This window comes from Colius striatus, chromosome 20 (assembly GCF_028858725.1).
Source record: "Colius striatus isolate bColStr4 chromosome 20, bColStr4.1.hap1, whole genome shotgun sequence".
Taxonomy (NCBI): Eukaryota; Metazoa; Chordata; class Aves; order Coliiformes; family Coliidae; genus Colius; species Colius striatus.
In genome coordinates this window covers 6538292-6793168 of record NC_084778.1, presented here as the reverse complement: position 1 = coordinate 6793168, position 254877 = coordinate 6538292, and the positions used below count along the sequence as shown (strand labels likewise).

At 45.7% G+C, this 254877-nt stretch overlaps 4 protein-coding genes across 7 annotated transcripts; 1 reads left to right on the top strand and 3 right to left on the bottom strand.

Moving 5' to 3' along the window:
- Window positions 1–4493: 4493 nt before the first annotated feature.
- Window positions 4494–30781, bottom strand: TADA2A (transcriptional adaptor 2A). Its single transcript, XM_062012225.1, has 16 exons — window positions 30705–30781; window positions 29379–29560; window positions 28446–28552; window positions 27064–27123; window positions 26376–26467; window positions 24706–24863; window positions 23193–23281; window positions 22349–22421; window positions 16073–16136; window positions 14262–14305; window positions 13608–13718; window positions 12221–12292; window positions 11364–11496; window positions 10002–10045; window positions 8061–8134; window positions 4494–6265 (listed from the first exon to the last, which is right to left on the bottom strand). The coding sequence occupies exons 2-16, from the start codon at window positions 29401–29403 to the stop codon at window positions 6080–6082; spliced, it is 1332 nt and encodes a 443-aa protein (XP_061868209.1). The 5' UTR covers window positions 29404–29560; window positions 30705–30781; the 3' UTR covers window positions 4494–6079.
- A 10807-nt stretch (window positions 30782–41588) lies between these two features.
- Window positions 41589–169196, top strand: ACACA (acetyl-CoA carboxylase alpha). 4 transcript variants are annotated; one of them, XM_062012233.1, is made up of 56 exons: window positions 41589–41665; window positions 46213–46259; window positions 46996–47248; window positions 58210–58342; window positions 58962–59100; window positions 59332–59441; window positions 59881–59962; window positions 61153–61251; window positions 61827–61933; window positions 62523–62633; window positions 63126–63335; window positions 63894–64064; window positions 66346–66507; window positions 66883–67046; window positions 67870–68020; window positions 68516–68619; window positions 69206–69287; window positions 70456–70601; window positions 71624–71774; window positions 73097–73231; window positions 74005–74151; window positions 74644–74832; window positions 75374–75474; window positions 76041–76129; window positions 77466–77590; window positions 81984–82097; window positions 83631–83744; window positions 84351–84440; window positions 84922–85040; window positions 92368–92391; window positions 95015–95158; window positions 95779–95875; window positions 97191–97298; window positions 99384–99440; window positions 99754–99798; window positions 102369–102410; window positions 103021–103236; window positions 103764–103919; window positions 105824–106027; window positions 108428–108583; window positions 109154–109300; window positions 121422–121691; window positions 122066–122163; window positions 122758–122878; window positions 123347–123457; window positions 137260–137403; window positions 138142–138262; window positions 140650–140746; window positions 144107–144203; window positions 144842–144977; window positions 150674–150851; window positions 152008–152120; window positions 161374–161528; window positions 162360–162530; window positions 165036–165172; window positions 166451–169196. In XM_062012233.1, exons 3-56 carry the CDS (start codon window positions 47022–47024, stop codon window positions 166575–166577), a joined length of 7044 nt encoding a protein of 2347 aa, XP_061868217.1. In that variant the 5' UTR covers window positions 41589–41665; window positions 46213–46259; window positions 46996–47021; the 3' UTR covers window positions 166578–169196. The 4 variants fall into 4 exon arrangements, with proteins under 4 accessions (XP_061868217.1, XP_061868218.1, XP_061868215.1 ...); XM_062012234.1 differs by lacking the exon at window positions 41589–41665 and adding an exon at window positions 43186–43261; XM_062012231.1 differs by lacking the exons at window positions 41589–41665; window positions 92368–92391 and having other exon boundaries at window positions 46217–46259.
- Window positions 169125–223834, bottom strand: AATF (apoptosis antagonizing transcription factor). The gene is made up of 12 exons (XM_062012236.1): window positions 223749–223834; window positions 221522–221710; window positions 220445–220933; window positions 219678–219815; window positions 204832–204946; window positions 204378–204582; window positions 203508–203672; window positions 202668–202751; window positions 191189–191256; window positions 189046–189126; window positions 185772–185843; window positions 169125–173190 (listed from the first exon to the last, which is right to left on the bottom strand). Exons 1-12 carry the CDS (start codon window positions 223831–223833, stop codon window positions 173127–173129), a joined length of 1755 nt encoding a protein of 584 aa, XP_061868220.1. The 5' UTR covers window position 223834; the 3' UTR covers window positions 169125–173126.
- A 9464-nt stretch (window positions 223835–233298) lies between these two features.
- On the bottom strand, window positions 233299–237030 carry LHX1 (LIM homeobox 1). Its single transcript, XM_062012492.1, has 5 exons — window positions 236861–237030; window positions 235422–235648; window positions 234887–235164; window positions 234108–234273; window positions 233299–233678 (listed from the first exon to the last, which is right to left on the bottom strand). Exons 1-5 carry the CDS (start codon window positions 237028–237030, stop codon window positions 233299–233301), a joined length of 1221 nt encoding a protein of 406 aa, XP_061868476.1.
- Between the last annotated feature and the right edge of the window lie 17847 nt (window positions 237031–254877).

The following is a 254877-nucleotide window of genomic DNA, read 5'->3' as shown; positions in this document are numbered from 1 at the left end:
TGGGTACTGCTGGGGTTCTGTGGGGCAGCAGCAGCTCTTCTGTAAGGCACAGACAGCTTTCCCTCCCTTCCTATAGGAACCTGTGCTGTTGCTTGGAAGACATAGCAAGCTGTATTGGGGCAAAGATAGTTGAAGTGGGACTAGAACCTCCCACTCGTGCCCCGCGGTGCCTTGGGGGACAATGGCATTGCAGAGGCTCAAACAGCCCTCACTGCAGCCCAGCCTGGCAGATTCACACCCGCCCTGCCCGGGGTGAGAGCAAGGTGCAGCCCTGGGCACATTCCCGAAGGGTGCGTCTGGCCCGCAGTCCATTAGCTGGTCATTAGGGCCATTAGCTTAATCATCGGGGTGTTTTCCCGCCGCGATGGCAGCAGCCGCAGGGTCGCAGCCGGCTGAGCGGGGAGCAGATGGCTGCTTTCCACACGCCGTGGCACGCGTGTGCAGGGACCCGCCGCCAGCCAGCCAGCCTCTCCAGTTTCCATGGCTACGCCAGAGTTTACTCTTCCCTGCCTTCGGCCGCCTGCGCGGGTGTGATGCAAAAAAAGGTCCCTTCGTGATGCAAAAAGCCCAGGGACGTGGGACTTCTAGTTTTTTGTAGCAACAGCTGCATCCGTGGTCAAACCACGGAGCAACAGGCACTGACCATCCCGGCAGCACTCACGTCCCAGCAGAACAGCCCTTGGAGGCATTAGAGAGCTGTGGCACGGTTTTGGGGTGCTGCCTCCTCCTCCTCGCCTCCCTGACAGCAGCAGGGACCCGGGGGAGGCAGTGGGTGATCTCCTGGGGGTAAATCCGCGCACGGAGGCATCGGCCGCTTCTGGCTCGATGCGAGGTGACGGCGCGGAGCAGAGATGGCTCAGCGGGAGCTCAGGCTGCGGATGCTTAATGGGGCAAAACGAAACCCGAGCTGTAGGTCACCCCGTGTGATTGAAGTGGCCGAATGTGGGTCACTGGAGGCCTCTCTGGGGAGGCAGGAGATGTCACCACACGGCAGGGGCTGGGTTTTCCAGGACAGGAGCAGAGGGGGTAGCGCATCCCAACCCACCAGTGGTTCAGAGTGTGGTGGGGGTTGGAAGGGCCCTGCAGAGCTCATCCAGCCCAACCCCTGCTAAAGCAGGTTCCCCTGGATCAGAGGCCACAGGAACGCGCTGGCAGGGGCAGATTCTGGCACAGGGGCTCCCGGGAGGTGGCTGAGGTGCAGTTGGCTGCGAGGGTGTGTTCCTGTTTCCAAATCCATGGGCTGCTGTGATTCACAGGGCCCGTGGGGGAAGCGGGAAGTGCTCCTGTAGCCCGGGTGTGTTACACCCGGGTGTGTTGCACTCGGCTGCGGGAGGGAGCCACGTGTGCTCCCGGTTAGTCACCGCCGGGACAATCCCTGTGCCAGGCACTGCATGGGGGCTCCAAGCTCACGTCCCACCATGTCTAATGGGAAGGGTTGGGGAGTGCTGGTGCCTGTAGATGCTCGCCTATGAGATGTTAGGGATTGTACAGAAAGCTCAAGGGATGCTAGGTTTCTTTCTCTGGTGCAAAAGGTGATCCCTGCTTGGAGCTTGTGGTGGAGCAGGCATTGCCTGACAGCTCCTGTGCCACAGTCTCAAAACATTGGGCACACCTCTAATCTGGGTTTCTCACCCTCTTTCCTACTCTATTGCTGCCTCTGTTGCTCTATTTCCCACATGGTCTTGACCCAACACTGCCTGTGGTTCCCCTGTGGAAGCACACACAGCTCCATGGGGAGCAGCCAGGTGGGATGGGGGGCACAGCAGGATGGAGCATTGAGGGCATTCCCAGTGATAGGCTGTTGGTGGGTTCTCTCCCTGTCTCCCTCCATCAGGAGCAGGGTGGAAGGTGTCTGCCTTCCCTGTGCCACTCTCTCTGCACTCACTAATGGCTTTTCCCCATAAGGTGGCTGAACCAGTTTGCTGGAGAAGCAGAGGCAGCTGCTGTGGGGCATGGCCCAGGGATTGGGATCTTTCCCTTTTTCCTGTTGTGCTGACCAGGAGGGTGGCTCTGAGGTTTCCTTAACCTCAGGTGAGAAGCTGCTGTTGCAGCACGGTGGTGTTTGTCTCCAAAGGGAGGTGGTTTAGGTTTCACCCACCCCACCTGCTGGGAATTCGAGCAGGTGCTAAAACTGGGGCTTGTGGTGCCCTTCTTATGGGTGTCCCCTGCTCAGCCCTGGCAGTGAGGCCTGGCACTGGGCTGAGGGTGGTGTGAGCCCCTGGGACCCCTGCAGGCAGTTCCTCCCCCATCCTCTGGAGCTGAGTCACTGGCAGACTGAGAGCGGTTGCTGCTGGTGTGACGGCAGCTGTGAGACCCAAAAATCCCCAGCACTGATGCTTTTAATGACAGGCAAATAACACAGCCCCGAAAAGGATTCATACCCTGCATACCTCATGCGCTGACTAAGGCTGTGCTGGGATGGAGCAGCGACAGCCTCCTCACATCGTCCCAGTCCCAGCTTAATTAATTCTGCAGGTACCCGTATCGGTACATTAACCCAAACTGGCCGTCTTCCCTGTCCCCAGCCTCGCTCCATATTTAATCTTTCATGTTCACCTGAGTCTCTAATTAAGCCAACTGCAGTCCTCAGCTGAGAGCCTGCAGTGTACTAACGAGGTCTGGTGTTCCTGGAGCACTGTGCCTGTGAGACTCACGCAGCAGCCCACCAAAACCAGACCCCAGGCTGAGGTTTTTCCCTTCATCTTCTCTTTTCTCCACTCCCCAGCCCTCACAAACTAACAGTGGTCCCAAAGCAGGATCTGAAGTGAGCTGCAAAGTTCTTAAAGATGACATGTGAGACTGCCGGTTGGGGTCTTTTTATTCCTTATTTTCCCAGCTAAGTCATGACTGGGCAGTTTGCAGCATCTGAAAAGCACTTTTATTGGGTTTCTTTTCACCAGCAGCAGCTGTTTGGAGAGGGCTGGTGTCCGTGTGAGGCAGCATGGCAACCCCATGTGCTGCTTCCCAAACCACAGCCCAAGCAGCCAGCAGGGGAGCCAGCCCCTGAGCAGGGGCACGAGCCCCAGTGGCTGTCACAGCAGCCCAGTTACAAATAAACCCACATGCCGAGGCAGGGAGTGGGTTTGTGCCTCGGTTGCTGCACGGGTCTGGGCGATGGGGAGAGATGCACGTTGTAAATAGAGCAGCATATCCATGGCAACCCCAACTTTTCATTGTTGTTAATTACTTGCACGGTGCCAGAGCCGTGCATGGCGCTTCCCGGCACGGATAAAGATAGATCCCCCCTTTCAAAGCCTCTCCAAATGACACCGAGGCAGCAGTTGGGAGGCTGAGGCTGGCTCTGGCAGCCATAGAGACGGTTTGTGAGGGGAGCTGGGATTTAACGGAAGTGAGGCAGGCAGGAGCTCGAGGGCAGCTTTCCCACCCCCAAACTCCTTCCCCCAGTGTCAGGAAATGGTTTGGAGGGGCCGTGGCAGTGGGCAGCTGGTTGAGAGAGGGGGACAGGAGTGGTGAGGAGCTGCCCTGTGCCTGAACACAGGCTTTCCTTTCCTCTGTTTAATGGCACTTGTGAGAGTGTGGAGGGGAGGCAGCACCAGCAGCATTTGTGTCTGAAGAGGCTGGGTTCTGTTGTCTGGGATATGTTGAGCCTTTGTGCACTGGAGAAACCTCCCGCAGAAAGTCTGCTCTGCTTTAAAGCCAGTGCAGCTGAGCTCGCTGCCTGGGGACAAGCTGGGCCTCAGCTGACACTGTTTGGCTGGGTTTTGCTTGTCTGTTCATTGGGGTTTGTTTGATTGGAAGTGGTTTGAAAGCTCTCAGGTGAAGAGGTGCTCATCCTGTCTCCACCATGTTCAGCCAGTCTGGACCCAGTGTGACAAGCTGTTAGATTTGTACCCCAAATCCTGCTGTTGGTGTGTCTGTGGTGGCTGATCACTCACCTGGCCTCAGATGGCCTCAGTGGGCTGTGGCCTGGTGTTTTAACCCAAAGGCCGTTTCCTGATGTGACTTTCCTGGCTCCCTTTCTGCAGCCCAGCAGTACGTGGTGTTAACGTGGTACCAGGAGGGTGCTGACCCTGGCACAGGCATGGGAGCCTGTTACCCTCCCTGCCTGGGACATGCCCATAGAAGGGGAAAACCTGTTGTCTTTCAGTGCTATTTGAGGAAAACATCCCAGCTCCACTGCCCCACTGCCTTGTGCTCTGCTGCTTACCTTGGAAAAGTCTCTGCTCTGGTTCCCCTCCTGACTGGCTGAAGGATTGCAGTGCTCACCTTTCCAGAGATCTTTTCTCCCCAGTGTTTTGCAGATGGTCATTGTATTTAGCACTGCTTTGGGGCACTTAAGTTTGCTGGGTGGGCATGTACTGGTGTCAGGATGGTGACAGTAGGTACCTGTGCATTTGGCTCACCTGCTTTTTTGTGTGCAAGTCATGGCATAGGAGACTGGGCAAGAGGAAAAGTAGTTTGGCTGTTAGTTAATGTTAAAAGAACACTGAGAAAAACGTTCCCGAGGATTTATAGCTTACTTCATCCCTGCCCTTGGCATTCCCAGTCTATACAGTCTCAATTCCTACAGACATTTATCTTCAACATGTAGTGTGTTGCTGCTTTTCTTGAGACAGGAGTATTTCCCAGGTAATTCAGTGGTGACATCCCCACGGCTGCTGTTGCACCTTCACCTCCTCCCTCATGGAGAGATGCTGATGGATATTGATACAGGCAGCTGCATGACCTTTACAGTCTGACTCCTTGTCCAGTAATGTAGGTATAAGATTAAGTCATTTTGATTTTATTACGAACCAAAATACTTCACATTCAATGGTACCTCAGCATCACAGGATACTTACTCTTGGGAAGAAAAAAGACCAGACCCCAAACCTACACACCTTAAATAGGTGTCAGTTAGTTGTAGCTCAGGCTTTTCCATATGAGATCCCAAACTTGGGAGCACCCAACGTCACACCTGCTCTGGCTGTCAGGTGACCCGTGGGACATTATTTCAGTGTTATCTGTCAGTAATGGAAGCTGTTTGACAATGACTTTACCCTTCAGTAAACTACCCCAAGCTGCACCTGAAAAGAACCATCTTTCAGCATCCAACTGTGTTGTCAAATCCAAACGTTTTGTGCTGAAGTCGTACAAACAGATCATCTGATGTGGCAGGTTGGGGGGAGCATGTGGTAACTTGTGGCACCTCATCATTGCTCTGTTGGTCACTGGCTGTCGCTGCAGGAGGCTGTGAGCAGGAGGCTGTGAGCAGGAGGGCAGCCAAGGAGGCTGCTCTGGGCACTTTGTCATGCTCTTCGCTCCTTATCTTGGGTGATAGAACATCAGAGTACTGAGTGTCTGTGTTTATGTTCCCAAAGGCTGCTCTGGGTGTAACATCCAGCCTTTCCAACGGGCTGGAGCAGCGAGGACTTGAACTGAGGGATTAGATAGAACTTGACAATGGCAAATCAGGCAGTGAGCAGATGAGGCTCATTGGCTTGTGCAGTGCTCTCACGCTGTGATATGTGCTAATATCATATAGAAGTAACAACTGTTGAGGAGCTTGCCTGCAATGTCCTCTCCCATCCTTTATCACAATTAAGTTAAAAAGACTGGACCACTGCAAGCTCTATTTTTATCCCCTCAGGCATGTGCTATCTCCTTTGAAAGCTGCCACTGTTTTAGGAAGGAGTACAAGAAGGGAGGGGACTGCATTTCTCTGCCCCTGCACTCGCACAAAGTCAAAGTGTGATTCTCGTTACGTGCTGCTCTTCTGTCCTTATTCTGTGTCACTGTCAGCATTAAAGTACCGTGGCTCTCTTTAGTTCCTGGAGGTGTTAGAACCGAATGCCTGTTCACAGTTAAGATCAGCTTATGTGGCAGATGATTCTTCCCAGCGCTCCGTGGCTGTGCCGTTCTAACAACAGAGTCCACAGGAGACCAGACAGACAAATGTCAGCATTCATACCATGTAACAAAGTTCCCAACTTGTTTTTACAAAAACCAAAAAAGCCCCAAAAGATTTTAAACAAAAGGAAATGTCCTTCATTCAACACTGTCAAAACCTTCCAGCGCTGCCAAAGTGACTTCAAAGCATCTCCACACCTGGCTGCTCCCGCCGGAGCGCCGCTGCCTGTCAGGCTTTGGTGATGTACCCTTCTCTGATAAGGAAGTCATAGATTTTCCTGGTTTTGTTCACATCGATCTTGATGAGTGCTCTAGCCTGTGCCAGTCTCAGGCCTCCTTGTTTGTTGCACTCGTTCACTAAAGCAGCTTTATATTCTAAATAGGCTCCAGGGACCAACCTCACCATCTGACAGAGCTGGAAGACAAAAGGTGAAGTTAATAAGCACTAACACTTGCAACGCTCTTTCATCCCGTGATCCCTGTTGGAGGAATAACACTGTGGATATTTCTCTGCAAACACTTTAACTGTGGTGTTTTTCTGCAGGGGGGAGGCACACAGGAGTTGCATTACGAGCCATTTCCATCCACAGGTAGGGAGGGGAGGAGCTTGCTGGCTGCTGCACTCAGAAACATTCCTGACTAAAAAATAAACTAGGAGGATGAAAGCAAGGTCTGGGCTCACAGGAGCATAGCTATGAGTGTGTGCTGTGTGGGTGTTGTTCTTTACAAACCACGGCAAGCACACATGCCAGAGAGACTTGCAACTAGCAATTCGGCATGCTGGACCACAGCCAGGGAGGGCATCTGGCTATTAATCCCTGCAGACTCAGGCTTTAATACCTTTCTATAAAAGCAGCTATGCACACGAGGCCTCTGGAAGTCTGTGGGAAGGGCATCGTGTCTTTGGAAGTTTGGTAGAAGCAACAGCTTTCAGTAGCCCCTGTGCTCTGCTGTCGGGCTGCAATGCTCCCATTTGGCTTCCAAGTACCAGCTGCCTTCTAAAAGGTGCACTGCACTGCTCCCACTGGAGATCCTGCCTGTCCCCTCCTTTCAGTGAGGAAATGTTTAATGATTGTTCCTCATCATATGAAATTTCAAAATTCAGAGGAACTCAGCTGGTGAGGACACCACACCTCCCCTGCACACTGATGTGCTGGTCACAGTTCTTTCTGCACTGAATGGAGCCAGAAATGCCACGTTCCATGGTGGAGCTGGGATCTCATTTTCAGTGCTGCCATCTCCAGTGAAGGGGAAACAGCTCCCACACAGAGGGAAAAGACTGAAATACATCTGTGTTTCACAGACATCTGTTTCACACACATCTGCCCTGTGGGCAATCTAAGGACAGATTCTGACCTCTATTAAAACTCTTCTCTTTGAGTAGTTTTGCAGTTTCCTTTCACTGCCTGAGAGGAAAAGCTGCAGAAGCTGAGCCATGAACACATGCAGACCCCTTGCTGTGCTGTTTGCCTCTCCTGGGGCTGCACATGAGCTCCAGCCCTGTCTTCTCCACTGCCTTTTCCTGAGCCTCTGCCTGCTTGAGGTGATTGTGTGAGAGCCCTCTGGGACTGCACACCATGACGCCAGGCCATCAAGCCATGGCTTAAAGCCAGATTCCCTTCTCTGCTGTGTGTGCACACAAAAAGCTCGGTATATGCACTGTAAAGCAGAACTAGGGAAAAAACCACGGAAAGAACAATACACTGTTATCACCTCCATGGCTCACATGAGGGTTACAGGGAAAACCCAACCGTAACCAGCTGAGGTTTGGCTGTGAGATATCTCTGGTACAGAAAGAGCTCTGCTATTCAGGTTCAGTCATCTGTCCACTGAAGCCCTCGATGGAATCCTCTGCTAGTTTTAAACCCAGTGTTCATTAAGAAAAGATAACCCTTCTGCTCAGGCCAGCCTCCCAAGGGAGGCAGAGAGCCTGTCATGCTCTGGATGTCAGAGCAGCACCTATGTAACAGCACCTTGGCACGCTCTACCTTTCTCTGCTAAATAAGCTAATCTGCTGCTGCTGCTCACATGGCACAGGAACTGAAAATAAGAAGCCAAGTGGAAAACCTGAATGATTTTTGTGAGCAGGAAAGAGCAGTCAGGGCATGTAGCTGAGGCGAGCTTTGCAGCACCTGAGACAGATGGTGTGACCACCCCTGCACTGTGAAGATAAAGTTCTATATAGGTTAGCTTTTCATTCCTTTCCTCACCTCTTTCTCCTTCTCATTAAGTTTCTCGGTGCCTGGGAGGCCTGTGAGGTTCAGTGGTGGGGCACTTCGTCTGCCTGTGGAGACAAGAGAGGGAAACACTGAAGAACTGAGCAGATTGGCTGGGCTGTTCCTTTGGTGTGTTATCACAGAGGCAATTAAGTCCCTGTGCTGTTAACCCAGCATGACCCGAGTGTTTATGGACAGGTTATTTAGGGTTTAACATAAAAACTGCACTGATCTGGCAAAAGGTAGGATTTTGCAGCTGACATAGTCAAGCTCTGTGAACATTTGGACGCTCAGACTGCTCCCTCTGGCTCACTGGCTTTCGGGAGGAACTAAAGACAATAGCTCTCTGTCAACCTGTCCAGCTTCTGCCTCTGGGACTGAGGAGTGTCTCTCATTCTCCTGTGCATCTGCAGGAAACAGATGGAGTCTGTCTGGCTGAGGGCAGCCTGGTTAGAAAGAGAACTGTAGGACTAGAAAGCTGGAGCACTGAATCTGGTAGGTGTGGAGGAAACCATTTCCCAGCACCGCTGCCTTTCTCCAGCCTGGAAAAGTGTGCCATGATGAGACACGACAGAATTTGGTTTCACTCTTCCATAAACCTGGGAAATGACACACATGAGCTACATTAAAGAAAACACAGCGAGGCTGCAAAGTCAAGACCTCAAAATCTAGAAGTAAAGTTAGGCAACATTAATTTTCCCTCTTGTATATTCAGTATGATGCAGCCTTTAATTACGGAGCCACGTGGCGGTTTTTCCGCAGGATCCCTGCCTTGTTCAGGGTGCAGGGTAGCTGCTTAATTAGCAACTACAGGGGATTTTGGTTGGCTTTTGTTCAACATGTGACACTGCTTGTGAAGACTGCATGCCATCCTAGTCCTAGAGGCTCTTCTCCTTCATGGGCTACCAAATAATTGACAAAAAACTAATTCCTTCATGCTAGCCCTTCAGCTGGGGGGATCCCATCCCCATTTCATGGGCTTTGGGTGCCCAGCCTGACATCCACAATGCTTTTCTCTGTTTCTCAGGCATCATCAAGTATGCCTAAAACATAATGCATAGTGCAGTGACTAATTGCTTGGTATTGTGACCCAAATTTCCAAGGCTTCTGGCAGAAATGAGGAAGGACACACAGACTCAGTGTCCACCTCTCAGAAGTTTGGTTCAAGTGGTTTATTAGCATCCACATAAAAACTGGCTGCAGACAGAGCTAGAAGCCAGTTTTCCCTGGCAACACTTAACAGCCTTATAGTTAAACTTTATCCTAGTTTCATTCATTGCATTCCACCCTGTGACCTCAACAAATGAGATGAGATTTTATAGAAGTCTTGCTCATGGTGTTTTGACTGACTCCTGAATCTGTCCTTACTGGGCACTGAAAGAAGCAGGGGGTGGAAAACCCCTGTAATTTGTGATTGTAGAGTTAAAGAATACAAAGCACATTCACAGAAAACTCAAGTTGCATAGGCAACTGGTATCACCTCATTCTGTCACTCTGGAGTGCTTGATGCTGTGACCATTGCCTGCTTCTCAGGCAGCTGGTTTTTGGTATTCTGTCCTCTTGAACCTGCTTTCTGTCAGGTTCATATTTCTATGGTACGTGCTACACAGCTGCACTAAAACCTGCAGCAGCTTCAGCTTTTAAACAGAAAAATGGTTGCTCTCATGTGAGAATTAATTTCTTTCCTGCCTTGTTAATGTAGCTTTAGGGGTGGTTTTCCACCTGTAGATAGAAATTCAGTAGAATACCCAGCAGGATTTGCACTTGGAATGAGTTGCAGATTGAGGTGATGTTGGCTGAAGCAGCGCTTAACCGTGAGGCTTGAGGACTGTCGCTTTAGTGCTCAAGCAAAACAGCTGCTCTCCACCTGCCTGTCTGAAGGATATCACTGATGTATGGCTGGCTTTTTATCACAGACCATCACCTAGCAGTTACCTGAATTGGAAGGAACTGGTACCGTGGGACTCAGGCCAGAATCACTGCAAAGAAAGGAAATTTTCAAATCATCTTGATGGGTTTTTTTAAAGAACATATTGGCCCTGAAATGACTTTTCCCCAAACTTCTATTAATGACACGATTCAACTTGTATAACCCAGGCTCTGATCTGAAAGCAACAGGATATCTAAATACTTAGGACTCCCAGACTGAAGAACCTGAAACCTGTTTAAAAAACAGGGGAAGCTGAGGCAGGAGGGACACAATGAAAAACTCAGTGGGGACTAAGTGGGGAAATGTGGTGTCATCACCTCGGCACACAGGATGCACTTCCTCTGCACTGCAGCCTGCTCCTGAAATCAATGTGCTTGTGCAGGGTGACTCCACATTAATAATGCTGCTACAGCTGAAATCATCTGAAACGTTTCAAGTGTCACCTGTGCCCTCATTAATATCTGTAAAGACCTCATTTCCCTCCATGACTTTATTAACAGCAGTTAAGTTCCCAAAATGTAAAATATTTCAGGAATATAATATCACAGAATCACAGAATGGTGGAGGTTGGAAGGAACCTTTAGAGATCATCCAGTCCCACCCCCCTGTTAAAACAGGTCCCACCTAGCTCAGGTCACACAGGAATGTGTCCAGGTGGATTTGGAAACCTCCCGAGAAGGAGCCTCCCTACCCTCCCTGGGCAGCCTGGGCCAAGGCTCCCTCAACTCAGCACTGAAAGAGTTTTCCCTTATGTTTAAATGGAACTTCTGTGTTACAGCTTCTTCCCATCACCCCTTGTCATTGGACACAACAGAAAAAAAAGTGCTGCCCCAACCTCCTGACACTCACCATTCATATATCTGGAAATATTAATAAGATTCCCCCTCAGCCTCCTCCAGAATGAACAGCCCCAGGTCCCACAGTCTTTCTTCATAAGAAAGATATTCCAGTCCCCTGATCATCTTGGTGGCCCTGCACTGGCCTCTCTCCAGCAGTTCCCTGTCCCTCTTGAGCTGGGGAGCCCAGAACTGGACACAGGACTCCAGATGAGGCCTCAGCAGGGCAAAGTAGAGGGGGAGGAGACCCTCCCTCAACCTGCTGCCCACACTCTCCTAATGTATATACACTAGAAAAATATATTTTATCAACATAAAAGCAAACCTGGGATTTGGAGCCCTTTGTAGCCACTCCCTTGCCCACCCTCCAGCAAGCGCTGCTGCTGTTATCCCCAGTTTCTCGCCCTTCTGAAGTCTGCAGCCTCTTCCTGCTCTAACAAACCGGGAATGCTTTTGTTGTGATGGCACAGAGAAACGTGCTTGGTGCTCATGGGCAGGTGTGTGGGAGGCAGAGCCCTCCCGTGAGCGTACATGTCAGCTTGTCGGCTGAGCCACTGCTGGCAGGCGCTGCTGTCCTGGATGTACTGCAGCACCTCAGACAGCATCGTGCGCTTCAGCCGCTCCTCGTCCCGCGTCTTCTTCAGGTGATCGTAGGTTCTGGCGCCTGTGGCAGACAGACACCACATTCTCACAGCTGCCTTGGTCAAAGCGTTCAGATTGTTGGTTTAGTACTTGAGGAAATGAGTGAGAAACCACTGTCTAGCTCTGGACTGGGCTCTGCTGCTCTCCCTCATGACAACTACTTGGCATCAGAGGCATTAGATTCCACCCTGCACCCCTCCCTCCATTAACTTCAGGCCAAAACCAAACAAACAAAGGCTTCCATGATCCAATTTCAGGATAAAACAGGCCATTTCAGAGAATCACAGAATGGTAGGGGTTGGAAGGGACCTTCAGAGGTCATCTAGTCCATCCCCCTGCTGAAGCAGGGCCATCTACATCAGGTCACATTCACTTCATTTCTGTAGAGGTCTTAGACCTCTCTCCAGATCTCCCACTTGTTGATAGCCAGTGAAAGCGTCTGTAGGTCAAGCACTGCAGACCACTGTGCCCTCACAGCTTTTTTTGTTTCTCCTGGATCTTTTGCAAAGTGGTGAGTGAAGCAGAGCTCTGCCACACAGCACATTTCCCAAGCTGATGGCTCCAACACGCTTTAAAAAAGCACAGCTGGACTGAAGGTTATTGCCAAAGCCTTGTTCAGTTAACAAGCTAGGCAAATGCATTTCAAATATAAGTGCCTCTTTATTCAACACCTCCTAAATGTTGTAAAATCATCCTTCCACACCTTGATGAATGAGAATGGGCTGAATAATGCATCAGGTACTTACTACAGAAGTTGGTGATTCCTGCTGCTCTGTATTCCTGTAGTCGCTTGATTTCCCTCCGCAGCTCGAATTCCACTGTTTTACCCCAAGGGGAAGCAGAAGGAAACCCAAAAACACAAATGTGGGTCAGTGGGGGTGGCAGTGAGCTGGGGTGTAGGAGGAATGTTGCTGTTTCTTATCTGTCTACACAGTATATAGAACCACAGGCAGAGTTAACCTCTCTGCACAAGTCTGGGTCAGAACTCAAACTCACAGTGTCCTAACGCTCCTTCATCACAGATTTAAACTGGTTTCCAGCCTTTGTGTGTTGAGAAATGTTAGTTTCTCTTCATACTTTGAGAGCTACTTTGCCATAGCCTGGACAAGGCATTTTAATAGGTTTCAAAAACTACTCCATCCAGGCTCCTTAGAGCATCTAGTATTGTCTTTGAACTATGATTTTCATAACTGGACCTTCCAAAACTTTCCCTTGCAGACAGCTCTTTTTCTGCAGTCAGTAAGATTAAACACCCGTGTTTCTTTTGCTCAGAGATATTTACTGCCTATAGCTTTTATCAGCTGCCCTGCAGGCATTGCTTGGTTTTACAGTAAGCAAGTTTGCTTGTCTCAATGTTGTTTACTTACACGACTCAGGAGATCAGTGTAACGTGTGTACTTGGCTATCAGGTTAACTTGAGGACTTTGCTGTCACTGCAACAACAAAACTAGGTTCCAGGACTAGCACTCACATATGGGGCTCATGATTTTGCAGGATCATACTTTTGGTATTTCAAACAGGGTGTCCTGAAGATGCATTCACAACACTTTGTTCCTGCTAATGAGCAACAATCTTCCCAGTTTAAGTCACAGAATTAGGCAGGACAGTGATGACTGGTACTGGAATTTGGCTAAATGCATGCTGTGATTATGCACAATGACTCGGTGGTGGAACAGTGCCTCTCCCTTTAAGGTGAGGGATGTGATGACAGCTGTACTATACAATTATGTACACATGTAATAGTTAAAAGTGATTCTTTGAAAGAATTCACTATTTGCTGTCAGCTCCCCACGTCTTGATACAGACATAAGTTTTAAGGAGCTTGTTCTCAGTAAATGAAGAGTGGTCCTTTGGTAAGAAAATACTACTTCTAACACATGACCAGAATGTTCAGTCAACTGAGAAATCAAACAAAGAACTCAGACACAGTTTAGTGGAAAAAACCACTTGTGGCTCATTTAGTGCATCAAACCACAAATGTGTTTGTTTTTCTGAGGCAGGTAGACGAGGGAGGAGGAGAAAAACAACCTCCTGTCCTCAAGAGTGGTATATATTTAGGTAAAATTGTAGGTGATGCAACCCCTCATTATGCCAATTGAAGAACATACATGCTGAAATCCTCAAAATACTTACATGCATGGCTTTCAATGAACTTGTCATGCTCCACTGGCCCAAGAATGCGGGCAAATCGTCTCATTGTTTCATAGAGGTCTTGAACTTCCTTTGGGTATCGCCTTTCCAAAACTAGAGAGGGGGGAAAAGTGACACACTTTATCACTGTAAAAAAAATAACTTCAGTAGAACCTGAAGTGACTCCTGGCTTCTGTGAGGTGCCCAGAGATCCAGATTTGGTACAGGTTTTGTACAGGTCTTGGCCACACTGGTGTCACAACTACAGATTGCTGAGAAAAAAGCAACAAAATTGGCCCTTAAAATTCTAAAAGCAAACAGGATGATATGTGAATGCTTTCTGATCATTTCTTAGAATAGTGAGATAAACTTAAAAAGCCCAGACTTCACCTTCACCACCCTCCCTACTCAGTGGAGCCCAAAATACTCTCAAAGAGCAATTCCAAGGCAGTAACTAAAACTGGAGTAGCAAAGCTGGGAGTACATAAAGCCAGCTGGCTGGAAAGAGTCAGGGCAGGAGATCTGCTGGAATTCAGATCATCTGAACTTCATCCAGTATGAATAAAGCACACTGGTGCACTGGGAAAGTGAACATGGGAAGTTTTGCCTCCTGGGTAGGGACCACTTCAAAGTCAAGAAGCTTGACCCGATACTCACTCTGAAACTTTCTGAGGTTGATCAGGCCGTGGTCTCTTATAATTCTGTAATTGAGAGCAAAATGGTATTAGTAAAAGGCATTAACTTGTGTATTACCTCATACAAAGGCTTCAGAAGAAACCTGGAGTTAGGCCATCTGGGGGCTGTAAAACTAAACACATGGAATTTCTATACCCCTTGTGCTGGCCAGCTGAGAAACGTGAGGTCATGACGCAGCGTGGCTTAAATGAGGGTAAATGTTGGGCAGCGGTGTGCATCAGTCCAGCTCTGACATCACTTAAGCACAAAGGCAATTACAGTCATGTTAAAGGTCTGAAATTGCTTCTTTAGGCAAAGATTTTGCATCTTTAGCGTCGTAGAACTTGTCTTTCCAAAACTGGAGGTAAAGGAATGTCTCATGAAGGGTGACTTCCAGCTTCAGAGAGAGACCAGAGTCCTACTAGAGTGAGGGTGAGAGATGGACTGTAAATGTCACCACAGGGAGCAAGATGAAAGAATTTTTCTATGATGGCTTAGAATTTAAAAAGAGGAAAATGATTTAGGTAACTCATGAGTTTGCAATGCTGCTGACAGGATCAGGGACATGAGGAAACAGGCAGGTAGGATGTTTACAAGTGCATGACAAACACATTTGTCACAAGTTTCAGTAAATGTCATGTGGCCATTGCTCGTGGTGACTTGATAAACACAAATGATAAGAGATACTATGAGGTTGGGCTCCTCAAGGTCAGGTTAGAAGTTGCTCTATAAAACCCAGGAGATTTTCATTAGTATGTATCAAAGAATATTTCTGTCCTAAGTAGAGAAGCCTTTTTGGGAGTGACATCAGCATTTTTATGTCATTTTCCAGCCTTTTGTCCCATTCTGCCCTGGAAACTTTAGAAAAACCAACACCAACTTGAGTGATGTAACTGAGCCTTGTGGCACGTTCTTTCCCTGTGATCTGATTTATCATAATGAGATTTACACTACATAAACATTTCTATTTGTGAATGATAAAGAATTGGGTCAATACATATCAGCTCCTCCCTGTCATTCTGCAGAACTACACTGCGGTGTAAGGAAAAGGAATGATGAGGAGCCTTACTCCACATTGCTAATTCTTCAAGCAGAGAATAATACAGCAAGATATCACTTTAAATATTGAACAAAGTATTTGAAAGTTATAATAAAATTGAATTTAATTAATAGATTGAGTCACTCTAGGAAGCTGTCAAATGAACTGGATAAATTATTTAGACTCACGTCAGCAATGGAGTTATCTTCATCACACACCACACTGTGGAAACCTATTGACCACTAAGGACTAAAAATAATGATGCAGACATTTCTATAGAGAAAGTGGGGGGTCTGGCAATTAGTCACAGACTGGCAGCTTTTTTTTTCCCCTAAAGTAGAAAATGAATGGTGTGCAGTCCATCAGCATAACACGGGGAACAAAAAGAAAAAACGTTTGTCTCTCTTTTTCTGGTTCCCAGCCCTGGATCTGTGACCGGTCTCCCAGATAGTATTTCAGTTTCTCCTTCTGCAGAATGGCTTTGTGATCTCATGTGCAAGGATCTTAGGAGAAGTACCATGGGCTAGTACCATTGCTAAAGCCACATGCCTCATCGTCATCTGTGCACAGAAGGAGAAACACACATCCAAAGACAAAGCCTGTGATACAAATCCCAGAGCAGAAGGTCTGCATGCATGGGAACTGTCTGGAAGGATGCTATAGGAAATCAATTATGTTTAGTATTAGGACAACACTGGGGACCAAAACACAGTAATATAAAGCAAAGGAACATAATTACTGCTTGAAAACTCACTTTTTTCTTCTCTGTCTTTCCTTTAACCTGGAGTGGTAGATATCTACAACTGCAATCTTCAGGGCTGCAAAGTAATAATGAAAAACAGATTACAGAACACGGAAGTCATCACTGTGTTGCAAGTCTTTATGTTCATGGTAGGCTGGAATGGTCACTCTGCTTTGCTGCTTTAAAATCCTGTGTCCATTTTACAGGGGCATAAACTTCCTAGAGACTAACCTTCTGCACACTATACATGCCACCTGTAGGAGCTTTCTTTTGCTTTCAAATACATTACTGCCTGTAATTCTGAAACTGGGTAGCACTTATTTGTTCCTTCTTAAGTGCAATTGTTAAGTATTCCTTCTCCTGAAAAGAGAATGTATCAATAAAGGGTCTGAGCTATTATCTTTTGAAAAAGGCATCTTTGCACAGAACAGGGGAGTCCAAAAAATAGGAAGGCACACTTTTGAACTGTGAAGTTTCAAAGCAGCCTTTGCTACAGCTCTTAACAAATAAAAATCTTGTAGATGTTTTTAACTTCCAAACTTATCTGTCTGCCAGAAGAACAAAGAGAATAGTTCACAACAATGTGAAGAAGCAGAGGAAAAAAGCCATGCTCATTAGAAACTGCATCCTTTTCAAAATCAAATCTGTCTGCAGTCTGTCTGATCCATTTGGAGCTCCTTCAGCTTCTTTTTCCTGCAACCATTAGGTTAATAAACTTTTTTTTGGCAAATTCTTGAAAGAAAAGATAAAGAGACAACCACCTTCCCTTCCCTCGTTTTGTTAAATAATGCAAAGAAGCTGAGGTCCTTAAAGAAGCTTAGAGTTGGCTGATTTCTTGGCTGGCTTTTTTGCCTTTATGTTAATCATTTCAATATGCTCTCAGAAGGAAGAGGCTTAAGCCTTGAGAGCGGGTTTGCAGTCTGTAGAGACAACACGAAGCTCTTCGAAACTAGGCACAAGCACGTTCCCTTTCAGCCCATGGTGAGTGTGAACAGGGGTGGCCCAAGGGTGACAGAATCCAGAGCCCCTTCCTCACTCTCTCTAGTTACAAGAAAACTGCAAAACTGCTACTGGCAGTTTGCACTCTCCAATAAATAATTAATAATGCAATTAAGAAAAAAAAGTGTGGTTATGTGTCTGTTTTAAAACACATACTGATACGTAACCACCAGGAAGCCCCCGGGCATTCATCTCTGCAGTCCTCTGGGCAAGAAATGTCTTATAAACAGGGTCAGCTAAAGCCTGACTGTGCCTATAAGCTCAGGAGCCAACAGTCTGGAGTTGCACTTGGCAATCATGTATTAGCAAAAAAGAATCTTCAATTTATACAAAACTGATGTGATGTTAATGTAGGAGCCAAAGATCACGTATGAAAATAGGAGGGGTGCTACGGTATTACAGGTTTCTTGCAAAACAAGAGTGTCCAAGAATCATCACAGCTTTTCATAAAGAGGTCTTTAAGTTTCCTAATTTAAGAACAAGCACAGGTAGAAAATTTTCCTTTTTGCTTCAATGTGAGGACAAGACAGGGGGAAATGCAGCAGGTTAAACATGAATGAACTCCATTCCTAAGGGCTGCAATCTCTGCCAATTTATGGAAAATATTTTTATCTCTTTAAGCCCTCTGCAAGCTAAGCTAACATGTTATTTTCTGGGGTTTGTGTGGGCAGACCTTAGTGAGTACATGCAGAAATTGCATTGGAGAACCTCTATAAATATCACAAGTAATTATGCACCTATAGCCATTGCACTTTGATGCTTTCACCTGAGTGCACCACATTCCGGAAGAGATTATGATCAACTGGGGAGGGGAAGGGACAGTGATGAGAACAAATGAAGGGGCAAAAAATGGAGCTTCCTCTTATAGAAAAATTAGTATTTGCTGCCACATGCCCTTCTGGAGGGGTTTTTGTTTTTAATAGACACACAGAGGAAGAGCTGCTTACAAAATCTGGAATGCACGAATAACTCAGACTACTGTTACACTGCTCTGGAATGAGAAAGAGATGCTGTACGAATGAAAGGATCTGCCTCTGCTTTTCCCCATGGATTATGCTAAGCAGGCAGTACTGGTAATTTAAGATAATCCAAACTTACACCTTGATCAAAGTGTCCAGTTTGGGAAATGAGGTTCTTTGAGATGGTCAGAACGGGTTTGAAGGATCCTGTGATAGGCAGAAATGCAAGGCTCCCTTCTTCATTCCAAACACATTGTAAATATTTTGGTTTCTGAAGAGTGTGGCCAAAACATTTTCTCTGCTTTTCATTCCTCTTCAGCCTCATTTGGTCTGCAAAAACTTTTTTGAACACTAATGAGCAAGCCCTTTGTTTCATACCAGCTAACCTGCTTAGCATGCAAGGCCCAAATAATGGGAAGAATGCAAACTAATCAAAGTAAACAGGCTGTGTATCCAGTGTGTGCCTGGGTTAATGGCTATGGTCCCAATTCACCCACCCCTGAGGAAAGCAGGACCCCAGGCAAACAGAGTATCTGCCTTCAGTGCATGTCAGGAACTTCCCCCAAAGAATAAACATCATGTAATATTTAGAAGGACAGTGACTGCCTTGTGCCCTATCAAATGGAATTTCACTCCTGTGCAGCCAGAGTTTCAGTCTGTTTCCACTCACTTCAGCAATTACTTTCCAGCATTAGAAGTAAAAATCATTTACACGAGAAGGAAAGGGGAGAAAAAGCTGGCAAAAAAGAGATAGATTACCAAGGGTATAATTCAGTCTGGTGAAAACTTGTAATTCATGAAACATTCAAGCACTCTGTGCTGAATTAGATTTGTAACTAGTTGTTTCTTTTGATCTGTCCATTGTGTTTGTGTTTAACTGCAGTATGTATTTGCATGCACCTATTAGAGTGCAAGTACTGAATCAAAGTTAACAGTTCAAGAAGCCAATTGAAAGGTGAGAGATTTCATACCATTTCTACCCTCTCACAAAGATCAAGAAGTGCTGAACAGTGCCTGTGACCTCCTGTGTGGTGGGAGGAGCTGGTGAGTCAGCAGGTACAGCCTCATAAAAGGCTGCCTGGGAGTCTTGTATTAAATTGCATTCTTCTTTCTTGTGGGAATACTGAGAACTTGTTTAGAGTAATACAGGAAAATATGAGGGAAAATGCAATGATATCAGGAAACACAGGCCAAGCAGCTTAGATTTAGAACTTTTTATAAAATATAAAGGAAAGCAGGGGGAATTCTCTTCCAATGAAGGCATCACATATTTCTGTGTTATGTGCAACCTAGACATGGCAGCACTGACCTGTGACTTGTGAAACAAGGAAGGGAGGCTGTAGCTATGATTCTGGTCAGTGTGTTCGCAGGGTCCAGCTTGAGTAACTTTCAGAAAATGAAATATAAAAGTCATTTTCACAAATGAGTCTTGAACTCAGTGAGGTTTAATGCATGTCAGGAAAACAAACAGGATTTTTTGCATAAGCCTGATAGTTATTCTATGCTGTAAGACCCCATTTGGGTTTTGCTGAGGTGTAAAATGTGTTAAAACCTTATTTTCCATCTCTCCTTTTTAAAAACAAAACGTTTTCTGTTTACCCAGCAAAAATGTGTCTCCAGCAGGTGTGGAAGGCATCCACAGCGCTGCTTTTCGAGGACATTTCTGTGAGATCTAGTGTAAGAAGTTTACTAGTGGGCAGGGCTGGGGCAGAGAGGCACCTTAGAGCTGCTGCCTGGAAGCAGTGGGACAGGCACCCTTGGGAGAGAGTCCGAGAACCTGGGCCTCCAGGGCTGCCTCCAAACCTTCTCTGCCTGGTAACTAGGAAGTACAAAGGTTTCTTAAATCATCCAAATGCCTGTGTTTGTGTTTAACTGCAGTATGTATTTGCATGCACCTATTAGAGTGCAAGTACTGAATCAAAGTTAACAGTTCAAGAAGCCAATTGAAAGGTGAGAGATTTCATACCATTTCTACCCTCTCACAAAGAGGGTAGAAATCCAAATGTTGAACCCTTTTCTACAGTATGAAATCCTACAATTAGGTTGCAAAATCTTCTCGAGCAATTAAGCCAAGTCAGCATCTGAGCTCTTTAAAACTGTGGGAGAGGGAGGATGAGGCTCCTTCCTTTTTTGCACTAACTTGGAGACAGGAAAGTTCTCATTCCAGAGTTTTTTAGAAAATAAATTCTTTCTCTCAGCAAGATGCCTCATGTAAAAGAAAAACAGCTGGCTAGACCCTGGGACTTCATTTTTTAGAGGCATTTTCTCTCACATGGGTAGATCTAGGACAGCTGTGCAAAGGAAGGTGCCAGAGTTTCTGAGCTAAGAGATCAAAAATGTAGTTGGTCATGCTCCACAACCTCTGCCAAGCAATTTTCACAGGGCAAATGCCTGACATCCTATACTAAATACTGAAGACAACTGAAGAATGGACTAGAGAACATGCAATGAAATTATCAGGCAAAGGATTTGACAAACAGGAGGAAGTATTTTTTCACACAACACATAATTGAATTGTAGAACTCCTAACTCGATCGTGGAACTCGCAGCTACAGGATGTTACAGGGGCAGAAGTACAAACATGCATAGTTCTAACAGTGGTTAGGTAAGTTCAGGGAGAACAGGTCCTTTGGTCAAAATGGTCTGAACACAACTTATGGCACAAAAAGTCCCTGAACTTATTACTGCAGGAAATGTGGAAGACAGGCCAGGAAAAATATCTGCCTATATTTGCCTTTTCTTACATTCTTCTCCTGTGGGTCTGCTATGGGGTACTAAAAGGACACTGAGCTAGACAGACCAAAGTGTCCAGCCCTGCATAGCTTTATGACATCCTGAAGTGATGAAGAAAAGCTGATTTTTGCATTCAGATTGACTGCTTAAACAGGAGGCTGGTAGGAGATACTTTAAATGGCTGAACTGTGTGGTGGGAGGAAGACAAATGTGAGGGGTATGTAACTCAATGCTGGTAAATCAGCTTGGATGAATATTAATCTATCAATTAATGAACAGAACTAGGAGATGATTTTGCTTACCCTGTTCTGAGTCCTGGTAAATGAACATGGAAGCAAGAAAATATATCTCTTAATAGTAATAAACAGTAGAGAGATGGCATGATGAATCTGTGACATGTCCACAAGCTGGTCCCCCTTTCAATAAATGTTAAAAAGGAAGAGAGATTGATATACTATTTTCATAACCTTTTTGGAGCCAAGGGAGTTTGCATTTCTTAAAACTCTGTGTACAGTGCTAAATTTCAAACTGATTTTTTTAAGCTTGGAAAGACTGTCTGTACGTAACAGGATTTGTCTGTCTCCAAGGGTTGCTAAGGCTTTAGCTTTGAACTGCCTGACATAGATGGGAGAATTCTGGAGCATAAACACAGTACTTTTAAACACTACATGTACTTATAAATGTGTACATATAAAAGTATGATCTTTTCTTCTCTCTGGATGTAAATGCCATTTTAATAATTCCTGTTATTTGGCATTATTAAGGCAGCTACGCTCACAGAAACTCAGCAGCAGTAATTGGACCCATAAAACAACCATCCTCCTCACAATAAAACCCCGAGTTTGTCACATACAGCTCATGCTGCTGTAACTCAGTGTGCATGTTTAACACATGAAAAAACACAACTTCAAGAGCAGAACATTTTCAGTGTGTTGCATACATTGCACACCTTGAAATACACATCTCTTATTTATAGCCATCCTGGTAGCAGATTTCCTAAACTAACAGAGGGGAGAGTAAGTGACAGATTTTCTGAAAAACAAGATATTGCAGGGGAAAGGTGTATTAGAAACAGAGAAGAAAATGTTTCTCCTTCAGAATCAGAACAAAAGCTGGTCCTTGCTGTGATGCTTACAAACGTCATGTGATTGGAAAGAGTATCTTTCAGCCAGGGAGGGGAAGTAATGTCAAGGCATTGATGTTTCTGGTTTTTAGTAGGCTTGTAGGTCTGTTTATTCAAACACTGATGTACTGCTACCTGTTTCCAAACAAACTTCAGATAATTTGCTTTACTTAGCTAAACTCTCTCTAGAGTTTATTCCAGATAATACATCATTTGTGTCCTGCCTACTACTGGTGAAAACTTTGATTTCAGTCATATTCTACTTCACAACTGGTTACATTTCAGTAGTGAATGAAATACATTATTCTATATATAAGTACCATTTGTACATCAGTTGATTAAGAGCTTTTAAAAGAGATCTGAAAGTGAGTACCATAGAAATGCCAGTGTGTAGAGAAAAAGAAACCCAGGGAAATCCTGTGTAGGCACTTTGAAGCATTGTTTTCAGACAATGTACAAAAAGATGAGACTCACCATGCAGAATATCTGAATCATCTTCTACAAAATCAATATCTCTCAAATCCCATTCAGCATAGTTGTCAAACTCCTGTTCAGAGATGATTAATAAACTGTCACTAACTAGCATAAAAAATTGTATCAAGTTTCAGTACATGCAAAAGTACTGAAACCAGAGATATCTGCTTATACACACTCGTACAAGGCTCCATCCTTGAGCAACATACCTCACAGGGGAGCTTTAAGCAGGGAATGTATAATATGCACCCCCATGGCTGGAACTGGAATAGGATGCTGTGACAGGACAATGAGCATTAATCAGGTAATTTCCATGACTCCCACACTGTGGTGGAAATTCTGCTCAAATGTACTAAAACAAGCCCCCATATGACTGAATTCATTACATGTACAGGAGCTTGTTTTGCAACAGGAACCGGGGCCCTGGGCCCACAGCTCAAAGCACTGCAAACAATGCAGGTCCTTCAAGTGATCTTTGGATCGGGCTCCTCTGTGCTTCTCAACAGCAAATGAAATGGGAGCGTGCCAAGGCTGACCTTTTTGCTGAACATCTAATTTACCACTCCTGTTTACATAAATAAGGGCTGTTTCTGACTGGACATCTGGTGGCAGCAGCATCCCTTAGAGCCCGGTGCACAAAGCCAAAGGCCTGGCCATTGCCCACAGGCAGCTCTGCAGCGCCACCTGTGTAATTAAACCCTGCCTTTAATCGTTCTGCCTTTATATAAAGGTTTTATATGAAGAGTAAAGACCTACAGGCAGGGGCAAACAAGTGTGTGTTTGCTGACCTTGCACTCAGTAGCAAATTTAAAATAATGGGAGAAGAGAGAGTAGAGAGTCTTACCTCAACAAAGTCAGCTCTTGCTGGCATGTACCCAGCCATATCCCTGGAGAGCAAGGAATCAAAAGTAGGCCGTGGGGGATCATCAGCAGCTGAAAAAACAGAGGTTTTTAGTTGTGTATGGCTCAGGGCCTTTTTTTTAACACAAAACAATCTGTAAATAGGTGTTTCTTTTGCAGGAAAAGTGGGAATAATTAGTTGAAGAAAAACATCCTGATTGAGCTTTTATTCAGTTGTTATTTTTGTAAGAAGACAGTTCATCCAGAGCAAAAGGCAGTAATCTGAGATCTCCATAGGATTCTCAAAAGTCAAACACAGAAATGCAAGGTAATAAATAGGTTATAAACCATAAAGTCTACATTTCAGAGCTCAGCATCCCCCAGTAAGCCTGTGCAGCTCCCTTGGTCTCAGCATGCAGGTTCTTTTAGTTAATAGCAACAGGGGTGTCAAAGCTGCCATCTTCTGGGTGCCATTCACAGAGAGCTGCAATTAAAGCTATACAACTCTGGACTTTTACAGCGTTTCCCAACAGAGGAACTCAGTGTTTTACAGACAATAATGGACCAAGGCTCACAACACACTTGTGAAGGAGCTAAGCGTTATAAGTCCCATGCTACAGATAAAGTAAGCTGAGGCACAGAGAATTTGTTTTGGCCTAGGTCACATAAAAAATCAATGACACCTAGGGACGGAATCAAAATTGTCCAGTTCCTACTGCTTTAGCTCTAACCACTTTATTGTGAAATTTAAACCTCCAGATACCATGCAATCTTTTTACTCAGCCACTCTGAGGGGGCTTTATAATGGAACAGCTGCTAGACTGGGGGAACATTAAAGATGTTAAACTGAAGGAAAATGGAAAATTTGTTTCAATTGCTGAAATTTAACATGGATTTTTAGAAAGGAGGTTTTAAAGATGGAGGTTGTGAAACCAGCACAGTTTAAGGGGAATGATTTAATTACAATTGACATTAGCAGTTAGGTACACAGTGGATAATCAGATGAAATGTTTTTAAAGGTAGAAATGCCTATATTGCTATGTAGGGTTGGGTGGAGCAAAGTAACCATCCTGGCGAGAACCCACACTGGTATTTACCGTGAAGGACACACTGCTCCATTGTGCTTTGTAGCTACAAGTAGCTTTGAGGTGGTGTGTCCTTTAAAGGACTCTGCACATCCAGGCTTTGCTGTGGTGATTTCTGTGACTGACCATTTCTATTGGCTGTACAGGAACTTCTGGTTTTGAGAGCCTGGTGCCAGTATCAGTTCCCTCCCTTTTCCCACTGAACCGATAGTGGTGTTTATTTGAAACACCAATGATTTAATGCAGTGTGAAGAAAACCCTGCTACTTACATTATTCAAGTTAGCCACCAGAACAAGCTCTCCTTTTGGGAATGGAAGTAAATTGCACGTGTGGTGCATGCCTATCTCCAAAGGCTGCTCATTCCAGTTTTGGAAGAGCAGGGACCTTGTGGGGAAGCTCCCTGCAAGTGCTTGCAGGCAGGAGATACTCACAGTGGAAAGGAATAGCTGTTTCGTTGTGCTGTGCCTCCTCCACCTGCTTCAGGTTCAGTAATGTAGATGCAAACAAGGGATTGTTGATAAAGTGTTTCATATAATGTTTCTCGCACTCTTCCTTGGATTTGGTACACATCTGGTTGGCTACGTCCTGCCTGAAGTGGGGAGATGAGGAGGCTTACAATGGAGAAGGGAGAAATGTGAAGGGTTTTTTGTTCCTCTCCATTGGGAAAAGATAATTTTGGACACGAGATTGATCACATAGTGTGCAGAGAACTGAGCTGGGATGTCTGAATTCACACTTTGTGTATTAACGCTGAGCCAACACTTACACATCTCATACATGCTAGGGAGCACATTTTTGGTAGTCACAAGCAATGCAGTTCACTGTCTTTACACAAGAAACACCCTGGCTGATGGAATGTACCAAATCTTCTATGCTTCAAATTTAGAACTGCTACTGAGAGCTTTTTATGCATCTTACTCCAAGTCTGGAATTGCATTCTGCTTCTCACGTTTCCCTTACAATTTTAATTGAATAATGGTTTTCCCTTTCATGTAGTGACGTTAAACAGGTTCTTTTTAAACACCAAAATGGTTGTACAAAACACATTCTAGAAATCTTTGCCAAACTTTCTTGGACAAGTGGTTTGTGACCTGATCTAGGTGAACCTGCTTCTGCAAGGGGGTTGGACTAGATGATCTATAAAAGTGCCTTCCAACCCCTACCATTCTATGATTCTGTGACTAGAAACATGAAGCATTTTATCTTAATACAATGGCTCTGCTAATTTGAGGACTTAAAAAAGTAAAAAATCCACCAGCAGCAATCTGTCATTTCTGTTGAAATAAAAACTGGAAGCAAGGGATTCCAGGAAGAAAAGTCAGTATTCCCTTTATTTGGTAAAGGCTGAAAACCACCAAATGTTTAAGGAAAAGGTTAAAATTACTTGTCTTGCTAAATAGAGCAAAGTGTGCTAGACAGCATACTTGCAGAACATAACTGCAACCAGTTTTTAGTCTTAATGATGACAGCAGTGTACACATAAGGACTCAGAGTTCTGTTTCACTAAGTTTGGAGCTCTCTACTTTTAATACAGCTATTTTTTCATGAAAGAGAAGAGAGAGAACTCACAACTACAGATCTCTTTTATTTACAAATACATAAAAAATCCCATAGCAACTATAGAAATTCACTTACAGAACATAACGTAAAAATACTAAACATTTCCAGTGTCCTAAATAGGACAGAAAAGCAGGAAACCTCCAAAAATAACAAGACCTAGCTAGCCAACTGTAAGCAAACCAAAATCTCAGAAGGTATGAAATTCTGCAGTTGGTTTTTACACAGGAGTAAACTGAGGCACAGAAAATCTTGTGCAATAGTTGAGCTCCTTCAAAACCTCATAAGTTTAAATGTGAACGGAGGGAACGTTGTACTTCATCTCACAAGAATCTTTTAACAACTTCCTCATGTATCTAACAGTAGATTTGAAAACAGAATCTGCTTCCCCAGTCTTCCACTTCAGCTGCTAAATTAGTGTCTCACCCACAATATGTCATTGAACATTCAATGTGCACTGATATATTCAACAATAAGATCCAGTGAAATGAAAAGAAAAACTACTCATCATTCACATAAGTTGGCTGAACCACTAAATTCTCACCAGTTTCCAAATCCACAGTCCATCACAGCTTCTAGGAGAGACATTTCTTCTTGAGCTGTCCAGTTAGGATCCAAGACAGGAAAATCAGAAGTCTGGAGAAGAAAAAAGCAGCCCAAACTCCTGTGACCCTGTATTATAGTCTACCACATGAAGAGCAAGATGTTCTAAACTACAGGGCAACAGAGTCTATAATACTGATCGTTTTAAACTTCTTCTGTGTCTCATGAAACCTGATCTAATAATTGTTGAATTATTTAGGCTATTGGGTCATCAACTACAGTAGAAACAAAGTTTGAGTATACTGATACATGTTGTATCTACCAGCAGTAATTCAACAATGCTGTGCTATGAAACATAATAAAAATTACTGAAGAATTTAAAAAGTAATAATTTGGGGAAAGAAAAAACAAGAATAGAGAAACAGAAACTGATTCCCAAGGTTAAAGAACTGGAAGTATAGTGAGATATAGCACAATAAAAAATGTAGCTTCAAATGTCTCTGCTATTCCATTATGTACCAGGTGGATATTTTTCTTTGCTCTCAAGCCAGACTTCTTTTTTTATAGCTCTAAACCTCTGAATCGATAAGTGTGGCACTTCTTATGTAATATTAGCATGCGAAGGTCTAACTCCTGAGAAGTTGTAAAAGCTCAAGACTGAGTAGGTGTTATCTAAAAGGAATATTTACCATTATCTCATAAGTGTGATCGCTTTGATGTTTCTTGTATTCAAATCCTCGTGTGAAACACTGTAGAAGAAAAGATTAGCATTATGTTAGTGTCTTACTTCTGCCCTCGAGACATTTTAATTAGTCCCTTTCTTCTTCTTCTTCTCTGACCACTGAGTATCCAAAACTGACCACCTGATATCACAGAATCATCGAATGGTAGGGGTTGGAAGGGACCTTTAGAGATCATCCAGTCCAACCCTCCTGCAGAAACAGGTTCAGGTCACATAGGAACGTGTCCAGGCGGGTCTTGAAGACCTCCAAGGAAGGAGCCTCCACACCCTCTCTGGGCAGCCTGTGCCAGGGCTCCCTCACCTGAACAGTGAAATACTTTTTTCTTATATGCTGAAAATGATACCAGACTTTTCTGATTTCATTTTGGAGAAAACAAAAAATGGCAGAAAAATCTTTGCTGTAACTGTACCGACAGTACTAAATGATGTCTTTGCATCCTACTTGTCTTTTGCACCACAACGTTACTCCTCTGAATCAACATACCTTTTTTGTGGTACTTATGGCAAAGCTGGGCAGGTGAAAGAAGCCTGGTGATAAGTTTTAGAGTGGATTGTTCCAGGAAAAGAGTATGGAGCATTTCTTAAGTATTGAAAACAGTTTCCCTTCAATCTTGGTTTTCTGTTTAAAAAGCACCAGCACAGTTTGCAGTTTGTTTTTCAACAGTACAATTTGCGATTTTTTTAGGTACAGGTGAATGAGAAAAATATACTCAATACACAAAATATGGTTTTGTGTATTTGGTACATATTTGAGCACAAGACCAAGCTCCCTTTTCAGCTTTAGAGGTTACTGCCATTCTTTAATCATAAATAATGCAAACTGGTTTATTTAATAATTAAAACTAGCAGTACTTGATGTGGTTATCAGATCACACACATCATTTTCAAACAGCTATATCTGGTCACAAACAATTATTGTCAATGTTGCAAATTTTCTCCAAATTTTCTGTTCTATTTGGGAGAAAGATAAAGGTGTGGTGATGGAGAAAGGGTGTTTCTTGATGGTTTTTCTGTTCCATGCCATAAAAAATGACAGCAACAACACCTCTCTAGACACGTAACAGCGTGCTCTGTTACCCTGTGAGGCTGACTGCATGTCTTTAGGTAGCTTTGGCTGCCTTCACAAAGATCTTCTTCAGCTGCCGATGCCTCAGTTCCTCAGCCTCCAACATTTTCTTTGTCATTTCCCTGTCCCTGAGCAAATAACCGTGTTGATACAAGTTTACAGAGGCCAGTTATTAATGTGTTTATGGAACAGCTTGGCACCAGACAGGCCTTTGATGACTTTCTCAAAGAAATTCATGCCTTTGCTTTTACCCTTGCACTCACCTGCAAACACAGGAGGAAGGGAGGAGGCCCACACTCAGCACACTTAACGTAGGGCTCTGTGAGGTATGAAGAGCAACCTCGGCATGGAGGCTTATCGAAAGGGTCACCTGTGAAGTCAAAAAGTAAATCTCATGCAATACAAACAAAGCACTGTTTTTGTAGTCACCCTAAATTAACTCATGCCCAGTAATTTCAAGTTAACTCAACTGTATATAACCTCTCTCCTACTGCAGCTTCTCCAAACATCAAGTTCCAGCTAATTGTAAGAGAGATGCTGGCACTGCACCTCCACCAGACCCAGTACACTGGGGGCTAAACCTAAACTCATGCAATGGAGTCAAAGGGAAAACTCTCTCTGTAGCAGCCTCCTGGTACAATTCTGCAAGGCTGCGCTAGTTGGCTAATTTGATCCAGTGCCCATGCTCACCTCCTGCATTGGAGACCAGACCCAAGGTCTTATTTACTGGGAATACTGCACAGACAGCTGCAGTCTCCCATCTATCTCCTTCAGGTCAAACTCATAAAGCATCTTGCTGTGTGGTTGCAAAGGCATCAAGAAGATTGTTCTGTAACCCGTCCAAACCTCAGACTCTGCTCAGATTGCTGAACAAGGAATGAAACATTGCTCTGCAAGTTTTCCTATTGCATGCACTGCAAAGTCGTCAAAAATAGACAGACTGTCAAGTTCTAAGCCACATCTTTCTCAAGAAAATGGATTTGAACTATCCCAACTATAAAAAACAGAAAAACAAGCCTCAATTTCTTGCTGAATCATTCATGTACTTCTGCTTTTGAGCAGAAGGGTCAAAGCAGGGTCAAAGAAGTGACCCTGTGGACCAAACAATGCTAGTCTTCTGTCTTCTTCCCCCAGATGGCTGCTAATGTCTTTAAACAGTGGCAAATGTTTTCCAAATGTCATCTTATGGTACTTACTACTGAAGGAGGCCAGGCGCTCCATTGCTTTTTCTCAGTGGTGTTCGTGCTCTTCTGAGTAAAACCCGTCTTGCCTAGAAGCCCACAGCGTCAGCTCTGCCCCAACCAGGATGTCCAAAAGGGTATTCTCTCCCTGCAGATGCCTCTCACAGAGCCCTCACAAATGAGATCCTCCCCATGGCCTGCACAGAAAAACAAAGAACTGTCAGCAGTCTTTGTAACAGGGACCATCTGACATGGCTGAGAGTCTGTTTTCTGTGTGTGAGAAGAACCCAAATGTCGCAAGACGCGAGACAGCGTAAGAAGTGATGGGAATATAAACCAATCCTGAACTGAGGCTTTCAGTGGGAATGTGTGTACTGAACAGAGAGTTATGAACAGTTCCTGTGCAGGAAAGTGTTTTGCACCTCCAAGAAGCACTAGGGAGAGAATGAATAGGTTAGAGGTGGCATGGACAAAGCAGTGAAAAAAACTCTACCATGCTGATATCAACTATTTTCAGTGTTGACTATGTGACAGGTCCTATGAACAGGCCTGATTCACCAGCACCTGTACAGTGAGGTTCTACACTGCTGTCCACCATCAGGGAAATGAGTTGCTTTGCACTAAGGCATCTCTAACGTGTCTCACTTTTTCAAGCTATTTTTGCTGTAAAAAGCTCGAGCTTCCCCCTTGCTGAAATTCATGTTTCTCATTCTAGACTCTTCTCCTCTGTGTACCGTGTGAGTCATGGTCCCGTGCCCAGGGACACCAGTGGAGCTGTGCAGCTCCTCCACGCAGATGGCAGCTACTTCAACCTGGCCTACACATCCCTACACCTCTGCTTGGATCCTCAGACAACCAAGAACAACTTCCACGCTGGACATTTTACCCTGTGCGCGTAAGTGATCTCTGGGCACTCCCTTCACTCTTGCAGCCCCATCCACACTCCACTCACCCGCCGGCGCAGCGCCAGCACCAAGCACAGCAGCACAGGCCGTTCCTGCCTCAGCGCTGCCTCACAGCCGACTCCCTGCTGCCCTTCACCCGCTGCCCCAGTCCGTCCCCCTCACACCCCCCGCTTCTCCACACCCAGGCAGCCCCGGCGGACGCTCCCGCGCATCACCGCCAGGGGGCGCCCTTGGCCCCGCCGCCGGCTGTGGGGAGCGCGCGCTCCCGGCAGCCCGCTTCCTTTTCCCCCCCCCAACTCCCGCCGGTTTCCCGGACGCCGCCCTTCCCGCTTCCCCCCGCCCCGGATCGACTCCTCCCCGCTCTGGTACGGTCCCGGCTTTCCCGTCCCGCGCCGGGCCGAGGCGTTGAGCCGACCGCGCTGCCGCCGCCCCTCACCTGACGCCGGGCCGGCGGGTCGGCCCCGCGTGCCACGGGCCTTGCCGCGCCCCGCCGTGCGCGTGCGCCAGTGCGTGCGCGCGCCCCGCCGGCATCGCCCCGCCCCGCCCCGCGTCGCGAGCGGCCGAGGGGCCGCGGGAGCGCGCCGGGAGCCCACGGCCGCTTCCAGCCCCAGAAACGCTGCCCTGAGGCGTAGCGTGCGGGGAGGCCCGAGGTCGCCCTCAGGCACTGCGTCGTGTTGCACTGCAGAGGGACTGAAACCATCCCACAGCAGCGAATGCAGCAGCTGCCAGATGGAGCCTGCCAGTGAAACAGCCATTGTTTCTGAGGTAGCAAAGACAAGTCGTGGCTGACTTTCGCTTGAGAAGGGGCTCTCTGCCTGCAGGCACTGTCCGGCCTCGGAGATGTGGCTGTCTCCAGTGTGCGCTGCAGGTGTCCTGGTGAAGTAGGTGCACATTGTGGGCCTGGCTTGTTGAGAACATCCAGTCGGAGGGATCTGAATAGGGCTTAACAAGCTTGCGTTGCCCAAACTGCTGAATGATTTTGCTAGTTGCTTGATTTAAAATGGTAATTCGTTTTTGGACTGCACGGCCTGCATGGCCAACCTGGCCCAGTGGCAATGCCCACCTCATGGTATCTCTTGTCACCTCTGCAATTGCCTCATTTGCTGTGTTATGTTCCCGTGGGGACACGGTACTCATGCAGAGGCTAGTGCAGTTGTACTGCAGTGCTGAAAAAATGTGGTTTCACATGAATATTAAGTGCATTCTCTGTATGTTTTTTGGTGCCATGATCCTGGCAAATGTAACTGAATCTATTTCATAGATTCAAATACTTACCTGTGATGTTCTTGGAGTAAACTCTACCTGTCCAGAACACCTTTCATGGCTGGGGCTGTGTTAGCCCCATATAGCTCAGTGACACCATATCTCTTCCACAAAACCCTCCTGTCATGACGGTGCAACATCTTTTATGCTGTTATAAAATACTAATTTTGTGTGAAATTCTTCTGGTGCCCCTCAGAGCATGCATGATGTTGATTTAAATGAACAGGATCTGCATCACTGCGGGGAGTGGGGTATTGTTCACCTCGAGGCTCGAAGGCTGCTTCTATTCATTTATGCAGATTCTGGGAACTCAAGATGAGAGCTGTTCTCTGTAGCAGACAGATGTAGCCTTTGGCAGTTCACATCTGAGAGCTGAAGATTGCATTACATACAAGTACCTTGCAAATAGATCAGAGATTCATTTTGTATCAGCACATGAAAACGTGATGAACCTACTCAGCCCAAGACAAGGGCTAAAGCTTAACAGTATCGCCACGATTCCCGTTGAGAAGGTCTGATCTTGTAGGATGAGTTTGCTATATGTGTGCTCCTTGTCTGAACTATTTAACTGCAAGACTAAAAGCACTGGAAATTATTTTCCTTTCCCTTTTGTCCAAATGCATGTGAAGAATTACAGGGGGAGACAAAAAAAAGAAGAGGCAGAGTTTGCAATGTCAATGAAGTATTTATTGCTTGTGCTGACAATATATGTGTGGCTTATGCTTGTGTATCTAGGAATGAAAATAAGAACCTATGTAGTTAACGGAAAGAATCAACATTGGGGTGTCTTAAAAGTTGCTTTCTGCAGTTTCCAGTAAGTGGTGAGGGAAGGGTGATGCATCTTTGTAGGGCAAAAGTGTGTTCCTCTGAGGCTTGCAGCTTTTCTCAGGTAGGTATAAGGATCTTCCTATGATGCCTCTGACTGCCAAAGGAAGAAAAAATATTCGTGAGGAATGTTAAACAACCCCATTTGCAGAGTCTTACATCAGTGCTTGCGTTTTTCACATCAGTAATTTAGCAGTGTGACATCTTCTGGCCGAACTGGAGAAGTTAAAACATGCATGTTTTCTCCTGGAGGGACCAATGACATCAAGTGTTTTGCCTTAAGCCTGTTCAAAGGGTTTTCAGCTTAGAAGAAGCCCAAAGGTGTTACTAGCTGATGGCTGTTCAATGGCTGTGGGAAATGGCTCCTAAGGGTCTCAGTTCGATTTCTGAACCTCTGACTGTAGCACATTTGTCACTACAGTTACACTCCAAGATCAAAGTAGATAATTTGTAATGAGTAATGTGCTCACATGCTGCCTTTTTCTACTCAGAAGTTTTAACAAATGAGGTAATTTTCATTTGCTATTTGAAATTATTTTAGTGATAATTTCTGCAAATGAAATACTCCCAAGTGGTTTGTTCTGTCTGTGTAACATCTGGAAGGCTTGTCTGTCAGCAGGGCTAAGCTCTCCCTTCTCACTACAAGGCAGTTGTTAGAGCTGGATGGCAAGTAACTGGATAAGCCAGAGTTAAGTGACTTGATCCCAAGGCACAGTGAGGAGTAGAGTATAACTGTCCAACCTCAGCAGCTCACTTAATAGGGCAGAAAGCACCTTCATAATTCAGGGAGATGTAATTTTTTGAGGGGGAAGGGGTAGGTCTGTCTTCAAGCACAGTATTTGTTGTGTGGATACCCCTAAAGCCAGGTTACCCTGTGAAGAGCAGAATGGATGAGTCCAGACTGGCCTCACACATCTTCCCCTTGCCGACAGCCCCAGCTTCCCTTCTGTCACACTTGGCTCTCTCCTATCTCTGCATGTGACCACAGCTCAAGGTGACACTTGCCCACAAGGTATGCAAAGCTTGTCAGATGGCTGCCAGGCAGCATGGGGATGGCTCAGGCCAGGGACAGATGTGACAGTCTCCTTACTACTTAATCAGATCTTCATTTGGAGATTTGTTTGCATTGAGGCCTGCTGTCCCTCAGTCTCAAATTTGGTTGACACTGAGCAGTAGTACCTGGAGAAGGGAGGCTGAGACTCAGACAGAGATGCCCAGTGGCTTCTGTTCTGGGCCCTTCAGAACTAAAGTTAAAACTGTTCCTGTTTGATTATCCACTGGGAGACTGGCTGCAGACACTCTGCTTCTGCTCCATGTGATGTTGATCCAGGCAGGGCGCAAGCACTTGGGAAAGAAGCAAATGCAGTTAGGGGTGTGTAGAGGATGGTGGGAGATCTGTTAAACTAAAAAATGGCTGTGTGTTTCTGAAGAGTCTGTGGTGAATGCTGATGGATTTTTAGGCATCAAACTAATATGGCTTTATAGAGGAAGCTGGCACATCACAGCCCCTGATGTCTTTTGTTCTCAGCATCTCTGTCAAACAGCAAGCTTAAATAGTTCATCCTGCAGCCTAGCAGACTAGAGAAGGTTGCCTGTCCATTGAGAATCTGGCCTATTCTCTTCCATCCCATAACTGTTCTTCCTCAGGCATCAGGAGTTCCTCTCCCAGACGGCCAGCAGTTGCCCATGCATGAGAGCACGAGGTTGTTCTGGACTGCTTTTTGACCAAATTACCTCACATTGTCAGCAGTAATTTGAGGAGCAGTTGACAGCAACCAAAAATTGGACATGCCTCACATAAACCAATAGCTGAGTTGACAGGGAGCAAGTAAATTACTCTGCTGCTACTCTCTGTTGAGAAGGAGATGCAAGGTTTCCTCTAGGGAGAGCAATGTCTTGATAGATAAGGAAGCTTGTGAGATGGTTGTGGTCATCACAGTACAGTGAATTCAGATCTGAAAACCTCAGACCATGTACTTTTCTTGCCTTACTGTACTGGGCACAAGGCTTCTGTAAAGACAGCTCTTGCACAGAAGGTGATAAATGTATTTCAGCTGTCCACTTCAGTCCTACTGACAGGGCTGTATTCTGGATGAGTGTGGGGGGATTGAGATGAGAAGCTATCATGTTGAAAAACTTACCTGGTAGAAAATTACATATATAATAAACAGTATTGTGAGGACTAACAGGTTGAAAGCGATGAACACTTTTTTGAAGATACATGGTTTTCCTTCCTTCAGCTTATCTTTGTCATTTGTAGGTGGAATTACCTCTAAAATGAGATAGAGATGGATATTTCAGGTGTTTTTGTCAAGTCTTTGACAGTTTAAAGTTTTCTTCATTTTGTTTATGCTGGCATAAGTTAGAGGGACCAGAGCAGAGGAACAGTTCATAGTCTCCTCTAAGTTTTCTCCAGAAACTTAATATTTTAAAATATTCCAGATATCTTTCAGTTCTTGCCTGGTCCCCAGCTGAAATTGATGTGTAAGCCCATTCACAGTAGTAAGGCTTGGAACTTCCCACTGAAGTCAAGTGAGGCTTTTAAGGGAAGCTGGGAGCCCTCAAGGGGCACACTTGAACATAGGGGACTCCTTGGGAAGGTCCATGCTTAAATCCTGTTTTCTCTTTCTAGCCATGGATTCACCGGGCACTTGGGCCACTGTGTTTATTGGTAGAGGCAGTACTGCTATTCAAAGAAACTGCTGTTTTGGAAGAACTTTGTCAGAGGTATGTATGTATCCTTACATCTATGCTATGCTGCTTTTGTGGAGGAAGAATCGGTACTTACTCTGCAGAGTCTTGTTTCCTTGGTGCTCATTCAGGACGGTCAAACCCTCTGCAATAAGCCGCAGCTTGGGCAGCTTTTCTGTTATAACACAGTTTGATATACCTGCCAGAAACACTGTAAATAAAAAGAAGTTTTAAAAGCAGGTGTTTGGTGTGTGTTTAGAGAGGAACAGTTGAAGGTGGGAGTTGCTTGCCTGCAGACACAGTTGGCAAGAGGTGGCAGTGTAGCTGGCTATTTGCAGTAAAGTGTTGGAGACCCCCAGTTTTCTTGTTTGTATGCACTTTCCCAATGTACAGAATTTTCTATAGTTATTAAGATCGGAAACTATATTTGCCAAACCCTCCTGGCCCTCCCAAAGGAAGTAAAACCAACAGCAGAGAGTTGTTCCAAAACTTGAAGCTTTCAGTAGTGTTAAGTCTGGATCATTACTCTCTCTTGGTTTTTAGGTTTGTATTTTTTTAATAGAAAGGTACAAATAGGTCTTTTTTAATAAGTGCTAAGGTATCAGCTATATGAAATTGAAAACTGCCATCCTCTGACATACCTAAACATGTATTTGCTACATTGTACTTTTTACCTTTTCCTCTAAGAATAGATTTTCTCAGAGCCAGTTTCCTGTGGTGTCCCAGTGAAGCACAGCTGTGACAGCTGGTGAGTTTCTCCTCTGCTCTGGCCACGACTTTCAGGCTCTGCAGAGTATGTTTTTCTCCTGCCTGATCTGTCAAATTTCTATGTATCTTCCCCAAATGCATCAGATTCACTTGCACGTGGCTTTGAAGACTGAAGCATTTCAGAGTGATGACTTTTTGGATTCTGTATATCTTCCTCTTGGTTTCTACTATCTTAGAGTCTGGAAAAGGATAAGAAACATTAGAAATGGCTTCTCTTAAATTATTTGCAGTTCTTCTCTTAAATTATTTGCAGTTCTTCTCCTTGAAGGTTGAAGCCAGCAGAGTTAGCTGAGAGGGAAGTACTGTTGTAAAGGAACTTCAGAGACAACTTGCTGTTCATATTACAATGAGGAAAATTCAAGCAGGTATGTTGGTATGTTTGTTTGGGTTTTGTTGTCAGACTAGTTTTACTTTTAATGCCCAAGCAGGCAGTAAGTTGTGATTCTGTGTTACACTCTGGAGTACAACATTCACATTGTCTATTGTAACAGAACTCCCTGAATAGTGGACAGACAGACCCCCGTTATTTGAAATGCCTGTTGCCCCTGGGGTCTGAAAAGGCTGTGTGGGATATGAAGGCCCTTCACTGAGGTGCTCACATGCTGAAATCGGAATGTTTTAAATGTTATGTGTAATTACTGATGGGAAGTGACTCCAGCCCATCAAAGGTTGCTCTAATGGCCTGTGGATTTAGCAAAACGGGGCTAAAATTTTGCATGATCTTTTGTATCCTTTGGTCAGGTGGCTGAGGAATAGCCAAGACAGCTGAAAATGTTAACCACATTTAGAGCCCTGACAACTTTCCTCTTCCACTGACTCCTTACCTTGCAAGAAGATGTTCAGGCGTCTTACACTGCCAGATACTTCTGAGGCATTTTCCACATGACATTTGTAGTCTCTGGGGTCTAAGAGAATGGAGCAAAGGTTGAACCACTTTTAATTACAGTGCACAGTTAGGTCAGTACTACCCTGTCTTTAGTAAGTAATTTTAAATGTCAGCATTTTGCTGACAGCAAAAATGCAAGAATTTGAGGTGAAGGCTTCTGGATTAAAGACTTAGTTCAGTATGTGGCACAGAAAAAGTTAACATCCAAAACTATTTATTACTAATATTACATAAGTTAGTCATTACAAAATCCTTAGTTTTATTGTTAGAACTTGCAGGCGTGTGAACAACTCACCTCTCCAGCTGAGATGTTGATGTGCAAACAGTAAGCTAAACATTAATACTAGGAGCATAATTGAATCTGCTGTTGATAATCCTTTTTGTCTTTACTGCTTCCCTGGAGTAATGTTGGAAAGGTGTTTAAGCAGATACCGAGCTGATTAGCAGAGATCCCCTAATAGCTCTTTAATCATATATTCCTGTTCAAAACTCCTGCACCTTTAACCTGGTCAACATATGGAGGGTTTAAGGTTAGATCCTTAACTCACTGCAGATTGTACTAATTGCTAGTTTTGACTCCGTCAGGAGAAATGTGGAATTTGGTAAAAATTGACCTGAAAAAGTCTTTTCTGTTGGTCTTAATCCTGGTCCTGAACACCAATCCCAGAATTAAGCACTGAAACAGACGAAACAGGTAGAGGTGTCTGGTCTAGTGTGAGAGAGGTCTGGATGCGTTGGAGTCCTGCTGTGGACTGAGGGCTGGCCTGGGCCTGAGCTCCTAGGCAGCATCACCATGGCAACCGCGGCACTGTTGAGTGGTAAACAGAACCTGTTCCTAAGGCCCTCTCCACCACAGAGTCCTTGGCAGCTTCAAAGCTGAGAGCTCTAAGGTGGCTTGAGCCTTCCCAGGCCCTGAACACTCACAGGCCAGGGGTGAGCCTTGGTGCATGGCTAAATACACCGTGCTGCTGGCTGAAGGAAAAGCAGCCCCAGTAATCCCTCAGCCCTCATCACCTGCCCTCATGGGCATTGCATAAAGACTTTCCCACTTGCCCAGGGCGGCTCCCAATGGGGGCAAGTACGGGGCTGCAAAGGGTCACAAGGGATTTATTTGCACCTCAGCTCTGGCATGGGGAGAAGTGATTCCAAGCAGGCTGGTCCCAGGCCATTTCAGAATTTTTAGAGTATTGATAAAGCCTAAAACCGCTTAGGAAATGAAGGCAGCCTGTGCTTACCTGGTGCAGGTTGCACCCAGAAGCTGGGAAGGAGCCCAGGAAGCACTCCATGAGCTGCTGGGAAAAATACAGTAGCTCTTGAGGGCAGCTGTGCCCAGCAAACCCAGAGGTGATGCATAAAGGCAGCAAACAGAAATAGTTGGGAAAAATATCAGGGTACTGTCTGCAAGTTTGATCAAAAAGGCCTTTTATGAGATTTCTTTAGGCTGTTGGGCAGATGTTTTGGGAGAATTGGCATTTTCTATATTAGACACAAGGTGGCGATGGAAATCACTTTTTCCCCAAAGCCTCTGGGTTCTAAATGCTGAATAACCACAGGTTTATGTCCCCGATCACAGAAGCATAGGCAATTGCTGTTCAATCTAAAATAACCTCTGACATTTCAAACGACTAATACTCTAGAGACTCCAGAAGATGTTCCATAAGCATTGATAATGCCAGAGATGTTTCAGTTTAAAAAGAGAGCAAATGGAATGGCAAGTTCTTGCATGTCAGTATTTATTTTGCATGCCTACCTAATTTAGATATTCTTGGAGGGTTTAGGGCACATTTAGGGCACTTCCTGAAGCTGGAAGGAAACCTGGGACCAGTACCGGCAGATCTTGTGCACTCAGTGAGCACTCAGTGAGCGATGGCAGCTAACCTGCTCTCTGGGGAGCCAAGAGGTCTTTTGTTAGTGACTATCTTTGAAAACAGTCAGATATTATCAGTGTTGTGAGGATCAACATTAAATTTCTGATGTTTAAAATCATCTGTGGCATTTTCTAAATAGCTAAAACATGGTTTTGCTTTAAGAAGCAATCTGACCTTTCTCTCTTATACTTGCCTGCCAGGACGCGGGCTGTGCCAGGATGGATGGCGTCACCACCCGCCCCTAACCTAGGATGATCTTTCCTGTGTTTGCACTGGTGATGTTATCAGAGCCTGGGGAAGAGACCTGGAACCCCAACTTGGCGTTGGAAAAGGTAATAACATTTTCCCTGTATTTCTTTTGGGAATCATTTACTTGTTTTTTGTGAGACAATCAGAGGGAGCTGTTGGCTTGCACATGCAGAGGGTGCATGCACTTGGAAGTCAGGTAACAGGAATAAACAATGTGCTGTGTCCCAAGTTGTGAACACACTAGAGAAAGGACATGCCTTGAACCATCTCCCTGTCCCGAAGCAGAAACATGGTTACAGTTCAAAATGATTGGAAAGTCTGTCTGAACTTCTGTGAGCCATTGTGTTTGTATTAAACCACAGATTACTGCTGCCCACAAGTTGAAGCTTGAACACATTTTTTAACACATTTAGTCCTTTGTAACTATGTCAGTCTAAGAATTGAGGGAAATATCTAACCTATTTCTGCTCTATGGAAGTCACAGAAGAATTCAATGGGGATCCTAAATATGGATTTGATTAAGCATCGCCAGTAATAATTGCAGGGTTTTCCTTACCTAGCATGTATTCCCAATCAATGATGGTAATTCCTCTCAAATTGTATCTCCTTGTAGAAAGTGTTCCACCAACACTTGTTCACCATGAGGCAAGATTTTCTTGCTGGCTTCAGTAAGAGCAGGTGTGAGTGACATAAAGCCTAGAGCTTTGATTTCCTTATGGAAGATTCACATAGTGGAATATTCTGGGATCTATTCTGTGCTGAATGTATACAGCTGTCCCTCTGTATGATGTGCAATAGGACCACAACCGTTAATGTTATAATGACAGATGACACACTGCCATCAAAGCTGAGAGTGGCCCAGGGCTGTCACTATTACTGCTTCATTTCAAAAGCACCCTCCAAATCCATACTTTTATCTTTAAAGTTTAATGTATTTCATTTGCTGTTTTCACGTGTTCTTTTCTCTCTTCGCCCTTGAACAGGGAGAGTTGCTACAGCATTTAATTATATGTAGCAATCACTCCTCCAGGAGGATTTGAATAGTATTTATTAACAGAATGGGTGCAATGGGCAGGGCAGACAAGGAGTGTGCAGGTTTAAGCACGACCAGAGCACTCAGAACACAAGACGGGATGAACTAAGCGCCTGTCGTAATCTCTCGTTTTGTAAGTTCTGTGTATCATCTGTGGCTTAGCACACAGCCCCTCAACATGCCAAGGGCGTCCCCTCCTTTGCATGGGCTAGGATGGAGGGCTGGATATGATTAAGTCAACATTGATGAGCCTGGTCCTTTAGCTCCTTCATAAAAATATTTAAATAGAGGGAGATTCTTTATGGAAAAGACATAAAAGGTTTAAATAAAAATGTCTGTGCCCTGAAGAATTTCCCATATTTAGTCCCAATTGAGGTGAGAATATGGTCTGTTCCACCAACAATGTTATGAACCATGAAGCCACAAATCTCAAAATAAGGTTTTCCAGCCGTGCAGTGCATGCTAGCAGTGAGCCCATATCTCAGCACGTGCTCCCAAGCCAGCACACTGTTTGCTGGTAGAGCACAGTCTCACACCTCTGGTAAAAATTGCCTTGGTTTTAAAACACAATTGAAAAAGAAATTGCCTGGGGGTTTAAACTGAAGTCTATGGCTGAGGAAATTCATTGTTCTCGCTCTTGCAGTGAAGTTTCTGTGAGCCCAAGACAGCCTTCCCAGTGTGTGGAAATCACACTATAAACCCCTATTTCCCACAAAGGAGAGGAAGGTACAGTGATGTGCAAGTGTTGTTTCTATCCCTCTGCTCTCTGCAGGAAGGCACTCAGGGTGATGAGTCTGGCCTGAACAGACCCCAAACCTGTCTGCATAGGTACACAAGGCTTGTATACCCCTGGCACGACATCACGCCCAGCAGGAAGAGGATCTGCCTACGTAGATGACCAGATCCAGTAATTAAACTTCCATTGCTTATTTAAATCCTCACAACCCTGTGATGCAGCAAACTTAGTAAAAACAGGAGTCCTTCTTTATGCCACTGTCCATCTGCAGAACAAGGGGCTGAAGGTCAGAGGACAAGTAGGAAATGCTCTGGCAGCACCTGGCCCACTGTGGACCGTCGTGGCCATGAGTTATCTGCTGTGTCCCGGGAGAGGGCAGGTCAGCGTCCTGCACCACGCGCTGTGCACCGGGCCCGATGTCACGTTGCAGGGCCAGGGTCGCGCGGGCTGCCCGGCCCGTGGACGCTGTGGCCGAGAGTCCCGCTGAGTGGGGGCCCTGCCGCCCGCGCCCGGCCTGACGTGCGAGGGCCGCGGTGGGGGCCAGGCCCGGCCCGTTGCACGCACCGGGTGCCGCTGCCGGCGAGTCGGTTCCGTGCGGCCGTTGCGGGATACGGGGCGCGGGGGGGGCCGGGCCGAGCTCCGGGGCTGCAGGGCGCGGGGGCGGTCCGAGGGGGTCGAGGCCGGGCGTGAGCGAGCCCCGCCAGCAGCAGCCACCGCCCCCCCGCGCCGGGAGCCAGTGGGCGCAGCGCCCCGGCCGCTCAGGCCATAGGCATCTCCTCATTGGCCACGCCCCCCGCGCTGCCTGATTGGTCACGCCCCCCGCTGTGTTCCCCCCGGGAGCCAATGGGAGACGGGAAGGGCCGAAGCCGGGAGGGGCGGGGTTAGAGGTGTCTGACCTGAGGTAACCCCTCGTATCACACCACCGCGGCGGCGGGGCCGTGGCGGGGGGCGGGGCCAGGCGCGGGGGGCGGCCCCGCGCGGTGAACGGGAGGGGGGGCCGCGCCGCGCCCCCGCCAGCTCCGCTGCCCAGCGCCAGGCCGGGGGCCCGCCGCGCCTCCGCAGCGCCCGGCACCCTGAGGTGAGCGCCCCGCCTCGCCGGGCCTGCCGCGGGGCTCGGGAACCCGCGACACGGGGGCCGCCGCGGTGGAGGGACGGAGGGGCGCGGGCGGGCGGGAGCCCCGGGTGCGGCGGGAGCCCCGGGTGCGGCGGGAGCCCCGGGTGCGGCGGGGCTGGGCCCGCGCCGTGCCGGCGGGAGGCGGCGAAGCGCCGTGCCGTGCCTTGCCCCGCCGCCGGCTTTGTCAGCGCCGGGCGCGGTGTTCAGGGGCTGCGGGCGCGCCGGGTCCGCCTTTGGCTCGGGAGCGGTTCGACTCCGCATGCAAGGGCGGGAAACGGGTTTCCAGCCGCGGGGATCGGGCGCGGGCAGCCGCCCGGCGCGGAGCCGCTCCTGCCGACCGGAAGAGCCGGTCGGTTTCCTCCCGGTGTCTCGCGGAGCGCGGGCCGGTCCTGGAGCCGGGTGGCGGGGAGGCCGCCGGAGACACGTTGTGCTGCTCCGGAGGCATGTGGTCCCCTTGTACAGCGGGTTTGATCGCCCGTGGGCCCTCCTCAGTTCACCCCACGCTCTTCCCTCTCGCCCCGGTGGAGCTGCTGGTTTCTTGGGCCGCTGCTCCAGCGCGGAACAAGTTGGTTGTGGCTTTGCCAGACCCGAGTGAGTTAATGCACAAAAAAATCAATTCGAGTATGTTGGAGCCACTACATAGGGGTAGGAGTAGGGCGTGAGACACTTGCTTTGCCGACTGGAGCATCCCTCATCCTTATTGTCATCTTTCCTCCATCGCTGATGGGATTTCAGTTTTGGGGCTGATTTTGCAGAGGGTCTGGGAGGAGCCCCGGGAATGGCTTCTGGAAGGTGCTGCATGGGGGGGTTACAAATAATAAAGCTGTAAAAGGAGATTTGCAGAACAAATTATCACTCTCACCTCTCTTTTAGTGATCTCTCTTAAATCTTCTTGAGAAAGTTTTGTAATGAAATCTAACACGTTAAAAAAAAATCCAAAGTAAAATTATAGCCTGCTCCAATGCACCAGGCTGCAAATATTCAAACCATGTAAGTTATGCCCAATTCTCTCAAAGACAACGGGATTTAGACACAGGCTTGAGTGTGTTGGCAAAGCAGGATAGCTGTTAATATCAGCTCTTGTTTTGTCTTTCTGTTCTTTTTGGAGGTGACACAGACATTTTACCTGGAGAAGCACATGTTCCACTTGTATACTTAATTTTATCTATCTAAGGGTTGGTACAGTAAATCTAAACACTAACTAACTAGGTCTCCTAATATATAGTTTGTGAAGTACCTTTTGATGCATTAGAAGTAAAACATGGGTATTTGATATTCAGTGGAAATGTTTTGGGGTAGGAAGTGAAGCAATGCCCAGTTATTCAACAGGAGGCATGGCTGAGGTGGAGCACTGTTTGACTCTCAGCCCACCAGTTGCACAGAGGCACAGCCTCCTGGAGTCCAGAGACTGAGTGTTTCAGTGCAGCAGCAAGTGGCCTGACAGAACATAGGCACAGGGCTCTGCAGGTGGATGGTTTGATGCTTGGTGGCCCAGCTCAGTGCAAAAATCATCTCTTTGACTTCTCCTGATCTGGAAACTCATTCGCATTCCTGGTATAGGTGAGCACATTGCTGATTTTTTTTGTGTTTGGTAAAAGCAATGAAGTATTCCAAGTGTTACTTAGGTACCATCTATTTTTACTTTGGTTTTAGTTTTTTTGTTCCCTTGTTTTCATTCAGTCAGGGTGATGAAAACACATGCGTCTGTTTCATTGTTTTAAAATTATTTGTGCTGATTAGCCATACCACAGATCCCTGGACTTTAAAGAAGTGACCTTTAAATAGAACTAGTTCTATTAGTTTCATTTTTATATGGCTTATCAATTTTGTAGAGGCACTATCCTGTGTCTCTGAAAGCACCTACCACTCATTGCCACTGAAATGATGATGTTCTTTTCAGTACCGTGGTTGTCTGCAGAATGGGGTGATTTGAAAAAGAAATAGAAACTTAATTTGTAGCTGATATGATCTAAGTTCTATGCCTAGGTATATTTTACAGTAATAAAAATGGTCTTGAAGTGCAGCTGTTATAAAAACTTCTAAAGTCTAATGGTTTTACATGTGCATTTCACTGTCACACCAAAAATTTTACTAATGACTGTAGTAGAGCTGCAGAGAAGTGAAGTTGGTTTTGTTTCACCTCAGGCAAAACCAGATACGTTACTTTTGAATTTGAATTGCAGAGCTTTCATTGCTTGTGGCATGAACAGGTTTTGGGTCTTAAATACCTTGATATCTGCAAAGCTGAGGAGTTACTGAAGTGGTGTGTATCTTCAAGGGGAGGGAGGACAGCATAGCTCATGTTCTGTAAAGATTCAACTGTGATTACACATATTTATGTAACTAGGCAGGCTCTGAGTGCCTGATGTTACCTGTTCCTAAATCTTCACAGGATTGAATTCTCGACCTGTCTTTCTGTAAATAACATCTGGGTTTTTTTCAGTGTCTCTGTAAAAGTTAGCCTGTTTGACAGGCTATTGACATCTGCAAAAATAAGTGTAGGGGCTGTACATTGTTGAGGATCCAGACAGTGTTTGGTTTTGAGCTCCAGTTCAGCATTGTTGAAACAAACGTCTGCAGTGGTTAATGGAACATGAGCATTGTTTTGGTGGTCAGCAGAGTTCAGGGTGAAACTATGGCAGAGATTTGGTGAGACTTGTGCCTTCTGTTCGCAGCGTTGGAAGCAAAGGGTTTCTTTGAGGAGATCTCGGGGAAAGTCTACATTTGCATTTGGTCCCAGACAATACCGAAATTGATTTAAACATGAATATCGAAATTGAACATGCAAAGAACAGGCTGAGCTTATGTCTGATTCAATGCCATGTTGAGTTACCAGCATATTGCAAAACATTAGCAGAACTCATGACTGGGACTGGACTACAAGGACTTTGAAGTGTGTTGGTAAATGGACTTGAATGGGTCTTCATGGATAACTAATAGCTTTTGAACCGAGTTGTACAAACAAGATGTTTGAGTCAAATTGTTTGAGCATGGCATTGCAGATCCAGGAGCCTTGGCATTGATTTAATGTTTTCTCATGAAGTATTTGAGTGAAACGCTTCACTGACTGTTCCTCTGTTTCCTTCGCTGCTTAGAAAATAAAAAGAACCTTGCTTATTAACATGTAAGTTCTTGAAATTAGACAAAGTTTTCTTGTTGAGAAGGATTTGAAGTTGTTTTGGCTGCATCCCATTCAGTGCTGATGACTGTGCCAACAATTGATCTGACTGGATGAAATTCTCAAGGAGTGATCTGAGGACTTGTAAATATTGTCTTCGTGTTTACATGTGCAAACAAAACTTGATCAAACTTTGTGCTATCTGAGCAGCTCAGTGAAAGAAGTCTTTCTGTATGGTTTAGTTTCTGTACATCACAGATAGGAGTGCAAGCTTTACAGTTGTGCTTCCTCTTCATCTCTGCCCTCAAAAAGGCACATCAATACATCTTCTTAATGCCTATGTTGAACAGGTATTTGTGGCTTTTCGGTCATAAAATTGTTAAGTATGTGTCTCTGTAAAATGAACTGCCCATGGCCCCAGTGAAACTGGAGTTTGTGGGAGTAGTGATGTCAACACAGGGTTTGATCTAAATAATTCAGTCAAGTACATTCACGGTAAAAGTGCATAAGCCAGTTGGATCAGTTTTTAATTCTCACTTACTGATGAAAAGAAAGAGCATGATGTTTAAGGATTACACTCTATAAATTCCTTGTCTGTGCTCTAATTAAAACTCCAATTGTGTCCCGTTTATGTTATAACATGGTCCAGTTTTGCTTGTGTACCGGATGAAAGCTGTCGTGTTCATATCAAACCAATTATGCTGCATCCCTGTACTTGGCATAACATGGCTGTAATTAGCAGGACTGACGAGGTTTTCCCACCGGTTTAGGATGTCAGTGTGCTATGAGAGTTAAGGGTATCAAACCAGTTCTTCTGCATCAGGAAGTACCTGTTGGGAGAATGGAGCCCTGAAATAAATGTCCCTTCACCGTGTCTTTGTGTGTATTGATGTATCCCAGTTTGTTTTACAGTGAAACCATTGGGGTATTTCTTTCTGTGTAAAGATATGATGCCAGCTGGGTCTTCTAGCCACCAGTTTTTCATGAGATGTCTAATTATCATTGGGATTTGCTTCTGACCATCAAGTTCAGCTGAAATTGGCCAGCAGATTCAGAAGCTGACAAAGAAAAGAAATTAAGTAGACAACACTGGCATAAAGTGTAATTTCTTCTAGAAACAACTGAAATGTATGTGGAGTGATCAGGTGTGTGCTAACACTGCTCAGAAGTTGCCAGAATGATAATGGACTAGCAAGAGGTGCCAAGGTTTGACTTGAACATGGCAGGTTCAGTTCCCAGTGTCTCTGTGGCCTGAGGCAAGCGATCTAGTCTGTTTTATACCTATGTTTTTTCCATGGTAGTTTTGTGTTCCAAGATTTGTGCAGTTGCAAAAACACATGCAGAGTGTTCTTCATGATAACAATATTTACTTGTTAATTCTTTTCTTTTCCAGTTCATTTTGGAAGTGGATAACTACTCAGATTGCAAGGATAGCAAGAGGTTAGTGCCTTCCTAATTGAATAATTGTGCTTTCCAGCTCTATGTAGCTACCATGTAAGTGCATCACAGGCAGGCAGAGCAGGGAGTATTGAATATTTAGTCCCCATCCCACCTGTCTTTGTGCTGTGAGATGCTCTTTTGTTTCTCCACTTGCCATGTTCTTTCTCAGTTCTAATTATTATTATTAATTCTGAAGAAAATGCATTCATTCCCTGATAGAACAACACTGAATTGTTGATAAACAGAGTTCAAAGAATCACAGAATGGTGAGGGTTGGGAGCTCTAGAGATCATCTAGTCCAAACCCCCTGCTAAAGCAGATCCACCTATTATCAGTTTGCCCAGGACAATGTGCAATCAGGTTTTAAGGTGACCAGTAACTAACTAACTAGCTAAAGAATGATAGTAAACCAAAAATTTTGGACTTCTAGTCATGCATTTCTGTGTGGTTTTTGATTTTTAAGTGCCTGCTGCAGCTTTGTCTAAACTATCAGATTCTGCAGCAGAACAGAATGACCGGCTGCTTTGACCTCAGTCCTTGTGCAAATAGAAAAGTCAATGATTATAGCAGAAATAACTATTCTTGATCCTGGACTCCTGTTTGGGTTTAGCTACAGTGTTGTTAACATTGCATTTCCTATCGGAAGTGAACCTTGCTTTGTCCTCTGCTTTGTCCTGCAATAGCACATTTTAACCTCAGATTTGGGGTTTTTTTTTCTTTCTTTTGCCCCTTACAGTGCTGAGAGCCCAATTTGTAGGAGCCATGGAAGAGTCTTCCCAACCCAGTAAACCCCCAGAGACGAACCCTCACTCTCGCTTTATTATTGGCTCTGTATCAGAGGATAACTCAGAAGATGAGACAAGCTCCTTGGTGAAACTTGATCTGCTAGAGGAGAAAGAGAGGTCTTTGTCGCCTGCGTCTGTCTGCTCGGATTCCCTTTCAGATCTAGGACTATCTAACACTCAAGATGGTGTGGCAAGCCATATGAGGTATGGATAAAATAGTACTCAGATTCAGTGAGTTTTTTACTCCATCCATTCCAAAGATTCAACTTTGCATGCAGGTTTGGCCTCAAATGTTTTTGTTGTGCCAAGACATCTTCCGGCATTCTGTTTCAAAATGACTTCTTGTATGTTTATCTGTTATCAATCCTGTCAGTTTTCTGCTGGTTTTAATGAAATATCTGTGCCTGAATTCCTTAAGCACCTCTCAGACATCTTGGCCTATTGAGTGTTATGGTGGCCTTGCTCACACTGCCCCTCTCTTGTCTGGGCTTTCAGAAAACTGAAGGTGACTGAGATCTTCCAAGTTTTCGCTTGTGTACATTTTTCAGAGGGGCCACCTTTGTTGCAAACAAGGATGTTTTCTGTTTGTTTTGTCTTTGGGATTTGCAGCAATTGGCAAGACCCCCTAAGACTGATGATTCCAGATAGCTTGGAATGTTTTTGGTTTTGGATAGAGAAAATGTTGTTGGTAGTTGAAAGATTGGTATCCTGCAAAGTGGTGATAAGCCAAGGCTTTTGAAGAAATGGTTGGTTCCAAAAAGGCTTCAGGCTTTTACTGGCAAGTAGCGTTTATACAACCTGCATGTTCTTCTGCTTTACTGGTTTCTTTGCTTGTGCAGATTAAGGAATTTTATTGTCTCCTTGCATTGGTGATTCCCTTCCCACTTTAGGAGGACAGTCTCTGAAAAGAAATAGTATCAGCCCCTTTGTTTTGGGGCAGAAGGAGGGCAATAGTCCACACTTTACAGACCTGTGATGGTCATACTGACATTTAGCCAGCTGGCACTAATACAACAGATATGAAATCTTAAAGTCAATTTAAAGGAGATTACCTTTCCAAAGACTGCCACTTATAATAATTTGGCAGAACAAAAGGTAATTTTGAAGCAGGAAAAGATCTAGCCCTGTAACTATATGTATTTTAGAAACAGAAGAAACTGGATGAACACATAACCATTAGTGTGGAAATAGACAATGGGAGAGCAAGAAAATCAAGCAACTTCTAGGACACTGCCTGGCATCAGACAGCTGTAATGTAATAGGTGTGCAACCTTGAGCCACCTCTGTTGTAACTTGCTTACTTTGGCACTCTTCTTTTGAGGGTACTTGACTTTCAGTTAAATTGGAGAGGAATGCCAATTCAAATAAGAAAAGTTACGGCATTATAGACTGTTTTTCTAAGATAAAGAAAGACGAATTTGAAGAGTTTTCAAGGATGGTCATCCCTTTCATCAAAAGATTTCCAAATAGTGTTTACAGATGGAGAAACTGAGACAAAGACAAGTTCAACAACTTGCCTGAAGTCACTTTGACAGTGAATTAATGGAACACAGGTACTCTTGCTTCCAGCTTCCTTTTGGTATTCACAAAGGTACACCACTTTCTGATGTGACAAAGATAAATTCATGGAGAGTTCTGTAGAGGCTGACCAGTGGGTCAGGCAAGGGGCAGCTCCAAGGCAGTGTATCTTTTTGAGGAAGTTGCCAAAGATCTTTCCATTTGCTGGTTGGTTTAACACAGGAAATTTTTGTGAGGGTATATTTGAGGTGAAGGGGTGTGCTGCAGAGGAGGCCTTTGCAGGGAGCAATTATGGCTAAAGTCCAGAATTTAGTTTGCTGAAAAAAGATTTGTGAGTGTAGCTGTATTAACAGGCATTGCTGCCTCTCTCTTGCTGTTGGACCCCTTTAAAGTGACATTGCATTGCGAGTTCATGAAGTGTAGATGTTTCAGTAGACTATTTGGCATATGTTCAGTAACTGAGATATGCAGGTGTCTCCTGTCTGAGCTGTAAAACATTGCTGAGAGCCCTACCACGTGATAGGGCTGTGATTTCTAATCAATACATCCTGACACAGCTGTGTGCAGCCTGGATGCCAACTCTGAGCATGCAGAGTGTGTGTGTGCGCTGTGCTGTTCCAGCTATCGCCTTATTGATCTTGTTAAGTGTTTATGCTCTTGCTAAAGACAGTCTTGCTGGGACAGGTTGTACAATTTAGGCTTCCGTACCACTGGAGATCTATGAAGACCTTTGATTGTGCCAGTTGGCTGCTACCATATAAGATTGAGAAAGCCATGCTCTGATAATAAGCTTCAAATTCGTGTATGGGACATCATGGTGTGTGTGCCTACAGAAATTGTGTTGGAAGAGTAACCATACAGACTAAGATGTTGTGATTCTGTTCTTGCTTGTAGTTGTGCCTTAAAGAGTATCAGCAATAAAAATCAAGTAAATGTCCCCCTCACTTTGTTAGTTACAGCATCTAAAATTCAAAACACTCTTAAAGAAGAAAATACTTGTGTGCAGTTTACATCAATAGAATTTACTCTGTTGCATTTTGCACCTTCATATAATAAAACCAAGCATACCATGTTTTCTTCATCTTTTTGCTTCCAGGCATAATTGTGTTGTCTTTGAGTTCAGAAATGTCCATCAGCACTTCCAAGTGAAGGCAGGATTCCTGCTGGGATACAGTTTGCTTGTAGTATACTGAGCTGTTAGCTCCTTTGTGAAGTTTCAGTGGTTGATGAAGTAACTTCTCTATAAGTGCCACTTTGGGTCTGTTTCTTTCATTCAATAAATTGTTCTGGACTGTTGCTAATTTTAATTCCTAGCTTCAAAGATAGTATCTTGTATCAAATTCTTGTTTAAAATAGAATAAATCCTGCATGTCTTCTGGTATTTATACATCAAGGCTCTGGTTTCATAAGCTATGAAATGGGTGTACAAAGTCACCTGACAATCCACTTGCATCAATGGAAAGCCAAATTTTTGGAAGTAGCTCAACAGTTACCTCCGATATTAAGCCCACAGAGACTTTATCTCTTAGCACCTAACGCTGTTTGGACTTCTTAGTAGATTCTCTCATTAAATTATCGAGATGCTTAAGAAGAACTAGTAATTTATTGAAGTAATTTTGGAAGAATGCCTCAGTTTCAGTCTGGACAGTAGTGTGTTGAGTACGCCCAGCCTGGTGCTGGGACAGGGTGCCTGCGTAGAAACTAGTCATAGAGTGATTACAGAAAGACTAAATAAAGGAACTTTTTGAGCTTGTTCTGAATTAAAAAACTCATCTAGTCTAACTATTTGTGATTATGAGATTGCACTATAGAGCATTGATCTTGTAAAATTCTAAGTGCTGCTGTAGTTCTAGGCACAAATGTGTGCACAAAAGTACAAGTATGCTTAGTGTCTGCGAGGCTGATGCTTGCACTGCCACATCCACACTGCTGGATTGGTCTAGCTGCATCAAAAAGGGTTCCTCCTTTGCTGAACTGATCCATTGCCCTTCCAGGCTTTCTGTGTAGTCCTGGCTGTGGGGCCACTGTTGGAGTCGAAGGCTCTTCCTCTTGCTCTGCTCCCTGTGCCATCAGTTGCCATGGTGCTGCAGAGGTTTTTGGTAGGGTGACTTTCCTGGGTTTGCATGTCAGGGACCAGAAGGCCCTTAATGAACCTATGAGAGCATTTGGCCTTGCTGAGACATTTTCATTTGCCTATGATCAGTTGCTGTTGGCTAGGCAGGTAGGGGAGAGTGGTACTGTTGCATGTTTCTGCAAGTTATTGAAATAAAACTGTGTACCTTTAAGGAACCCCTATGAAAACAAAGGATCTTGTTCCCTTTTGTTACCACAACTGCCAGTTCACAATCACTGTTGTGATTTATATTTTGAACTTTATCCACCTGGAGTGAAAAGTTGAATTTGTTCCTGTTGAAAAAAGAGGAAGGTTGTAAGGGGTTTTGGATTTCTGTCTATTTCTCGTTATACTGAGAACCTGCAAATGAAAACTTTTCTGCTACTTCTCAAAATTATTTCACTCCCATTGACCTCAGTTAACATGGGAAATGTCATCTCTACATTCAGTAATTTGTAGGGAGATTTTGCAAAGATTTGCTGGCTGAGATAACCACAGTGGTGACAGTATCTCCTGCTTGCTTACTTACCTGATATTTCTAACTGAAAAGATAACAAAGTATACTTTGTCCCTACCAGAATACTTTAGGCCCCCTCCTGTATTTTTCTGAATGCTTTTCACTCAGGTTGGGACATGTGGCAAAATCATTCAAAGACAAGTGCAGAATCCCCTCACAGCCTAATGCTTGTATCTTCAGTGGCTGAAGCTGTCAGTGAATGTAGGCTTGCAGCAAACCTAAAGAGAAAGTGTCGTTAAACCTCTTTAAGGTAGGGAAAGCAAAGACTCTCCAGGCTAGGGAGTAACTTAGATCTCTTGCCTCTGTATAATCGGTCTGTAAGTGGCTGAAATGGGCTGCACTGTGCTTTCTGTACAGGATTCTCTTTCACCAGGCAAAATCTTTCAGTGAGAAATTTTATGCAGAACTCTTCCACCTATCCCCCTAATTGTAGTTGTTAAACAAGATACATCCTCTTGTTCATGCAGATCAGATCTGTTCAGCAGTTGAACTTTTGTCAAAGAGCACTTGGAAGGCTCCCTGCCAAAGACTGAAATTCTGCTCTCAGTGGCAGAGCTGCCTTTCACTGTTGTTACTAACTTGTGTCTTGCTTGCAGGGCTTGGCCTGGAGAGCATTAGACTGTTGCTCCAGGAACATGTGCAATTTTGTTCTTTGTGAGGATGTCAAAGTAAAGATTTTTTGGCACTTTGTGGTTTTAGTAACTAGAGTATGGGTATAAATTGGATTTAAATTTGGCTGTTTATTTGGATTGATGTTTGGATTTGCTGGTTATTTTTGAGGGGTGCAAATTTGGTGCCATGGGCCCAAGTGGGAAAGACACAATGAAGAAATGGTGTCTGACAGACAAATTTGAAGGAGAAGGAAGGAGCCTGGAGCATGCAGGAGGCAGAGGCTTGTTGAGCATGAGACACAAAGTTGAGGCAGAATACCTTGGAAGAAACAGTCAGACTTCTGTTAGCATGAAAATGAAGTTGTTCAGCCAGGGAGTAGGGAGAGGGCTGTGTTTGGTTTTTGCAATGCATCTTTTATTTAATTACTTGAAATCCTTTGTCTCAAAATCCTTTGTCAGAGCTGAAGCTGAGTTTCTTTTTTTATTCTTTCTTTGTTGTTTGTTGATCATTTGAAGCTCTGATCTCCAGCAGTGTCCACATTCACACCAACTGTCCTGTCTCTTTAAAATCGCAACCAAAATCTGTTGTGGAATAAGTTCAGATTGCTGCCTTCCAGTGCCCATTACCCAACATGTAGTGAATCATCTACTCCAGCTGCAGAATTCTGCATTGCTTGCTGGACAACATTCATACCTTACCCTTCCTCTCTGCCTTTTGGTGAAAGGACAGATCTGAAACCGGAGCACATCTTAGGGATGCTTCAACTGGCTTGAGTTTTACCACCCAGATCAGATACATGTTCACATCAGTACTTACATATTTATAAATAACATAAAGCCCAAATTGATGATGAGAGCTGCCCTCTCTCCACACTCCTTACAGGCCTAATCTGGAAGGGGAAAAAAAGATCCTTTCTTGGAGGGGGGTTGTGTGTGTGTGCGTGTGTGTGTGTATGTGCTGCAGTCTGCTTAAGGCTGCCTTTCAAACAAGCCAGCTAATGCATCACTGCCTTTGGAATAAGCTGCTACGTCACCGATAGCACTTGGCATGTTGCAGTGCTGGGATCAATGCAGGCTCCTGGCTGTGATGTGCGTCAGGTATGTGTCTGTAACCAATGCTTTTTCCTTGGAGGCGAGAGGAGACGGCGGCGCAGGCTTTCCTTTTGTCTGACAGCAGGCCGAGGGTGTAAAGAGGGGGGTGGTTTTCTTATGCTCTTTGGGTTCTGAGTAGTGTTATGTTTAGGAAATGAGCTTTGTAGAGTGTGTGTGTGTTTGAGGGTAAGTATTGTATCAGTGGCACATCCTTGTGGAGTGGATTTTTGTAGGGATGTTGCAGCAGATTGCATCCATTGATTTCAGAGCAGCAAATTCAGCTGGTAGACAGCACAGTGCATATTTTTAACCAATGCTGAAACTGCTCCTTTAACATCAAGCTGTGTGTACATGTATGATTTGTTTTCCCTGCAGCTACAGTGGTCAGAAACTGTTTGAATGGGAGGCTGTGGGTGGGGGGTTTTGGAGCACAGGCAGATATTTGGGAGGCTGTTTTCACAAAACCTGAGGATTTCAGGTACACTGTGTATAAATGCTAATCTTGAATCAGAACCAAAACCTGATGAAATCATATGGAACCATAGATTGTGCAAGTATTTTGTTTTGAAATGGAAGGAATATGACATTTTCTACATGAAATACATATCCAATAGAGCCACTGGATGTCTGTTGGGTTTTGCTGGTCTTAAGTAGTGATGACCAGAAGGGAAAGCAACAGGGGTTTTATCAGTAGGTTTGTGATTCTCTACCCTTATGATGGCTTATTAGTGAACTGGAGAAATGGTGGGTTTGTGGTAGCCTTCCTTCAGAGATGAGGAGCCTGGAGACAGACTTCCATGGCTGGAGTTGTGCATGTTGGGGGATGGAAGGCAGGGACCTTGGCTTTGCTCTGGCAGGCTGGAGTGAGGGTATGTACCACCCTTGGGTTGGTGGGCCAGTGGGAGGCTACGTGGAGCCAGGCCTGAAAAATATTTCAAGACCAGTTGCTTTTTCTTGCATGCTTCTGTTTTAAAATAAATTTAATGGGAAATTTCTGGTGTGCTTTATATTTGAGTAGTTTTAGTAGCCCTTCAAGGAGGAAAGAAGTCTGACAGGTGAGGGAGGCATTTAGTAGTTGCGTAGACAGATAATGTTGGTTGTTTTTTGTTTTGTTTAAACTCTGTTCTTTCCCTGCTATCTCTTGTCTCTGCTATCTGGTGGAGACACGTGTTTCCACTGTGACTGCCTTCCTCACCGCCATAGCGTGTCGCTGTCCCCTCTGCCCTCTGCTGACAATGCCTGCAGCAACGGGACCGCACAGGATTGTTTGCCTTCACCTTATCAGACGCACAACATTGGCTGTTGGTGGTCGCTCTTATCACTCCTATCACCTGTACTATTCTTAGTTCGCTGTCTCCTGCAGTGACCTCACCTTGGCCTTCAGGGCTCAACGTTCCATACTGTCACGTTGATGTGACACTTGTCCTCTGGGTACTTTTATTGAGTGATCGCCTCCTGGGTGGCTGCATGGCTTTTGCCCAGACTCATGGACTCTGTGCACATCAAATAAAAGCTGTGCTACCTGGATATGGCCTTACGTCAGGACAAGCTTAAAGTCATGAAATATAACAATATAATCCAGTTGCCACATATACTTCCAGTCCAACTTTGATCATCACAGTATTGTTGCAGTCATTGCTCTTGCTCATCTTTTTCCCTACCCCTAAATTGGCACTTCATGTTTTTGCATGTGCTTGATACGGAGTGAATGATTTTCCTTTCTCCAGTGAGGATACTGGTTCCTGTAGTACTGTAGCACTTTGTTTGGCACTATATATATTTATCCTTACAGCACTTGGAGTAATCTCATCTCCATTTTATAGGTGAAGAAACGGAGACACAGAAAAATCAGTGACTTATCCATGGTCTTCCAGCTTCCAAGCTGATGTCCAGCTGTCTGATGTCTGGCTCTCTGCTGTGCACTGTGTTCCTATAAAAACTGTGCCTTTCATTTTCTTCTCCTTGTCACCTCCCCACTCCCTTCTGAAAATCTGATACAGAACCCTACACGTTGATTGAATTCTTTGGGCACATGGTCCGTGTCCAGCACGGTGCTGCGGCCAGGCCAGCGGTGCGGGGAGCAGGGCTGAGCGTTGCTGCCGGCGGGGCCGTTCGTTAAGCCTGATTACGTAACCTGTAGATCATTTTCTCTTTCCTGATCAGCTGCTTTCCTCTGAATGCAGGAGAGGGAAGCTGCTACCCTCTCTCTGCATGCTGCGTCAGAGGAAGAGTGACTGGGAGAGAGGGGTGGTGGAAAGCAAGGGACAAAGGTTAAAAGATTGAAGCAATCTGAGAAGTGCCGCCGCTTCAAGGAGGTCTGCGTGAATGCAAAAGGCTCTTTGCAGCTTTCTCCTGCTGGGTTTTGAGCTGTAATATTGAGGGGAAAAAAAATAAATAGCAGCAGCTACACTAGAGGAGTCATAAGCCAGGCTGAAATCTATTAATTCCTTCACTGAGACAGCATGGAGGAGTCTGCAGAGCAGAGTCAGGAAATGAGGTATCACATGCTGCAAAGGTAAGGATTACAGATATGATTGTCTGGTCATAGCAGCAGTTGTTTTGGACTGAGGCAGCTGGGCAGTCTGTACTGGAAATGCATGCTGATATTTTTCCATGTTAATTTTATCCTCTGCAACCTCGCCAGCTATTGCAAGGGATCTGTGCATGCAGTCTATAAGAATGATGCTGGAAAACATCTTAGCTGGGGAATAGGTGTTAAAAAAGTTTGAGATTCTGCACAACTTCTAACCTCTATGAACTAAACATACGTGAGCATTTGGAAAGTTCCTACACAACAAAATACTGCAGTTGTGACTTGGTGATTAATAGGGGTGATTATTGCTAACTCAGCACTTAGTTTTGATAAGAGCTTGTTCTTTCTTCAGCTTGTTCTTCCCAACTTCTACGTCATCTTACCCTGTGCAAATCCTGTTTTGATTATAATGTTCAGCCTATGATTGTTAGCAAATACTGTTCTTTATATGCTTACTGCCACAAACTCATCTGAACTATTCTTTCTTGTAAATAAGTGTTTATGTACTATTCTGGATGATGCATTTTTCTGGTGTTAGGGGCATTTGCTCTGTAGCAGTATCTTCATATGTGTAGTAATTTCACCTTGGCAGGTTAATTCATACATTTGCACAGATTCTGACCCCAGGATTTAAATATTTTTTTCTGGTTTTTGTTGAGACTGTTCTCAGTAAACCTGCACTGAAGAAACCTGTCTCACTTGCTGGACTGTGCTTCTTCCTTGCTATTCTGACCCTCTTTGAATATACAAATTTAGTAGAAATTCAACTGTAACTAGACTTTTCCTCTTTCTTACCTGTTGGCTCCTGTCCTTGAGTTCCTGGGCTGAGATTATCAGAGCAGTTTGTGAATGCGTGCTCATAGGGCAAGTCTTAAGTTCAGTGACAGTGTCTCTCTCTGAAAGTGCAGCTCACTGGAGGCAGGAAATGCACACAGGGCAAGAGCCTCTATACACTTAACTTTTACTTATCTCTTTCTCTGGATATCATCTAGCAGCTCTTCTTTGAGACAAGTTAGTAGACTGTAGGTACTACAGCCATTTATATGTCCTAAAATATCACCAAGGGATATAAGGCATCTGGGTTTTTTTAGTATGCTTTAAAATCACCCTATTGATCTTATTTTTGTTGGTACCTTTACTTCTCCCACTCTTGCTTCAAAATCTGTTTCACTGCAGTGGTCCACTAGCATGCCCATTTGTCATAGCTCACCTGTGGGAGAGAGAGATTTGTGTGGTAATATAGAGCACAAGGTTTGAATTTCAAGTGCTGTAAAAATGCTTTCTTGCTGTTCTGGAAATCCTCACAAAGTCAAAGTTGTGCCATAGTAGGATGTCACAGCTAAAGTAGACAGTGTGCATGAAGGTGAAGAGAAGGGAAGGATCCACACCATCCTGTGTGTGGTAGTTAAACATGTCTTTATGATCAGATCTGGGCACTGATCTTGCCTTACCTGAAAGATTGCCTTTCATTGTAGTACAGTCCTTGGCTAGTTATACTAGGATTTACCATATGCCTTTTTGAATAGGTTGTGGTAGATAATATGGGTCAGGATCCTTTTTGTTCATGTGTGCTGCAAAGCGGAGCATAATCATGAACATTCACAGGAAGGATGGGTAAGGGGAGAATCTGTATTTAAATTAGTTACAGTTTGCTCAGGGCTTCTTTCACAAGCAAATCTTTTAGTCCAAATACAGGTCTGTGAGGTTACTGTGCTCCTGATGAAGAATTAAGGAAGATCTACATTCCAGATGGGTAAATTTTGATCCGTGTGTCCCCTCTCAGGTTGTCACCAAGCACCTCTAACAGCAGCTCATACAAGCCAGGACACTGCAAGCGTCACATGGGGCAATGAACCTCATAGGCATAGATCTTGGACTCCCTTACCTTGGTGGCTGTCTTTATAAAGGAGAACTGGATACTGTATGTGTTTTGTTTGGCCTTGGGTTGGTTTTCCCTTCGTGCCTTCCCCCTGCAATTCCAGTTGCTCTCTGCCACATCCCACCCTGTTTCCAAGCGGAGTTGCTCAATAATAGCAGCCCTTCAGCAGCTGATTAGGCCAGAGGTTCCTGATCGGTTTCCTGTGGCTAAAGGGCAGCCAGCATGCCCTGTGTGGCTCCTGGGGCAGATGCTGACAGTTACGTAGCCACCCCAGCAGCACTGACCCCCTTGCTTGCTCTTAGGACTTTCCAAAATGTTAAGTAGCTTTTTAAATACCTTCCCAATATTGGAAGAAATGTGCCTCCTTCCTACAGAAAGATTCTCTAATCCTACCTGGTGGCAGGAGTAAGAGCTTCAGAGGGAAAGGAACCTGTTCAGAAAAGCACACTAAATGCACTAAGAAAAGTGGATGAACTGTGGTGTGACCTGAGAGGTAAAGCTTCAGAGACTTCAAAATAAGAAGTATCTTGTTATTTCCCCAGTCCTGCTGCACTGTGGGAGATGCACAGTGTGAAGAGTGCTTTTTTTTTTGGCTTTTCTATTTGCTGTAGTTCCCCAATAGGATTGCTTTACAGAGTCTGGTTTTAGCAACTTGTATTATCAAAGCCAGAAAATGTCCTTTCCCAGCTTTCCTAGATGAATCAAAAGCAATGTGGTGGAGTGTTGTTGTTCTGCTTTGGGCATCAATATACAGTGACTGTATCTTTACCTGTTTACGTATAAGGATAACTGTAATTTCTCCAAATAATCTGACTTTTGCAAAGAGACGGCAGAAAGGTTGGAATCTTTGTGTACAGCTGCACTGTCAAGTTGCTTTTTCTGTCTCCCACAAATTTCCTTAGGCCCAGTATGTCTGGTTTGCACCTTGTAAAGCAAGGCCGGGACAGGAAGAAATCTGATGCGCAGCGGGATTTCACTGTGGCTTCTCCAGCAGAATTTGTGACTCGTTTTGGAGGGAATAAAGTTATTGAAAAGGTAAGTTACTGACCTTTTTCTTCAGTGTGTTGCATTTTATTCCATCCTCTTCAGCTATGACTTCTCTCTATGCAAGGATGTACATTGCAGATATCAGACATTTGTGAACTTGAAAATTGTCCTTCTGCCTGGCATCACTGTGTTTCCATTTTCTTTTGATACGTGATACATAAACAGCTCATGATTTTAGCTTAGTGTGACAGGAAAAAAAATATTGAGTGAGCTAAAGCACTTCTGCTGATAGACAGATATAAGGAAAGTAGACTGGAAAAAACACTACAAAATGTTTTTAAATATACATAATAATTTAATGTGTGAGGTCTCTTCCTTTCAGGTATTGAAGGTTTTAGACAGTTGTTATGTCTGTTTTCATCTGTCCTTCTGCTCCTTAATCCAACCAAAACATAATACATTAAAATCTTAGTGATTGAGCAAGAGCTGATTTCTAAATTGGCTGATGGGCCATTAAATGTTCTCACTGAATCCAATGCTGGTGAATAAAACTGCACTACCCCTAAATATGACAAAAAATCTGCAGAGAAAAAACTGTTTTCATTGTTGTTTAGTGTTTTTTTTGCTGTTCAGACTCTTATTTCATCACTCTTTCTAATGTACTCAGGTCCTGATAGCCAATAATGGCATTGCAGCAGTGAAATGCATGAGATCCATCCGACGTTGGTCCTACGAGATGTTTCGGAACGAGCGTGCAATCAGATTTGTTGTCATGGTGACTCCTGAGGATCTGAAAGCAAATGCAGGTGAGTTGTACAGATTAGTGAAGGTGCACAACCTTCTTGCACAGACCTGTGTGCCCACAAGGATGCAAGTTGTTGAATGTGCGTCTACTGCATCGCATACTTGATGTTCTATCAGGTAACAGATTTTTTTAGGGACAAGGTTAAGTACTTCCTGTAGTGTAGATTTAGCAAGCATTAGACCAAGTACTGTTTGTTAGATTTGCAATCTAAATGAGACCTTTGTCTTTGCAGAGTATATTAAAATGGCAGATCACTACGTCCCAGTTCCAGGAGGACCAAACAACAACAACTATGCAAATGTGGAACTCATTCTTGATATTGCTAAACGAATTCCAGTGCAGGTGAGAGGTGTCACAGATAGTTTTCAAAACAGGAAATAACACTAATCAATCTTCTCTCCTTCAATAATGAGTTGTATCTGGGGAAAAAGACAGGTCAAAGAAATTGAAGTCACAAACCTATGCTAGCACTGAAAGACAGTGCATATTCCAGTGCAGTGTTTCCTAGTGTAAGTAACTGCAGGAAACAGAAGATTTCCTTCACCTTTCACTTCACTTAGTTCCTCTTCAGCAGCTTGCTGTGGAAGCCTTGTTTGAGTTGTCTACAAGATGCAAGACACTAGCAAGACCTAAGCATGCCATGTGGTTCAGGGGACTGGTCTGGCTTATGAGTGTTTTCAACAAGGAAAAGAAAGACTTGAAGCATCTACATGCTTTCTATTTCTGCTCACTTGGTTGTTTTACTAAAACAAAGACTGAATTACGTTATTTTCTTCTGCAGGCTGTATGGGCTGGCTGGGGCCATGCATCTGAGAACCCTAAACTGCCCGAACTTCTCCACAAAAATGGAATTGCTTTCATGGGTGAGGATATGTACTGCTGATCTCATGTCTAGTCCTTATCTAAGATGTGCAGGTTTAGTGAGACAGAGAATCCTGAGTCAGAAAGAGAGCCATGAGATATGACTTACAAGTGCAAGATTGATGATAATATTGTTTACAGTAGTCAGAGCAACAGACTATGCTGCCTAAGAGTGTAGGCTGTTTCCAATCATCAGGGCTAATGAAAATAGGTAAGGTTTGGATATACACTGGGAAATTGTTCTACTATAGGACAAGTAGGAAGTTCAATATATCCCTGAATGTTGTGAGATGCAAAATCATAAAAGATTCCTCTTAAAGCAGATTGTTTCAAAAGCTGAATATCTCTGTTGTAATTTTAAAGAGTGTTTGTAGTTTGATTTTGTGGAAAGAGTAGAGTTTTACGTGGATTGTACCTGAAGTTTGTGATCTAGTTAGCAGTGTAGTTAACCAAGGAGATGTTTGATGCAGTAAGTCTCATCTTCTGAACCATATGTGTCTGAATATTAGATAAGGTTTTGAACACGTGTGATGTTTAAAACTAAAGATGGAGTTTTGATAAAAACCATGGCCTGGGAATGGTTGTGTTGTGTTCTGACTTCTAGCAGATGTTTTTGTCTGTGCCATGTTGAGCCATAACCACAGAAACACTTTTGGACACTTTTAAACTGGAATTAAAATACAGCATTTCATCTCTTACCAATCATGTACTACAGTGCCATGCTTACCACATTTCAAGTAAATTCAGGGCACTGAATTACTTTTCCAGTAGCATGTGATATAAATGCCTAATACCAGTTCCTAGTACCCACTGTCCCTTTGAGAGCAGGCCCTGCTCGAGGACACATGGACAGTGGTGCTTGCAAGCTGGGTGTGCCAAGACTTTTTTAACAGAATGGACACTTAACAAGCTATTGTGATATGTCTGTGGTTACATTGCTGTAGGTTCAATTGCTTTTTCCACCTTCTTGGTCAAAAGTACTCTAGTCTGTTTGCTTTTAGTTTCCTGGCTGATAGAGTGAATGCTGTATCAGAAACTGGTTCAGAAATGCTGATTCATAACAGTTGAGATGTGACATGCAGCAACTCTGCTAAGAGTGTTTATTTATCCCTCTTACATGGAATCTAAATTAGACTTCTGGACATTTCCCTGATGTGTGCTGTCTCTCATGCATTGTTTTTGCTCTTTGCAGGTCCTCCAAGCCAAGCAATGTGGGCCTTAGGAGATAAAATTGCTTCTTCAATAGTGGCTCAGACGGCTGGCATTCCAACTCTTCCTTGGAGTGGCAGTGGTAAGAAGGAAATTGCCCTGTGTTTATCACGTTCATTCTAATCTTTCTTTTCTTCACACAATCTTTAAGAAGTGTCTGTGCACAAAGAGGTGTTCTAAGAGATGTTCCATCTGTTTAAGGTTTCAGACTTGTATTGTATGAGGCTTAGACATAGTGACTAGGATTTATATGGGTGTGTTGGGCAAAATGTACACACTGTGTAATGTGCTGTTAGTCTAACAGTACTGCTGTAACGTCTGGTGTTTCTGCAGCTTCTACTTTTGTAGCACATAGCATGTAGTTTTGGAGCAGTCAACCAATGCTCTGCTTCCATGGAAGCTCTATGCAATTTGAGAAGATTGTAAAGAACCTGTTTCTCAGAATTGCACAAGGTAAATAAAGGAGGATATAATTTGTTGGATGAGAAGATCAGCTCCCAGTCTGTTTGTTTACATTCTGCATTCTCTCTTTTTTAAATATTTCACCCTAGTTTCTTGTGGAGCTGTGACTGCTGTTTGTTTCATCAGTGTCTGATGTGTGAGTTTTCGCTGAGCCTTGCAGCACAATGAGCTAAGGAGCTAATGCTTGTCTTTCAGGCCTTCGAGTGGACTGGCAGGAAAATGATCTTCAGAAGCGTATCTTGAGTGTTCCTCAGGAACTCTATGAAAAAGGCTATGTGAAAGATGCAGATGATGGACTGCGGGTAGGTGGCTGGGGTTTGGGAGGGGTTTGAGGTCTTGCTGCACGTACATCTGGAGAGAGCTAGAGGTTTACTTGATTTTTAATGGGAGTATCAAACTAGAACTAGACTGTCAGCCTCACAGAGCTGACTTAGAAGGTAATCTTTCACATATCATCTTTGGGCCCAGACTGCAGATGTAGGTGAGAATTAGGAGTAAGAGATACAATATGGGACAGGAGTGTTCTTTTGTGAAGAGAAGGGGTGCAGTATATGATTTTTCCATGTTACCCAACTTAATGGATTTTTCTGTCATACAAAAGCTTTTCTGTGAGTTTGTAAACTTAATGGCTTGAAGCACTGACAAAAGATTTGGTCATCACTTTGGGAGGCTAGAGTTCTGTGTGATCACAAAATCTCTGCTGGTTTGGTTTTTTCAAGTGCAGGCACCCTCTCAAACTGGAATATTTTGTTTCTATCGCATTCGTATTTTGGTTGCTAAATAGTCAGGCATGGAAGCTTGGACACAAACCAACTGGGAAATAATGACCTGTTCAATGTGATTCTGCCACCTTTTTGTACTTACCTGTGTTTTTCTGCCTATTTTGATCAGGCTGCTGAGGAGGTTGGCTATCCTGTCATGATCAAGGCTTCTGAAGGAGGAGGAGGAAAAGGAATAAGGAAAGTTAACAATGCAGATGACTTCCCCAACCTATTTAGACAGGTAACTTTTCCCACTGATATGTGCTGTTGTGTTCAGATTCTGTGCTAAATGTTCAGGTTGGGTGATACTGAATTCACTGTGTCAGAAAAGCTAAAGAACTGGAAAAGGCTGCATTATACATCAGAGCCTGCTTAGCAACTTTGAATGATGCTTTCTTTGCTGTTTGTGTTGGTAGGATTTCAATATATCTACATATCCAATACAGGTGTGAAATGCCCAAACGTAACAGCAGATGCTGATTAAATTCAAGTAATGGATGGCATCTGCAAGTGTGACTCAAAAATTTTGAGGCACACAAGCCTTCTTTAGTTTATGGGTTATTTAGGAAAGCTGAAAGGAATGGCAATGGTGCTGTAATTCTGTACCAGCAAACACAAAGTATTATCAGCCCTAAGTGGCCCAGAGGGGATGTTCCTTGGTTAAAAAAATACCTCGGGTTGATTGTGGCTAAGACAGGTGTTTACAAGAGATGGTCTGCTGTCTCTGCTATAGGTTCAAGCTGAAGTCCCAGGCTCTCCAATCTTTGTGATGAGGTTGGCCAAACAGTCCCGTCACTTGGAGGTGCAGATCCTGGCTGATCAGTATGGCAATGCCATCTCTCTCTTTGGCCGGGATTGCTCCGTGCAGCGCAGGCACCAGAAGATTATTGAGGAAGCTCCTGCTTCTATCGCGACGTCAGTGGTGTTTGAGCATATGGAGCAGGTGAGAGTGGCTCTGCGACTTCTCTTTCTCTTGTGAGACTCCAGAAACAGGCAGGACTTCTGCTTTTTTTTTGACATTGCTAAGAATCTTGCATTGGTGGGCCTTCTAAAGGAGCTATATAGGGTTCTGTGTCTTAAACTGACCTGCTTCTGCAAGGGGGTTGGACTAGATGATCTCTAAAGGTCCCTTCCAACCCCTACCATTCTATGATTCTATGAAACTGCATTGTGTGGGCAACCATTCACATCTCCAGAACTGAATCCACCATGTGCTTACAGAAGACTGTAAAGCTCCCTCTCAAAAATTAGCGCACCCTGAAAATAGGAGGGAAATGTATTTTAAGTGTATATTGTAATACTAAAAGCCAGCTGCAGGAGATGTATGAATTGTCTAATGGTATTACAAATATCTGCCTCAAACTCTGCCTTGTTGTAAATGAAATAACCTGGAAATCAGAACTCCTGTACCACATGCTTTTTTTTGAGCACTTCTTAGCCCTTTTAGAAGCTTTTGGAGGTTTTGGAATGAAATGCTCTTTTTTTTTCCCCTGTGTCCTAGTGTGCAGTGAAGCTTGCCAAAATGGTAGGATATGTGAGTGCAGGCACTGTGGAATACCTGTACAGCCAGGATGGCAGTTTCTACTTCCTGGAGTTGAATCCCCGCCTGCAAGTGGAGCACCCCTGCACTGAGATGGTGGCTGATGTTAATCTGCCAGCAGCACAGCTCCAGGTGAGTCAGGTACCCAAGCCCAGTGCTCCTGGAGGCTTTCAGAAGTACTCCAGCTGTGGTATGTTGAAGAGGCCTGAGCATGAAAAACCTGTTCTGCTGAAGCCTTAGTAAAACTGGGGAGGCAGACTCTTGCATGAGTCACAGCCAGGGTTCTGTGTTAAAACTGGATCACATGCTGATGTTAGATGACTAGATCTTGGTACTGACAAAGGAGATAAGAGAGAGAGCTCTACTACACGTGGCCTGTATCCTCACGTGCAGATAGGTGATACATGACTCCCCCACATTTCCTCCCCAATAACTCTAAGGCGTGTTTTGGTACTTTTTTGGCTTGGGATATGTCTTATGTGGCTGGAGCAAAGCCAAAGTCCAGAATACTTATGCATCCCTTCTGTTATGACTGTTTAAGCTACAGCTCTACCATTAGGCTTTTTCTGATTTGGAAATGAAAGAGGTTATTTTCTAGCTGTTTCTTCTGCACTGGTCAGGTTAAAAGGAGTGTGAAGGCAAGCAATAAAGGAATGAAATATAGAGGAAAAAAAAACCCAAACCCAAAACCCTGATTTAAGGAAAGGTTACGTATAAATAAATAAATAAGTAAAGCCTGTCTAGACAAGCTTTAGCCAGAAGTAGTTCAACTTTAAGCTCTGGGAATTATTTTGTGAAACAACTTGGCTTCTGAGGCTAGCAGTGCAGTAAATGCTGGGCTGGCTTTGAGCAGTGCATCGCCCACTCTGTCTCTGAGGGACAGCACTCTCTGCCCAGTGTTTCTAATGACAAAAGGACTCAGAACAGAAAATAGGATTTTTCATCTTTCAGCAAGTTCAGCAGTTGTTTGAAACTCAGGAAAGTAACTTGTGTCTTTTTAGTTTTGACAAACAGATCCTGACTTCCAGAGCAATTGTTCCCACCTCAGTCATCACAGATGCTTCCTCCTCCTGGCTGAGGTCCTTGCTCTGTAGCCTTTTAACAAACCAGGATTTGTGTCTGATAATTAGATACTTGAGTACATGTGACAAATTGACCGAGAATTTGTCTGGATTTACTGCTTTTTCAAGGAGAAGTTATCACAGTGAGTGACAGTTACGGCTTAGGTGAACGAGCAGGCTTTCGGTTGTTCTGAACTCCAAAGTAATGAGGAAATCCTTCACAGATCCTGTAGGAAGCATTTATTGCAGATGCTGTGGCTCATCTGTCCCTTATGCTTGCCCATTGAACTCCCTGTGTGCTGCCATGCTTCTTACCCGCTTCTCAGCCCCCATCTTTTCCACTAGTGGATGACTGCCACAGTCCTCTTTCCATCCATCTTATACCACATTTAGGGGCTTTAGCTGCTTTTCTACTTCCATTTTCTTGGCCCTCGCATTCTTACCTTCTTGCTTTCGTTCTAGTTTCTTCTCCTGTCTGTTTGCATTTTGATGTTTATTGGATAGATGGTAGCGAAAGCAAATGGTTGAACTGTAATATCTTGTAGGCTGCTCAGGAGCAGAATCATCTCCATTTTGTCAGGAGGCTATTTGGTTTTGGTCTGGACCTTCTCTCAGCAGGTGATTCCAGTATCACTGTGTCTGTATTTGCCAGGCATTGAGAGTTTTCTAACTGCCCAGATGCTTTCCTCATTGTTTGGGGCATTGTTCCTCGTACTGCTGATGCTACATACAATTCTATAGAATGGCACCTTGGTATCATAACCTGTTTGGTCTTTGTTCTGCTGGCATCAACTAATAGACAACCGAAATCAAGGGCTAAGGTGAAGCTCAGCTTTTTTGAAATGTAGCTGTAAAAAACATCCCAACTAATGAACAGAACAAATAGGACTTTACTCCCTAAAGATACAGCCAGCAGCCAGTTCTGCAGGTTACTCTCTCAACAGTTTATGGTTGCAGAATTCCACACTTTCCTGTAACCAGGTAGGGGCCTGCTGTCTCGCTGGGACCTCAGTGTATTTTTAACTGGCCTAATGAGTGCCCATCCTCAGCTGACATAGCACCCACCAGCTTTCTCTGGAGTCTTTTAATCAATCAATGGAAAATACTAGCTGAGGGGCTTAAGGTGGATATTACACTGGGCTCAGCTGTCCTGGGAAATACAAATGTTCCAAGATGTGTTGATGGAGAGGCTGTCACCAGAAAACAAGCATCATATCTGCTGCACTCTCTGTAGAAGCTGACACCACGGTTGGGAGAATGAATTCTTCAAGGAATATGGACTCTCTGTGAGGAGTGAAACTTATTTTGTGGTGCCTTGTTTCATTATTTTTACTATTATTCTTTTTCCTTAGATTGCCATGGGAATTCCCCTCCACAGGATCAAAGATATCCGAGTGATGTATGGTGCTACTCCATGGGGTGATGCATCTATTGATTTTGAGAACTCAGCCCATGTCCCCTGTCCACGAGGACATGTCATTGCTGCACGTATCACCAGTGAGAATCCTGATGAGGTGAGTGTTTTAAATCCAGTAGTTGCTGATCACACTCTGCTAACTGTACACCTTTCCACCTAGGTTCCATCCTTGCTGCTACTGGGGCTTGGAGCAACCTGGGCTAGCAGAAGGTGTCCCTGCCAATGATGGGGGGAGTTGGAACTAGATGGTCTTTAAGATCCAGCCCAAACCATTCTGTGATACTGTGAAATTTGAAAGATTCTTACTGACAGTTTTGTAGATTCTGGGTAGACATTGCCTGAACTTACCTGTATATATATCATGCTGTGGCATAAAGAGGTGCTTTAGCCTTCAGAGCTCTAATTACTTCCCTAATTCTGGATTATTTACTTTCTCTTTAGGATGTATAGCAATGTCTGTCTGTTTTTGCAGGGATTTAAGCCCAGTTCTGGTACAGTTCAGGAGCTGAATTTCCGCAGCAATAAGAATGTCTGGGGCTATTTCAGTGTTGCTGCTGCAGGAGGGCTTCATGAATTTGCTGATTCTCAGTTTGGTCACTGCTTCTCCTGGGGAGAAAATCGTGAAGAAGCCATCTCGTAAGTAGTCAGAAAAGTGGTAGCAATGGGAGATTCCTTGGTTTGTCATCTTTGCTCCAAAGTGCCATCATTAGAACAAGACTCCTTACTTAGAGGAGTTTTAAGAGAAATTTCTTTACCTTGTTTTCCACATCATGGTCAGACTTCTCATTTTCTCTTTCTTCTCATCCTGTCAATTCCACTGTGTTGCACCTATATTTGTACAACTTCTGCTTACTTCTCTTTGTTCTTTCTTCCTTCCCGTTTCACTCCTGCCTTACATACCCCAGCAGCAGGTATATAATATGTATAATATAACTACTATTGTGTTGCAGTCCCTATTTGAAAGCATCCAAATGGAAGACTTTTAACAGGAAAAACACTGATAACTTTTTATGCCAATGCCTTATAATGGTTTATAAACCACTGGTTGTCCTTATGAGGAGTAGAATGTTAACCCATCTGGACTGTCTGACCTGTTATCCATGCTGTTTTTCATCTGGAGTCTTTCTCTGTTTCGTTCTGGGTGGGATGGAGACCATGTCTGTCATATATATACTTCTGACATGTGGTAGGTGCCTAGATAATGATAACAGTGGGAAGTCCTGATCTCTTAGCCAGTGCTATCTGAGCTGCTCTTGATTGCAGCAGCAGCAGATTGAAGAAAATCAATATTCTTTCATTCCCAAGCATGTCACATAGGCTCTTGCTTCAGTACATGTGCTCTTCTGCTTTTACCTTTAGACTGTTTTTTCCCCAACTCCTCACGGGGAAACTACCTGGTTACCAGCTTGCTCATTACAGTTAGTATGGGATAGATAGCAGGTATTCTTTTCTCTTTCAGAAACATGGTAGTGGCTTTGAAGGAGCTGTCAATCCGAGGAGATTTCAGAACCACTGTTGAGTACTTGATCAAACTGTTGGAAACAGAAAGCTTCCAGCAGAACCGCATTGACACTGGCTGGTTGGATCGGCTGATCGCTGAGAAAGTTCAGGTGCAGCTGCTTGCTTTGCAGGACCAGGAATGGGAGTGAGGAGGGGAAGGGGATGGGAGCTGCAAGGTTGGTGCATGCTAATTTGAAGAGGACAAGGATTTAGGAGTGGTTAATTGCCACTTTATGAAGAAACATTTTCACTGCCCTTAATTCTTATCTATATCCAAGTCCCAGGTAATTCCTGTCAGGAAAAGGTGGTCTTAAAGTTATCCAGAAAACCATCTTAGTGTGTGTGTGTGAATTAAGGCTAGAGGTTTGGTTTGCAGTTGGAGACAGATGATAGTGGAAATGTAGGTGGAGCCTCAAGATGTGTTCCAGAAAGGAAAAAAACCCACAGATTTCTTTTAAAGAGTTACAGAAGTAACAGCTCCTTAATTAAAGAGAGGTTGAAGGTGAACCAAAAATAGAACTGAGACCATTGATTCTTCAAGTGGGTGTCCAGAATGGACTGAAGGTAATGGAAATATAACTGTGTTATGTACCTTTTCTTTCTAGGCTGAAAGGCCTGATACCATGCTGGGAGTGGTGTGTGGAGCTCTGCATGTGGCTGATGTCAGTCTCCGAAACAGCGTCTCCAACTTCCTGCACTCTCTAGAAAGGTAAGATTGCAAGCTGCTCTGAGAGATAGCTGGTGAGCAGGTAGCAATTAGTTTTGATTCACAAGTTTTGTTCAAGTACAGTACAGCCCAGAAATGCATAGAGCTTACTTATTATCTGCTATCTGTTCTCTGGCCCCAGGAAGTTTTTTATCTGCTGGTCTAAGAAAACTGGCACATACCTGTGTATCTCCTGCTGCTTGCACAGAGTGGTTTGGTTTCTGGCAGTTTTGGCAGAAGCTCCAAGAAATGGCTCAAATGTGGAGTTCTTTCTCTGTGTGCTGCTGAGGCAGAATTAGAGAGTCTTGAATCACCAGATACTGTCTTCCTCCTGTTTTGAGGATTGATTAATTGTTCCAGATTTGACATAGTTTTCCAAATTCAATGTTACCACTAGTACTCAGAAAGCCCTCTGTGCTATGGCTGGCTTTAAAGTCGAGCAGGCAATGGAAGGAAACTAGTTGTAATAGTCCATCAGGTTAAATTAGTGTTTTCCAAATTCTTGCATACATCTTTAAGGATGCTTGGGCCCCTCGGAGCCATTTGGTGGTTTCTGAAAGACCACTTTTTGTTGTACTTTTCTTTGAAGGGGCCAAGTCCTTCCTGCTCATACTCTGCTAAACACTGTGGATGTGGAACTCATCTACGAAGGACGGAAGTATGTGCTGAAGGTACGGTGCATGGTGTGGAAACTCATCCTCTTGCTGCTTTTCTTTGGGGAAATGTCTTTGTGCTGCTCTGTTGTAATCTTTGTAGTATATGTCATTACTGGAGTTAAATCAGTGCAGGTTTATTTTCTTTGCTTTAGTGGGGTTGAGAAATCAGTACAATCTCCCTTACAATAATACTCAATCACATCTTTCCATTACAATATTTCTGTATATCTCTGCAAACATTTTAACCTTTCAAGGTCAAAAAATGCTCTCCATAGGTTGAAGAATATTTTGTTATAGGCAAAGACTACTGCCTCTTGATTGATAAAACTTTCAGCTGAAGTCTGCAGATGTGTAGATCTGCTCTGTTTGGTGTTTGAAGCCAGTTTTATCGACGTGACAGTATTTGTAGCAATTTTTCCCCATGGAGTTGCTTTTTCTTTGCTGTGTACAAAAAACTAGTGTTAGAAATAGTGTTTAAAGGTTGTGAAACCAAGCATAGAAAAGTTAGGAAATACTAGACTTAAGATTGCCTGTGCAATCTTAATTGGCTTCCTCAGGCAAATTTATTAGGGTGAAGTTTTTAATGTGACTTCACCATTTTTTGCAGCTATAAGTGTTCTGCACCTTTGCACCTCCGTGAGGTTATCTTGGCACTCCTTTAGTGAGACAAAGCATATTTTAGCTGCTGTCCAGTGCTTCTGTAGGTGATTTACCCTGCTTCAAATAGGAACTCTGGCAGAGGCTGTGAGAGAATCCCTTATTCCAGGGACAGCTTTAGCTGCTTTCTATGCCAGACAGTTTATCTTTTTCTTCTTTTCCAAATTAACTTGTTCAGAATGCATTTTCAGTACACAGCCGTACCTTGTGCATAGGTTGGGGTGAAGAAATGGTTTATGATTGCATAATCCAACCTGTACAGTTAATGCCTAAGTGTGAGAGGATTGGATCAAGATTCATTGGCAGCATTAGTTCTGGCATCTCCTGACTGCTAAATGCTTGGCTTTGTGATCCCAAATATTTTTTTGCATTGTTTTTTTTTCCCCATCCAACATGAGAACAACCAGCTCTCTTCTTTCATTCCCACTGTTGCAATGCTTGGAAAACTGTGTATATTGTGGCAAGCAAGGCACTACCACTGCTGTGTTTGTTTCATGTGACATGTACCATTCTTGTGGACGTGCAGGTGACCCGACAGTCTCCCAATTCCTACGTGGTCATCATGAACAGCTCGTGTGTGGAAGTTGATGTGCACCGGCTGAGTGATGGAGGACTGCTCCTATCTTATGATGGCAGCAGCTATACAACCTACATGAAAGAAGAAGTGGACAGGTAGCAACCTTTAAAGATTGTTTAACCATTGCATACAAGCCAAACTAAGATGTGCTTGTAGCTTTGTGCATCTTAAAGGTCAGCTGGGAATTCTCTCCTAAGAAAAGATTGCTAGATGTCTTGTATGGTTGAGTTTAAAGGGAGAAGTTGCCTTCACCTGAAGAAAAAAATCTTGGCTACTGTTAGAAGAAGAATCTGAATGTGTACCAATATGGAGTCCACACTGTCCTGCTGGTGCTTTAAGTGCCCTTTTGGATTATTAAAAAAAAAGTAACACAGAAACAAAAAAAACAGCGAAAACCAGAATGTGAAAATCCTCCAAATCCTTGAAACTTTACAGCTGCCTTTAGAAATAGACACAAGACTCACTATGACATGGCATTCCCTCAAAAATTCCGTATAGGGATCATAGCCCTGAGGTCAGTAAGTCTCCAGGTTCTGGAGCCTGAACCACTGCCCCCTCTGCTGGTTTGCTTTCTCTGACAAATGTAACGAGTCTGGTCGGGAGTACACGAGTTTGGGTGACTTTCTGGATTAGAAAACGCTATAAAATCTCAGCCCCTCAGTCTGCTCCATGGGTGCATCCTGCTCTTTTCAGCTTTGCTCTGTGTTTAAGAGGATTTTGCATGAGGGGGCCTGTTTGCTGAATGTATCATGTTACATATGGCAAGTGTCATCTCCACTAATAGCAGATTTTGTTTATGTGAAATCCTGAACTGTATTGATTCTGATTGTGACAGTGGATGGTACCTGCTGGTAGAGGAGAGGCACAGAAGTAGCACACATGACCTTGCAAAGGCTCTTCTATCTGGTTTCTGATCCCTGCCTTCTGTAATCCAATTCTGATATGATTAATCTGAACTTTCATGGCCAGGCTGTCCTGTTCAGCTCAGAAGAGCTGAATAAGGTATTTTTGTTTAGTTTTGTTTTGCAGTAGAAAAGGGAAAGAGAAAATGCTCTTTCCCCATCCCACGTTTTCCACAGGAAGTTGTGTAGCAGGGGTTTGTCCTGTTCTTTCCTAGGTATCGCATCACTATAGGTAACAAGACCTGTGTATTTGAGAAGGAGAATGATCCCTCTATTCTGCGCTCACCTTCAGCTGGGAAGCTTATCCAGTATGTGGTGGAGGATGGGGGACACGTGTTTTCAGGACAGTGCTTTGCAGAAATAGAGGTAAAAGAGTCTCAGAGAATTGACTTGGTTGCAGATGCTGAATCTGTGCAGGCAAAAGCTGGGGGCAGGGGGAGAAGTTGGATGCTTTGGAACTGGGAATGGAGTGTGAGAGATTTCCTTTCCAAACTTTGTATTTTAACCTGGACTAGTTCAGGAATCAGCAGTGGGAGTGATGAGGTGGGGAAGAAATTACTTCACAGCTGAAATTTGAGTGCTGGAGACTGTATAACATATGATAAGCAAAATCTCACAGCAGTGACACCATGGTTATTTTCTTGCTGTGATACTAAGGAAGAGCAGGAGCCACAGCTACTGTATGTTCTAGCTGTGATGAAGAAAGCTTTCTACTTGTAGACCGCTGCTTATTACTAACACAGACTCAGAAGCAGAGTTATATGCCAAGATTAAGTAACAAATTAAGACTACTCTGATTACCTGGTCATTTATCAAGTTGGTCAGATCAGCTAATAAGTGACACTCCTCCTTTCTGCTGTGGAAGTTACTTAACTCTCCGAGAGGAGGAGGATGAACAATTTCTGCATCACTGTGAGGAAAGCACAAGAAGCTGTGTAGGAGTGCATGGCTCAAAACAGATTTGAGGGAGGGGAGGGTGTGTGTTGACAGAGGGGCAGTTAAACCAGTTGGGGACAATGTGTAGGAGAAAATACCAAGTCAGAGATGCAGATATTTTATGTAAGTGCTATTACACTGCAACAGAGCCATGGCTAAGAAAAAACCCACCTGCTCAATCTCTGTGATCTCAGTTGTGGTGTATAGTATAGCAAAGCAATGATAAAACTAGACTGTCTCTCCCCATACCCAACTGTTCTACTCCAAAGGTGAGAGCTTCTGTGGCTGATCTAAGGATCTGTGTCTGTGACAGACAAACTGAGACCTGTGACCTCTAGAAAGTGATCCTGGTTCCCTCTGCTAAAAGTGAATGTGTTACTGTAGCTTTGGGAGTGGCTCTCCTAACCTTTAGAGAGCAGGAGCTCCAGGCAACAAATAGTGTCTGCCTCGCTCATTGTGTTGAGCATAGGATCTTCTTGAGTACCTGTTGGTCCAAGCAGCGTGGAGCAGCAGATGTTCCTCAGGATCCTGTCCTACTGCTCTAATTGATGGCCAGTTATTTAGTTCTACCATTCTCCTCAGTGACTGGGATTTCATTCCCAATGTGTGTGGTTTTAAGCCTTTGAGAAAGCACAAAGACAAAAGGTTCCCGTGCAGATCGGTTTGTGGTAGGAATTGGCTACTGGCTTACAAAACTAGAACCATTTGGGGAACATGGAAGCTGAGTGTGTAACCTGTTTTCCCTGCTACAGGTGATGAAAATGGTGATGACACTAACAGCAGGAGAATCAGGCTGCATCCACTATGTCAAACGCCCAGGGGCAGTCTTGGATCCAGGCTGTGTGATTGCCAAGCTCCAGCTGGATGATCCCAGCAGGGTTCAGCAGGTGAGAAGTTGCAAGAAGCTCAGATGTTTGTTGTGTGTGTTGTGCAGCGATGTTGAGAGTGGTACAAGGTGGTCCAGAGTTGTGCCTAGGCTTATGTACATTCTATTTCTCTTCTTACCCCAGTACTATTGTGGGAACATGGCTGCCTAGGATCACTGGAGATTGGCTGGGTTTTTTTATCTGCTTTATTCTTGTTCAGGTTTATTTAACTTATTTTTATCATGAATTCGTGTTTAAGTGACCTGCTTTGGGAGAACAAGAGTTGGTATCACAACTCCCAAGAGTGTCAGGCCCTGTGAAAGCAGTTGTAGCAAATGTGGAAATACAAAAAAAGAGCCTGGGACATGGACTATTTTTAAGCTGAAAGAGACAAAAGACATCTATTCATTTAGGACTGGTAGGCTGCGATTTAGCTAGTGGTGGTAGAAGAGAATCTGTTGTTCCTTTAGCAATAGCTAGCTGAAAATTGTGTGAGGTTGTCAAGCAGGGGGTGAAAAGAGATTATCAACACTAAACTGTTGGCTTTTCCTGTGCTTTTCCTGGATCTAAACAATGAGATCAAGTGGGATGTATTTGGGAGAGAGGCTGGAAGCTTATTTTGTGGGTGTACACAAATCCATCTCACAACTGTTCTGTCACTCAACTAAGTGCTTTTTTTCAGTTGAGGAATTCTTCCAGGTTAAATCTGAAGCCTCTAGTTAAGGGTAACTGGATGTTAGTACCAGATGCCAAGCAGCTGGGTTAGTGACACTGTGCTGCTCCCCGTGTTCCAGGCTGAGCTGCACACAGGCACCTTGCCACAGATCCAGAGCACAGCGCTTCGAGGCGAGAAACTCCACCGCATCTTCCATTATGTCCTTGATAACCTGGTCAATGTGATGAATGGATACTGCCTGCCAGAGCCTTACTTCAGCAGCAAGGTACTGGTTATTTTCTGTTTCAGAGTGAGAGCACAGATATTCTTTCAGTTTAAGGTAAGGGTGGCTGTTTTGCAGGTCGCAGCCAGACAACCATGAGTCAGGGCGATACTGTCCTGCTACTGCCAGCTTGATTCTGTTTTCTTTCTTAGATTTCCTTGCAGTCAATCCCATCAAAGAGATGGGAGAGACTCATCTGTGGTATCCAAAACAAAGACAAGGAGCTGAGCTTGATATTTTGCCTGCAGCCTGTGTGCTTAGCCAGCTGTGGTAGAAGTCCTAGAGGGAGGCGGAATGAAAGTGGATGACTCTGAGTCAGCTGTTGGCATAAGGTAGCACAGCAGCTTTGTCATCTACTCCAGTTCTCTCTTTTAGTCCATGGACTAGCTGTGTGGTAAAATGGTACTGAAGAAGACAAAAGCCTTTCGTTTTCTTTCCTCTTGCTACATATTCTTTTCTTCACATTTGTCTTCACGTTGACTGGCCTCTCTCTAGGTGAAAGGCTGGGTTGAGCGGCTAATGAAGACACTGAGGGATCCATCTTTGCCTCTGCTGGAACTTCAGGACATAATGACCAGTGTTTCTGGACGGATCCCACCCAATGTAGAGAAGTCTATCAAGAAAGAGATGGCCCAATATGCCAGCAACATCACTTCAGTCCTTTGCCAGTTTCCTAGCCAACAGGTAATTAGCCATGCTTACATAACCAATAAATATTGGTTTGCCTTGGGGCAGAGAGAACGTTCCTTTGAATTATCTAAAGGTTAGCTGGGCCTGAGAGGTGCATTTGAACATGGGATCTTCACGGTGACAGATGCTTACCTGTCTCACTGGAGCTCAAAGGCTTGCCTCCTTTAGCTGTAATAAAGATTGTGTTTCTTGCTCAGTGTAGCTTTAATCAGGCAGTTTGGAAGCCGTTTAATCATATCAGTTGCCTTGTGGGCATTTACTTATTTGCTTTTAACTGATACATGTACTTCAGTGCAATTTGTACAGTCAGTGTAACCTTAAAAAAGAGTGATTCCAACTGGGAGGCCTGATCAGGTTTTGAGATGTTGGAAGATGATTTCTCCAATATACAATACTGTGCACTGATTTTTATACCATTGTCACGTCATTAACTTCTTTAATAGTTCTTTAGCATTTGTTCTCAGCTTCTCTGCTGGTTGTTCAGCCAGGTTGTTCCATCCAGGACTGGGGCTGCCATGTGTTTGTTCTCTTTCAGATTGCCAATATCTTGGATAGCCATGCAGCCACCTTGAACCGCAAATCAGAGCGTGAGGTCTTCTTCATGAACACTCAGAGCATTGTGCAGCTTGTACAGAGGTGAGCCATTTTCAGGGATGCCTCTGCCTTTTATTTTCTTATTATTTTACTTCTGCCTGAGCTTGCTTGTCTTTATTCAGATGGTTTTATTACACTCGGGAGTCTGAATAACTAGGAGTAAGCTTGCAAACCTCCTTCAGTGAGGTCAGCAGTTGAAGGGGCTGTGTGTGTGTGGCTCCTGGCTGCCTGGGTGAGGCACACATACAGATCCTTTCTCTTTTTCCCTTTGCCATATGAAATAAATATTTAACTTCTGTCTGACACTGATCACACCTTGGCCATTTCATCAAGCTGCTAGTGTCTGTTAGGCCTTTCAGTGTCTGGAGGTTTTGAGTGGTTTTCGAAGGACATTTTGATGCAAAACATGAGCCCTGCTAACTCACAACAATAATGGCTGGGGCTCTATTCACAAAACACTTGGGATTTTCAAAACCAGACACTCTTCTTTCAACACAAATGGCAGAATAAACCTGTTTGCTTAGGGAATGTTTTTCCCTTAGAGATCTGCAAAAATAGGGCCATGCCAGTCTCACTCAGTGATAGATTTGACTGACTTGCTTCTGCAGGTACCGGAGTGGCATTCGGGGTCACATGAAGGCAGTGGTGATGGATCTGCTCCGGCAGTATCTGAAGGTGGAGACTCAGTTTCAGCATGGTAAGTCTCATGGAGCATTGAGGGTTTGGTTCCTTAAAAAAGGTCCCCATGAACCCTCATCAAGAAATATTACTCTAACTTTATGGTGAGGTTTTCTTTTAACGGTCTGCCAGTCAGATCCTAGTTTTTGTAGAGGAGCTTGTGTCCAGTTTGATTTTCATGGTAAGAGTGCTCAAAATGCTTATGAAAAGCAAGTGACAAACCTCACCCCAAAGCTCTGTGTTCAGCTGATTTTTCCACTGTTATCCATCAGCTTTTACAGCCTCTGTCACCTTACTCAGAGTTTACATCATAAGATGATACTGATTGCTTTAGAGAAATGCTCCTTTTCCCTGTAAATCTTGAAAAGAAGGACTAGCTCCTACATGAGTTTATGATCCTCTAAGTGAGGACTTCTGTATGACCTGGAATGAAAAGACGGGCTCACTGAATTATGTGTGTCTCTGTTTTGCCATTTCTAGTCTGTTACTGCACTTGCTAAGGCTCAGCCAGTCTGTGTGGTCTCTGCTTGTTCTAGATCAGAAATGAAGGAGTTCTGCCCTGCATTCCCTCACTGACTCTGGCAGTAGTGATCCACTGCTGGAGAGTCCCCCACATGTAGAAGCTTCGTATTAGAAGCCTGATTTTTATTTCCTCATTTCTGAGCAGATGTAGAAAACCTAGAATCAGTAAAACTATTTAAATTCACTATGCTATTTAGTTCTCTCTTGCCTTTTTATTACATTCTGTAGTAAGAAAATGAAGTGCAATAAAAAAAAATAGTCACTGAGTTATTTGCACCTGCTGTAAAATACCAGGAAGCTGTTTGCTGTTCATAAGGACAGTCCTCAGCCTGAGCCTGAGAACTGAAATAAATGCATTGCACTGCTGTATCCAGGCACAAGATGGCAATGAAGCACTGGCTGATTTTGAGGCTCCAGCTCTTCCAAGTAGTTCAGATTCCACTCTACTTTTCTTTTGTCCTGCTCCAGTACCTGCACCAGCCTGATAGTACTGCAGATGCATTTCCACTTCAGTTTGCTGGTAGTAGAGGCTGGTGTCTTTTTGCTGCGATTTTACTTTTGTTGTTGTTTGATTGAAAGCCAGCTCACCATTCCTCTTTTTGTATTGGTCATACAGGAGGTACTTTGAACTGTAATTGTTTTAATAAGAACAGGGTGTTTAAAGTTGAGGAGGTGGTGATGGGAGGAATGCTTCCTTCCCAGAACTGATTGTGTGGGCAATGCAAAGTAGATTGTCAAAACATATATGTAGAAAAATGAAGACACATCTGGTAACTTTAATTCCTTGACCCAGAGGTGTGGAGACTGGAAAAAATGTGCATTTCTGATTGCAGGTCACTATGACAAGTGTGTCTTTACCCTTCGGGAAGAGAATAAAAGTGATATGAATGCTGTATTGAACTACATCTTCTCACATGCTCAGGTCACCAAGAAGAACCTGCTTGTTACAATGCTTATTGTAAGTTGTCTGTTGGTGCTCTTCTTGTAGTTGTATGTTTGATGCTTTGAAAGGTACTGAATTGTGAGCTGTCATCCTTAAAAATGCAAGCTACAGAAGCAGTGGCAGCAATGGAGTTTCTTCATGTGTTCTTAGGGCATGTAAAGAGACCCAGAACATACTGGCCTATGCACCTTCTGGTTCATGACTGTCCTGCATTGACTGCCTATCAGAGTGCAGTGAAAGCTAATTATGCAAGTGTTTTGTGAGCATCTGTGGGGGGATAGGAATGCAGCCTTAACTCTCACATAGGGAGGATGCTAGAAGCTAACTTTCAGACACTGGTCTGTGTCTTCATACTTAGCTTAGTTTGCTTTTTCATCTTCAAGGGTCTCAAATAGGTCCTGCCTTTATAGAGCTCCAGGTAGGGCCACCAAGATGATCAGGGGACTGAAGCATCTTTCTTATGCAGGGGAGTTGGATTAGATGATCTTTAGAGGTCCCTTCCAACCCCTACCATTCTATGATTCTAAGGTAGTCAAAACGAAATTGCTTAGATAGCAAAGTAATATGCCACCAGTACAAAAAGCAGATGACTTTCGTGGTAATAATGCTGTAATATCAACATTTTAATGGTACTTCATTAATGATTAGGTGACATGCTGGTAACAAATGGCATTAGCCAGCCCATATGGAGGCCCTTGAGGAGTTGCATGTGGTGTTCCTTGATGAGCCATAGGTTGGTCTTACTGGTTTGGCAGGGGCTCTTTTAGTTTCTTCCTGGTTAAATCTCAAAGCCTCATCTTGGGGCTGCAGTGATGCTTTCAGACTAGCTGTACTCTGATGGAACCTGACAAGGACTGAACATCTTAGCACAAAGCTGGTCACTCCAGACCAGGCCTCTGCCCCTTGGAATGATGTGTGGCTGTCCAGGGGGCTTGCAAAGGGTTGGAGAATCTCAGGAGGTCAGAATTCTTCTTGGACAGATAGATTCCACCTTAGCAACACAAATGGATCCTCATGCCAGGAACTGCCATTACCATCTTGTGTTCTTCTGGCTTGTTACTTCATGGAAAATCTCATTTCTCATTAAGTTCAGTCCCACTCTAACGGGTAAAACTCAGCAAATTACATTCCTAGGAAGAAGCATTGAAAAACAACGATTGAGACCTGTCCCTTTTTTTTCCCTGTTTCCTAAAAAGCCTGCAAAAATCCTTGTCCTACATAATGCTTTGAAGCAGAACCAATGCCCACCTTCATCAAGGCAGGATGAATTTAGCTACAATGTGTTTTTCAACAGACTAGAGTTAGGTGTCCTGCTTTTTAAGAGGCTAATTACCACACTCTCTCTCTCCTTTCAACCTTTCCTTTTTGTTTTTTCATTACAAACATAATGTGGTCTGTTACTGCCAAAAATCTGTCCAAGGTAGCCATCCACAAAACAACTCAAAAGCAGAAAAAGAATCATAATTGTCCAAGGCTGAGGCTGGGTTTCTTAAATTCCAATTTGTAAGCTATAAGTACTCTGGCGTTTTTTGCTTTCTGGCTCTCCTTTTTCCCCCTTCTTCCTTTCCTTTCCCTTTTTTGGTGTGTGGTGTGATTGTAAGTAACGCTTGCCTTAAGAATCTCATTATTTGAACACGGAGCCATATTTCCTCTGAGAATTCTGGAGTAGCTTTGAGCCGGGGCTGTTCATTTCTCAAGTAATCATGCTGGCGTGATGGAGAGAGAAAATGGCAGCTGTTCGCAGCTCAGGCCTTCAATTTTCTTCAGAGTCCAGTCACTCAAGTGTGTAATTACACGGGGGTGCCGGGGAGGCGTTAGGCCTTGTCAAAGAGCTGGTTTGAGGCTTTGCTGGCTGCCTTTGCCAATCAGTGCAGGCAAAAGCCAGTGCAGTGCCAGCTACCTGCTTTATTTTGTTATTGTCATCCTGATTATTTCTTGCTAAAATGGGACTGAAACTTTTTGTTTAGTTTTTCACCTCTGTGCAAGCTGTGTCTGGGAGGCAGAGCCTTGCTGTGTCCTGGCGTTGGCTGGCACAGTGTCCGTCTGAGGGAGTGGGGGTGTGATGCAAGATAGGGAACACAGAGAAGTGTCAAAGAGGTTTCCCTTTTCCTTAGAGTCATAGAATTGGTTAGACTGGAAAACACCTTTAAGATCATCGAGTCTAACTGTTCCCCCAGCATTGCCACAGCCACCACTAGCCCATGGCCCTCAGCACCTCAGCTACACATGGCTTTGGAATCCCTCCAGGGATAGGGACTCCAGCACCTCCCTGGGCAGCCTGTGCCAGGATTTGACTGCACTTGTTGGGGAAACAACCTGATATCCAATGTAAACCTCCTTTGGTGCAACTTGAGGCCACTTCTTATCCTAACACTTGCAACTTGAGAGTGGAGATTGACTCCCACCTCGTTACAACCTCATGTCAGGGAGCTGCAGAAAGCGATCATGTCTCCCCTCAGCCTCCTCATCTCCACCCAGGCTCTAAGCTGCTCCTCATAAGACCTGTGCTCCAGACCCTTCACCAGCTTTGTTGCCCTTCTTTGGGCAACAAATGACCTGCATTTGGTCACTCTGACATCTATGACATGGCTAGAGATGACCACCTGATGAGTCACACTGTTAACCAAAAGACCGTCATTCCTCTTTCTTCCATCTGACACTAGTCTCCATGTCTGAGGGACCCCGTGGCACATTTTGTGTAATCAAATCCTAGGCTTAACTGAAAAGAATTGCTTGTGGCATAGCAGATGTCCTGTGTGCTATCAGATTTTTGTTACCTTGAGCAGTACAACACTCAGCAACTTGTATTTCAAATGTGACGAAGGCAGTTGTATGAACAAATTTACAGAGCTTTCTTTGGGAACAGTCACTGTGATGTTTGCTGGCCCAAGACTGGTTAGGAGAGGAGAACAATCTAGTAAGAATAAGTAGCTTAGATTTTTTTTCAGGAGTGGTTTGACTGTGCTCTCTCTCTGTAAGAGATGTACACCATCTTTTGTGAAGATGGCATCGTGCTTGAGTAGAGACACAGAGAAAGGGGTCAAGAGCAATGTGGGAGAAAAGCTGTTTAGCTTGGGAATCACATGCAGTATGAGCTGTTGTTTGTTGGTCAGTCAGTAGACTTCTGTATAGTTTGATTTTTGGGTTTTACCGTATTTTCCTTGGCAGGCTTTGCAGTCTAACCTCCTGTGCAGAGGTTTCTCTTTTTCCCTATTGGATCTTCAAGAGGACTTTTCTGGACTATGTGTGTTTAAAACATCTTTAAAATTAAGGGCACCAGCTCTCTTTCTTATTGCACATCCCTGCTTCATCTCACATTTTCCTCCAATGATTCATTTACCAAGAGAAAAGCTGTTAAGTGCTGTGTAGAAGAAACACATTAGAGGCTCCTCTAGGGTTTGAGCACCAGGAGTGGGAGGGAGAAGACTCATGAGTCAGTGTGAGTAGTGGAAGACTGTGGGATTATTCACGGGAATTGAAACTATTTTAAGAAGAAAATATGCATGGGAGTACACCTCCTCTGTTGAGGAAAGACAGATTGAAGTCTTTACTTTTTGCATTTTTTTGAATGCCTGATTCCAACAGAGTTTGAAACAACATTAACACTATAAATTATGCTATTCAATTTTATTGTTTTATCCAGCCAATTTAGATAGTGAAGCAGGCTCATGAACTTCCTCAGAACCAGGAGTCCCTCATGAGAAGGGATAACCTGGAGTCAGTCCTGTACTGTGGTGGGAACTGCATGATACCACATCTGGGTTTGGTTAGATTTGCTTAGTCTTGGGAGAGGAAGGAATTCTCTCTTCTTTTTTTTCTTTCTCTGTTGTTGCTGAAGCTGTACAAAGCATGTGGTTTGTTTGTGGTTGTGGAGTTTTGGCGGTTTTTTTTGCTTTTGAGGTGTTTTTAAAGTAGCCTTCTGGAGATTCTCCTGGCAGTTAAACTCTTGTTTGGGCACCTTTCACAGTGAAGGTTTACTCATCTTCCCGTGCTACATATGCCATTTTGCTACAATTAAATGCTCTTTGAAGCACTTTTTGCATTGCTGCTAGGGGGAATATCTGCCACAAAGTTGAAATTGAGTAATGGGAAAATGTTTTACTTGAGTCTCTTAGACAAGTCGGTATTTTTCCTGTGTTTGGATGCCAAAACCTATGCTACAAATAAGAACATGGGTGACAGTGCCAGTTCTGGTTCTTCTATAGCTTTATTTCTGTGTGTAAAATTATTGAAAGCGTGATGCTCATGCCCTTATCAGCATGGAATGACAGAGTAATTTAGGCAGGTAGTGACATGGGCAGCACATGAGTGCGTGTGTGTGTGTGTGGTTCAGGTTTAAACTCCTTCATAGGAGGACAGAAGATGGTTTTCCTCTGTTCTAAACATTTTCAGTTCTCTTTATTTTTAGGACCAGTTATGTGGCCGTGACCCCACCTTGACAGATGAGCTGATTAATATTCTGACAGAGCTGACCCAGCTCAGCAAGACAACCAACGCTAAAGTGGCCCTGCGAGCACGGCAGGTAAGGGAGTGTGTGCAGCAGCCCCAGCCCATCCCTGCTAGAGATACCCTGTGCCATTGCTGATCCCATCAATACAGACTGTTCCCACTTGGAACTCATTCTTTTGGAAAGTCTATACCTCTTGATGTTTATTTTGATTACTATGCAAATGTGAAGAGCAGATTATTGTGAGCGGAGCATCAACAGTGAAGTTAATTAGCCGATGATTAACCATTGTGACAGTCTAACAAAGATTGCAGTGGATTTCCCATCACTGTCAAATTTGGAGTGAAGATTACATTCCTTTGTCCCTGTTCCTCCAGAAAGTTTTGTGTGGCTCAAATAAGAGTTATATGAAAGCAGCCTCTGTCTTGTTTGATACGAGAAGTCAAAATACATTGTCATTTTGGTTCCTTCTGACTGTATAATCCGTGAACCCAATAAGCACAGGCAGCTGTACACTAAACAGCCAGGACATGATGCCTATGTTCATCAGCTACTTTACAATGGTAAATTGTAAGCGTGCAGAGGAGAGAAATTTACACAAGAATCAGATTTTCTTTGTAACTGCTAAGGAGTTCTTGCAAGGAGTTATGTTGATCTTTTGCAGGGTTTCTTATGGCTTATTTTGTCACTTTTTAACCTGAAAATAATGGGAAAAACTCTTGATACTGTCAATTCCTAGAGTCTAGTACAGATAATAATTTGAGTGTCAGATATCCACCTTGATATTGTTGTGAGCCTCCTCTTTAGCAGTTAGTGTGTAGCTACGAAGGACTGAGGCATAATTATTTCTTGGTAGTGCTAACTCTGTAGTCTGATCACTCCTCTCACTCCACAGTCCCTATCTCTATTCCAAAAGTCTTCAGCAGGAAAAGTGACACTTTGGGGATCTCTCCTTTTATTTCAGAGCTTGACTGTTGAAAGTGAATGGGGTGTTTGAAGCTGCTCAGTGACCTTATGTTTCCTTCAGGATTGTATGTGTGTCCTTGAACCGTTCAGTTATTGAACCTCTCAGCAGCTTGCTGGGGCTGGTGCTGCAGTCCTTGTGTATGTCTTTATGTTGCTCTTCCACTTCATTTTCCCCTGCAAGCTGCTTCCCCTTTCTATCTCCATATCCTTCATGTTGGGTATTTAATACCTGGCACCAGTGTCTCCTGCTTCCTCTGCTGGGGAGCTGTGAGAGGCAGGCTCCGTTGCTGGCCTCCCCACAGCTGCTGCCTGCCAGATCTGCTTTCCAATTAACAGCCGGTCAGGCAATCCCCAGGACTAGCAGCTCTGCAGTGCTAAATCACATGCACTGATGGAACTTGATTGAAGCTGTTCTTTTTCTCCATGGGGAATTGCCAATAATACAAACGGAGCAGATACACAAATGAGGCTGGGGAGGGGAGTGAGTTTGCAGCATCACCCAGGTGCCACAGAATTCACAGGAGAAACCAGTCACCTCTTCTGGGATGGAGCAGACTATTGCTGCCTTGGGGGCAGCAGCCTCCTGCTGATGGCCCAGAATAGCTCCTTTCACTGACATTCCTTGTGTTTGCTGTTTACCAGGTTCTCATTGCTTCCCATTTGCCATCCTACGAGCTGCGTCACAACCAGGTGGAATCCATCTTCCTGTCTGCCATTGACATGTACGGACACCAGTTCTGCATTGAGAACCTGCAGGTATCTACCAAACTCTTCTCCTTGTTTTCCTGCTTTCTTCTCATTGATCTGAATGTTTCTGAGTGAAATCTCACATGTAGTCCCAAGGTCCTTGTGGCTTTAAATTGTGGTGTTCTAGTTTCTAGCTTCCCCCTCATTTTTGTTTTCAGTCCTGCACTGGTGTCAGAATGACACCCTTGCACTTGAAGAATTCCTTAAGGGAGGCAACGGAGGGAGAGGTGCTGACCTCCTCTCTTTGGTGACATGAGGAAATGAGGTGAAGCTTTGTCAGGGGAAGTCCACCTTGGACATTTTAGGAAAATGTTCAGTCACTGGACCAGGCTTCCTGGGGAAGTGGCACCAAGCCTGTCAGAGTTCAAGATGCATCTGGATTATGCTTAGTCTTATGGTTTAGTTTTAGGTAGTCCTGTGAGGAGCAGAGAGTTAGACTCAGTGATTCTTAACAGTCCTTTTCTGCTTGAAACATTCAATGATTTGATAGAAAAAGATCACAATCCTTGATGAACAACAGGAAAAGCATGGAAATTGGGGCTTCTTGCTTTTTTACCTGACTCTCTTTGCAAGACAATTCTATTTTGAAGCTCTGCTTAATGTGATCTCTTTTAGAAACTCATTTTGTCTGAGACATCCATCTTTGATGTGCTACCCAACTTTTTCTACCACAGTAACCAGGTGGTAAGAATGGCAGCTTTGGAGGTAAGTTTCTATTTTTTTCAGTAGGAATAAAAAGATGTTATTGTGTTTTTTTTGTTTAGGATGTGGTGGTTTTTGTCTGTTACCCTGCAAGGTTGAGAGAGCTGTAGGTTGTGTGGAATCTGGCATATGTGGAGTCTGGCATTTAACAGCATTAATATTCATAATTGACTGAAATGTCAGATTCAAGTTACCTTCTTTGCTTGAAGAAGAGTTAGGTGACTGAAAGGACTGCAAGTGAAGCTGTTCTCAGAGTACATGGTCAGCCCACTCAGTGTGCCTTGTGCTAATGGTTGTATCCTGCCAGACTGCCCTTCCTCAAAGAGTAACTTTCAATTCTGGTTGAATTAGAGTTCTATCTAGATGTTAATTTGGAAGTATCTGTTTGCTTGTTTAATATTTTGGAAGTCTCTGGTGTATTATTTGACTGCTTTCTCTCTTTGTGCTTAGCACAGTTAAGCTGATGGAGTTTCTCTCTCACCAGGTGTATGTTCGAAGGGCTTACATTGCCTATGAGTTAAATAGTGTCCAGCATCGGCAGCTGAAGGATAACACTTGTGTGGTGGAGTTCCAGTTCATGCTGCCCACCTCCCATCCAAACAGGTCAGATCACGTGTTCAGGTGCCTTTGGAATTGGAGGTTTACGAGGGGCAGCATTCCATCTTGGCAAAGAAAACTTGCAGTAGAATTGGTGGAGAAAGGGAAAGTCACAGTGCCTAAAATAAGCACAAGTTCTTTAAGGTGAAACCCTTACTAGGGTTTCGTCTTAATGAAACGTTACCCATTTCCCTCTCCTAAGTTATTTCAAGCCTCAGGAGCTGTGGGTAGTAGTTCCTGCAGTTTGGGTGAATTTACATATGATACAGTTTTCATGTGTTTGCTGATTTTCTTACGTTCAACTTGTGTAGTAACTTTCCTCTAGAACTTCAGTTTAGCTGAATCCTGAGCCTTCCAAAAGAGAAAATTCCAGTCAGAATGATCAGTTACTGAGGATTTTACTAAAGAACAGTCAAATGGTCTCTGTCCCCTTCCTGCAGCACTCCCCTGCCACCCCTTTGTAACAGTGGGATTGGCTCTACCTTCAAACCTGGCTTTACTGGACAAGGTGAAATCTTTTTAGCATGTTTTTTCTTTTTTTGACTGAGAAGACCAAGGTGCAAGTATGAATGGATTTTGTATGGATCCTAGAGTTGACACACTTTGGTTTCCAGTCAGTATTTTTCATCAGGAATATCTCATGGCTGTGACCAAAACCATCAACTACTCGCTGCCCTGTCTGACAGAAAGGTCACATCTCCCAGAGTGTGCTAAGATCATTGAAAAAAAAGCCCAAACAAACAAATCCGATTATCAGAACTTGTTCAGCACCTGCCAGGTTAGTCAGTTCCCGTCCCTCGTTTGCAGCAGGCGCTCAGGAGGGCGTTGGGAGCCGCCTGTACTTTGTCCCAGGTAGAGCCGCAGTGAGGCCCCGTGGCCGCCGGGTGCCACTGTGGGTCCGTGCTGCTTTGGCACTGTGGTACCGCCGCTATTTTTCTCCTTTGTTTCCAGACATCTCTTTTTTTTTCTGCCTTGTTTTATTTTTGGTGGGGCTGGGCACCGGGGTCCAGTCTCGCTTCATTGAGAATCCATCAGTACATTTTATGAAATGGTTTTCAGAATCTGGTTTGCTAGAAATGAATAGCTGTCCTCAACTAGCAGCACAAAACACTCACGATACAAATGGGACATGCATTTGGTCTCATCTGTTTCCTACATTTCTAGAATATTTGTAAATGATTGCATAGTATTTTTAGTGCCACTTTATGATACTCCCCCTCCCATTCTTTCTACATTTTTTTTCCTCTTTGCTGGTCTCAGTTACCTCTGTTGCTTGGGGGTTGCTTGGCTTGCCCATGCTGACCACTGCTCTGTTACTGTGCACAAGCTTAATTGGACAAGGTCAGCTGGAAGAGGAGAACTGTTACCTGCTTGGGGAACAGCTTTGTCCTTTGTCCTTGTTCTGCATCTCAACCATCGGCACCGCTGATGGTTGGCTGAAAGTGCATCGAAGTCCTTGTGCAGAGGCAAGCAGGCCTGGGGACAAATTCACTGCTTGCATAGGCCCCTTCAGTTCCTTTGAGTTACACCTCCATCTGTTAATGATGAATTTGGCTCTTGTTGCTTGATGCAGCTTCTTGCAATGTGTTCCTACTTGCGTGGCTATTGCGTGGGTGCTGAAGCACAGCCGGTAGCAGGATGTTTGAGGTCTTGGATCAGCACGGAGTGGGTAGAGTTGAGCTGGATGTAAGAGGAGACCTTGGGTTAAGCCCAAGACACAGAAATCTCAGAACTCTGACATTGTCCTGCTTAAGTCGTCTTTGTTGTTTCTGACCATGTTCTGTGTCTCCACTGTATGTTTTCCTATATCTTCTGTAGCACAAACTTTTCAATCTAAAAGCTAAAAATGCATTCCAAGGACAAACCCTAGTGCCAAAATATCCCAGCTGACCAAGCAAAATGTCCCTTGAGGCTCTGCAGGGTGGGGTCTTGATGAACCAGGCACAGATCCCAGAGGGCCCTTAGGAGAGCATTCTGTGTTGGAGCTGGTGTTAGTTGTATGATGCCACACATTTGTCAGCACTTTATCAGATGTTTTTAAGCCCAGGTCCCTTTTGTGTCTGATTTCTGTGAATATTTAAGGGCTTGAAATTTACTGGAGCAAATACTCATGTAGAGAAAATTGCAAACTGGCAGTGGTTGCTACATTTAAATTTGTGTTATTGATATTTAACCCTGCTATGCCTTTACTTAATTGTGACAGAAGCAATCATAGTTGCTACTTGTGATCTGAACAGTCACAGCTAGGCACTCAGACTTTCTGTTTTTGGCCACTGAATGATTGCCATCAACTACCCACCCACAGGGAAGTTTCACATGGAAGCAGAGAGGAAAGAAAAACCTTTAAATCTACTAACAAAGTCATAGAAATGCAGCCTGCTCCTGGTGGGTCTTGTGGGCAGAAACTGTCTGGGGAATTATTTGTTTAAATTAATAGAAAACATTCTGTTGTAAGAGTCTCCACTGATCCTGATTGCAAGGGTTAGCCATAGCTAGAAAAACTGCTTATAATTGAAACCGTAGAGAGCTCTATAGATGAAAACCAGCATTCCTTATTACCCAATGCAAGGCAGATGAGGAGCACAGTGCAACCATCTGGTGCCTTTTGCAGTCAATGGAGTTTACAGGCCCTCTCCAAGTTGAGGGAGTTGCAGTAATCCAGTTTGGAGGAAGCAATATGAGGGTATCTACGGGATGCTGATCGCTCTGTGCTGCAGCAGGGGACTGCCAGCAAATGCTGATGTGCAGAGCCCCTTGCATTTGGATAACCTGCCTCTTTCAGTGTTCCAGAGTCCTGGTGAGAAAAGATGTGAGAAAGAAATGAGCCCTGTTCTGAGCTGTTCTTTGCTTCCCTCTTGTTCAGACTGCCCTGCTGGGATGGGAAGCTGGTGGAATATTGACTGCTGTTAGAGAGTTCAGCTTCCTTTGTGAGAATGGCAGGCCAGGTGACAGACACTGAAAGGCCTTTCTTAGGTGTTCAGCACATGAAGCAGTGCTTGCCTAATCTTAGCTTAAAATCTTTGTTCAAAGAAACATTGTGTGTCTAGTATAGTGAGAGAGAATTATAGTTCTTTTTCAACAGGAGAAGGGTTTTTTTTTCCTAATAATCCCCCTCTCCTCTCCTGCTTTCCAACAGCCTTTCTTATGTCTGAGGCTGTAAGGTTTAAATTAAACTGGGATATTGTCTGCAGTAGCCACCTTTTGAAGCCTGCTGCAGAACTGTGCTGCTGCACTGCTCCCCTAAAGCATCCCCTTTCCTCCAGCTCACTGCATTCCCTCAGCCAGGGTGTTCAGGGTGATCTTTCCTTTCCCAGCAGCAAATGTGCTGGAGGATCAGAAGGGAAAAACTCCAAGGTAAATGTGTTCTCACAAAACAAATCCTTTTGTTTTACACAGAGGTAAATGTCTTCCCTGTCAGATGCTAAGACAGTTGCTGACAGGGTGATGTGGATATGTCTTTATTTTGGGATATGGCAGGGATACTTTTTTCCTCTGCCTCCAGAGTATGCTGAGTCCTAAAGGAAATGGAAGTATAACCCAGCCTGCCTTGCTCACTCAGAGGCCTCAGCCGTGCCTCCCCAATCCATCTGTGCATTGAGCCCTTGCCTTCCTGTTGTCCCACCCCTCACTGCCACACAGCCCTGAGGTGTCCTGGGGAATCTTGACTCAGGATGTACCATTGGAAGGTGGAAGTGAAGTTTCAGCACTGCAGATTAAGACTTTACTTTGATCATTAGCATAGCTACCTTTAAAGCAAATGTTACTTTTGAAACGTGATAAACAAGATGCCTGCTAACCCTAGTGGCATTTGCAGCTGGGAATGCACACAGCTCAGCAAACATGGCCATACAGGCAAATGCCTTACTTAGGCTTGTCCAGGTTGAATTCATACTCAGGGGTGCATCCTGCTGTCTGTGATGCTTCCAAGGATAGAATTCAGGTCTAGTCATTAGTTGCTTTGTATTTCAATATAAATGTCTCTACTGTCTTGTGCTTAGTTTTGCCCAGTTTCTCCTCTTTCTGTGTTGGTGGATGTTTGTTGAAACCCTACTTGGATGTTGCTGATTTCAAGACTTAAGAGTGGTGCATCATCTCTCCTTTACTGTCTCTTGATGTATTATCATCTATGGAATATTTTGGTTGGTTGTTTGTGTCAGCCTCTTCTTTAGCTTACAGGTAGAAGCCATTTGAAGGCTGAAAGTCAAGATAAATATTACTATTTCCAAGCAGTGCTTTTTGCAGAAGAATCAGAGCTCAAAACTTGCATAGACTATAAAGTGTTCACAGGTTCCTCCCTGCTATCATTTTACAGTCCTACACTCACAAGATTTGAATTTCTGACGAAATGGAAGTGTTTTCTGTGGACTAATGTAGTTGCTAAAACAGCTTCTTGCATCAGTCTTTGACTTGCTAGTATTGAATCAGCTGTGCTGCCTTGGACTTCAACTGTACGAGCTTGGAGACCCAAGTGTGTAACTCGTACTGTATCATTAGGTAGCCTGAGGTCTCCTCCTTGTTGCAGGAGACTGGCTGTATCAGGAGGGAGGAGGGGGAAAATGATTCCAGGACACCTGTAAATCCCTGCAGTTCCGTGCTGAGGGTTTGATGTTAATTAGACAGCAGGCAGCAGTAATGTGTTGCAGTTCCCTTGGCTTGCCTGCTTCAGAAAGGGCAAAATCTTCCAACAGAGCAAAGAAGGGGCTGTTGAAGGGGCAGCAAACTGAATGGAACGACGATAATTTTATGCAAATTGGACTTCAGTAGCAGATTCAGCTTGGCTGAATCACAGGGGGAGCAGAAGAATAAGGAAAGAAAGAGGGAGAGGAAAAACCCAATCAAAATGTATGGTTTGAGGCATGTTTCACAGCCTTCTGTTTAGATTCTTCTACAGAAATGGAGAAACATAAGAGGAATGCCACTGGTCACAGTCAGTGGAATTGCTCTTTCTCCTGTGGTACTGCTGTTAATAACTACAAGTGGGTTATTCAGCCGACCTCTGCTGATTCCGCTTTGCTGCCTGATTTCAAAAGCTTTGCCCCGCACTGGCACTCAATCACAGCTTGATGTAACCAGTGGTGCTTTGCATGCATTGCCATCATTTTCATAGGGGAGTGCTCTTGTTTAAAAAAAAACCAAACCCCAAAAAGGAGGGGTGAGAGGAAACATTCAGAGTCAGCTGGAAGGGGAGCTGAGGGGATTTTCATTTGCTTGAGCAGAAGGAGTAATTGTAACAGTAGAGGTTGCATTGGGATGGAGCAAATTCCTCGTGAGATCAGTGTCCCTGGTCAAAAAGGGCCTTTTAAAAAGTTAAAAGGAAACAGGGAGAGGGGCTGAGGCTGCTGTGGTGCAGAGGTTTGTGATGCTGTGAGCAGCAGTGTGGAGCTGGCTGTAGGGAGCTGTTGGTGCGTGCTCCATCCGCTCTGCCTGCATTCGCTCCAGAGCTACGGTGCTGCTCCTGGCACCAGTGCTGCCATGAAGCCGAGCAGGCTGCTCGTAGCTGGGGCTGGATTTGCCAGAGCTGCAGAGGTGTAGCTGAGTGGACTGTAGTGCCTTTTCACAAGGCGTGGCTGTGCTGTCAATATCAGACTTTTACCCTGTAGTGTTTCAGTGACAAGAGATGATACAGCTCCTGTTACAAAAAGCCCTCCACAGCTATGGTGACTTGTAGATATGAAACCCCATAGTGTGCAGCTTGAAGACTGTTTCTGTGTTCTTTACACATGTCTCCAGCTACTGGATCTTCTGTTTTCCTCATTGTGATTCTTGCCATAGTCTTTTCAGCTGCAGAGCAGTTCCTGGAGCAAGGCAGCAGGGTGTCCTTTTTGAGATGGAAGGGAACATTTGTTATGCTGGAGGTTTTTTTTTTCTGTTTTCTGAAAGTCTTCCAGAGACTGCTACACAAGTGTACCAGGTGTAGGAACTGCCAGTCCCCTCCAGACTTATTTTTCCCAACTGAAGTAGATCACACGGACGTTTCTCACCATTTGCCAAGCTAATAAAATAGTCTCAGGCCCCTGAGGCCTTGTGGCTCTTTGAGGCCTAACTGCAGGCTCTGCACTACAGTGTCTCTCTCCACTGTCTCCAAATTAAATTGAATACTTGTGTTATTACCATTGAACAGATAGGTCTTTAGGCTGTTTTGTGGCTATAAGGAGATCATAGGAATGTTTCGTGCCCCTACCAGTAAACACACCAAACACACAACCTTATAGTGAATGCGGCTCTGCTGTGACAGAAGCGGTTTGAGAACAGGACCAGATCCAGTCAGGGTATTTAGTAGGGTGGCCGTGGAAGTTGGGGTCTTGCCTATGGTCAAGTATGTTAAGCAGGTCTGTGGTTTGGTCTCCTATAGCTTTCTGCAGGGAAGGGGAGGGTGAATATCCACTTAGATGCTCCCTAAAGCTTTGCTTTCAGTCTTTTAATGTTTGCTAATCTCTGTGCACAAGCCTCCTGTGTGCATGGTTTCTCATTTGTTTTTGTGGGTTTATTTTAGTTTAATCTTTACTATTTTGAATGTCAGATCACAGCAATTTTTGTCTTGCATGGAGCAATATGTCACCTTGTGCTTTCATGAATGTAGCTAGCATGGGCTAGATTGTGCTGTTGGTATGAAAATGTGCCCCTCAGCTCCTTTCTGTCTCATGTGCATCACTAGTCTGCATGCAAGTATGTGAACAGTTGGACAGATGTTATAAGAGGAACTGTAATGTTTTCCTAAAATCAGCCTCAAGTTGTGCACGTTCACTTTGGTATTCAAGGCCTCCAATGCTGAAAACACAAAGCGTTGCCTGGTGTTTTTGTGTATGTTTGCTTTGTCACTGTTGCGGGAGCCAGTGCATGGGCTGCTGCTTAGTGTAGAGGTTTGGCAATGTGGATTTGGCTTGTTTTCCTCAACCTGATGCAGTCTTCCCATGTGGTACAATCGCTTTTTGCATCTGTTCTGTGCCTTTTGTGTCAGGGAGTGCAAACTCTGCGCTGCAGGTCTTGCTTGTGAAGATCACTTGCTATGTGCAAAGGGCTTGACCTGAGTGTGATAAAAGTTGCTATAGAAATGCAGGGTACCTTGCGAATACAACGTTTTCCTGGGCTATGTGATTTGCATGTTCTGTGCATGGCCAGTGCTTATTCCCACAGCTACTGTGGCATGTGAAGTCAGGTGGTGGGTGCCTTCTGAGGGGCAGTGAAATTGAGTTCTGCTTGATACATGATGATTGACAAATTTTGATTTAGTAAATTGTAAACTTGTTGCTGGTCTGTGGATCAGCTTGATGACAGTTCTTGATGATGGCTTTCACTAACCAATCTGTAACTAACTGTGGTTGTTTGATTACAGAGGGAACATCCCCACGCTAAACAGGTATGGTACTTGTCATCTTTTAATTTGAAAAGACAGACTAGAAAGAAGTAGCCTAATACCTAATGTTTTAACATGTTTTGTTTTAGTGCCCTAATCTTTACTTGGGAACCTCTCAAACATAGCTCTTCTTTTTCCTTCCCTTTTCCTCTCCCTTTGTCTAAAACATGTTTTCAGCTTTTCTTTATCCTTTAAAAAAGCCTTGCAGGCAGCAATCTTTAAAATTAAACTTGCCAGGTGCCTCAGCCCACCTGGAGTATGTTACATGGCAAACTCCTAGCAGAATGCTGTTTCTAGGGTCTCTTTTGGGACTGAATTCCCAGCTGTTGACCCTATGGTAGGGTTTCACAGTGAAACAGGCAGTTCCTCCTAGCCAATAGCATACCTGTTGCTACTCTGGTTTCTTTGCAACCAGCTTAGAATATGTCGAGGCTGTTTCACCTCCCTCACACCATAGATGAATCCACATCTCAAGCAGCTGACAGCATGTTTTGTTGTATTTTGGATGCTAATTTTTCCTCCTGTGTCTCAGTTGAGAAGTATTTCTTGTTTTAAATAATACATGAAAAATGTCTGCTGTCCTTTTGTTTAGTTACTGTTCTGTGGTATTTTTTGTATTAGTTGTAAGAAATGTGCACCAAGGCATGTCCTGAAAAATTTTTCTCTTTCAAAATGTGAATACCTATTATTTATTACTGCTTACAAGCCTATTTAGGGAAAAACAGTAAAAATGGATTTGAAAGTCTCATGGCTCTTAATCAGAGTGAAGTTACGGAAACGTAGAGTGACTTTAAACATGGAGAGCTATTAATCAAACTGATGATACTTTAGACTTGTTAACAGTACACTTAGGACCATATCACAACGATTTTCTGTATTTGGAAAGAAAGCAATCTTAGTAAAACTGGGAAGTAGCAGTGTCAGCAATCCACAGTCTGGTCCTGAAGCCCTGTGGCAGGCAGCAGTGCTGTGGCTGGTGTGGCTGTGCCCCTGGTTGCTGGCTGAGCCACTGCCCTCTGATCCAACGTGGCAGCAGAGCATCTTGTTGACTTTACAAGTTGCAAAGTGTGTGCTGTGCTGAATCAGCACCCTGGTTTGTTGGGTTTTTTTCTTTTCCCCATTGCCTTCTGCATCTTGTGGCACCAGCTGGGAAGGACAGAAACTTAACATTAACAGTCTTCCTAAGCCCAGGGGAGAGCGAAGCAAGTTCCAGCTCACTGCTTCTGTGTCACGGGACTGCTGTGTGCCAGCTCAGTGTTGCTGTCTCTTCACAGCAAGCTTGGAGGTCTCAGAATGTTGCAGGGAGCTTTTGAAGTAGGTTCCTTAGAGAATGAAGATGACTCTATAGCACAGGTCAGAAATTAGAAATTCTTACTGCAAAGACAACAAAACTAGTTGCTAGGGAAAGGATGTCTAGTTAGGTATGTGCTTTTTGTTCACTGTGTGAGAAACCTTCTTTGCTAGTCTTGACCATAACATGTGAGTCTTTAAAAAAAGGTAAAAACAATAACAGGCCAAGCCCCAAAATAACACAAACTATTTCACAGCTGGTGTTTGCTGCCACAGCAGCTGACCTATATGAGGACTCAGAGACACTAATATGTTCAGAATCATGCCCTCTGCCAGGAAGAAATACTGACCTTTAGTGAACAGTGCTCCTGCTTTAAATAGAAGTCTTGTGCTCAATGCCTTCCTCTGAGCTTGTGTAAATCTGTTCCAGTGCTCCTCACAAAACAAGGGATTGGTCCTGTATGAGTGATGTGTGTACTGCAGTGTATCTGAGTGCTTGGACAGCAAACATCAGGCATGAGTATGACAGTAGTAAGTGTCTGGAGCTCTGCCTTCCTTGCTTCTTAAGATGGATGTGTTCTGTGGCCAACTGCTTGTATTTAGCAGCTGCCACCTCTCAGCAATCAAAACAGAGCAAAATGAATGAATAGGGGGGTTGTATTGTTTTTAAAGTATGGATTCAGTTAGATGGAGAAGCACATTAATTTGGTCATCAGTTACAGTGGAAGGCACTGTAACAGGACTTTGTTTAGGGTAGGAGTACTGGTGTAAGGCTATAGAAATATCTTTTTCCAGTATCAGATTTTAGAGAGGTCACTGTACCATACTGCATTTCAGGAGTGTAATTATGGTATGACTAGAAAAATTGTGGAAGCAAGGAGTTAATATGGCTTGGCACACTTCAACTTCACTTGTAAAAATTTACTTAATCTTTACAGAGTGTCACAGCTCAGAATTACTGTTGTTTATGTCAGTATTCCACCTGTAAAGCAAAATATACACACAGAAGGAAAAAATACATTCAGCTTCTCCCCAGCCATCTCAAAAAACTCCTTAAGAAGTACTTATTTTAAAGGATTATAACTTTATTTCCTAAGTCTTGTAACTGTTCCTGTGCAGTGGGACAAGGTCCAGGTAAGATGCATGGCAACACTGGAGGGACTTTGGAGAAGACAGCACAGTTCTGGTGTACTGAAGAATCTTAACAAATCACGCAGCGGTTCTATGGGACAAACAGCCACGCTTAAGTGCTCAAAGCATGCACGCATCTTTTTTCCTGTAATAGTCTTCTCTCCCTTGTCCCTGCTAACTGTGGTCTTATTGAATTGCCATTTAGAATGTCCTTCTCTTCCAACCTCAATCACTATGGGATGGTCCATGTGGCCAGCGTGAGTGACGTGCTGCTGGACAACTCCTTCACTCCGCCGTGCCAGCGGATGGGTGGGATGGTCTCCTTCCGCACCTTCGAAGACTTTGTCAGGTATGTGGGGAAGGGCCATGGTTGGTTGTGTTGCCAGCTTCCTAGGTGGGCCCAAATGGAACTGGACAAAATCTTTGCCTTGCCTAGAGTCAGGTTTAAACTGGTCCTGAGCTTGTTTGTTAAATTGCTGGAGTTTCAGGTTGAAGTTTGTTTGGATCTTCCTGTCCGTCTCCTTGAGAGAACTGAAAGTTTCAGACTGCTGTGTAAGAGCAGTTTGCAGCCAGAAGGATCAGCATCTGAATTTCTGCTGATTGGAGGTGATTTGCAAACGTGCTGATTTCTTTCAGTGCCCTTTTCCATGCATATATACATGGAAGGATGTGTTCTTTATGCTTTCAACCTTTCAGGGGTGGGCAAAAAACCCTCCAGTAGAGCGCATAGCAGTTGTGAGGGCTTGAAAAACCATAAAAGCTCTGGTAAATGTCGGAAGAGCCAGGCTCTGCTTTGATTTGGGGGATGGAGGAGGTATTGCCTCCTCAGCTTTCAAGTTTCAGTCCTGCAAAGGGTTCTTTTCTCTCCCTCCTCCTACTTAGCATATGATTTGTGGATTTTAGCACTCTGTGCTTTCAGTGGGCTAGCAGCAGCATGGTAATGACTAATAATTCTCTGGTGTGTTTCAGAATCTTTGATGAAGTGATGGGTTGCTTCTGTGACTCTCCTCCCCAGAGCCCCACCTTCCCTGAAGCTGGCCATGCATCCTTGTATGATGAAGACAAGGTATGGTAGTTTTTTCTCTTGGGATTGCTGTCAGGTTGGAAATAGAAGGTGTGCAGCACGCAGCAGTGACTGCAGGCTACGTGCTTTTCACCAGTTGGAGTGCTGGAAGCAGGAGTTAAGAGCTTTATGTATTTATGTATGTGATTTGTTTGCTTGTTCCACAGCAGGTGATTCAAAGTAGGTGGCCATTTTCTGAATCTATTCTGAAACTACAACTAAGTCTCTTACTCTCCATGTAAATTTAGTTTGTAGCTTTTAACGTCAGGGGTATTACAGGATCCACAGCTGTGTGATGGAGTTTAGACCTGTGATTAAGTTTCCAGACCTTCTCTGTGTGTCAGGGTGCTGGACTGCATATTGAGCTGCCTTTACCTTGCCTTACTTTGTCTTACACCCTTCCTAGTCACACTACGTTGTGATTCTTCCTCCTGTTCTACCTCTTAAAACTGTTTTTAGGAGGAAAAGATGAGAAGAACCCTTAAATTTTTGCATTAATGTGGAGGACAGGTGCAGAGGAAGCAGATAGTCTATAATCCTTAGTGGTAGAAGGCCAGTTTCCCTTGGAGACAGAGAGCTGCTCCACTGCTCTGTCCTGCCTGCCCCAGCAGGAAGCTCTGTTGGAATACAGTGTGTCCAGAACAGGGCTTGGTTTTAAACTGATCCATTGATTGGATGTAAGTACTCCAGTCTTGTTCCAGAATATTACCATCAACTTTAATGTCCTCAGATCTCTCTCTTTACCTCCCCCTTACCTCTCCAACTATAATTTCCTGCTCGGATACAGTTTTTCACAGTTAACTGCAGGCTCTAAAATGCTGCATTTGTCATTTCTTAGAGCTCTGTTACAATTGATGCTTCCACATCATTTCATTTGGTTGGAGATACGAAAATACACGTTGTTTTGCTCCTACACTTTAAATGTGCTTAATTTCATTACCTTTCTTGATGGCAAAGTCCTCTCATGTCCTGCCTGTACGGCATCTTGTAAAGAGGGGGCCTCACCCTGCATTCTTTCTGCATCCTAATGAGACACACTTGAGTTAGCTGAGTCAGATGTGACCATCAGGATTGGATTCTCCCAGTGAAGCTCCTGTTTGCTATTTATGGATATTAACTCTTACTCCTGTGAAATTGGAAATTTGTGAGGCTGCTTGATGAAGGATTTCCCTCAGCTCCCCTTGCTGCAGACTCTGCTGAGGTCAGTTTTCCTTAGAGCATCTGCATTTTACAGGTGTATTCAGAGCCTCTTTTGAGAACTCACAGGTGCTAAGTTGGTAACTAGTTATTTATGGGAAATATTGTCTTTGAATTGCAGACTGCCCGTGAGGAGCCCATTCACATTCTTAATGTGGCTATTAAAACAGATGGTGATGTTGATGATGATGGTCTGGCAGCCATGTTCAGAGAATTCACACAAACCAAGGTAAGTTGCCTTGATTTTTGTCTCTGGAATTTTGTGAATATGCAGGACTCTTCTGTCTGCTTTGGGAAGAGTTAGTATGTTCCTCAGATTTTGTGGTTGGTTGTTTTTTTCCAGAATAAATAAATGCAGCTGTTAGATCCTGAAACCTTTCTTCTCCTTTGACTGGATGTAGCTGCACCTTTCTGAAGCATCCAGGTCATTCTTTCTCTTTGCAGTGCATTCTAATCCAGTGGGTCAGGACTTCTTCCTTTTAATTTGTGACAGACCTTCAAGGTTTATATTTGGCTTATTTTCTGGTAGTCTTAATGAAATTTAAATTTGTTCTCCTTGTTGACATGTTGAAGCATCCACCTAGTATGATATTGCTGGCACAAAGTGGCATTGATTTGGTATGTTGCTCCTCCATAAAGCATGAAATGCACTTTAGAGTACCAAATGTTTTAGCCCTGTGGTCAGTTGTGAGATGGCATGGGTTGGAGATGGCCTTCTCGTGTTCACTCTGCACTCTGGTGCCTGCCTGCACTTCCTGTTCTGGTTGGTGTGAAGAGCTCCTCAACTTGCTTGTGGAAGTGAGTAGCCCAGCCCAGGCACTGGAATCCTGCTGCATCCTTGGTACCTGCAGTACAGGAGAACTGAGGGAGTAGTTTGGAACTTCCCTTCCCAGTGTGAGCAGTGGTGCTGCGTCCTGCAGAAATGAGGGATCTCAAAACGGGGCTGACAGCCACACAACTTCAGCAGCTCCCTATCTCTTTAAGCCAAGAAAGTAATAAAATACACAAATTAAAACTAGTTCTGCTTTTCATCTTCTTGATCGTGCTCCAGGCGTTTGATGGGAGGGGATAAAAGGAAAGGAACAAAAAAAAATATTCCAAAACACATTAAACTATCAAATAGGTTGATCCAAATTGTCCAAATAATCTTCTAGTCCCAGCATGTTGTGTGTGGTTTTTTTAATAGAAATTAGGATCATATACTTGTAAATGACTTGTGGAGGAGATTGAGGCAGTCAGTGTAAATGGAGTTTCTCCAGGTGCTGATGGCTAATCGCTCTGTAATAGCTGTGGACTTGCTGTGAGACCCACATTATTACGATGTAATCAGAATCCTGTTGCTATGCTGTTATTGTCTGCCACTTGTGGAATTTTAAAAGCAATAACAATTTTTGCTTTTTTTAAAATCATGGCATTATTAAAGTTATTTTCTTCCTCTTGCCATGAATATCGTCACTGATGCTCATTTTCAAAGGGCTTAACCTTAGTAAAACATTTCAGTCTGTGCTGAAAGGGGTTGTTTTGTTCCTGATCTAGTTGAGTTCTTGTTTCTTTTTTTGTGCTGCTTTTCTTTTTTTTCCCCTTTGCTTTTAAATTGGAAAAAGGAGGAAAATGGGAGGGGGAAAAAAAAGTTTCAGAAAGAGGAGCAGAATTATGTGATCTTAACGCTTCAAAAGATCACTGGTGTGGCAAATACTGATGGCAGCACTCATCTGAAATGTGGCTTAGTGGAATTTGATACAGCAGCAACCAGAATGGATATTCTCTCATCTAGTTGAAAAAAACCCTAAGTCACACCTATCATTTAAGCACCTTTTCAATATTGATACATCTGTCCTTTGGTCTGGGTTGTCTGTGTGCTTATTGTGCCCAAATCAAGCCTGTGCTACATGCTTCCTGGAGTTAGTTCTTTTAAAACTAGTTTTCCATCATAGTCCATGGCCTTACCATGTCTGCACTGTGCTCCCTTCAAAAAGTAATCAGTGCTAAAAAAGACCAACTTTGGCAAACAAATACAAGAATATTTCCTGCCAGACTTGTGTACAACTCTTCTGCTTTACTTGTTAGCAAGGCTCAGCTGGAATAGTATATTCTGGTGATTTGATTTCTTACCTCTTCAGATTGAATGGATGCGTCTGCTACTAGATGGTCAGATGAGAAATCTTAGCTATGAGTAGGCAGAAGTGGCCTAGGAACTTAGAGCAATAGATGCAGGAGGATCTGTAAAGCTTTTTCACTTCATGGAAGACTTTGACATGGTTTTGATGTCGTCTTTTCCTGTCGATCCAGTCTTCTGATTCTTACCTTTTTACAGAAATCGGTCCTGATAGAACACGGGATTCGGAGGCTGACTTTCCTTGTGGCACAAAAGGTATTTTAGTATCTCTCATGCTGCTCAGAACTCTCTGGTTTCTAGCTCATAATAGCATTGACATTTGATAGGGTTTTTTTTCCCCTCGATTAAATGTTATATTAACTATATTTAGTTCTCTCTTCACTGTTTTTGTTCTCTAAAATTTGAGATGGTTTTGATGAATTTGCTTAAGAAAATTAATTTACAATTGTAAACAATCTTGACACCTCTTGTAATCTTGAATTAATTCATTTTTGATTTTCATCCTAATTGCTAGCTTTCTTCTGCTTTGTTTTTTTTTCTTCCTGTGTTTGTATGTTACGTTTGTAAGGACTTCAGGAAACAGGTCAACTATGAGGTGGATCAGAGATTTCACGTAAGTAAAAAGGGCCTAGGCCACGGTGGTATTCTTGACCTGAGGCCAGGAGGCACGTAAGTGACTCTAGGCTTCTCATTTAGTTCTTAGGCATATAATGCCAACATTGGTGTCAGAGTTAAATGTCTAAACAAATGTCTAAATCCAAATACAGGAGTGGGCCTTTAGCAATCATTGGGACCACTCCCATGCTAAAGTCTCTGTTGTTGCCTGGCTGAACTCAGGACTGCCACATTATTAAAGATCTTGTTTGTTTCAGTATTGTTTTGTGTTCTAAAATGTAATTATACAGTTAAATTTCTGTGTTTCTTATGTAGTGTGGTGATTTATTTAGACTTATGGCTGATTTTTAAATAACTTGCAGGAGTAATTGAAGTGACTTGCTTAGTGACGTGGAAAATATTTGATGCTCTTACTGTTGAGAATGACTTTTTTCCCCAGGGACTGGGCATCAGTGAGGGCTAGTTTAGCCATTTCAAGGTGGTAATGTAAATACATAAACCAGACTTCCATCCCTCATGTATTTACTTCTACAACTCTAGAAGTTATGAGGAGTCTTGAAAGTGCAAGAGATTGACCTTGTGCTAAATACATCATTTAGCAAGCTTTACAAAAGGGCAGCTAGTTTAGAAATGAACAGAGGTGATGTTTGAAAAACTGCAGGTATCACCAGATGGGATTTGCTGCCCACAGTGCAGGTACAGATATGTATCAGTCAACAGCTTCCGTAGGAAACTGGACTCTTTGGAGAGGTTTTGGGACCTGAGGCAAGAAAGTCCAGGCTTTAGATTTTAAAAAAGGCATTTTTAGAGAACTGAAGTGATATTTAGGGAATGAAAAATAAGAGTCTATGAATAAGCAGTGTAGCATGTGTCAGTGGTCAGAAGGTAGGCAAAGAATGAAAGAAGTGTTGGCCAAAAGTTTTCCCTGAGCTGAGGGACCGTTGGGATGCTCCTGGTTCTGAAGCCAGAGGAGGCAGCGTGGTGCAGCGTCTGGTTGCAAAGTTTGTAGCATCCCACTGGGATCTTCTTTGAGTGTCAGTCTTTATTACTGTCTCCTATCCTACTCTGTTTATTACTGGACCAGCTATTAACTTAGCCAGGGTCTGGGCTTGAGTTTGTTTTTGTTTTAATTACAGTCTATATAATTAGGTCCCAGCATGTTGAGGTAATAGAGAGTTGTTCCAGCAAGCTTCCAATTTCCTCATCTCATTAGGTTTTTAACGTGATTATTAGTATAATAATCAACTATGATGATTTCTGTTGTAGCTTTTCACATTCTGCAGTTTGCAGGGTGTCTTGATTGGCTAATTTAGGCAAATTATTTTGATTGTCTTGATGATGGTTGGTTGATTAGAACACAGCAGGGGTATAATTCTTCTGCCTAGGAAATGGAGCACTCTTTTGGATTTTGGTACCAGAGCACTGAGAATTTTTGTGTGTGTGCACATCTAATTATTATATTTGCCCACAACACTAGTGAAATGCTTTGAAAGCAATTACATTAGTGGTAGAATGAGCATGGATGAGGCTAGGAGAAATTGGCAGCGTGCAGAGGAGGACAGGTAGGAGGGATTTGGAAGAGAAGTGAGGAAACATTGAAGTGGCAGTTTTCTTAGAATGTAGCTGATGCTCTCAGGTTCCTCTAATAGGCCCATTGCCTGACTTCAGGCAGAGTTTCTTGTACCAGTGGCTAGTCAGAAAGACACACACTAGGTGAACACAAGTTATTTTGCTCAACTGAGAGTCATCAGGTGAAGTTCTAGGGACTGTTTTTCAAAAGAGGTAAGGAAGATGCTTAGCTAAAAGGTTACTTGTAGCCTTAAAAGCTCATGTTGGTGCAAAGCATTCCCTAAAGTTCCTCCACCCTTTAAAAGGGTAATTCCACAGAAATGGATGGCTTTGCCTTGATGAAACTAGAGGGATAAGTAGAATGGTCTTGTCTAATCCTTCTTTCTTCCAAGACACTTTCAATGTGCCACAAAAAATGTAAAGCTCTTACCATTTCCAAGGATTTTTTCTGTGCAATGGAATAACAGAGAAACCTAACCATATTTGGGGTATTTTTGTAGAATACTACTTAATACATGAGGATAAAGTTGTTTGATTATTATAGTTTTCCTTGGGAAGAAAGTATTTGTAGCAGTAAGAGTATGAAAAGAGCCATAGAATACAGATCTTTCTGTGTACATCTGCTGACATAATGGAGTGTAAGTATCATGGGATGGCTCCCAAACATTTCCACAGTAATCATAGTCATACTAGAAGTAGTTTCCCATTACTGTCTGGGCAGTTCCATGTTATTGTCTGTTAATGATTGACAATAATAATCAAAAGCCAATCAAGTAGTCTCTGTTGCAATAGAAGCAAAGACAGGTTTAAACTACCTCTGCTGCCTTCTGGAGGGTAACTTGATTTTCTACCACCCTTTGTGATGTTGAAAAAGGAGCTTGTATCTCTTTCTGTCATCTCTTCTGCTGTGGTGCTACCCCAGGCCTGGCCTGTGAGCCCTCTCTGGGTAGATCCACCGACTTACTTCTGGAGGACTGACATCATTGTTTTTATTTTCAGAGGGAATTTCCAAAGTTCTTCACGTTTCGTGCCCGGGATAAGGTGAGTTGTATATTCTTAATACTTTTCTCTAAGTGTTGGCTTTAGCCTTCTTTCATGTAGCTGATGATTGACAGTCTAAGAGAGTGGGAGCTGCTGCAGCCCAGCTTTACTGCCCAGTGTGGTATTTCCTCCTCCTGTGTTAGGCACATCTGCACACCCAGCAGCTGATGTCATAACAGTGATGAGTCTCGGATACTGGGGGATAAACTTTCATGCATTTGGAAGCCTGACCTGAAGCTTCAGTTTATGCACATTTTAGTTGCAGTGTAACAAGGGAGTGTTGGAAGCAGTACAGTGACTGAACATCAAACCTGTCTCTCATGAAAAATGGAGTTTTAGGAGGGGTGAGCTTGAGAACTTGCTGCCTAGCAATTTGTCTTCTACAGCAAACCCTTCTTTCGGCGATTTCAACAGAGCTGCTAGTACTGATGACCTGCACAAGATAGAAGATACTGGGTTGGGTTCCTTTGATTTTATGTTTTGGGGGTTTTAATTCAAAATAAAATTTCATAAGAACTGTTGTCTAGTTTTTCTCATCCTCAGTGTTACAGTTTCTTAACCCACTCTCTTTTACACCCTTTTCTACCCGTATGGCGCCGGGTGCCTCCAGTTTGAGGAAGATCGGATTTACCGTCACCTCGAGCCAGCTCTGGCTTTTCAGCTGGAGTTGAACCGAATGCGAAACTTTGATCTCACTGCCATTCCATGTGCCAATCACAAAATGCATCTCTACCTGGGAGCAGCCAAAGTGGAAGTGGGAACAGAAGTGACAGACTACAGGTTCTTCGTGCGGGCTATTATAAGGCATTCGGATCTGGTTACCAAGGTGAGTTTTGTCATCCTTTCAAGGTCTCTTTCTAAGACAGTGGATGGAACAGTACAAGTCATTCTAGGAACCTGCATGCAAACGTACCACCTGTACAGAGTGCTGTGGTGTGTGTCCTCTCTTTGCTGATGTTGGCTCTGCAGAAGCATGTCTTGGAAGAGCCAGTATTCCTGCGCTTTGGCAAGATTTTTCTGTGGCCCAAGTGGATAGTCAGAAACCTGTACATTTTGAGGCAACAGTTGTTTCTCTGTGTTCCTCCTGCACTACTGCAGTGATGATTTGCCCTGTCTAGTTTTGTATTTATGCTGACATAAATGAGGGCACAACAGAGCCAGAAGGGTGAATACAGGCAGCAGGAGCACTGGCTCTGTGATATGAGATGGGTCCGTCTCAGGGCTGCACATCCTGCTGAAACCTATGTAAACTATTTTCTTGGTCAAGTCTTCTGCAGTTTTTCAAACACTGTATTCTTAGGCTATGATTTTCTTTGACTAGGAAGTAAATTATTTGTTGACAATATCTGGCAGGAAGCCTCCTTTGAGTATCTGCAAAATGAGGGAGAGCGATTGCTTCTGGAAGCCATGGATGAGCTGGAGGTGGCATTTAATAACACCAACGTGCGCACTGACTGCAACCACATCTTCTTAAATTTCGTGCCTACTGTCATCATGGACCCATCTAAGGTAGGATCTCTTCTCTAACTCAGAACTGTCTGTTTTCCTTGGGCTTGATTCAGCAGAATTAACTAGTCTTCTGTTGCCATTTTGTAATCTGAGTGCATCTTGGGACAGTTTGGTGCATGCCACGCAGGTTCTGCTAGCCGTTTTGTAACAGAAAGCACAAGAAATTGGGGACCAGCGTTTGAAGTGGTAACGAGAGACACATCAGTTACTTAAATACTGGAGTTCTGCTTTTCAGTAAACAAAGTGGAGTCAACTGATGGTCACCTCTAAAGATTGCTTGTTGAGCTGCTGAACCAACTTCTTTGTACTTAGGGAAATGGTCTAGTGATTGATAGGACTGGGACAAAGGCTGGACTCGATCTTACAGGTCTCTTCCAGCCAAAACAATTCTGTGATTCTCTTCAAAAGTAGAGAGAATACTTTTTTCTTCAGATAGTTAAGGCAAGCAATTAGTTTACTTCACATTAGGAATCTGTTTGTCAGTGAAGAAGGAAGAAACATTTGGATTTTTTTTCTTCCAGTCTATGAATATTTTAAATGTCAGATTTCAGAACCAGATGGACTCATATTTGTAGTGGTGCCACACTGTCCTTCAGGCCATGGAGCTCACTTCCTCTGTGGAAACTAAGGAACACCTTATTAAAAATATGTTTAGCATTGAAAACTAAACTGGTTTTCTCATTGTTATTTTGAGAGAAACAATTTTAATAAGGAAATAGCTATAAATAATCTCTAGTTTGTTACAAAATTCTATCTAAATATTCCAAATTCTATCCAAATGAATGGTGAGATAAACCATGAACTTAAAAAGAGTTTTAAATTTGGCTACAAAGAGAAGTGCTTCATTTTTATTGCCTGATACAAATCCACAGAGATCAGTATTATAAATAAATGAACATTAGTCTTTGTAGATGCATAAATGAAAGTGTTTAGACATAAAGCATGTTTCTAGTTAGAACCACCACAATGTAAGTCCCAAATAAACTGTAAAGACTGCATTTAGTTGGAAATCAACATTCTGTTCATGGTTACCAAAAGATGAGAGCTGACCTTTTCTTATGAGAATAACTGAAAGTTTAAAAAGATGAATTAGTTATCAAAATAAGTATCTCTTGCTTGCTGACTTTTAAACCATGATTAAAAATAGGTGGCTTAAATGACTTCTGAATAAATCCTCTCTCAGCACAACCAAAATCTTTAGTTCACAGGAAGTTCAGCAGATGCTGGGGTATTCAGTCTCTGGAAGTTAGGCTGCCCTCAGATGTGTACTGTGACTTTTCCCTGAGCTGCTGTGGAAAAGAGACATTTTATTTTTTGAAAGAACGTTAAAACCAGCCTATAAATTGCCTTCTTTTAATATGCACTATTTGCCAACAGTAGTATATTATGAAGTTTAATAGAACACCAGAAGGCCAAGCTCCAAGTAGTAATTGCTTTGTTGATTTAAAGCACCGTACCGCATGTGTGGTGAAACATGATTATTGTGCAAAGAGGTGCTACATAACTGTTTGTCAGGGGTTTCACTTCCCTGCATTTTGTGGCTCTTAGTTGTGAGGTATGCCTGCAGGCAGATTGGTGGATGAAGGGGAAGCAGTGGGCACACTGGAGTGTGATGTGGGGTAGGGAAAGGGGATGTGAATCCAGTGCTGTCCCTCCACCTCAGTAGTCCCTGTGTTGAGTTCAGTTCCTGCCCATCTCAAGGCTCATTAGGATGTGGATGGAGAGGCCATTGAGGTCCCATAACAGCCTTGGCTGCTGTTTGTTTCTTCCATCTCTCCTCTTCCATCACCTTCCCTTTCATGCTGGGGTGCCCCTTTGAGCAGGAGCTTGCATCAATGGGGTGAAGGGGTGACAGTGCAATGGATGTGTCCTGAAAGGTGAGGGACATTGTGCTCTGTGTTCAGATTGAGGAGTCCGTGCGGAGCATGGTGATGCGCTACGGCAGCCGCCTCTGGAAGCTCCGCGTCCTCCAGGCCGAGCTGAAGATCAACATTCGTTTGACACCAACTGGGAAGGCAATTCCCATTCGTCTCTTCTTGACTAATGAGTCAGGCTACTACTTGGACATCAGCCTGTACAAAGAAGTGACAGACTCCAGAACAGGGCAGGTACGGTTCCATATGGCTCCATGGGCTGGTGAACGAGTTATTTGGCGGGTGGACACACACACACATTGTACCAATGAAACACTTCAGTGGTTTGCAGTGTTATCAGGTAATACAAAACTGCTATCCAACCTTGCCAAAGGAAGAGAAATGTAAAGATAATCTTGCAAATAGGCAAGTAGGTGTGCAAAATGCAATCAGTGATGTAAAAATGCCCATCTTCTGATTGTTTAGGACATAACCACAGTCACTTGTGCATCTGTTCTCTAACAGAGTGCTCAAAAAAGTAATACGAAAGTAATCACAGTTGGTGCTCATTCAGAAGGTCATCATAAAAATTATTATTAATTATATGTTTTCCTGAGCAGATTGAGAAAATCTGTAAACTTGTCTTTTAAATTCTAGAGATACAGGGAATGACCTGGGTAGGATGATATAAAATGATTGAAGGTGCTTTTATATCATTTTTATGAAGCATAATGAGCTCTTTTGTAATGGTTGTGGCTATTCTGGTATTTCTGCTTTTCATGGCATAGGAATAGTGTGGTTAACTGAAATACCTACTTATGCTAAAATATATGGAGCGTAGGATGCATGAAAAATATTGAAATACAGAAATGTTTACACCTCCTTCTGTAATCATCTCTCTGCCATGCAGCAGTAGCAGCAGGATAAATCACTTGAGCACTGTTAATGTTGAACACAAAGTGCTGAGTCATCTTGTCTCCCCCTCTTCTTCATTTAAATGTTTCCAGCAAGCTCCCTGGCCATCCAGTTCTGGAGATCCCAGAGCAGATAGTGTCTGTATGTTGTACTTCATTTCTGCCTTTGAGTGGAGAAGAGGAAAGAAAAGAACATTTTAATAATCTCCCAGTAGCTGAGCTTAACATTTGAGTTTTGTTAGTCATTTGTGAAGGTCACCTTTCCTCTTAAACTGCATCTCTGATGAGCTGTATGTTTGTAAAGCTACAGGAATGCACTTCTCTGTGTGTGGCTTTTAGCAGCTTTTCTAATATTTGATTTTTTTAATGCATTTTTTTCCCAGAATGTTAAACCAGATTCTATTAAAAAAATCTACTGATAGGAATTACTTCAATTAATTCTTTGAGTAATTGGGAGGAAAGTTTGTCTTCTAAAACTTAGAAGGGTTAGTTTTCTAAGAAACTCAGTGAAATATTCTCTCTCATGATGGAGGTTTATAGGACAGGTTCAGATCTGTGTCTTTTTTTCCCCCCCTCTGTTTTCTGAGGATTATTTTGAATTCAGAGTCTTCTTTTAGTGCATCTGTAATGTGTGAATTCTTCTGGGTGCTGGGCACTTTCCTGACTTCTGAGGAATGGAAAAATACATACATCATGAGAGAATGACCCTGATGTTTCACAGTGTCTGTGGTAATGAGTGACAGTGCTTGGTACAGGTTTCTCGAGGCCCCACAGAACTGCTCTGAAGCTTTAGAGAGTTTTAAGGGGAATTGGGCCCAAGTGCAGTAACAGATCCCAACACAGATGCTGTCACAAATATTTGTTTCTCTGAATAAATATTTCTCTTGCAGCTGCCTCACAAAAGCTGTGTTTGGGAAGACTGAAGAGAGCATGATCTCCAGTTTCTAATCTAGGAAGTAAAATAGCCTTTACTTGCAGAATTTTACCTCTACTGGGATTCTTCAGTTAATTCATCTTTAGTTAGAAAGATCTGTCATTTGTAACATCAGATCACTATTCTGTTAAAAACAGCCTAATTTTGTTGTTTCTGTTAAGCAGCATTTGTGCAGTGTTGTTCCAGTGAGGCAGTGCTCCTCCTGTTTCTTGGTTGAAATAGATTCCTTTCTGAGTCTGGCCTGAGTGGAATATATAGTGCCATGAAGCATGGCAGCTGATAATTCATGTTGCTACTCTGGGAAAATCTTTTAAACTTATAATATCAAAACTTCAAGCCAAATGACATATGCAAGTCTTGACCTAGCTTCCATGATCAGTCAGTGGAGATACGGATACCGTGCTGTGTGACTACATAAATAACAGAGTTCTCCTCTCTGCTCCCAGCTATCACAATCCATCGGCAGAGATACGGTGTCAGGGGAAATACTGGAGAATGTGAAGTCATCTAAGTCATGGGCTTTTTTTTTCTGTGGGGATGTGGCTCTGTTCACTTTGCTTGCTGCTGTGATATGGTAATAAGTCAGTGACACTCCGATCCGTGCAGTAATGGTCCAGCACTGTCTCCAAAGGGTAGTAATGCATGATGGAGCACAGTGGTACAAGATATGCCAGTATTCACCTATTTGTAGGGAACAGAAACTAGTCTGATCAGTCTGGAAAATCCTGATCATTTTGGTAAAATCTGGATTACATAGATGTGTGGAACCAGTGGATTAAGCAGTAATTGGCTGCGTTTTTGCTGCAGATTATGTTCCAGGCGTATGGGGATAAACAGGGACCACTTCATGGAATGCTGATCAATACTCCATACGTGACCAAAGACCTACTGCAGTCCAAGAGATTCCAGGCACAGTCTTTAGGGACATCATATGTCTATGACATTCCTGAGATGTTTCGACAGGTAAGTGCTCTTGAGGCCCAGTGGTTTGTTCTAAACTTTTGTTACCTGCCAAGCCTTTCTATCAGTTGCCATCCTTGCTTGTTAGAGAAACAAGTGGCCTTGGAATGGTCTCCCAAAGTCTATATAGCTATGAATTAAGTCTGCTTTGAAAGAAATTGGGACTCTAGATACACTGCTATTGTCATTCCACTAATAAGTCAAATGGCAGAAGCTGAAGTGTAAACCATCACAGTTCTTGCATTTCTTTGTTTTCCCACCCGGTTATGTAGCCTTTCTAGAGGGTTAGACAGTGCAGGGGTGATAGTTCCTAGTGTAGGACTTGTCCATCGTTCAGTGTGTTAGTGAGTTGCAGGATGTGTTGTGTATTTGATTGACTGGGTTCTCTTCTGAGCCACATAATTATGCTACTTTGAGTCAAACTGTAGTTTGGCTTAAATTCCCAAGTGATGTCCACTGAGTGGGGAGAGGGATATTTCAGACTGTTCTGTCTCAAGTATTAAGTCACAGTGCATTGAATACAAATATTTGCAAATGATTTTCTTAACAAGGATTTATCTTTTCATCATCTAGTCTTTGATTAAACTCTGGGGCTCTATGAATGAACATGCATTCCTGCCAACGGCGCCGCTGCCTTCCGACATCCTCACCTACACGGAATTGGTGCTGGATGATCAGGGCCAGCTCGTGCACATGAACAGGCTGCCAGGAGGAAATGAGGCAAGTTGCACTTTCTTTCTTTAATCCTACTTTTCTTTCCATTTCCTTCAATACATTGTGTTTTGAACTAAGTTTGACGATTTACCAGCCAGGCACAAAATCTATTCATTCAGTCTTCCACAGATGAAATCTCTCTCTTGAAAATGAGATTTTTGTTTCATTAAAAATTAATACCTTCCATACAATGGGTATTTTAACCTCCATAGTAAATGATGATTCCATTTCAAACCTGTGCCTATGCTGTTTTTCCTTCGTAATTAAAAAGTGCTCATTCAGCTATTCCAGGTGGCTGGGGTTTCTATTTGAGCAAAATATGTTTTACAAGACTAAATAGAAATGTTTTCATTTGCTTAAAAACCCACAAGAACTGGAAAAGCAATTTTATGCTTTCCATTTAAATACTCACCAGTGTTTGTGTAGCACACTGGCAAGGTGTGAGCAACATCCCCCTCTAGTGAACGATTTACTTGAGACTGACAACCTCCTTGTACTGTCGAGGTAATGGAGTTACTCTTCCAGCTCAAGCAGGAGGAGGCTGTACTGTTGTGGTGGGCTGCTGTGTCATTACACCAGCGACCCAAAGACTGGAGAATAAAGCAAACTGCTAGATGTATTCTTTTTGCCTAAGCTAGGTGGGATTCCACAAGTGAATGTTCCTATAGTAATTTAAGTTTGAACAGTTCGTAGTGGTGGTATTATTTGTGTTTTTTCTTGGCATCATTGAACTAACTCCTTTTACTAGATATATAACTTTAGATTTGCAAAAGCTCTGCTCAAAAACATCAAGTATAGCCAATAGAGGAAATAGGGGTTTTCATCACTATTTAGTGCATGTATCTTGTCAGGGGAAGGTTTTGCATATGATGTTTTCAAATTGAACCTAATCAGTAAACGGTGGCTATGGGAGCACTACATCCCTGCCTTTTGCTGGCCTATAGGAGAAATGTTGTAACTAGTATAATTAAGCCTGAAATGAGCTATTGCCTGCATTCTCAGTGAGAGCTGAGGCTGCGGTTCTGTGGAGGCTTATGCCATCATCTTTCTCTCTTTCTCTGCTCTCATTCAGCGTTTGAGTGGATGGTGGCTGGGGAAATAGCGAAGTCCCTCAGGGATGTAGCTCCGTTCTTGCTGAAATTACAAGCACAGAGCTGCCTGGGCATGAACATGTAGTGTTTACTCTGCCAGTATGAATACAAATAGTCTTATTATAAGAGATTCTGTACCCAAAGACCACCAAAAAAAAAAATTAGGAGATTTTTTTTTAACCCTTGGTGGACTTAGTTGTGCTCAATCTACAAAGAAATGGCATAGCTGTTGTGATGTGTGCAGTGTTGTCACCTAATGCCCAGGTTCAGGCCCTGCTTCTGTGGCTATTAAACAAATGAGATAAACAAAGGAAAAAATGTGATGTTCCCCCCATGTTTTTCAGCCGGGCTGCTGAAGATCGTGTCTTGTGGAGGTATATGGCAGACCCCAACCTGCCTTTTAATGACTCCCTAGAAATAAGGTGAGGGCTCTGGGCACAGAGCTGAAGTCCCAGCTCAGGGATGGGTGTCTCAGGGAAGCCCTTTGAGGGCTCAGTGTGAGGAAGGGCTCTGTGCCAGCCCAGAGAGGTGAGCAGCTCCCAGCCAGGAGTGCTCAGCTGTCAGCCTGGCCTGTCTGCAGCTAGGCCAGTCACTGTAGGACCATTTGCAGCTGGAATGAGGTTTGAGGCTTTGGTATTGAATTCTGTTACCAATAGCCACTGCACACAATAGTGCTCATTCACAGGTGAGAGTGGGCAATCTGGGGAAGAGGTTCCAGCAGCAGCCTTGAAGGACAGGTGACATTCAGGAGGCGACAAGCTGCCGAGCAGATTCATTCCTCTGTGCTGCACTTTCTTTATCTGGATGAGCTGACTTTAGGCTTTTATGGTTTAATTCTGTTCAGCTGAGGAAACAAATTTTCACAAAAGCATGCTCAAGTTTTTCTTTCCAAAGAAGATGGCTGCAGGGGTGGAGAAGGAAGAGAAAGGGTGCTAGATAAATTCAGAGTGTAAGCCTTTCCTTTGTTAAAGCTGTAAGTGGATCCATTCTGCTTTTTTTGAGAATCAGTCTGCATAGCATCTGGGCAGAGAACTACAGCATCTTATCTGCCAGGAGGCAAAGATCCTTGGGGTAATCCATCTCTGTGGCAGTAGCTGGTAGTGTTGCATAGGAAGAGGAGACATGCCACAAGGAGCAGCAAAACATATTAATTGATTCTGCACTTCCTCCATGTGGTACAGTGGTGAACCATTCTCAAAACATGGCACGTTTCCTTGGCTCTCTAAATCTGGCTGAATTTGTTAAGGGAGAATTTTGCCCTCAGATTTATTTGACTTCAAAATGCCAGAAGCCCATAGATGCTGAAAACTGTGTTAAGGGGAGATGATCCCTAAAGAAATGAGTGCAGTGGGGAAGAGGAGGTTCCCAGGCTTTGCCCTGGCTTGCTTGGTTGCCTGTCAAAATTTTCACTACTTTGGTTTGTTCATATTTCAGTAAGATGGGACAGCTTTGGGGTGTTACAAGGTTAATTTAGACAAGTATGTTTTAAGAGTCTTTGAGTTGGTACTTGCTAAATAAGTGCTGGATATTATGTTATAGGATGCTTCCCCCATTTTGGTTGGTAACCCTTGATAGTGCCAATGGAGTCTATGCCCCAGAGATCCAGAGCTGTAAGCTGTTTCCATTTCAGACCCTAGTGAGCTGACATGTGGAAGTGCTTGACAGGAACTTCTCAAGTAAATACGATTTTTTTGGGCTGATTGTTTTTTGTCTTGTTTTGGGTTGTGTTTTTTCTTTCTTCCCAGCAAAAGTTGCTGGTTTTTTTTGATCCAAACCCTTTTGAGAGATTGTACATCACGTGGTTTTCACCAAAGAGGAAATTTCTCTTGAAAACTTGTGACTCTGGTAAATATAGCTGCTGTTTAGTTAATTTAGGTTCCTATTACTGTTCCACTTGTTTCAGATCAGGGACTCAAACCCAGCTTTTCCTCCCTTGCAAGTGAATGCCTTACCGTCATGGTATCAGCTGTTCTGAGGTAGGGCTTGGCTTTCCTGTTGGAGCTGTGCTACACAGTATGAACAATTACATTTTCTCTATGTGAAAAGGGGTCAAGACACTCTTCCTCTTAAAGCATTCAGCTGAGCTGAGTGCCCTAATTGTTTTAGCTAGCAGGCGAAATTGAGAAACCAGCATAAAATCCAGGAGATTTGTGGTCAGTGTGTTCAGCTGGATGTCAACAACCCAAGCTGTGATCCCTGCTCTAATACAGGCCACAACGGGAGCTCAAAGCTGCATTTCTTCTGTCCTCTCAGAGTTTGGAAGTAGCTTTCTGGGCTAACCTGGCTAACCTGTCTGTGTTTTCAGGACAATCTGTGAAATGGGAATTCTCAAGAACTTTCACAATACAAGAGGTTTTTCTCCGCTTAGCCTGCGGCCCACTTCACGTAGCCCGCCACCTCATTTGGCAGTAATTATCTCTTTGCTAGTAGTCTCAACAAAGAAGCCAAGGACTTAATGGACCATGAAAATACAACTTGCTCTTTATTCCTAGACGGTGCTTGCTCTTTCTCAGCAGAGGATCCTCCGTGGTGTCACGGCCACACGGAGGAGTTTTCAGTGCTGCTGGCCCTGACGCCTGCTCCTGCCACAGAAGACATCACTAAGGCAGGGCCTTTGTCCAACCCTTTGTCCATTCAGTGCAGCCAGAGTTCTTCCTGAAGCGCATCTCCTGTTTCTTTGGACTGCAGACAGAATCCTGGATGTTGCCTGGAGCTTTCTGATAGATGGTTTCTGTTCTGGATCCTTCATGTTAAGCTTCTGAACATTGTCCTGATCTCTAGTTACTCTTTTTTGGGAAGGTGGGGTTTTTTATGTGTATGCCTCTGTTACTAGTCTGGCTGCTTTGACGCTTCTGCTCAGGTGTGAGACTGTTCTGATAAGCTCTGTCTGCTCCCATAGGGTTTCAGTAAGCCAACACTCTTGACAAGACTCAATGTATTACACTAAAAAGTTGAGAACAGTTTGTAAGTAGTTCCCAGAGCCAGCAGGTGTAGAAGGCAGCTGAAGAAGACAGCATTTTATCAGCAGAATCAAACAAGTCAATAGCTCTCTGCTACTGCTCCTAAGTAAGGACTGAATAGACTCTGGGACAAATGAGGTATAATTTATTATACAACTGTGAGCATAATGAGAACTAAGCACCAGAGGTGAATGCTCAGCTTGGCTCTAGTCTGACTCTTAAGATAGACATGAACAGAGTTTGTATGGGTGGGATGAAAAAAATTCTACTTGTAGGTATTTATAATCTTATACATTTTGCTCTAAAATGTCTTTAAGAAGAAATTTGAAGTTCATACCACAGCCTAGGTGCTTATATAACACAGAACTTCAACATTTCTGGTAATTTATTATCTTCATAAAAGTAAGTGGAATAATCTTTCTTTTTAGTGGCACAATCTTTGGTGTTTCTGTGTAAGATCTTCAGGCACGTGTGGTGGAGGTGTGTGATTGGGACTTACACGCTAATATTGGGAGAGATGGATATGATGCAGCAGCTCACCCTGTTTGACAGTGTAAGAGGAGCTGATTGCTGCTCTCTGGGGACCTTTTGCCCTGGCAGCTCCTTCTGTCCTCCCTGTCATCTAAGCCTCTGATGTTGCTCTGCATTTATGTGGCTGTGCTGAAACGGGGAAATCTCTGAAAGAGGCAGAAATTGTGTGAACACAGACAAGTGAACAGGGCTGGAGTTCAGAAGCATATGGCAACTCTCACAGTATTTAAAAACACATTGGTTGCAGCAGCTCTGCTGAAGACACGGCCTGTTATGTAGTGACACCCTCTCCAAATGCCCATTGAAGGCGGCTTTGTTCTGAAGATTAGCATATTAGCTGAAATCTTAGTGTGAAAAGGTAATTCCCTCAACTCAATATATTACTTGTCATTCTTGAGCTGGGCATTCTGATGTTTTTCTATAGCACTTTGTGCATTTTGACTACAATTTATCATGATCCTCTGGCACTAGGTCTCCACTATCTCCTGATAAGACCCAGCTAATCTCCAAGGACAAGGAGAAAGTGAGTGTAAGGAGTGCCTGCAGCAACACCCCACATTACCCTTCATCTCAGTCTCGTGCAGTGTCCATGTAAAATGTGTCATTTTCCCTATTGGCACTAGATGTCACAGTTTTTCCTTCTCAGTAGCACAAGGATCAGAAATAATCCATAATCAGAGCTGTTAGCTGGAGTGTTGGCAGGTACCCTTTCTTGTGAGTGTGGGAAGATTTGGCCAGGTGAAATTCAGGATGGCAGTGGGCAGAGGACTGACGAAACTCTGCTTCAGCAGCTCCCTGGATTGCCTGGGGCTGAAAGGTGTAGCTAATGAATTTCATACAAGCAAAGTTTAATAGCTGAACTGCATGTTCTGCTTTGCCACCCAGTGTTCCTGCATTTTATGACAGGCAGAGGGTATTAAAACACCTGCTGGGCTACTTACCGGCGGGTGGAAGGTACTTGAGAAGAAGCAGGGAATGGGTGATGTCAAAGTCAGTCAGTTAATGTGATGGTGGAGGAAAACACCTGAGTGTCTTCTCCCCCATGCTCCAGCCACACCACCATTATTTTCCCAGAGACTACTGTAAAAATAGCCATTTTTCTTTGGGTTGGCCTGAGTTTTGGGAACAGTCCTGACCTGAAGGCTCTCCTGGCAGTAAGAATACTTAAATAACAGGGAAGCTGGTCAACTCTTTGAGGCTCACAGCAATTGGTGTCTCCTCATCTGAAATACTCCTGATGCAATTTCAGATGACCCTCCTTTGGCAGGATAATTTTATCCCCTATCCATGAGAAGCTTGGAGGTCATAGTGAGATGTGGGGGTAGGGATCAGGACTTGAGCACATTTTAGTCGTGGACTGGAGAATGGTATTTTCAGTAAAAGGTGAAATGTCTTGTGACAAGTGGAATGTTAATACAAATTAAGAGTCTCCTCTAGCATCACTGAAAGCTGGTTTGTTTTTTCCTCACTTTTATGCCCAACTCATTTAATATAACTTTGAGTGGCAGGTGTGTGCATGGGAGGATGGAACTGGTGATGAGGAGACTTTTGAACTCTGATAGAATTGGGATGGATGCATGTCCCATCATATATGGAGCATCTCCTAAGATGAACAGTGGCTATACAGTGAAGCAGGAATGCTTTGTAATACCTTGAATTGTTTGAAGGGTTAATATTCATGCAGATCAATAGCTTCAATGGCTGTTTCTTACGGTATTGTAGATGCAGTATCTCCCATGGCCTGATGTTTGAAAAGGTACATGTATGTTATAGCAACAGCAGAAGTTCAACATATGAAAAGGCTTTCCTTACAGAACCAGAGGTTATAAACCTCTAGCATATGCCTTTGAGTTAGAACTTATCATCATTACTTCAAAGATGAATTTACTGGAAGGTTATAAGTAAATAAACATGTTTTAAACCATTATACAATCAGATATGACTGTTGGATTTCACAGTGCCATCAAACAAATACAGAATTCAAATTCCATTACCTGTCTGGTAATTCTTTTATCAAATGTTTACATTTAAATCTCACCTCTAATAAGTGTTTGTGATATTTGTTAACACTTTACAGAAGTTAAATTCTTGGGCAGCAAATAAACCCACACATGACAGGTGAATCTCTTGGAGGATGCTCAAAGCAGTGACTGTGCAAGTCATGTCTTATTCAAAGAGCTCCAAATTTCTTGAAGGGTTTTAAAATCCTCAAATACAAGCATTGCTAAATCAGAGATATAAGTGGTAGTGCAAAGACATTTATTCTGTGTTTTCATATACATATGTTTGAACACATGCATGTGGGTAATGGGTATTGAGACAAGAATTGTCTTGCCTATAAGAAAGATCCTAATAAAGGTTATCCGCTACTCTCTGTAATAATCTCTATCCATCTGTAACTTCACCCAATGCAAACTATTCCAGCTGAAGTTTTCAAGCCTTACTGTCTGCCTAGGCAGAGATTAGTTATTGTTTAGTGTGGAAAACTTCATCAAAAGCCTTTTTGTTTTGGAGAAGAAGCTGGCAGTGTTGCTCACAGTTGATTTTGTGGGCTTGTAGCAGGAACTTGAATTTGATGGAGAATTTGGGTTGGGTTCAGCATTAAGCCTGTTGCCATACAGAAGAGACACTGTGTGAGCTTCATACCTCACAACACACGTTGTGTGTTCAGTGAAAGCTACTTTTACATTGTCCTTAATGGGGTTTTTTTGAGCTTTGCTTTGGTGCTCTGTGTGTCCATCTGCTTTCTCAGAACATCAGCCAGCCTTTTGCTGGTGGGCTCCCTGGCTTGCCCTCAGAGTACCCTTTGGTCTTGTGCAAGGAACCAAACCACTAGGAATCGGTGTCTCCTTCAGTCTACCGCCCTGCACGAGGCCTTTTGCTGAGCTAAGCCTTTGTCATGTCTCATCCTGGAAGCGTTTCTTCCCATCTCTCACCCACTTGGCCGCGTGCTGTTGGGAAGGACCGTGCCAACATGTGTTGGCTCTGCTGTCTGCGACCACTGCTTCGATTGCTAAATGACACCTTTTTCAGAGCCAAGAAGAGAATGAAGGAATCCTGAGTTTTGGCATGGAGTCTTGAGTGCCTCTAGCAAACCATGTGCATCGCGCCCTTTTTCTGGGAGTTGGTTCATGCTGAAGATAAAAATTTGACAGCTTTTGATCACAGTATAAGTGCAGAGAAGTCTGTCTTTTAGATCTGAAGTTCCAGGCAGCAGCTTTGAATGATGACGTACCAGAATTGCTACATCATCAAGTAAAGTCTCTGTGTCTGTCTTGATTCCCTTTCTGAAGCACAGCTTGTCCGTGGCTATGCAGCAGAGTGATTCAGCATCCTGGGGACAGTGGATGCTGGTTTACCTTCAGACTAGGCAGAGATTGTGAAGGGGGAATAAAGCTCATGTTCCTTGATTGAACAATGGCAGAATGTGCATAAACAGCAGGGGACAAATGTTCTTCCATTAATGTTCAGCTTTGGCATTTCCAGTGCTCATGTGCTGGACGGCTGCAACTGTTGCATTTCCTTTCCTATTATAAACTCTGTATGTAATAAATACTGAGATACCAATGTATTCATGTTTTATCTAGATTTTTTAATCTATAAAAATCACATATGATATGGATGCAACAGAATAAGAACAAGACAAGATCATTGTCAGAGTTCTGTAAGTTCAGTTGTCCTACTGAGAGATTGCAAGACCCACATTCACGTTTCCAAATTTGGACATAAATAAATAAAATGAAGCATGGCATAAAGCACCTAGCCTCAAGTATCATCCTTCTTGTGAGAGAAGTAGAATAAACCAACACAACTGGCATGACTCAAGCGTAGATGCTGTCAAATAGTAAGCTGTTCTTGTTTACATCACATTTTCTGTCAGCTGTACTTCCCCGGGAATTACAGATCCTGCTCGAAAGAGTCTGAAAAGCTCCCTCAGCCCAAACACCAGCCACCATTTGCAGTGGTTTCCCTTCATTTGGAGTCTGTTGTGTTTTCAGGAGGGAGACTGGGATCAGTTTCTTCCCCATTCCCCTCGGTGCCTGTTGTCAACAGCTCTGGCTGCCACTAGCAGTCAATTTGTGACTGCATCAGTGTGTGTATTACCATTCACATCGATAGCGCAATTAATGTTGAAGTCAATTTTGGTGTTAATTTTGGGCCATGATTAGTGTTGACACTGTGTGTCAAACTAATGGCATTTATGAGCCCCATGAAAACGAGCGTTAGTTAATATCGTGGTTTTACTGTCTGTTAATGGTTACATTAAGCCAAAGATCTAGTGGGAGAAGGTGTGTATAAAATTATATATATAAAACTTGGGGCGTAATGTATGTGTGTCATGCAGTTGTGCATTGCTGGTGCTATTCAGGGAGCAAATGACATCTGAGCACTGAATTCTAATCACAGTTTGGAACATCAGAAATAATGATCACTTCTGATCGGAGGTTGTGAATAATTCATCTGCTTTGATTTTCACGTTCTGTCCAGTGATACTTTTCAAACCAAATGTGTTCCTACAGGAGAATAATGGTCCCACTTCTTATGGAAATACTGTAGCACAAATCATTTTGCCAACATAAAAACAGTTAAATAAGACGGTTCCTGCTTTTATTTTTTTCCTCCCTCTCCTCTTGGTTCCTGAGTGTGCTGGGAATAGAGCTGTGGCAGGAGAAGCACTTCCAAACTGCTCCAGCCCTTCAAAAGAGCCTGTTCTGAAGCCACTGCTGCTTTCCATCACCCATTATTGTTCTGGCGGGTGCTCTTAGGTGATTAGCTCAGCTTGTCTAATTAACCTGTGAACTTCTCATTTTTTTGGCATGCTGCCGTTAACTTGGAAATCTCATCTCTTCTTTCTCCTGAAATAGAAAGCTGTCCTCCACTGCTCATAAATTTAAACTGAATCTACATTGTTCTTGGCAAAAGGAAAAATTCACTCCTTGGTTGTGCCCTGTGATTTCTGTTCCTGGATAACTGACATGAAACACTCTGTTGGGGAGGCAAAAAGACACACAAGTCACTGAAGTGGTGCACTTCAGCTTTTCTTAAACTGATGTTAAACAATCTGAGTTTTCTCAATTGGAAATGCTTTTAATTTGCCTGGGTTTTGTATTGTCAAAAAGATACTGAAGGTGAGGAAAACCTCATATGTCTTGATAAGTGAGACAGCCTGTGGGTCCAGTCCTGGATGCCAACTGAGCTTGGCCACTAGTCACTAAGCCCTGGAGCTAGTTCATCTGCCTCCCCTGTGAGCTGAGGGTGTGAGGGTTTTACTTTGGATGTGTAGTGATTATTGTGTAGGTTTCTGGCTGTGTCTTTATGCGTTTCCATCTTGCAGTTTACTGCAGTGACATGTTGTTAGCAAACTCAAAGCCTGAGCATTGCTGCTGTTCCTCGTGTGGCTTGTGTTCTTCTGATGGGGCTGGAAGCTTCCTGGCAGGGTCCTGGCTGATGGGATCAGTGGAGATGTGAGGAAGCAACTGCTTAGGCAAAACCCTATAAATGAGTGTTACTCCTGTGCTATTTTGGAAGGAGTTTACAATGCAAGAGAATATCACCCATCTTTCTGTGGGTTTCTGTCAATAACTAAAGGTGGTTTCTGGGGTGGCAGCAGAAAGATTTGATAAGTGCCCATTTACACGTTACAATTGTGTCAGGAAACAAAAGCCTGTAAAGTACAGTGAAGATCTGAGCTGCAGTGGGTGATGGGGTATGGATGGGCATCCCTAATTTCTTGGAGGCTGATCTTGAAGCCTTTAATTTTGGATTTGACAACCTTTTTAACCTGCGGTTTCTAATTTCAAGCTTGCCCACAGTTGAGAATTACATCAGAGGCACAATATCCAGCTCCTGCCATCTCTTTTCCTGCAACAGTCAAGTCAGAAGGACAAAGCTTCATTTTCTTCTCCCTTTCTCACCTTTGTTCTTTCTTTTGCTGCTCTGAAAGTCCAGCAGTGGTACGGCAGAAGCTCAAGAAATGCCTCTAGCTGGGTAGATTTGTTGGGGATGAATAAGGTTGTTCTTCCAGACTGTGGACTGGTGGTCTGTGAGACTGGTGAACTGTGAGACCCCTACTCTCTTTGCCATGTGTGCCTGACCACCAGCTGCAACCGCTTGTTTTACAGTGTGACAGCTTTTCCCTTTAATTTGGCAGCGATACGGGTATTTTAGCAAAGCATCCCACTGACTTCTAGGGATTGATGCTCCTGTCTTTGACACTGCTGCAGTGTCTTTCTCTTCCAAACACTGCAGTTGAATGCTAAAATGTAACTGTAAATCTGCAAATATTTAGAGGCAAACAAATTAATCCCTTCCAATGTATGGTTCAAAATAGCAGTGGATGAAACTCTGACTGGGGAGAAGGTGAGCTGAAACACCATCACTCTGTTCACTTGCAATCTCAGCTCTCAAAAGGGGAGATGTAAGGGAAGGATCTGCCCATAGCCAGTTGTAATATTTTTGCATTGCTGCCTGCTTTACTTCCAATGACCCTTTGATTAATTCCTCTGCATTTTTGTTTTTATTAATGAGCCTGTTATGGCATATCTTACTGCAGATGCTGATTGGATCTCAACTGTGTATTGTGCCGTTTTGATTTGGATTAAATGGCACATATCTATCTGCCGCTTCTCTTCTCTCTCTCTCCTGCTTTCCTTCATCATGTTCAGATTTCAGAGTCTCCACAATGAGAGTTTCAACCCTCTTGATTGCAGAGGATGTGCAATTGGCTTGAGGAATGTGTACTCAGAGCTTATGATCCTTGGGCAAGCGGAGACTGGGTGATGCATGTAGCTTTCAAGGGATGCTGCTATTTCCATCTGTTAATGGCATTCCAGGATGGCCAAGTCCCCAGTGTGGGGATAGGCAGCAGCTGAGTGATGGGAGATGCAGGGTACAGATGTTGCTGATCTCCATAAGATGGGCCAGAAGAGATCATCTGGTGATTTTAAAAAGAAAAATACGCAGCAAAAAGCATTACTTATCCAGGCAGGTTAGGAAAGAAACTGCTGCAATACTTGGGAAAAGGGAAGAGGCAAAGAAATGAAGAGCAGGAAAAAAATGGAAGTAGTTATGAAATAAGGAGAGTATTAAAATGAGGGCAGGAAGAGAGAGAACCAGGGAGGTTCTGGGGTGATATCTGGGTTGCCTAAACAGATGGTCAGGAGCACCATAGAGCAGCACATCCATCCTCACCCTGTGAGCTCTGGCACACAGAATAACCACAGCACCCTGTGAGAGGGGCATTTGCAGAATGTGTTTTGGACCTGTGACAAATCTCTGAATGAGGAGAGGAAGGGCCTGTATTAGTGTCTTGGGTGGTATAAGAGCAGCAGAGGATGTGCTTCAGTGAGTGTGGAAAGGATCAAGTCCTGCCAGCTGTGCCGTGCACTGGCACAGCATATCAGAGCTGCTCTGATTTATCAGAGTTCCCAAAGAAAGCACACAAAGTACAACACATATAAGGACAGTGGCCCCTGTGTGATTCCCCACTTCCACATCTTGAAGATACACGTGGAGCTTTTGTCACTCTTTGCTCTGTGATTGCAGATTGGGATGGTGGCCTGGAAGATGACTCTGAAGACTCCCGAGTATCCAGAGGGCCGTGACATCATTGTCATTGGCAATGACATCACGTACCGAATAGGCTCTTTTGGGCCTCAAGAGGATGTGCTGTTCCTGAGGGCTTCAGAGCTGGCTCGCACACACGGCATCCCCCGCATCTACGTGGCTGCCAACAGCGGAGCCAGGATTGGTTTGGCTGAGGAGATTCGACACATGTTCCACGTAGCTTGGGAAGACCCAGATGACCCATACAAGGTAAGGAGGAGGCACAGGGATCAGAGGTGAAACTCTGCAACAACTCACAAAATAATCTTATTTTTACACCGCCTCTTTTAATAGAGGTGAGGGGAAATGTTTGCCAGACCATTAGCTCCAAAGTTCTCTTTGGTGTTGGATCCTCCAATACCAAGGCAGCAGGATTGGCATCCAGAATGAGTTAGTTCTAAATGTTGAAAACATTCCTGGCTTTCACTCACCTAAGCTGCAGCTCTGATGTTAAGAGAGGATGTTCTTACTGCTGGCTGGAATTAAGTTCTGCTCCCTTGGAACTTTCTTTTTGGAAAGGGTTATTTGGGATTGGGAAGGGATTCCAGGTGGGAATTAATAGAATGAACTGGTTTTCCTTACAGGGTTACAAATATTTGTACCTGACTCCTCAAGACTATAAGAAAGTCAGTGCCCTGAACTCGGTCCACTGTGAACATGTGGAGGACAATGGAGAATCCAGGTAAGCGCAGACAGGTCAGAATGAAAAGCTTTCTGTTCTTCCTTGGTATACAAGGTGATGTATGTCACATCTTTGTCTCAGCTAGGACATTCTTTAGGATCCAGGTATGTAGGAAGCCATAGCTGTGTGCGATCAGAGCTGGAACAAGAGGGTTCCAAGTTGTCATGATGTGCCGTATTTGAGATAGTCCCATGTTGACTCCTACTGCTTTGGGACCCAAGTCATGACCGAGGGTCCTGCAGTGGTAAACACTGAATGATCAGGATGACAATTCTTGCCCAAAGGCTTGCAGACTACATTTTGTGAATTACTTTTCTGATAGAAAGGATAAGAGAGTTCCTGAGTGAAGGATGTTCCTCACATCTTCTGCATGGGCCTCTTGGCATTTCCTTTTTGCAGTGCTGCTTTGGCTGCTGCTATGTAGGGGTATTGCATGGTGTTCAGCAAGGCCCACATACAGGTCCTGGCTGGGTTTTATGCATGTTACTTTTTGGAGCCTTAATGATATTTAGTCACTTTTCATTTGCTTCTTAGCAAACTGATTCAGCAAATCACTGGACCTTGTGACTCAAAGGCTGTATGTGTCTCCCTCAGGTATAAGATAACAGATATTATCGGAAAGGAAGATGGACTTGGAACAGAGAACCTCAGAGGATCTGGCATGATTGCTGGAGAATCATCTTTAGCCTATGACAGTATTATCACCATCAACTTGGTAATCCCCCACTGCTTTCTATTCTTCCAGCTGTGTTGTCTGTTTCAGCTAAAAATCCTGCAGTGATATCCAGAAGGTACATCTGGGATCAGGCTTCTGGTTGATGTAAATTGTCTCCTGTAGGCTTTGAGCAATGCTCCTGGCACTGGCCCAGGGCTGAGTCCCTTTCAGATGAAATTTAAAACACCTTCAGGAAACAGTCATTTGACTTCATGTTTGCTCAGGCTCTAAGCTACTGCTTCTCTTTTTTTCTGAATAAAGCACACATATGTTCAGATCCTGTGTTGTACACAAACAATAGATTCTGCAGTTTTGCAGTGAGAGCAGATTTGATAGCCTTGTAATACAAACATGCCTAGTTTTATCTAGTTGTTTGAATCGATAGGTTTTGGCTGTGTGGTAAGGCAGAAATCAATGTGATGTCCTTTTTTTTTGTCTTTCTTTTTTCTTTCTTTCTTTTTGTTTAAGGTGACATGTCGGGCAATTGGAATTGGGGCTTACCTTGTTCGGCTGGGTCAGAGGACTATCCAGGTTGAGAACTCTCATATAATCCTTACTGGCTGTGGAGCCCTCAACAAAGTAAGTCTTTGCTTTTCAGTTGTCAGAGTTGTGTGAATTTATTTCTGTGAATTCTGCTGGAGATTCAAGGAGCTGCCACCACTGTACCTGTCACTGCGCTTGCTCCCTTTTGCTTTCCCCCTTCTCAAGTTCCTCCCAGTCAAAGAGGAGAACTGCCACAGGGCAGCAGCTCTGGAACTTTCATGCCCTTGCAGTCTCTCTGTTTTCTTTTCTCCCTGGTCAGAAAGCAGTCTTTTTAGGCACCTGTTTTTCTTGACAAGACCGTTGTATTGACAGACAGAGGCTCTATTCCAGGCATCTGGGTTGGAGATTGGCAGGGGACCTAGGCAGAACTGCATGAACCAGGTGAAGGGGAAAAAGAAGCAGCTTTTAACACAGGTTGTGTGCAGTGACTAAATGACAGAAGTGGAGAAGCCTACTGACTGGGAAGCATCTTCTCCCACCCACTGTGAGCGTGGAAACAGGGTGGTTTCCAGTGTCTGGAAGACCATCTTTGAAAATATGTGGGCCCGAATCACCTTGAACGTGCAGCCATCTCCAGCATTGCATTAATACTGCGGGAGCACTGGAGTGTGTGGGTGGTGATCTTCAAGGGGTCAGACCTGCTGGAAGTCTCAGTTGTGGGGGCAGGGAGTACCTCAGGCTGTAAGAAAACTTACTGCTTTCACTACTAAAGTGGCTCGTTTTCTCCCCCCTCCCCTGCCAGAGGCAGTTTTTCTCCCTTGCTGCCCCGGAGCCTATTAATGTCACAGCCTCCAGCTCCTTGTCTGCAGCAGACACAGCTCACAGGCGACTGGGCTCTTGTCCCTCTCCCTGAGGGCTTTGTTTACGTGGGAGTTGGGCCTGCGCTGGCGCCCGTGGCCCTTCCCCATTGTGCAGCTTTGTTCTGAGGCACTCTCCGGCACCTGGGGTGGCTGTGCTTCATGGCAAGCTGCGTTTCAAGGAGTGCCTGCCTGACAATGGCAGATAAAAGGAAAATAGTCTCTCATTGAATTATTCCCCTGAATAAAGGGGGCTCTGCAGAAAATGAAGCATTGATCCTATCAACTCTAGGATGCAGCACCCTCGGTTAGATCTCTTACACACATCACACACACCTGCATCAATGGAAGCAAAAGAGGTGTTTGAAGATCCGTCCTTTAAAAAGAAATTGAGTCAGTTTAGTGCTTGCTGAAGTGGAGTAAGTTGCCTGGTTCCAGCTGTCATTTGTTGGGGATCGGGGCCCTGCAGAGCTTCCCAGATGGCAGGGCCAGTCTGTTTAGTCGTCTTCTTCTGCTCTCTTCTTTCCAGATTTAACTGCATTCTCTACTGGTGGAGTGAATATTTGGTTTTATAGGACTAGATTAATCTCACTAAATTTTAGGCACTTAAAAATTAAGGATTTACTCTAAATTAAGCACCTGGCATCTGTCAGCAGGCATAAGCAGAAGGAGATACTTTCTGGGGGTGATTTATCCCATGCCAAGGATTTCAGTGGACTGAGTAATCTCATGTCCTGTTCTCTCCCCACTCCTCTGTTGGAAAGGCGTATATTTGTATGTAGTCACTGAACCTCTAAGTGCATAAAGATCAGGAAAAGGAGGAACCTCTTGCATTCTACCCAGCTTTCCCAGTAAGACAGCTAAGCCCAGAGACAACATTAAATTTACCTGTCCTTTAATATTGGGAGCCTGGGAATCCCCACGCAAGCCTGAATGTTATGTGATGTGTCTTGCTAGTTCATACATTCTTCATTTTGCAGTCCCTGCACTTCTAGTCAGAGCTTCTTGGATTCATCCAACTAGCATTGTGTTCCCCTAGAAGTATGTCTGAGGCAGTGAAATGATGTCTAGTGCTAGTGTGAAATGACCATACTCGGTCCAGTAAGGAGGGTGTGAAGGAAATGGTGAATGCTGATGCGTTTGTGTCATCCTGCCCTGGAGGCAGCTCAGACTGAGCTGCTGTCTCCCTCTTCTTACATGTAAACTCTTAAACACTTGTCCCTTGAATTTAGATAGGTAGATGGAATTTTCTATTGGCCAGAAGTCACGTCACCATCATCCAGGGGACAGTGAAGCAAAGTCTTCCCTTGTAGGAATGCAGAGACTGTGTAGGCATGAGACATGGTGTGTTCTTTATATGGAGCAATAAGACTCCAGAAGGGTCTCGTGGTGGAAGTCATCATGGTCTCATAGTTTTGCTCTGTGGGGCAAGTGAACCTTGCTGCTTCTTGTTCCCTGAGAGGAGATGGTGAGAAGAGCCCTGTGCAGCAAAGTCAGTGCTTTGCTTCGTGGGAATTAGAAGGTCAGCCATTCACTGGCAAGGTTTTGAGGAAAGATGGTGACTGAAACAAAAGTGAAGCAATGGAAGCTGCTACATTGCATGGCAGCTGGAACTGAATGTTTTCCAGCACACCTGCATGCAGATATTCCTTTAGCTTTTCCCTGTTAGATGTCAGAGATTTGGGGCTATTTTTGCCAATGCTGACTTTTAAACACCATCTTCTCAGAGGATGCTCTGCAAAGCTTACACAGAGCCTCGTGTCTGCATGCAGGTCTTCTGCAAAATGCCTTCTCTCTGCAGGAAGGGAATGTGCAGTGCAAGAATTGTTTCTGCAGCGATGGAGACAGGCTTTCAGAGAGCAGTGAGGTGTTTTCTGGAAAGTTGTTGGATTTGTTTTCATGTATTTTCCCCCGTGAAATAGTGAATTCTTTTTCATTCACAGGAGAAGCAGAGGGGAGCTGTGTCAAACATCACATGCCAGCAGATCTGATGCTGGTCTTGTTCATTATCATTATGTAAAACCAGCCTGAGGGTTTAGGTGTAGTGGGAAAGGTCCAGCTGCCAAAACCAGACTGTAACCTATAACTTAGATGATGAGCTCAAGGTCAATATCATTTTTAGCTGCAGCTAATGTTTGGTTCTGGAGGTTGGCTAATCACGTGCTGGCTGTTCATTGCATCCGTGTCACTGCTTTGTAAGTAGAGAGGCATATCACTCAGGGACACCTGATATCAGGCAGGTTTAAGGATTCTCTCAGCCCCATTGCCTGTCAGGGGTGACGAGTAACTGCACGAGAGCTGTGCAAGGTTTCCCTCTGCTCCTGATTAAGCTGTCTTTGTTTATAGTCCAGCCCAGACAGGCAAGGGAGAGACCTGGGGAGAAGGTGCGATGCTCTGCAGTGCCTTCGGTGCCTCGCATGTGGGGCACCCGGGGCTGCATTTCATGTCCCCCTTTTGTCTTCACCGTTGCATTTCAGCAGGGGGTGGAGAGGTGGAAATGCCATTTCCTCGCTGTGCCGTGAGCGTGTGTGCGCCTGTGCTGAGCCCGCTGACCCCCCTGCAAATTGAAATAATGATAATGCGCGTCTCCTGACTGCATCAAAGTATCAGCACATCAAAAGCCAGGAGGCATGAAATGCAAATGATAAAGTGAAAGCAGATGGATTGTGCATGATCGCCTGATGCCCAATGAATTTTAAAAGATGCTGGTTCACATGGGGAGAGGGGCTGAAATAAACACGTTATCCCTGCAATTTTTTTTTTGTTCTTGCTGCTCACTCCTGACAATATTTTTTCACACTTCAGTGAGCAGCCACTCCATCTCTCTCTCTCCCTCCCTCTCTCTCTCTCCCTCTCTCTCTCTTTGCTGTCTACCTCACACACGTCTCGGGTCATGTCGCCGCAGCTCCGGTGGAAATAATAAGATATAAACCACGAGGTTGTTATTTGCATAGAAATAGCATGGAGCCCCAGGCAGCATGGGAGAAGGACACAGAGATCATTTGTCTAAAATTTTAATGAAAACTTTTGCTGAGGCAGAGATTTTCATATATATATTTTTTTTTACTTTCCCTGCCTCCCTCTTTTTCCACCCCCACAAATTCCTCCACCTCCTTCAGCTCCCGTTCCTCGTCACCAGCTAAACCCACGGCGCCGTTCCCTCTGAGGCGGGTGACGTGCTGCTGCCGTGTACTAACAGGTTAATTTCCATTGGGTTTCTTTATCATAGAAGACTAAGGAGCCCAGAACTCTCACTTTATACATTGCTTATGCAATTCAAGCTACCAGGACTATGTTTCGTTTCAGTCCTCACAAGGATGTTCCCAAGTCTGTCGCTGACCTGTTTTTAATTAGTTTGCTCCTCCTCGTCTTTCGTGTTTAAAAGAAATCCTGTCTTGAAGACTGTTTTGTTAATACAAATCTTCTCCACAGATACATGTTCTAGGCATTTTCTGAGGGAAGCCAGGCTTACTTCTTCAGGAACTGCTTTGACACACATCAGTTTGTTATAAAGACACAACCTGGTATCTCAAACAAAGAGTTCATTTTCTGAGCGATGGTGAAGAATCATCCCAAACACTGCACTTCACAATAGGACAGCTACAGTGGTTGTCACTTCTGGAAGTGAAGGGAAGAATCTAACCAACAGATTGTTCTGTTTCCTCTCTCTCCTGTTTAGCTTTATTTCCCCCTAGACTCTCCAGGCTTGGCCTGAATGATGCATCAGACCCTCAACCTGCCCTCTGTTGTGCTCATCCCTGGGCCTCATAGCACCATGCTGTTGGCCTGCTTTGTCACAAACATCCAGGTCTGTCAAGAAGGAGCTTGACAAATACCAGCTGCCAGGAGTGTGTGTCTGTATAAGGAAAAAGGTGATGAAGAGTCAGAAACCACTAAAATATGAAATGTTCAAAACCAGAACTCTGAGCTTCATTTCCCAGCCTGCAGCCAACTGCCTGCCTGGCTGTGGTCTGATGTTTTTGGTCAGAATGGGTATAATGGCAGTTGCCTATTGACAAGTACCTTGAAACCAGAGTTTGTTTGTATTTGCAGTGTGTTTTGAGCTCATCAGATGGAACGTGGTGGTCCATTGGCAGGGTAGGGAGCGTCATCCTTGAGAGTTCTTTCTGTGGAAGTTTTGCCTTCAAAAGGAACTCATTTTCAACACTGTGTCTGCTGGTATAACCCATTCTAGACCTGAAGGAGCTCAAGAACCAGTTCACCAGATGAGCAACACACTGTTTCTGGTACTGTGAGCTGGGGATTTTTAGTTTGGGAAAACATTTCTGAAGAGCTTTATAGAGGGGTGTTTGTGAGAGAAACTGACTAGTGGAAACTTGATGGCTTGTTAATGCAGTATGTAAATGTCTAAAGAACTTGTAAGCCCAGTAGCAGCAATCACCCAAGGACCTTTCCTGAGTACACCTTTGGTTAGTGCAGATGCTGGAGTCGTTGACACGAGAGGTGCCGTGTCAGTCGTGTTCTGTGGATGAGTCCCTGAGGACTTGTTGATACAACAGACTGTAATTGCTGCAAGGATCGTTTTGGCAATCTGCATTTAAAACCTTTGTAGTAGGCTGGTAGAGAATAGCCTTGTGTTTTAAATTCAGCCCTGAAGTGTACTGACTGTCGAAGTGAGAACTGAGGTCAGCGTGGCTGCTTTTGAGGAGGTTCCTGGTTTCTTCTGTGTGCATCTGGGGTGCAGTTGCAGCTGAACTGTGGGAGTGTGTGCAGAGGAGCAGTGTGTGTGAGCCAGCTGGAAATGGTGCTTATCCCTGGCTATAAGTTGCTCAGTGGGGCAAGTTTATTTTGGGGCGCTTCAGCCAACGTGACTCACTGGTGTTGATTGCTCTTCATTCGGTCTCTGTGCTGAGGCAGCTGGCACTGACCTGATGTTTACAGGTTGAGGTTGAGGGAAGCTGCAGAAACTGGGTGCCCTGGGACTCAAATAACAGGGTGAGACAAGAGGTCAGGACTTGGGAGGAAGAGGCAGAGCTGCTCAGGGGTGCTGTGCCTGTGGAGACTGCTGGGTCGGATCTGAGGCTCACTGGAAGAGCTCTGGTGTAAGGAATGGGAAGCTTTCTAAGTCTGTCAGTCTGTCTTGTGTGAGTGATCAGTCTTCAGTATCACAAGCAGTAATATTTACCCTTCAATTTCACAATCTGGAAAAGTAAATAGAAGCCTTGTGAGATTGATGCCATTTAGGGGCTTTGCTGTAAAATACAGAATGTGGAAAGCTCTTTTTTTTGAGATTCAAGGCAGGGATAGCTCAGTATCTGCTCAAGATGACTCCAGTCTTGGGATTAGATCAAAGCAATCATGTGAGAGCAATCATGTGAGTTAGAACAGCAAGTGCCAGCCCTGTCATTCAAAGAAGCATTATAATTATTAATGCATGATATGAATCTTTCTGTAGTGGCACAGCAAGACTATTAGGAAGATACGTATGGGTGCGGGGTGCTGGAGAATGCTAATCAAAGAGGGTCTAGGAAATGTCAAACAGAAATTGACACTTCAACAGCATTAACTGGCAGTTGGTTCCTCTCGTGGATCTGCTCAAGGTTACCCTGCTCTTGGCTCTGGTGCTGAGGGAAACAGGAAGGGCTCTGCTGTGCCATTGGTGCTTATGGCAAATGATGTAGTGAGACCAAGATGGGTTTTGTCAGTGGAAGCTGAGTTCTTCACCTCTCTTAAAACTCTTGCAGGACCTCAGTGCTGTTGGAGGTCTCCCTGGCCTAGGTCACCATGGCTCACACGCCAACAAAGCCAGTCAGGATTGAGAACCAAGGTTAGAATATAGCTCTTGTAAGAGTTAGTCTCTGTTTATCAATATCTGGCAGTAGGAAGAGAGCAGAATTACTTGCATTGGGTGCTGGGAGTGACTGGTTGGTGGCAGCCCTGGTAACACAAAGGTTTTTGCTCTGTGTATAGAAATTAATGTAAGCAGAATGGATGCCTGGACTTCAGATGAGTGCAAATAAACAAACAGCACCCTCCATTTCTACATTTTATTTTTAATTGCCTTTCTTTAAGTGGTGATATTTGTGTATTGTTCCCATTAGAGACAATTTACGTTCCAGGCATCGCATTATCGGTCCCTTTATGTTTGCTTAGGGAAGAAAGTCTAATAGATTTCTGTTGACTTTTTTTTCCTCCCTCCTTCCATCATTTTTAATATGGCTCTTGATCAGTTTATCTGTGTGGATGATGCCTGTGTTGTGGGGGCTGTTTGTGTGTGTATTTATTCCTGCTAAAGAGGAGTTTAGCATAGTGGCCTGTATTCTGCCTACCTCAATCTCTTCCTATACCTTCCAGGGAATCTCCTGTGTATTCTGAACCCTATACATGATTGATGTAACAGGACTGTATCCCAGTTCCTGGTGATGTTGCTGGGTGTGTTATTACTGAAGTGTTAACTCTGGTACCTGGTGTTGCACTGGCACTGAATGTAAGAAGAAACTTTTCAAACATGTCCTAGAATAACTGGTCCTGACCACCCCTCTCTTGAAGTGTCACTAGGAGGATATCAAGGTGACCTGCCTGTGGGTCTTTTCTGCCTAATTATCTACTATTCTGAATACTTTGAGTGGGAGCTGTAGGAATGGCATTGGAGACCAATACATAAAGATTGGATGTCAGGAGGATGGAGCCAGACTGTGCTCAGTGATGGCCAATGACAGGACAAGGGGCAACGGGTACAAACTGGAACAGAAGAGGTTCCAAAGATACACAAGGAAAAACTTCTTCCCTGTTGAGGTGAGGGAGCACTGGCACAGGCTGCCCAGATGGGCTGTGGAGTCTCCTTCGCTGGGGACATTCCAGACCCCCCTGGATGAGATTCTGTGTGACCTACTGTATGTGATCCTGCTCAGGCAGGGGGATTGGACTGGATGAGCTTTTGAGGTCCCTTCCAGCCCTTGAGATTCTGTGATTCTGTGATGTGTCACATATAATTAAGTCTAAACCCACGCTACAAAGTGAACCGAGGTCCACTGTCGTGGTGAAAGAGGTACCTGCACTGCAACCTGTCCCCTTGGACGGCCTCTGAGCAAGAGGGTTCTGTTGGGGTCCAGAAGGTGCCCAGGGAAATGACCAAAACAAGATCTTATGTATCATGGAGACAATCATTAATATTGTTCATAGGACCAGTGTCTAGATTAGGGAACCCCTAACTGAGACAGATGGGATTTATGAGTGTTTGCACCATGTAGAGTAGGGGGCTGTAATTCTACTTTGCAAAGTATATTGAGCCCTTTTGATTTACTACTGACTGGTGGAGTGACCTTGAGCAAAACATGCAGTCTCCCTACACTGTGAAAGGAGAGCTAGGCAGGAATTTTTTGACAAGACATTTTTCATTTGAAAATGCCAGTTTGCTGAAACTGGAACTCTTCAGGAAAATCGTCTCAGTTTGGATGAATTCCTCACTTGGATTGGGTTTTGGTCAAGTTAAAAGTTTGTAATTTGGGTTTCCCCCCCCCAGCATTTCTTTCCAGATCAATTTTTGTTTCCAATACCTACAACAATTATTTCAAAAGTCAAAAGCAAACATCTTGACCCTGTCTGACATTTGTTCAGGTCTCAAGGTTGCACCCCAGAAATTTCAAAACTCATTGTCATTTATTGCAAGCTGAAAAAACTCTCTCTTCCAGTAATGTTTCATGTTGCAAACAGAGAGAACGCTGCTCCTGTATCTGATCAGGTGCAGAACCCTGCTCCCTTTGTGTTGGTAAGGTGCTTTGGGATCTTCAGGCAGAAGGTGGTGTAGAATAGGCCAGCTGCAGCTGCAGTGTCCATTTGGGTGCAATTGCTTTTCCCCCTTTCCCCTCTGATCTCACCAAATTAAAGCAAGAAAAAGATCTCCACCAGCAAGACCTGCTTCTGGATTTGCAGTCAGTAGCCATCTCCAATAACCATCAGGCTGTCAGCTTCCCCCCCACCTCCCCCTACCTCCCACCTCCCCCATCACTCACCAAAGGAAAAAAAGAGCTCGAGCCACAGCTTGAAATATATCATGCAATAGTGTATCATGAATTTCTTGTGAATCACATTGGTGAAGCAGGTTTATTTATTTCTGAGACTTTAAATCAATACAAAGTAGGTCTCTTAGTTCTGAAGCTGGGATGGAGTGTGAAAAAATGAGCCTATTGTACTCTTAAAACTTTGGGGAAAGGAGATGACAGCTATATAATTCCATTTACCAGGCACTAGGGGCTTTAATGTGAAGGTGACAGGGAGCTCTTTGTGCATTTAGAGCACCATATCTTCTAAATAAAAGATCTGTAGACTTGATAGTGGAGTATAGCTCTGACTTTAATAATCTCCAAGCATTAGACTGAGCCAATATGTTCCCAAGTCAGAAGGGTCCCCCACCGAACGCTCGTAAATTAGAAGTGCAGGAACTGCACACGTTCCTGGATTAGAAATGCACGAAGTGCAGCCCATCTGCAGGCACAGAGGAGAGGTGTCTGTGCTGGTGTGAGGCTGAAGGCTCAGGAACAGGGCTGCTGAGGAGCAGGGCCCCTGGCTGGCATCCTGCCTCAGCTTAGGCCTCCTCTTCTACCCTCTAATGACATGATACGTGTGGGGGAAGAGCTGAGTGATCGAAATGAGCACCGTCGAGATCTGTTGAGGCTTGACTGCACATAATGGCAGTCAGGTTTTAAGTTCCTACATTGTGTTTTCTGATGAGACATTCGTTCTGATCATTTCTGCCTGTTTATGAAAAATAGGCTATTTATAGTACGTGCCTGTGCCTTTTCTGCTTCGGGTCTCTGGCAGATAATAGAAATGGTGGGATGGGAATTGCAATTATTGAAATTATTCGGATAAAAATCTGGCACTTATATTTGATATAAACACATGATATGCTCTGAATAATAACAGCACTTATGTTACATAATGATTCCCATTCAAGCCTTCTGCTGTCATTTTTTCAGATCTTTCATCTTTGATGAAACATATGAGCCAATCCAGTTTGCAGCCAAGCCAGCTTTGCAGTGAATGTCTCAACTACCTAGTGGCTCAGATTCTGAAAGGGAGCACAGGGAAAGCAGCTGGTCATCATGGGTTTGAGTGCTAGAAAATGATTAATATGCATATGATGTGCCTCTAAACCTGTTGAGGACAGCCTTTCAAAGGCTGCTAGAGTCCTGGCTCTCCTTTGTACTTTCCAAAAGATCCTCTGCAATAAAAAGAAATTTCCCATCACAGCCAGGAGAGTGGCTTTTGGAGGAGCAAATGAAATAAGTGTTGACAGTTCTGCCTGTGTATTTTCGAAGCATGTGATATCAAAGGTTGCATTATCTGCTCTTGCAGTCAGGGGCTGAGCTTTAACATGGGCAGTTCCACAACTAGCACTGCCTTCTGACCACTTCACTAATGTCCTCATCCTTTTGTTGAGATGGGGGCACAGAGGAAGAGTTTTGTCCTCTGTTCCCTGTGAAATGCAGCAGTTTCTGCACATCTGAAAGGTTTGGCTTCAGGAGCAAAGGAAGGGGATTCAGCTCATCTGAATCCAACCTGGGAGTCTGACTGGCATTGGGCACAGGAGGAGGAGGTGGTGGCAGTCTTGCTCTGTTGCTTATGGGGAGTGGTAGTGCTGGGGGTGGCAAAGGAAGGATGGCAGGTGGAGAGGAAAGCAGAGAGCGGCAGCAAGAAACCTCAGACTAGCTGCTGCTGGACTGGAAGCAGAAAATGATCTCCCAGCACAAAAGGCACTGGAGTAAGAGACTCCAGGAAAGCAGTGGTAAGGAGAGGGTTTTTGCTAGAGACCTCAGAGAGGGCAAAGTTAGGGCGTGTGTGTGGGGCCTGTCACCTGCAGCAGCTTCCTTTGCCTGGTGGTGTGTCAAACTCCAGGTGGACAGAAACATGGTTTCTGAGCTTTCATGGAGTGGAGAGAATTTTAATGTAAAGCAAATTTTCCTGTTACCAGAAGCATACTCTCTGGTGCTTTGCTGTTGGTGGCTGCCCTTTTATTTTTTGTCTGTTTTGCCATCAGATTAAGCACAAGACCAGAGGTCAAATATTGCCAATATTCAGGTGTATGTGTATTGTGTATCTCAGCTTTAAAATCCTGGAGCCTGTTCTTTCCCATCCCTCTTGCTGGACCTTTCTTGATCTCTGCTCTACTGCAGCTGACTCTGGTAGCTGCATCTTTGACTGTTCCCTGGAGTGCTAGTAACCTTTCTGCTAGGGAGGGCTTGCTTTGCAAACTTAACCCTTCCATGCACGTGTTTGGTGGTTAAACAAGATGCCTTGTAGAAGCCTTGGGCTAATGCTGCCTTCACCTCTTAACCCCCTGCTCTGTGGCACTTGTGTACTTTGTGGATGGACCCAAACTGCTTGGGTTTGACATTTACTGTTTTGTCAGATCCTGGTTGTATCACACATAGAGTTTAATCCTGTGCAGTTGTTTCTCCCACAAGTTTGTTTCTAGCATTCCTTGTCTAACTGATTTGTCAATGTTTTAAAATCCACTCGTGTCTTCTTGAACATCTGAATCCTTTAATTGCAGCAGTATCAGTTTTGGACTTCTCCAGCAGATGCATTCTCTTTTGCCCTTGGATATTTTCTTGCAGAAACATTTATACAGCAATATGCATTGCACCATTTAAGATTGTTAATTGGAGATTGAATTACTTGTCAGCCTTTAAAAATGCAGTCCTCTGAGGTCAGAGATGAGGTGGTTAGCAGAGCTGAATGGATGAGCCATTGCATTCATTTTTTTCTCAAGCCCAGTGATCATTGTCTATAAGCTGGCTAGCCCTTCAGTGCCTTTTAACCTCTGGCACCCAATTCAGCCTGGAGCTGTGTGTGTGAAACAAGTTGGCAGGATCTCTGATCGCTCCTGAGAAGACAGAAGGGCACATGTGCAGAAGCAGCTTAGGAGACCAGCACCTAGCCCAGCAGTATCCCTGGAAAACAGCCTCTTTAACTCCTTGGCTGCAGAGGGAGAGGAGTAGTTTGCTTTGTATTTGGACTGTGCTGAAGTCAAGGTGTGGTTTAGAGAGTGCCCATTTCCACATCCCTCCTGCTGCCCTCGGCACAGGTGCCAGTGCACACATGTGGCCGTACATGTCAGACAAAGGAAGGCAGCCAGTGCTCTGTAAACTTGTAAATGCAGCTTGGGTACAACTTGTAAATGCAGCTTGGGACTGCCTTGCCTCTGCTGACAGACACTGACAAGTAAATACTGCGCTGGCTCAGTGTTACAGAGGGATTTCATGTGCACAGCCCCTCACAATGCTCAGCCACTTCACTGAAATGGCTGGAGCACTCGGGAAAAGGAACTGCATATTTATCTTGATCTCCAAAAAGGGATTTAAGGGCGAGAGCAGGCGGTATATTAGACTGTTTTCATTGCCTGTCAGCAGTGGTAAACCTGAGCTGTCTACAGTGTCTCTAGATAAGCAGCAGCAGAGGCCCATTTTGCATGTACATACGTTTGCATTAGTTCATAGATGGGGAGTTTAAATCCTCTTTATTTTTATTTTCCTCTGTGGAAAGCATTTAGCTAGGCTTGTGCCTGGCATCTGGAGGCCTGTGCTTTGCTTTTCCTTGAACCTAAATCTGTGCTGCTGTCTTTTCTACCTTGCCTTTTCATGGCACTGTCTTTGCTAGAGGAAGATGAAGGTGTTTGAGCTCAGAAGAGAGACCCAGGAATGTCTCTGTGCAAAAGCACAACGCTTATGTTGACTTTGAAATTTTTGGGCTAGTTGTGTCACTTCTGCCTCAGTTTCTTCTGTATGTCAACCTCGACTGACATCTGTCTCACATCTGGGGAGTTTTGAGAGGGTCATCTAGTGCTTGTAAAATGTTGAGTTTTGTGAAATGCTACACCACAAGCCCTTTTCTTCTCCATTTAGAGTCAGCAAATGTTAGCATTGTGCCTTCCCAGTTAGGCAGTGCTTCAGGTGGGCACAGTGGCTCCCTGTGATTAACGGTTGTTGTGCAGGAAGAAAGCTCATTGGCCCAGTGTAGTTTAACAACTAGATCAAACCCATTTCTATTTTCATATGCCTTTACCATTGTACTTTCATCCCAAAAGGTCAAAATCTGAGAAATGCAGAGTTCCCCTCTGCTCTGGGTGAGATGAGTTACATCCCAAGCTCTCACTGCAGGACGTTGGGACTGGGATGAAGTCAGACCTGAGCATCCCTTGCCTAAGGGCTGGCTTTGCCTTGGGCTGCTCCTCTCTTGGGGTAACCCTTCTTCTTCAAATGAGCTGTGCTGGTTGTTTAGTGGGGGAGGGCAGGTTGTTTGTGTGTGTTTGAGGGAGGGTTTTAAGATCTAAATGAAGCAGGTATGTAATGCCCTCTGTCTGTTAGAAAGACTCAACCCATAAAAATAACAAACGGCATGTATTTGCTGGAATGTCAAAGTTATGAGTTTATTTTGTAATGATGTGCTCCTGCCTTCATGAGGTAAACTGGCCGTGGCAGAGGTGTTATTAGTAATATGGACTCAGTGGAGCAGAAAGCCGAGTGACCGAGAGATCAGTGTATCAGTCAGCGAGAGGGCAAATGGAAAGAGACAGCAGGAGAATGAGAAAAGAGCTGCGGTGCCCGGGCTGAGATTAGAGATGGAGCTGTGCAAGAGAATTAGAAGACCAGCAGTCAGAGTTTTATTCTTTCCCGTCTCTCTAAGGAGCTGGTGGGACTTTGTCTTTGCTACACTCGTCTTTCTACAGGGTGATGGTTTTTTCTGTGGTTAAAGGTTTAAATGGGTCCACAATGGGTTCACCCTACCATTTTGAATTAGTGAGTTGAGCTCGGGGCAGCACCAGGACACTTGGTTGTGTATCAGATCCATTGCTGCTTGGGGAAGGGCAAGTTGTGTAACTCCCCCCTGCCTCAGTTTCCTCACGTGCCTCGTTCCCCTTGAGGATCACTGTTCTTACCTGTCTATTGTGAGCAGTTTGCTCCATCCCGTGGTGTTGAAGTGGCTGTGACTTTCTGCAGGGATGAGCTTCTCTGCTTAGCCAACACAATCCTTGTCACCTCTCCATCCACTGAGGCTGTTGCTGTGTTCTTTGCCAAGGTGCTTGGACGGGAGGTGTACACCTCCAACAACCAGCTGGGTGGCATCCAGATCATGCACAACAACGGCGTCACGCACGGCACTGTCTGCGATGATTTTGAAGGAGTCTACACTATCCTGCAGTGGCTTTCCTACATGCCAAAGGTAACTCCTGGCCCTGCAAGAATTTACAGGGCTTTGGGGGAGCTCTCTGGATCTGTTGGGGGGTGGTTTCTGGGTTTGTATGTTTTCTGTTTGCCTGGCAAAATGGTTCAGGCTCCTGACCAAGGCTGTTAAGCACTGTAGTGTTGGAGGTAAACAAAGTCATTTTGGTCTTGAAATGCTGCAGGAGCTGGGATGTGAGGCAACCTGACACTGCCTCAGCTGCTTTCACACCACTTGCTTGGCTTGCTACCCTCAGTAGTTGGGGCAGCTGGGTTTTATGTAAGCAGTGGATTGTCCCTTACTGCAAAGACTCTTAAAAGTTCCCTCTGAGGCAGTAATTTGTAGGAGTTGATATGTATGTGTAAGCTGCTCTGCAGGCAAGAAGGCAGCAACAAGAACATTTCCTTTCTTGAGGAAAGAGTCCATGGAATGAGTCAGGTGGCCTGGGCACCTTGCAAAAATGAAACTGCAACCCCACGCTAATGCTGACTGTGCCTGGAGTTCAAGAGTCAATGAAGTACAGTGTATGCCAGCTGATGCCAAAGGAGGGTTTGAGAGAGTGTCGGGAGCACCTTGGAAGTTTCTTCAGGCTCTTGCCAAGGCTCTGAGAACCCACCAGTCGAATGGTTGCGCGGTGTGGTGGAACGAGGACTCTGACTGGGTGCTTTTGAGCTGGTGTTTGGTGCAAAGCCATGTGGGAGAATTACTTTGTTCAATGATTTTTTTCTTTTTCCTTAGAGTGTATACAGCCCTGTTCCTATCCTCAAAGTCAAGGATCCTATAGACAGAACCATAGACTTTGTTCCTACCAAGACCCCCTACGACCCTCGCTGGATGCTGGCTGGACGCCCAAATCCAAGTACGTACATCTTTGGTGGCCAGGACATGCAATAACATGTCTTGTTCAAGGCTCCTGGTCACAGCTTTGTGTCTGCAATCCACATGTGTTTCAGAGCTTCTAAAGTAAATATTTGTAAACAGTTTCAATAAAAGATGTAAAAATAGGGTGTAAATTCTGAGCACTTGTAGGCACCTGCAATTATGAGTTACTTTTATAGTTTTACTTTTGGTTTGTAATGGTTCAGAGGAAAGTCCATGCACCAAGGGTCTGTGTGCTGAAGTAATCACAATATTCCTGCAGATCCTGGAGAGCCATTGTAGGAAATGTTTCCAGCCATTGAACCCACGCAAGCTTTTGGGGTTGTGCAGCCTGCGCGTGTGTACAAACTGCAAACTGGGTGACTATTACGCCTGCTGTTATTAATGAGTTTGGGGGTCTAAAATGAGATTTGTGATAAACTAAGTTTTCTGGTTTTGGATAATATTTTTTCATCATCTCTCAAGTAATTCATCCAGCTGTCTGAGTGCAGCTAACGCTGGCTTCCAAATCGAGTGACTTCAGATTTTAATTTAGTGGAAGCGTTAAGGAAAGCAGATGATTCCCTGTGATAAGTTAAAGCAGATATCTCCTAGGTGAAAAGTTAAAGCCATTTATTAGAGAAGATATTGCCGTGATATTCTTCAAACTGACGCCCGACACGAGGCCAGAATCTAAACCATCAGCTTTGGGCTCACGATAAAGAGATAATTTTGAAATGAATGGTCACATTTTACAGTGGGGCCACAGAGGCAAGGAATGTAGAACACAGTAATTACAAGTTTGGTCTTGATAAAACACTCTCCATCCTGTTTAAGTCAGCAGAGGTTAGCTTGCTTGGATCTCCACTTTTAATTGGTTTTGGACTTGGGTTTGCAGAGGCAGAGGTGCTTGCTCAGATTAAAGCGTTCCTCAGATGCCATATGCCAAGGGGTGAAGCTGGAAGGGTGTTGGGTTGGTGTGGTGGGTTTTTTTGCAGAGCTTTGTGAAGCCTCAGTGGAAGGCAGGTGCCTCTAGAGAGCTGTCATTTCTGTACCTGGGTAGAGTATCTTTACGCCTTGACTTTGGGATACGCAGCTGGAGGACTGCAGAGAAAGAGACCTGTCAGCAAGTCTTACTTGTCACTCCCCAGGCCAGCATCAACAGAGAGCCCAAATGAAAGCTCTTCATTGTGTCTTTACCTTTTCACAGGAGTAGGGTTCAAATGGAAATAGTTTAAGACTTTGCTGGCATGATTTTTCTCTCTGGTGAGTGGAAACCATGCCATGCTCCTGCACAGGTCAGTGCAGCGAGGCCTAACTTGTTCACAGACTCTTTGGTGCCCACTAAAGGAACAATTGTAGAAGGCAGAGTAATACACTGGAAACTGCCACCTGGCTGCTGGGGAGAGGCAACTGGCAATCTGAGAACGTGTGTAGACTGTTGAATGGTGTTGCACCTGAGGGTGGAAAGATGTTATCAATATATTGAAGCCTGTGAGGAAGTCTGATATTTTATTGGCTTTATCAAGAGCAAATAATACCAGTTGATCACCAGGGTAATCAAGCCCTCATACCTCAGGGTAGGAGCTGATTGTCTGCAAGGGTCAGGAAGAGTTTCTTTCTGTTAGAACTGCACAATCATCCTGATAATGTTCTATTTGGAAACAGTTTGATTTCTCTCAAGTGTTAGGAAGTTGCTGCTGCCTTTGGGCAGAAGAAGTCTGATGGCATATGCTCTGATCCAGGATGGCTTAAAGCATGCTTTAGTTCAAGGAGAGGTGCATCATCTGGTGCCTCCTGTGGAGCAGGCAGACTTTTGGTATCAGAGTACTTCAGTTTTTCTAAAAGAATGTGTGAAATCATACTGAAATGCTTGGTCTGCTTTTAAAATATCATAGAAGCTTTCCCATGTAGTTGTTGAATTTCTTCAGTGTTCTCTCCTTAAAGGACAGATTAGTCAGAATCAAGAGGAAAACGTGAGATAAGTTTTTAAAATAGAAATAGGTGTTTTGAAAAACATCTTTAATGGCTTTACTGGTATTTGACAAATGTTTGTAGTGTCTTGAAAAAAAACAGAGTTATTTATGTAAAAGCATGAGAAGTCCCTCTGCTATCTGAACCCCATCGTTTAACAATAAATGATGCTTTGGCTGATAAATTACTGTCTTTATGCAGACTAGCAAATGAAATAGGACATGATGGCTGAAGGCAGACAAATGCTCAGCTCTCTAATGTTCCCTTATATTATAATCTATTTTAAAATAAATAAATAAAAGGCAGTGCCACATTCTCCAGTTGGCATTTTTAAGGACGTTTCAGTTGCTCCTTTGATGTTCTCTCTCCTTTCTACCCTCCTCTGATATTTCCATATTTTTCCATTCCCTTTAGGTCAGAAAGGACAGTGGCTAAGTGGCTTCTTTGACAATGGCTCGTTCCTGGAGATCATGCAGCCCTGGGCACAGACAGTTGTGGTTGGCAGAGCAAGGTAAGTTCTAAGAGGCCTTTTAGACACTTGTAGAAATAGAGGAGCTTTTGTTATGCTTGGCATTTTTTAAAACATCCTTTGAAAGCTGATGACTATGAGTAAAAATAAGTCATTGCTTGAATAGGATGCTTCTGCATGGCCTTCATCACCATGGTCTGATGGTTTCTCCTGTTTTGCTTGGAGGTGACAGCTTTGACATGCACAGAAGTCCAAAACAGAGATAATGTTACAAATGTTGGCAGACTGTGGGTGCTTCCCTAGGTATGTGGTTGCCAAGTGAGGCCTTCTTGTAGCCCTGACTTAGTTGAAGGTACATTACACAGTTCATTGTTTTGTATTTTATTTGACTTGCAAGAAAACTTCAGCTAACACCAGAGCAAATTGCAAGAAACTCTGCATAGAGAAGAGCTTAGCATTGAGGCTTGCCTGGAATAGCTTGCAGCATTTTCCAAACGAGCCCCTGCCACACCTGACCTTGGTTGTTTTTCATGATGCAGAGATGTGCAGCTCTAGAGACCTCTTGCACTTGCCTCCTCCCAGGGGTAGTCACCTCCCCTTACCTTGCTGTGATCTGGCACCTCTGCAGGGTTCTAAAATATTCCCAGTTGCCTTGAGATCCATTTCTTGAAAATATTTGCAGCCTGGGTCATCCTGGGTGTTGCAGGTTCATGAACTCTCAGAGCAGAAGCCTGGAGATAAGATCCTGTATTTTGACAGAATGCAAATCAGAGCTGGGCTCAAAACCCTCTCAATCCCCTCTCTCCAAGTTTCTTCTGTAATTTTTTTGCCTCCACCTAGAATGACACTGGGAGTTTCCTGGTCTTATTGTCTACTTCCTCTCAGAATAAAGCCATTTTGAAAGAGTACATTTATCTCCTTCGAGTTTCCGCTACAAGTGCTCGAGCTGTCCAAACACAGCATACTTATCCTTTGTCACTCCTCATTCCTCACACTACTGCCAGCTCTCCTCTCAAGACAGAGCTTCATACTCTTGCCTCCAGCAGACTCCCAGCTCCTAATTGATGTCAGTGGTTTTGGTTAATTGTCAGCCTTTTTTTTTTCTTCTCTGTTCTTAGCAAGCAAGAGGGGAGAGAAAAAAAAACCCTGAAGTGCCTGAATGGGCTCCTGGAGGCTTCAGGTGTTAGAGTTAATGAGATGTGGTCGTGCCCATGCATGCCGAGTGCTCAGAGGGCCCTAGCTCCTGGCAGAAGTCTACAGCAAAGAAAAACCTTATATTTACAAGCCTTTCACCTCCTGTACTATCAGTATCACAGTGCCCACAATCCACAGCTAGATTACCTGGTAATGCCAGCAGCCTTCTGGACATCAGCCTCAGCCAAATTGGTGACTGAAGGACTGGGACAGCCACCCAGGCTCACAGCCAGTAGAGCCATGAACTAGTGCTGTTCCTTATCTCCATTATGTTGGTGGCACACATGGCCCAAGAACATTTGGCACTGGCAGCTCCCATTTCTCTTTTAGACTTCCTAAAGCAACAGCTCTCCAGAGTCCTCCTGCTGAGGGTCAGAGAGCCAGAAGTCACACTGAGAAATAGCAAAGTGTATGACATTGACCAGAGCTCATGTTGCAATGTCTTGGAGGATTGTGTCCATTCAGGGCATCTCTGAAACAACCATGGAACCGTTCACTAATGGTTCTGTTAATGTGCTAATGAAATGCTGCTTGATAACTGAAGGAGACTCCAGTTACAAGGGTATGCTCAGCTCTGCCTTCTCCAAACTTCAAGTCTCTGACCACTGCTGGTGCTAGAGGTCTGAGTGCTCTGACCCCTGAAAATCCTTTCCACTCACAATATTCTGATCTTTACACATTGTTGAGAGGATCTGAAAATAACCTCCTGACTCCACTCCTAATTGTAGCAGGTAACCTCGGGATGTCCTGTGACCCTGTTTGGTCTGCCATTTGTGACACTCTAAAGGTTCATCTCTCAGCATCCTATAATTATTGAAAGGCCTCTAGGTTAAGCAGTATACTAGGGGCTGGGGAGGGAGAGGAATCAAGGATTTGGCAAAGCTAGAAGGTCTCTGTCCAGGCCCATGCTCAGCTTCATTTGTAGTTCCTCTCTTCTGACAAATTCCAAGTTTCTTTGGCCTCTCCCACGTGGGTATACATAATACAAATGAAACTGACTTCTTTCAAAAGCAGTGGCATTTTGAAAAAAAACAAATAGGAATGTATTCTTCTGGGATTGTTACTGTAAGTGCTGCCAAAACTCATCTTTTGTATGTATGTTTGGAATATGTGTGCTGTTGGCTGTAAATTGTCTTTTATTATTCTATGGCAACTTGTCCAGGGACACACTATAAAACAAGATGTAGCATCTTCATGTGCTAGCCTGATAAAATTTATATGAAGTATAATGGAAAACAGAAGTTGTTTTGAGCTGTTTTCAAGTTCAATAAATAACTGTAATACTTGGATAAAGATGTTCTTTATTAGGTCACATGGGCCCTAATACAGAAGTTATAAGTTACCGATTTAAGACGGCTTCTGCAATTACGGGTTTCTGGGCAGACTCTTCATCATAGTGAATGGGAATATTTTCAACCCCCTGGTGCACACAGGCCCTGTCGCTTTGCTGCCTGCAGCCTGTGTCATCCAGCTCGAGGTGGTTGAGGAGAGAGTGTTGGCTCTGCTGGGACTCCCGGCCTGGGAGCAAGCGGTTGTCAGCGCAAGCAAGATGCCTTTTGTGTGCAGGAGTGGTTAGATGCTGCGGGATGCAGAGCTGAGCAGCCTCCCTGGTGCCCACACTGCCAGCCCTGCACCTTTCCTACCCTGCAGTCCTCCTGCAGCACAGGGGCTGGGGAGGAGACAGGAGACCCAAACCTTTGACCCAGTGTTCGCCCTGACCTCGTGGGAGTGGGAGATCTGTAAGCATTGGAGGCTTAGGGTGTCTGAGACATCAGCATTGCTTAGATGTGCAGCCTGTGGATGGATTTCATCAGCTGACAGTGCTTGTGAATTACAGGGCTTGGGAAGCCTTGGGCCTTCACCTTTACTTTTTGTGGTCACAACCATCAGTATCAAAATCTATGTGGTGGCAGGTAAAGGGTGGTGGAGATGTAGCTTTAGCATTCAAAGTGTGGGCTTTGGCTGATTCTGTTTCATTTCTAGTGGGATATGTGCTACTTTTCAGAAGTAGATTTTGCTCTAAGAGCTGTAATTTCTACTCTGAAATTCTCCAACCACATGCTGAAACTCTTCAGGAGAGCCAGAATGCTGCTTCTGCCATTTGCTTGCATTATTTGTCTCTCTTGAGTATTTTGGTGCAAATTGGAAACAATGTCTAGTTGTGTAAGAGTGGAAATGTGAACTGTGCTTTGTCTGGCCTGTTTCCAGGCTGGGAGGGATACCTGTAGGAGTAGTTGCCGTAGAAACAAGGACGGTGGAGCTCAGCATCCCTGCTGATCCTGCAAACCTGGACTCTGAGGCCAAGGTAGGTTGTGCTCAGTTGCTTGTTTGTCCTCTGCTCTTTCCACAGAGACTTGTTTTGAAGGGATTTTTTCCCTCTGAAGTGTGGGTCAAAAAGTACAGTGAGCTGCTGATGCCTGGCAACTGCTGGGAGGGGTGAATGGACAGTGTGTTGGCCGTTCATACAGCAGACACATTCCCCAGCAGTCCTGCTTATCTTGTGGCTTAGGTGAGGTGCAGGGACGAGGGCCCAGGAGCTTGGGCAAGCAAAAATCATTTCCCCTTTCTCGTGCTGTGACCGACGTGTTTCTTGGTCTTTCTGCTCTGACATTTTTGCTTTTCTCCTGCTTATTTTCACAGCTCTGGCCCAACATCATCTCTTCTAGGTTTTCTCCTTTGCATATTGTGTTCTCTTTCTTTACCTTCTTACATCAGTCATATTGTCAGGCTTTCCATACCATCTCTATTCGTAGCTGAATCAGTGGCAACGCCTCTGTTGATGTTGGTGACAAAAGGATTATGCTGGTTTTTCTGTGGGAAAGCAAATCCCAAGCATTCCCTGCACTATGTTCCTCATTGTTAATTCCACATCACAGCTCTTGTTGCATCTGTTTCTGTGTTAACGTGTTTCAAGACTTAACAGCCTTTTTTGATTCCCAACAGATAATCCAGCAGGCTGGTCAGGTGTGGTTCCCTGACTCTGCCTTTAAGACTGCACAGGCTATCAACGACTTCAACAGAGAAGGGCTGCCTCTCATGGTCTTTGCTAACTGGAGAGGCTTCTCTGGTGGAATGAAAGGTAACCATCAGTTTGGATCCCTTTTTGGTGTTGTCCTGTAAAGTGGCCTGTCTTTCAGTGCTGGGGGCACTGCTGCTGTTCCCCACCATGGCATACCCAATGCCACTAGCTCTGCTGGTTTTTCTTTCTAATCTCTAAACCTCCCCTATCACAACTTGAGCCCGTTTCCTCATGTCCTGTCATTCCTTACTGGAGAGAAGAGACAGCAGGCACAAGGCAGGAACAACACAGAAAATGCAAGGTGCAAATGTGGTGTCAAGTTCTTTTCAAATAGGCAATGCAGGTGTATTTTTATATGTACTCTCATATAATCATAGGAACTGGCCATATCACAGAGTCATTTAGGTTGGAAAAGATCTTGAAGAAGAGTCTCATCTGCAGTGAGAACAGGGGACTAGATGTTAGTGGTGGTCTAGTTGCTAAGAAAATTGACAGCTGCCAACGTGAGCCAGTTAAACACTAATCTCAGGAAACAGCTTCTGCCAGGAAAGCTTTGTGTTCATTTCAGAAACGCTTAGGCATATTCTGCCAGCATTGTCTCTTTGATGATTTTTCCTGCTGTAATATTGCCCTATCAAGGACTGTCTCCCAGTTGACTCTTTGGTGGTAGTGATGTTCAGAGGAAGTGAACAGTTATAAAACCGCTGAGTTAATTTACCAGCAGTTACATTTTTGCACCACGTAGTGCTGCTTCAGATTTTGTGACGTGACAAGAGTGTGAGATTAATACTATAACTTTTGTTCAAAATGAAAGATTATGGCCCCTTACCTGCATGTGACAGTTGAGGAACACAGATGAAAAGTCTCAGATACACTGAGATGGTGAAAGTTCTGGAAGGAGTGGCAGGGTGACAAAGGCTGTCATGCTCTGCTGTCTCGTTAGCAGGGCGAAAGGCAACGCCATTGAGTTTACAGATGCAAAGATAGAAAGAGATGGCAAAATTCTTCCCTCTGGGAAATACCTGTTACCTTTCAGGGTGGTTTGTGCTCCGTGTGCTGCTACTGCTCTCCTGTGTGCCTCGCTTTCCCTGACACACAGCTTACTGGGAGGCTGTTGATGGAACTTTACTGAGCATTTGTTAAGGATTATTTTCCTTTATGGCACCACAAGATTTGTCACCTTTGCCAGTGCTCTTTGCTGGGTTCCTCAGAAACTGAGCTTAGCTTTGGAGTTGTGACCTGAAGCCCAAAGTGCAAAAGGCACAAGGATGCTGATATTTCTATTGTCTATCCCCATTTATTCCCCCTGAGCTGATGACAGGAGGAGAGAGCTGCTGCAGAGGAGGGAAGAGCCGAGCCATTGCCCTTGGCTCTCTGCTCCATCCTGCCTCTTGCTTGCTCTGGAGGCCTGCATGGCAAGTGTTGGTCTCTCCTGACACTCTCTGTGTTCCTTGGGGAGTTGTTTGCAGTTTTGGTTTCAATGCTGGCTGGGGATTAATGCAGGGAGGGAAAATAAACAATTATGCCACCCCTCAGTGCACACAAACACACTGCCAGGAGCCAACTGCACTGTGGGTAAAATGACTCCAAAATTGTGTGTAATGAGTAGGAAAAGATTAGAGACAGCTCTTGCTATGCTGAAAATTGACATTAGTGGAGGGGAAAAAAAAAGAGAGAGAGAAACCCCCCCTCCTCCTTCCTAGTCAGCCCAGGAGGTCTGATTCAAGCTGTAAAATAAATAAATAAGTGACATAAATAACGGCGTGTGCCCTTGGTGGTTCCCCCATCCAGCTCTGCCTGGCCAGAAGGCTCCTCAGCATAATGTAAAATTAAATTATAGAATCTGGCTCAAATATTTAGATGGAGGAGCCATTTGGAAGGGGTTTATTTAGGCGAACCTGCAGTGACCCACGACGGGGAGACATCAGGCGTGAAATTCACTGGAAATTAGCACCGGGTCCAGGGCTGGGCGTGAAGGGTTTGATGGGATGCAAATCCTCACCACAGCAAACGGCAGCGCTGCTGCTGCACCGGGTCACTCCCACTTGGGTTTGCGTGTTCTACTTATTATTTGCTTCCTGGGACAGGTTATAAATAACAATACCCTCCCCACACACGCACCAAAAAGAAGCCTTCAGCAGAATGAGAAGGATGGTTTAAATCTCTGCTCACCTGGATGCAGAATGAGGGTGGTGTTTGTATGGAGCGGGATTGTGTGGGACGTGGTGTGTCTGCAGCCTGGTGTTTACCTTCAGACCCTAGTTGATAATCCAGCCAAGCTTTAGAGGTTCAGGGCAGGTTGCCCAACACTATGGAAATGCAGAAAGCTGTCTGCATGCCTTTCTACAATAGGCTGTCAATAGTTACACATACAGTGTGATGAGAACAGTTTCCAGCAGATCTGCTGTGGCTGTGTAGTAGAAACTGGTGCACGCTGCAGCTGAGCAGGGAGACAGAGCATGGGGAGGTGTGCTGTAAGCAGCATGCCCTGCTGAATCACTACCACCATTGCTCTTCCTGGAGGACTTCTGCAGTGTTTCTGTCCTCCCAAGTGACTTCTTATGCTGAGGTTTAAATTAATACAGGAATTAAATTTGGCCCACAAATGTAATCTTTATTTTTTCCAGTCTTAACATAAGCAATTTCTTTGCAAGAACAGTTGTGCAAACAGCTGCTGTTAAGTGTGTGTGGCATCCTTTGCTGCACTCATGGTGATGGAAACAATTGGGTTTTGTTTTAAGCTCAGTAAGTGTGTTAGTTACAGTAGTAACAGTTTATAAAGCCTGCACCCTACCAAGGCAGTAGGGCTGCACGGGCAGCTCATGCACAGAGCTGTGCACACCGTTGGGACCTGGCATCATTTACCACCTGCAGCTGTTAAATTTGGTGCACTCTTTTCCATTGTAAGAGTGGAGAATGCAGCAAAACTGCAAATAAGAGGCAATTGTCACAGTATGGGAAATGTTTTGTAGTTTCATACTCAATATATTAATGTAAATCAGGGAGGTGGTGTGTGCTGGTGACTGGGTATGGGAACCTCAAGCAGGTGTCTTGGGTTGTCTTTGCAATATTTTTATGAGCTTCATCAACTCTACATATATTTTTACCTCTTAAAAGCACACATTCATTAGGAGTCTCCTCTTTGCTGGAATGGTAGGGGTAGGCAAATGGAACAGTTTATATGGTGGGAGGAAAAACCCCTCAGAAGAGCAGGAGCCCTTCTGTAGCCTGTGGGTGTTGTGGTTCTGCTTGGCTCAGCTCTGGAGCTCAGCAGTTCCTGTGGCACCACGGGGACCTGTCACTGGTGCCAGTCAGATTGTCCCTTGGTTATTTGGGCGAAGCTTGATCTCCATTAGTGGAAGCTGTAACCTTAAAACAAACAGGCAAATCCTCCACAACGGAGGCATTTACACTCAGATGTGAAACTAGTGCAGCAGCCAGTCCTTTGACTTTCGTGAAAGTTCTTAGCCTGCAAGAGAAACCAGCAGTTGGTGTAAATCCATACATTAAATATTAAGCTAAGGCTGCTGGGACATCCCAGGAGAAGGAAGTGCTGTGCTGCAGAATCCCTAAAGGAGTGACTGTGTACAGAACCACATAGCAGTACAGGTCATGCTTCTGGATGGCTCCAACAGTGTGATCCTGAAAGCCTGTCGGGCACAGGAACCCTTCCCTGCCCTTGCTAGGGCCACCTGCTAAACCTGAAGATTTGGAGCTATGCACAGAAAGCACTGAGTTTCTCTGCTCCACTTTCCTCTGCCTCTTTCAAACAAGTAGTGCTTCTTTTTCCTACTTGAGTAAAATATACACCCCTGGCAGGAGTGACAAATGCATTGCTAATTACACAATTATTTTATTATGTAGCACTAGTAAAAAATGTCTAGTAAAGAATTAATTCAGGTAAAATAATTTGAATCAAGCAATTATTTTCTTAACACTGGAATTAGCTGAAAGTACTTCAAGTGGTTTATTACTAGCACTACATAATAAAATAATTGTGTAATTAGTAATAAATTTGTCACCCCTTTTGAGGTCTTTTTCTTTGCTCAGGACAAAGGAAAAGGTTGGAGTTTTGCTTGTTTCTCAGTCCCCGCTGTCTCTGCCAGGATTTATGTTTATTTGCAGTTAGAGGAAACAAATTGTTCATCACTTCATCAGCATTTAGCATTTCTTAAATAACATGAAGCTCCTTTTCTTGGGTACTTGAACGATGACCTTGCAAATGAACTGGAGAGATCACATCAGTGCCTGTGGTGGGTTTTATTTATACACACACACACACACACAGAGAATATACACCTCTCCATGTATCTTGGTGTGTGTCTAAACACATGTAAGAGTGTGTGTCTGTACTTCCCAAAGTGCTTAACTATTTTCATGTTAATGCTTAACATTAAAGCGAGGGTTAAATGACAAGAGGACTTTGGCTGGAGCCTCTTTCTTCCCTGAAATGATGGAAGGATTTTAGATGAGTAAAAATCTCTTGTTCTTTTAAGACACTGCTGAAGGCCAGCATGTGTGCTGGGTGCATGCATCCAACCCACTTGTTTTTTCTGCTCTATGCACTGGTATTTTAATGGGCAGGAAAAAAAATGAGGCAGGCAGAGAGGCACTAAGCAAAGAACAAAAATGGTGAAAGGGATTGAAAGTACTGTTCTGGGAGACATGAGAAATGGATAGCTCTAGTGTGTGTAAGGGAAAAACCAACCCAACACTGGAAAGCCTACTGCTATTTATAGCAAGCCTGAAGGAGTGGAGAGATTATGCAGGGTGATGCAAGGAGTAGTAATACAAATTAACGGGGACAGAGAAGGAGGGGAAATTTGGCTGAATGCTGAGGAAAATGTCATCTATTTGGCTGTGGAAATGCCCTTAAAGAAGTATTAGATTTATTGGTCCGGATTTCTAAGCCAAAGCTTTAAAAAGCACTGAGAAGGAAACGTAGGCTACAGTCCTGTGTGAACAAAGAGATGGACTAATGATCCTAATGAGCATTTTTCATTTCTTGTACCTGTGATTGGATACTTCTATGTAGAATTATATGTAACAATATACCTATTTGAGGGTGCCTGTTTCCATTACAAACTCTATCCATTACAAACTATATCATCTCATATAAATTCTTTTGCCTTCCTTTTCTCTCCTTTATTTAAATCACCTTTGGGGATGATGTTTCCAACGTACTGTCTTTACACAGTGGAGTTGTTCTTATTAATCTTGAGCAAAACGCCTTAAACACATTTTAATGCAAGAGGAAAAGAATGGTGTTCCACAGCCCTCCCCACGCTCTCACTGCTGTAAAGGGATGCAAAAGATGTGCTGCCCTTGGCTGTGCTGTGCAGGTTACAGGAATTGTGATAGAGGTCCATGGGAGTGAGCTTGAAATGGGGCAGCTGTGTTCTAAGTACAGAAATACCTCGCCTGACTTCCCAAACTGCTGCAGCACTTATTGGCTTGGCTGGGAAGTCAGGGATGGATCATCTCCAGGAGACAAGGTGTAGGAGTGGCTGGTAAGAACTGAGGACTCTGCAGACCATGGTTTGGGACAGCTGGTTCCATGGGCAGGAACCAGACCAGATCTCCAATGTCTAGGAGCAAGATGTGAACACCTCCTTGCCCAGGTCCAGATAGCGACAGCTGAAACTTGGAGTGTAACAGTAGGAAGTGATTGGCAGAGCTGAGTAATTGTATTTTTTCCCAGTTTGACTAAGCATGGCAGGGCTGAAGCACTGATGTGCTGTGTCCTTTTTCTGCAGACATGTACGACCAAGTGCTCAAGTTTGGTGCCTACATTGTGGATGGCCTGAGAGAGTATCGGCAGCCTGTGCTGATTTACATCCCGCCACAGGCCGAGCTGAGAGGAGGCTCTTGGGCTGTGATCGACCCCACCATTAATCCTCGCCACATGGAGATGTATGCAGACAGAGAGAGCAGGTATGGCAGCTTTTATTGAGCCCTGGCCCAGGCTGCCCAGGGAGGGTGTGGAGGCTCCTTCTCGGGAGGTTTCAAACTCACCTGGACACGTTCCTGTGCCCCCTGAGTGAGGGGAATCTGCTTTAGCAGGGGTTGGGCTGGGTGAGCTCTGCAGGGCCCTTCTAACCCCCACCATTCAGGATTTTTTTCTCCTTCCTCCATAACTACCTCCTTTGAGGCATAACTACCTGGCTCTCAGTTAAGAGTGAGAAGCTCTCAGTTAAGAGTGTGGCAGTTGGTTACTGCAAGGGGCTGACCACGTTGTGGTTGTCGCTGTGTCTCGCAGGTGTTTGCTGCGTAGTGACCACAGCCAGGACAACCCAGATAAAGCCTGACTCAGACTTGGATGTGGGTAAATCCCAAAGCCATTCTCAGGTGGCCTCTGTGAACATTCATCACCTTCATTCACAAAGCACAGTGGGATGTTGGTGCTTGGATTTTCTTATCAATGCCGTGCTTCCATATACTTTGTGCTTTGGAACAAGTTTGCCAATTAAGTGTAAATAATTGTGTGCTTTAAAATCCTCAAGTGCTGTTCTATGTGTCATTTGAGCACTTGGGCAGTTGCACTTTTCTAATTAAATATAAGTTGTGTAAGTGAAGTTCTAGTTACTGGTGGCTCAGGATGTAAAGCTACAGGCCAACTCTTGGAAGCAGCTTTTATTTACCCAGCCCAAGTTTCAAGTGACATGACCTGGGATCTCTAATGAAATGGCTGGTAAATTGGTTTGTTCCATAAAGCTTTACCTGCCTTTTGGAAGAGCTTTCAGGTCACAGCTGAAAGAGACTGCTGAAGAGCATTGGGCTCTACTGTACTCTGTTGGGTGGATGTGTTTCTGTGAAGCCTGGTGTGCATTTGTGGCATTGGATGAATAACAGCTAAGATTCTTCCTTTCTTATTCTCTCTTTCTCTGTTTTGTCTCCCTCCCCCCATTCTCTTCTCTCTTTTTCTCACTTCTTCTTGTCTCCTCCTCCTCCTCCTCTCTTCTCCTCCCTCCTCTCTTCTTCTCTCCTTTTAACATATTTTCTAGACAACATTGACCCATTCCATTTTGTGTTTCCTCTTGTGTGATGACCTGAAAGTGCCTTTCTTTTCTCTTTTCCCATCACTGATCAGAGGAGGGATCCTGGAACCAGAGGGGACGGTGGAAATCAAGTTCCGCAGGAAGGACCTGGTGAAGACCATGAGGCGAGTGGACCCCGTCTACATCCGCCTGGCAGAGCGGCTGGGTAGGTCTGCACGGGGCTGCTGGGGCAGCCATCCCTTCAGCTGCTGCCTCAGGAGTGTGTGTGTACAGACCTTACAAAAGGGCACTTAGGCATTTGACCAAATTTAGGAGAATTTGTATTTACTATCATCTATCTTGGGAAGCAAACCAGATGAGACAGGCTGCCCGTGTGTACACGTGAGAGGGATGTTCCTGTGAGCATGTCTCAGGGGGTATAGAACAGTGTCTTTTTGAACTGATTTTTTAAAGTTATTTTGTAGTGAATGAGTCTTCCAAACAAACAGTTTCAGCTGCTTTTCATCTCAGCAACTGCTCAGCTAGCTAAGAGCTCCTGAGCCCAACCTTCACCTGATAGCATTTGGAGTAACTAAGAATTTGGTTAAAGACATTTTGGGCTGCTGGACTATCACTGTGTGTCTGAGGAAGTTTTTTAGTTATGGTAACTGTCTGCCCTTCAGTTTCAAGAAAACAGAAAGTATTCTTCACCCCCTCAGTAAAGTTACAGGGATCCACAGTGCTCGGTGCATGGCACTGCCTGTGTTACCACCCAGCATCCCAAGATACAGAGTGTTCAGCAAAATGCACTTAATATCAGATATATACTCACTCGGGGGAATAGACTCTTTAAATAGTTCTTTACTACCTCTTACTATAAGAGTATAATCTTACAGAGCCTCTTTTTACCTCCAGAATTGACTACATTTTAGTAGTGGGAGAAGCCTGTTCCGTGGGTATGGTTTGAATTTATAAAGCCTTTTGGGGTCCTTCAGGAGGAAAAGTGTTCTGCAAATGACTGATAAATGGGGGCTATTGCTGCAGTTACATTTCAGTATTTGGCTTTTTTTAATTTATGGCACTGCAACAGTTTAGATACGAAACAACCATTCAGAGATGCCTTGGGAAGAGGAATAGTCATTGTAACAGGTGTGGGAAGTGTTAGGAATCGGGCTGCTTGCTGAAACCAGGTTCTTACTGACGTCTGTGATAGTATCCAAGATGTCTCTCTTGTTTTTAATGATAGTATTTTGACAGCCTCTTTGTTTTCTCTCACTGTGCCAATTGCTTTCTGGGCAAGGAGCAGGTTAGGAGGAGTTTGAGCTTTGCAGATCAGCACAAGGCAGCAGTTTTGTCAGAGTTCATGTACATTATGTGTTAGTGTGTGAGAGCAGACACAGGTACCCAGGTGAGTGGTTGTGTTGTTCTGTCTGCCTGTGTCTGCTGGAATTAAAACCCAGTTGTAATGTTGTCACAGCAAGGAGATTCTTTTCATGAAACTTCACTTTTGACCTACATTAGGCTTGACAGCATCTCAGGAGCAAATGGGTGCTGTGACTACACCAAGTCGTTGAGACCCAGAGTCCCACCAAAAGCTCTTCTAAGGTGTTCCACACCTCACAGTTTGAAGGCTGCAGTCGAGTTCCTTGTGCAGCCAAGGCTCCCAACTACAGCTCCTGTGTTTGCACCCCCACATCCCAAGGCAGGATCGCTGCCTCTCCGGAGCACGAGTCTCAGGGGAAGGAGAAATTAGATGTGTGGTTAGGGAAGGCAATATGCTGAGCAGTCAGCTCAGGTCCATGTAGATAAATGGCACTATTTCTGTGAGTATTTACCTTCACCCCACCATAAAAAGCACTGGCTCTGCTGACGAACAAACCAGCCTCCTGCCTCGCCGAAGACGTTATGTCTGTGGCGGCTGCTGGGTGAAGCCTTTCCCAGGGCAGAGTCACTGGCTGTGGGCAAAGAGAACTGTGGCCTGGTGAAATCCTGAAGTGTTGGAGGAAGGTGGGGAGCAGAGCCACTGAGTTACCTGCCTGTCACTGGCCCCTCCAGAGGGTCCACAGTGGGTGGGTGCAGGAGGCCTAAAGAGCACCTTTGAGCCACAGCAGTGGGACCTGCACCAGCATCCCCAGAAAGAAATACAGGGAGAAAGAGGGAGGACAGTTTTCTACCAACAGTCTCGAAAATCCAGTGCCAGGCTCTGTGAGGAGGCAGGAGCCTGTTCAGGGTTTGGTTTATTTTTTTCCCCCCTCTCTTCCTCTGCAGGGTAATTACTCCCAGCAAACTCCATACACTTTAATTAAAATGACTGCAACACAAGAGCAAGTCACTTACAACTGTACATAGCGAGAGTTCTAAAAGCTTCAGTCACTGATAAGCATCTCACTTAGATGGCTGTAATTGCTCCCAGCGTCGGCGATCATTGCTGTTGTTTTGCCACTAATTCCTGCCCTAGCAGGAAAGCCAAAGCCAAGATTGCAGGACACACTCAATTGCAGAATTTTTTTTTTTGTCTCTATTTTTTTTTCCTTTGCTGGTTTTCTTTCTGGCCAATTTAAAATTTGTCAAAGTCGGGCTTCTTCTGGATCACTGCCCTTTGATATTTCGCGCACTCCATTTGCCACAAACAAGCCGCAGGGCCGCAGTTCATGCTGACTCCAGCAGAAGCAGAGAAAGCTCCATTTATCTTACACTGCCTGCTGAATTCTTACTCATTAGCTGGGGGTTCACTGCCTCTCTTTAACCCCTGAATGGCTGTCATCCCTCCCTGGAGCTGCTGAATAGTGGGGAGGGGCTGGGGGGGTGGAAAGGGAGACGCTCTCCAATGTGTGCCTGTTGCAGAGGGGTGGGGATCAGGGCGACGACGGCTGGACTTGCAGTTGGGGAGTGTGAGAGCAGAGAAGGCAGGCAGATATTGAATAATTTGACATAAATCTGTTCATTATCAATTCTCCAGCCCTATTGCTGCGATGTTTATTAGCCCCGTGTTACATTAAAATGTCACTCCGTTACAAACCAGCCAACGGCACGGAGCAAAGGGCAAGGGAGGAAAGGATAGGACAGCCTTTACCCTGCCCCAGAGTGTTCCCTCCCTGGGAGGTGTGCAAGGAGAACAGGGATTGGGAGATGTTGGAAGGATTCAGACCCCAAACCTCAAGCTGTGGTTAAAAATAGGGAGTTTTTTACTTTGTTGATTTCAATTAGAGTAAAACGCGTAGGAGTGGAATAAAAATTAGCTTTGTGATGCAGATTCTGGGCACGTAACGTGTCAGATGCACAGTGTAACACACACAAAAATTAGATGGAATGTGAATGAAAGGAATGGTTGGCAAAATGGCTCCAGTTAGACCGAGATTAGATGTTACATTTTCACATTTCTCCTATCAGGTATTTATCTCATAGTAAAAGGGAAGCATCTGTTTGTCACCTGATAGATGCTCTAACAGTGTGAATATCCTCTTCAACTGATGCTGTGAGCAAGTTGCCCATGTGCTGGCAATACATCTGTAAGTTTAGTTGAAATTAGCAGCCTGTTTTGCATTTCCCTGTGTGCACTGCACAAGGCAGGGGCCAGGCATGCTCCTCCTAACCCAGGGCAGTGCGAGGGAGAGGATGTTCTGCACAAACCCCAGTGCTGTGAGCAGCCCTCAGCTTTCCACGGGTAACCGTAGCACACAGGCTGTGCTGCTGGCTGCTGACTTGCTCTACACTTTGTTTGGTTAAAGACTGTGCAAAACTCTTCTTAATTTTCCAACTAATGAGCTCTCAAGCTTTGAACCTGTAGCTCCACTTTAGCACGGCAGTTCTTCTCATCCCCACTGTACCACCCAGTGAGGACTTTGCTGGTGGCCTGGGACACAGCCACATGGCTTGAGTGGCCAAAAACTTCCATCCTGTGACCTGTCTCCTTCCAAGCTTTAGCTTTAAGTTGGAAAGTCAGATTGCAGCTCTAAAGGGTAGTCCTTCTCTTTGAGGGGGGTGGGTGGTTTGTCCAGTGTTGGGATTAATCAAAATGCCGGTTGTTTTCTTGAGCAACAACTAAGAAAAATGCTGCTGTTGTGATTCCATCTCTCATGGAGCCTGGAACAAATGCAGCCAGTGTGGTTGTAACTTTGTCTCTTTAGGTGATGCTGATTTCCAGTCACTGCTTCTGTATGTGAGTGCTGCTGCATTTAAATTGTTGTTAATTGACAATTGTGAGTCTCCAAGAGCCAAGTACTGCTTTCTGTCAGCTCCTTCGCGACAATTGGCATCTTGAACATCTTCCCAGGAGGGCTGTAGATGTTTCCCCCTCACAGAGGGATTTTTTTGGCATTATATACCTGCCACACTTACCCCATTTGCTTTGATGCCAATGTGAGACCTTAGGAGCAAAGAGCTGGAAAGGACTAGGGTGGAACATCACCCGCTGCAGTTGTACGAGGATATTTCAAGCCTGTGTCATGAGCATGTGTGACCTTCACTGCTATTTCATATTGCACCTTTATAACATAAATCCTACTGAATATTTAGTGAAGCAATTACAAGCAGTCTCATTTAAAGAAACAAGTGACAATCCAAAAATGCCTTGTCTCCCCAGGGACGTGAGAGGCTCTGAGTGACCTTCCCTTTCCCCTGCAGCTGGGCTGGGAGATGTGTTGCCTGGGCAGCCCAGATGCCAGTGGCATTCTTGCTGCCTTTGCTGAATTTTTGTCAGCTTTCTTAAAGGCAGAGAAGGTGAGATTCAGGGAGGGAGGATTATTGTTACAGGTGTGGAGATGAGGTGGGACATTGACATTTAGGGTTAAAACTCAACGTTTAGTTGTGTCTTTGGATGCAGAGCAACTGATGAACTCCTCCAGAGTTCCTTTCCTAACGTGCTGCAGTGGGGTTTAACTGCTTTGCTGACAAAAATGACCACAGGCAAATGACGAGATAAAGTGAACTTAACATGGGGGTGTTTTTGGTGTTATGGGGGGGAAAAAATAAAACCCCCAAATTTGCCTGTAGTAATTGTAACATTGGGGTAGTGAATTGCTATTTCTGCTCCTCTGCAGTCTGGAAAGACAGCTACTGTTTGTGTTGTGAAGGTCATCTTTGGAAGTCACAACTGTGGGGTAATTTGCCAAACATGTACATGAGCAGCGGGGGTCTGGATGGAGGCACCAAAGCAAAGGTCACATCTGGGCTCTGCAGGGCCATCTGAGCATGAGGCCATCGCCACAAGTCGCCTGGGTCAGAGGCCACGATGCTGGGCTTTGCCCTGGTCTTTGGGTGCATGTTTGAGGAAGAGGCAAGAAGATGGACAAGCAAATGCTTGGCTGAGGCTGTGAGCTGAGAGTGAGGGAGAAAATCCCACTGTTTTACCAGCTTAGAAGCCATAAAGCATCAGATTGATTCAGAAGCTGCCTGGCTTTGCGCAATCAGAGCGAACCTACAATAACATTCCTTGAAGTCATTTTGTCTAACCTGTTAAACTGGTCATATTTAAAAAAAAGCACTTTGCTGCTAAATGTTATGGGAAGCTGTGATTCATGGTCCTGCTGAGCCATTTCTGTCTGGCAGGATCTTTATTAAGCAGAGGCAGCCCGTGGCCTGCACGTCAGCGCTGCCGCCGCGGCCTCTACCACGCACGGGGGGACACGCAGACACTGCCGAGGGGTTTTGTTTAGCAGGACACCAACCAAAATAGTTTAGGTTTTGCTTTCCCTGCCATGATGCTTTCCCTTACCTTTTGAAGAGGAGTACAAGTTGATATCTGGTCTCGGGGTGCTTTACAGGTCGTGGGCTGCACAGCGCGTGTGCCTGGCCCTGCTGCCCTGGCAGGGGAGTGCTGCTGCAGGGTGCTTCAGGCCTTGTTTAGGCAACCAGGGTACTGAGAGCCCCTGCCTGAGGTTTGGGGGCCCATTAGGGGCTGTAGGATACAGAAGAAGGAGTCTGTAGCCCCAAAAGCCAGGCTGAAGCAGCTGGGTGGCAAGGTTGGTGTCACGCCACAGGCACAGTGCAGGGGACAGGCAGGCACGAGCTGCCAACTCGCTCCTGGGAACGTCTGGGAACATTTTAGGTTAAATACTTATGTGTGCTGTGCTTTTAAACTGAGTCTTGTTGGTTTAACCAGATATGTTTGTGCAGAGGGCTTTAGTAAGGACAAATCCTTCACCTCTTCATGACAAGCACTTGTAGGCTGGAGGGTATTTTGACCAGACCCCTTCCCCAGCCAAGGCCCTGGACGTTGCTTTTTAGACCTGAAGAAGGAGTCTCTAATCTTTTTGGTACCCCAGTGTTACTGCTTCTTCAGGCAGCTTTTCAGCTTCTTTAAAGCAGTTTTAGGCAGATCAAAAGAAAAGACAGGGTAGGATGAGGAGGCCTTGGTGCCTTTACCACTGTGGCTGTAAAGCGGTTGAGTGCAGGATGAAGGCATTTACCTGCCTCATCTGGCCGTGCCAGTGGCTCTGGTCACACCAGCACTGTGCGTGTAGACACTCAGACTGCAACCCAAGACAAATGTGACATTTTATGGCACTTAGAGTGCTGCCTTAGAAGGTATCCTGTGCTGCCTGCCAAACTGGGGAGGGCACACGTGTTCTTTCTTCCTTTCAGTGCTGGCCTGTGTTACCTGGTGCCCATCCTGGCTGCCAAAGCCCTGCCCTTGGGCTCTGTGTGGCCACGTGGCCCTTTCCTTGTGCTGCTTCTTTTGTTTCTCTATTGATTAGCAGCCGATCCATACCTCAAGGTCTATAATGTTCCTATGATTTAAACTTTAACAGTTTCATTAACTGTCAAGTACCTTTAGAGCAAAGGAATCCCATATTTTAACTCCCCTCTCCTTGCCAGCCTGAGATTTGTGGAAGGAGACTTCTTTTTTTCTGGGGAAATAAATAAATAAACCCACAGCTTTCTGAAAAACCCTGAGGCCTCAAGATCTGACTAGGAAAGAAAGAAAACCATTCCAAGATATTTAATTGTACAGGGGGCTTACAGGATTGATCGAGAGCTTAGCTTTTTACAATAGTCCAGTGAATAAGAAATGCTCCTGACAAACGATCGATGATGGGATAATCACTCTTTATCCCCCCTCCTCATTGTTACCTTCTTTCTTCCAGGAGAACAGGGTTCAGAAGTCAAAAATCTTTATAGACGCTGCTTTTAAATTAAGCAGAAAATAGACATTGACATATTTGTTAATCTCACCTAAATCATTACTGGGCCTGGCTGGTTTGACTGTACACAGTGAGCGTGGCAGATAGGCCAGAATACATGAGCACTGCTGGCTTAAGTGCATGTGTTGCCATTTAAAACAGGGAGGTGAACTTCATGTGGATAAATATAGATAATTTTTTATTCTGAAGGTTATCAGAGTAGCTTCTCTTAATTAAAACCTTCTTACCAGCGCCTGAAAGGTTAGGTAGCATTTATATTGGTAGGCACATAAAAACAGTCCTTTGCTAGAAAGGACCATGGCTTGGAAATGTGCATGTGTGTGTGTGTGTGTGTGTTCAAAAGTGTTCTGACTTGGAAGAGAAACTCTGGAAGGAAACAACAACCCAGGCAGTGGAAAGTAGCACAGAGCAGAGCTGGCATGCAGCGGGCTCCTGGAGCGGGTGTGAGCCCAAGCCCTGGCATCAGGCTGCTGTGTGTGTGCTGCTGCCTCAGCTTCCAGCAGTCCTGTGCTTTACAGCCTTCCTGGGGACAGCTTCATATCTGATCTTTGTGCTTAGAAGCCTGTGGTGGACTTGCCCTGCATGACTTTGGTCACTTTCTGTGAGCCCCTTTGTACTTTTGGCTCCCAGGACTTTTGGTGGCGAGTTGCACCGTTGGCTTTTGTACTGTGTGAAGGTGTTCCCTCTTGTTGAGGCTTCTGTAAAGCTGCTGCTCGCTCCATCTGAGCTTGTTGGGAGGGGCTTGGACTGCCCTGGTGTCCTGCTGCCATTCCAGAGCCCACTGGGATCGGGCTGGAGGTGGCTGTGGGGCTGCTGCCCATTTGCTCAGCTGTCCCCCAGCACCTGGCATCAGCCCCAGGGTCTGGCAGTCAACAGTGGCTGTTGCATTTAATCCCATTGGCATTCCTTCACAAGTGTTAAACAAAAAGCTGGGTGGTGGTCACACAGTACAAAATGCTGCAGGGACAGGAGCGTGTTCCTCCTGCTGAATCACCACAGCAGCTTTTGCTCCAGGTTCTCCTGTTGGCTTCTGGTGCTGCTGGGTAGCACAGCTCTGTGTTTTCTGCCTCAGTTCTGTCCACTGAGGACAGACCCGAGCGTATCTCTGGCATATGGGTGGTTGGATTAACATGTGAATGGAAGGTGCCCCTGGACAGCTGGAGGTTGCAGCTCACCAGTGCCTGGAGAAGGGCTGGTCTGTGACTGGCCTCAGACTGACAGCGAGCTGGGCTCTGAAGGGAGAGGGTGGGGTGGGAGGGACACGGCTGTCCTGAGGCCATGAGCTTGCAACCAGAGCTTCTGCTGTGGGTAGGAGGTTAAAAAATGGCACAATTCAGTGTCCAGCACCCTATAATTTGGCTCAGGTTGCAGTCTTTACCTAGATTGAACTAAGATTGGCTCTACCTCCTCTGCAGGTCTGTGGGCGAGACAGTGCAGAAGCAGCAGCCTGCTTCTGGGCCAACTTGGACCTGGTGAATGTTGCTGCAGGTTCAGCTGTGGTCCCTGTCACAGGGAGGAGATTCCTGGTTTGATAAGGGGCAGCTGTGGGAAGCAGCACTGTGTTCTGCTGAAGGAGGCAGCAGGAGCTGCCACGTGCCTCCCCAGCATGATGTGTGTCCCTTCCCTGCTTTGGTCTGGGTCAGGCAATTCTGAAATTAATCCAAATCTGGTTAATGCATGGCTTTGTCTTAATGAAAGTTAATTTTATCTGAGCTGAATGTTTTAAAATGAATGAAAAATTACAAACTCCACGGGACATTATCTCCTGGCACGGTTTTGTTCCATGATGGAGCCCAGTGTGTGCCCTCCACGCTCCCACCACCAGCGGGTTGGTGTCTCCAGTTGTGCTTTCCTAACTTAGTGAGGCAGTGGCTCTAACAGCTACTGGCAGGGACCAGCCTGCAGGAGAACTTGGAATTGTGAGGTGCTTTTACACTGGCTATGTTTCTTCCTAAATTAACTGCATGTTGGGACATTATTCTTTTTTAGGAGTAAGACCAGTAAATGTCACTTAATTGATGGCTCAGCTCATTGGCATTTAAATGGAATAGAGTTTCCACCCTGAAAACTCCTTCGAATCTTGCCTGAGTGTCATTGGCAGGAAATCTGGGCTGGAACACTTAGATTTGAGTCAAGGCTCTGCTTGGCACTGCTGGGAGCTGATGGTGTGGTGTGTCTCCTGGTCTGGGTTTCATGTGTGTGCAGGAACAGAGGAAACCTCCACTGTTCCTCTGGTCTGTGTAGAGCTGCTCGCCGTTCCTCCATGGCACAGTCCTTTGTACACCCCACTGTTTTACCCTGCCAGAGGTCTCTGACGTGTGCTGTGCCTGTTGGCAGGTACCCCTGAGCTGAGCCCTGCTGACCGAAAAGAGCTGGAGACCAAGCTGAAGGAGCGGGAGGAGTTCCTGATCCCCATTTACCACCAGGTTGCCATGCTGTTCGCCGACCTGCACGACACGCCGGGCCGGATGCAGGAGAAGGGCGTCATAACCGTGAGTGGCCTGGGGCAGTGGTGGAAGGGCTGGCAGGTGACACAGGATCCCAGAGTGGTGGGGTTGGAAGGGTCCTGCAGAGCTCCTCCAGCCCCAGCCGCTGCTAAAGCAGGTTCCCTCGCTCAGGGGGCACAGGAACGTGTGCAGGTGGGTTTGGAAACCACCTGAGGAGGAGCCTCCACACCCTCCCTGGGCAGCCTGGGCCAGGGCTCCCTCACCTCAGCACCAAGGGAGTTTCTCCTTGTGTTTAAGTGGAACTTCCCGTGTTCCACTTGTGCCCATCACCCCTTGTCCTGTCAGTGGGCACCACAGAAAAAATAGACTGTCCCCACCCTCTCACCATCTGCTCTTTGGGTATTTACCAGCATTGATAAGGGCCCCCCTCAGCCTTCTCCAGACTGAACAGCCCCAGATCCCACAGCCTGTCCTCCTCACACACATGTTCCAGCCCCTCAGCCCTGCACTGGCCTCTCTCCAGCAGTTCCCTGTCTCTCTTGAGCTGGGGAGACCAGAACTGGACACAGGACTCCAGATGTGGAAAATAGCAACTCCAGTGGGGAAAATAACCCCCTGCCCCAATGACTCTCCACAGCAATGAACCCCCTTCACCTGCCAGCTGTTTTCTGTCCCAGAACACAAGCACACCATGTTTTCCAGCACCTTTACCTGATCTGTATCCATTCAAGACCCTGCATTTTCTGGGCTTCACCAGGAGCTCCTAAGCAGCCACATCCCCCCTGCCCCAGGGCACATTGCAGTCCCTGGAAATCACACAAGTGTTTGGTTGTTGTCCCTCACTCATTTCTCCTTCTCCACTTACATCTTGGACAGGACGTTCTAGACTGGAAAACTTCCCGTACCTTCTTCTACTGGAGATTGAGACGTCTTCTGCTAGAAGATGTGGTAAAAAAGAAGATCCATGATGCCAACCCTGAGCTGACTGATGGGCAGATCCAGGCCATGCTGAGACGCTGGTTTGTGGAAGTCGAAGGGACAGTGAAGGTAAGAGTTTCACTGAGGCATTAGTGTGTGCTGGGCTGAAGTTCACAGAAGTCCTCCCAGGTTAGAATGTCCACAAAGATTTTAGGTGATGAAACAGGACTTCAGAGTAACGTTCCAGGTCATGAATTGGTTTATGGGGACACTTTTTATAGCAGACCAGCAAAGCCAAGGAGGTTGTTTTTTCCCCCAAGCATGTAGCACTGTGATATGAAAACATGTCTTACAAACAGCTGGGCAGGGCAGTGTGTGGGACCAGGGCTGTGCAGAGGTGCTGCTGCCTGGCAGAACTGGCAGCAGAAATCCCAGGAGGCACAGCACATGCTCTGGATGCTAGCCCTCAGCATCTCCATCTCCAGATTGCTGTGGGCAGCATCCCTAAAACAGCCCCACGGAGATAAAGAGGCGTCCTGCCTGTGCTGACCCATCCTGCATTCCCTTGAGATCTGTGATGTGAAAGCAGGAGGGTATTTTTAAGTATTCTTTCTTACTGAATATTATCCTCAATCCTGCTCCATCCTGCTGAGGCTGGGGAGGGTGTGAGGCCTCCCTGCCCCTACCCTTGTGCAGTGCCTGGCAGCCGCCCCGGCTGACCCGCGGTCGCTGGAGCTGCTCTTGGGTTGTTTTTGTCACAGCTCTCCAATCTGAGCTCTTTATTTAATATTTTTGTTTTATTCTATTTTTAAAGTCACAAACACTCAGGGGTTCCAGAAAAGGGGGGAATTGTTCTCTGGAGGGCAGCAGGCTTTCCAAGGTAGCGTCTGAGCGTCTTTAAAAGCGGGCATCTCGTTAGCTAATACATTACACCAATCAAGGAGAGTTATCTTAAGCCACAATTAATCTGCTCCCTGGCATATGTTGATAGGAAAGCATCATGCTGTTTCTTAATTAAAAGCAAACGGATTAAAAATGATTAATAAGAGTATTAAATATTCTTCTAAAGTAAAAGCTTTGGGATTCTTGGGTAAATCTGGCTTGACGCAGGTCTGCAACCGTAAGGCAGCTTCTTGGGCTGGGCTGGGTTAAAAAAACCCCTTCCCTGAAGTCTTGCTAAGTGCCCTGCTTTGTATGCAGGGAGCATTGCTGGCATGGCTAGGGGCAGAAGCAAAGAGCAAAGCCTAACGAGTGCAAAATAACAAACAAGAGAAAACAATGAAATAAGCAAAATCTTGAGGTTGAAATGACATCACTGGTTTGAGACGGTCGTAGGCATAACGCTGAAGGAAAGAAAATCCTGGTCTGTTATCAGAGTGTGTCAGGCAGGACCGAGGCTGGAACAGGGGCTGGGCTTTGGGCTTCCTCACGGCAGGGCCGGCGCTCGCCCTCGGCTGTAGCAACGGCTTTGCCAGCACAGGGAGGGAAGGGGAAGGGTGCTGGGGACAGTCCAGGGAAGAGAGGAACAGGAAACTGATAATTAGAGACATAAATACAAGGTGGGCAGTGCAGAGGCTCATCCCTATGAGTGCTGCCTTTGTGCTTCTCTCTGGCACTGGCAAAGGTGGGGGAGAATCAGCTTTGTGAGGGGTCAGGGTGTGGGCACAGCTCTGAGGGAGGGCAGGAGAGGGGAGATGCTGTGCTGGAGCAGGGCAGGGCTGCGGCTGCTCCCAGCATTTCCAGGGCCTTTGCAAACACCCAGCACCCCCTTCCCACGGCGAGGCTTTGCCTTTGGCTGCAAACACCCATGTGTGCTGCTGCCTCTTGTTCCCAGGAGACACTCTCCTCAGTGCCAGGTGCCCACGCCGGAGGGTGCCCGCTCAGCCCCGCAGCACCGAGCTCATTGGCATTCTGACTTTGACTTCATTAGTGATAACAGAGAAGGATAGTGGCACCTTTAAGTGAGGAGCTTTGTGTTTAATTACCCAAATAAAATGACATAAATATGAATGAGTGCTAATGGCAGCACTTGCTTTTCCGGAAACCATTAACAAAACGATTCTTAAATGATTTGTAAAGAAAATGAGAGGAGAGGAGCGAGAAGGCTATTAGGCATCTAACTCACTCCTGAATTATTATGTAGTCAACTACCTAGCAAATATCAGGTGAAATGATCTTGCAAAAGGAAAAAAGGGGTTTGTTGCCAAAGCTTTCCAGGGCCATGGACACCCCAACTCCTGCTGAAGGGGTTGTGGGCTCCTGGCCCGGCTCAGGGAGCCTATAGGGGGACATTGACACCAGGTCACTGTGAGTGATGGGGACTCCATGGGGAGAAACACTTGTGACTGCCCTCACCTCAGGGGCAGCTGTGTGTCACCAGATGGGCAGCTGAGCAGAGAAGGGAACTGGGATGTGAGCTGGGCCGGCAGCCCTGCTGCGTCTCTGCTGCCTTTGGTCACAGGTACTGAGGGAGACACGAAGGAAACAGATTATCCCTCAACTTGTGCTCATTGAGGGTTGTGTCACGGTGGAGCCCACACAGAGCTGCAGCCAAAGGTTTCAGCCACAGCTGCCAGGGGCTGTCTGGGGAGTGTGTGGGGAGCAGGGCTGCAGGGTGACTGTGTGTGTTGACAGGCTTACCTGTGGGACAGCAACAAGGACCTGGTGGAGTGGCTGGAAAAGCAGCTGGCAGAGGAGGAAGGAGTTCGCTCTGTTGTGGATGAGAACATCAAATACATCTCGAGGGACTACATCCTCAAGCAGATCCGGAGGTGAGAGCTGCTCAGGGAGTTCAGCCCCTGGGCTTGGCCTTGTGTGTGACCCCAAATGAGGAAAATGGGTTCATTGTCCCTTTTGTGTGGCAGACATGAGGAGTAGCTCTGCAGGAGACACCTGGGAGTGGAGTCCTGGTTGACAGCAAATTAAACATGAGCCAGCAATGTACCCTCATATATGAGCAGCAGGTCAAGGGAGGTTCTGCTCCCCCTCTGCTCTGCCCTGGTGAGGCCTCATCTGGAGTCCTGTGTCCAGTTCTGGGTTCCCCAGCTCAAGAGGGACAGGGAACTGCTGGAGAGAGGCCAGTGCAGGAACACCAAGATGATCAGGGGACTGTAACATCTTCCTTATGAGGAAAGGCTGTGGGACCTGGGGCTGTTCAGCCTGGAGGAGACTGAGGGGGAATCTCATTACTATTTACAAATATCTCAATGGTGGGTGTCAGGAGGTTGAGGCAGCACTTTTTTTTCTGTTGTATCCAGTGACAGGACAAGGGGTAAAGGGAAGAAGCTGGAACACAGAAAGTTCCACTGAAACATAAGGAAAAAGCCTTGTACTGTTGAGGTGAGGGAGCCCTGGCCCAGGCTGCCCAGGGAGGGTGTGGAGGCTCCTTCTCAGGAGGTTTCCAAACCCACCTGCACACGTTCCTGTGTGACCTGAGCTAGGTGGGACTGCTTTGGCAGGGGGGTTAAACTGGATGATCTCTAAAGGTCCCTTCCAACCCCCGCTATTCTGTGACTCTGTATGTGGAAATGCAAACACAGGGGCGACTGTGGAACCACTGTGAAACACAGGGATTCATACAACGCTTCTTGAAATAGCTCTGCCTCTGAGAGAGCTCTGAAGGCACTGAACTGCAGCCTGAAGCTGTTCCAGTTGCTCTGTCCCATGTCTGACTCCACAGGATGTCTGTTTCTGGTGTTCCCATCAGTTTCTCCATCTGTGCTGCAGCAGATGGGGCTCTGTGATGTCTGGAAGGGTAACGTGGGTGCTCTGGGCAGCCTCTGAAGGTGCTGCCCATGGGCTTGGGGCCCACTCCACAGCTCTGAGCTTCCCCATGCCCGCCCTGGCTCCCTGGGTCCATCCTTGGGATTTCAGCCTCTCTGGGTGTCAGAGTGGGTTGGTCATCAGCAAATTGAGTGGCAGCAGGGCCTCTGAGCCCTTGTGCTGTCCAAACGAGCGTCGGCTGCCCCGGCCCCTCTCTCAGCCCCCGGGGAGCGGTCAGAGGCGACACCAGCACTGCCAACACTCAGCTCTCGCCTCTTTCCCTGCAGCCTGGTCCAGGCCAACCCGGAGGTTGCCATGGATTCGATTGTGCACATGACCCAGCATATATCACCCACGCAGCGAGCCGAGATCGTGCGGATCCTCTCCACAATGGACTCGCCTTCTTCAACGTAAGAGCATCGATTTCCCACACTCCCCCCGCCCGCTACAGTGGAGGGGGAATAAAAGGCTCCGAATCGCCCTTTGTCTGCTCAACTGCGCCCACTGTACCGAGACGGGGAGGCTCAGGGAAACGCTGCCAGAGTGACAGTTTCATTTTTTCGAATCAGACTGACCAAAGGAAGCGTGTTCTTTGGCCAGAGACACCAGGAAAATGGATAAACACAAGCGCCTGCGGATCCGAGTTCCAGCTGTCTGACCGCCCCTTATTTATTTCTCACGGCGTGACTGGAGCGACGCGGCACCACGAGGCCATGAGCGGCGCTCCGGCACCGGGACGCCGTGGTGCAGCAACGCAGAGGCTCCTTTAGCTCACAGCCCGTGCCCCTGCCAGCCCTGCCAGGCTGCTCCGCTCCCAGACAAGTGCCAACGTTCCCCTGCAGCCCGGGACGGGCTCTGCCTCCCGCCGGGGCTGCCCTCGCCCCCCTCAGCCAGGGGGGGCTGTAACCTCTGTTTCGTTACTCACTAGGAAAGGAGAAGCAGCATTTAAACCAGCATGGCCTGGGCTGTCCCCAGGTGGGCTCCTGCCTGGCAGGGCAGGACTGTGGAGGCCAAATCCCTGCTCACTTTGTGTCTGTGCCCAGGGAAAAGCCCAGCTAGGAGGGAAACGAGGAGACCAACCCTCAGCTGCTCAGGCATTTCTGCTTGTCCTTCCCTCCTCCTTGTGAGGGGATGTGGGCAGCACCCCCTGTGCTGATACCCCAGCTAGTGCCAGTCCCTTCTGTGTGAGTAGGTAACTGAGGCAGGAAGCAGCCAGAGCCTGCCAGGGGAAGGGAGAGGAACAGACAAGTACACCAGTGGGGTCAGAACTGCCAAGAGAAACTCGAGTCTCACACATCTGAGCAGAGTTTTCCTCCACTGCCCCCCTGTGCCGTGGCTCTGGCTGACGGAGCCGCTGGTGCCACCGGGGAGATGGAAATGGAAGAAGCTTCTGTTTGGGAATCTCCCTGCAGCTGGGCTGGAGTCACTGGCTCTGTGGCAGGTAAGTGCAGCTCAGTGCAGGTACAGCCCAGCCCAGGCCCTTGGCTTATTTGTACACTAATTTTCATGGGCCTCCTGACTGTAATGAAAAAGCTCAGAGAAGCTGGAACTCTGGAGGGGAGCACAGTCACCCCCACCACAGCAACACTGCTATGGAACTTGGTCCAAGTAGCACTGGAGCCCTTACACCAACGATTGTCTTAATAATGTTTCAGTTTTTACCATTGCTCTTTTAGTGTAGTGTGAATCAGAAGGGAATTAATTACCAATGATGCCAGTGCCTCACCCCTTCCTGCTTCCTTCTGCAGCACAGCACAGCCCTTCTGGGTGCTGCAGCCCCTGTAGAGTGGAGGTGCAGCCAGGGGTCACAGCCCTGCTCCTGGGAGGACATGCAGCCCTGCCTGTGGCCAGGCAGCAGTGGCAGCTGAAGGACTTGCTTCTTCTTAACAGTTAAGAACCTTAATTTGGTTTAAAAGACTTTTTTCTTTCCACTAGAGCCCCCTGAACAACCCCCAAAGATGCTTTTCCTTAAGCCAACATGGGCTGCAGGACACAACAGAGAATGTCTCAGCCAGGCAGGACCCTTGGGGGGCGTCACATACGGGCAGCCCCTTGGGCTCAGGGTTTCCTGCGTGTCACAGGTGGGTCCCTGATCCAGGACGGCTGCAGGTGTCACAGGAGATGTCCTGTTCCCTCTGCTTGGGGTGGGAGCTGTGATGGCCAAAAGCTCCTGCCTGCTGAGCAAAAGCAGCCCCCTCTGTGTTGGTGTTATCAGCACTGGGTCAGGCTCCACTTCACCTGGGGTAAAGGAGCCCCAAAGCCAGGAGCCTGGGGCAGGCCTGACCACGGCCCCAGCAGGGAAACCCCCCTCGGTACAGATGGTTCTCGCTGGTGCTGATTTCACTTACCTCAGTTTCTTTTAATAAAAAGAATGAATTACATCTCTGTTGCTGGGAGTGGAACTCTGTTGCCCCTTGTCCCTAGTGCCCCATGAGAGCTCTGCTGTTCCTTACGGCAGGGAGAGGGCTGGTGCTGCCGCTGGCAGGAGGATGGAGCCTCTGCCCGTCCTGAGCTGCTCAAGCTCCTGGTTCCTGCCTGTGCTCAGGCACTTTGAAATAAACCTTCTGAGGTGTGACCCACATGGCAAAGCCCAACCAAACACAGCCAGAGCAGAGCAGCACTGGTGCAGGGCAGGCACCAGCATTTACCTCCCTCTGAGCTCCATCCCATCCCCTTCGCTGCCCACCCCACCTGGGGCCGACTGTGCCACGTTACATCAGACCACACTGGCAGACACAACTCCAGCAGTTCTCTGACACCTTTCTCAAACCAGAACTCTGGCAGTTAAAGCCATAAATCAACCTTAACATTATATCTGGGAGGGGGGGAGTGGATGAGACCGACCCTACTGAACTCCACAAATGCATTTAAAACTCTTTAGCCTAAAATATCTACACATTAAAATGCCAAGAAAAGCAGTACCCGAGCTGTAAGCTCTCCAAAGCCCAAGATCAAAGTGCCATCATCTTTTAATGTAAACCTTTTGTTGCATCAACAGTCTTAAGAGGGATGAGAGACATCAAAATAAAAACTGAGACAAACTGTGGCTTTGTAGCTGTTTTTTTGTTTCAGTCTCTTCTCTCAATTTGGGCCATGAAATAGGTCAGCTCCATTACTGATCAGCCTTCCCACAAATATTTAAAACAAATTGAATTGCACACCCAATACCCATCACAATTACACCAGGCACAATAACTAAATTAGCAATTCAACAAAATAATTGGAAATGCGATTCTCTCCATCCCACAGGCTCCCCCAGGGCTTTGGCCGATCTATGGGGGGAAAACTCTGCTTTACTAATTCTGCAGCTAATTAGAGACACACTTGTAAATGAAGTTGTTTGTCTGAAAGTTGAAATTCTTTGCAAGTATGGGGCTGGGGGGGGGGAATGAACACAACCCTCTGCCCCCCCCACTGCACACGTCATTCCCCAGCACCTCCCCGTGGCTGTGCAATGCTTTGCACAGGTGTAATGCCTGTAGTTACTAATTAGCAGCTTAATAAAGGATTAATAGTCTATTGGGGAGGGGGGAATATTTCACTTGTTAATTGGCAGCATTAGGAAAACCTGGTGGCAATCACAGAGGGGACTTGTGACCCCCAGGGTGAGGGAGCAGCAGTGACGGGACTGTGAGCACCAGCAATGGGATGGGGCCAGCCCCAGGGCACCCAGACTGGGGGTGACACAGCCCACATCACCCCCTCCTCTGCCAGTCCCCCTCTTTCACACACATCCACGGCTGTGAGTGGGGCTGGGGAAGTGCCACCACTCAGCTGTGTGTGAGAGCAGAGCTGGACACTGCCAGCAGAGGCTCTGGGCGGTGGTTGTGGTGAGGTGTTACCCAGGGATTACACCTCCTCTCTACCCCATCCACACTGCCAGCCCCGGGGATGCCCTGGGGCCCCTGAGCCTCCAGCACAGGCTGTGGCACTGCCCAGGAGGGGAGGTGGCAGCAAGCAAAGGCTGCTCAAGCACTGATAAGTACATTCAAAAGCCCACTCAGCAGGCCTCTGGCTCTTATCAAACAATACCAAGGAGAAGTTACCCCAGTCAGTGTTTCATGTTACCCTTTAAACATTCCACAGCTCTCACCAAAACAAAAAAGAGAAAGAAAACCCTGAGGTGCCCAAATGCTCCAACTGTAAGGGCCAGGAACTGGGGACCCTGCAGCCTGTGCCTCTGTGAGGCCAGCACAGCAAACCCCCAGGGCAGGGCAGCTTGTCAGCACCAGCAGCATCAAACCATCCCAGCAACACAAGCTTTGGGGGCAGCTGATGGATTGATGCATTTTGGAATGATGGTTATTAATGACTGTAATGAGGGAATGCTCACCACACCTGGTACAGGCATCACAGAACCAGCCCTTCCCTGCAGCCACAGCCCCTCTGTGCCCTCTGCCCACAGCACAGGATGGTGCTTTGCCCATCACCCTCCCCCTTCCTCACCTGCAAGGTTGTCAGTGAGGTCCCGAGGTGGGGAGGGCAGCACAGGAGCCACTGGTGACATTTAGTGTGGTTCCACCTGGCAGAGCTGGAGGTGGCCAGCAGCAATCGATGTGCTTCCCCGAGAGCTGCAGCAAGATTTACTCACCCATCATCTGTGTGTTTTCCACACAAAGTCAATACTCTTCTTGGCACTTATTCTCTAAAAAATCAAGAAAAATGCTACAGTGCTCACAGGGCAGGAGCAGAGCTGCCTGGGAGGGCCCAGCACCAGCCAAGAGCAGGGCCAGGTGAAGCCCCTCACAGCTGAGGTTGTTTAACAGCATCCCACTTTTTTCTTTCCTGCTTTAAAATCCAGGGGGAACTAAAACAAAAGTCACAAAAGCAAGCTGGGTGAGCCTGCTGCCTCCTCAGCCAAAGGGAAGAGTTCTGCCCCTGCACAGGGCTGAGCCTGCTAGTTTAGGCAGAGCTGAGAAGACCCTCCACAGCTGCATCTCTTTTTACCTGCTTTTAAAGGCAGGATTTTCACACAGCAGCCCCTGCTCAACGCTCTGCAGCTGTGCTGGTTCTCCCTGGCTGTGGTGGACAGCGCTGGGAAGCTCTTTATTGCAAGCAGGTGACAAGAGTTAAATCTGTAATGATGAGGTGCAAAATGATTAATTAATATCAGCTCTGCAGACAGCTCCAGGGGCTCAGTGAAGTGCAACAAGGCAGCTTTGGAGAAAGTCTGTAAGGGAAGGGGAAAAAAACACCCACACCAAAGGGGTAAATCTGTTGCAGCATGTCCTGTGTGGAGCAGTGGGAAAGGGGCAGCAGAGCAGAAGGTGTGAGCGTGGGTGCAGGAGGTGTCCTGCCTGCAGTGCTCACCTGCTGCATCCTTAGAATGGATTGTAATTGAAGCCTAATAAGAAAAAATAACAGTAAAATTTAGTTGCTCACTGAAAAACTGGTAACTTGTGCAGGGGAAAAACCCAGAACAGCCAAACCAGCTTCCCCCTTTCTTGCTGTGATGCCCAGAATGAGGCTTTGCAGCTGGGGAACAGGATGTCAGTGCTCTCACAGCCCCAGCACTTGCTCAGGCCATGGGCACACAGACACCAGGCCCCTGCAAAAGCTTCTCCATGTCTCAAGAGGTGCCTTGTGGGGTGAGGGCTCCTCTCAGCAGCATCCTGAGCCCTGTGAAACAGCTGTGCCAAGGCTGAGGGGCTGCAGCACTCACTGCCCTGGGACGAGCTCTGGCTGCACCAGGAGTTTCCAGCTCTCTCCATACTGCTCAATCACAGGGTTGTTTTAGTTGGGAAAGACCTTGAAGCTCCTGGAGTCCAGGCCTTCCCCTCACCCTGCCAAGCCCAGCACTAATCCATGGCTCCCAGCTCCACAGCTTTGCAGTAGCTCCAGGGACAGGGACTCCCCCAGCCCCTGTGCCAGTGCCTAACCAGCCTCAGTGAAGAAGTTCTTCCCAATCACCAATCTAACCCTCCACTGGTACGACTTGAGGCAGTTTCCTTTTGTCCTGTCACTCCTTCCTTGGGTGATCACTTGGGGAACCCCCTCCCCAAGTGCTGACAAAGCTCTTCCATTAGAACATGCAAAACACAACCCACAGCCAGCATAGCTCACAGAGCATGAGCACTGGCTGCCTCACACAGCACTGAGGGTGCATTCAGGCAGGGTAATGGCCTCAGATTGATCACAGCTGGCTAACAAACACCCTGACAGAGATTTCAGTTCTGCCTTCTGGCCTCTGGATATAACCTCCCCCAAAAACCCCCCCAGTTTCCCATTCACACCACTGCATGGCGGTGGTGAAGCCAGGACAGCTCAGGGGCACAGCCAGCAGAAATGATGGTGTTACAGGATCAATGCTGCCCTGAAAAATTCACCAGGATGGTGAAATTGCAGGAGGAGCCTCAGCCACAGCCCCACGTGGTGCTCAGCACCCATCAGCACCGGTTCCTGCGACCAGGGAGAGCACCTTTCCTCGGCAGTAAGGCCACACTAATTATGTAAATGACATTTAAATCCTCTTGCCTCAGTGAAAAAAAAAGTCACACATTCCAGATATGCAGCCACAGACCAGAACAGCACATTTAAACACCCCCCAATCCCCCAAACAGCAACCTTAGAGGATTTCATACAAATGTGGGTGACCTGACTGCAGGGAGGGCTGGTGGTCCCTGCTGGTCCGTGGCCCTCCCCATCCCCAGCAGAACGCTGTGCCTGTGCTGAGCAGATTGCAAAATCAAGGTCAGGAATTTAAAGAGAAAAGTGGGCTGTCTTTGGGAGGCAGCAGAGTTCATTGCAAAGCCAGAAGGGAGGGTGTTCAGCCAAGCTCAGTGTCTGCCCTCCGCTGCTCTTTCTCAGCAACTGAGCAGCAGCTGCCTCTGATGTCCCTTCAGTGAGGTTCTTCAGGAGCTGGAGAGACCTCGGGGCAGTTGTGAGCACCCAGAGGAGGGCAAGGCCCAGGCAGAGGGGCCATCAGGAGCCAGGGCAGGCAGCGTGGTCAGTCCTGACATGGGACTAATTCTGCTCAGGTGCTTCGGGCCCCGTGATTTTTCCAAAGAGCGAACGGTAAAGCTCCGTCCTGGGGAAAAGAGGAAGGAGAAAAGTTACTTTTCAAGGTCGAAATGGAACAAAGAGGCCTTAAAATGAAAAGGCCTTGTGTAATTAAAAATGCATTCAACAATCTTTATTAATAAACAGAGGCAAAGGGGAGAGTTGCATCAGCCCAATCACACGCCCTAGAGAAACACGTAAATATTTCAGTGTGGCTGGATACCTTATCTCTAGAGAATGAGCTTTTCTATAAGTTTGCCCTTTACAGACAGGCTCTTCAAGTAAGAAAACAAGATTGAATATTTTAATAGGCTGTATGAGCCCACAGAGCCATAAGGAGGATTCAATCAGACAGGCTACGTGGGACTATAATTTAGTTTTCATACATTTTCCTGGACTTGACGGTACTTGAAAAACAATGAAAACGACCCAGCAACAAGATTCCAATTAATATGATGTCTGCAGCAATGCTGGCAACAGGAGCAAGCTTCCCTTTAAAATCAGATCGAATCAAAAGTGGGCTGGGGTTATTTATGTTTAATTTTAGCACCAAAGTAACCTGAGAGACAGGGAGAGAGGGTTTTTATAGATCATGCATCTCTGGAAATCAAGCAGAAGCCATTGGGAGAGCCTTATTTCAAAGGCAACAGCCCGTGGTTGGAGGATGGAGTTGAATGCTGGTTTCACAGAGGATGGGATGTTTCCTTCAGAGGACGCCAGCACTGCCAGAGCAATACCCAACGATGGTGATTACAGCAGAAACACAACGGAGCCCTCCCCGTGGGAATGATGGCCCTGGGAAAGCAGCTGCTGCAGAAGCCAGGTCAGGAAAACTGTCAGGACAGGCAGGGAAAAGCTGAAGAATGAGTAAAGTGTGGCATCAAAGGCTGAAATTCAGACCTGCCAGTGCTGCTGTGGTTTGGGCTGCCTCCTCAATTAAGACCACAACAGGGACCGCTCTCGGGAGGGGCTGCTTTGATGCTTTGCTCCTTCAACAGATCAATACAAGATGGCAACTGGTTTGGAAACTGTCTACTTCTTGCAGACACTTTGAGAAAGTTATCTGTCAGCCTCATGAAAGAGAGAACTCCTGAGTTTTGAACAGCAATGGCAGAAAGGCGCCGTCCGTTAATCCCGGGGAGACAAGGAACAAGGTGTCTGTTCCAGCAGTGCTGCAGGATGGACACACATGCAACAGATCACTGAGACAAGAAACCACTCTAATTCACAGGCCCACAGCTCTTGATTTTCATTTAGAAGCTAATGAGCCAGTTGGCTGCTCTACCCTCAGCAGATGAGTCTGTGTCTCCTCCCCTCACAAAACGGTGGATGCCGTGTCTCAGCAGAGGCTCTGAAACCACCGCTGGGGTCTCTGTGGTGAATCGGGAGTGTGCACACAGGGTTTGGCCAGCTTGACACAAATACCAAAACACTTCCAGAAAATGGACCCAATACATGAAAAGCTCAAAAGTTTGACACTTGCAAGACAAACAGGAGGAAGGAAGAAGAGCAGTAAAGCTGGCCCTTCCATCTTTCCTGGCTACTGACTGGTAAACATAACTTGCTTTTGCTGTTTCAGCTGAGAAATCAGATGGCAAGTGCCACTACTGACAATGAGGACATTGTGACTTTAAGTCTGCCTTGAATGGTGGGATGGAAAAGCAGAGTCATTACCTTTAGAATCACAGAATGGTGAGGGCTGGAAGGGCCCTCCAGAGCTCATCCAGCCCAAACTCCTGCTAAAGCAGGTTCCCCTCAATCGGGGGAATTCATTTTTGGTTTTGGGTAGTCTTCCAGTGGGTGCAAGGGTTCAGGGACCAATGCTGAATTTTCTCCCAGGTTGATTTAAAATAAAGAGTCATTTTTCAAGCAAGAAGGGCCAAGGGAGACCTGAAACAAGAATTTTCTTTGCCAGCACTGACAGATCCCAGCATTGGCACAGCAGGTTTCTGGGGCTGCCTGAAACCAGGCTGGAGTGAAAATGCAAGTGGAGCTGTCTGGATAATAACACAGCATGGGCAGATACCCTGGCAGAGAGTGACAGGAGGAGGGAAATCAGGTAACCCCACCACCCCTGAAACTGAACAAATATTTCACCCTGAACAAAAAATATGTAATAACCCAACCTTTTGTTTTCCCTTCTCCCCACTATGGAAGCTGCCTTTCCTGTACAGCACCTCCCCTCAGCAGGATTTAACCATGCAGAGAGTAAAACTCATCAATCCTCCAGGTTTAACCTTGTCTCTGTTTCAATTCACCAGGGTAAGTGTGGATTTTTAATACTCTCAGCCCCCTTAAGGCTATGCATAATGAACTTGGATTTTTGGTTAAAAAAATACAAAATTCCTTTCCTCCACCCACGTCCATTAAACACCAGACTTGAGCCACTGAGTCGAAACAACCCACCCCACTGCAAGTCAGTCGGCTCCCTCCAGATGAAGGGAAGGTGACTTTAGCACAAGGAGGTGCTGGTCTTGGCAGTGTGCTGAGGAATAACCTATGTGAGTAATTAACAGTACTCACACCTCAGGTAGAGAGTGTGGAGGAAGCAGGTCGATACAGGGGTCTTCCTTGAATTAAAATTTAACTTACCCTTTATTGCAACCTACAAAAGCAAGTAATGAGCACTAACATTTTTATTTCTTTTAAACTGTCATTTAGGCTGTAGAGGGGATAATTACCTATTTCCACTGTAGTAAGTTTTTATCACCCTTAGTGAGGCATTTTCTAATTTAATATTTTTACTATATTATCATAAAACCTGTTTCTGGAAAAAATGATCCCGAACCACACAGCCATTTGCCATAAAACATGTGTGTGTGAGTACCTCGGCTTAATTATTTATGCTTTCCTCTGAGCTGACTCCAAAGACAGAGGAGGCACTTCCCAGGCTCCACAGGCATCCTCAAAGTTTGCAGGGGTGCAGGAGAGGTGCCAAGGTCTGGCAAAAGCCTTGCAAGAGAGAGCAAGGAAACACACACACATACACACACAGAGAGGGCAGGAGGGCCCTGGGTGAGTGTTAATAGCAATAGCACATATGAATGGTCAAAAGACCCATCAGAAAAGCTGCTCCCAGCTCCCCAGGAATTGACTCTGCTCACCTGCAGCAGCACTGTTCCACCAGACAGACAAAGGGGAAGACATCCCTGAACAGAGGAGGGGAGAACAGCTAATGCTGAATTCTTTGATGTGATTACACCCATGTTACTTCTTTGATACCTAGCTCTATAAATCAGCAGAAGAGCAATATTAAGGGGGGAAATGCAGTTGCTGCTGGGTTGTTTTTCAGAGTGCTGTTAATAAAGCAATACTGCTGTGCTGTTCTTATAAAACCACCCTCCAACAGATTTCTCTGCCTTTCCCATGTATGCTTTACTGCTCTTCTTCCAGCCCTCCCCCAAAAGATAATTCAGATGGTGCCCCACACAGTACTGAAATAATTACACCCACCCTGCTCCTACTGACAGCCTCTTCTGGGAACAAGGAGTGCTGAATTCACCAAAAGTGGCAAAAGATAGAACATGAACACCCATGAAGAAAGGGAGGAGGAAGACCACAGGCCTCCTGATGAAATCTGAAGCTGGCTGTGGCACAGATGGCTGATCATTTCCTTGGGAAACTTTTTCTGCCTGTACCCTAAGAAACATGCAGTGGAATTCAGATGACTAGGCACCCAGCAAGCAGAGCAGGCACCCAGGAAGATAAAACAAGCTGGAGCCCTTTATTTCTCAATTTCTAATCAAAGGCATTACCCTAAATCAGCACATGGGGTGTGGGATTTGGCTCTGCCCCTTCCAACACACGCTCCCCCACTCCAGCACTGCTGCAGCGACAAACCCGTGCGACAGTCGACGCCGCGCAGCTGAGCGAGCAGCAGCAATCCCCACAGCACAATTCACATAGCCGTGTCTTTTAAAGCCAGAAGCTCTGGAAGGCAGAGCTGTGGCTGCTGGGTGTCTGTGGGCGGCGTGGGGCTGGCCAGGGAGGCATTCCCACGAGATGGCACTCTCTCACTCGCTTCCCAAAACCCGAGCGCGCCGCTCCAGCTATAAATTGCCGGTCCAGACGGCTCTCATCACCCTGCCTGGAGCTTGAAGGAGATTCAGAAAGGTCTGCTGCAATTCCCCCTCGTTCAGGCAGGTCAGGATTGGGTCCTTCAAGTCTGTGCAAATGCTTTTAGCCCCACAGCTTTAAATTATGAAAGGTGACATGTGACCTCTGGTTTGTCTCATGAGACCAGGCACAAGATTTATAAATATTTCAGAAAGCTGGTTCTTGCCCTAAACAAAGGGACTCTGCACATTTTGTGAGGCTGGATGTGGGGAGAGGGAGGACAGCAGAGAGATGGAAGGGCTGCTGCTCAAGAGACTGGTCCTTCAAACTTCACCAGCGCTGGGGTTCAGACCTGCCACCTCAACATTTGCCCCTTACACCAGCACACATCTGCCTATTCACCAGCCCCGGGCTCAGGACAGCACCGATGGGAGCAGAGATGGCATCTCTCTCATTCTGATTTTGGTCCCAACAGCACTCACATTTTTGTATGAGCACACAGCATAAAAGAAGTGGCCAAGTGGCCAGAGAAGTGGCGAAACACAGGGAGATTCAGAAGGCTGGAGCTTGCTCCTCTGGCATCCCCTCCAGCAGCTTTAATTTCCCCATGAAATTCATAAAATGTTGCCTTCTCAGCTTCTGTTTTTTCGATGGGTATTTGAGCAGAGCAGCCACTGGAATGCAGCATGTGAAGTGCCCTGTGCAGACGTGCACACAAGCGCACGGAGAGGACTATTCTTTGTGTACCTTAACATCCCATATTCCTAGGATGATTTCCCTCTTTCACAGCTTGCCTGTTTTATAACAGATTTGATGCAGGAGAAGACAAATTGTCTCACAAAGGAAGGACGACAAATCATCTCACAGCTCTTAACAGGTTATTTTTTTCCCCCTTTAAAAAGGAAATTTCCATAACAGAAGCGTCTGTCTTACCAGGGATGTCAAACATCAAACGCTGGGACACGATAATTTCAGCCCATTGGCACTAAGGGGAGGGCTGGGGGGGTCAGGTTCACCACTTCACTGCTGCCAGCTTCCAAACATACAGACACTCCTTGTTCAAACACCAGCCCTTCTAACAGCTGTGGTTAAAAGCAGCGTGGGATACTTCCCCGCGTCTACATGAGCCCATTTCTAAGGCTAAGTCAAAGGTTAGGGGGTAAGTTCCACCAAATAAAAGCACACTAAGGGCAGGGTGATACAGGACCCACAGTGCCTCGGTCAGGCCAAGCAGGTTTAGTGTCACAGGACAACATGTGCTTTTTTTCTTGGTTCCTATTCCAGCTCAGGTCTCCCTCTCACTGAGCACCAAGCTCCTGACTCAGGGTACACACACCCCCCTCTCCAGAGAGTCCACACATCTCCCCTGAGAGACCTCTGAGAGTGTCTGCCATACCAGGGGACTCTTCCAGAAGAGGCAGCTCTCCCACTCACAGCCTCATGCCAGGAACACCCATTTTCCCTAAAATATCAAAGCACTGCACCCTCTGAGACTGCCCTCCACATCAGTGCTGCTCCCTTTGTTACTCAAAACAAAGCAGCACACCCTTTCTTCCCAGCTGTGTCCACACAAACTCAGCCCCCAGCAGAGCCACCCGAGATTTGTGCCACACAGGACAGAAGCCTCTGGTTCCATGGCTCTAGAGAAGAGCTCTGCTCCCTTTCAGGGACTGGATTGACAATCCTAGAGCCCAAATTCCTCCATTAATCTGGTCTCGTAGTGGTTTAATACCCAAAGGACAAAGTGAGCCAAGTTAAAGGCTGGTATCTCACCAGCCTTCTAATAAATAAATAAATAATCAAACTCTTCTGTCATATAAGTAAATTAATCTTTTAATACCAGGATTTCCTGCTACATACCCCCCTCTGCTTGCAGCAAGACACACTGTGACTAAGCAACTGCACTAAGTCCAAGAGTGAGAACGTTGACTGGGAAAACACAGTGTCCTGGCTGAATCCAAGGCAAATGCTCTGACCCAAACCTCACTGGCAGCTGGATAACCTGTGTGGCAATCCAGCTTCCCAGCTCATGCAGGAGTTAGAGTGGGCTGGATGCTCTTCTGCCAAGTGTGACTTGAGGCCAACAGGACTGTGGGGTGACGGGCTTCATATCTTGCTTTTGGCTCTGGGATTTCAGTCAGTGACCCCTGCCCTGAGTTCTGCCACCTTGTGAGTCTGTACTTCCACAGCATGTCTCAAATGGTGTGCAGGGACACGACCAAATGCTAAAAAGATTGTGGTGCAGAGGAAAAGCACCATGCCCAGCCCTACACCACATGGGCTGTACACAGGGGCTGCAGGAAAGGAAGGAGCTCCAGCATAGACATGCAGCCCTAGCTTGATGCCCTGGTTGCTTGGGGTTGCTACAAACCAGGGACATGCCAGGAAGGTAACTTCCACCACAGGTTATCTGGCTGAACTAACACTATCACTGGTGTTATCAGATCAGCACTGCCTGAAGGCAGGGACCAGTTCACTAGGGTGATGTTCAGAGGTCTGAGAAGAGCAGGGGAGATTTCCCCAGCCCCTGGAATGGTTCCTGTTACACATTAGAGTGAAACTGCATGTTTTGACACAGACCTATTAGGGCCACCTTCTTCCTTCTCATTTGGCTCAGAACAGATGCAACATCCTCCTCTGTAATGAAAGGCCATTTGTGGCAGTGAAAAGAAACCCATCTAAAAGCTGATCTATTCTCCCCCACCTTCACCCAGTTATAAATCCCTGCTCTGAATTTCAGCTTGCACTTGAGAACACGTCTCTTTTGTCCTGCCTGACTTTCCTGCAGAAAAGCCTCCTTTTGCCTCCCATTCCTGCAGTGGGTGCCATCTTTAATGATGATGTATGGGTGTCCTTCTCCTCGGCGGTGCCGTGGGGAGGGGGTCAAACATGTGACACCGACAGCATGTGTATCAACAGCAAATTATAAACCGTGTCAATCCAAGTTAATGCAAAGCTGTAATCCTCTTTAACAAGAGATCAAATCAGTGCCATGAGTTATGTTCATTCTGTAATCTGATAAGAAATAGAGTGAGCCTCTAATAAAAGAGTAATGAGAGCCCTTAATGATGCTGTTAAAAGGTAGCGCCAGTTAAAATATTGCTGTTGTTCCAGCTGATTAGATCACTGTTGCATATTTGCACAATCTTGTTTTACCTGTCAGAATAACCTGAGTCGTCTTGGGAGATAAAGGTGTTTGGACCAAACATCTGTGTCCTTAAAGAACATCTCTCCTGCAAGTTACTGTCCTCCAGAGGTGAAATAATGATGCTCATCAAACTGAGCAGTAATTTGATATTATATCCTTCTTTTTCAAAGTGTCTGTGTTTAGTCTCTGTTCCACACACACATACAGTGCAGAGATCTGAAGATCTATATATCACAGCTGACAGAGAGATAGAACAAAACCCAAATCCACACACAGCTCTTCCCAGGAACACAGCCTTTAGCTGACCTTGCAACAACTAGGCTGTTTATAGGACCCACTCCTGCAGGTATGGCAACTCTGCACATACAGAAAATACACTCGTCTGTGGAACTGCAGGTCTTCAGCAGGATTCTCTAGCCTCAGTTTTTCCATCAAGAAATAAATCTACCTAGCATGAGAGCTTTGCTCAGGTGCATAGATGTCTGATCTGAAAACAGGCTGTTTGGAACTGGGCTGGCTGAAGGTGACTGCACAGAACATCTGGGTTCAACTACACCTCAAGCCCAGACTCATTGGGTCACCTTTGGCAAGGCACTGAGGCTCTTGACTCGTGGATTTCTGAACTCAGATGCCTTTGGAGGTGTGAGCTCCCATCTCTCCATGCTCAGTTTCCCAGAGTGTAAAACAGGAAAATGAGTGGCATCTGCCCAGCTGTGCTGCACACGCTGGCACTGAAGGATGGATACGTTAAAGACTACACTATGTTAGATACAGGAGCAATGAGATCGGTGGTACAAGCACCCCAAGTAATGATGGTGGGAAAAGAGAAGTCCCAAGAAGTGTCACCTACATGATGCCACCCTCAATGCCAGGTGAAACCACCACCAGAGAATGAGCAACCTTCTTCTAATCCTGGGTAATTCTCTCCTCTGGACAACCACCACAGCACACTCAGAGTTGAGCTTTTGCCTTATCTTGGGGCAGGGCCATTTCCACAGCAATGACCTTGCACCGATTAGAAAAACCATGGCCCAAGAGGACAATAAATGTATTTAAAGTCTATAAACACATACCCCAAGATAACCATAAAAATCACTTCCCAGTGTATGTTCTAAAATACTACCAAAGAGGGGTTAAAATAGAGGAGGGCTCAAGGCCACCAGTGTCCCACACATTACAACATAATATATGTGAGCACAAGGTCAAACAGCCATGCCCATGCGTAAGGTGCACAGCAAACTGGCAAGTGGAAGATTAATTGCCTCCACAAACCCTATTATTCCAACCAGCAGCAAGAATAAGAAAGAAAGTGGCAGTGATGTTGACAAAGGCAGTTATTATGTACATTTCTTTTCTTAAATTCAGGCTGTAACACAATCCTGGAGTGACTGCTCATCTCCCCTCTCCGTGCTGCTTCTCCTCACACACATTTGCTTTGTTTCCCCAGCCAGTGGCAAGCGATAAACTTGATGTGCCAAATCCCCAGAAGTCCTGGGCATCCCACAGACATGACACCACCACGCAGAGGCCTTCGAGTGAGTGCTAGAAGTTCACTGTGCTGTTTCAAAGTCTCTTTGCACAGCCAGAGTAGTGTAAAATGGTTTATATGTTCAGGAGAATAAGGCCTCAAATATATTCCTAGGCTGTATTAGCTATTTAATATACAGGAAAGGTATTCCAGTGCTACACAGGCTCATGCCTTCAAAAGCACTTAGAGCAAGTAAAGCAAGACAGCACTCAAAGACAGCTCCCCTATGCTTTTGGCATCGGTGACAGGGAGCAAGGGTTTGGTTCAGCCAGGGAAGGACCAGAACCACACCACCACTCACACCCCCAGACCCTGTCCCATCCCCCCAAGCTTCTGCCCATCCACACCTGCATGTACATATTTATTTACTGGCGTTTTCCAGGTATCCACCTGCCACTGTAGCCACTGCTAGAGCTTAAGGTGAATGTTCTGCCAGCTCTGTTTCTACAACCCTTTTTAATATACAGCTCACTGACACCTGAAAGTTTCCCACACCACAACACTGATCTCCCTGTTGTTCAGATGTGGATTTATTTTAGGGTCATGCCTTTTAAGTGCCAGACCAGGGAAAAAAAAAACCCAACTGGCTCTGAGCATGATCACATCACTGTGAAGTCTACACTTGCATTTTCAATCTAGTAATTCACACTTGCAAACAAGAGAATTACCTTCTTGTGTCACAAAGGAAAGCTGTTAGCATTGCTGCTTCCTTCTCAGGTGTACAGGCCTGGTCCTTTCTTTTTAATTCACCTGCAGTTTAGAGCAGAGGTTGAATTCTTCTTGTCTGGTACAGCTGAGTGCTGCTAGAGAGCTATTCTGGCCCATGGCAAGTTCAGGGGCATTTTAACCAGGGATGTGAAGTGATCCCTAGAGAGTGGCTGTGATTTTCAAAAAAGAAAATGACTGCTAGCAGCAGATATCTTCACTTTGGGAGAGCTGAACCAAAACACCTATAGAGACCTAATTTACAGACACTGGTCACTCCAGTTGATTTTGGATGTGTATTACATCTGGATGCAAAGAGAGGTGGTGTAAATTAGGGAGGAAGGGAAGGAAGCAAAGCTAAGTAATGTTCAGGTTTTCAGTGTGCAAAGCAAAAATGCCCATCTAAATGTGTAAGGGCTGCTGCAAAGAGGAAACAAGAACCGGTTCTTAAAGCCCACACTGAACAGGACAAGAAATAACAGGCCTAAATTACAGCAGAGGGAAATTCAAGCTCAACGTTAGGACTAAACAATGCCAAAGCACATCCCGTGGGGAGGAAGCTGCAGAGAAACTGGAAGGCTGTAATGCCTGCAACAGACATATTCTCTGTGCTACAGGTAAGCTGCAGGCATTTAGGCAAACAGTGAGGAGAGCTCAGGCTTCTATTTGTCTGTCTCTTCTCTGAAACAGAAGCGTTGTTAAAATCAAAATACTCCTACTACTAGGAGGCACCACTGTTTTCACAGGCACTTCTCAACAGCAGAAGAGCACAGAAACAGAGTGACCTGCTCAAGGTCATCCACGAAGCCACCAGCAGCACCAGGAACACAACCTGCCCAGCCTGACTCTGGCATTGCCCCGTCCCTGGCCGGCGGCTGCTGCAGAGGCTGCTGTTGGCAGGGTGCGCCACAGCTGCCCACACCATCCCACCCTGGTGTGCCAACACAATAACCCACTCCCTGGCTCTCGGGAGCACCAGGAGAGAAGTGACTGAGCTGCCATCAGCAGCAGCATGGAGGCTCTCCAAAGTGACTCATAAACTTAATGTAAGAAATAAGTTCCCGCAGTCAGACAATAAGCAGCAGCAGCTGCTGCCACCAAAGAATCAGTAAAACATGCAAGCGCTGTAATAACCTGCTCAATGTGGAGAAAACCCCCAGGAGACATTTTCAGTAAACCAAATGTCAAACACTCTGTCCCCACCACAATGATAACTGTGTCGACACAGCGTAACGTAGATACCATCCTATTAGCTGTAATAGCTTCTGAGGGTCAGCCAGCCCCTGTGCAGCTTGTGGTGGGCTCAAGGTGCCTCCCAAGGAGCGAGGGGAATAAGGGTTATGAAGATGGCAGCTAGATGCATTGTAGCTCAGCCCCAAGAAGGCTACTGTGCAGAATGACTCCACTGTCCCAGCTGTTTCAATGCACTTCATGTCTGCACTGACTGGCTGCAGGATCTGGGCTTACAGAGTGTGTTTTCTATGCAACTTTTGGAACACAAGTGAGTGTGGGGGACTGAGAAGGCAAAAATCACTTCTGGGGACAGCAAACATAGTATGGTAACTGCAGGATTACTAGGAACAGTCTCACTATCTTTTCTATGCTGAGCTTGCCTGCATTCTGGGGACAGAGCAGGGGGCCACGTGCCTGCCTAACCTGTGGGACAGTGCAAAATATGTCAGACAGCCGAACCTCGTTGGAAACTCTCAAAGCATAAGTAGTAACCAGTCACTTGGACATAACACTAAGAGAAGTACTAGAGTCATGTGTATTAATAACACGTGGTGTGAACTGGCTTTTCCTGAACACATGTATGGCACCTGCCAATTACCCAAACAAAAAGATGTGGGGAATAAGCAACTCATCCCAGAACCATTTCTACAGGTATGACTCTACTAGGAATGCGTGCCTATCCTGCCCCATTTGGGGCTATCCAAATCAGCAAAGACACCAACTCCATACAGGTAAGGAGGTCCTTGCCAGCTGGGAAGCACAGATAGCTGCTGCCTCAGGCCCTGCATATCAGAAACAAAAGCACACTTGATTTATTTGCCAAAGAAACAAAAGTGTATATGTCTAATCCCAACAGTACCCAAGCCACTTCTGTCCCCCTGTTCCAGTGATCCAGGTAAGGGGGTGGAAGAACTGACCAGCTTACATGGCTGGGGGCAGAGCTTTCACCCTACAGACCCAACACATTTATTTTTGTGATGAGAGGATCTAAACAACATTCAGAAATCAAAGTGGTTTTCTAAGCTGAGAAAAAAAGAAAGAATAAAGAAACTATGAGAAAGATGCATGATGAAACAGCACATTATGGACACAGAATGTCTTAGTGGCAGCTTACTGCAGAGCTCTCATCCAGAAGTCTGTGCAAAATCTCAAAAGGCAACAGTCTAAGAACTGCAGGTATTTGGTTTCCATTTCACAAACAGACAAATGACATTTCTCTTTCTCACAAAGCACAAACGTGTTCCACAACCCAGGGGAAAGATGTTTCTCAAGCCTTCCACATCCATTCACTGGAAAAATTAATCCACCTTTTTCCCCATAAAAAGCACAGCATTTTGAGATTTAGTTTAAGAATGTAATACTTCTGAAGCATGCTGTATACATAGAGGAACTATCTAGCAACTGCACAAAACCTCCTTGATATTTTATTTAGTAATTATCACATGAAAACATTCTAGTCTTTCAACAAAATCCTTTGCTCTTTAGATAGACATAAACACAAGGAATATTTAGGTCTTGAGTGAGTCTTGACTAAACTATTGCAGTTATGAACTGACCTAAGAAAATGTAGACTGAACTGAATATAAAACAGTTGCCATTTTTGTTAAAAGACAAGTTCTTTGCAAGATTCTTTTATACTTGAGGACACCAAGTAACTTAGTTGTCTATTTCCAAAATAATTCAAAGTCACAGGAGCTTTAAAAGGGATCAAAATGCGGGGCCTGAGATTTATGAAAATTTCTTGTTTGGTGTCACGGTAATTAGAGAGGGAAAGCTCAGCCAGACTGCCTGGACAGATGTGACCAAGACACCCAGGCTATGATGCCAGTGACAAATGGTTAACTGATAAGAAGAAATGGAGGGGGCGACAGACTGAAGAGCAGGTCAATATCATGCTGTCATGAAGCCATTTGAGAAACGTAATTAATCTATTACTCACCTGGCATCATCATTCATTGTACAGTGGTCAATAGGTGCCATGAAGCTCACCAGCTTGCTATGGACATGATACCTGAACAGTGCAGGAAATAAGAAGGCAGCCCATTAGAAACTGTTAATGAAAACGAAATGTTGCTTCTTGAACAGAAACATACCAGCCCCTGAAATGCAAAGCACTGGCTTTCCTGGTGGCTCATACCTAATGGGCCACTAGTTGTAGCTGGCAATTCCTCCTCCATTCCCCCCTCCTCCTTTCTTACAACATGGACACAAGAATAATCAGATAGTACAATGACTTGAACAGCAAGCAAATCCTTTTTTATCACACACAGTTAACTGTGTGTAAGTACCTAATCAGACTCCTAGACAGCCCTGAAAAGTCAGAGACAGAGAAACAAGAACTTCTTTTCAGCTGGCATCTTCATTGCCTTCAGGAATTTGTACACAAAGAGCCACCAGAAGTGTCAGAGCATCAGACCTTATCAAGCATCCATCTGCTATCACTTTTTCCTTGCTCTGTGGTATCTAGGGCCCTAAAGGAGACCAAAATCTCGCCCAGCAAGCCATACTCATAGTTGGAAGGTCTTACCCTGAATAACTTCCAAATGGAGCATGAGAAAGCAAGTAAAGAAGGGGACAGGTAAAAGATCTGTGCAAAGAAGAGATGAGGCATGTCCAAGGAAATACACTGCTGCATCTGTCTCAGTTTCTGATCAACCAACATATTTCTGCAAGCTGTACTGTACCTCCAAATACAGGATACCCTTCTCCTTTCCACACTGGGCTGGGTACTTGCAACAGCTTTTAAGGACTTATATTAAAGGATTTGACAGATAAAATTTAACAGAGTACTGAAAAACTCAGAATGAAAAGGTGGCTTTAAACTCCAGTGTCTAAGGGCAGGGGATTCCAAGCCAATGGCTTTTGGTGTACACTACCATGGTGCCTACCTGAGTCTGAAATGTTTTATCCAAGCTGCTGCTATTTTTAGAGCTTGACAAATAGCAGCCAAAAGGATTCACAAGCATTTGCCCAGAATCACCTTTCCACTCTGTCACCTCTGCACTCCCTTTTGTTTGCTTATGCAGGAACATTCCCTTGAGGGGATTTTTAGCTCACAAGACTATTTCAGAATGGCTCTTCAGGCACAGCACACACCCACCCTTAGACAAGGGCTTCTCTGCACAATCACATCTTTGTCACTCTAAGGCTGTCATGACAGAGTCAGGGAACAGACATAGCCATGCAGGGCTAGTACTGCAACAAACTGCAGGTCAACAGGCTGGACTATGTAATAGTTTGCTTACGAGACATTAACAACTGATGGATTCATCTAGATCAAAGCTTAGATGAAACAGTCTGTGTAGTGGCAAGGGGACCTGGCAGTTCTGACAAACTCCCTGACATGAGTTGTTTGTCCAGAACTAATCACAGTCACATATTTTAAATCAGGACTTAAAAAAATCCCAGTCTAGCAGATATAAAGCATTTAATTTCATTCACAGAAGGGTATCCCATATTGCAGCAACACAGGCCCAGAAATCACTGACATGAAAAGCAGATGTGCATACACTGCTCCTCCACATCTGCCTCAAGAAAAGACACGTCCTAGCAAGGGAAAGCAGAGTTGTAGGCACCAGGTCTCTTAAGCCTGACCAGGGAGTTTTTGGATGAGCTCACTTCCCTTCTTCGTGTCTCAATTTCCCTGTCTATGAAGGCGACAGGCACTCATGGCAAGTGCAAGATCAACTGCTTTTGAAAGCACTTGAAGGCCCTCAGATCCTACAGTAAACTAGCACATTTCATGCTGCAACATTGAAGGTTTGCTAAAGGATTGCTAGAAAGGAAGAATTATGGAAATAGATGAAACTTAGTATTAAATACTTTGTTCTCAAGGATCTCAAAGTCCTTCACAAAAACAAATCGAAGCACTCCTGTCCCAGTTTTAGAGGAGGAAAAATAACAGGGTAAGTGATCTGCTTGGTGAATCTCTCAGTAGAAGTATCAACTATTTAAAAACACTCATTTGGGCTCTACTGGACTGTTCTGAAAAGATGCTGAAGCTTAACTGCATGTTAATCCTAAACACAGACTATGACTTTTTCTTTTACTGATATTTTCCCTGCAGGGTCAGTGCAACTTTTATTTAAAGAAGGAAAAAAAAAAAAAGGCACCTAAGATCTAAGAGGCAATTGACTTGGTGAGATAGCTGATCTCCCAGGAATGCTGAAGCACACAGATTGCACACAATGAGAGACTTCCCCATTATTCCTGGAGGTTTACGAGTCTGACTCAGTTGTGTGATGTTGTCAGTAGTTTTGACTGAATCATGAATATATCCAATTATGTGTGATGCTGACAGAAAAGAATATTGATAGTCAATAATTATAGGCTTTTCAGGCCAACAAAGTAGCTCTTCCCTCTTTTAATAAATTATCTTATGACATCTATCTTAAAAATTGCTATGCCAGGCCTGACCCAGACTGACTCCACTGACTTTCTATCAGATGCCATCTAAACTCACGATTTATAGTTTACTCACAAAAGGATGGTTAATGTTGCGGATTTTTCAGGCAGCAGTGCAGCTTTTCAGCATGCCTCCCTGCCACAAACACCTCCTCCACTACAAATCATGCAGTCATGCTAAACTCAGGCAGACTAATATATCTGCGCTGCAAAGGAGAGAAGGAAAAACCACCCCTACCCCCTCCAGACTGCTTCCCTTTGCCCCCTGCCACAGGGAATATTCTTCCACTGGAAACACAACAGGAGAGATCCAGGAGTCAGGATGTGAAATGCTTTGAAGCTAAAGGAAGCTGCAATGGGATTTCCAAAAAAATAAAGAGATACTAGACACCAAATTCCTATTGACAGTCATTGGGAAACAAGACATCTACCTCACCGGGGCACTCCTGCACATCTTCTCCTAGAGCTGCTATCCACATTTTAGTCAGCTAAACAGATATTGCACAAGAGGTGTTTATTGGCTTTCACTGGAAACTATGGCCCCAAATCACTTACAGACATTAGAACACCCCTCTACAGTGTTTTCTGAGACCAATGAACACTCTTGCCAAGACTGATCTGGGCAATGCTCACAGGCTGCATCCAACCAAGCCCTTACTCTAGGCTCAAAGAATGTTCAGTGAATGCCCCAGAGCAAGACATCTTGCCCTAAAAGGCAGGAATAAGCCTACCAATGCACCCCAGAGCCATCCCAGTGCAGCCAGACTTAATTTGGCAAAATGAGTCTTCCTGCAGAAGCTGTCACCCACCGGATTCTCCTTCCTTTACTGGCTTTCCTGTCCACTTTCCTCTTTATTTTGCTTCGTAGCTTCTGGATAGCCAGCCACTGCCTGAGGAGTGCAAAACAACAGTTAGACAGCTTTTAGAGCATTAGGTATACTGAGGCCTGAGGTCCTTCTCAGCCCTTCTACCTCTGTGTTTATCCAAGCAAAGGAGATCAGAACCTCAGGAAAAAAAAAGCATGGAATCACAGAATCATGGAACGGTAGGGGAACTTCAAATGCCCATGGTACTAAATCACTCCATGGATGTGGGACAACAATAAGCGGTTCTCCTGACTCCAGCCACAAGGGAACACACAGATATCCCAATGAGACAGTCAGTGAGGATATTCTACTTGCAGGGAATCTGCTTGCAGGGAACCACTTGCAGGAGACCACAAGCTTAACTCCATTTTTCATTCTTTCTTGATTACTGATTCTTTTAAAAAATCTTTAGAACCAAAATCTTTACCAAATACTAAAATCTGTAAAGAATGTCTTTACAGTACTGCTTTTTTCATTTCAGCCTTGATTACGTGGCTGACTTCTGTTTTGCACATAGAAAGCCCATGACAGAACAGATGGTCTGCCACATTCTAAACTGATTCTTTAGGAGAGGTGGGTTTTGTTAACTTTATGAACCATCATGCAGTAGATGCATTGAATTTATTTCCTTCCTCAGTTTGCCAAAGTATATTGAAAATTACAAGCAAGTGTTTCTCCCCATCATCTCTGACTTAAAGGTGGCAAATCTAGCAAGAAGCCCTGCATTAACACCTGATTTGGTAGACCTGCAGGGGGTTGGACTGGATGATCTCTAAAGGTCCCTTCCAACCCCTACCATTCTGTGATTCTATGAACACTCCAACTATTGCTGCACAAAGCTACAAAAGAAAACAAAACAACAAACTTTTTCAAAAAGTGCTCTCTCATCTCCTCAGACAGAACTTCATCAAGTCAAAGAAGTTTTCAGCAGGGGAAAACTTCTACCAGTTATAAATATTTTTTTTAGGAAGACGAGCTTCATCTTACCTGATTTATACAATGAGAACTCAGCATCAGGGAAGAAAATCTAGCAAAATCCAATTACTGCAATCTTAATATAATCTTAATTACTGTAATCTATTTTATTGTAAAGTCAGATAAATGTACAATGTAATCACCACTTACATGTAATTTTGTCTATATCATGTTAAATTATAGTGAATAGCCTTCCATAATATTCCAGACATACACAAAATAAATTTGACACATTGCACTAAAATTTGGGTAATATTTTACAAGGATAAAAGTTACTTCACCAGCACAAAACTTCCTAATGCGTTTTCTCCCCCTCTCTCCCCTCCCAGCACTTTTTCAGTGGAGAGTCCTACTCCAGCATTTTCAGCTTTCCTCTCCTCTTCCACTTTTTTAAATTACAGCCCATGGCTATTTAAATGCACACTGTTCATTAAAGTGGCATTTGGAAGATTCTTTATTTTCTAACTATAGAATTAAGCAGAGAAACAAGAGCTTCTCTGCAAAGAGTTATAGTTTACTCTGCATGCAGGAAACACTCCCTGATATTGTTTTAATTGTACAGTATCTTTTCTTACAGCAGAGAGAGAGCATACACAGGAATTGTTTTAACTGATCTCATGACAGAAGGTTTGCTCTTCTAAACTGACAAATCAGAGCTCATAATAAGAAACGGCCAAATTTCAGCAGTGAGCAGTCACTTGGACTCATTTCACCTCAGGAGAGTTGCTTCAGACACTCTTTACGACCCACAAAGAATTCCCTTTGTGCTGCCCACACAACTGAGAGACAGAAATATCCAAAATCTGGAACAAGTCTCCTACAACTAGAAAGTATCTTCAGAGGATGGCAGACAAACCAGGGCACAGCTCAAAGGCTGGCAGACTCAGAGTCAGGCCGTGTGGCCTGTAACTAAAGAATATGTCACAGAGGATGACTTTCCTCGCTCATGTCATACTGCTTTCATTATTCACTATGAAATTTCTTATCTCTAGAGTCATTCCAAAGTCATTCAAAATTTTGCCCTCTATGGTGAACTGTACTGGAAGTCCATCTGGACTGGGATGCAGTGCTGGAGTGAAGCTAGTGATATTACAATCAACTTCTTACTCACCTGCCCATTGCTACCTGGTCATTGGGGTCCAATGAAGTGGTTTTTCGTTCTATAAGTTCTCGAAGGAGCTAGAAGAAAGACAACAATTCCATTTAAAAGCACAGTAATGACACATTAATCCAAAAAGGCTCACAGGTTTCCCAGAAGAATCAAGAAATTAGCTGTCAAGGTCCTTGGGAATGTCACTTCTTGAAACTCCCTAGAAAAGCCCAAGCCAAGAACCAAGGCTTTTTAATCTTTCCTCTACATGAGAGAGTTTTCCAAGGGAAAAAGTTGATGGCTATGCTGAAAGTTTAAGTAACTGTAAACCATGCCCCTCTTCCAAAAAGGTCCCCGTAGAATATGTGGCTGAAGCATTGCACTGAAAGCAACTACAAAGAGTTTCTGTACATCATTTCAGATGTCTTCCAGAGCCTGGTCCTGTTCCTTGGGCTTTGGAACGATAAAAAAGGCCTGAACATTCACAGGCTGCTGTGTACACAACTCCCATGGGCAAGAGATGTAAGGTAGACAGATCTGCAGCGAGACCTCTGCCCCACAGGTCTCACCCCACACTTGGAGTGGTGAGGGCACAGGAGAACTGAAACACTTCACCAAACAGGAGTCAAGCGCTGCTGGGCAGTAACGTTCACTCTGAGAACAGCACAGCAAGATCATTTTTATAGCTAGAGCAGGAATGCTCAAGCAGGCTTTTCTATTTCTTTTCATGTCCTGAGGGTTGGGTTTTGTCCTTTTTGTTTCCTGCAGCCAAAGAATATTGTGAACAGCCTTTTTTGGATACTTGACTGGTGCTACATGTTTATCACCACTCACTGTAAATTGTACGTGCTGTGCCTTGGGTATCAGCCAACACAAAGAACAGAAATAAACCCTCCAGACTGAGGGGCACTGAGGGGCACACACTGCTTTCTGGATGCTGACATTTCACTCACTACTGAAGTTACTGCCTCAGCTCAGAAAACACCCATAACAAGTCAACTTGGGAACCACAGTGTCCAGGCAATTCCACAAAGAAAAGAAAGGGTGGAAGACGATTTTCCTCCACTCTACACTTTCGCTCAAGTAAGAGAGCTGGACTGCAATGGTCAGTCAATGTTCAGTAACAGTCATGGCAAACAGGGTTTGGGGAGAAGCTATAGTCTTCACTTGGCCCAAGACAGCACACATAGACAAGGCAAGAAGACAAGAAAGAAGCTCCACACGCAATCCCTGAAGACAGGGATGAGAGAAGGAAACACTAGCTCAAGTGAGAGGAGAGCATTTCAGAGCACAGTTTAGTTCCTGACTTGCCCTGCCCTTGGGAGGGCTTCCCAGTGAGTAAAAGCCAGGCACAGTGCCACGAGAAATTCCCTGAGGCCAGTTTCTGATCACCTGAGTACACTGCTGGAGTGAAGGAAGGAAAAGACATGCACTCCACAAAAGAAAAATGCCATCAAGGTAGATGGGTATCATTTTATGACCCTTTTCTTATTTTCAAATAGGAGACACTCCAGCGACAGGAATAACATTTACACCTGTCCACATCTTCTCTCTCCTTCAAGACATACATCATATTACCCAAAAAAAGAGTAATTCAAGCACAATCAAAAACCTGCCATGACTTTTCTTCTATTTGCTTATTCTTGGAGATTATTACTGCAGCAATTACATTTACAAATTCCAACAAGAGAGGCCACTGGTTTATTATCACTGGAAAACAGCAAGCTACTTCTCTGCCCTGTTTATCTGATTGATTCCCAACATCTTTCTGGCACACAATCTATCAGTTTATCTCTCCCACTTCATCACAGTCACTTCTGGCAGCTAAATACAAGATCCAAATCCAGCGTTACACAGACATACGACACAGTAAACCTGTGTAACACCGCCGCTCTGTAAACAGCTGCCCTTAAGGCTAAGCAGAAATGGGATCTTGGTTTCTAGTCAATATTCTGTCAAAAGCAAGGTGGGAGGGAGGGTTGAAACAGCAGCGAGAAATGGTGCAGGAAGGTTTTAGTGGTTTCTTCCTGTGCTGGCAATACTGTGTGTTTACTGTCTCCTCTTATCTTGCTGCCTTGGCAGGATGTACAGGGAAATCTGCTGAGTAGCAGAGGCACGGGAACACTGGAATGCACAGATGTCCCACACTCTCAGAGAACTATGCAGCAGCACTTTGGGCAGAAAATGCTCTTCCTGGTGGCCCACTAAGTCCACAGGCTGGTAGACTAAGGAGTGTCACTAAGGTCCTACACCAGACTCCAGAGATTTCTCATTTGTAGAACTCTTCTCATTTATAGACTCCCCAGACACCTTAGATCCCTACCCCTTCTCATTTATAACCCCCCACTTTCTAGCCTCGTTCACCATTTCACAGATTAACACAATCACAGAATCTTAAGGGTTATAAGGGACCTTGAAAGATCATCCAGTCCAACGCCCCTGCCAGAGCAGGACCTCCTAGAGTGAGTCACACAGGAACTCATCCAGGTGGGTTTTGAATGTCCCCAGAGAAGGAGACTCCACAGCCCATCTGGGCAGTCCCTGCCAGGGCTCCCTCACTCTCACAGTGAAAAGGTTTTTCCTTCTGTATCTTTGGAACCTCTTATGTTCCAGCTTGTACCAATTGCCCCTTGTCCTATCACTGAGAACAGCCTGGCTCCATCCTCCTGTCCTTTACAAGTACGATTTGGACTTTGAGTTGGGTGATGATGAGAGAATTGCAAGCAAAGGGTTAAAAGTGTTTAAAAGTGCCAGTGTGGGAGGCCTTTGAAATCAGCCTGAGAAGCAGGGAGGGAGAGAGTCTTAAGGTGCAAGACAGTCATGTTTTGACTACAGACTGCAAGACCTAGCAGACAAACAAACAGTTTCAGCAAGGCCACAGTACCCAAAGTGAGATCATTGCTTCATTAACCAGGAAATAAGTATTAGAGTTAACACCTCTTTGACACCCTTAAAAAGGATAATGAGCTAAAAGGGGTACACACTAAACATACCTGACTCTATTCCTTAACTCTCCACCCAAAGCATGTTTAATGTCCCCTGTATAGCATGCAGAACAGGAGGGGGAAGGTCATTTTTCTGTGCTTAGAGGAAGTGCTCTTTCATTTTTGGGTGTGCATGTGCTAGGAGGAGCCATCCCCCTTCCCCATGCACCCAGCGCTGCAATGAACTCATGTCAACTTTCTGAACTGTAAAACCTGGTTTGGAGAGTGCTTTCCTGTGGCAGATTTCAGTAACACTGTGGCCACACTGGTCAGGACAAGAAGCTTTTTGGGGCAGGTTCCTGGTGCTGTACCCAAGCAGAGGGATCCTGGGCTGGATCACTCTCCTTTTGGTGAGGCAGCGCTTCCCGTCACAGCTTTGAAGGGCAAGGAGTTGAGCTGTGTGCATGTAGTGGAGCAACAGCAGGAATCCCATTATTTGATGGAGGTTAAATCCCCTCCTCTGAGTGCAGAATTAGCAGGGAAAAGCTTTGTGCAGCAGTAGGAGACTAAACCCTGCACACAGCCGTCTCCTCTGCACTAACTAGGCCACCAGCCGATCAGCCATTAGTTGAGGCAGAGATGGTTTTACTGATCTTGGGGCTGACAGTGTAATGTTCTTTCAGGCCAGCACCAACTGCAGGACAGGGGACAGCCCCGGGGAGAGGAGAGGGAAACAAAGACAAGGGGAAAGTAAAAAAAAGAGCAGGGACAAGAGGGAAGTTAGGAGACAGAAATAAAAGCTGTGAAGCATCTTATTACACCTAAATAGTGTATGTCCTAAAGTTATAAATCATGCTAACAATGGCTACTAAAATAAAAGTGGATGTAGCCAGAGGCTACCACTGAAAAAGTCAGTCCAGACCTGCCTCGCTGCCTTTGGTCTTTAAGGATTTGATTAGTTTTCCACTTTCTAGTTCTCTAGTTCAGAGTCTTGCATTCAGCCCATGCTCCAGAGCCAGCTAGGGCTCGGGATACAGAATGAATGATAAATACATTTACTGAATAAAGCAACAATGTTTTCACAGCACAAGACTTAAAACACTTCCGAAGCGGTAATATTTCATTAAGCTCGGTGATTCTGGTTAAAATTTATTAGTCAAAACAGAAAACTCTCATCAGACCCCATATATTCCATTAGGAGTGATATATGGTGTCTCCCAATGTCTAATTATTAACTAGGAAGTGTAAGTAAATCACCATCAGCATTAAGCCCTGATGTGTGAAGACAGAGTTTGAGTTAGGCAATACCGGCATCAAAAGCCTTTGATTTAAAATAGACTCTTTTTTGCTTTCCCTCCTTCACCTCTTCACATCTTCCCTGACCTTCATAACCTAAGCTGAGTCTCCCCTGTAAGCAAACACAACTGCCTTCCTGCAACGAACTTCAACCCCATCTGATGGCCTGCAGCTCAACTACTGACTCCAACCTGCTCCTACCAAAAGCTGGAAGCAGAAGGAAGAGCTCCATGTAAACAATGGGCCACAGGAAACAGAGAAAGTTGTCAATGTCAGTTTGATTTGCCTCTGGAACGAAGTGGTGATGCTTGCCACGAGTGCTCCTACGCACAGGGGTTTTATCTCCACAAAGCTTTGCTATTGAAACCAACCCCATCAGACTTCCCAGGCAAATCTGGGGACTGCAAACCACATGGATGCAGAAAAGCACGCAGAGGCTGTGTGGTTTGCCAAGGCCCACATGCTGTATCTGTGAACAGGGACTGACTCTGCCTCCTGTGTCCTGAGCACATGAGAGACCTTAAAATCTGCATCTGCCAGCACCCAGCAAGGCAGCACTACCACAGAACACATCTGGAGGCAAGAGCTTCAGAAGTGGTTAGTATTCACCTACCTTTGCTGACACCAAAGCCATTGTAAAAATTTACACTGGAGTCAATGATGTGTGCTTTCAGGAGAATTCACCTTAAAAGGACTCCCTCTCTATCCTAGTTAAAGAGATGCACACAAAGTACATTGTACAAAATTAGAGGGATTTAGAAATGCCATCAGGGTGTTGTTCAAGGGTAATAGAGATTCATTTCTCATTTTAGAGGTCAATTTTCATTTTAGAGGTTAGGTCTCATTTCCATGCATTATCTATCAGTGTTTCTAATGCTACAGTTGCTGACTTTCCCGATTTGCAGACCCCTAAGAATTTCCAGTTGAGACAAAGAGCTAAGTATAGCTGAAATAAGCCCTGTGACCAAAGGCTCCCTTTTGTTAAGGCCACAAAGATCAATCTGAATTAATACCTTGCAAAACTTGATCTGTAGTGTATCACAGGAAACAGTTGAGTTTACAAAGCTCTAGGAATATAATCAGAACAAATGGAATGATGCTTCTCTGATGTTATTAGAATCATCAGAAAAGCCAGTAAAGGCAGGGGTCACTTCTGCTACAGTGCATCAAAGCCACCTACTCTGTCATGCAAGTGGCACTGCTGAATTCCCCAAGTCAGGCAGGGGAGAGGTGAGAGGCAGCCTCAGCCCAGTCACGGCTGTGCAGGCAAGTCAAAACAGTCCATCGGGCTCCTTGCACCACTAATGGAATCAAAAAGGGGCTGACTGTTCATTTGAAAGCAACTGTGCGGAACAAGGGAAAAGCAGAACCTCCCAGGACTTCTGCCAGCTTAGCTGCTTGCAGAAAGCAACAGAAACAGATTTGAGTATCCAGAGATTCTGAAACAATGAGAAAATCTGTAGATACCCAGACTTTGGTTACTAGCAGCTGCTTGCCTTTCGCTCCGTCACTCCTTGGCTAAAAACCACACACCCGTAATTAGCAAGGAACTCTTAAAACATTTGCAAATTGCTTATGTGGACTTTTCTAGCTGAATGTGTTATTTGTTCCTAGAGACAGGACACACAATGATTGTGGTGTGAAGGTCTACTACTGCCACTCTGCTATCTTTGAACACAGAATCCTTTCAAAAGCTCAGGCAAATTACCTTCGTTCTGCCTCCCAGAGCCACAACGTGACATGACACGTTGAAAGAACGTGTTATTGTTAAGTTATCTCTTAACAGTTTAAAAAGCAGTTATTTTTTAACAAAATCACTGCAGGGAAACAAAAAGAGAGAAGCTAAGTGCACCTTGTCAAGTCCAAGTAAAAAGGGAATATAACGACAAACACGAAACGCTTTTTTCCTCTTTCCCGGGGAAAATGCCAAGTCACTCCTGAACAGAAACTTGACAAAGCTGCATTTTATCAATGAAATTTCAATACTTTCTACTATTTTTTTCTTCTTGTTTACTCTTTGGGGAGACATGGTAAACCAAATTATTTTTTCCCCTTTTTTTTTATATTCACACTCCATACAATTATTCAAAACAGCATGAATTAAAAAAGGTTCCTTCTAGGCCAGGACTTGCTCAGCAGATGTTTTACACTGCATTCTGCCACGGAGTAGAGGAATGCTGTTTCTTTTCCTCTTTCAAGCTCTTACACAGCAGCAGTAGAACACCATTTGGGTTTCTAGCAACACCAGAGAAAACGTAGACTGCAGCTCAAGTATTATTTTTAAATCCCCTTGAACCACTTTTTAAACATCTAATTTTCTGCAACCTATTTATAACGTAAGGACTTGAACTGCCAGATGAAATCACTGGGCAGGCTCTTTTCTGTTTTATTAACATTCAGTTTTGTATAAAAGTTTCTGACTTGGTATTTTCTAATAACCCATTAAGAGAAGTTTCAAATCAAGCTTTAAAACGTGTTATTAACCATCTACCCAGCCATTTGAAAGATACATGCCTGTGATAAGAGTATTGTATTGCCATTAACCTGTGGGATGGTTCGAGACATCTCTTATTCACACAAAACTCTAAATGCATCTAATTAAAGCCACAAGATCAGCTGTCCATATTAATCACTCACCAGTTTAATTAAGGTAAACCAGCTTGTCAAAAAGCCAGTCTTCTCTCTATTCTTCACTATTATCAACTTTTAATAGTTCACTGGATTAGTAATTACTTGCTTATGGCATTATCAAATACCTGGGAGACAGGAAACTGCTTTAGGCTGACTTTTGCTCAGGACAGGGGAGAAATCTACCCCATCAAGGTAGCTTCTAAAAATCCATGATTTAGACACTAGTGCAACTCAGGTGAGAGACAAACTGAGCTAGAAGTATCATAACAAAAGATTCAGACTTGCAAATTTATTTGGTGGATGCTCAGATTAAAGCAGGCATTCTGAACACTAAGGTAGGAAAGGGGAAGTTGGTGAGATCTCTTGCTCACTTGTAAAAACCACATCTGCCACAGAGTGTGCAGGCATATACAGTGCCAGTCAAGAGTCCTACAATTAAACAGCATTTTCTACAGGATCAACTCCTTTCCTAAGTAACTAAGGGTATAGATAAGGAAGGGAGCAAGTCTCTTCCTCACTAGTCAAACATGCTCACCTTGGGAGCAAATCCCAGACGGTATCATTCATCTCAGCATAATGCCATGGATGGGGGGTGCCAGTCCTCTCCAGCTGACTGACAGTCCTGCCTGGCAAACTGCTCCCTCCTTCCCTCTTTGAAGGCTCTAGAGTTTCACCAAATGTTCCTCATCCACTTTGGCTCTGTTCAGCTTCTGACATTGTGCTGATCATAGACAAGACTGATGACTGTGAGTTGTTATAAAATGCAATGACATACAAGGTAACTAAAATCAGGGGGAGGAGGGAGCAGGAGGGAAAAAAGGGATTATGTATATTCCTAATTCTCCCCAGGCCTACCTGCTGCCATCAGTGATGAACATTTGTTCTGGGACGAGCTGCTACCAGTGGAACACTTAGCACGTGAACACTAACCTAATTCCTGTTGGAAATAAACCAATTTCCACCCTCTCCTTTACTAGAGAAGTATTTCAACCTAATAATAAAATCTCCACTGTAGCATGTCAGACCAGCAGCTCTCTGGTAGCAGGCTGGAATTTTAAGTCTAATGCTGCCATATCAGTTGTAATGAATTCTACATCAATAAAACTTCTAAAAACAGAAAAAGTCCTTTTCTTCTCTTAAAACCACATATGAAGGAGACTTAACGGGGTCTGGCCTCTCACTGCTCTTAGTAAGGATCCTTCTGAAACAGTTTAACTATTCCCATCCACTGCAACCCAAATAAAAATACTATGCTTGTGTTTTTCAGCTCAGCTTTGCATTACCACTCAACATGGAAAACCACCATAAAAACTGTAACTGCTTATAAACCAAGTGAAGGATATGAGAAAAGGCAAAGTGGAATGAACAGAGTTAAATCCTGAATCATCATAAAATTCCACCAGCCCCACGTGGTGAACTCCACTGAATATCAAAGATTGGGACAAGAAAATTGTTTTACCACAGGAAAAAGATTCATTAAAGAGCTTTACATGATATTGTATAACAAAACAGTACAGGTACTTATTCTGTTATCATTAACCAGTGCACATCCATCAGGCCTCGTTCATTTTCACTTGCTTAATTTCACACTGAAATATACAGGAAGTTGCTTTCTGAGGTCCTTCTTTATCTGAAAACTTACCTTTAATAAACCATAAGCAGTAATAAAAATAAACTGATCATTATGAAACGTTATTTAGCAAAATGAAAGCGACACTAACCAAAGCCTAGATCTCCATTTAAATACAAAGCAAGAAGCCCCCATTGAAAGGTCCTTTGCAATAAGTATTATGCATAGAGGTCAGAGTTTCTGAGCCATCTCAGCCTCTGAAGAACCACTTCCCTCTCTACATTTATTTATATGTGTACATGCACACACACAACCACATGCACATGGAGCACCACGCAGGTACAACCTCCCTGAAACACATACACCGCATTGTCAGCACTCCACCACCCTTCCTGAGTGCAACCCTCAGCTTGAGCTTACCATCCTGACAAATAAAGGAAAGCACTTCATGAAACCAATTTAATTGGGAGGTGACAGAAAACATACAGCCTTTCTTTTTTAGCCATATCACGGAATTGACTTCAGCTCCAGTCTCTGCCAAATCCCACTCAACAGAAGACATTAACCAGGTCAGCGGACCAGGTGCTGCGTGGTATCTGGCAAGGGGCTGGCATCCCCACAATTACTTGCACACAATGAAGAAGTAATCTTTACAGATCATCTCACCCAAGCAGCATATTGGGAATGGGAGGAGAGGAGAAGGGTGGAAGGAAGGGAGGGAGAAAAGGAGGGAGGGATATAAAAAAAACCCCACAAGCAAGAAAGGAAAATGAATGTGTAGCTGCCTCGCGGCTCAGCAGATGTCTGTGCGTGATGTACGAGGCGAGGATAAGCTGTCGGAGCCCGCTGCCAAAGAGTGGTAAGTGATTAAAGCCTCCACCAGGCTAAGCACCATATTTAGAGTCTATGGGGTTTCGAAGTTGCACCCATTCCTTGCTGTGCTGCCAGATGTTGTTGGCTGGTCCTGCTCCTATTGACTGCGCGCGGGAGGCAGCAGTTGGTACAGCAAGGAATGCAATCTGGAACGCTTCCGGAGCTGCCGTACATTAAACTGGTGTCACCCATCCTTCACCTCTACCGAATGCTGAAACAACTCCAATTTGCTGCCACTTCCCTCTTGGGAAATGGCCAAGATACAGTTGTGCCTGGCAGACCCATTTGTTTTACTCAGGTGATTCTCTTCCCTCAATGACCTCTATTAGTTTAAGTTTTAATTTAGATTAACCCCAGCACCCCAATTAACCAGTGAGGGGAAAAGCTAAGCTGTGACTAGTCATATTTCTGAAATCACGATTTATCGAAGTTAAAGTTATTAGAAGGAAGGACGGGCTATTCATCTATTGCTGTATTTTCTTTCAAAAATGTCACATTTCATGGCCAACAAGCACCTTCTCATCACCTGCCCACGGACTGTCAATCGCAGTTATTTCTCCCCCAGCACTACACAATTTTGTTACACTAACAATTTGTTCTGTGTTCTTTGAGTCCACTTGGCCCCCAAGCTGGGCTCTGATCCATTTGGACCCCAAATTCCACCTCAGTGTTTCCTCACTGCCTGAGAGATTTGGTCTCTTCAGTCACGGCTGCCAACAAGACAGATAATCTCCACTCACCATTTTAGAGCCTCCACAGATGGACCTGGCCCCCTCACCTGCCCCAGAGATGCTGCTCTATTGACAGCAATACTAGCTGAGATGCTCTTACAATGAATACACAGCCTGGAGAGGAGCTAGCTCAGCACACAATCCTGGCTCTGCAGTAGGCTGCCTTGAGTAGAGTCCTCACAAACATTAAATATTCACATTGTCCTAATTCTGCAGCACAGGAGGTCTACTGCGAAAGTTTTCTTGGATGTATCCGCAGTAGATATGGAAGTGTGTTGAAAACCTTGGAAGGCAAAGACATTCAGCAGTACTAAAGTTCTCTGCATTTTATAGAATCATAGAATGGTAGGGGTTGGAAGGGACCTTTAGAGATCATCTAGTCCAACCCCCCTGCAGAAGCAGGGTCACCTAGATAAGGTCGCATAGGAACATGTCCAGGTGGGTCTTGAAGACCTCCAAGGAAGGAGCCTCTACAACCCCTCTGGGCAGCCTATTTCCTATCTGTAAAACACAGATAAGAGTGACCAATTTAATACATCTTTTTATTCACCTTTGGTCCTGGCTCTGTACATGACACTCCAAATTTTGCAAGTGTTCAAATGCTTCTGGTTAAAGCAATTTTCAGAGCAGAGTCACATAGTAACAGCTCTCTTCCACCATCCCAACACTTTACTAGCCACTCTAATAACTGTTCAAATCAGAAATTTCTGCCTTTCTTGTGATATAATGGCATTTGTTTAGTCCCGAAGTTAAAGCTCTCTGTGGATCATCAGAGCAAAACTAGTGTTTTGTGCATTGGGGAAGGACTTAGAGCAAGTCACACTCCTCAATAAATGGCCATTTCGGTATTTCATAAGGCTGGCACTGCCATTTATTAAAGAAATTACAAACACAATGTTTCCCTAAGCTGCAGCCTCCATCCACTAGCTGTGGATTCCTTGTTTCTAAGAATTTTGCAAATAAAAAGAATAACTGGCCTAAATCCAAGCTGGCACATCTCCAAGCAAAGTGCTAGAGAAGCCCTGCAGCTTTTTCATTCAGCAGGTAGACGAGATTATTTCGATTGAGATGAGAGTAACTCAAGATGTTTTTGAGGATCTACTAGAGTCATTTTTCATAATGGGACTCTACCCACAGAGAACAGTCACCTTTAGAGCATTCAGTAATTCTTCTCTTGTGTAGCACTGTTTGCCAGCAAGAACAACGGGCACAGAACTGATCCTCCAGCCCTGGCTCGCTGCAGCACAGCAGTGCCAGTAACAGCCACAAGTTTATATCCACAATGCAAGTTTAAGCCTTATATGAAGGCTATGAATGAAGTCCTCTGAGATAACTACAGAGATTTTGGACTTTAGACCAGGCAAATGAATCTCACTGCTAAGAGAAATTCAGAGGAGAGAACCAACTGCATTAGCTCTGTAAGTATTAAAAACTAACTGGAGCCGTAATTCCAACACAGATTTACCATCACCTACCTGGTGATAAAAGTCATCATCATCAAATATCTCCTCATCTATGTCCTTCAGGTGCTTGTTGGAATCTGACGGAGGGAGGATTTCCTAGAAGCACAAAGGAAATAATGAAATCTCACATCTGCTTATTTCTGTCCCTAACTCTGATGACATCACGTGCAGCAGCTTGTAAACACACTTGAAGATATGAAGGAATGGAGGAAAACTCCCAACATAACAAGCTTTTAAGGACTAGGAATACATTTAAAGGCAAGGCAGAAACACTGCCAATGCCAAAATAGATTTATGATACCTTTACTGGGAAATAAATAGGACTGTGCAAAGTCTTTCTGGCAAAATACTCCGGATATTTTCAATGTAATGGCAAAAATACATCTTGCAAGTGCAGTAATTCTACATGATCCATCAGAATTATTCATTCTTAAATACTAAATTAATAACAGACTTACTACTAACATATGCTGTGGGTTATATGCAGTATGATTTTAGAAGTGACTTTCTGGGTTAAAGATTCTAAACTCCAGAGTAAAAACAAAGTTTTGTAGCCACTACCTCAAAGAGCAGATTTAGTGAGCATCACTTCCTACAGCAGAGGAGAGGCACGGACCAAACCTTGCTCTCCTGTCAGGGAGTGGCACAGGAGATAATGCAAACACTGTAAAACTGGAATTGAAATGTCTACATCTTTTTCTTAGCCATTACATTACAGGAATCGACACTCAGATATCGCCTTCATAAATCTCTCACAAACGAGAACATTACCTACTAAAGGCTCAAGTTAATTGTTTTGCAGAGAGTTTCACTGCTGCTACAGTATGAGTTATACAAACAAAATTCCCTTACCGAATTTTCAGGCAAAGACTCAGGGACTGGAGGAGATTCCTGCTCCTGCTTTCCCAGCACTGTGTACACTGATCGCTTGGTCTGTGTCCGCCGTAGCAATCTCTCTTTGTCCATCATAATATGATCAATCTGAGTCAAGATTGAACGCTCAAAGGCACCGAAACCCTGCAACAACATTAACTAGTGTCAGATAATGCAGAAAGCTTTTCCTCAAGGCAGCAATGTTCCTCTATCTTTCCATGTCAGTGGATAAGCAGACAGCATTCCAAGAGGAGGGGGCTTGGGTTTCGTTGCAGGGATTTGTGCTGGGATTTTTTATTTGTTTCTCTCCCTTCTCAACCTGAGGCAACCTGATGCCTGGCTTAATAAAATGCCTTTGCTGTTCTGGTTCAGATGAACTTCTCAATGATTGATACCAACTCACAGATGTTAGGAGACCCTGGATCTTCAGGTGAAATGATTACACATTGTATTGAAGTGTATGCTTCATGGAGGAGGCACACAGAAGCCTCTAGTTCCGTTATAAAAGACTAGCAGCTTGTTGATCAGCAATAGTTACATTTTCATAGACCTTCCTTGCTGCTGGAGCAATGACGATGGCTATGATGACATGTCTGGTTGGGAGGACACTAATACTACTCAAGAGTATTTCCCAAAAGTTGCCCCTGAAAAACTTCTTCCTGCCTAAAACAAAAGAGAACATCTTATGCCTTTGAAATTTGAGGGCTGAGCAGAAATATGTACATGTGTATTTAACTCTTACTGCTGTAATTCTCGGCTTAACTCAGAACACCTACGATACTTTCAAAACAACTTCCACAAATCCCTGATGAACAATGAGCATATTGGCATGCATAAACACAGACTTGCCTTTCCCATTTTGCCAGATGCCAGCTTTGTCTTCTCGTGCCACTTCTGCAAGACGCTGTTCCGATACGTCCTGAAGTCAGCGTATCGCTTGGCTATGAACTCTGGGTAGTCTTCCATCTTCAGCTTTCGTTTGGGGAGGCTCCTCCTTTTCTCCTCAACCTTATTCACCTGCTCTTCATCACTGCTGCTAGGGATTTCATCATCACTAGAACAAAAACCACTCAGGCTAAAAATGCTACACTTCTCTAAGTCAACGTGTGTGAACTCTTAACGGCCCCTCCAATATCACCTGTGCTTTTTTTCCACACCATGGTTATATTTATGGTAAAAGACCTATGGTTTAGCCCCTCCTTGTAATCAGAACGATTACAAAACAGACTTCCCACACTGGCAGAAGGAATTCTCCTGCTTGTTGGAGACCAAAGGATTCAGAAAGGTCTTATTTCTTATTTACCTTTCAGTTTTTGATTGTTTTCCATCTAGCAGATGCCTCGTGCCTGGGTATTGATAAAGCAGCTCATCCTGAAGCTCCACTAATACTTTCAGCATTGCTTCCAGGGCTTTACAACCTGCAGAACAAGAGACAACAGTGACAATTTCCCACTGATCCTTGCTTCTGGCGAAGACTTGGCTTTTCAGTGCTTAGTTCTCATCTGGAATCTGAATTTCTGACACAGCTACTGCATGTCCCATTACCTGTTTTTCTCTGATCGGTTAGAGATGTGGGTTTTACCTTCAAACCAATTTATAGCTGTTCACGTCCAACACCACCATGCTGGAAACATTTCTTTTGTAGAAAGGAAGGAAAGGAGGCAGGACTGCCTGCTAAACACCTGCCTGGCTGCACATCAGGAGTATACTGATCTAATGTCCCATCAACAAACAGTCAGACTGCAGGGCCTGAAGGATGAGCTTATGAAAGCAGCAAGTGCTGTGTGCAGAAGTGGCTGATGACACACACCAGACGACAACCTTTTTTGCCGACTCACTCATTCCTCTCTCCTGTGAAGTTCTGCAGCAGAAACCAGCTTCACTTGAACATGCTGAAGCAATACAAGGCATGTACATATGCACATCCCGTTTAAAATGGGCCTCTGACCTTTCTTTCTGTCATATAAAGTGAATGTTATGGGGAGCAGAAGGAGACAAAGCAAGGAGAAAAAGCAAACTCCTGCAGGGCTGTGACCACCACTGGTTTCTGTGTCACTGTGCTCATCACACAGGAGGCCTAAGAAATTAGAAAGAAGCCAGTTCCTTTGTAGTCAGAGGAATGGAGAGAACTTTCCATCACTCCATCTTTTTCTTTTTTTTTTTTTCTTTTTAATGGAGGACACAGAGATCATGAGTAGAGTGAACAGCAAATCTTCATCAACCAGACAGAGACAGTGCAAGCAGGAATCAGCCCAGACATTCGGAGGTCTCAATCTCCCGCCTGTTACCACTGTGATACTGCTCAGTTGTCACCATCTTCAGATAAATTACGGCCTGACCTCAGTAACAGGAATGTCAAGGAGAAGATGCTTTAAGGTTTTTGTTGCAGATCAGCTGTTGGACTCATCCTCCCCCAGCCTGCAGCTCACTACAGATACATTCTGACAACTCTTCTATATAAACCTATTAACGGATTAGGCTTGCTGTACTTGTAAAATAGTTGTGTGTTAGCATCGAAACAATTCCAAGAGACACACAGACAAAAGCCCTTCAAAATTCATTTGTTCTATCTGTCTGCAGCTAAAGCATCACTTGCAGAAAGGAAGTGCCCCCTCCCTAGCCTGACTGCACCGCTTACAACAGCAAAATCTTTCCCACTGCCTGCCACACAGCTAAATGTCCCCAGAGCTTCCGAAACTGTTTATTTTCTACCCACTGCCTATCCTCCAGCAGCAGTGCTAATGCACCCCAGGCAGCTCTGATCCTGTCAATTACAACAGGAGTAGCACTCCAGCTCTTCTGGAGTGTATCGGGGCCATGGCAAGCAGGCAAGGAATAAAAAGACAGGCTCAAGCTCCCACAGGCTATGAGATATGGACCCCAACAGAAGCAGGGATGGGGAGCAATTTTAGTTGGGAGGGAAGGGGATAGAGAGGGCAGGGAAGACAATGACAGTGTATCTAACCAGGTGGGAGGGCTAATTATTCCAGACAGTGGCTTCATCATGAGCTTCTCACAGCTGGGTAATTTCCATGTTTCCAGTGCTGGTGTTTTTAATAGCATTACTGGATGGCATTCTCATCATTACCATTGGGTGCTTAAGTGTGCTGTAAACTCAGCTTCAGAAGCCAAGTGTCACCCTTCCATGCCCTCTTCCCGTCCAGCCCTGCCATATCCATTTCACGTTTAATTCCAAAAGGGATCGTTTGCTTCCAAGTCTTGTCTCTCTCTTCATCTTCTCTTCCCTCTGATGCCCTCATCTGCCTTTACACTGTCTGTTTGAGGGAAAAGACTGAATCCATTTGTGAATGAAGGCAGCATAAACCAAAATTGTTTCATAAATGCAAACTGTGTCATTTTGAAAGCAAGCTGGGGTTGACTCTCCTGCTCTCCTGCCCACCCCCACTACATTGTTTTAATATTGCTCCTTGTCTGAAACAGACAATTAAACAGAAAAGAGCCATAAACATGGAGCTCTCAAGCACGCCAGTACATTAAGGCAGCTAACTAGCAGCTTTCACTTGTGATAACCAGCAGGTTTGTACCTCCTGCTCCCTTCCCTCCTCTGCTCACTGAACAAAGCCAGCAATACCTCTCAGAGCATAGGCAATGCCAACCCTGACCAGGTAGCAGGGGCCTCCCACTGCACAAGCTGTGTTAGGTACAAGGCAGTCAGCTTCTAAAGCTTTTGGAACCAAGAATATACTGACACTATGATTTTCACAAGCATCACAAACCGGCCAAGGCTTAAACAATGCCGTTAAAGCTCTACAACTACCCTCCCACCACTCATTCCCAATAGGATGATGCTGATGCCAGCAACTACCACACTAACTCTGTCACCAGCATCCCTTCTGGCTATTGCTCTGTTATGTTCAGCCAACTGCAGACGCTTAAACCTCCCCCAGCTGTCCCTTCCCAGCCCAGTGCACCAAGCAGTGGTCAGCAGCCACAAGCATGTAACGCTGCCTGTCTCCCCTTCCCTTCCCTTTCCTCCCCTCCCACTCTCAGCTAGCAGCTTTGCTGCATCTCTCTTACAAACTGCACTGCAATGTGCTGAGGTAAATATTCCACCTTGTATCAACATCAGTGTCACGAGTGACACCTTTAACACTGGGCCCTACATTATCAGTGAGAAAAATCTCAGAACTTTATCTGCTTTTCCAGGAGTTACCTCTGCGTGTCCAACCTGTGTGTTTTGAGGACAGGTGGCTCAGCATTGCCTTAGAAACAAAAGAAGCTGGATCATCTGTATAGCATTTCAGTAGGAGCAACTGAAACCTCTAAAACAACAACTCATACTCTTAGGCCAGCTAACCGGAGGACAACATGCAACCCCTCCTTCCATCAAACCTTTTCTAAAGCTGCCCTTTGGGAAAGAAAAAAGGATGCTGAGTGGGATCCATCTGCAGCTGCTCCATGAAGACAGTGAACGTGGTTTGAATATAACATCCAGCTTAAATGGGACTCAGAGGGTCTGTGGTGACGTGCTAACTTGTAAGAGTCACTTTTAAAAGTCCATGGGAGCCCCTTCATTTTGTGTACAGGAGTGAAAAAGTTGTTCCAGATCCAGCAGACAGCATATCAATCCACCAAGAAAGCTGGGAGCCAGTATCAGTAAATCAAAGTGTGCCTTTCTGTTAATACTTTCTCATACGTTCTCATTTTATACATCCCTTCACCCAGTCAGAAAGTAGCCCTGGAGTATTTAGCTCCATTCAGGGATAGCACTGCCATGTATCAAAGTGTCAGGAGACCCACCAGAGATGAAATCTGTCCCACTGCTCTCAAACCACAAAAATCAATTTTGTCAATGCCAATGGTTACAGACAAACTGGCTGTGCTGCTGGCATCCCCTCCTGCATGGACTGGCTGTGCTGCTGGCATCCCCCCCTGCATGGGCTGGCTGTGCTGCTGGCATCCCCCTGCATAGACTGGCTGTGCTGCTGGCATCCCCCTCTGCATGGGCTGGCTGTGCTGCTGGCATCCCCCCTCTGCATGGGCTGGCTGTGCTGCTAGCATCCCCCCCCTGCATGGGCTGGTTGTGCTGCTGGCATCCCCCCCTGCATGGGCTGGCTCCTGGCCATGGGGCACTAGCCCCACCAGTCCTCCCCACACACCAAGGGCAGCAGTGCCTCTGGGGCTCTGCCACGCCAGGGTCTCGCAGGCAGCACAGCTCCTGTTCTCACCCACTACTCTAGGTTCAGCATCTCCACAGCAAGGCAGCTTCCTGTGCAGGAAAAGAGCTGCACTCTTTTTTCATGACCTCTAAAAATGGGGTCTCTTCCCAAGCAGCTGCAGAGAGCGGCAGCTGGTGCAGAGCAGCACGGAGCGGCCTCACGCAGAGACGATTTGAGTCGATGGAAAAAAGCTGGTGCCTCAAGGCCAGGCTTTCAAAGGTATTCACAGAGACCCAAACAGGGGGATTCCCAAAACTGCTCCACCAGGCAAGCTCCTGACCCTGGTGCATCCGTCCAGCTGATTCAGAGTACAATGGTCAAGGACAGAATGCTAAAAATTGGGGCAAAACTCCCAGGATGTTCAGCCTATTGCTGCATGTTTGTGGCATCTTACAGGGCATGACAGGGCCCTGCTGTAGCAATGCTGCCCTACAGAAAGCTGCCTGCCTGCTCCTGCGTACCTGCTGGATGAAACACCCACAGGAGCAGCGTTACCCACACAGGACACGGATGGAACTCAGAGCCCACACCAAAGCTGGAAATTAACTACATTTTCCCCTCAATTAAATCCGAGGATCTGGCATCACAGGAACATCAGCAGCATGCAAGCTTTTAATTTTCCATGTACCACCACAGGCTGTATGAAGTGCTCACACAGAAAAGCTGGAACAATGTTTGAACCACAGTATCCAGAGCAAGGGCTGAGCTGCCAAACCCTGGGAGTTCCCCCAGGCACAGGCGCCGTGCCCAGCACACCGGTCACCTCATGCAAATAAAAAGGGAGGAGAGGAATTGAACCTCTTTCATTTTAATAGCTGCACATAATGAAAAGTATCTTTATCAGGTACGGGCATTTATCCCAACTGGATGAAGAGGAGAAATTTTCACTCCTTTTGAAGGACTGTGGGACAGGAGTTAAACTACAGGTCAAAATGGCACTCAATACGCTGGCCTGAGAACAATACTTCTCATTCAAATCCACAAGCCAGCCACTTGCACTAGTCATCCCCAGCAATTAATCCCCCAAGAAACACGTTTGATTAAATCTTTTCAAGCAAATCCTTTGCTTTGCTTTTGTTAGTTCACTTCTTGTCAACATCTATTAAAATATGCCTTTAATTCTCCCACAATCTTAAAAAACACCGATTCCACTGTCTTCAACTTTAATCAACTGTATGGCCGGCATTTTTCATTTCATAATAATGTGCTGTTTGGAATTCAAGAGGCAGGCTCAACATCAATCATTCGGCAAGAATTTTTCCACTGCAATAAATATGCAAATGAGGAAAGCCAGTCAGTCGTATTTCAGGCCCGACTTGCTAGTGTTTTAAAAAAGACACAAATTTATTAATTGCCGTTGGCCAGCGGAATCCTATTACTTTGGGCATTGATTACAAAGCTGTGTGAGTGATTATTGTGCAACTCGCAGGCTATCCAGGCATGAGGAAAAATTATTAAAGCAAGGCAGAGATTATCAACTCAGAATAACAATAAGCCTTAACATTTTAGGCCTCTAACTTCTTCAACAAAGAATTACACCAGAGCTCCAGTGTATCATAATTCTGAAGTCTGTCAGTATTACTTTTGGAGCTTGCTCTATATTCCCCAACAGCAGAGAAACGTTACCAGCCGGGAAAAGGAGGAGGGAATTCCTCCAGGTATCACATCTCAGACACGGGGCTTTGGACAACAGCTTCTCTGTAATTCCTGCTGCGTAACTCACTGTAGGAGGAACAATGTGGTGCAGGAAGGACTTGTGCTGTCTTCAGGTTTGTCCCTCTTATGCCCTGGTGCCCCAAAACCAAGAGGGTACAGAAATAAAAGGCTACTGACAAGTGTAAGACAGAAGCTACAAGAGCCAGTCTAGACTAAATTACAGGCTCGCTGCAAGCCCTTGGGCAGCAGAGACTGATCGGATTCTTTTAGAGGTGGGGCAGTTACCTACACGTTTCTCATGGACTTCAGCTAAATCCTAGCCCAAAGCACTGTAAATCTGGCCCAGTTAGTTTAGGAAATTATGGGAGTAACGTTCCCTTCATGCTTCCTAAAACACTGAGTTTGTGGAATTTTATCAAATGATGGTAGGAAAAAGGATGATTTTTCTGCTGATTGCAATAAAAAGGTCTGCTCCATACCCGAGGCCCAGTCTGCTGGTTCCATTGGAATGCAAATGATGCAAAAGCCTTTGCAGAGAGGAAAATTGTATTCCTTCGGCACAAAGGAGCCAATGCTGCAAACCCCTTTCACATAAGCAGTTCAGCTGACTCCCAAACAGTTACAGAACAGAGTCAATTTAGCCCTTTCGCTCTAATACTATTGCATTTGACAGTAAGGACAACAGAATCAGGCGTAGATGAGTTTGCTAAAAGTAAAGAAAATAACTAGATGTGCCAATAGAATGGTATTAAAATATTTTATTAGTGGGGACTGGGGGAGGGGGAAAGCTGAGAAGGGAGAGAAAGAGAAACACTTCCATGAAGTTCATGCTCTACTGATTCGCCTCAACCGTCATCTTTTGATATCAGCCCAAACCAGGGAGGGGATGGGGCTTGTAAAAATGAGATTTATAAAAACTGATGTTTTACATTACTGTAAATGTAAAGAAGCTGACAGCATGCTTTCCCCTCTCTGCCAGGCAAGAATCCCCAAGTACATATGCAAGAATGAGAAAGGAAGAAGAAATGTGAAATTTCATAGTTATCTAGATATTAAGGCCAGAAGGGAACATTATCCCATCCAGACTGACCTCCCCATATAATACCAGGCCATTAATTACATTTATCATGACAGCCACTGAGTTTCCATCTCAAGGTACCCAATTGCCAATTAATCCCAGTTAGCTGACATTTGCACATGCCTGTCTGGATGCTTTGCAAGCCTTTGTTTCCCTGCACTCTGTTGGTGGAGTATATGGACTAACATGCACGAGTATTTAGCTGAATTCAATTTAATTAGCTATTAATTATCTTGGGAAACTTAAGTGTAGGCACACCTATTGGATGTGTTTAAAGTGTGGTGTCATCCCACAGACCAGAGTTTGGGTGGATCAGGTCAACAACTTTCCTACAATTTCTTGCATTAGGATTTAAGATAGCTTGAAATGAAACCTCCAACGCCAGCAGTGTCCCACACACGTGGTTAGGGAGATAACCTAGCAAATGGGAACATTTCAATTCCACCACATCTGTGCAAAACACATAGACAAAAATTCTGCTGATAAAAGATTAAATATCACAATGGCACTCAGTGAATACGGGCAAGAGAGGTTTTTCTCCACAAAAAACCCCAAACCTGCATGTTAAATAAACTCCCTTCCCTTCTCCACTACTCCCCACAGGGATTTCTGAGCAATTCACAGACAGTAATGACAAGCTACAAAATACTTTCCTAGTACCTCATACAGTCCAAATTCTGCACATGCACAAAACATCACATCTCCCATTACCCAACTAAACAAGCACAGCACAATAGAGTTCCAAAACCTGAGCCTTTTTTCTGAAGCTTCTCACTCCCTGTATCTTCCCTCTCACTCACCAATACAGATGCTGAATGACCACCCATGAGCCCTGGAGCTTATCACCTCTACTGACCCCAGTTCTTACCAAAAGCACTCCACAGCATAGAATCATTAACAAAATCTTAAAAAAAAGGGTCTGAGTCACTCATTTATTTTAGTCAAGAGAAAAATCTTCATTAATGTCAACAGGCTTTGGCTCAGCACCAAAAAGAGTTGAATAGATTCTTCATTAGATCAGAGTGGAAAGGTGAAATTTGGGGACATCTGCATCCACATCTATTTAAAGCAAATTCAACCCTGCATGAATTGACAAGCATGATGTTTTTTGTATTCATAAAGTGTCTAGACTAATACAATTCAATTAAAATGAACTACAGTTTTAAGTGGGCTAGATCTGATCACAATAATTTACACTCAGGCTTCAAACCCAGTTCTGCTGTCACACACTTGTGAAGGCTCCCAGTAAAATCTTCAAAGCAAGAATATATTTAAGACCATGATCTTGCCTAGCACCAATTAATCCTGTAACTGCTCTATGCCTCTGGAAACTGTGTAATCTGTCTGTGCCTCAGTTCCTCCCCCACTCCCCTGTGACACCGACCCTGCTCTGAATTAATGCATCATCATCTCCAGATGTACGTACGGACACATTTTAGTTTTAAAAGTGATCCAGGAATAGAAATGATAACAAAATTACAAGCCAAGTATTGGCAGCTGATTCCTGCAGGCTTCTCTGAGAAATCCCCAGCCTGTGTCAATAAAGCACACTTCATCTGACAGCTTTTCTCTAACCACAGGTGTAAAGCGACAGCCAGGCACAGGTGAGGCAGAGGGTGAGCTGTACAGCTGCAGAGGAGGACGCTTTGCCAGATACCTTCTTTCCCACTGGAAGTGGAACAGGCCCTCCCAGACCCAAAGCAGGTTTAATTTTACCCAAAGTTAGCCAATGCTTCATCAGCTTCTTTGGTAAGACTTACCTGGCTGATGCATGGAATGGAATTTTAAAAAACCACAACAAAACAACAGGACTCAGAGTAACAGAACCCAGGAAAAATCCTCTACCAAGAGGACATGGAGAACATAAAAACATAGACTAAACAGACACTAAATAATATCTTTCCTGCTGTCTTGAGCTCCTTTTCAGTAAAATATTACAGAACTAACCCAGAAGAAAATAAAGACTCTCGGTGTAGAGCACTCACACAGAAATGTTTAATATGCAAGAATGTAAAACCAGAAAACACATGGAGGTCTCCTGCTGGCAATGAATGTAAGTGGGATTCTTAATCACATCCTTAAGAGGCCTTGTCCACAAACGTGCTGTTTAGTCACAAGGCAGAGATTTGTCACAGGAGCAGTTAAGAGACCTGGCATACCCTGAGCCCAACTCAGGCAGTTACGATTAAGGTCCACAGAGCTCCAGGTGGAAGCATAGCCCTTTACCTACACCTGAGACAAGTAACACCTTAAGGGAACAACTAATCAATGTGTAATACAACTTATCCAGCAACTGCCTATGAGCTGAAGAAACTGGCTACACTAAGATGATGAATGGTGCTTCCAGCAAACAGGTACTTCCCATACCTGTAGCACACGCTTGTTTCATCTTTCCATGTCCTTTCTTTGAATAAAGCTTCTTCACAGGACCCATTTAAAACACATAGTGAAGGAGATAAAAGATACACATGCTCTGTGTTCTGCAGTCCAAAAACTCAGGGTGGAGTCTGTCTCCAGCACAAGCTCATCTCTGCATGTGAAAAAGCCCAACACAACAGCTCCTCTGGACAGATTTCAAAAGGGATACTATAGAAATGCTGTATGATTGGGAAACAAAGTGTCTTCTGGATAATGCACCCTCCTTGAACACAAGGAACACAGGAAATCTGTCCTCCACATAGACCCAATGCCACTAGATGATAGCCACTGAGAATGAGTGTGGATGAATCACCTAGAGTAACATCCCAGGGACCAGGAAAATAAGGTATAGTTGATTAAAAGAATACAAACCAAAGCACCACTGAGAGCTGATAAAAGATGCACAATTTTCAGCAGAATTTCAAAGGCTGTATACAATTTTGCATCTGTTACCAGCAGACAAGGCACTGTGCTGGAAAGTTCAGGCCTCTGTTTGGCAGAGCTCTCTGCTGCTGCTCCCTTAATACATTAATAACCTGGGCAGGTTTGGGGATAATGGCCTTGCAAGCACATGGAGCATTCAATTTGATTTTTTTAATCTGATTCACTTTATTCAGGTTTATTTTCTTATTGATCACAAACCTTTGTGTAACTCCTCCACAGCTCTACAAAGTGTAAATAACAGTTAATATTTGTTGTCCCCACTTTTGTTCCTTCAGTGAGCAAATCCATTCTTACACACCCTGCACATCTACCTTTTACCAAAACCAGTGTTTTTATCTCGAGCTTATGCTGAAGAACAAAAATGTGGGTTTCCAGTATTTTCTCTCAATCCACTGACAGAGTCAAAGCCCCACACAAAAAAACCCCACAAAAATTCAGGCAGTAGTTCACATTTCAGGGACCTATTGAACTCTTGGGAGAGGGGAAGCATATACATATGAAAACCTGTACAACATAGTTCAAAGTATTGTGATTTCCATCACCAGCTTGTCTTTTGCAAGATCCCACCTGGGTTTCTGTATGATTTTAACTCCTCAATTCACCAAACAGAAACTGAAAACAACACATTATTCTCTTTACAAAGCTAGAACTCCCAGTTCTTTTTATGGAGCATAAAGTATGAGTCACTGAAACACTCCCAGCTCAGTACTTTTAACCAGAATTATAAGGAGAAAGTAATTAAAATGACAAGAACAGAACTACGTGACTGTATGGGGAAGCCCATCTACCCAGGCACACAGAACAACAGCTTCTACCCTTTCGTGATCGAGAGATATCATTTCTTAAAGCTCTTGTTGCCCCCTTGTCCCCCAATTAGCTGTGGGGTGTTTTTTTGTCACTGTATCGAGACTTAACATAGCAAGCCCTAAACCCAGGAACTGTTTAATTCCTGACATTTGATGTGGCTTCTCTAACGTTGCTTCCACCTCTTCTTTGGCTCTTTCTTGCCCTTGAGGTAATTTTTTGGTGACATTTTCACGAGACCCAGTTCTAACCCTCCTCCCCCTTGAAAACATACATAGAAATATGAATGGCAGGCATACAATCTGCACAGAGACACAGCACAGAAACTTGCACCTTGCACTCTTTTTCTATGTAAATAATGCAAGGATCCTGCGGGAACATGCCAGGGATTGGAATTTTTAATTAATGGGTCTCTTTAATGTGCAAATCAGGAGCAGATTGCAAATTCTGACTTGCATTGATTATGAAAAACATTAATTGAACGTGCAAGACCCCAAACAGAGGCAACTATCTCAAGCCCTGGACTAGACTGGAAGATAGGGTGCAAGAGAATACAAATGTATCTTGGAGAAACAGCAGCATGTCCCCAGCGAGAGCGGCGGGAGCTCACGTGCGCGGCGCATCAAACGGTACGCGCCGGCACGGCTCCGGCAGCTCAGCACCAAAAACCCCTCGGACTTCCTCCACGGATGCAAAAGAGGAATAAACACGAGCTCCCTGACCACAGCTTGGTCTCTAATTTGTATGTAAAAAGGAGACAGGAAAAAAAAAACCAACAACCCAAACCAACAAACCTGGAATATAATTGAAGATTTAAATAAACCCCGTAAAGGTGAGGGGAAAGAAACAGTAAGACAGTGCAAACAAAGCAATGCTGTCTCTTTAAACAGGAATTCATCCTATATAAATTATGGCCATAAACTTTTCCTGCAGTGCTGCCTAATTAATTCTTGTTCTATACACAAAGGGAAATGCTGGGTGACAAATGGGTGTGAAGCCTGAAAGCTGCCAGGTCTGCAAAACATTTTCTACTTCAATTTATAAGCAATTTTGCAGTAAATCATCCACCAGGACCTGAGATCTCAGGAATCCAAGAGTGTCCAAAGCATGCTGTATGATTTAGAAAATAAATAAAAATCATACAAAGTTACAGAAATATTAAATAAAACACTTGAGGTTTTATAACCTCCAGTCTCAAAACCTGGAAAACAAGCACAACCTTATACTTTTGACTTAGATTTGGCTTTAAAAGCACTAATGTATAGACCACTGCTGTCTGCTCTTTAACACAACTATACTCAAAGTTGGGCATATCACTACCACCACCAGCTGCACGGAGGGTTGTCACAAGTGGGAGATGGCAGAGAGGTATCTTCAATATACAAAGGACCAGTTTCCATGTCAAAACATCATCCTTCCTGTTAGCACAGAGTAGCAATTTCATGGGCAATGGAAGGCCTTGGGATAAACTCAGAGATGTGAGGGACTGGTCAGGACCTCAGAGGGAGGTCTGGATCTTTGCCCCAGCTGCTTTGTAAAACTGAACACCAAATCCTTTCCTCCTATTCCATGAAGGTGATGAAAGCATGCCAAATTTATTCCATGGATCTGGACAGAAAGGCTGAGGCTTCTCTGAAAGGAGAGTATCACCCAGTCCAATATAGTGTCAATGTCATGATTATCCCAGATCCTCTCCAGGACTGAAGTGCATCATGTACAACAAAACCATCTCAACATTCAATACATACAAAGCCCTATCCTCCACTCATCTTTAACCTTCTCATGCACAGTTCTTCTCATCTTTCCTGTCCTAGTCACAAGCTGGGAACACAACTGGAATTAGAACTCAGGAGACCAGAAATGTTTACCCAGCCCATGACATCACTGTTGAGAACCGAGTAGAAGAGTTTATAGAAGCCACCAAACCACTCAATCAACTAAACATTAAGCCTTTCATTGGAAGCTGATGCATATTGAGATTTTTTTCCCTTCTCATAAATCAAGGTGTGTCAATCATGAAAGAACTTTAAATATATTATGATGTATATTTTCAGAAAGGACTTAAGTTTCACCTCCTGAGCTGACAGGTCACGGCCCTGCTACACAGACAGGAGCTCTGTGAGTGATGACACAGCTCAGACTGCCCACAGGGTAAAGCTCTAGCTGTTGATTAGACTCAAATCCCTCTCCCAGGGCCTAACATAGCCAAGTGAGACAGAAATGGGTCTTTGCCATGTAACAACTACATTCCTAGTCTTTCAAAAGATCTTTGTGTTTACACCTACTCCTTATTCCCTGCTTGGCACACTGTAACTTCTGGAAAGAAGTTACAAGGCATGTTTGCAGGACAGCAAAATATGGCTGCATGGCACAAAGTATAGCTCACCACAAATACTATTTATTGTAACCTGCTTTGTTGTACAATTACAGATTGTAAAAAAGGAATATAACTTGGGTCCCTTAGAGAACATCAGAAAACACTAACAAAGTGGTCTAGAGGCAAAACATCCCTAAATTCATTACTTTCCATCTGTCACAGCAGAGCACTTCCTCTGCTAACTTTGCCCAGGTCACCTTTAGCACAGAATCATCAGCTAGTTTGGGTTGGAAGGGACCTTGAAGATCATTTTGTTCCAGTCTCCTGCCATGGGCACAGATACCTACCACTAGACCAGATGTGGCTCAAAGCCCCATCACACCTGACCTTGATTTATTTTCTTGCTGTCTTCAGAGATGAACTACAGAACAGGAATCCAGGCTACCAGTAACATCAGATTGTGCTGCTGCAACTTTCCTGCCCAGATTACTGGAAGAGGCCGAGGAGGGAAATCGCTGAGCAGTTATTAACAGTGGATTTTCCTTTAGTGCCCTGGACAACTGAAAGATTAACCTCTCTGCTGTACCGTGTACAGTATTATACTCCATGTTCTTGGACGTATTTTGCTTATGGGAAATATCAAAATGTCAACCATTGTTTCTGTTAAAGGTCTTTAATGATATTGCATTTTAGACCTGTAATGAAACGCGGTGCTCGGTGCAGTTTGTAATGCATCTCATTAAATACATTAATAGCATGTATTTCACTGAAAGGTCAGCTTAGTATTGTTGGGAGTTCGCCTGCTTTTTCCTTAATCACTTCATTTAAAGCAGCAGAGCTAACTTTAAAATACAAAGTATCTCACCTGCTGTAACTCCAGATAAGCTGATTAGCTACCATGTTCAGATCAGGTGTAAGCTGTAACAGGATAGTCAAAACTTGGTGTAGGGGCAAGATTCATGGTCAAGCTTGATGATGGTGAAAGTTTCTAATCCAGTTTTGAGATGATTTGTGCCAGCCCAGGCTAAAATTTCTCTGTGCAGAGGTATCACTACAGCACACTCAAACTGGCACACAGCATGGCTGCATGGATGTAGAGCCCCAAGCAAGCCAGAAGCTCAGATGACATGTCTGATATTCAGCATGAAAGGCTGTAGACACTGCTACAGTGCTTGCTACCCATTCGGGGGCTTCTCAGGCACCTGCACGAGGTGCTCACCTGTGGAGCTGAAACATTCTGGAAAGTGAGCAATATCTCAAGATTGGGAAAGATGAAATAGAAGTGAAAGGGACAACCAGCCTGGCAAGCTTGAACACACTACTGGGCTTATCTTTATTGTTCAAAATCACTGGAAGAATATCCTATAAAGTTCACTGATTTCTGACTATAGGATGACAAAAAAGAACCATGTGTGTACAAATGCTGTCATCTGTGTTGTAACAAACATGTCAGGGAGAAATGGGACACCTAACTGATACTTGCAGTAGTATTTATGCCTAAGACTAGTATACCAGACATTTTATCTCCCTGTGTATTTACCTTAGGGACAGTAAAAAAGGTGTCCAATTCTAAAAATTAAATAGACCCACACCACAGTGAAGTTGAGCAGCTGGCACCTTCCAACTGGGGCATGCACACTGTATTTGTCATATTGGAGAATCTACTACATATCTAATCAGATGAGTATCATTAACAATGATCATAAGAAATAAACAGATGAAGTAGCTCCAAGCTGAAAACATTTTTGATGTTGACTTAATAGCATAGGCCCTTCTCTCTGTGCTATACTACTCCTAGTAGGCCAAATCTTTGCACTCATGACCCAGCACAGAAGTGGTACCACAAGGTGTCTCTGGACAAAGCATACAAACTCTGCACTTCTAAATAAAGCAGTTCTAAGATATCACATGAAACTTTAATTTGATAAGCAAACTTCAGTCCCCACATGAACTAGAAAGAGCAGCATGACCTGAGCTGAGGGTTTCCAACACCAAATAAGTCCAGCAGAGATCAGCTAGGCATATACAGACATAGGTGATAGGACACATTCTCTTTGCTGGGGTAGGAAATGCTTTTTGCTTTCTGTTGGCATGGTAGCTAAATAATGACTAAGATAATACAAACCAACAGCCAATACAAGAGACACACACAACTCAGAGACTTCACTTTGCCATTAACACCTCCACACACTGGCAAAACATACTGGCTACCACAGAGTCTACTCAAAGCAGAAAGAGTAAAGAATTCTTACAGTTCTCAACGGCACTGTCAAATTGTTGTCCACCTTCCTCTCTGAAGACTGGGTAAGTGTCTGGCTGTGGAAGTCGGTTGGCTGTAATGAGTGCCTTTTGCATCTTGATTCTCCCTTCCAATAGCTGATCCCACAGTGCTTCATAATAAAGAGAAAATAAAACAATTTTAGCAAGTTAAACAGTTTAGCCTCATGAAGCAGTTGTTGCTTTACCAGCACAGGCCTTCTCCTTTGTATTAGATTGCTCCCAGTTAGGGTAAATCTTTGCATTCACTGACTCAGCACAAAATTGGTACCTCAAGGGGTCTCTGCAAAAAAACCCAACCTATCCCGTCTTATGATCCTGACTGCAATTCTGTGACCCACAAAGGAAAATCATCCCTTTGCTATACCGCTTAAGATATGCTGCAAATGCAGGTGTGATAGTTTAACAGGGGAGATCAGAAACAATTGCACTTGGCATTACATTTTGAAAAGAATCAGCATCACTGCACAGCACTACCAGTGTAAGAAATGCCCATCCCCACCAATGCCACAAGCATACTCAGTGGTGGCTCAATTAAGTCGGTGGATAAACAGGCTCTGTAACATGAGATTTTGTACCAGCAGTGACACCAGTTTGCACAGCAGGTTTGGCAGAACATTTGCAAATGACTGGGGCTGCTGTAGCAGGCACATGCAGGATGCTAACAACATGTTAACATGCTGTTTATATCATGTCAGCAAGGTGAAAGTCTTGTCAAAGTACAAAGCAAACATGCACAAACCTAGCTGGTTCTTCACAGCTTTTCCTTTTTCTACTTCTTCAGTCTCTTGTCCTTTTGAGAATGTCATCATGCCCCCATCATCTTCGATGCCTTTGGTTTCCTTTATGTTGTCATTGTTTTCACTCCCATACTCCTCCTCATCACTTCCTTCTTCCATGCTGGCATCATTTTCATCTTCCATGCTAGCACCATCTTCATCTTCCATGCTGGCACCATCTTCATCTTCCATGCTGGCACCATCTTCATCCCCCGCCTCGCTGCTTTCTACATCATCCATCCCCTCTGTAAACTTCTCAAAGTCTGTGATATTCTGGAAGCTGAACTTCGGTGCCTTGGCTTTGACAGAGGGATCTGCCTCTTCCTCATCTTCCAAGTCATCCTCCTGGTCACTGCCAGCACTGCTGGGCTTCTCCTTTGTTTTCCTGTCTAAGCTGCCATCCTCCTCTGAATCTTCACTGCCACTGTACCATTCATCTAATGCTTCTTCAGCTAACAATTAAAAGAGAAAAAAGTTACTTCCCAGCAAAATGTGCCACTTTACAGTATGTATCATCAACAGCTACAGGTTTGGGCTATTTGAGCTCCAAACTCTGTTTTATCTGTGTACAATGTTATTCTCTACTACATAACAGAAACTCAAGGACACACATATCCACAAAAAGATCTCAGTTCACATTTTCTGCAGCAATGACTTGCAGATCCATGGCTTGGCTTTTGCACGAAACATATGACAAGCAGACAAGGTGTTTAGAATGTGCTATATGCATCTTTCAAATGAGGATCTATAGGTATTTGCAGTCCCTCAGATACATCAGCTTTAAAATGGGAACTGTTTCTTTTCCTCCACACAACGTTCAGCCAGTGCACTTCAACTCACATTTGGTCAACACTGTACACTCAGTCTGCACAAGTGTCCTCCTCTTTGAGATTTCCCCTTCTCTCAGGCCAAAAAAAACCCACACCCTGAATTTGTGGAAGGCATTTGTAGCCATTTCAGGGACCTCAAGTTTGCCATGTCAGTTCAGATGGCACTAGCTCAGTTACCACTGAAAAAGTGAAACGATTGAGATTTCTTACCAGATCCTTCTTCAGATGGAGCATCTCCCCAGAGTTCTTCCTGCAAGGCTTTGCGAGAAGTAGCCTTTCCCCTGTACCTTTTATCAGCTTCCAAGAGAGAGGCCGAAGCTTTTTTCCTTATATTACCAACAGGGAAAATGTCATCTGCAGTCTCATCCTCAAACTTGTCAATCACTTTAGCAATGGTAGCTGTGCAAAGAGAAAAAGAAGAGGGAATGTTTAAACTGAGCTGAATTTCAGACTAGAGAATAAGCTTCAGGAAGAAGCCACGGAAAACTCCTCGTGCCCTGCAAACAAGAGCATACTGCAAAGGTGAGCTGGATGGCAACAGCCTCACACAACGAGTCTGGCTTTGAGAGGGAGCAAGGCTGCCTGGTGAAGGAAAGCCACTACACTGACTGTGCAAAGAGGGAAAGGTAGCTGGGGAAGCAAAAGCAAAGAAAAAGCCTTGAAGCTGAGTTTTGTGTAGACACACACCAGTGCTGCTTAGAAAGTACCAAGTAACACCGAGGAAGTAGCAGAAGACGTAAGATACCCCAAGGGTATTTTCAGAAAACATCCTACAACTTCTCTGTGGCCAGAGGTGTTCTCTCACTTGCCAGGGCAACCTTTGCAAGAAGGAAAGGAGATCTTAGGTGAACTGACCAGTTCCAATCCCCTTCTCAGTCTTCTGGGTAGAGAACTCAGCAACACTGGAAAGCCTTCACTCACTCAATGCTTACAGATTAAATGAGGAAAACTGCAATTCAGATGCACTTTGGCCTCTTGCTATACAGATGAACCACATAAATACATAAACATCTTTAAAAGGCTAAACAGAGAAAAGAATTTCACTCTGGTTATTAGCCTCTTTCACACACATCTTCTCCAAAACCCAAGAATGGAGCAGTCCATTAAGGAGAACACATCATACCACATTCCCCCCTTATTTTCATTCATGTGCAAGACACCCTGTATGCAAAATTACAGGGTTAGCTTTGTTCAGCCAATTGAGTGATCCAACTGGCTGAACATTGCTAAGTGCTCTTTTAATGTGTGTTTGAAAACGTTAATGCCTCACATATCCTGTTTACTTGAGGCAAGGGGGAAGCAAAAAGACTGCATATCTCTTGCTCATAATCAAAGCCACAAGATCAGGCCTAAATATAATCATACCAGCTACAAGAGGATGGCAAGAGGCTCAGCACCAAGGAATAACTGGGCAAGAGGGGCTGATGCAAAACGACCTGTGCCACTCCACAGATCTGGTGTTCTCAATCTTTGCACCACTGAAGTATTAAGTCTGAAACTAAATCATGGCTGGTAAAATGGGGAAACACCTCTGCCAACTACATTCATTTTCTCAATGGCTCCTAAGATGCTGCTTACAAGATGTTATTGCTCTCACATACACTTGTATAGAAGACTCAGGCTGGCTGGCACAATCTTCACCATGACTGGTGCCATAGTACCTCCTGAAGCCCACTGCTGTCAGTGTGTGAGTGTTAGCTCGCTCTCTCAGAGGTGACTGCAGGAGATATCCAACAAATGGGTCCTGTTTCATGGTGGGCTGGTCAACTCTGTGGCAGAAACTGCTCCAGAGAACATAAGTCAAGGAAGCTAAGGCATAAAGAGCTTGACTAAAACTATAAGTTGATAACTGCTCACTAGTAAGCATCAAACAAGGCATGTGCAGCTCAGGAGAGTGCCAGAGAGGAGTGTCACCAGCAACTGCAGCCCTGAGCCTCCTCCACACTCCCACAGCCACACATTGACCCAGGCAGTGCTCCTGTCCTGCTGTGCTCCTGCCCTCCTGGCCCAGGCCATGCTCCTGCTCTGCCCTGCATTTCTGGAGATTTCCATCAGGATCTGCTCCCCAGGATGGTTCCACGCAGCCTGGCCTGGGCAGTGCCTGCGCCAGGGCAGCTCTGAGGCAACACGGGGCTGAAGTATCTCCTGTTCCAGCCGCTGAGGTAGCCCCAAACCCCTGAGGTAACTCCTATCCCTGAGGTAGCTCGGGGCCCTGAGGAAGCCGCGGTGCGGCGAGCCGAGCGCCGTTCGCTGTGTGCCAGCCCGGGGCTGAGGGGAACCGAGGCGCACAGCGCGGCTGAGAGACGCCGGGCCCGGGCCTTCTCCCCGCGGCGGCGCCACGTGCGGCCGGCCCGGCGGCGCCCGGCGGCTCCCAGCCCGCCCCCCGCCAGCCCCCGCCGGCCGCAGGTGCGGACCTCTCCTCCCGGCCCTCCCTCACCTTCTTCCTGGTCGTCCTCGGGGTCGCGCAGGAAGGGCCGGGGGTTGAGCAGCTCCTCCAGCTGCCGCGCTAAGGGCGCCGCCATCTTGGCAGCGAGGGCGGGAAAGAGAGAACGGCGGGGGCGTGGCCGGCGGCTGGGGGCGGGGCCAGCGTCGGGGGCGGGGCCAGCAGCACGGGGCGGGGCAGCGCGAGGCCGGGACGCTCGCAGGGTCCTGGCGCCCGCCGCGGGGGAGCGCGGCCGGCCCGCGCAGCAGCCCGTGCCCCGTACCCGCAGCCCGCGCCCGGTACCCGCAGCCCGCGCCCGGTACCCGCAGCCCGTGCCCGCAGCCCCCAGCCGGGGAGACTGACCACGGTGCGACGCGGGAGGAGCCAGCCCAGCGAGTCTCGGAGCTTCGCGAGTGGCCGCCCTTTGTTCGGGGGGCGTCTGGGCTGCGGTGCGCGCGGTGCACAGCCCGAAATACCGGTGATAAATCGTGATCAATCGTGATAAATCGTGATACTCAAGCAGGCAGAGCCCGGCCGTGCCAGGAGAGGGCTGACTGCCCCCCCGATCTGCGTGTGCCCGCTGCCGTGGTCCCTCCCTCGTTAAGGGGGGACGGGGGTAACGGGCTGGGTGTAAAAGCAAACTCCTAATCTATAATGCAAAATATTACAGCTATTGCTTTGAGCCCACGTTGCACTTTTGTAGCACTAATACCTGCACAGAACTGAATTAGTTCTTTCCTTGTTCCATACACCAAACATCCTGTGGCCTGTGTTGTCCCTGTTACAGCAGAGTTCTTTGATTAACCCCAGTCCTGGCGCATGGATGGATCCTGACCAGAGTTACACTGACCTCAGTGCTCCATACCAGCACCAAAGCTCCTGAGCTTTTGCCCAGCTCTGCCCTAAAAGCACCAGCAAAGCAATGCAGAAGTACTGAAACCTGAGAGCATTAACAGGAGTTGGTTCTTTTGGGTTTGCCCCTTGACAGCTTCTCCTGGCTCCTTTGTGGGGTGAGGTGGTCTCGAAACAAGATTTGGCCTGGAATTGGGAACAGCAAAAGAAGCTGGTGAATATATAGTTACAAGGGAGTAGAGACCCAAACCAGCATCTCAAATCCAAGTCACAGGTGCAGGGCTGAACTTCACACCCATGACAAACAGCTTCAGGACGTCAGGATCTGGGCTTTCCAGCGTTGGGATTCTGCCTGCAAAGGTGCAGCAGCAACCTGCAAGCCTGATCCAGGCTCTGGCTCCAGCGCTGCCTCAGAGGTGGATTGTGCAGACTGTAAGACTCTTCCTCACTCCTTACCTGCTTTTTAAACGCTCTAGAAATGAACCGAGCCATGCTTTATGCTTTGTGAGGAGGCTGCGGGCAGTTCGGGTGCTCTCCTACAGAGGGCAGAGGAATATCGTTATTGCCCTCGCACCCACCAGCGCTGGCAGGGGCCCGGGGACACCCGGGGAGGCGGCTGAAAACCCTGCCAAACATCACACCCCCTTCTCAGATCCCCTGTGACTCTCCCTAGAAAACTGTGCACCGTGAAGGCAATCTACAGTTCCATTTACATAAAAACTGGTGTTGGCTGAAAACGCACTTCACTGCAAACGAAACCCTCGCATTTTAGGCTGTGAAACATTTCAGTCCTATTTCAACTCGAGTTTGCAGCTTGTGTTTATTTTATCACAGCATGATTGCTCAGCATTATCTATTGTGGGGGTTTGCCATAGTGAAATGAAGCACTACTTGTGGGGTTTTTTTTAACTAAGACACGGTTTTGTAACACAAACTCCTGGAAGAGATGAGTACAGTGCCTTCCCTGTCTTTGCCTCTAGGTTGGGATTCTTTTTCCTTTGAGTTTTAAAGTATTTTGTTTTCAGAGTAAAAGATGTCGTTATAAACAAAGGGAGGAGCCTGGAGAAAGAAATCTATAGAAAATTAAGTAGCAGAAATAAGTGCTTACCTGAACAGTTACTTAGGAGTAACCAAGCACTCTACACAACCAAAGAGCACAAGAACCCCCTGCACAACTGCATTTTCAAACCACTGCACTCTTAGAGTGAAAAAGGGATGTTGTCTGACCTAACAAATAATAAATAGCCCTGTTAATAAAGGGAGAGAGGCTTTTAGTGATGGATAAATAAAACATACCCAGTATAATTAATAAAAAATACACAGTGAGCTGCATTAGCCCCGTGGAGTAAAAAATGGGCTTCATGAAGCCGACAGCATTTTTGCCCCTCGGGCCAGCAAGATCAGGATTTCAGCCACTGAGACTACCGGGACAATCGGTGGGTATAAATCCCCAACCCAACGCCACATTAGCATTCACAGATGCACAACTGTAAACTCAGGGCTGGGGGGTTCTCAAGAGCTGAGAGACCTGTTTCTTTTCTGTTTGCTGTTACTTCCATCAGTGCAAAATAAACGTGGAGGAGGAAAAGCAAGTGAGGCTCAGCCGTCAGCATTGTGGGCACCTTCCCTGGTGTGGGGGTGAGGGGAAGCCCCCATGCTGGGCCTTGATCCCTTCCCCAGCTCTGCTCATCCCCACGGGAGCTGGCAATTCACAATTTTCATTAAGGGCATTCAGTCAAAATAAACCAACATCAAACAGAAAACAGCAGTGTGAAAGTCAGGGATTGTTAAAATGTTTCACCAACAGACTCTCCTCCGTCGCTGTTTATTCTCTCTTTCGCCTTTCACTTAGCAGGGTAATTAAATCAGACTCTCAGGCTTGGTTTAATTTCTGGTTCACATGCCCTCAAACCATGCTGCCGTGGCTGGAACTCATAATCATGTGGGGGAATATCTGTACAAAAGAAAGGTATCAATACCTTTTAATTTCAGATGATCACGAAAGCCTTTCTATGCACAACAGTGTGTTCTGTGAAACCCTCTGCCTGTTTATAAGCAGCAGCCATCAAACTAACTGACATCATTTCCTTGGCATTTTCCCTCTTAATTTTACTTTTTCATTTACATGCTTCCTTGCTAAAACACAGGTAACACTCTAAACACAGAACAGCTAAACAAGTGGATTGCGTATACTCTGGACTACAGAAAGGCACTTTTTGATTTCTCACTCACTCTCAGCTCCTTTTGCTCCTGTGCATTTGTGGAGCTCGTCATCTTTTAGGAAACTGTCAGATTAGATGGTTGCTTTGGCAGGGAAAGACCGTATCATCCCCGTGTGTCTGTGGAATTACAGCTTATTAATATGAATCCATTTTTCAGCGCGTTTCTTTACTCCAACGTCTAACTGAAGAGCCGCGTTGGCAGTGTAAAGCCATCCAGACACCAGCACTGCTGTGTGATTCCCTGCATGCAGCAGCATCCAGCGTCAGGCCCCTTGTGCTGGGGAGCAGCGTGGTGGGAGCCAGGGGGGCTGCCAGCACCCATGTGTGACGGGATTCCCCCCACCCACGGGAATTACACGCGCCACCATCGCGGCTGCTGGATTTAATTGAATTGCATTATCAGTGGCAGAATTTGACCCATATTCCTAAGGCTGCGTGCTGTCCAAAAATAGCTATGAGCCGGAGCTGAGCTTATATATTTCCAACACTTTGGGCTACCAGATGTAATTTTCCAAAGCATCCTTTTGCATTTCGGCCGTGTTATTTCATTGCCAGGTTTTCTTTTTACATCCCCAACACAACTTGTCAGTGAAAAAGAGAAAAAAAAGAAGAGGAAAAAAGAAGAGGAAAAAAAATGGGGAGAAGCAGAAAAGAGCACACATAAAACCTCTCCACTAGAACAAATTACATAACAGGAAATTTAGATTATGTACATAGAAATTCGTGCTCCTTATGAATATTTATTACTATTTTTCGGCTGTGTTTTTATTTACTTGAGTATTTCTGATATTCCAAACCCATCACTCATTCAAAAAAACACAATTGTTTCAAAGATTTAATCAACCCTTAATATCTCTTACACCTAAAAATATAAGGAAACGGCATCTGAATAGGTGCACACCTAAAGATGTGCAGATAAGAATTTTAAAGGCCACACAGAGACAATTTAAAAACTAGAAGAAATCCTCTTTTTAGATGGAGAAAAAAAAAATCTATGTCTTCATCCACAAATAAAACCCCGTCCCTGTGCATGGAACACTGACACAGCCATTCCCAACACCAGGCACCAGCACACACGCAGGGTTTGCCACGAGCCTTTGCCGCAAGCCCTCGGCACACGGCTCGCTCCAGCTCTGGAGATGTTGGGGTGGGGGGGATGTTTTCCAGCTCCCGTTTACAGTCTGTGCGTGGTGATTCTCATGCTGTAGCAAGACCTTCCAACAAAATCGTACTCGACCTGTCTTGCAAACTTGGGCTGCCTCGCTGAGCAGAGCTCAGGGTTTCATTGCAAACCACGTGAGGTACCGTCAGCCTCTTTAAGGGTTCAGATTCTGCAGGAAGTGAACTTGGATTAAAATCAAGCAGGAAAAAATAATAGCTAATTCTTACGGTGGTCAAAAATGCTCTCTGAACAGTGCAACAAATGTCATCAAAACACAACCATTCCTGAATTTGAAGACAGCCTGTAACAGTAGACTTAAGAGAGACCAGTTGGGCCCCTCCTCCCCATGGAGATTCTGCAGAGGGCCAGGGGGACATGCCCAGAATTGGACCGTGACCTGCACAACAAAACCCACTACGTGCATCACATTCAGCCATCCACGCCCCAACGGCAAACACGGCAGGAAAACCAGTCACCCAAAGAAGCCCCTTACCATTCCAGTTACAGAAACCCCCAGTAAAGAGATCTGCTAATCTGAAGGGCAGATAACTCTAAGGACACATTAGCTCTTCCATTTCTGCATTGCAATTCTGCATTTAATGAATTAAAAACTCTCAAGACAACCACAAACTCTTGCTTCCCAAGCATGACCCCGTGCTCTAGAGCTAAAGCACCACAAACATTATGGAAAAAAGAAACAGATGATAGTGATCCCAGAAGGATTTATAATCAAAACATATTTTCAATGATCCCATTAATTGCCATTATAACTTCATGGGTATTTTGTTGGCATGAGGAAATCTGAGAACACAGTGCCATGGCAGACACAAAGAAAAGACCTTCCAGAACCTGCTCCAGCATCACAATTCCCTATTCCCAGCTCAACAGTGTCAGCAACATTTAAGGATATGTATCAATTGCTTAATCTTAATGTATGTGAACTTATCTACTATGGGTAGTGACAGAAAGGGGGACTGCAAATGCCTGAATTTAACATGGTAAGAACATGCAAAGCTTAAATACAATGCTCTTGTTCAGGGACAACAAATCCAGACTACAGCAAAAGGAATTGTTCTGGAGGGGACACTGCGATATCTGCCACGTCCTAGGATGGCAAAAGTATTTAAATCACCACTGGTATTTTAAAATTCTATTTATTTATAGATTTGTATCATGCACCCATTGCTCAGCACCTTTGGGTACACATACACATATTAAAATAACATACACCATTTGTCTACAAATCATAATTTAAGTACACTCTTACTCCTGGGATACAGATCTTTATGAATCCCCTCCCACTCCCCAAGCAAAGGCCTGAGTAAACAGATACCAGCAGTGACTGGAGGCCATGGGAACGGGGCAGAGAGAAGCATCACAGTGTCAGCTCAGAGGGACAGAGCACACAACCAATTTGGGCCAAAAGCAGAGTTCTTTGGTGCTGGAAACTCACAGCACTTTAAAGACACTTGGATCAGCCTTTAAAATATCTCCTTCACACAGATTAGCTCAATACAAGTCATACTCACAATCTTTGCCTTGCCCCTTTTTCCTAGGACAGGCTCTTACACAGGGGGGTCGCACAAGTCTTCGTTCTCGCCCGCTGGAACACAGAGCCTCCCTTGTCGGCGGCGGGAGGACACGGGTGCCATCCCAAAGGGGCCTAATGTCACCGGGCTGCACCTTCTGCTGGGACACAGCGACATGGTGAAGGTCACCCAAACCAGCAGCAATCAAGGAAGAAAAGATCAAAAGAGAGTAATTACTTCTAAAAAAGCTTCTGAAATGGCCCAGCACACACGTACCGTTGCATCCACGCCACGGCCATGTTCCTGCAGTGAATTAACACGCACATGTCAAATCCATCCAAGCAGCACATATTTTTCGAGGCCCTTCTCCTGCAGACCTCTATTCACCCAAGGAACGCGACCGGAGTCAATGGAAATGCTCTTGTAAACAAGGACTTACAAGAACCTAACGTGACAATGATTTCAAAAGGAGTTTTGACTGTGCAATTGTTGCTGGATTAGGGTCTTCAGAAATACCGAGCTCGCTCTGAAGAGCACAGAATTCAAATCCACCAAGCAAGCGCTGGGGCCTCCAGAGCGGTCCCGGGAAGCACCGAATGACACGCTCAGCCTTCAGCATGGGAACGGCCCCTGGGCTCCCCCCCAAAAATGGGCACAACTCCTACAGAAGGGAGTAAAGCCTCCAGAACATGCAGGCTCTCCTCCCTCCCTTTCATAAGCCACTGACCTAAGCTGAACCGTATCACATTGCTGCCTAAATGAACAGGGAATAAACTGTACAAACACCTCTTTAAAAACAAAAGAAGGGAAGAAAAAAAGAAAAGAAAACTCACTTGGTGGGCATGTTTTCTACAAAATAAACCTATTTGGTGAAATTCTCAGGTAAAATAACCGACTCAGCAATAAACCAGCAGCATAGACCAGTAGCACAAGCAGCAGTATTTATCAACAGCACTTGCCCAGATAAGCAAAAGTTTGTAATAAATAGATCACCCATTACTTTGCTTCCACAAACGCAAAACAGAACGGAGCAACAACACAAAAGACAAAGAAATGAGTTAGACACGGAGCCCAGGAGTTTAAGAAGTCTCCCCTGTATTTAATAAAGCATGATTTTCTTTTGTTTAGAAACACTAACAGATCCCTTGCAGATAGTTTTTTACCTTTATATTAGTATATAAGACATTTTGTGTGTCAAGTGAACTATTGCTTCATCCAGCGGCCCCTCTGCTGGGCGTAGAAACCAGGCTGTCACAAAAATTAAAAACCACCATTAGAAATTACAAACCATACAACTTTAAAGCATTTGGAGGGTTTTTTTTTCTTTCCCCCCTCAGTCCAAAGACATAAAGGATCGAAGCGCTGGGAACGCAGAGCTCTGGGGTTTAGCGTGAATTTCTGTGTCTACATAAAATAAACTAGAAGCCAGCCAGAGTCAAGATTAGTTGAGAGATGAAGGCAAATCTGCAATTATAGTTCATCCCCATTCTATTAGCTCAGCAGGTGGAAAACATTTCAACCAGGGACTTTTCAGAACCGAACCTAATTCTTTGCATCTAACACAGGTCAAAGTCTTCTCGCACTCATTGAGGCTTTTGCTTTTGAAGAACTGAGTATTTGGGATCCTGATTAAAACATTAAATCAGTCATTTCACAAAGTTCTGGATTTTGTTTGTTTTCTTTCATTTTTTCTCTAAGAAAATGAGTCTGTATCTAGTGCAAAGCAAAACATTCTCCCCCACTGCCCTTTAGAGAACTTCATATCTACCGACTGCTATTAAACAATTGACTTTGTATCAGCTCTGAAAAAAAAAAGCATTTAAATTCCTTTCATGACACTGAGGTTATGCTGTGTTCAAAACCATCCAATTAGTGGGAAAAAAATAAAAAGGAAAATAAATATTACCTTTGCAGAGTGAATTTGACTAAAAATGGATCAATTCCAAATGGTACCTTGGCAAGGTTTTACATTTTACAATACATTTTGTTTTATGCATCAAATAAGCATTTTTGACTATGCTTTATCTTAGCACAGAGCAAGCCTAGGTTATGATAAGTTGACAATTTGATTAGTTTCCAATTGTAGAATAAACCTACAGCGTGAGACAGGGTTTGTACTTCCACAACTGCAGCTGGGAAGGAAGGCTGGAGCTGCCGCTGACTGACCGCTCTCTGCGTCGGCACCAGGGCTTCGACTCGTACCAAAGCAAAGGCAGCTCTGCAGGACTGGCAGCAGTGGCTCGTGCTTTCTCGGGGCTGTTTTACTCAAGAGAATCCTTTTTGTCTTTTTAAAACATCAAATGAAACACAAGTTATCTAAACATCAGATTTTCTAATTTTATTAAAAACGCACAAATTTTATCCAACATGTTTTCTTTCATACAGTGAATGGTCTAATATGCACTGGAGGTCACACAAGCTTAGGTTTATTAGAACAATAAAAGACATATGAGAAATTTAATATATAAAGAAAAAAGTAGCAGCTGTTGACTGCATATTTGACCATAAAATTTAAATATTTTGGACTTTTATTTTAAAGACACAAAAATAAAACCTGTGTGGGTCTATATAAGTCATATTAACAATTCCATGAATGTTCAACAGGACTAAAAATTAGCAAAGATGTGGTTTTTTCTTCTTTTTTTTTCCTTTTTTTTTTTTTTTAACCTTGTAACACTTTTTTAAACACCTTCTCAGGTTGCTGGTGCAAAGCACCTTACAGTATTTGTGCTATATATTTACTTTATTTGGCAACTGTCTGGGTTTTGTGGGTTTTTTTTTCTTTGCCTTCTGTAAACAACACCTTTTACAAACTAGCACAGTGAACCACAAGCCCTGCAATCTGTTATAACATCTACAGAAAAGAAAAAGGAACTATTTTGGTTGGTTGCTCAAAATATTTTGCTTTTTTTTTTTGTCTTTCTTGAACAAGAGGTTCTAAAACAGGATTTATTAGTAAAACATTGAACTCCTGAATTTAACATTAGACGTAAACAGTTGACTGTTTTTAGTTCAATAGAGTCTTTTTGTTTAGCTTTTCTCTCTCTCTGTGAAGGTAGAATACTTTTGTTTGTTTGTTTGTTTGCTTTCAAGTCATTTTCGTTAGAGGTCTGGGTGGTGACCTTTGCTATGACGAGGAGGTTTTGTACGTGTAGCTTTGTGAAGGTAGAAGAGTTGGTGCTGAGGGCTTAAACATTTAGTATTTGCTATTTTGGAAAAGAAAACAAAACCAAAGGAAAAAGAAAAGAGTTGTCCCACCTGATAGTCAGCAGGCTGAAATGGCTGAAGCTAAAAAGAGTTTCTTGTCGTCGAACTTTCTGAGAGACAAAAATTAACAAACAAATTCATAATGCCAGAACCATCCTTAACCGGCAACGCTAGAGTTCTTGAAGCTTTTTTCTCCCCCTTTTCTTTGACCTTTCCTTCATTCAATTCTGAAATCTTTTTTTGTTTGTTTGTTTTTAAATGAGAAGTTTCTAAGGATTGTGGCTCTTAGGATGACATCCAACAGGGTAATCAAACTCACGCCATCCTACGGCATGGCAGCACGTTACTGTACAGCTTCACCAGTTTCTTTGTCAATGGTACAAAAAAAGTTCCCTTGCTTGTTTGATACAACCATAACATGAAGATTGTCCTGGTCTAGAGCAAAGCTTGCCTTGGAGCAATTTGGATTCAGTTCGTTCCCAAGGGAATATTGTCTTAGGGCAGGAGAGATGTTATATTTATTCATTTCTGTACACCATAACAATAAGCAGACTAGATGATCATCACTTACTTAGACCCAGTTTGTTTTAAAGCTACCACACAGCCGCTTCATTCATTTCTGGTGGATGTGACAAGTGATTGCCATAGTTAGCACCACCGTTGACGGATATCGAAGAAAATGGAGGACTGGGGCCAAAAACTTCTGCTGACATGGAGTGCAAGGACCCGGGCAGGTTGGGTTCAGGACTGGGCGAGTCTCCGGGGGGGTGCGACATGATGTCAGTGAAGCGCTGGGCCTCACTGGAGGGGTGATGTCCGGGCAGGGGGTGATCCATGGCCCCCAGGGGAGTGCCTGACGGCCCTGAGGAGGGCACGAAAGGGAGATCCACGGGTGTCTGAGCTTGAGATGAAGGAGGTCCTTGCGGGAAGAAATCGTAATTGCTGCCAGGGCCGTAATACTCGCTCTGATAATCTGGTGGACAAGGAGAGACAGAGGGAAGGTGACACACGGGCAAAGTAACTGGAAAGACAGGAGAGCGCGCTTTAAGGGCAGTGCTTCGAAATGTCACTCAGAGCTTGCCGCAGATCCAAGGGGCAAACGCTCTGAGGGCTTGGCCGGGTTCTAGCAGGGATCCCCTTCCAGCAGAGCTTGCGGCCAGCACCGATCGGCCCAAGCCCCGGGGCAGAGCGGCCACAGCCGGGAAGTCACCGCCGGGGGCTGGGGGAGGGCAAGGAGACCCCCGGGCCGCCCGCCCGCGTCCCCCGCTGAGCGACACGGGGGAGGAGGGATCAGTCCCGCCGCAGCCCCACCGGCTCGTCCCGGCGAGCCGGCCCCAGCGCGGGAGGCAGCGGCTCGGACCAGCCCCGGGCGCGGCGCGGCGCGGGGAGCCGCGTTACCCACCTCCGTAGAAGGAGAAGGGCCCGTTGGGGATGAGCTCGCCGGGCTCCAGGCGATCCACCAGCGGCCGCATCCTGCGCGGGCTGCGGAAGAACGCGTGCCGCCGCGCGCCCAGCGCGCTCAGCTGCTTCATCCGCCGCTCCTTCGACCGGCGGTTCTGGAACCAGACCTGCGGGCGGCGGGACAGGCGCCGGTCACGGACCCGCCGCGGACGGTGTCCGCCCCGTCACCCCCCGCCACCTCCGAGGTCTCTTTTGTGAGGAGGGCGGGCCCGATCCGGAGCGCCCCGAGCCGCGCTGCTGCTCGTTACAAACGGGGCCGAGCCCACGCGTGACGGCGGCCGCGCTCCCCCCCGCCCGCAGGTCAAGAATGATTGAGTTAATTCTTATTACCCTGACAAGATTACTCCTAATTACCCTCACACTGAGACTCTCCGATCTAACCTCGTCTTTAATGGTCCTTTAAGCCCCCATTACCCCCAGCGCTGCGGGTTTATAAACCTTTTAATAATTCCAGCGCATTCTCATTCTTATTTATCCATTAACCCCTCACATTTATGGTTATTAATTTCGATACCATTTGCAGTTCTTTAGTACTTTCTAAGAGAAAACCGCAGCTCTGCCCCTGCCCACCAGGCGGGGCCGGGGGGGGGGGGGGGGTGCAGCCGGGCCACCTCGAACAGAACGATTTAAAACGGCGGCGCGGCCCCTTCGAGCCCCCGCAGCTCCCGGAGCGTGCGGGGCCGTGCGCGGTGCCCCGGGGCGAAGCGGGGGCGGCGGTACCTGGATGACCCGCATGTTGAGGCCGGTCTCCTGCGCCAGCTGCTCCCTGATGTGCCGGGTGGGTTTGGGGGTGGCCGCGAAGGCGGCTTTCAAAGTCTCTAGCTGTTTGGCTTTGATGGTGGTGCGGGGTCCCCGTCGCTTGGCCCCCAGGTTCTGGTCGTCGTTTTCGTTGCTGCCCGTCTCCTTGTCGGATACGTTGGCGCTTTCCGAGTCCTTGGCGTCGTCCTGGGAGGGGTCTTGGGAGTCGGGCGACAGGCTGGGGTCACTGCCGGTGGTGGCTGGGTGAGAGCAATGTGGGTCACACTCGGCCTGGAGGCGGCCGAGTGGGAAATACCGATGGCGGGGAATGCACCGCGGCATGAACGAGAGAGGGGGAAGGAAGGAGGAACAAGGGAAAGGAAGAAGGGAGGAGGGAAAGGAAGGAGGAACAAGGGAAAGGAAGAAGGGAGAGGACCAAGGAAGAAGGGAGAGGACCATCTCCCACCCGCGGAGCTGCCAGGGCTGAGCACATTCCCGCTTCGGCCGCGCTCCTCACCTGAATGCAGGCTGTTTTCTTTGGCAGTATTGCTGTTATTTAGGTAATCTTCTTTGCACACAAACTTGTTTTCGTCTATGATGTAGAGCTCCTCGCCGGTGGAGAGTTGCTTGTTACACATCATACACGTAAAACAGTTCAAGTGGAACACTTTGCTCCGCGCCCTGCGGACCAGGTCGCTGGGGGAGATGCCCTGGGCACAGCCCGCACACTTGGTCCCGAAACACCTGCGGAGAGAGCCCGGCAGTGGGTCAGCAGCGCCCATCCGAGCGGCGAGACCCGCCAGGAGCAGCCCGGCCCCGACGGGCAGGCACACCCCGGTCCCGCACCCCTCACCGCGGCCTCTGCTCGCGCCGCACTGCTCGGCCGTGGAAAACGAAATGAAACAAAAGAAAGTATCACCCCAGAGCGTTCTCACTTCCTAAGGAAAGAATGCCTGAAATTATACCTTAAAAAAAAACCACCACAAACCAACCCAAACCAACAAAACCCGGTGGAGTGATGAAGCATTAATTAAACACCCGAGTTGCCGTTGTCCAGGGTTTCCCCCCTGACACTCTGATTAACGACGCTCTGATAAACATTAAGCAGAAATCCTTGTCTGATATTACTTGGTGACGGAGGAGCTGCCGGTAGCTGAGGAGCCGAGGGCCGGACCCGGGGCAGCCGGGCCCGGGGCAGCGCGGGCCGCTCAGCCCGGAGAGGAGCGATGCGGTGTGCGGCGGCAAAGGGCTGCGCGGCCACCCCGGCACCGAGTGCCGTTATCGCCAGTGTGCTGGGGGACCCAAGCGGACGGGCCTGGCCGGTCCGCTCCGAGCCCGGGATTTCTCCCGGCCGGGATGCGCGGCGGAAGCGGCGACGAGAGAGTGCTGGTACCCTCTCTCCTCTCCGTCACTCCCTCCGGGGGTAGTCGCTGCCCCTCGGGGAAGCCACGGTTCGGTTTAACCGTGCGAAGCCGTGCACCGATCCGCGGAGCTCCGCCGCACCGGGCCTTCCCCACCGGGAGGCACCGGGCTCCGGTTGTGCCGGGAACAACGCTGCGCTCCGGCCCGCGGAAAGCCCCGGCAAGTGCCGCTGCAGCGGCGGCGTCTCAGCACCGGGCCCGGGACAGCACCGGGCCCGCGACAGCCCCCGGCCCGTACCAGTCGATAGTTTCGAGGCAACTTTAGAGAACCGAAGCTCGGCCGGTGCCCGCGGAGACCGGCCAGGCCTCGTCTTGAGGGCCCCGATGGGGCGCCCAGGAGTCCTTCCCCTGGGCATGACCCCTACCCGCCGCGGGATACCACCCCGAGAAATAACTAGGGTTTCAGGGGGATTTGTGTGTGTGGCAGAGGGAAGAGGCGTTTGTGCCAACCGGGGTAAAGGTAATTAAAGAATAAAAAAGGCAACTAGGAGATTAAAAATTGGGTGCAAAGGAGGCTGCGGGGTCCGGTACTTACCGAAAGAAGTCGTTTTTGCAGTAAAGCTTGCCTTCTCGCGAAAAGCATTTCTCTGTCAAATTGCATTTACATTCACAGCACTGAACACACTTCACATGCCAAGCCCTGTCCAGTACATTCAACAAAAACCGGTCCAAGATTGGCCTTTTGCAGCCTGCACAGTGAACCATTGTCTTTGGTTATTTCTGAAAGCGGGGGGTGTTGGTTTCCCAGGTGTCAAGCAAAAAATAACAATAATAAACGATTTAAACAAAAAAAAAAGAGACGACAATACCGGCGTAGTTTTGCTCTGTTTGTGTGTGTGTGTTTGTTTGTTTTAAAAGCCTTGGAGAAGCGGAGAAGAAAAAGGAAGGGAGGAAGAAAAAAAATCTTCGTTGGAGTGTCCTAGGAGGGATACACAGGAGAAACCACCCACTGCCCGGGGAGACCAGCGCTTCGCCACACCGCAGAGTCCCGGCCGCCACCAAGCACGACAGCGGTAACAGTAACGAGAACACAGCAGCGACTGTCAGGATCGGCGCTCGTTAGCAAAGAAAATGAAAAAAGAATCAAAAACAACGCCAAAAAGCGAGCGTGATGAGTGGTGGTTTTTTTTTTTTCTCTCAGGTCTGAGGTAGAGGAGTCAGGAGTCAAAGTGCTTTTCCCAAAGAAAAATCAAAGGAACAAAAAATATATATATAAAAATAAATAAAACGAGACATGGAGACCCGACAGCGGTCAGAAGGGCTCGGGCTGCTGCCGCGGCGACATGGCCCTACGCGCCGCGGAGCGGGCCGCCGTCCTTACGCGGGTGGGGGGGTGTGGGGGGGGAGACGCTCCGCAGCTCCTGGCTTCGTCCTCTCTCTCGCTCTGTTCCTCGACGTCTCGGCGGTACCGTCGCGCCCGGTTCCTACCTACCCCCGTGCACCTCCCAGCGCGCTACCCGCGGCGGCCGGCCGCGTCCCCGCCGAGCCGGCGCGGCATCGCCCGGCGCTGTCGGCTTTTGTTCCGCTTCCCGCGGCGGCGGCGGCGGGCCGTGCCGTGCCGGGCCGTGCCGGGAGCGGAGGGGAGGGCAGGGCAGGGCAGAGAGCGGGGCTGCCCGCGCTGCCCGCGCCGTCCCGGCAGCGCAGGGCGCTCTGCATGTTCCCGGCAGCCCCGCGGCCGCAGCCTTATGCACCGCGCGCACACGTCACCGCCCGCCCCGGCCAATCGCCGCCGCCGCCGCCGCCGCCCCCCCCGCCACGCGCCCGCCGCGCCGCCGCCGGACGGGGCGTCCGCGCCCCTTTATAGAGCCGCCGGGGCGCCGCCGGCCGCCTCCGCCCGCACCCGCCCGCGCTGCGCCGCGGCCCGACGGACGGACGGCCCGACGGACGGCCCGCTGCTGCTCGGGCCCGGCCGACGCGCGCCCTGCTCGGAGGCCCGGGAGCGTGCTGCAGCGGGTAGGTGTGTCGGTACACGGGCGAGCGGGCGGGGAGGCGGGGGAGGGGGCCGCTCGTTGGGGTCCGGAACCTCCGTGGGGTTATGCATCCGTTATAAGGACCCGCCGGCCGCTTCCCGCTGCCGACCGGCGGAGCGGCTGGCTGGCGTGCGGCGGCAAACGAGTTCCTGGTTTAGCGTGGTTCCCCCCATCACATACTGCAGGCCCCGAGGGCGGGGGGCTGCGGAGCCTCCGGCGGGGCGGTGTGGCGCGCCTCGCCGAGGGAAGACCCGCCACTGCTCACCTTCCCGGGAGAAGAGGTGCGGGAGGGCCGGGACCGCGGCCTGGTGCGCTCCGGCGGGGCCGCGCCGGCGGGGATGCTGCGGCGGGCCCCGATGCCGTCCGGCTGCCGCGGGCAGAACGAAGACGCCGGTAACTTTGTGGTAATTCCGTTGCCCGTGCTCGCAGCGCCCGTCTGGGGCCGATCGGCACCGGCCGCCGCTAATCTAACGGGGTTTTGTTGGCAAATAAAAATTCATTTGCTTTTCCCTTCCAGGGGCTCGGGCGGTGGCCGGGGCGGTTAGGAGGGACGGGATTCCTCTTGGCACTTTGCTGCCCTGCGGGAGCTGCCGGTGTCACCGCCGGCGCGCTCTTTCACGCCTCCTTTACCTTGTTCTTGAGGGGGAAAAAAAATGTGAGGAAGGGAGAAATTGGAAAATAAAAAGCAAAACGAAGTAGGGAAAACCTTCTCCGGTGCCGAGGCTCTGAGCTGCATCCTGCCCGCCGCTCGGATCCGAGGGGTGCGGAGCCTGCTCGGGCCGGGAGAGCCTGCGGGGGCTGCCCCCGGGCTGGGGCATCACCTCGGTGCTCATGCGGATGTTTAAAAGCCCCGTGGTTGTGTCCACGATTTGTTCCACTTCCCCGTCCCCCTCGCCTTATCCCGGTTTCCCAGTGACCCAGAGCCGGCCATCACCGCCCCGTCGGGGCCGCGCACCGGGGCGCGCAGGTCTCTCTGCGTCCCTGCCCAGCTGTTAGTTTGCTTTGCCGCCGCTCGCGGGGATCAATAGAGCCCCTGGGCGCCCGCCCCCGCCCCCGCTCGCCCGGTTGCCCCGCATATGGGCCGCTTCTCATGCAGAGCGGCGGGGCCGGGGAGGCGCGGGCGGCCCCGCTCCGCCGCCCGGGAAGCGACAGCTGTAGGCTGCTGTCAGGGGACCCCTTCCCTTTGACCGCGGGCCCCCAAGTGACATGTGGTGGTGGGGATGAATGAGGGGAAGGAGATGAGCATCTCATGTCCATCAAGCACCAGTTTTTCACAGCGATTTTTTTCTTCTCCTTTCCCAGGCGTTAGCGAAAGCATCTGGTTCTCCCCTGCCCCCTCCCGCCCCGCCGGCTCCACGCAGGGCCCGGGGATGCCGAGGCGGGCATACACCGCTGTGCCCCCTACACACCCCCCTCGAAGGGGCTGCGGGTCCGCCGGCGCGGGGTACCCGCCGTACCTGCCCTGATTTACCGGCGGGACTCCCTGCCCGCCCGCCTCGACAAACGCAAACCTCCCGAAACTCCGTTGCGGGAAGGCGCAGACAGAGGGGTGCTGCTCCCCCCGGGCGCCAGGGACCGTGGGGTGCTCTAGTCTTCCCCCCCCCAGGACCCCGACACGGGCGTTTAAGAGGCGAAAAGGACAGCGCTGTTTCCAGCAGGCTCCGAAAAGAAAAACTCGCCAACGCCGGCCTCCCACGGGCCTTTTCTGCGCCGCGGGACACGCGTGGGGATTCCGCAGAGCCTGAGGGGAGGGGGGGGAATCCTCTCCAGGCACGAGGATGGGCGGCACGGCAGGACCCGGCCCGCAGCCCCCGCCCAGGGCAGCGCGTCGGGCTTGAGGGGAGGTTTTTTTGGGGGTTCATTGCATTTTGCAATTTGCCCGCGTCCCTTCTCTTCCTGGCCCGAGTGCCCCCCGTACCGCGGGGTGAATCGATCGAGGTGTTTCAGAGCCGAGAAAACCTTCTGCTGAAAAGGAGGGAAATTAAAAGAGTAGAAAAAAAACCCAGTCCAACACTCGAATTTCTTTTAAATATGATACGGAAGGAAAAAGAAGTCGCTTTCATGCGACTTTAAATTCGCATTTTCTCGGTGTCGTTCCCGTCTTTTTAGTTAAACATTATCCTCTTTATCATCACCTTTTCCACACCACTGCGCTGCGTAACGGCAATTCTCTCTCCTTTACCGGGGGACTGACACCAGACCCCGCGCGTCCCGGACGCCGCAGAGCTCCGGAGACCACCGCCGGTCCGGTGCATCCCCCCTGCCCCGAGACAGGCCGAGGAAGAAACTTCCCTCCCGCCCGGACACGGACACTTAGCGGCACTAAGCTTTCCCTGGTTTTGTTATTTTTGTTTCCTTAAAAAAGGAAATCCTTTCCTTCCCTTCCAGCATCGCCGGCAGCTCCCAGCGCTCCGCTGCCCGGCACGGCGGGGGATGCTCCGACACGCCGCGGCCCCGGAGCATCCCCTGCCGTCTCGGGCAGCCGGCCCACGAAGAAGGTTGTGGTACCCCCTCTCGAAACTTTCTCCTCGCAGGAAAAATACCTCATCCTGCTTAAATATATACGGGGTTAACGCACTCAACAAATATTGAAGTTCAGATGTAATTGAGGCTGGAGAACATCCCGGTCCCGCACTCCCGGCTCCGCTTGCCTTTTTCTTATTTATTTTGCAGCTCCCGCCTCCCCCCTTTGATTAGACATCCCCGGGTTTCCTTCCACGTCGCTAAATGTTGTCGCTTCTACTCCAAGCTCATGCATTGTTTATAGGAAATATAGTTAATAAATAATTACAAATCTGAGATGTACGTCTCTGCGTGAGCGGGGAAGGGAAAGCGACCGGGAAGGGACCGGCGGCGGTCCCGGGGAGGGAAGGAGGGGGTGTCCCCGAGCCCTCCCGAGAGCTGGTATCATTGCGGGGGCAGGGGGTTCCGTCGCGACCGGCTGGGGTCGGGCCGGTCCCGGGGCGAGGGGGGGAGTGTGACAGTTGTGCACGTTGTTAAAGAAAGAAAGGGCAGATAAAAGACGAATAAAAGAGAAAAGAAAGAAAGAAAGGGGAAAAAAAAGTAGAGGATGTGGCGGGGGCGGGGGGACAGTATAAAAAAAGAGGGTGAAATAAACCCCAGGAGGGTGCCCCCACCCCGGGTCATCCATCTTCATTGTCTCCCTGTGTGCAAAAGCAACTCCAGTATAAGGAAAAGCCACTATCAAAGCCATGGCTTTATTTTATATCCTATAGATCAGGAGGGAGGCAAAGCTTTATTTTCGCCCAGAGACAGATATTTTATTTCTCTCTTACGGTTTTATGTGTGAGAGATGTCAAAAAGGTAAAATAGATTGCTAATGCATAGGCAAAACGGAGCTGTTTTGGCATGCTCTGTGTCAGGAGGTCTCCCGGGGAGAGCGGGCTGGGGATTTAGGGCTGAGGGAGACTCGGGGGGATTTCTGCTAAAACATCTCTCGCCATAAATTCCGCCGCCTGGTCAGCTCGACGGGGAGGAAGAGTTTTAACGGGGAAGAGTTGGAGCGCGGCGGAAAGGGGCGGCGGAGCGGGAACCTCGGCGCCCGGTCCGGCCCCGCGGCGGCTCCGGGGGTGATGGGGGTGGGGGTGGGAGGGTTGGGGCAGCGGCGGGTTCGATCGTTTCTCCCGCCGGAGCAGCGGCCCCGCCGGAGCCGCTCCCGACGGCACAAAGCGCTTCTGGCATCTCCGCAACGGCTCTGCGCACCCATCGGCCCCGCTCCAGCCTCCCCCTCGACAACCCGACGGCATTCGATTTCCCCCCCCCTCCAGGCAGCCGCCCCCCGAGCGGGGCTGCAGGCAGTGGCCGGCTGGAAGCCGCAGCCCCCGCTGCTGCCGCCGCCGCTCCGTACCGGACTCAGCCCCAGCTCCAGCCTCAGCAGCGGGTTTGCGAGGACCTTTTGCAAAGTTAAAATATCTCTCCCCAAGCTGCAACAATTTTCATACTTTTTGACCTCGGGGATTTACTCAGCGCGTTAAGTTCAAGGCTCGGAAGCCCAAGGCTATTACTCATTTCGGCACTCCCACCACCACCACTTTTCACCACATATTTTATCATTTGACTTCCTGGCTTAAATTCATGTTATGGCAAATAATGGATGGTAATACTTTCCCCCTTCCCCATGTTAATTGTCTTGTCTGACAACCTCCGCATTCGAAATGATTTAAAGCAAACAAGGGTGCAGCGAGACCGGGAGACGAACCAACACAAAACATCTGCAGGAGCCCTGCAGCTCCCGCTGCTCCCCGGCGGGCTGGTGGCTGCATCCAGGGCATAGCCCTCTCCCCGAAAGCATCGCCCAGCACTCGCTGGGGTCACTGAGGTACCGAGGCAGCTGCTCTCCCGTATCCTGCACCCCCGGGCTGCCGTGCCCCTGTGCTCAGCCCTGCCCCGGGCCCCTCTGGCTTTGCTGCCTGAAATACCTCTCCTCTTGAGGTGGCTGAAATGGGGAAACAAAACAGAGTGCTCTTTGCCAATTAAAAAAAGCAAGGTGTAGTTGATTAGCAAATTAATTATTTCAGTACCCCCAGGATTATATTGTTTTTCTAAGTTCTGTGGGCTTGTGTAATTTACTAATTTCACAGTCGCTGAACTTCCCTGGGAGCCAGAGTCAATCGCATCCACCCAACACGTCAGGAGATGTGGCAGAGGCAGTGGGGCTGCCGGCAGTGTCAGAGGGAAGAGGGTATCCAGGCCTTTTCCCCTGCTCCTGCTACTGATCTCCTGCATGACATTGGGCAAGTTCTTTGGGTTTTTGTTTGTTTGTTTCTGAGGGTGGACAGTACCCTCCTGCCCAACAGGAAGGCATTTTCCTGCTTAGAAAGGAGTAAGTGCATGGGTTTTCCTCTGCTGAACGCTGTCACTGCTGCATTGCTTGTCCTTTGCAAGCAGATGGAGAAAAGGCTTCCCAAGGTAAGAGGGATTTTTTTTTTTGTCATCATCAGAATGTCTGACATCACCATCACACAGAGCACTGGAGTAAAAGAATGGAAATCGAACCAAACAGAACTATCCCAATAGAACACAGGGATAGTACTCCTGTACTGGTGGGAAACCAGCACTGTCCTCTGCCTGCCTGCTCCTCAGCATGTCCTCTGCCCGCCTGCCTGCTCCTCAGCACTGTCCTCTGCCTGCCTCCTGGGGGCAAAGAGCAGGTCTTGGCTGGAGGGATGGCACAGCATTGCCTGGAGCAGATTCCGCGACACCACATACTGCCCTCGCTGTCCAGGGGATGAATCCAGAGCTCCTGGCTGGGTTTGTATCTGTCTGCATAGCCTCAACCTCTGATTAATCTTCTTCTATATATAGATTCTGTAGTTTGATACCCTGTTACTATATGATATCCTGTATCACACCCTACTTACACAGGCTTCTATTTGAAGACCCCTGACAGCGTGCTGCCCTTTCTCCCCGCTTCATCATACACACGCGAGTCGAGGCAGTCTGCTTTATACAGTGTGAGCTCCACAAAGTTCCAGGCTGCCAGGTGTCAGCAGCTCAGCACAGGATTTTGTCTGCTTGGGCCAGGTGGGCAAGAGCCAGGTAAAAGGCTGCGTGGGAGCCCATGGCTCCCAGTGCCCACACACCCCTGCACTGCAAGCTTGGAGGCGATTAAGAGGTGTCTGGCACAGGGCTCATTAGTCCTGTGCTGCTTGGGGCTAATGAGCATCTGATTTCTGTAGGGTCACCACTGCACTGGCATGAAACTGGAACTTTGCAGTTAGGAATTGGGGCCAAAGATATTATTTTATAAAGAAATGCATGTTCAATCCCCCTGATAGCTCCCCTTGCTGTGCACAGGAAGGGATGGTCTATGTTCTACACACACACAGCTTATTTCAACACTACAGCAAGGATATGGCATGCACAGCCACAATCCCATCCCTATGAGGTGCATCAATATACCATTTTCAAGATTTAAAAACTAGATCATTTTGTTCTAGAGTGTGAAATTTCATTAGTTTCAGCTATATTTTTGAGGTGAGAGCTCAGTCCCCACGAGGGTTCTGCCTGACGATGCTCTGCTGCACACAAGGACAAGTCCCCTGTGCAGGGTAGAGCCACATGCCAAGATTACCCATCCTCCAAGCTCAGCAGCACATATTGTTCTAAAAAACCAAATATTCCTCAACATCATTGTCACTTGTTTTCCAGGCAGGCCTGGAGATCCCCGCCAGAGCTTAGAAGGCACAGAATGGGGAGCAGCTCCTCAAGGGTCACCCAGAGACGGACACAACCCAAATCTCCCAACTCCCATGTGCATGTGCTGCACCCTTCAGACCCCATCACCCCTCAGCTCCCTTCCTTATCATATTCTCTGGTGGACAGGTAAAAAAACCCAACAAAACTCTCCATACTTCATGTGCATTGGCCTCCCCAGGGCTGCTGCAGAGGGCTGGAGGAGGCTCTGGAGTCTGGCAGCAGCACTGGAGGGGCTGTCTCGGTTGGAAATGCAGCCCCACGACTGCATCATCACTCCTAAGTGGCAAAAATGTCATGTGAAAGGCTGCTCACCCCTGGCTTTGTTATGCCACAGCCTGAGCTAGTCTGTTTGTAGTTTGGTGCTTTCAGCACAGGGCTGTTGGTTGAACTCCTGGCAGCAGGCTGTTAACATTACACCTCACAACTGCCCACACCAGCTGCTCCCCGGAACACCATGCACTGCGCTGCCTACCCAGAATCACTGATCTCCCTGCTCCTCTCCTCACTCAGGGCCTTTCAGATCTTGTCATTTTGTCCCCCACGAGTTCCTGGGCCCTGAGAACTCCCCATCAGCCAGGTCCCCGTGTGCTCTTCTCACCTCTCTCTGTCCACAGCTGAAAGTGGCTCCAGAGAGCGGGAGCTGGTTTTACTTACAAACAAGTAAGCCCTATTTCAAATGGAGAGTCCCTTATTTCTCTATGCTTCCTTCAGGAGCAACCCCAAACCCTAGTGAGCTGATTTTCCTTCTCCTGCATGTGCAATTACACTGTTTCCACTGACGACAATTATCTGAGGGAGCTCCACTGTGCTGATCTGCCTCATGCTGGGAGCACGCTGAAGTCGTCTGTGTATGAAAATGGAAACTTCCCAAGATGTTCAGACCCAGAAACTCTGAGTCTGCAGAATTCCCTACCAATGCAGGCTTTTTTTGGTTTATTTTCCCCAGTTGTTAAAATAAAATCTTCATTGCTGTAATTAGTTAAGATTTTTAAAGCCTATAAGACTCCAGAATAAATGGCTCAGAGAAATTCGTGTGGGTATTAGATAAAAGTGTTAATAATAATGAAGATGGCTGGTGAGAACACATCACTCCCAGTGATGTATGGTTTATTTCCTTAAGAGTGTGCTAATAAACAAACCTCATTTTAAAAACTTGGCACATGTATTCCACATATGCTCTCAGATCAAAGAAGTTGCTCTAACCACAGCGTGGTCTTCCTCTTGGCTGCACTCCTTCCCACCCAGTACCCTTCACATTAAAACCTGCTGCCCTCGGTTCAGACCTTCCAGTCTGCCTGCTGCCATCTGGGGGGCTTCCCAAAGGGGTCACTTAACCCCTCTGAAGGAGCTTGGGTGTTTGCCATCATCCTGACCTGAGTGTTGGGAAGACTCCCTGGATGGATCTCCAAGTCTGAGGTCAACTGCATGTTCTCAAACCAGCCTACCCTCCTCCCCCAAATTTTATGTCGGTGGTCTGTGATAACTTTTCCTGTAAAAGCAGAGAAGCTGCTCCAAAGCCTGTGGTGGGAAGCATTTCCTCTCCCTGTGCAGGGACAGCCCACCACGGTGCCAGCAGCTCCATCACCGCAGGGGCTGGGCAGGGGGTGACAAGCAGCAGGAGAGCAGAGCCAGGCTGTGTGCTGCACATCACCTCTGCCCACTGCCCTTCCCTCTGGGGGCTTCACACCAAACAATAATGTGTTAATGCGAAACAAACCTGAGCTTAGGTCCCTTGCACAAGGAGGCACACACCTTCCCACCTCTGTCCTGGACAAGCAAACCCCCAGGGCAGAGTCCTGGGGTGCTCCAGTGTTTGAGGAAGGGTTTAGAGCCCTGTGTGCTCTTCCAAGATGATTTCCTACTGCAGCATTTAAAACCCCAGATTCATATTCTACAGGGCTGGTGCTCCACACGGGAGAGAAACGCTCTTTCCAAGTACTGAGGTGGTTTCCATTCTCCTATTTGAATTCAAGTACTTTCATGTATGAGACACTGGCTTGCTTTAAAAGCAATGACAGAAAAGCTTTGCCATACCTCCAGCATATACACCACCAGCACGAGCAGCTGTGCCAGGGGGCTGGGGGGCAATACTTCAAATGAGTCACCACACAGACAGGGACAGTTGTGCTGAGAGACCTGATGCCATCCAGGGCACCAGGGTGGGACCTGGGGTAACCCACATTGCTGCAGAGCACCAAGGGAGGAAAAGCGAGGGGAGGGAGGCACCAAGGAAGCATCCTGACCCTCAGTTTTGTGTGGAAATCCCTGTCTCAGACACCCTGGGGCTGTACCAGGGGCTTGGTGCCCAGCAGGACGTGTGCTGTCCCCAGAAAGACATCTGCGGAGCCAGGCTGCTGCTCACTGTGATGCAGCTCACACTACACGTTGTAATAAACCATGAGTGTTCTGAAGATAGAGAGAAAGAGGAAAAATGTTTGAAAACAGTGGTTTGAGTATTAGCAGAACATACCCTTTTCCTTGGAGTAAATCCCTCCTGCAAGGGAAGGGCATGAGGTCAGGCCAGGCAGGTCCATCACCTCCTGGGGCTGCAGCCACCTTTAGAGCCCAGAGCCAGGAGCATGTGAAAAATGCTGCTTCTTGCCCTATGCCTCTTGAAAATACACTTTTTTTTTTCATTACTATTACAGTCAGAAACTCCACCTCTGGGAGTGTGTGCCCAGGTGGCTGCTGGATCCATCCAGGCTCCTCACGCACCGACGCTCCTAGAATGTCTTAGCCCCACCAACACTACAGTCAGCAACAGTGACAACAACACACCCCCCAGCATCAAACTGCAGCTAAACATGCAAAGAGGAGAAGGAAACGTGCAGGTCCAGCGAGGGGAAGGGTAAGAAACACCTTTGACAGGGAAAAACAAGGATGGATGCAAAACTTCTTCACACGGCGGAGGATGAGATGGCACCTGAGCGGGCAGGACTCACACCCCTGTGTCTGACAGAGCAGCACTGCCAGGCAGCAATGGAACAGTGCTTTGAAATAAAGAAATGCCACAAATAACCCACATCATTTAAAACCTAAGCCATTTAAAGTGGTCTAGGCCATTTAAAAACCTTTTTTACTGAACTTATTTGTTGCCTCTTCTTTTTGTGTGTGTGTGTCTAAAGGAATATCAACTGAACTCTTGAATTTATGTGAAAACAACAACAAAAACATAGTTAGGACATCTCTGTAATGGTCACACAGCACAAATACATGCACTGGATGTTAAACCTTCTACCAGAGAGCTCAGCTGGACTGTAAGGGGTTTTTCTTTCATTTTAAATCTGCAAAACATAATTAAATTGGTGTTGGGAAAAAAAAAATATAGAGGGGAAGAAAAAAAAGATAGCCTAGTCCAAGGCCTTATAAGGACATTTCAGACATGCTGAGGTTCCTTTCCCATAAATGTTAAGCAGACATCTGTAAACATAATTGGAATTTACTGCACACGTGAATAACTGCATATCAATGAGCCTGTGTGGTTGGGGTTTGAGGGAGGGCTGCAGGTGCCCCCCTTGCTGATGAGCTGGTGTTTCCAGCACACAGCCCAGCTCAATTCCAAGTGGCAATTTGCTACATTTTCATGGGTTTTTTTGGCCCTTGCCTCGTTATGTTTCTCATAAAGCCACTGTAGATGAGCCATTCTGATGAATTTTGTGCATTTCCAGGTTTGTTTCCCAGGCTGGGAGTTATTCTTTTAGAAAAGGCAGAGTGGTATCATCAGGGGTTGCTTATTAGTAATGATGGGCATTGGAGGGAGCTGAGGGAGCACAACTTCAGCTCAGCATTCCTCATTTTTCCTATATATTTCCCCCTTCCTTTCCTTTTCTCTGTCTTCTCCTTTGTTATGGGTGGGATGGCTGGAGGCACAGAGCCCTCTGGCCCTTCAGCCACAGAGACCTGGGGACAGATCCTGCTCCTTGTTAAGGGGACAGAGAAAAACACCCAACTTCTATGGCTCATCCACTGAGATTTTAAGCACCAACTTAACTTTATACCCTGGGGCTGAGAAGTCTCAGTGAAGGCAGAGTGAAGCCTGTGCACCACAATGAGGGCTGAAGCTCTCAGTGGAGGAAGGACTTTCCTTCTCCTCTTCCTCATTTCCTTCTCTATCCTCTTGTTCCAATCCAGATCTAGTGGAAAGTTGGGAATTCCTAAAGTGGGAGGGCAGGAGAGGCATGGGCTGCCTGCACAGCCTTCATTGAGTCCAGCATGAAGAGGGGTGTCCAGAAACACGTGATTCAGCTAAAATGAGGATTACTTCAGATTTGTCTTGAGTCAGGAGCAGGATTTACACAGAGCCACATCATAGAAAAGCAAGATTTTACACAGATTTAGTGAAAAGAAAGGGTTGTGCTCACTTTCAGGGACACACTGACACCGAGCCTACATCAGCTCAGCTTTAGTTGGTGAATTCACAGGAGTAAAGTCAACCAATTCCATCATTTTTAACCAAATATGAGCCCAAAACCAATTGGGTGGAGGTGCTGAAGCACCTTTGGGGCACAAACCCCCAGGGTCCCATGGCTGGGGAAGGACTGTGCGGCTCAGTGGAGAGAGGAAAACCCAGGAAGAGAAATCCCTCCCACTGCAAGATAAACACCCAGGACCAAGCTGCAACCCTGGTCCCAAATCTGTTGAGTTCCAGGGAAAACAGAACACAGTCGTCCCAGCATCAGATGCTCCAAGTTGGTGGAGCCGAGGACGTGTTTGGGGAACTGAATGAAGCCACACACCGACGGCCACTGGCTACCAGTAAAATCCATGTCAGGCCATGGTGCTTGATGAATTCTGCTCACCCAGGCAGGCAGAGGCCAATCCCATGCCCTGTGGAAGGGGATGGTCCTGTGTGCAGCCCCCTGCCTGCCCTGGCATCCGCCAACCCTAGGTCTGGCACAGGCTCAGGTGTTCCTGACAGCCCCTTCTTGGGGGTAACAGCATTATCAAGTGTGCCAACAAAGGAACTGCCTGATTTATTTCATTGTCACTCTTCAAAGGCTCAGTTGTTTACCATCCATCTCTCAGCCCCAGCTCACCATAAGCTCTGTTTGTTTGGAGGGGGCCGTGGTGCAGGAAGTGGGGGGCTGTGACCCCATCCCTATGCCCACCACTGCTCTCACCTTGTCTCGGAGCTGCTGAGGTTGGTGGGCACCAGGCACAGGGGTCCTCACAGCTTCCCAAGGGACACTCACAGAAACGTGTGACTGGGAAGGGATGACCTGAATTTAACCTTTCTCTGTGCCCCAGGTTTGATGGGGAGGGGAGGTGAGAGATATGGCAGCCTGGCCAGAGCTAGTGACAAACTGTCTTGGGATGAAGGAGATGACAGGGGGTGGGAAGGGAACACTGTGAACGCACCCAGCAGGACCAGCCTGACAGAGCTGCCCTGGGGCTCCGTGGGGCTTTGGGCCACAGCATCACTTCTTAATAACAAAGGTGTGCTACCTTGCTTCTCCTTAAGAGGAAAAGGGGAGGAAGGACAATGTCACATAAGCAACAACAAAACGCTTTTGGTCCTTCTTGTTTTTTTAACAAAAAAGGAAAAAATAAAGGTGGATTTTTGGTCTAAAATCCCCAGCTGATCTGGCCCTACAGTCTCACAAGTCATTGCATTTTGGTCTTGCCAGCCCCAGGCAAGTGCGGGGACCAGGCAGGGATCTCAGCCCCAAGAAACCACCAGCGTTTGCAGCCCTGGCACGTGGAGCTGTGGCTGCCCAGGAAGCTGCTCAGATCACACAGAATCCCAGACTGGTTGGGGTTGGAAGGGTCTCCAGAGCTCATCCAGCCCAACCCCCTGCTGAAGTAGGTTCCCCTTGATCAAATGGCACAGGCGGGTTTGGAAACGTCCCAATAAGGAGCCTCCACACCCTCCCTGGGCAGCCTGTGCCAGGGCTCCCTCACCTCAGCACCAGAATTGTTTTTCCTAGTGTTCCAGAGCAACTTGCCGTGTTTGCACCACGGTGGGGAGGCGTGGGAAGGATGGGCACGGGGAGACCTGCAGCAGCCCCTCCCTGCCTGCCCTGGCCCCTGTGCTGTGCTGGCATGGCCCTGACTCGCAGTGCCACAGAGCCTCCCTGCTCCCCCTCACATGGCACAATGGCCATTTGATAATTCAGAATTATTGACTGAGCATTTTTTTTCCAGGCCAGTCCAATTACTTTCAAACACACCTATTTGATTTTAGTGTCAAAGAGACTTTCTCTCTCCCTCAAGTTGCTTTCACTTAAGGAAAAAAAAAAGAAGTCCTGAAGCAGCAGACAGAATAATAAGCAGGCTCACTATTTAGTCATAGAGGGACCTGAAATTTCTCTGAGGAAACATATTTTTCACTGAAAAATACTGGAAAAATCTGTATGAAAGTTTTTCCTTGACATTTTCTTGGTTTAGAGGAAACAGGAGAGCTATTTGTCCCCATCTCTTTCATAGTTTGTTATTTTTTCTTCCCTCTCTCTACTCATCCCCAAGAATTTCCCCCAGGATGGCCAGTAACAAAGTAAGAAAAAAGAGAGCAGGATGAAGGCATTGAGAATCCCTGAGAAACAGGGACACATGCCCATGAGGAGACACAAGCACAGTTCTTTCTAAAGTTGAAAAGTTGATCAAGAACAGCCAGTTTTCCCCATTTACCTTGTAAGGATTCTCAGCTTTTATGAGACTTGTTTTGTCAGCAACATTTAAGTCTTTACAGCCAAAGTCATACTGAAGGAAGAAGGGTTGGGCTGAGCTGAGGGTGCTGGTTCATCCCTGAGGCACCTGGCACCTCTGTCCTGCTGGCACTCAGGGGGTGCCAACACAGTGACCATGGTCTGCACAGATCATGGCAGCTCTTCAAAGCCTCCTGTCCTGAGTGGAAGGAACATCCTTTCTTATGGGTGTCCTGGCCAGAAAAGCTCCAGTTCACAAGATTTTGGAAATCTCTGGCCACTCTAAAGTGCCATTTAATTATTATTAGTGAGACTGTTTGGCACTGCTACAGCTCCTCAATCTTGCTCTGCAACCACAAACCCCATCCTGAATGGTGCTGCCCCATGTAACCGCACAGCCCAGCCCCATGCCACTGCAGAACTATAAGGTGAGCTCGAAAAACCATTAACAAAGGGAAAAACCCCTGAAGTGCTGAAGCTGCCACCTCAGTTATTGTGTTTTCTCTCTCCAAGCTGTGTGCAGGAAGGCACCCAGCCTGCTCCAGCAGCCCCGGGGCAGGGGCAGCAGGGTCAGAGCCCCAGGGCAGGGCACAGAGCCCTGGGCATTGCCACACGCCCTCCTCTGCTGCTCTGAGTTATCTGGAGAGAGCTTTTGCTGAACAGCACAGGACAGGCTGGGCTGGGGTTTCAGGGAATTTCTGGCTTTCCTGTATAGTTTACTTTTTGCTTTCCTTCACTGTAGTTAATCTGGATTGGGTGTCCACTTCCATTCCCTGAATTTATGGCAGGAATCTGCTACAAACACTGGGCTGTCAGGCTCAGATATTGGTGGTCCTTTAAGGCTCATTTTAACTACAGTACAGCATGTTCTAAGGAGTTGTACTATAAGCAACAAGCTGGGAATGGCTTATGTTTAATGAGAGAACTTCAAGCCGAGCTCCTTGCTCTCAAGCCTGTGGGAAACAGCACCCAGTTCCTGTGGGGATAACCCTCTCCACTAAGATACCCAGTGTCCAGCTCCTCTTGGGATGTTGGTATCCACCAAGACACATTGCTGAGCCAGAAACCAAAACCTGAGCCAAAACCCAAAACCTATGCCTGCCAGTTGCTTTTGTCTGGATTTTTCACACCCTCCTGACAACCAAACATTGTGCCAAGGGGTCTGTTGCATTTAAATACACAGAATTATCTATTGCAATATTATATACACAGATTTTGCTTTAACTGCTTTGTAAATCATAGCAGAAATAATGGCCTTCCAACTGAGAGTCATACACTGTAATCAACCAACAGAAAGCCAAGACTGTAATTTAAAGTATACATTAAGAAGCCCTTATGAGAACGTTCTGTTTAAATTAAGAGACGGGACACGGTTTAAACAATCCAGCCCCACTAAAGAGAATTTTCTCCAGTCAAAGGTTTAGGGAAGGCTCAGGGGGTGTGAAGGAGCAGTTGTGACCTCCCAAGACTGTCCATCTTTTTTGCTGTGGGGTGATTTGCACAGAAGGCTCTGCCCCATCAGCGGGGGCCGGCTCCAAGCGGTGTCTGCAGCAGAGCCCGGCGTGGCTGGCCCAGCGTGGCAGGGCTGGACATTGCTTGGCAGCCTTGGGCCATGGCCAACCTCCCTTGGGCTCCCTCGAGCTCTTCAGCCCCGTCTGTCACGTCCTCCCTGGCCCAGGGGCCTGACACGCTCCGGCTGCTCTGCCTCCAGCCCTGTGCTCCCTGCGGCGTATCCCGTTCGCTATTGCAGCCCTAGTGCGGCCCTGCCGTGCTGTGCTGGTGTGGGCCCGAGCTGGGCCACTGCTAAACCCACGGCAAGGTACCTGTCTGCCCACTCACACCTCGCCAAACTGCACCCTGCACACGTCTCCTGGCCCTGGGGACCCGGAGGCACTCTGCCCGGAGCAGAAGCCCTCCCTGCCCAGCTCTGCCCATGGACCCCTGGTTCCCTCCTGTCCTTCCCACACACAGTGGATGCCTCAGACACAACTGCCAAAGGTGACACTCCACAATGAACCATGGAAAGCTCATGGTACATCATCCCTGGGATGGAGATGCCTTGAGACATTGTGGGTAGCACTTCCCTGAGAGCACTCAACCCTGAGGGGTTGTTTAGTCTGGAGAAGAGGAGGCTGAGGGGAGACAGGAGCAGCCTCTGACACTCCCTGACAGGAGGCTGCAGCGAGCTGGGAGTTGGTCTCTTCTCCCAAGTAACAAGTGATAGGACAAGAGGAAACAGCCTCAAGTTGTCCCAGGGGAGGTTGAGATAGGAGCTGAGGCAGAACTTTTTCCCTGAGAGGGTTGTCAGCCCCTGTGCCAGGCCGCCCAGAGAGGTGGAGGAGTTCCCATCACTGGGTTAGTGGTGGCTTGGCAGGGTGAGAGAAGGGCTGGGACTCCATGAGCTTAAAGATCTTTTCCAACCCAAACAATTCTGTGATTCTACAATTCTCCTGGTGAGGGCCAGAGGTTTGCAGCCCAGTCCTATGCAGACATCACGGGGCATTTACGAGCTCAGTTCTGATAATGGATCACGGTATTCCAGTATTTATGAAGCCTCCTTTCAATAATTATCACGCTGTTACATTGGTGAGTTTCTTGACAAGTTATTAAATCATAATTTCTAATTTAAATGCCAGCTTTTGGCGTGCATGCCTGCTCAGGATAAGCTCATTTTCATTTTTATTAAACATCACCTATTAAACACAAGGAGAATTTTCTTAAGAATAACAGAAAACACCACAGGTGCCTTATTTCCCAGTTCATGTTGTAATGGTTTCTAATAATTCCCCAAACATGCAACCAAAACAAGGGAATTGTTATGTGGCTCAAGGGAGGACTAAGGTCTGCAAAGACCATTCTCTGGCTGTGCAGCTGCTGGCCAGCATCTTCCCTTTGTTTTTCCTCCTTGCCAGCCCTGGAGATGACAAACCCCCAGCTTCAGGCTTTGCATCACACCAGAGAGCACCTCCACCTTCAGAAAACGAAGAGCATTCACATAAATCTAAAGAAAAGCTCAGGATATCTGAGCTGGACATCAGTGTCCAAAGCACCCAACTTCTAGAGAGATTTCAGAGGCCTGTGACATGACAGTCACCCCTCAGTGCACCCAAGACTTGGCTTTTCAAGCAGATGGTCAATTAATTACGTTCATTTGGTGTTTATAGTGCCTGGCCCTGCGCTCAGCATCTGAGCCACATCCCCCTGTGTGGCAGGAATGGTTGGAGTGAGGATACATAGGGGCATCAACCCCATCCCGGCAAGGGGTTGTGTGTCTGTGGAGCCCAGGGCTAAGTCCATGGTGTACAGCACAGACTATGCAAAAATGAGACTATGCAGCTGTTTTCATCTGAAAACAGGAAGGGAAAGAGAAAGAATAACTCCAGTGCAAGAGAAATGGGGTTGAGAGGATGTTCAAAACCATCCCTCGGGTGAAGGGTTGTGCACTTGGCTTAACCCCTCCCTCTGGGCTGGAGTTTGTGCTAAAATCCTGACTGACTTTGGGGCTGATGGGAAAAGGAATTACCCATTTCCCCCAAATGATTTCCATCTCCAGACTACACATTCTGTGTGATCAGACTGATTAGTTAAATAAATCATCCTTACCTGAAGATAATCCATTTACGGTTTTTAATTAAACACAATTATGACAATTTGTTCTGCTGCCTGCCAGATTGCATGTGCAATTCAAGCTGAGGGCAAGAAACTTTTGTGGATGTGTT

Coding starts and splice junctions, on each gene's coding strand:
- AATF (XM_062012236.1), bottom strand. CDS start 223,833: ATGGCGGCGCCCTTAGCGCGGCAGCTGGAGGAGCTGCTCAACCCCCGG. Junction 221,711..223,748: donor CGAGGACGACCAGGAAGAAG/GTGAGGGAGGGC, acceptor CTCTTTGCACAG/CTACCATTGCTAAAGTGATT. Junction 219,816..220,444: donor AGCTGTGAAGAACCAGCTAG/GTTTGTGCATGT, acceptor TTTATTATGAAG/CACTGTGGGATCAGCTATTG.
- TADA2A (XM_062012225.1), bottom strand. CDS start 29,403: ATGGAGCGCCTGGCCTCCTTCAGTA. Junction 26,468..27,063: donor ATCACACTTATGAGATAATG/GTAAATATTCCT, acceptor TTTCTTCTCCAG/ACTTCTGATTTTCCTGTCTT. Junction 13,719..14,261: donor CAACCTCAGAAAGTTTCAGA/GTGAGTATCGGG, acceptor CCCCCTCTCTAG/TTTTGGAAAGGCGATACCCA.
- LHX1 (XM_062012492.1), bottom strand. CDS start 237,030: ATGGTTCACTGTGCAGGCTGCAAAAGGCCAATCTTGGACCGGTTTTTG. Junction 235,165..235,421: donor AGAAAACAGCCTGCATTCAG/GTGAGGAGCGCG, acceptor GCTCTCACCCAG/CCACCACCGGCAGTGACCCC. Junction 234,274..234,886: donor TCAACATGCGGGTCATCCAG/GTACCGCCGCCC, acceptor CGCCGCCCGCAG/GTCTGGTTCCAGAACCGCCG.
- ACACA (XM_062012233.1), top strand. CDS start 47,022: ATGGAAGAGTCTTCCCAACCCAGTAAACCCCCAGAGACGAACCCTCAC. Junction 61,252..61,826: donor TCTTCCTTGGAGTGGCAGTG/GTAAGAAGGAAA, acceptor CTTGTCTTTCAG/GCCTTCGAGTGGACTGGCAG. Junction 103,237..103,763: donor ATTCGGATCTGGTTACCAAG/GTGAGTTTTGTC, acceptor AATATCTGGCAG/GAAGCCTCCTTTGAGTATCT.